At 35.5% G+C, this 288,358-nt stretch overlaps 4 pseudogenes; 1 reads left to right on the forward strand and 3 right to left on the reverse strand.

Annotated features, from left to right (window-relative positions):
* The first annotated feature begins 28,812 nt into the window (after positions 1 to 28,812).
* Positions 28,813 to 29,316, forward strand: LOC122753028 (annotated as a pseudogene).
* Positions 29,317 to 43,735: 14,419 nt separating this feature from the next.
* On the reverse strand, positions 43,736 to 165,486 carry LOC122754585 (annotated as a pseudogene).
* Positions 165,487 to 185,382: 19,896 nt separating this feature from the next.
* LOC122753342 lies at positions 185,383 to 186,252 on the reverse strand (annotated as a pseudogene).
* Positions 186,253 to 274,585: 88,333 nt separating this feature from the next.
* The window catches only part of LOC122754586, a 14,743-nt pseudogene continuing 970 nt past the window's right edge, over positions 274,586 to 288,358 (reverse strand).

Here is a 288,358-nt window from a genome sequence, read left to right on the forward strand (position 1 = left end):
AGACCCCACTTTCATGAAAGTATGTTATTCAGTGGCACCAATATTTCAAGGTTCTTTACCAGTCAAAACCGTAATCATCCCAACACCACACCAATCTGTCTGTCTGTCTGTCTGTCTGTCTATCTATCTATCTATCTATCTATCTATCTATCTATCTATCTATCTACCTATCTACCTATCTATTTATCTATCATCTATCTACCTCTATCATCTAACTATATATGTAAACTGGCACAGGATTTTTGTCATTTATAGTATTCTGTGTAAGTAAGGAAGATTCTGAGTTTAAATTTCCCTTCTTATACCTATTGGTTTTGTAACCATGAGGGGGGGGGGAAACTCACAATCTCTAGTAAATTATTTAGAACATACATACATAGAAAAATGTCAACCTCTGTGGGTAAAGGGAGTTCCTCCACTTAGTAGTTCCTCATAAAAATGAAACCACAAATTACTCCCTATCCTTTTTCCTTCTACTTACCTCTCTCCATGTTTCTTTCTTTTTTCCTATACCCATCACTATTCCCATCCCAATCCCAATCAATCTATTAATTGTGATAAAATTTAACAGAATTGAAGAATGCTAGTATATAAGGAGTTCAAAAACTTCCCTCTTGCTAGTTAACTTCTTTGAGTCTCTTGTTTTTTTTTTTAAGCAACAAACATTTTTTTGTAGTTTTGAGTTCCAAATTGTATACCTCCTTTCCTCCCCCCCCCTTCCTGAGGTGGTAAGAGGTTATACATGTGCAATTATGTAAAACATTATGATATTAGTCATTTTGTACCAAAAACTTCAATAAAAGGAAAAAAATGAAAAAAATGAGAAATAGCATGCTTCAGTCTGTGTTCAATCAATATCAGTTCTTTCTTTGGAGGTAGATAGTATGTTTCACCATTAGTCTTTTGGGATTTTCTTGGATCATTGTAGTGCTGAGATTAATTGTCATTCACAGTTCTTCATCAAACAATATTGTTGTCTCTGTGCACTATGATCTTTTGGTTCTGCTCACTTTACTATACATGGGTTCATACAAGACTTTCCAAGCCTTTCTGAAATCATCATGCTTGTCATTTCTTATAGTACAGTGATAATCCATCACCATCATATACCACAACTGATGGGAATTCCTTGGATTTCCAATTCTTAGTCACTACAAAAAGAGCTGCTAGAAAGATGCTTGTGTACAAAGAAGTCTTTTTCCTTGAGTCTCTCTTAACCTTCTCCACATATAAAATAGGGATATTAATCCTTGAAATTAGTACTTGAAAGACCTCTTTCAGAGATATTTTGAGAGAGGAGAGACAAACTTTAACGTATCATATATATAGCAATCATTTAAATTTATTTGTTTATACATTTTTTGCTTATTTGTTGATTTATTCATTCATCTATTTATTCAAGTATTTATTGATTATTTTTAGTTTATTTATTTGATTTGGTTCACATTTATTATCTACATGTTTAGAGATATTCCATTGTGGAAACTCCCTAAACTAATGAAGATAGTCGACTCACTTGCTATTTACAGGCTCATAGAATCATCTAGAAACCTCGGAGGTCAAATATTTGCCCAGTGCCACACTGTCAGTATGTGTCACAGGCAGGAAATTCCTGATATCTGGTATCACATATGATATCTAGTATCTGGACATACCTGATATTAGTATACCAAGGCCTTCATTAAATTAAGTTGCCTTTCATATGACTTATTATGTTCCTTGAATTTGAAATAGAGGAAGTTATTTTCTAATTACTAAAACTATGAGTAGAATCCTGTAGGCTTTGATTAAAAAATATATCAGTAGGACTATCAAAAATAGCTCAGTCAACAGGCATGTATTAAATACTTACTATGTGCCAGGTATTGTAGTTTAAAACAAGTACAAGATTGTTGAAATGTCAGTAGACAGGATTTCATGCTAAACACAATGTACAAATTTTAATTAGTTGCAAGGTAATTATGTCCACTGTGACATGACTGCAAAAATCAAATGCTCCCTTAGGTTTCACAATTGTGGCTCTTCAGCCCAATGTGTTGATAGTCCCAAATCTAGAACATAATATTCAGTTGTGAGCAATGTACATTGAATTGTCTCATATGTGGATGAATCAGAGGAACTGATGGTTTTATCCTGGAGATGAGATGTCTAATAGGAAAGGGGCTGATACATATCTTCAGATATTTGAAGGTCATGAGAAAGAGAGATTAGCATTATTTTGCCTTTCTTCACAAGCAAGGATGGATATAGGTTTGAGGGACATAAGTTAAATATAAAGAAAACATTCTGTCTTCTAGACTTATCAGAAGAGTTGAATACAGACCATTTATGGTGCTGAGTACCTTGTCATTAAAAGTGTTCCAGGAGAGGGGGCAGCTAGGTGGTGCAGTGGCTAAAGCACCAGCCTTGGATTCAGGAGGACCCGAGTTCAAATCCGGACTCAGACAGTTGACACTTACTAGCTGTGTGACCCTGGGCAAGTCACTTAACCCTCATTGTCCCACCAAAAAAAAAAAAAAGAAAAGAAAAGAAATTAAAGTGACATAAAAGTGTTCCAGAAGAGATTCCAAGACCACTACTCAAGGGTATAATTGTGTGTGTGTGTGTGTGTGTGTGTGTGTGGAGAGAGAGAGAGAGAGAGAGAGAGAGAGAGAGAGAGAGAGAAATAGAGAGAAAGGGACAGAGAAACAGAAAGAGATGGTCAGAAAGAGATGATCATCAGGTAGCTATTTCACCAACAGATCTCTAAGGTCCTTTGCAATGCTAAAATTCTATGGGTCTAAGGGGAAAAAAAAAGAACAAAAAACAAAAGGAAACAAACAAAAAGAAGCAAGCAAAAAACCTATTGTAAACTCTGTTAACCCCCAAACTGTGAGGCTACTAGGTGGCATAGTGGATAGATTTCTTGTCTTGGAGTCGGGAAAAAAAAAAACCAAAACCCAACAATCTTTAATTTAGATCTTGCTTAGACATAGTAGGTCATTTAATTTCTCTACCCCTCAGTTTCCTCATGTGGAAAAGGGGAATAATACTAAAACCTGGCTTATGTATCATCTTCACCATCCCTATCTGCTTCTTATACTTCCCCCTAAAAGGTTTTGAAGATACTTTACTTTTGTGCATCACACAATACTTTTTTTTAAAGGTGAAACTAAAGACAGAAAATAGAAAACCTGTTTCCTTTTTTTTAGATGTCTATCCTGATGGAAATTTAGAGTCGTTTTTGTCTTGCTGTGAAAAATGTACATAGATCTAGCTGAACATAACCTAAGCACCAAATTCAGTAACCACGATATTGAACACAAGTGCCAAAGACACAAGGCCTCTTGTACGTATGCTCAATCTGTCCTTGCCAGCTTACAACCTTGCCATCTTTGGTTTAGTGCCACCCATCCTCCTTGCATATTTCTTCCCAACTCAGACCTTCTGCTGGATCCTTTTTGCCTATTGGAGTGCACATTTTTTTTCTTTTGTATACATTTTTATAAAGTCAGTAAAAGGGAAATGAATTCATCCCACCAGGGCCAGGCTCTAAATATCTTTAATTTTTCTTTATTCCCTTCTGTTATCAGCATCAGTGCATTCTGTACCTCTATGCTAAGATACAATTTTCCATCTTTGAAAAAAGAGGCTTAGTTTATTTTTTTCAAGATAACTGGTGGCTTTTAAAAAATGAAAAAGAAGGATTAAATGAAAGCAATCATACAGCTGGGTTTACAAGCATGAGTTACTTACAGAGACTGTAAATCTCCAAAAAAAAAAAAAAAAAAAAAAAACCCTTTTCTATCTGATATTTGCGTTGACTCAATTCCAACACATATTAAGTAATGGATTAACTGTTTCCAGGGTAAATGATGAAAATCATTATTTTCCGTAGTAGCTTACAGGCAATAGGGATGTAAAGAGCAAACTAAAAGTCTACTTTGGACTCCAATTGATTTCCAAGGCTCCGCTTGAAAAGAGATGCAACACCCCACTTCTGCTCTTGCTGGATGTTTTATCATTTGTATGTGTTCCTGTCCATTCCTTCATCTTAAAGTTCAGATAATTGGTCCACAAAGCCAAATTACTATGTAAAGATTACCATATATAGTAACTGAACATTCCTTTATACAATTGACACATAGGAAACCCACGGTATGTTAGACATAGTTTGTAAAGCACCAGGCCTTAGTGTGGTAAGAGAGAGAGTCCAGAAGGAAGGATCAATGTGAAGCTGCTGAATAGAAGGCCAGCTTTTAGCAAATTTCCTTGTTATTTCTCATTCCAACCTTCACATCTCCTTTTCTTTTCTGAAGTCTATGAGCATGTGAAGCTTGAAAATAAATGTTAACTGTTTTCTATAAGCCTTCTCTTATGAATAGAGTCCCAAACTCCAAAAAACAAAAAAACAAACCTTTTCAATTGAAAGTCTGAAGTTAAAAAAGTCTCAAGTTCTTGGTTGAAAAGACAGTCCCTACCCAGAAACATGCCCCCAGTCACCATCCTGAGCTTGTTTCTTTCTTGTTTCTTTCTTTTTTAAGTTATAAATTAATGACATCATCTCCACTATCAAAGGTAGTTTCAATTCCTTGGGAAAGATTAGAGACAAAGAAATATATATATATATATATATATATATATATATATATATATATATATATATTTCTTTGTCTCTAATCTAATCTAATATATATATTAGATTATATATATATATATATATACACCAACACATAATATGTATATAACCTATATGTCCATGCATATCTGAACATATCTAGGAAACCTAATAGCATTTAAGGAAAAAAACAACCTGAACCTTACCCCCAATATTCTTTGAACATATACCTATAGGTTTCTCACTGACTTATTGCACATTGTCTCTCCCATTAGCTTGTATGTTCCTTGGGAGCTTTGACTGTATTTTACCTTTCTGTATATCCCAAGTGGTTATCACAAATCCTGGCACATAATAGGCATTAAATATTTGATTCAGACAGTCTGGTAAGTGTCATAGGTCTTGTTTGACCTCAGATCCTTTTCCTTGGAGCTGCAGAAGGATAATTAGCCCCGTAGCCCTTGCTTTATCTTCAGGCCAAGTAGATGTGAAGTAGAATCTGGCCTCGGCAGTGGTGGTAACATAGTATGAGTAATACATCTAGATAAGACAAACACTAGCCTCCAGAAGCAGATCTACTACAGCGAAAGTAGAAGGTTTGAATATGTTCTATTATGGATTGATCACAATATAAACCAGTCACTGTAGATTAAGGGTTTTGGAGATAGTGGCAAGGGTTCTCCTACTTTCTGCATCATCAAGCCAAGAATTCTTAATTACCCTTATTTCTCAAGCTACTTCTTCATGAACCAAATTCACAAAATTAATGGATGTTAAAATTGGAGTGGAGCTCAGTGGGCTTTTAGTCTAATTTGTACCTTAAAAACAATCCTCCCTAAAATATTCCCAGCAAACATCCTAGTAGGCATACAACTTGTGCTTGAAGTCTTCTAGAGAGTAGGAAAAAACTACCTCCAAAATCAGTTCATTCCATGAAGTTTTCAACAAAATACTCCCTACACAGCACTCCAAAGTAGATATAGCTTCTTATATACTCCCACCTTCTAGCTCATCATTTTTATCTATCTCTCCTCCCCACCACAATCTATAATTCTCTGGCAGCATAATCTTACTAAAGCAACCTCTGTGCTCAGAAACCTTCTATAACTTCATCGTCCTTAAAAATAGCATCTAATCTCCTTTCATTGAGATTTAAGTCATTCTATAACATCATCCCAACTTATCTACCTTACTTAATTCCCCACTGCTCAACTTCAAATATCTACTATCTTGGAAACCTGGACCACCCTGTTCATTCCCAAGTGTTTTCTTTTCTTTTCTTTTCTCTTCTTTTCTTTTTTAATGTTTTGGGCACAATTTGTGTTAATTAAGTATTTAGTATTACGTAACTTTCCATTCCAACAATTGCTAATATTTTCCAATATTTTGGGAAAAAAAGATGTTATTTTGAAGATGTAATGTATTGAAATGAATAGAGATTCAGACATGAAGTTGAGAAGCCATGAGTTCAAGTGTTGATTTTGACATATATTTTGTGTGATCCTAGAGAAATAACTTAAGCTCTCCCAGGAAAGTCTACAATTATAAATTGACAAAGAATAGTAAATCTGCATTGGTTAGGAAATTTCCCAAAACAATAGAAAATAAAACTTGATAGTTACTAAATTAATACTAAATTACATTAGAATTCATATTCAAAACCAATAACTGTTATTCATTTAGTTATTTACAATTCACTTTTCTATGAATGTAAGATGCTAGAAGAAGAAGGGCAGGGCTCAATTCCAAGATAAGTGTATCTTGATTAACCATGAATTTCCTAAAAGAAAACTTATTATATTGGGACAGCTAGGTAGTGCTGTGGATAGAGCACTGGCCCTAGAGTCAGGAGTACCTGAGTTCAAATCCAGCCTCAGACATTTGACACTTACTAGCTGTGTGACCCTGGGTAAGTCACTTAATCCTAATTACCTCACCAAAAAGCTTACTATAATGGAAAACTTTCTTGTCCATCTGTCACAGAATCAACCTTTGGAAAAAAATATTTTTTTTGGTATGTTAGCAAATATGTTTGCCGTGCCATTCTTTAGTTTGGTGCTGGGAAAGAAACTGAAGATGTCTAGATAAGAGCTAAAAAGATTTGGCCACACAATCCTGTGTTAAGGCTTAGGTATGTGATGTTTAAAATCTAACTAGTGGTCACCTTAAATTAGAAGCTTCAGCACCAGTCTTTGGGCATTAAACATTTATTAAAGCATACAGGTATTCACATGGAGTTCAGAAAATTAAGAAAAGGCTTATCTAGCATAGAGTTCCAGCCTGGTTGGGTTCTTCCTCAAGTCCTTCTCCAGGAGCCTGCTTTAATCAGTAATTCTCCAGCAAGTTGATTGTGGAAGCTTTTTATAGGTCTGGAACAGAGGCGGTACTTACACACTGCTTCAAGCTGATTGGTTGTCATCATCCAAATACATTGGCTTTGAAGGTGTTCTCAAGTTGAGTTCATAGTCTAGCTTCTGAGAACAATACTTTCTTAAGGGATAGCCACGTGTGATTACAATCCAATTAACTTGAGGTAGGCTAATCAGCAGTCAATCACTCTCACTTGATTCAATCAGTCTAGATTCATCTCCAGGTGGGTCTTTGAGTATCTGCTAAATCCCATTATTTCATCACAGGTAAAAGCATAAGCCATAGAGTATGAAGTCATTATTGATAAATCTCTTTCATAGTACTTTTCAAGCTATCCTTAATTGTCAGACAGATAAGAGGAATGAGAAAAGAAAGCAAAGGATTTAATGGGCTTTTATGTTTTCTCATTTTTTCCTGACCCCATCTACATTTTGGGGATAAAGCAATCTAAATACTTTTTGAAAGAATTTCTTTTTTTTAATATGTATTGAGATCTTTACATATATTCCACATCCAACATGGACTTCTTCTGAAGGTATTTAGGTCATCACTCATCTCATTACTATTTATTCTCATTGTAGATTGGACATTACAGTACTAGACAAAGGGCTGTGGTTCCATTCCCAGTACTACTGATAGTTGTTTGTCCTTCATTCTCAAAGAAAACCATGTCATCAGAGTGAGATTATGACTTTCACTGAATTGGAAGTGAGGCAAGGCTGTGTAAAGTCACCACCCTCACTCTCTCTTCCAGAGCCACCTGGGTCCAGTGGCAAAATATACATCAGGAAAACTGGCGATGGCCCTGGAAGTTTAAGGAAAATTGGGATATAGTGACTTGCCCAGGGTCACTCAGTTAGCAAGTTTCTGCTGAGATTTGAACTTAGGTCCTCCTTACTCCAGGCCCAGTGTTTTATTCACAGCCCCATCTAGCTGCACCACCTACTGAGAGTATATAACTGAAAATGCTAGCAGATCTGTTTGTTTTTTCCTGTCTCTGATGTCTCTCTCTCTCTCTCTCTCTCTCTCTCTCTCTCCTTTTAATTTCCTCAGCAAAAAAAAGGGGCAGTCTGGCTTATTTGAGAATCACTCCAATCTCTCCACAGGCTTAAGTACTCTTTTAAAAAATAATGTTGTAACTTTATTCTTTTTACTATTTCTTATAGTCTTTAGTCCTCTTTAATATTTTTCAAATGATTCTTTATTCTAAACTGATATTGCCATTGAATGTCAATCTCCTTATTGGTCAAGGAGTTGAATGGGCTGATGACTGAGGAAGTTTCAAGGTTTTAGGGGGTTTGTTTGGTATCGTTCTTGAGATAATTGTTTGGATCACTTGAAAATAGTTTTATAAATAAAGATAATTATTCAATGCATTATTTTTTTCATTTTTGTACTTAAAAGCTGTCAAACAGATCAATTTGAAATTCTTGAAATTGCATTTGTGTCTTTCTAATTAAATATTTATTTGAAAATTCATGATATGGCCATTGATTGACAGCTTAGTTTTAAATGATTGATTTACCTATTAATACTATTCTTCTGTTAAAGTATAAACAATTTCATTTCAGTGATATTTTTAGTGTTTTTGGTATTTTATGATTCTTTCAATCTATTCAATAAGCATTTAATGTACAGCTACTATGTAAAAAGTAATATTCTAGTATTGGGGATACAGAGACAAAATTTTAAAAAACCACAACTCTTCATTACATTAAGAAATATATATTCAAGGTATGTAATTGTATAAACTTCAGTTATCTTCATAGGAATCTGCTGAAGTGTATTATTAACTTACTTGACCCCATGACCAATATCTCCTGTCAATTTTATATATACAATGAAATCAATCCTGCCAAGTCTAGAAATTTATTTTCTGAGTAAAACATGAAAACCATACATCTGTTTAGCTACAATTCCCTCTACTCTCTGGTTTTATTACTTGAAAAATCTCCCCACATTTAAGGTTAACAAAACACTTTACATATATTAGCTCATTTGATATTCAAACCAACCTGTGAAGTCTATGGGTTTACCCACATTTCAATTCCTCAAGCAGTCTAAATGACAACTTAAGCAAGTTATAGTGGGAGTTCTTTTCTGTGGATGATTTAGAAAAGATGTTCCCTAAGGTACCTTTTAAAACCTCAAATTATTTGAGCTTAAATAACATTCCTGTAGTCAACAAGTATTCAGTGTCATAGGATGGCCACAACCTACATTTTTTTTTAATTTTTTGTTACAAGCTACATTTTTTTTATAAACTCCAGGTACAACCACTTATACACTAGGTCACATTGCCTGTGAAATATATATATATATATATATATATATATATATATATATAGAGAGAGAGAGAAGAGAGAGAGAGAGAGAGAGAGAGAGAGAGATTAGATATAGACATAGATATAGATATAGATATAGATATAGATATAGATATAGATATAGATATAGATATAGATATAGATATAGATATAGATATAGATATAGATATAGATATAGATATAGATATAGATATGGATATGGATATGGATATGGATATGGATATGGATGTGGATGTGGATGTGGATGTGGATACGGATACGGATACGGATATGGATGTATAGATATACATTTTTATATATATGCATGTATGTATGTATATATAAATATTCAAAAAATTGCTTTAATGTCTTGCAAAGTTCTTTCTTCACAATAACCCTGTAAGGTAGATAGCATGAGTTATTAGCTTAACCTTACAGACAAGAGCAGCCCAGGGCAATTTTCCTAAAGCAGAGAGTTCCAAAGAAACTCAGAGCTGGAACGACAAATGGGAAGAAAAAAGGGAAGTGATGGGGATATGGGAAAAAAAAGAAATGCTTGTCAACTTAAAAAAGATATCATTTTAAAATGATACAAGAATACTTTTCTGAAACCCAAAATAATTCTAAAGGGGAGCTACCTGAGTAACCAGTATACCACCTGTGTTTTAGGGAAAGGAGAAGACAAAGAACAGGGGAAGCTGGTGAATAAGGTAAATAGGAAGTGTTTTCAGAGCCTTTTGGGGGAAAATTACTATTTTAATGCTAGGGCTGAGACCTTGTTGTAAAGGGAAATAAAATTTTAAATAGCTTGAAGACATTCTGGCCCCCAGAATATAAAAAGAGAAGGAAAAGCAGAAGCAGCAGGAGAAGCAGGAGCAGAAGTAGCAGAAAAAAAAGCAGAAGGAGAAGGAGGAGTAGAAGAACAAGAAGAAAAAGAAAAAACAAGAAGAACAAGAACAAGAAGAACAAGAATAAGAAGAAAGAGAAGGGAGAAGAAGGAGAAGGGAAAGCAGAAGGAGAAGGGGAAGGAGAAGAAGGAGAAGGGAAAGAGAAGAAGGAGAAGGGGAAGGGGAAGGGGAAGGGGAAGGGGAAGGGAAGGGGAAGGGGAAAGGGGAAGGGAAAGGGAAAGGGAAGGGAAGGGAAGGGAAAGGAGAAGGGAGAAGGAAAGGAGGAGAAGGAGGAAAGGAGGAGAAGGAGGAAAGGAGGAGAAGGAGGAGAAGGAGAGAAGAAAGAGAGGAGAAGGAAGAAGAAGAAGAAGAAGAAGAAGAAAGAAGAAGAAGAAGAGAAAAGGAGTATAATACTATCACTAGTGATTCCACTGGTGAACCAGTATATCAGAGACTTAGATCTTGAAGATAAATTGAACCAACTACTCTAAGTGGAGGGTACTGACCTCTATGTAAAGCATCATCAGTCCTTACCTATGGGCTATATGGGTTTATGGGATGCAGGAAAGAGGAAATCTGTCAGGAGAGGGAGAATCAACTCTTTGTGTTATAGAATGCATTTTTTTCTTTTTCAAGGTGTAAATCAAACTTTATTTTAATGATTGATGCGCCTGTGAGTCTATGTGCCCATCAGCAGACTGTAAAAGGAGCAGGTGTTATGAATAAGGGAGAGGCAGATTCAAAGTTACCACATACCTACCTGGAAGGAAACTATCGAAGATGAGTGCAAGGTCCCTAAAGTGTATACAGGACAAGAGTCTCTTCTTAAGAGATAGTCAAAAGATATTCATAATTAGCTTTCAGAAAGAGAAATACAGGCAATTTCCATCCAAATTTATATATATATTATATATATATATATAATATATATATATATATATATGTGTGTGTGTGTGTGTGTGTGTGTGTGTGTGTGTGTGTGTATGTATATATGTATGTATGTATATTCCAAATTACAAGTAATTAGAGAAATGCAAATTAAAGTTACACTGTTAGCACCTCACATATGATTGACTGGTAAAAATGTAAAAAGAGTAAAATGACAATTGGCATTATGTGGGGAAAAGTAGTAAAATAGGCATGCTAATGCACTATTGGAAGAATTATGAATCAATCTAATGATTCGGGGGGGGGTTCATTTGAAATTAGATGGGAGTGCCTGTCTATATTCTAGGTTTTAGGGAACTTTGCTGAGGTTGCTAATATATTGCTACTTATAAATTAGAGGCTATAGCATCAGTCTTTGGCATTTAGGCATTTATTAAAGCATATTAAATGTTAGTAAAGAGACAGCACATGCCTCCAGAAAGTTCAGAAGCCCTATGTACCTAGGATAGAGAGTGAGAGCCAGAGGGCAGCATGGGAGAGAGAGAGAGACCCCCCTCTCTAAGGTTTTTATCCTCTCCCAGGTAGAGGTGGGTCACTGCACAATGATCCAAGCTAATTGGCCAGAAATATTCAAGTCCATTGATTGGCATGACTTGAGGGTGGTCTAGGTGAGTTAACTTCCTTTAGGTAGTCAGGAAGGCCGATCTACATTTCCTTGAAAATTCTTCTGACTTGGGGGAGCTGGGTGGCACAGTGGATAGAACACCAGCCCTGGATTCAGGAGGACTTGCATTCAGATTCTGCCTCAGACACTTAACACTTACTAGCTGTATGACCCTGGGAAAGTCACTTAACCCCACTTGCCTCACCAAAAAAAGCGACAAACAAACAAACATAAAGGAATTCTTCTGACTGGGCTGGCCTTAAAAGAGATCAGGGAAGGTTCTTTCAAGTGGGGAGGACCTCTGGGACTGCCAAAACCCATTATTTTCTCACAGGGGTAAATGGAATTCAACTGAAAAAGTCACTAAATTATGTGTAACCTCTGAACTAGGATACTACTGCTAGGCCTATATACTTCAAAGAGAACAGAGAACCAAATGTGCAAAAATATTTTAGGTGCTCTTTTTATCATAAGTAGCTGGAAACTGGGGGGGGGTACCCATAACATAAAGAATGGATGAACTCATCATGGCATATAAATTTAATGGAGTATTATTGTGCTATAAGAAAATATATTAATCAATAGTTAACAAACATTTATTAAGTATATACTCTTTGTCAGACACTGTGCTAAGCACTGGGAAAACAAAGTGTAAAGAATTAATTGTGATTTGAGGTTTTTATGACCCCATCTTTTGGCTAGAATTAAAAACACCCACGGTGGGCACACTGGCCTGTGGCTTAGGCTCAGAGCCTCTGCAATAGTGTAGTGCTCTACCCACTGGCTGTAGCCATCACCATGGTGCTGGCAGCTCATGTCATCACCATTTGCCTACACTGACATGGGTCTGGAAAAATTATAATGACTGGAAGCCCAGTGAGGGGAGTCATGTGACTGTAAGTCAGGGCTGCCAGCCAATTAGCTTGGGGCTTTGTGTGAATAGCCTGGGTCTACTGAGAAGGAGAAGGTAGGAGATTCGCCATTCTGGCTTTTGTGCTGGAAAGAGATGGGATGCAGCTGCATGTTCTGCTAAGCCCCAGGAGGTGGTGTGGTTCCGATCATATTATTTTCCTTCCCCCATTCCTTTTTGTCCTTTCCCTTAATTCTACTAATCTTACTTGTGTTTTTAAGTTCATTCTTGTTAATAAACCCTGTTCTGTTTTTGAAAGAGACTGTTAATCTCCTTCCTTGACCCAATATTGTGGCGAGTCACCTAACTAACATTCCCCAATTAAAATTTGGCTCCTGTCCCTGTCCTCAAGGAGCTATTAATCTGATACACAAAAGGAAACTGAAAAGTTGGGGAGAGGTGGGAAAGGTAACCAGTGCATGGGCATGATAGAGAGGTCCAAAGAACTCCAGAAGCTGTTCAACTGAAAAGATGGAATGGTTTTAGAAAAATCTGGGAGAGCCATATGAAGGAATGTACATTTCAATGAGGAGACCTGTAATGATTTATAAAATAACAATAACATCATAAAAACAAACAATTTTAAAAATAAGAAATCTGCATTAGTCAGATCAATGGGGTAATAGATCTCCCAAGGTTCAATGATAAAGTATGCTACACAATCATACTAGGAAGAAAGCCAATGAATTAATTTTTGGACAAGGCCAATATGGAAATTTATTTTGTTTAATTCCATGTATTTCTTATAAATATTTGTTTTTTCTGCCTCTCCCACACCCACTGAATGGTGGTACATGGGAGGGAAATAGGGACATCCAGATAGTGAAGAAATTGTTAAAAATAAAACTAAAGTAAAAGAAAAGGGACAAAACAGATTCATTGAACACCCCCCCCACACACACACCTTCAACAAAAAGTTAAATGACAGAATTGATAAAGGGAAGACCAGAGAGAACAGGAATGAAGCAGGGCCAATTGAATTTATTATATTTTTAAAAGGAAAAACAAGCTCACGTACATGTTCATAGTTTCAACCATTCATAAAAACTCTCCTACCATATGTATGTATATTTATGAAAACACACATTTTCTTTGGCATTTGTTAAGTTCAGAATTTTTTTTTAAGTTAAAAAATGTAGCCAGGTATTTATATAAAGAGATAGGTCCTAACACAAGGGTATGTATGTATGTATGCATGCATGCATTTATATTCTAATGGCAGAAAGTGAAGAATTAAGAAGTCTCTTGATGAGGGTGAATGAGGAGAGTGTAAAAGTTGGCTTGAATCTTAAGATCAAAAAACTAAGATGTTGGCAATTGGTCCCATCACTTCCTGGCAAATAGAGAGAGAAGGAATTGAAGCAGTGTCAGATTTTATATTCTTGGGCTCAAGGATCACTGCAGATGGCAAATGCAGCCATGAAATTAAAAGAAACTTACTCCTTGGAAGGAAAACTATGGCAAATCTGGACAGCTTACTAAAAAGCAGAGACATCACCTTGCTGACAAAGTTCTATATAGTCAATACTAGGGTCTTTTTGGTATCAATGTATGGCTATGAGAGTTGGACAGGAAAGCTGAGCACTGGAGTATTGATGTTTTTTAACCTGTGTTGCTGGAGAAGATTTTTGAGAGTTCTAGGACAGCAAGAAGATCAAATCAGTCAGTACTTAAAGACATTAATTAAGGTTTTTCAGTGGAGAATCAAATTCAGAAACTGTAGCTTAAATACTTTAGTCATATAATGAGAAGCTAGGACTCATTAGAAAAGACCCTGACACTGGAACGGATTGAAGGCAAAAGAAAAAAGGGATGACAGAGATTGAGGTGGATAGACAATGTCAGGAAATGAATAAACATGAACTTAGAAAATTTCAAGAGATAGTGGAGAATAAAAGGAGCTAGTGCGTAATCCATGTGATCACAAAGACTTGAATATGACTGAAGAACCACATATGTGTGTATGTATGTATATATATATATATATATATATATATATATACATATATACATATATATGTATATATATTTCCCTCTTTAAACCAATTGCAATAAGAGTGAAGTTTAAGTGTTGCCCTCCTCTGTAAAAGCTCTTCCCTTTGTGCCTTGTGAGATAATTTTATCCATCTTACTACTCCCTTTCTCCTTTCCCCCATGAATTAGTCTTTCTCATCCATTTCATTTTTATATTATTCCAATATAATTCACTCACACCCATGCCCTCTGTCTATAAGACTACTTCTAACTGCCCTAATAATTATAAAATTCTTAGGAGTTACATGTATCATCTTTTCTTATAGGATGATAAACAGTTTGATCTTATTAAGGTCTTCATGAATTCTCTTCCAAGTCTACCTTTTCCTATGCTTCTCTTGAGTTTTATGTTTCAATGTCAAATTTTCTATTTTACTATGGTCTTTTCATCAGATGTGCTAGAAAGCCCTGTATTTCATTATATTCCCATTTTGCCCCTGAAGGATTATACTCAGTTTTTCTGGGTAGATTATTCTTGATTGTAATCTTAGCTCCTTTGCCTTCCCAAAATATCATGTTTCCTCTTTTAACATTGAAGCTGCTAAATCTTGTGTGATACATGAACTTTCAGTGGTTTCTTTGTGGCTGCTTTCAATATTTTCTCCTTGACCTGGGAATTATCGGATTTGGCTATAAAATTCTTGGGTTTTTCCATATTTGGGGATCTCTTTCAAAAAGAGATAAGTGGATTCTTTCACTTTCTATTTTTCCATCTCATTATAAAACATTTGGGAGTTGTCCTTTATAAATGATTGAAACAGGACATCTCAGTTACATAGATAGAGATAGATTGATAGATAGATAAACATATCTATGCTAATACACACATATATATATACATACACACAAATATGCTCATATCTCTATCTATCTAATCCATCTATCCATCCATCCATCATCTATCTATCTATCTATCTATCTATCTATCTATCTATCTATCTATCTATCTATCTATCTAAACTTGGTTTTTCTTAGATGTGCATGTTGTTTCCCTGTAGTGTTTATATTATATATATATATATATATATATATATATATATATATATATATATATATATATGTGTGTGTGTGTGTGTGTGTGTGTGTGTGTATTTACACATATACATATATACACACATATTCATGTATAAATATATACATATGTATGAGATTGTCCCTGTTTCAATCATTGTCACTTTCACGTGTTATAGATATAGTTATATAGTATATGTATATAACATATAGCCTTGCCTAATATGTGTTATGTATATGTGTGTATGGCATATATATGTATATAAAATGTAAGTGTGACATATAACATGAAAGCATGCAAAGCTACCATGAACTTCGAAAAAACCTGTCATTTCACATTCTACAAGGACTGTGAAAAACCTAAAATAAACCTTTCTAAAGCCTGTAGAAAAAGACTCTAAAACACATTAGTTTAATAAATCACATCAATGTCATTTAACTACTTAAACTTTCCTATTTGGCATCAGTTATTTTGCTTTAATATAGTGAATTTTTATTCACCAAACTTTGCCTACTTATTAATTTACTTACTAATAGCCTCCTGTGTGGCTTACTAATTGCACCCTATATAAAATGTCTTCTTTCAATCTTCCCTACTTGCCCAAGTGATTTTATAAAGATGTTTCATTTATTGTACTTTATCTCCAGGACTTAGCAAAGTGACTTAATGTTTGCTTGTTAATTCATGAATTCATTCCTTTACATTTTGGGATCCAGTGATCCCTTCTAATTCTCTTCCACAGAGTATCCCCTTAGTTTCTTCAGTCAATGTTTGTGTGGCTTGGTTTCAAGTCCTTTCATCATCTTATTTACTTTCCCCTGAGTGCAAAGCAGTTTGTCATTGTATATTTGAAAATGGTTAAGAGGTAGATTCACAGACATTAAGGAAACCCTCATCACTTCAGTTGATACATAGGCTATCTGGCTGCCTGAGAATTTATTGGAAAAGAGACATCAATTACTTCATTTAAGTGATAATCTTATACAATTGGAGCATGAACTTGTTAATACATGTGTATCCTGTCAGTCCTGATTCTTACACCATGAAATTATTGGGGGGACAAAGTCTAGATTTGGCTAGAATTTTGTAATTTTTGTTGTTATTCTTTAATGATGGACTTTTATTCTGAAGTGATCTTGATGTGAATTTACATGACCCACCTATATACTTGGGGTAGCATAAAAATTTCTTGGGCAAAAAGGGGTCATGAGTGGAAAAAGTTTAAGACGCCTTGATATAGATGATTGTATGTCTAGTCTGAGAAGCTGGAGGATTTTCATGGGGGAGGGAGAGAGGGATCCATGCTATGCAGCTAAAGTAACAAAAAAAGGGAGACACATGGAAAAGAGAGACATAGAGGGAGGCAGAGAAGGGAAAGGGATATTAGAAAATGAGAGACAGAGATAGAGTGAAACAGAGACAATGAGAGAGACACTATGTAAGTGTAGGTATATGTGTGTATATATATATATATATATATATATGCATGTATATCTGCACAAGTATATTTATGGTTATGTGTGCCTATATACATATTTGCATGTATATATTAATATGTGTGTATACATGTATCCATAAATATACTTTTGCAGATATACATACATATGTATTAATATATTTGTGTTTACATAGGTCTATATACATGTGAGTAGATAGGTATATGTGTATATACAATGTATGTATATAAGAAAATAATTATATATGTGTATGTATATGTATATAAATACATGTGTGTATGTGTGTGTGTGTGTGTTGTATATATATATATATATATATATATATAATATATATATATATATATTATATATATATATATATACAATTCTTTTCTTCCCTCCAAGAACTTAAGATACTTGAAGTCAAAAACTTTTTAATCTTTGTATTCCCTGTGCTTGGTATAATTCCTGATGCACAGAACCTTTAGAAAATGCTTAACTATTAATTCACCTCTATTCATTTCTTCTGATTCTATTTATTTATCTATTATAACATATTATCTCTCATGTATCAGTCTTTTTCATCTCTTTCTTTTTTGCAGAGACATATATCTCTGTGTATGTATTATATGTGTGGTTTGGACATATATGTATATTTGTATACACACATAAATGTGTGTATATTTAGTACACAGATTGTAATATGCAGATAGGGTGTGAATATTGTATATATATGCTTTTTTCTTATTTTCCTCATCGACATATACAGATAAATCCACACACATAGATACATTGTATGTATGCATGACTTGTGGATGGAATAGATTCATAGGCAATGCAAATAACAGATATACATGGTGAAGATGCTTAGAGCTACTAGAAAAAGCAGGGAATGTCTCATGGATAGTATCACATTTAACTGAATCCTGAAGGAAGCGCGTGGGATTCCAGAAGGGCAGAGGTGAGGAAGGAGAGCCTTCCAGGCATGGGGCCGGCCAATGCCAAGGCATGGAGATGAATCAATTTCCCCGTGATAAAGTCATGTGGACCTTGGGGAAGACACTTAACACCTTTCTGAGGTGTCATCTCTAAAGAAATTATTTTAGTGGGTGATTTCTAAATGTACTTCTGAGTACAAAATTCTGTGACCAATGCTTTTGGTATAATTGTCTTTCTGGGTTTTAATGATGCTATTTGTCAATTTATGCATCTGCTACCTCTGGTACTTTCCTTAGTTTTCTTTATCATCTGTTAATTTCCTTCACATATAGCATCCATGATGTAGTAACCCTACTGTTGATCATCTTCTCACAATAAACTAGCTTGTCTGCATACATTAAATATCAACATTCATTCTTGTTTCTCCATATGCCAACTCAGCTGTCAATGTAGAGCATATATAGTACACTCTTAAACCCTAGTATTCAGAGATCTTGATCTAGAAAATTCACAGTGTCTGTGTGGTCTTGAAAGTAGTTGAGTATAACAGTTACTTTATTCACTACATTCCCAGAACCTATAAATCAGTTAACTCACTGAAATATGTATTTGTAACAATATTTAGAGAAAGTCTGGGTATTTTTAGTCATGAAATCTAACTAGGGTGTAAAATTCAGACTTCTGGCAGCAGAACATGGTGGCTCGAAACAGTGAGAACCCTATTGCTTTTTAAAAACCATTTTTGTAAATCATATTCCACATTTATTTTAGCTTTCAATATGTCCCTTTTTTAATAAGTAAACAGGAGATATCATTGCTCTCATGCTGCCATGTACGTACCACATAGAAACATAAGTTTATATTTTCATATGGTTGTTTATTCACCAAGGATACTAAAGGGAGGACTTTTTCTTCCATTCAACACCTTGATCATTAGAGTCCCAGTATTAAATCCTTCAACCACCCCCCCCTCCCCAGAAAAAAAGTTGTGAAATTTAACTAAATGGGAAAATGCATTTTTATTTACTTTTTTTTGTATCCATCAGAGACTATATATATATAGTTATATATACATATATGGTTATATATATATAGTTATATATAGTTACCTGCTTGCTTGCTTGATTAATTGATAATGGCCAAGTTTAGTTATGGGAGGAAGTCCATTTCAATGACTGATTCCCTTACTTTCCTCACCTTCCCCAAACTCACTCCAATCCTATTGGGGGAAAAAAATCTCATAAGAGGGAATACTGAAATGGGGATATCACAATGAATATCAATGACAAAGTTAAGCATATCAATGCCACAATAATGCCTATTCAAAGTAAAGAAAATCTGGTGTACCATAAATTGTGTGGTCATCATTGTGAAATGAATAATTCTCAATCAAATTCCTTGATAAACTAGTTTGTATGAATATATCTAAATTTTTCAATCTAATGTGATGATAAAGATAATTGATGGAGAAACTAGCGTGCTCCATTGGTATACCCTTAAGATAGCAAGAGAAATTAAGGCAGGTCCACAGTACATTGGGGCAGACCCTCAGAATATACCTTTTGAGAGGATATAGACAAAAGCTGCACAGGATTTGCAGTCATGGGAGGATTTCATCTCATCACTGAATAGAACTCCTAAATCCATAATAACACAGAAAACCATTTGAATATTTAAATACTGAAGTATATTTATTCATGTTAAAACTAGATCTCTCTGAATGAGGAGGGTAGCCCTTAAATGACCTAAATTTAAACACCCTTTTTTAAAAACCATGTCAATTGGGCAATAGTTCTCATGTCCCTCTCTTGAATATAACCTGAAATTAGATATCATATGAAGTAATTCTCTAAGTATTTGTGATTCTGATTCAATACCATACATCCTGAAACTGAGATGTAGATACTTCTCTCCTAGGGAAATCCCACCTCCCTCATCACCCCCAAATCACCTTAGTTTTGTGTATGTGTATATGTGTGTACATAAACACACATATTTATACTAATATAGACACACAACACATATATATACATACATACACACAAATATACACATATTGCTATTTATCATCTATCTATCTATTCTAAACTTGTTATTCCTTAGATGTGCATATTGCTTCCCTGTAGTTTCAAATTGTGAGTTGGTTAAGTTGTGATCTTGCAATGAATTCTATCAATCAGATTGTCATTAACAAAAAAAGTCTCCATCTAAACAAAATTGCTATGCATTATATTCAGGTACATGCTTAGTGAAGGAAGCTAATGCCTGCATTCTTACACTTAGGGTAACAGCTGACAGCTTTAATCACTGTACCCTCACTTCACTTTTCAATGTCAGAAACCACCTCCAGAGGTCTCATCATAACAAAATATTACTTAGCTTGCAAATGAAATTCTCTAAATTATATCACTTGATGTATATGCATATATATACACACACACACACATACACGCAGATGTATGTATATATGTACTGTATGTGAGCCAAAATGGCTAGCACTTTTTTCATAGAAAAGAGACATTTGCAAAGGAGAGTAAGATTAATGAAATAGGCTTTCAAAAGTGAAATGAGGTCATATGTTACCTATTTTTCCTAACATGACATTGAGGTTTTAGATATAGAATGTGCTATCATCCTTTAACCCTGAATAGACCTTAGATTTTGCCCAAGGGTATCCAGGACACAGCAATTGTGAAATTTTCTCATCCAATGTCTTTGGAAGCCATTGTGGCAGCTGCATCCCTAGAGTTAAGGGAATCCTACCTTTCCCTTTCTGTTACACTTCCTTTTCCAATTATGGTTACTGGTCACCATGGAGGAGAAAGGAATCTTACCTTTGTACTAAATTAGTTGCTTGAATGTTCATATGCACCCAACAGTCTTCTTAAGTCACCATAAAATCTCAAAATGGCCATGAGTTAAGCCAAGGGGCCTAGCAGTATATAAGGCCTTGAAGAAAAGGATATCCCCAGGGAAAGTATAATGACATATAATAGAAACTTAAACAAATACTTATAAAGCTGCATTAAATAGACCATATTTTCTTTACTGTTTTCCCTTCTTGTCCTGTAACATTTTATTTTTGGTTAACCCTATCATCATTTTGTAAAAAGGAAATTACTTTATTCCCAGGAGATAAGACCAAATCATCACCCTGTATAGACCCAATCTCTAAGCATAATGGTAACATGGGGAATGGACATTTTACCCATCTCTAAACCTTACTTCAAGTGAAAAAAAATGACTAAAATATGTGGGAAAATGTTGTCTTTTTCTTACAAGTGTTCTTAAAGTAGGGTTATGATGTTTTGTTTTTTTTGTTTTTGTTTTTTTTTAATGTATGAGGTATTTTATTTTTCTGTTACATGTAAAGATAGTTATCAACTTTTGTTTATACATGCTTTTACAATTTCAGATTTTTCTCCCTCCCTCCCCTCCCGCCCCCCCCCCTCCCCTAGACAGCAGGTAATCTGATATAGGTTATTCTATATATCTCTATACATATACATATATATATATATACACACACATATATATACACATAATAACATTAATCCTATTACTGCATTAATCCTGTTACAAGAGAAAGAATCAGAGCAGTGATGCAAAACCTCAAAATAGAAAAAAAAAAAAAACAGCACCCAAACCAAAAGAAATAATATGGTTCAATCAGCATCTATACTCCACAGTTCTTTCTTTCTTTTTTTTTCTTGGATTTGGAGATCCTCTTCTATCATGAGTTCCCTGGAACTCTTCTGTACCATTGCATTGGTGAGAAGAATATAGTCCATCACAGTAGGTCAACACTCAATGTTGATGATACTGTGTACAATGTTCTTCTGGTTCTAGCTCATCTCACTCATAATGCTGTTTTGTTTTGTTGGGTTTTTTCTTTAGTTTTGATAAAGCCATTTTCAACATAATTAGTTTTACATTCTAATTCTTTAGATCTATTTTTTTCATTTGAAAACATTCTTCTCAATCCTTCTGCAAAGAATTTAGCTAGACTGACAAAGAGATCCATCACATGAAACATAGGTATGCTGTCAAAATTTGATGTATTCTTTAAGAAGAGACAATATATTAATCTGGGCTCCATGGGTTATGTATTTAACTTGTTTTTATTTTTTATTTACCTTTGTGCTTTGCCGTCCATATTGCCTTTTTAAATGCATAAAAGGTGAAATCATTTCATTATTTTTTGTCCTCAATTAATAACATACATCACTGAATCATAGAATTGTAAGGACTATACTGGCTATCTACTCAAACCTATACCTGAAAAAGATCCCCAATTTCAGCTTCCACTACATTTTTCACCAACTACACATGCTTTAGAACTTCTTTGGAATTCTTTTTCATGCTTATCTTCACCCCAAAATTCCTCATCATTGGGGAAAACTCATTATCTTGCATGAATGAAATCAGCCTTGGTACCCATAACTCATTTGTAGTCTCTACTACTCTGATTGGCCCCTCTGATTGGACGGCAGAGCCAGGGATGCCCAGCTATCCATTTATGCAGGGCCTATGAGAATTGGAGTGACGACCCCTGCTGGAGAGATACTGTAGAAAGCTCCGCCATGAGGAGACGCATCTGAGGACAAGCCATGTGGCTTGGAAGGGTCAGTTCCCTGGCATCAGGAAGTGACATTTGCTCATGGGTACTGTCGATCAAAGCTACCAGCCAATTAGCTTGGATCTGTGTGTGTGTAGACAGGCTGTTTCCGTTTTTGCAAGAGGCTTGTGGGAGGAAGAAGGGGTGAGGTGTTTGCTCTCTTTTTCCCAGGACCTCTGGTGGAGTGGAGCTGAGATGCTGGCTCTGTTAGGTAGATAGATGAAGGCATCTAGGCTTCTTTTTCTCTCCTCACCAAATTCTTATACTTCTTAATAAATGCTTAAAAGTCTAAACTCTTGCTAAAGCTTCTAATTTTATTGGTGACCACTCATTAGATTTTTGTGTGTGAGTGTGTGGGGGGGCAATGGGGGTTAAGTGACCTTGCCCAGGGTCACACAGCTAGCAAGCATCAAGTGTCTGAGGCCAGATTTGAACTCAGGTCCTCCTGAATCCAGGGCCGGTGCTTTATCCACCGCGCCACCTAGCTGCCCCCACTCATTAGATTTTTAGACAGTCTAACTAGAATTACAGACAGCAACTTTTCAGCTCCTGCTCAGTCTGCCCAAGAGATGGATACTTTCTGCCCTATATGTTAATAATGTTTTATACAAGTAATATAATTCCAAGATTAAAAGGAAAAAAATTTATATTGAAATAGTTATCAAAATTTAAGAAAAAAAATTCACAGACTCCACATTAAGAATCCCTGTAAGAAATAGAAAGCATTTTCTCATTCATTTTAGTTATTTTTCACTTGAAGTGGGTTGGTTAGAAATGGATACAATGTGTACTCCCCATGGAATTTCGTGCTCAGAGACCAGTGTCACACAGTGTCTTCACTCATCTTTCTGTGGGAAACAGAAACAAAAACAAAAGAAATCTTTTTTTTACCAAAAAAAAAAATTGCCAAGGTGGGGAAAAATAAATATACTAGAGGACAAAAAGGGGGAATAGAGAAAAATATATTCTATTTAATTTCATTCAGTAAGTATTTTTAAGCTCCTCTTATGTGTTGGTCACTGTGCTGGGGGTGTAAAGACAAAAACAGCAATATTCCTTGCTTTCAACATCTTCTACTGTGATACCTCTCTGGGCTAAATAACGTCTATCTCAGAATTCCATAGGGACTTGTCAGCATCTAGTGTTATGCAATGTTGAAATTCCTTTCTCATCCTGTAGTGATCAATGACCATTCTACTGAAAAGGGAAGTGGGACATGGTGGATGAGGTGAGGATTCCTTTGTTTCCAGGCAATAGACACTGAAATGGCATCCAGGGACACTAGATGGGAATTTATTTCTGCTGTGCTCTGCTATCCTCAGGGAACATCAAACTCCATATTTAGTTATTGGATGACATTGGATAATATGCTTTAACATGAAGCCACATTCTATCCCACCCCCACCACTTCCCCCACCACTGCCTTTTAGCTTCATTTCATGTGTTGTCCTTCCTCAAATAGATGGAAAGCTCCTTGAGAGCAGAAATATCCTTCTTTGTATTTGTATTTAAATCCATAGCAAATACTTAGCACAGTGCCTGGCACTTAATAGGCATTAATGTTTATTGATCTGGGGGCAGCTAGGTGGCACAGTGGATAAAGCACCCGGCCCTGGATTCAGGAGAGCCTGAGTGCAAATCCAGCCTCAGACACTTGACACTTACTAGCTGTGTGACCCTGGGCAAGTCACTTAACCTCCATGGCCCTGCAAAAAAAATGATTATTGATCATCAACCAGAAATCTTTGCTGCTTGAAGAATCCAGTTAGGAAGAACTGACTAGTTCTAAGACAGCCTTTACAATTTGGGATAACTCTGAAAGAATTTTATTGTGCGAATCCAAAATGTGCCTACTCCATTTTCCACCAGGACTTCATAAATTCTTATGCTCTGGGCAAGCACAACAAGAGTAATCATTCTTCTACATGACAACCCTTGAAAGGCAGGGAGATAGCTAGCACATCCTAGGAACTAAGAATGAACAAAGAAAATTAGTTTTCTTGAGACAAATGTTGAGTCTTATGAACTAATAGTAATAAAACTAGATGAAGAGAGAGAATGATGAAACTATGAAGTTTTTCTTTAACATTACCCAATTAATATGCATTTCTCATATGCCATCTGTAAGAACTTTAGTAGAACTGAAGCGTTCTAGATGCACAGACAAATCAGACTAAAAACTCATGGATCTTTGTTTGCAGTAATTTCAGTTGGATCTGACTCTGCAACTCCATCTAAGGTTTTTTTGGTTTTGTTTTTGATTTTGTTTTGTTTTGGCAAAGAAATTGAAGTGGTTTGTCATTCCCTCTCTAGCTCATTTTATGGATGAGGAAACTGAGGCAAACAGGGTTAAGTGACTTGTCCAAGGTCATACTGCTAGAATGTGTCTGAGACCGGATTTGAACTTGAGAAGAAGAGTGTTCCTGACACTAGGCCCAGCACTCTATCCACTGTGCCACCTACCTGGAAACCCACAATTCAGGGTACTACTAAAAGTTCCAAAAACTGAATTTGATCCAAGTGGTAATCAAAAATGTATTATCTCTGCAGGCTAACTATTCACTGAGTTTAAATTAAAGAATCTCCATATGTACATGTGTGTGGGGGGGGAGGGGTTGTGTGTGTATGTATATGTATATATGTATATGTATATATATTTGTGTGTGTATGTGTATATATATATGTATGTTATATATCTATATGTGTGTGTGTATATATAATATATTGTGTGTGTATATATATATATATATATATATATATATATATATATATATATATATGTGTGTGTGTGTGTGTATATATATATATATATGTGTGTGTGTGTATATATATATATATCCCCAAGGAATTCAGAGGGATTTAATTCATTTGTCTCACAACCTCACAAGAGCCAAGGGGAAACTAAGATAAAAAAATACAACTCAAGATAGGGAAGGGAAGAGGTAATATGCCATGGACATGGGAAAGTCGGGAGAGGCCCAGACAGGAGGATGGGAAGAAAAAGGAAGGCTGCTTCCAAGGGGACAACCCCCCCCTCCAGTAGTGTTTAACTCCCCTCACCCCCATGATGGGAGTCACATCTCATCATCTTCCAGTCCGTAATCCTCCTATGGGAAGTCCCCCATGGTCATGGCATGTGGTTTGACAAAGGTGCCATGCTTGCTCTGGCAATCAAAGTATTGCTTGCCATTCACACTTTCATCATGCTTCCCCAGTGGTTCACTGTAGTGAATACCAACCCAGTAGCCAGGCTTGAAATCTGTGAGTCCCCCACACATGAGAGTGCCCCGCTTGGTGGGCTGGCCCGACGCCTGCACCTGGTAGCAGCTCCCCACCCCCATGGCCTGGGCTTGGGCCTGGTTCTCCTCCTCTGCCAGTCGCTGGGCCTCCCGCAACTTCTGCTCCTCCTCAATGAAACTTCATAGCCTGCCATTCCAATGTTACACACATTTGGGATTTCAATAAGTTTCTGAATTTATCTCAGATTACAATAAACTGCACCCAGACAAGAATATTTGCAAGTCGCCAAAGAAAGATCTTATTTTTTAGTTTTGTATTTACTCACTGTTCTGATCTCTTGTAATGCCTAAATGGATTCTATGAGTTAAAATTCTACCCATCTTTTAAAACTTCTACTGTCACTTTTCTTTTTCAGTGACCCCTCCTTCACTATACCTAGTAGTTAATAAATTTCTCGCTTGTAATTCATATGACTTAGGGGTTGCTATGTGGTACAGTGGATAAAGCACTGGCCCTGGATTCAGGAGGACCTGAGTTCAAATCTTGCCTCAAACACTTGACACTTACTAGCTCTGTGACCCTAGGCAAGTCACTTAGCCCTCATTGCCCCATTTAAAAAAAAACACAACATATGACTCTTTGTACCTCTATTAGCTTTGTGTATAGTGGTGGGGATGAGGAAAGTTGTGCAAGGTAAATAGGACCTATCTTATTATTTCACTAATGTAGGGAACTTTTAATTGTATGCCACATAAAAAGTGTGTGATGAAGGTGGGGATCAACTCAGGTCTTCCTGATTCTTAGTGCAACTCTAATTGTACTGGGACATATTCCCTGTTATATTTTATCAAATTGAATGTTATTTTATATTTCTTGTATTATTTTTTATTAAAAGCATTCACTCATCAAACATTTATTAAGCACTTACTGTAGACTAGGTCAGAGGTATCAAACACACAGGTCACAACACTCCTGTTGAAACCAGATAAAATGTAATTAGGAGATATTTAATAAAAAAATGAAAACAACAAATCATGGATACTATTACATTCTAAATCTAAGTCACTATGCAGACCCTTCTGTATAGTTTAGTGGCCCTCTTTTTCCTATTTTGGTTTGACACCATTGTTCTAGGGTTATTGTTTTTGTTGTTTCATTTTTGCTAAGCTTTATAAATTGTTAAAAATGAAAGAACAATCTCTGCCCTCTAGGAGCTCATACTTTAATGGGGGAGGAAAATATTTAAATCAGAACATACAAGATAAATAGAGAAAATATTTATTTCTGAATCATGCCTATAAGCTCCATGTAGAACAAAGACTATACCATAGCTCAATGTTCCCTGGAACTTAGCACAAGGGAATGCACACAGTAGGACTTTGATAATCATTGAGCTAAAATTGAATTAAAAACTATTGTCCCTGTAGATGGAGCTAATCCTAGCCCAGATTAGTAAACTAACTAGATTTTTATTTCAACCAAATAAAAAATCCTTTCCCCCTCTTTCTTAATTAAGTTCTACTCCCCTTCTCTATCCCCACTAAGACAGCAAAATGGTAGTTATGTCTATATTGGGGAAAAGATGCAGATCAAGAAAGTTACAGGACAGATGTTCAGGGTGGGTGGAATGACAGCAGCTGAACATCAGAGCTGCTTGAGTCTTTGCTTCTATTTTCTCTGCCAAAGAGAATGATCTTTAGTCAAGAAAAGACAGTCAAAAATGGGTAATGAGGACTTCAGTTTAATTGAACAAAGATTTATTAGACAATTCCTGTATTCAAGGCATTGTGTTAAGCACATATATGAAATGGTCCCTTATTTTAAGAGTTGTAAATGTTACAATATGTGTACGTAACAAAAAATCTCACATTGCATGCCAAGATAAAGTCAAAATGGATACATGATTTAGACATAAAGTGATATAAGAAACTTAGGGGAGCATGAAATATTCTACCTGTCAAATTTATGGATAATGGAAGAATTTATGACCAAACAAGAAGTGTAATGGAACAAAAAATGAATAATTCTGATTACATTAAATTAAAAATGTTTTGCACATACAAAACAAATGCAAGCAATATTCAAAGGATAGCAGGGAACTGGGAAAATATTTTTAGCAAATTTCTCTGATAAAGGCATCATTTCTCAAATATGTAGAAAATTGACTCAAATTTATAAGATTATAAGTCATTCCCCAATTGATAAATGACTAAAGGATAGGAACAAGCATTTTTCAGAAAAGAAATCAAATTTATCAATAATCATAAGAAAAATGCTCTTAATCATTATTGATTAGTTAAATACAAATTAAAACAACTCTGAGATACCACCTCATACCGATCAGATTGGCTCACATGACAGAAAAAGGAAAATTATTAATGTTAAAAGAGAGATGTAAAAATAGGGACACTAATAAACTGTTGTTGAAGTTGTGAACTGATCCAACCATTCTGGAGAACAATTTGGAAGTATGACCAATGGGCTATAAAATTGTTCTTACACCTTGATCTTGTAATACCAATACTAAGTCTATGCCACAAAGAGATCAAAAAAAAAAAAAAAAGGAAAAAGATTTATATGCACAAAAATATTTATAGCACAGTTTTGTTTGTTTGTTTGTTTTTTATAGGGGAAAGGGATTGGAAATTGAGGGAATTCTCACCAATTGGCAAATGGCAGAATAAGTTGTTGTATATGATTTTTTTTTTCAGTGAGGCAATTGGGGTTATGTGACTTTCCCAGGGTCACAGAGCTAGTAAGTGTTAAGTGTCTGAAGTAGGATTTGAACTCAGGTACTCCTGACTCCAGGGCCGGTGCTCTAACCACTGCGCCATCTAGCTGCCCCCGTTGTATATGATTTTTATGTAAGATAATTGTGCTATAAGAAATGACAAGTGGGGATAGCTTCCTCTTTGCTCTTCTCGCGACACTTGATGAGCAGCTTCCTTTTCTCTTTTGCAGCGCGTGTGACATGCCTTCCCTACTAAGGAAGACGCGGAAGCTCCTTGGGCATGTCAGCCAGCCGCAGCCACGTATCAGCAAGCACCAGAAGCACCACAGAGGTCGCGGAAATGCAGGAGGGTTGCACCATCACCGCATCAACTTCGACAAACATCATCCAGGTTACTTTGGGAAAGTGGGAATGAGGCATTACCACTTGAAGAAGAACCAAAGCTACTGGCCAACGGTCAACCTTGATAAACTGTAGACATTGGTCAGTGAGCAGACCAGGATTAATGCTGCCAAAAGCAAGGAAGGGTTTGCCCCTATCATCGATTTTGTGCGGTCGGGGTACTACAAAGTCCTAGGAAAAGGGAAACATCCCAAGCAGCCAGTCATTGTGAAGGCAAAATTCTTCAGCAGAAGAGCAGAGGAAAAGATTAAGGATGTTGGTGGAGCTTGCGTCCTTGTGGCATAAAACCAATGTTATCAAATAAAACAAATATCTTTATTAAAAAAAAAAAAGAAATGACAAGTGGGATTGTCAGAAAAATTTAGAAAAACTCAAATGAATGTATACAAAGTGAACTAAGCAAAACCAGGAAAATGTTGCACAGACTGACAGCAATATTGTAAGATGATAAGCTGTGAATGACAGCTATTCTTAGCATTATAGTAATACAAAAATCCAAGATCATTCCCAAGGAGTCATGATGGAAAATGCTATCTGCAGCCTATAGATAGATAGATAGATAGATAGATAGATAGATAGATAGATAGATTAGATAGATAGTGAGATATTTGGTCTTCATTTTGTTTTGCAACATAGTTAACATGGAAATTTTTTGTATGATTATATATGTATACACATACACACATGCACACACATACACATACATATACTTGTGCATAAACATCTATATGCACATAAAGACACACATATTTCTCTGTGTGTGTATATATCTTTATATATCTCTATATTTATCTCTATCTCTATCTCTATCTCTATCTCTATCTCTATCTCTATATCTATATCTATATCTATATCTATATCTATATCTATATCTATATCTATATCTATATCTATATCTATATCTATATCTATATCTATTTCCATTTCAAATCATTTGCCTTCTCAAGGAAAGGGGGAAGTTGCACGGAGCAAGAGAGAGAATTTGCAACTCAAAGTTTTGAAAATGTAATTTTTTCTTTTCATGTAATTGAGAAAAAATAAAAATTAATTCATTGTAAAAAGTGTGTATATAAATACCAAGCATATATAAATAAAAAGTGATTTTAAGGAAATAGTGCCAATAATGAAGTAGATTCTGGCTCATTCTTGTCAATATTTCTTTTCTTTTTTGGTTTATTTTTATTTATTTTTATTTTGTTATAGTTCTTTTCCCAAATGTTTATCTTTGGTAGGACTTGTCCTATTTGTGCCATATATTATAGGAAAACCCACTGGTATATAGTTTCCTATTTCATTCTCTTCCTTTGTTTTCCAATTCAGTGGCATTTTTACCATTTCCTATGAATTTTCAACATCTAATGAGCCAGAATGCCTTAATTATTGAGTCATGCCCATTCAGATTCATTACCTATTTCTTTTTAAAGAGTCCCTTTCCCTTAGCTGAATGAATGTCATATAAATTGTTTACTTTTACTTTTATTAAAGCATTTGAAAGAATCTGGCATGTTACTCTTATGGACAAGATGAACAGAAGTGGGTCAGAACATAGTGTAATTACAGTTATTCAGAGTGAGTTAAATTGTCACACCTAAAGATTAGTAAAAACTAGATATCATTTTGGAAGGAGATTTGCAATGGAGGGCCCCAGGTATTAGTATTCATCCAAGGGCCATTTAACATATCTATAAATTACTTGGATAAAATCATATTTGGCATGCTTATCAGATTTTCAGATGGTGCAAAGCAAGAAAAGATGACATATTGCATGATAGCATCAGGAAAAATATAATAGGTAAGAATATTGGATTGAATCTCATAAAATGAATTCATTGGGGATAAGTATGAAGTCTTTTACCCCTGTTAAAAGATCAACTTCACAAGTACTATCTTGGCGGGAAGAGAATAAATTTTGAAAGATATATTAAAAAACTGGAGTTTTAGTGAACCCCAAGCTTAAAATGAGTCAAGCAAATATAGAAACCTCTCCTCCCTCCCCAAAATGCTACTCTATTGTTTGCTTTAATTAAGAGAGAAATAATGCTATATTTTGAAGATGATGGATATTTGAGAAGCTAGATGACATGCTGAATTTGGAATCAGGAAAATCTAGCTTCAAATCTTGCCTCTGACAAATATTTATTAAGTGTATTATCATGTACAAATCACTTAACTTTTCTAAATTCAGTTTCCTCATATCTAAAATGAGAAAACTGGACCAACATAGCTCTAAATTCCCTCTCAGATCTAAATCTCCAGTCATTTCCTGACCTATAGTTGTCCTGTGCTATCTCTGATAAATAAGCAAAGTTCTTATATTCAGATCTAGGCAGAAGTTTGAGAAAGATCATTAATAAGCTCTAGGATATTTAGAGGAGGGTGACTGGGGCATTGAATAACTTTGAATTCATGAAAGATGAGGATTGGTTTGAAGAATTAAGGATATTTAGCTTGTGGAAGAGAAGATTGAAGGGGAAAAAATATGAATATATTTAAATATCATGTGGGAGAGTGATTCAGAGTAAAGGATCATATTATCATATATTTAAAGATGTGGGGGAGGGGGCTTAGATATTATCTACTCCTGTTCTTTGAGAAGACAAAGACAAGAACGATGAGCAGAATATAACAGAAAATCATATTTAGCCTCAATATGCCTTAATGATAGAGTTCTAATAGGGAGGGTCATGGATTTAAAGCAGATAATCACCTCCTAGACCACCTAACTTTTGACTGTCCTTTTTCAGGTGTGGAACCTGGGGCCCAGAGATGTTTAAGGTAACCATATTTTCATATCCCACAGAGGTTCTCTTCCTTTGGACTTTCTTCAGCATGCCCCCAGAAATTTTATCATAAGAAATTTCCATCATCTTGCGAGATCCCTTCAGCTACAATACTCAACTTATCAGTGTTCATTCTCTCTCTCTCTCTCTCTCTCTCTCTCTCTCTCTCTCTCTCTCTCTCTCTCTCTCTCTCTCTCCTTGGAAGGAAAAGTGAAAAGATCCTCTTAAAATCCACATTTAAAGGGGGCACCCTGGCCAACCATCTCTTCAATTCCTACCCAGCTGTAGTCTTTTGGCTTTTTCCAGCATGACTGGATTGGGTATATCCCTTCTACCACTACCCTTTTCAGCTTCCTTTTGGTATGTTGTTTTCCCCCTTAGGTTTTAAGCTCTTTGAGAGCAAGGGTTTACTTTCTTTTTGGCATTCCAATGCTCAGAATAGTGCCTGGTACAGAGCAGACATATAATAAAAGTTTACTGACTCATTGAATAGTGAATTGTTGAAGGTCATTCAGTTGGTAGATATGAGAGGTGGAATTTGAATCTTGGTCTTCAGCCACCAGAGTCAGCACCATTTAGATTATACCACAAGGTAGTAATCCCTCTTTGGATTCCTAATAGTTGAGTATGATGAAGAGGAGATTCTTGTTTGGGTACAGTTTGGGATGATGGCCTCTAAAGTCACTTTAAGATTATATGATTCCCTAAATTTTATGACTGCCAAAGAAACCGATTTGTGAAAACTTGATAATTTACTTTTTACATTTTCATAAAGGATAATGAAGATATTTGCAAAGACTAATGTGAAAGATTTCATAGACATCAGAAACTAAGAATTTGGAGCATCAGTTAATGAAATCTTGGCATACTGCGTATGGTAATACTTGTATCAAGGGAATTTCCTCCCTAGTGGCACTGATTTTTTTTTTTTCCTGTAAGAATCTGGTCAGTTTGAACTGTTAGGCCTCACTTCATCTTCTTAGGGACTTTTTTTCCTCAGATGGTCCATTCCATAGGATATTGAAGTGTTAGTTTTCAAATTTGAAGGTCCCATTGCAATCAAGGATGTTATTTAATCATTATTGAAATATGGGAAAATCTGTTCCTTTCAAGGTGTATTTTTTGTCCCCTTTCTAGTCTCATCTATAAATGGTCTTGGAACAATTTGACATGGCCAAGCCTTATGTTCAATTATCTACAAGTTGATTTTCTTTCCAATGATTATTTTGCTGATTTTGAGATAATAGTACATACATATTAACCATCCTCCTTTATAATATTTGAAACAAGGGAGCAAAAATGATATTACAGCTAAATGGCTCTTTGGTTATAGTTGGAGTTGCAAGGACAATACTTGGAGTTGGTTTCAGTATGCAAACAGAAACAACACGAAATAGTCCATGGATTATGTGGTCATCAGACTTGGCAGTTTTCATGATATGAGCAAATTTGCATTAGGTATATTGTCTTTTGTGATATAATGACTCATTTTCATTTTGTGTTTTACCAATATACCGCTGATTTTATAGCTATTTTATATCTTGTTTTAGCTATGGGTTTAGCATTGTGAGAATTTTGCTTTTTGCAATTCACCTACTAAAAAGGGGCTATTATTCTATCACCAGAAATATAGATGATCAAGAGATGATATATGCAACTTATAATAAGGTTTTCATGGCTAGATGGAGAAGGAGATATCATTTTATTCAATATAGATGGAAAGTCAATAAGCAATGCCAGTTCTAGGAAATGGAAGCAACACACTGTTGTTCCTCACCAACTTGTACTCCCCCCCCAAAATGAAACAAAGTTGTTCTTCAGTCTATATTCTGTCTATATTTCCTCTTCAACTTGCAATGTTTCATTTTTGTCTTCCTTCTCTTCTCTGACCTCATGCTTGTCTTTTGGTGATGCCATTCACTCACATAGATTCCAGTATTACCTCTATGTTTACAACTTCCAAATAGTTCTACATAAGTATGAGAGCTGAACCTTGGGTTAGGAAGACCTGAATTCCAATCTGACTTCTTATACATAGTGGTTGTGTGGTCCTGGGCAAGTCACTTAAATTTTCTCAGGTACAGTTTTCTCATCTATAAACTGAAAAGGTTTGATTCAGTGGCATCTAAGGTACCTTCCATCTCTTAATCTATGACCCTATGATTTATAACACTGAATTGACCTGTTGGCACCACAAAATTGGCATATATAAACTGTCTATCTTTACTTTCCCAGGATAGTATATGCTTTTTGAGGGCAAGGCATGTTTCACATATACTTTTGTAAGCCCAACATCTAATTTAGTACTTTAATGTTTGTTGAATTTGTTTGAAAATTCTTACTTCTTGTTGAGTTCTTCTTCTCCCATAGAGAAAAAAAAGTTTGAAACATTTATGTACTGCAGTATAAAAGTTATATATAGAAATAGTGCCTTGAAACAATTGAAAGTTTTCAAAGTGAATAGGATATAGTTAATTAACCCCCAGCTAAATTAATTCATGAATGGACATAATTTATATTCAAATATAAAATATGTGTTCCAAGAAATAATTCATAAGGTATCAGCAAATGTTCCTCTACTCAAAAGGATTTGTGATGGCATCAGTAAGAGTGCCCCAGCCAATATTGCACATTACAATCCACTCAGGAATGCATTTCTTATAAAACTTTATTCTTTATTCATATTCCCATTCCTCTACATTCAGTGATAGTGTCCACCTAGCCTTCCTACTGTTTTTCTCACTTTCTACAGATATGGAGAGGATTGCCATGGAGCACATGGGCTACCCTTATGTTATCACTTGATTTTGACATATGACCAGCCCAGCTTCCTTTTAACTCATTTTTTTAATGTGATTTATCCTTTTATTCCCTTCTTGGTAAAGCCATATTTGTAATGTATTTTGACCTATGCAAAGCCAAATGTGTGCTTTTCCATCATACTTTGGATGATAATCAATGTCAATTTTTATTAGATTATAATATTCGCTATCTTGTAAACCAGAAAGAATAATGGAAAAGTATGTTGAAATTAAAAATTATGAACTGAAATAATTTCTTAAAAGGTTTTTGAAAAAATTAGCTTTTCAGAAGGTGGTAAGGTGTGATGAGGGAAGAAAACAACATTGAACTTGAAATCTAAAAATCCTTAATACTTTAACCCCAATGTTAGAATTCTATGCACCTTAGCAGAGCCACCAGGAGTAGGGGCATTACCTTAGATCACAAATTCTCATAGTTCAGGTATAATGACTATATAACTTGCTGGATACTGTTTGCTTAGCCCATAATACAATATTCTATATAGATTTAATTGTCTGGTTTCCTCCAGATAGAATCTGTATATCATTGAAAACTCATAGTAAATGGCTTATAGTTTTCTGAAAAAAAAAGACACAGCTTTAGCCTTAATGTTGTCTAACTTCATCATGTCGTAGATAAGGAAAATAAGACCGAAATTTTATTAACTGTACGTACAAGATCATGCAGCTAGTTAATGCCAATGGCAGGCCTTTGAAGCTAAGTGCCATGGGTGCCAGCCCAAGGTGTTATTGCAGTTTCACATTCTATTTGTATTATTGTTATTTACATTGAATTCCACTGAATCATGTACTTTTCATATAACCAATTCAAGAAGTAATTCAATTCAACATAGATTTTTAAAATTTCTACCATGATCCAGGTATACTGCAAGTACTGGGGTTCCAAAGGCAAGAATAAAAGTCTCTGTCCTCAAGGACCTTAAATTATAATGGACAGAGAAATGCATTAACTTCTGAGAAGTTTTCAGGGAGAGTAAACTAGAAACCTTTGGGAAGGAGAGTGGTGAGGTGGAAAAGATGAGGATCAACTTCTTAGAGATAGGGAGTTTATGAGGCAGAGTTAAGGAAGGTTCATATTCCAAGTATAGAGGAAAGCTTCTGCATTCTCATGGTAATAACAAGATGTAGTTTCACAAAAATAACCAAGGTTATAGAACAAGCGAACAAAGTAAATGATAAAACATTAAAACTAAAAAAACCCAAACAAAACAGCAACAAACAAAGAATCTGAGGTAAAAATTTGGTCCATGAGAAATAAAAATCTGTCCTGTAAAGCACCATGCCACAGTATATCATTTAAATACTAAGACACAATTTCAAGTAGTTGTTAATGTAGATTCAGTCAATTTATGTTATCTGTATTAAATTTATGGATTAATATACAATGCTACGACTAGAGTCATAATGTATTTGTAAATGACATCAAACTCTGCCCAGGCCTACTTGCCTATGGTGACTTACACCTGATTTTAAAGTTCAGAAGCATGAAAGCAACCTGGAGATCAAAGAATTGACAACTTTTGAAAATATATTTTTTTAATGTAACCTATCAAGTGCCAGCAATTCTGTCTTGTAATGGAATACTATCTCAGTTCTGTTAGCCTAATACAACATATAAAATATGTTCAGACTAATATCCTTTCAAAGGCATTATTGTTTATTTTATTATGGGGAGGCAACATTGTATTTGGAGTCAAAGTAAATGGGTTTAATTCTCAGATCTTCTACTAACTATGTGACAAATTACCTATCAGCTTCTGTTTTGTAATATATAAAATAAAGGGGAGTGAATAAATCACTTTTATGATCCCTGTTAGTTCTAAGTTCACAATCCAATGATCCTCTGTGTATATTCCATTAAAATCTGAATTCATAGTCTACATTTATGATGGACATGACTCGAGGTTCATCTAGAACTGGCCAAAGGAGCCATGTGCAAGTCTTTATAGGACTGAAAAAGATGGGAAGATTTTGAATATGGAAAGATGATCTAGAGACTAATTAATCTAAATCCATAGAGGATCACCTCTAGGCTAGATTTAGGGGTAGGGGAAAAAAGGTCACACATACATTGCTGAACTAGATAAACTCTAGAGGAGTGGAACCACCATGGTAAAGCAGCTTGAGCCCATGTCATATAAGTATTCATTAGTCAACAAGCATTGAACATAAACCATGTGCCAGGAAATGTGTTAAACATTAGAGATGCAATGGGAAAAAATGAGACTATACTTGTACTCAAAGAGTTTACATTCAAGTGAGGGAAATCATATCCACAAATATAAGGATCAATTTAAAAACTGACAATGCTTAGTTTGGAGAAGAGACTTTGAGGGATGGAACATCATAGCTGACTTCAAGTACTTAAAGGGCTGTCAAGTGGAAGAGGGAATAGACTTATCTGCTTGACTTGAAAGGAAAATAAAAATTAGGAGTGAAAGACTTAAGTCGTAAAGAAGCAAAGTTAGGTTGAATGTAAGGAAAGAACAGGGCAGGTTTGGTGCAGTGGATAGAATGTCAGGCTTGAAGTCAGCAAGCATCATCTTCCTGAGTTTAAATCTGGCCTTAGACACTCATTAGTTCTGTGACCTTGGGCAAGTCACTTGATCCTGTTTGTCTTAATTTCTTCATCTGTAAAATGAGCTGGAGAAGGAAATAACAATTCACTCTAGTATCTCAGCCAAGAGAAGCTCAAATGGGGTGACAGAGTTGGATAGGACTGAACACAAAGTCAAACCAAACCAAAAGAATGAAAGTGCTTAGCTATTCCAAAGCACATTGAACTGCCTCCAGAAGTGATGAGATTATTCCCATTGGAGCTTTTTAAGAAAAGGCTAGATAGTAAGGTGAGCTATTGATTGGATTCTTTTTTTTTTCTTTTTGGCTCTGAGTTGATCTCTGATGTCCCTTCTAGTTTGACAAGTATGTGGTATAGAAGAACAATAAAAAAGATTTGAAGACAAAGGACAAGTGTTCAAATACTTCAATATTCATCATTGCTTTAAGCAAGTCACTTCAATGTTCAGAAACTTGGTTGCCTATTCTGTCAAATGAGAAAATTGAAGTAGATGACCTCTAATGTCCTTTCCAGCCAGACATAGGAGGGCAACTATTTGTGTTGGTGAAGAGTTTACCCCAATAATGAAATAAAATATCCTCCAAATATTGCAACAAAGGAGAGCATTGCATAATATAAATGCAATACATTTTTCAAATATTAGATCACCAAAATTTCTTGCTTGAAGGTTAATGGAGACGTAAGATTTCCAGAATACATATTCTTTTGAATGCAGCTACCCACATCCTTACGGGTAGTCATGTGCTTGAGAATATCCCCCCTTATTTGAAAATCTGCATTGGTTTCCCATAAAACTATTGATTTTAAAGGTTTTTTACCCACTTATAAAGCTCTTAATGGCTTTGGACCAATATATTTGCTGGATCTTTTGTCTCTATGTGTCCCAAGTTGCTCATTGAGGTCACTATCAGCAGGCTATTTAGTCTGTCCAAAGTATAATATCAAAACCCCTGGAGTGGAGGCTTTTAGGAAATATGTTCCTTGACTGTGGAATGTAGTTGCAATTTTGATTCGTTATATCCCATCTGTCTGCACTTAAAATGAAACTAAAGATATTTCTCTCTTGATGTACTTAAAAACTAGCATTATTATTATTATAATAAAATTCTGTCTTTATTGTTCCAATATGTGCATGCCTTTTAGAAAGTATAGCAAAACAGAACATGCACCATTATTTTATTTCATCATCATCTTTATTATTTATTATCTTTATTATTTTGTTTGCTTGTTTGTTTTGTCTGAACATAGAGAGGTAATATAGAGAAGTAGAAGAGATCTGGTCCCAGAACCAGAATAATTTGCATCAAATCCCAACCTTGCTATTGCCTGCCTATCTGATTTTTGGACAAATCAACTGAAATCATATAGGTCCTTAGTTTTGGTATCTATATAATGAAAAAGTTGAACAATATGGCCATTAAAAGCACTTCTAGCTCTTAATGTGAGATCCTCTGATCCTGTGATTTAATTGGTTAGGAGAACCTCCTAGTGTAGAGAGTTCCTACATCAATGTAGATCAATAACTCATTTAAAATCTTATAGTCTCATTTGATCATAGAGAAATGTTGAAGGGACTTTAGTGGTCATCTGCTCTAATTTCATGTTATCCAAATTTTATCTTTATGACCTTAGGAAACATGTACATTAATTACAATGCACAAAGAATAAAAATGAGGATTCTAAATGAAAGTGTACATTTTAGTTGCATACCATTTTTTAAGAGTGCTAAATCTCATTTTCTATCCTTATCTTTAACGTGGTAAAAGCAAAATTTCCTTATTTGTTTGTGTCATTAACTATTTTTTCTTCTGTTCTTTAACAAATTTACTGATGACCTTTCTTTTCCTTGGCATCTCCAACTGTATCTGTGAACTCCTCTCCAAAATTCATTCATTTTAAGATGAGAAAACTGAGGTCCAAAAATATTAAGTGATTTCCCCCAGGTTACATACTCAGTAAAAGTAAGCATTTAAAATCAGATTCCATGACTCCAAATCCAGTATTCTTTCCAATGATCCATATGTGAAAGATTTGTCTCAGAGAATTGGGTAATTAAGTGACTTACTTATGGTTCATGTCTTGGAGAAATTTTGAGGGTCTTCCCCTCCCAGGTTGATTCTTCTCTCTCTCTTTTGTTTTTTGTGGGACAGTGAGGGTTAAGTGACTTGCCCAGGGTCACACAGCTAGTAAGTGTCAAGTATTCGAGTCCAGATTAGAACGCAGGTCCTCTTGAATCCAGAGCCAGTGTTTTATCCACTCTGCCACCTAGCTGCCCCCAGGTTGATTCTTACATGAAGGCAATGCTGATAATGTTTCCTCTTCCTCTTCTTGCCCCACTCCCCACATGGGGAGTCATACTTTTGCATGTGCATGTTCTGTCCAAGGAATATAATTTTTTATTTTTTATCATTTATACTTTGCAAGCAATCTTGGAGTTTGGAGGATAGATTCTTCTGATTCTTCTTTTTCTTTTTTCTTCCTTATTTATTTATTCTGTCGCTGTTTAAAATAAAACTTGGACAATTATCTCTTTTGCCTCATGTAGTTTTCATTTATGATTTCTTAAAGCACAGTTTAGCTTTGGAGAACCTTCCTTTATTAAAGCCCATAGAGATTCAAATGGAGCTACTTGACTATTCCTTTAAGCCCAAATCACTCTGTATTTCAATGATTGGCCAATCATAGGTCCCAACCCAAGCCTCATTGTTTGAGTTTTCATGACTCAGAGGGGATGTAAGTAACAATTGTTTCTGTTCTGGCCAGAAACTTCAAGGATCTTCTTCTCCAAGACTGATTCTTTTGCCTCAAATTTTAACTAGCTTTTAATTATTGTAGGGGCATTGCCTCAGACAAACTGAGGCCTTGGATAGACATTAGCTTAAAAATGCCAAGGTTTCCCACTTCATCCAGGGCCATTGCCAGTTGTCTTGACCCATGTCTTGCTACTGGATTCTGATGACTCTAGGAGAGAATGAGGCTGATGACTTTGAACTGCCCCGTGTCAATTAAATATAATTCACTTTCAACCCTCCTGAAGTCATTGATCTTTTTTTTAAATGAAGAAGGAACAACAACAAACTTGTTAGAGGATAGTATGAGAACCCATCTCTTCCCCATACCAAAGCTTATCCTGTATCCATGATGTGGCACTGATTAACAAAATAGACTAACATTAAAAATGCTAATTTTATATCACCCAAAGGACTACTACCTCCCACCCACCATATTTTTCTTCTAAAATTATTATTCTGGGTGTCTGGTATTTAGGTGTCTTTGGACCAGGCAGGAAACCAAGTTCCAAAGATAATGTAACATGTGTGAAATTGCGTGCCACCTGAATCCCCCAAATTCCATCTGGTCTTAGCAGAAACTTCTTGATTGTTGCAGTAAAGACTTACCATAGGGAATGAAGAAACCTGAAAGAATTTTTTAAAGTTTATGAATTAGCACTTTAACCTTTCTGCATCTAAACTCATAGAGTGGAAATGGAAGAAATTATTCAAAAGTACATTTTGGGGGGACAGCTAGGTGGCACAGTGGATAGAGCACCAGCCCTGGAGTCAGGAGGACCTGAGTTCAAATCTGGCCTCAGACACTTGACACTTGCTAGCTGTGTGACCCTGGGTAAGTCACTTAACCCCAATTGCCTCACAAAAAGTACATTCTTTTTCTTCTGAAAAAATGTTCTTTTTATATGTTTGTATTTTTCTATATTTTTACATGTTTTGTCTCCAGTCACTTATGCATTTTTGGCACTTATACACATTTGAATTGAATTGGATAAGAACTCAGAAAATTAGGGTAACTCTGTCTTTCTCTTTATTTTCTAAATATTTTCCTTGAGCTTATACTTTATAGGCAGAGTTTAGGATTTGAAGCAACCAAGTTGTTTCTTTTTTAAGTTGTGTCTGATTCTTCATGACCTCAGTTTTATTTTTTGGGGGGGGGCAAAAATAATGAAGTTGTTTGTCATTTCCTTCTCTAGGGTTCACATTTTATGGTTGAGGAAACTGGGGCAAACAGAGAGAGGTTAAGTAGCTTGCCCAGGGTCTCACTGCTAGTCAGTGTCTGAGGCTGGATTTGAACTCAGGTCCTCCAGATTGCAGTTCTAGCACCTCTAGTTACTGCACCACCTAGGTGCCTCAGCTAGAGTAAACCATTAGACCAAACATAATCCATGTCAAAGACTGAGAGAGACGGGTTGGGGGTGGTGGTGGTGGTGGTGGTGAAGGTTGGGTGAAGAGTGAGAAGGGGAGGGAGAGTGAGAGGAGACGGAGATGATATATCCTCAAAACCCACCTCAGGCACCAAATCCTATTAATAATGATTTACCCCTAAGCACCCACCATGTCAACGACCCAGCTGGCTGAATATATTTTTTCCTCTTCAAATATTCTTATAGAAATTCACATTTATCTGCCCTCTGCCTACCTCATTTTATATTCTGTTTTTGTCTATATTCTTACTATATCTTTCCTATTAGATTTTAAGGTTTTTTTGAGGACTGAAAACATGCAGTTTTTCATTTTGGTATACCCAGCAAAACAGTATATTCAATATTTCAATGGTTACTAGGCCTCATTAAAGAGGATGCTCCTTCCAGATTGCAATTCATCTCTGACTTCCTACCCTATACAGCTCTTCTCCATATCCTCCCATGTAGCCCTGATGTAGGATTCCCAATGTGTTTCAGACTTTCTTTTGGGACTTTTAACATGATGTTGATGATAATGTAGTACGCAAAATGCCTATCTATTTTCTTTTGTTCTGTCTATGTGGCCAAGCAATATATACATACATATACATATACACAAATATTTACATACACATATGTATGTATACACACACACACACACATATATATTTTAATCTGATCACCTCCAAGGAGAACCAATGTGCCTTCATCATAATAGAAAGACATTTCATAAATATGTGCTGATTTTAATGAATAGAATATTGGGGAAAGATATATAAGATATATGGTATCTGAACCACATGAGCTTTCACAGACTATGAGAGATGGAGGGGGGAGAGGAAGAGCCTGGAGTGCTATAGTCCATGGGGTCACGAAGAGCCGCCCATGACTGTTGTATGATTGAACAATAATGATCTGAATCAAACTTTGTAATCCCCTTAGAATGCTTCCCATTGCCCTTTTACTTGAAATTTTGAAAGATTCATCACTTCATCCATTTGGCTACTTTTTATACCAAAGAAGGTCACTGTGACTTCAGAATTTGCCATGGCCTGAAATTTTGTCATCTGGTATTCTATCTTCTATGGATTCCTTCTGTTCTTCATAAGTGCAGTATTTTAAGGGAGGTACACAGATCTTTGCTCAACTTGTAATCTTCAGTTACAAGAGCCTGTGTTCCACTGACATAGTTTTGGAGAAACTTTAATCACTTTCACACTGTGGTAAATCATTGTTGTTGTGGTTTAATGGATGGGGTAAATTATACTCTGAAGGAATTGGATGGAATGAATATGAGGAGATTCATATTTTTTAGATTTTTTTTTAATTCCAAGAAAGTACTGTCTAATTAAAATTACTGTTATCATGCTAATCTACTATTTATTAGTATTTTAAATATGGTTCATATTTAATATTTGTTGGGACGTTGTTCAATTTAGACTTAGGGCTTCTTGAACAGGGAAAGACATCAGGAATCATCACAGAGTGATCAAATATAGAAGAATTGTGTTGAGCCCATCCCTCTACCCACTCACACACAAACTGGATGTTTTCTAATAATAAAGAAAAATCAGAAAGAAAAATAAAACTGAAGGAAAGGGAAAAAACATAACTAGAGTTCCACAGTGTGAAAGAGCTCTTGAAGAAAGACAGATAATCATTCATGACATGGGTCTTCCTTTTTTTTTTTTTTTTTTTTTTTTTTTAGTGAGGCAATTGGGGCCAAGTGACTTGCCCAGAGCCACACAGCTAGTAAGTGTTAAGTGTCTGAGGCCGGATTTGAACTCAGGTCCTCCTGATTCCAGGGCCGGTGCTCTATCCACTGCACCATCTAGTGGCCCCTCTTCCTTTTAAAGATTCAAGAAAATATTGGCTATAAATATAGGACTTTGGGACAGCAGCCACATTGTTTCTGTGCTCCTTTTATGCCTTTTCTCTTTTGTCCACAGTAGTCTATCTCTCAACACTACTGGGAAAGAAAACTTGGACTAAATAAAATAGTTTGTAAATGTAGTCAGCCCAAAGTGTAACTTTTTACATCTTTACAATTATCCAGTCAGTTGAAAAACATTGTCTTCACTATGTGAGAGCACTCTACTAAGTATTAGGGATCTAACAAAAATTAAAAAATCATAAAAACATGTCCCCTGTCCTCAATGTGTGTGTGTGTGTGTGTGTGTATGTATATGTATATATGTATGTATATATGTGTGTGTATGTATATGTATGTGTGTATATGTATATGTATGTGTGTATATGTATATGTATGTGTGTGTGTATTTTTTTTCTTAAATATAAGGTTTATTCACTCCAGGATCAGGGTGGTTTCTCAGTCAAAGAGACCGAAGCCCATGTCATCATCAGACTCTTCTGACCCCTCCTCTGCAGCAGCAGGGGCAGCACCGGAGGGCATGGAGGCCAGCTTACTGCTCCCCTGCGAGATAACATCTTTGATGTTCTTGCCACTCAGCTAGCTGATGACCTTCTTGTGCTAAGCTCGCCGATGACCTTCATGCGCTCCTCGTCTGTCTTGATGCCCACGCTGTCTAGGATCTTCTTTAGGTCCTTGGAGTTGGGGGACTCATTGTCGCCGAGGATGGCCAGGAGGTAGGTGGTCACGTAGCGCCTGTCAGTGGTCTAGGCTCTACTCAGGTCCAGTCCGGAGGTCACGGCCTGGCGCTGTGGGAGCTGCAAGAGCAGTAGGGCCCACGGTGAGTCCGACCATGGCAGCGTCAAGGCCGGGAAAGGATGGGGTATCATATTTTAAACAGGAAAATCAACGTATGAATCATTATGTAAACTACATGAAGTACATACATATACATGTGTATATGCATGTGTGTGCATCATGTGTGCGTGTACACATGAATACATGTTTGTGTGTGCGTGTGTAAATGTGCACACATACATGTATGTATGTGCTAGAGTTGCAAATGAGAAGAGCAGGGGTCTCAAATCATGTACAAGAGACAAAATTTAATCACAGGATCCTGAGTTTATATACACTCTCAGATTCATCCAAATGGGCAGTGTATCTATTCAGTAGAACCAACTTAAACAATGTAACATTAGAAATTTCACAAGATGAATACAGGAACAAAATATTATTTATGGGGAATGGCTATTTTTAACTGAAACACATTGTTCAGTACATTCTATTGGATTTATATGTTCATTAATAAGTATCCTGGCTACAGCCTTGGAGTCATGTCACCAGTCTTCCAACTGGTGACCCTGAGGTCATTGCTCAGGAACAATAATCATGCTATATTTTGTTAACCCATTCCAATTTATCCTCTACATGTATGTATGTACATAGGGTGGGTCAAAAGTCATGAAGGGGTCTTTTGAAATAATTTCTGCCATTTATGAAATTTTACTTCTCATGGCTTTTGGCCTACCTTATATATACAGCAAGACAGACAGACAGACAGGCAGATACACTAACAGTGGGAAATGGGAGGTAGGAGTGAGAAATGCATCCCACAGAAGGTAGGATTTGAGTTGATTCTTGATGGAGGACAGGGAAGTCAGTAGGGAGTTAAGATAGAGCCCTTGTAAACATGTGGAACAGCCAGTGAAAAGGCACATAATTAAGATGTTTAGTGTCTTGCATGAAGAGCAACCAGAAATCAGGTGTTGTTTGATTATAAGGTTTATGCAAGGAAATTTTTTTTCTTTTTCCCAGTCAACATGGCCTCTTTTGGATACAATTGCTTATTTATTTTACATTATTTCAAAAGAACTGGTATTAAGTTCACAAGATCTTGACATGTGTGCACAAATTTATTAGGAAACCACTCATCATAAGTGCATCTTTGAAAAAACAATCCATTTTTCTAAGTCTACACTTAATCATACCTCACAGGTTTTTAAAGGAATTCAAATCAGGCAAGCCATAAGGTCACAGAAGCATATTTATCAACAAATTGTTGATAAATTTCTTAAGCCTTTCTTGATCTATGACATGGTACAACATCACGCTGAAATATTCCATCTCCATTTGGGAATTTCTGCAATTGCAGAACAATTTACTTCTGATCATATGAATGTAAATTCATCATTGCCTCACCAAGGAAAAGATTTCTAGAACTACTAGAAGTAAAATAATCACTTCTAAAATATTTATTGTGCATGTATGATTCTCATGAAGATGCCAACATCTTACACTCTCTTGCATCTGAAAACAAGTTTGATGTTTAGATAAATAGAATACCCTCAATTAAAAAAAAATATCTTCAATACTCCAGTCCTTGACAAATGTTTTCTTTTTCTCCTAGCATCAGTTAACACATTTTTCTTTATTAGTCTTCCTACTATTCTTCAACCTTCAAGAAATATAGGACATACTGTAGAGGAATACAAATAGAACTGCTGAAGATTCCAGGACCCCCTGAAGGTTCTTCACTCTTTCATAAGGATTATTTAGGCTGTTTTGAAGTTATAGTTCATTGGTTAAGGGTATTGTTTTCTTGTTAATTTTGTTTGTTTTTGCCTGCAAGTTCCTCTATGGTTTAGTATGACTGATCTCATTTCATTTTAGGCTTCACTGCCCTTGAAACACTCAGTTTCACAAGTCAACAGTAATTGTTTTATCTCTCATAATCACTAATGTATAATCTTTAAAAGCCACAAATTTTATTCAATTTCTGGGAGCAATACCCATTCTTAAAAACAAGGGAATTAAAAATGCATCTGTAGAAATCAATGACATATATAAAGTGTGAGTCCAGGACTCAACTGACAGAAAACTGACTAAAGACAGAGAAACCAGTTCAATAATGTTATACATGCTCAAGGTCAGACTGCTGAATCAGCCTAGTGTCAGCAGAAGCAACAATATCCATTGCCATGAAATAAAATCATACCAGTTATTGCTTTCCCCCAAACCAACAAAGGCATCTATTAAGAAAGATACACACATGGGCAGCGAGATGGCGCAGTGGATAGAGCACCGGCCCTGGAGTCAGGAGTACCTGAGTTCAAATCCGGCCTCAGACACTTAACACTTACTAGCTGTGTGACCCTAGGCAAGTCACTTAACCCCAATTGCCTCACTAAAAAACAAAAAAAAACAAAAACAAAAACAAAAAACAAACAAAAAAAAGAAAGATACACACATAGACATTTAGATGATAGATAGATATAAATATAGATATAGATATAGGTATAGGTATCAGTATCGGTATCGGTATTGGTATTGGTATCAGTAGATGTAAATGTGTAGTTGTAGATATAGATATTCTACTCATCTCTCTCCAATGGAGCTACCTAGAAGTGATCATGAGACTGATACTCTGTTGTATTCTAAAAAGGGATACCATACTGGAATCATATCTATCTTCCCCTAAATTATTTTGGTTTTAAAGCACATTTAATGAAATTAACCAAAGTATACACATGCAAGTTTGACTCCTCACCAAATGGTAGTTATATACAAGACCATCACAAATAATGAATAGTTAGTAAATCCATTCATCCAAGCAGATGGCAAATGGGAATCAAATAAACTAAACAGAATGGAATATAGAAGATGAGACATGATTCAATGATATCTTAATATGATAGAGAGCTGTGATCTCACTCAATAAAAATATAGGCTCCGGTCTCACCAACATTATCAATGTTTTAATCACATGGTTGGAAATTGACTTCCAAAGTGCCCCATATTAGAGTGGCACCAGGAATAATTATGATTTTGGTGATGATAATGATGATAGCTATCATTTATATGGTTGGTTTAAATATTGGAAAACACTTTATATAGATTAACTATTTTGGTAACCAGGAAGGTACTATCTATATACATGCTCTGTTTAACCCACTATTAAGATCAATTCATGCCCTGCTCCCTCTGTTACTAATGCAGTGTGGGTGTTTTTAAAAACATCATTATGTGTAGCAGTTAGCATTCCTTATGTGTCAGAGAAGGATGTGATCATCCACACCTGAAGACTGATCCACCTGCCAATCAGGATTGCCTTATATTTGCCAGGGGGTACTGTCGTGCTAATGAGAAGGAAGGCATACATGGGTTTGAAGGATCTCCTGCTCCTCACTCAAGGTCTTTGGTTATAGAGACTAAGCAATTCAACTTATTGGTTACTGCTAGCCTATTTAATAACTTGACAGATTGTGCCATTGAATTTTGTCTCATATTTAATCACAACAAAACTCTCAACCTTTTTTGTTGGGCCCTAAAACAAAACAAAACAAAACAAACAAAAAATTTAGGAAACAGAAAAAAATGGGTTAGGAAGAAGTGACCTAAAAAGGATGAGATTAAAATTCTCTGTTTGGGAGAGAGGATATATGTGTGTGTGTGTGTGTGTGTGTGTGTGTGTGTGTGTGTGTGTGTGTGTGTGTAATATATATAATATATATAAAAGAAAAAAAAGGTATTAAATAAGGTATTCCTTGCTTCTAAACCCAGTACGTCCAGTCAATCAGGTCATATGACACAGGAAGAATGCAATTGATCACTCAAATATGGCCCATGCCCTGCTGAGGCCCTGGGCTGCATGGATATATAGCAAGTCACTTTTTCTTTTCAATCTTTCTCAGCAAGAGGCAGCTAGTTTTTTCACTCAGCAAGAAACACACAGCATGGAAGGCTTTGAACAATCCTGCACTGCAGGGAATGTTTTGCAGAAACTGCATGACAAGATTGCCAAAAGGATTACCTCTTAATTTTCTTTGTCCTTGGGTTTATTTCATCTAATAATGGGGTAAATATGGTTCCTTCTGCAGTGGAGAAGGAATTTATTCATAAGCCACATTTGATAAAATAATTTAAAAATCTTTGTTGATCATGATTCTCTAAAGTAGCACTTATTTTATGATTCAGTACAAGTATATTTTGGTTGACTAGAAACTGTTTACCATGGATGCGGAAGCTCTGGGAAAAATTAAAAAAGACTTTAGCACCACCTTGAATCAAGGATGCAAAATGGAAGACTTCACTTCTTGTTCAATTCTAGGCACCAAAATTCTGAAAAGGAAATTGATTTGACAGATAGTCCTAAAGAAAGCAAACAGAAAGGTGACTGGGCTGAAGACCATCAAGATTATATGAATATGGGATGAAAGAACCTAGGATGTTTGAACAAAAGCAAAGAACACTTGGGAAGGATATGTAGTTGATTTCAAAAAGTTGATGAGCTATTGAGGAAAAAGGGGATTCTCTGTCTCTGTCTCTCTCTATCTCTGTCTGTCTGTCTGTCGCTGTCTCTGTCTCTTTCTCTGTCTCTGTCTCTGACTCTCTGTCTCTTTCTTTTTCTTCTTGTACTGAATGGAATTGAAATATACACATTTGAACATGTCCTTTTCATATGTTCTGCAATCAAGGTCAGATGACATTTAGTTAGTTAATACATATTTATTAAAGTTCCTACTGTGTGCCACACATTGCCTTAAGCACTGGGGATAGTTGATGTTTGTCCCTCATTTCTGAAAAGGATCGATGACATCATAGGGTCATGTTTTCACGTGCTGCCTCAGGTCTTGGATGTAAGTGTTTAAGGGAGGCAGACTTGTGCAGAGTCATCAGACTCAGTCTTTCTTCCGGAGTCATTGAAATCCAGTAGTAAGACAAAACTCAAAATGCCTAGTGATATCTGGGGATTCAGTGGATAACCACTGAATAATAAAGATCTTTGATGTCTCACAAAGCTCTGAGGGCTCCATAGCACCTGCTTTAGTCACCTTATGGCCATTGGAACAAATTGTACTCATCTGCCCATTTCACCCAGGTATTTCTTTCCATGCTTAGGGTAGACTTCCCGTTAAGTACCAACAGTTTGGAGGCCTGTTAAATACTCTTAACCTGGTTTAGCCATCTGCTGAGACAATTTTACTGGGTGTAGTTGCTGCTTCTGCTACAGCTTCTTGAAACCACGGGTGAGAGGTGGGTGAGAGGTGTATGCTAAAGGTGGGTGAGAAGCCCAGAAAAAGACTGAACTTCTCACACCAGAGTTGTTAGTTCTCCCTGAACACCTTATACACCCCATATGATACCAACATATTGAAGGTATCTCAAGATTCCTACAATAAAAGGTTATATAACACCAAGTTAAATAACAATAATTTTCAATTGGATATTATGATTGAATAAAATCCTGCTGGCAATTGGCTCGTATTTATATGAAGCTGAAGAAACAGACTGGAAAATGTTGTTACCATTTAGTCAAGTCCAAATCGTTGGGACACCATTTGGGTTTTTGTTTTTTGTTTTTTTTTACAAAGATACTGGAGTGGTTTCCTATTTTCTCCAGCCCATTTTACAGACAAGAGAACTGAATTAAACAGGGTTAAATGACCTATCCAGAGTCATATAACTAGTAAGTGTCTAAAGCCAGATTTAAACTCATGTCTTCCTGACTTCAAGTCTGGTCCTCTATCCACTGTACCACCTAGTTGCCCTGGAAAAAATAGGTCCTCACAATTTATCATTTACTATGGTATGGAATAATCCAGGTAATTTTCTAAAAGTAATGTTGAATATAGTGTAAAGGCTTAAAGTTGACAAAGCAAACAACCTCATTGGAACTTCAAACGTTTTAGATATCACTAGAAAATAGCTCCTCACAATGTAGGGACCTTTATTCTAGTGCTGTGGTCTTGTTGGTGTTGTCCTTCATTCTGATTGGTCCAGAGTAACCATTTTTAGTATTTGACCTTTAAGCTGATTGGTGGATATCTAACCAAAATAGATTAAGTTAAATGGTTTCAATTATATGTTTTCTACCTCAATCTATCATATAGTATGTACATAAACTCTACTAAAATCTGTCTTACTTATTCTATTATCATTTGCTTAAGCTACTAAAGAATACCACTAAATAATACCTAAACACATTAAATCACAATTTGTAGGCTAAATACTAATTATTAACATAGTTAAATCATTTATCTCTAACGATTGAGGAAAATCTCACTGGTAGATTTCTCTATAAACCATTTAGTTATTTCATTTGTGTTCATAATTCAGGATCACTTCAGAATTAATTTTTACACAATCTAGCCTATATAGATGAAAGTAAATAATCCTTCATGCTATGCTATATCACCAAAATCTCAATCAAAGTAGTCAGTTGTTTTTTCTTGGATTCTTTTCTCACTGAGTGATGGATGCATTAGAATTCTCTTCAATATTAGGTTCGATTATCTTTAAAGTACCAAGTCATTTTATTTTATTAGAATAGGCAAGGAGGAAAGGAAAATGTCACTCTTTGCAGAAGATATGTTATTCTTAGAGAATTCTAAAGAATAAACTAAAAAATACTTGAAACAATTAACAACTTTAGCAAAGTTGCATGATATAAAATAAATCCACATAAATCATCAGCATTTCTATAAATGACCAACAAAGTCCAGCAGCAAGAGATAGAAAGAGAAATTTCATTTAAAGTAATGGTAGGGATAGAGAGTGTCTGAAAGAGAGTGATTGGAAATAAGCCTGTAAAGGGATGCGCAGAGCCAAAATAGTGGAGGAAAGATATTAAATGCACAGAGCTCCTGACACAATTACCCCAAAAATAGAAATAAAACAAACTATGGAGCGTCAAAAGACACAAAAAAATGGGCTGAGATTATTTTCCACTGAAAGACAGATTAAAGGGGGCTGTACTGGGCTGCAAGAAGAGTCCAACCACATGATCATGCCAACACAGACCCCAGGCATGCTGTGGCAGAGGAACTTACCCCTGAGCCTCTAAATCAGCTGCAGCACCAACATATTCTGGAACTAAGTTATAGTCAGGTGAAAGGGATGGCTGGCTGGCAGAGAAAATGCAGCAGTGTCTGTGGGACCTAAGGAAGAATTCAGCTATTCCATCCCAGCAGGGAACCAGGAAGAAAGCATGAGCAACAGTAGGCCCAGGCTGGGGAGGGGCATAGGCTCAGCAAAGCTGAGAACTATCACAGCACTCCGCTATCTGGTTAATTAACAAGTTGGCTTTAGGTTATCATCAGACCAGAGAAAAGGCCAGGTGAGAGAAAAACCTGCCCTCCCACAAACCAAAATACCTGGAACCCTCTGGAGCTTGGGACAGTGTAGCTTGGAAGTAGGGCTCCACTGTAAGAGAGTGTTAAAAGTCAAATAGAAGATGGCAAGATGAGCAAGCAAAGAAAGTTGAGAACTATTGAAAGTTTCTTTAGGGACAATGAAGATCATGGTGCACCCTCAGAAGAGGATGGCAACCCCAGAGGTAGCTTACATGAAGCAAACAAGAAAAAAGCTTATGGAGGGGAGAGGAAGAAGGGAAAGGAGGGGTAAGTGAGTGAACCTTACTATCATCAGTATTGGCTCAAAGAGAGAATAACATACATACTCAGGTGGCTATAGTAATATATTTTTGCCCTGAGGGAAAGTGGGAGGGGAAGGAATTAATGGGGTAGGGGGTAGAAGGGGGGGAGGGAGCAGTAAAAAACAAAACACTTTCAATATTTTCTGCATAACTGCACATGTATGACTTATATTGAATTGCTTGATTTCATAGGGTTAAGGAGGGAGGGTGGACGAATCATTTAGAACACAGAGTTAGCTCAAATACCTTAACCTCATCAGAGTGGGCTAAAGGAGCTAATAACATGCACACCCAATTAGGAGGAGTAATCAATTTATCCCTAAAGGAAAGTAGGAGGGAAAGAGGGTAAGGAGGGAAGGGTGAATGAAGGGAGGGTAGAGTGGGGGAGGGGGAAGTCAGAAGTTAAACACTTTTGAGGAAGAATAGGGTAAAAGAAGATACAAATTAGAGGAAATATTATGGGAAGGGAATATGATGGAGGGAAATAGTTATGATTATTGACTCTAATGGTAAAACATATTGTACGTTTTCTGCTAGGCTATTGTGAAGAAAATTCTTTGTCAAGTTTAAGGTACTATATGAAAGTTACGATGAACAGGATGCTATCAGAAAAACATGGAAAGACCGAAATGAACTGAAGAAGAGTGAAATATACAGTATACAAAATAATAGCAATAGTGTAAGATGATCTGCTGGGAAGCACATGGTTATTTTCAGAAAGGCAATGATCCAATATAACTCTGAAGGACTTATTAAAATTGCATTCCATCTATAGAGAAAGAACTAATGGTATCTGAAGACAGATTGAAACACATTTTTTTGACGACTCCTTAATCTGAAGTTTTGTTTTTATATTTCTCTCACAACCAAGCTAACGTGGGGATGTTTTTGATGAATACTCATGTAGAACTTATATTGAATTGCTTGAGTCCTTGGGGTGGGGAGTGGGAAGGGAGGGAGGAAGAGAAGTTGGAACACAAAGTTTTAAAAAAATTGATGTCAAAATTTGTTTTTACATGTGACTTGGAAATGAAATTCTAAACAGAGAAAAAAAAAACAAGTTAAAAAAATTTAAAAAATAAAGTAATGGTAGACAATATAAAATACTTGGGAGTCCACCTGCCAAGACAAACCCAGGAATTCTATGAACACAATTACATAACACTTTTCACACAAATAAAATCAGATCTAAATAATTGGAAAAATATCAATTGCTCATGCACAGGCAAGGCTGATATAATAAAAATGACAATTCTACTTAAATTAATTTACTTATTCAGTGCCATACCAGTCAGACTACCTAAAATTTATTTTATAGAGTGATAAAAACTAATAATAAAAGAAAAGGTCAAGAATATCAAGGAAACTATTTAAAAAAAGCACAGGAAGGTGGGCTACCTGTACCAAATCTGAAGCTTTACTAAAAAGTGGCAGTTATCAAAACTATTTGGTATTGGCTAAGAAATACAGTGGTGGATCAACGAAATAGGTTACATACAGGAGACAGAGTAGCAAATGACTTTAGTAATGTACTGTTTGATAAACACCAAGACTCTAGATTCTGGGATAGGAATGCAGAATTTGAAAAAACTACTGGGAAAATTGAAAGATAGTATGGCAGAAACTAGGCATAGATCAACATCTTACAATTTATACTAAAATAAGGTGAAAATGTGTACATGCTTTAGATATAAAAGGTGAGACCATAGCTAAATTAGGAAAGGAAGAAATAGTTTACCTCTCAGATCATTGGAAAGGAGAACAGTTTATGAACAAACAAGAGACAGAGAATATTATGAAATGCAAAATGGATGATTTTAATTACATTAAATTAAAAAGGTTTTATACAAACAGAAGCAATGAATCTAAAATTAGAAGGGATGCAGAAAGCTGGGAAACCATTTTTAGAGCCAGTATTTCTTATAGAGGCCTCATTTCTAAAATATATAGATAGCTAAATCAAATTCATAAAAATCTGAGTCATTCCCCAATTAAAAAATGGTCAAGGGGTGGGGCAGAGCCAAGATGGTAGAGAGGAAGCAGCAAGCTGCCTGAGCTCTCCTTCTGTTCCCTCAAAACGAACATTAAATCAAGCCTCTGAACGGATTCTGAAACTACAGAACCTGCAAAGAGACAGAGAGACACAGTCCTCCAACCAGAGATAATTTAGACGACTTCAGGAAAAGGTCGGTCTGACTTGGGCAAAAGGGAGGCCCAGCACAGGGCAGCAACCCAGCACCGAGGGGGTCGGGGCAAGTCAGCAGGAGCTGCGGGCCACAGCCGAACAACTGAGGCCCCTGGAACATGGTTCAAAAATCTGGTGGCCAAGAAGGACAGTGGAAAAACCTACCTGCACCGGCCAAGAAGGCCACTAACGGGTCAGGTGGGATGAGACACCGGGGTCCGGCACCTGGCTGGCCGAGCACAATCAGACAGGAAGTGCAGGCTGTGGGATCTCCACACACCATAAACGCCTCAGAGTAAAAACCCGGTCACACAGCACCTATACCCCTGAACAAGAAGCCCAAAACAGGGACCTGGTGACCCCAGAACAGACCTCAACTTAAAGAATAAATAAATAAGCTGCAATAATGAGTAAGAAGCAAAAAAGAGCCCTCTCCATTGAGAGCTTCTGTATCAATAGGGAAGAAGCAAACACAAACTCAGATGAGGACAATAGCCTCAAATTGCCTACATCTGAAGCCTCTCGAGGGAAGGTGAATTGGTCGCAAGAACAAAAAGCCTTCCTGGAAGAGCTCAAAAAGGATTTTAAAAATCAATTGCAAGAGGTAGAAGAAAAAATGGGGAGAGAAATGAAAGCAAAACAAGAAAACTATGAAAAAAGAATCAGCATCTTGGAAAAGGAAGCACACAATTTCACTGAAGAAAACAAAGCCTTAAAAAATTCATTTGGCCAAATGGAAAAAAAGGTGCATAATCTCACCGAAGAAAACAATGCCTTAAAAATTAAAGTGGGACAGTTGGAAGATAAGGAATCCATGAGACACCAGGAATCAGTCAAGCAGAATCAAAAAAATGAAAAAATAGAAGAAAATGTGAAATACCTCAATGGAAAGACAACTGATCTGGAAAACAGATTGAAGACAGACAATGTGAGAATCATTGGACTGCCTGAAAGCCATGACCAGAAAAAGAATCTAGACACCATATTCCAGGAAATTATTAAGGAGAACTGCCCGGATATCATAGAATCAGAGGATAAAATCATCATCGAAAGAATCCACCGATCACCTCCTGAAAGAGACGGCAAAAGGAAAACTCCAAGGAATATTGTAGCCAAATTATAGAATTATCAGGTGAAGGAGAAAATACTCCAAGCAGCCAGAAAGAAGCAATTTAAGTATCATGGAGCCACAGTCAGGATTGCTCAGGACCTGGCAGCTTCAACATTAAAGGACCGCAAGGCTTGGAATATGATATTCCAGAAGGCAAAGGAGCTTGGATTGCAGCTGAGAATCTATTACCCAGCAAACCTGGGCATTTTCCTTCAGGGGAAAAGATGGACATTTAATGACACTGGGGACTTTCAATATATCCTGGTGAAAAGACCAGAACTGAATAGAAAATTCGATCTCAACATACAAGACTCAAGAGAAGTTTAAAAAGGTAAACACAGGGGGAAAAAAAAAGGTTACCCTATTAGGTTAAACTGTTTATATCCCTACACAGGAAGATAATACTCATAACTCTTAAGAATTGTAAATGTATTTGTTCAGAGAGAAGGACTTTACATAGAGGGTATAAATATAAATTGTCTTTGATGTGATGATACAGGAATTAAGGGGTTAAAAGGGGAGTCTATGGGGAGGAGAGGAAAGGGGAGGTGGAATGGGATGAATTATATCATATGAAGAGGTGGAAAAAACCTATTACAATAGAGGGAAAGAAAGGAGGGGGGAACATTGTTTCAACCCTATTCTCCTTAGATTTGACTCAAAGACGGAATAACATATAGGTTCATTGGGATAAAGAAACTTAACTCATTCTTTAGGGAAACAAAAGGGGAAGGGAAAGGGGGAACTGATAGAAGGGAGGAAAAAAGCAAGGGAGAAAAGGGTAAAGAAAAGAGAGGGGGGTGATAAAAAGGGAGGGCAGATTGGGGGAGGCAGGGGTAAGAAGTAAAATGTCAGTGAGGAGGAATAGGGTGAAAGAAGGGGGGGAAAGTACAAAAGGGGTAAATAGAATGGAGGGGTACAGACAGTCAGTAATATTGACTGTGAATGTGAATGGGATGAACTCTGCTATGAAAGGGAAGCGAATTGCAGAGTGGATTAAAAACCAGAACCCTACAATATGCTGTTTACAAGAAACACATTTGAAGCAGAGAGATACACACAGAGTAAAGGTAAAAGGCTGGAGCAGAATATATTATGCCTCAGTCAAAGTAAAAAAGGCAGGGGTAGCAATCCTTATCTCAGACAAAGTGCAGGCAAAAATAGATCTCATTAAAAGAGATAAGGAAGGAAATTACATCTTACTTAAAGGTACTATAGATAATGAAGTAATATCAATATTAAATACATATGCGCCAAGTGGTATAGCATCCAAGTTTTTAGAGGAGAAGTTAAATGAGTTACAAGAGGAATTAGACAGTAATACTATACCAGTGGGAGATCTGAATCTCCCCCTCTCAGAATTAGATAAATCTAGCCACAAAATAAATAAGAAAGAAGTGAAAGAGGTGAATAGATTACTAGAAAAGGTAGACATGATAGATTTCTGGAAAAAAAGTGAATGGGGATAGAAAGGAATATACCTTTTTCTCAGCAGTACATGGCACATTTTAAAAAATTGACCATGCATTAGGGCGCAAAAACATCATAGTCAAATGTAGAAAGGCAGAAATAGTAAATGCATCCTTCTCAGATCAAGATGCAATAAAAATTATATGTAAGAAAGAGCCAGGGAAAAGTAGAATGAAAATCAATTGGAAACTAAATAATTTCATTCTAAAGAATGAATGGGCCAAACAAGAAATCATAGAAACAATCAATAACTTTATCCAAGAGAATGACAATAATGAGACAACATACCAAAATCTATGGGATGCAGCCAAAGCAGTGCTTAGGGGAAAATTTATAGCTCTAAATGCTTACATGAATAAAAAAGAGAAAGAGGAGATTAATGAATTGGGCATGCAACTTAAAAAGCTAGAAAAAGAACAAATTAGAAACCCCCAATTAGACACTAAATTAGAGATCCTGAAAATTAAAGGAGAAATTAATAAGATTGAAAGCAAAAAAACCTATAGAATTAATCAATAAAACTAAGAGCTGGTTTTATGAAAAAACCAATAAAATAGATAAAATATTGGTTAATTTGATTAAAAAAAAGAAAGAAGAAAACCAAATTACCAGTATCAAAAATGAAAAGGGTAATGTTACCACCAATGAAGTGGAAATTAAATCAATAATTAGGAATTATTTTGCTCAACTCTATGCCAATAAATTTGACAATCTAAATGAAATGGATGAATATTTACAAAAATACAAACTGCTCAGGTTAACTGAAGAAGAAATAAAATCCTTAAATAAACCCATATTAGAAAAAGAAATTGAACAAGCCATTAATGAACTCCCTAAGAAAAAATCCTCAGGGCCAGATGGGTTTACGGGTGAATTTTACCAAACATTTAAAGAACAATTAATTCCAATATTATACAAATTATTTGGAAAAATAGGTGAAGAAGGAGTTCTACCAAATTCGTTTTATGACACAAATATGGTGGTGATACCAAAACCAGGCAAAGCAAAAACAGAGAAAGAAAATTATAGACCAATTTCCCTAATGAATATTGATGCTAAAATCTTAAATAAGATATTAGCAAGGAGATTACAGCAAGTGATCACCAGGATAATACACTATGACCAAGTGGGATTTATACCAGGAATGCAGGGCTGGTTCAACATTAGAAAAACTATTAACATAATCAACCATATCAATAAGAAAACCAACCAAAATCATATGATTATCTCAATAGATGCAGAGAAAGCTTTTGACAAAGTACAACACCCATTCCTAATAAAAACACTAGAGAGTTTAGGAATAGGAGGAGCTTTCCTTAAAACAATAAACAGTATCTACCTAAAGTCATCAGCAAATATTATATGCAATGGAGATAAATTAGAGGCCTTACCAATAAGATCAGGAGTGAAACAGGGATGTCCATTATCACCCCTATTATTTAATATTGTCCTAGAAATGTTAGCTTTAGCAATCAGAGAAGAGAAAGGAATTAAAGGAATTAGAATAGGCAAGGAGGAAACAAAACTATCACTCTTTGCAGATGATATGATGGTATACTTAAAGAATCCTAGAGAATCAACTCAAAAATTACTTGAAACAATTAACAACTTTAGCAAAGTAGCAGGATATAAAATAAATCTACATAAATCATCAGCATTTCTATACATGACCAACAAAGTCCAGCAGCAAGAGATAGAAAGAGAAATTCTATTTAAAATAACGGTAGATAATATAAAATACTTGGGAGTCTACTTGCCAAGACAAACCCAGGAACTCTATGAACACAACTACCAAACACTCTTTACACAAATCAAATCAGATCTAAATAATTGGAAAGATATCAATTGCTCATGGATAGGCAGAGCTAATATAGTAAAAATGACAATACTGCCTAAATTAATTTACTTATTCAGTGCCATACCAATCAAACTACCTAAAAATTATTTTATACAGCTAGAAAAAATAATAACAAAATTCATCTGGGAAAACAAAAAATCAAGAATATCCAGGGAAATAATGAAAAAAATTTCACAGGAAGGTGGGTTAGCGGTACCAAACCTGGAGCTTTATTATAAAGCGGCAGTCATCAAAACTATCTGGTACTGGCTAAAAAATAGAGTAGTAGATCAATGGAATAGGCTAGGCTCAGGAAATGCAGTAGTAAATGACACTAGTAATGTAGTGTTTGATAAACCCAAAGACTCCAGCTTCTGGGATAGGAACTCAGTATTTGACAAAAACTGCTGGGAAAACTGTAAGATAGTATGGCAGAAATTAGGCATAGACCAACATGTTACATCTTATACTAAAATAAGGTCAAAGTGGATACATGATTTAGACATAAGAGGTGATACCATAGGTAAATTAGGAGAGAAAGGAATAGTCTACCTATCAGATCTTTGGAAAGGAAAACAGTTTTTGACCAAAGAAGAGATAGAGTATATTATAAAATGCAAAATGGATGATTTTGATTACATTAAATTAAAAAAATTTTGTACAAACAGAAGCAATGCATTCAAAATTAGAAGGGAGGCAGAAAGCTGGGAAACAATTTTTGAGGCCAGTACTTCTGATAAAGGCCTCATCTCTAAAATATATAGGGAACTAAATCAAATTTATAAGAACCCAAGTCATTCCCCAATTGAGAAATGGTCAAAGGATATGAACAGGCACTTTTCTGATGAAGAAACCAAAGCTATCTATTCCCATATGAAAAAATGCTCTAAATCTCTAATGATTAGAGAGCTGCAAATTAAAACAACTCTGAGGTACCACCTGACACCTATCAGATTGGCTAAAATGACAAAAAAAGAAGATAATAAATGTTGGAGAAGCTGTGGGAAAATTGGAACACTAATTCATTGTTGGTGGAGCTGTGAACTGGTCCAACCATTCTGGAGAGCAATTTGAAATTATGCCCAAAGGGCGATAAAGCTGTGCATACCCTTTGACCCAGCAATTCCACTTTTAGGTCTTTTTCCCAAAGAAATCATGGAAGGGGGAAAGGGACTCACATGTACAAAAATATTTATAGCTGCTCTTTATGTGGTGGCAAGGAATTGGAAGTTGAGGGGGTGCCCATCAATTGGGGAATGGCTGGACAAGTTGTGGTATATGAATACAATGGAATACTATTGTGCTGTAAGAAATGATGAGCAGGAGGAGTTCAGAGAAACCTGGAGGGTCTTACGTGAGCTGATGATGAGTGAGCTGAGCAGAACCAGAAGAACATTGTACACAATATCATCAACATTGAGTGTTGACCTATTGTGATGAACTATATTCCTCTCACCAATGCAATGGTACAGAAGAGTTCCAGGGAACTCATAATAGAAGAGGATCTCCAAATCCAAGAAAAAAAGAAAAAGAACTGTGGAGTATAGATGCTTATTGAACCATACTATTTCTTTTGTATTCAGTGCTGTTGTTTTTTTTTTTTTTTCTATTTTGAGGTTTTGCATTATTGCCCTGATTTTTTCTCTTATAACAGGATAAATGCAGAAATAGGATTAATGTTATTATGGATATATATATGTGTGTTTATATATATATATATATATGTATATGTATATAGATATTTAGATATAAGCTATATCAGATTACCTGCTGTCTAGGGGAGGGGGGAGGGAGGGGAGGGAGGGAAAAAAAATTTGAAATTGTAAAGCTTGTATAAATAAAAGTTGAGAACTATCTTTACATGTAACGGAAAAAATAAAATACCTTATATGTAAAAAAAATAAAATAAAACGCATTGATCAAGGGTAAAAAAAATAGGTCAATGATATGAATAGGCAGCTTTCTGATGAAGAAATCAAAGCTATCTACTGTCATATGAAACAATCCTCTAAATCACTATTTATTAGAGAAATGTGAATTAAAACAACTCTGAAGTACCACCTGACACCAATCAGATTGGCTAATATGACAAAAAAGGAAAATAATAAATGTTGGATAAGCTGTGGAAAAATTGGAACACTAATGCATAGTTGGTGGAGCTGCGAACAGATCCACCCATTATGGAGAGCAATTTGAAACTAGGCCCAAAGGGCTATAAAGCTGTGCATACTCTTTGAAGCAGCAATACCACTATTAGGGCTTTTCCCCAAAGAGATCATAAAAAAGGGAAAAGGACCCACACGTACAAAAATATTTATAGCTGCTCTTTTTGTAGTGGAAAGGAATTGGAAATTGAGGGGATGCCCATCAATTGGGAAATGGCTGAACAAGTTGTGGTATATGAATGCAATGGAATTCTTTTGTGCTGTGTGAAACAATGAGCAGGCAGATTTCAGAGAAATCTAGAAGGACTTACATGAACTGATGCTGAGTGAGATGAGCAGAACCAGGAGAACATTGTACACAGTATCAACAGCATTGTTAGTTTATCAATCTGATCGACTGGACTCTTCTCAGCAATACAATGGTCCAAGTCCTAAGGACTCATGATGAAATATGCTCTCAAAATCCAGAAAAAAAAAAGAACTGTGGAATATAGATGTAGATTGAACCATACTATTTCAATTTTTTTGTTTTTCTTTCTTGGGGTTTTACCCTTTTGCTCTAATATTTCTTTCACAGCATGACTAATGTAGAAATATGTTTAATGTGATTTTACATATATGACCTGTATCAGATTGCTTGCTCTCTTAGGGAGGGGGGAGAGAGGGAAGGGAGGGAGAAAATTTTTAAAGTAGAAATCTTATAAAAACAAATGTTGAAAACTATCTCTACATCTAACTAGGAAATAATAAAATACTTTTGTAATTTAAAAAAAAAGTAAATGATGTATGATGAACAGGAGGATTTCAGAGGAACCTGGAGGGACTTACATGAACTCATGTAGAGTGAAATTAGCAGACCCAGGAGAATGTCGTACATAGTAACAGCAACATTGTGTGTTGATCAACAGTGTTAGAATTGGCTCTTTAGAGCAATGCAGTGATCCAAAACAATTTCCAAGAACTCATGATAAAAAAAAAAGTTCTCCACATCCAGGAAAAAAAAACCTGTGGATTCTGAATTCTGATTGAACCATGCTGTTTCTACTTTTTGGCTTTTTTTTTTCTTTTTTGAGGTTTTTCCATTGTGTTCTGATTCTTCTTTCACAATATGACTGGGGCAGCTAGGTGACACAGTGGATAAAGCACTGGCCTTGGATTCAGGAGAACCTGAGCTCAATTCCATCCTCAGACACTTGACACTTACTAGCTGTGTGACCCTGGGCAAGTCACTTAAGCCTCATTGCCCCACAAAGCAAAAAAAAAAAAAAAGACAAAACAATATGACTAATGCAGAAATAAGTTTGATGTTATTGTACATTTGTAACTTGTATCAGAATGCTTTCTGTCTTGGCGAGGGGGGAGGAAAGGGAGGGTGGGAAAAATTTGGAACTAAAAATTCTATCAAGACAAATTTTGAAAAAAAAGAATTTAAAGTTAGAAAACAAATGTTGAACACTATCTTTACATGTAACTGGAAATTAATAAAATACTTTTATGATTAATTTCAAAAAGAAAGTAAGTGAGGTAGATAAAGAATTATATAGACTGATATGGGTTCAGAGACAACATGATGAGATGGCATACATCCATACCTGTATCTATGTATGTATGAATGCATATATATGTGTGTGTGTGTGTGTGTGTGTGTGTGTGTGTGTATGTATGTACGTACGTACGTACATATTCTAATTTTTGTTGTTGTTCAGTCAATATAATGATGTCTGATCCTTTGTGACTTCATTTGGAGTTTTCTTGGCATGATATCAGAGTGGTTTGCCATATTTCTCAAGCTCATTCTTACAGATAAGGAAGTGAGGCAGAGTTGAACAACTTGCCCATGGTCACACAGCTACTAAGTCTCTGAGACCAGATTTGAACTCATGAAGATGAGTCTTCCTCATTTCAATTCCTGTATTCTATTCACTTTGCCAACTAGCTGCCTTCAGCATGTTACCACTGAAGTGATATAAAATGCATAACAAATTACTCTTGTGGATCTTTTTTTGATCCTTTGTTTTCCTAAATTGCCACATGTCTAAAAATAATCAAATGTCAATTTGATCAGCAGCAATGAAAGCTTTTAGTAACTATTATTGAACTACTTTAGAATTTGTTAAATTGTGGTATTTTTAGTAGTATGAAATCTAATACATGCCCCTGTAGACCATTTGCAATGGTTATGAAAAATAGCATATTGACAACAGTTTGGAAGGGAAAAGGTATCTGAAAATCATCCATCACTTCCAATGGCTACAATGAGTAAAGGATTTTCTGGAAATAAACTGCTAATGGGAATGGATGCTTGACAGCTGAACAGAACTCTCCTGAGGTATTACTTAAGCTATATCTACTGGCACAGTGCCAAGTGGAGAATTAAAACAAGTATTCCTATTACTTAGGAAAAGGAAAATAATCCCTTTGTCTTTAATGATGAGCCATTTTAATCAAAAGTTTTTTTTCTTGTTTGTTTGGTTTTTTTGTAAGTGAGGTTGAAGTTTCAAGTATACAAGTAAAGAAATAGATTTTCTAGAAAAAAAAAATAGGGTGCACAGTAAATAGAGATCTTTGTTCAGAGTCCAGAAAGATACAGGTTCTGGAAAAACCTATATGAACTCATGCAAAGTTAAGTTAACAGAATGATGAGAACAGTAACAGCAATATTATAAGTATGAACAAATGTGAAAGGCTCAGATCAGGAAAATGATACGAGTTAATTCCAAAGGATCCATGATGAAAAATCACTTCCAGAGAAAGAAATGATGAACTCTGAATTCAGACTGAAGCATGCTTTCTTTTTTTTTCTTTTTCTTGTTTTATTTTGCTGGTGTTTTCTTTTGCAAAATGGCTAATATAGAAATATGTTCAGCCTGAACTCAGATGTATAATCAAAATTAAAGTGATTACCATTACCAGGAAGAAGGAAGGCAGGAGGGAAGGAGAGAATTTGGAATTCCAAATTTTTACAAGTCATCATTAAAATTTATTATAATTTAATTGGTAGGGGCAGCTAGGTGGCACAGTGGATAGAGCCCCAGCCCTGGAATCAGGAGTACCTGAGTTCAAATGCGGCCTCAGACACTTAACACTTACTAGCTTTATGACCCTGGGCAAGTCACTTAACCCCAATTGCCTCACTAAAAAAAAAAATAATAATTGGTATATATTTAACAAAAGAAAAATAGGATTTTATTAAAAGAAAGATATAGGAAAGACAAAATATCAAAAACATCAAGGGAACTAATGAAAAAAAATGTTCAAGAAGGTGAGCCAGCCATACTAAATCTAAAGCAATATTATAAAGCGGCAGTAATCAAAACTCTTTGCTACTAGCTAAGAAATAGTGTGGTGAATCAGTGGAATATGTTAGTCACAGGAGACACAATAATAAATTTAGTAGTAGTAGTAGTAGTAGTAGTAGTAGTAGACTACTGTTTGATAAACCCAAAGACTCCAGCTTCTGGGATAAGAACTCACCTTTTGACAAAAACTCCTGGGAAAACTGGTAGATAGAATGGTAGAAATTAGGCATAGCCCAACAACTTAAACCATATACCAAAATAAAGTAAAAATGGGTACATGCTTTACACATAATAGGTGCGACCATAGGTAAATTAGGAGTGGAAAGAATAGTTTATCTTTCAAGTCTGTGGAGAGGAGAAATTTTTTTTACCAAATAAGAGATAGAGAATATTATAAAATGTAAGATGGATCATTTTGATTATATTACATTAAAAAGGTTTTGTACAAACAGAAGCAATGTAGCCAAGCTTAGAAGGAAAGCAGAAAGCTGGGAAACATTTTTACAGCCAGTATTTCTGATAAAGGCCTCATTTCTAAAATATATAGATAACTAAATCATATTTATAGAAATGCAAATCATTCCTTAATTGAGAAATGGTCAAATGATATGTACAGATAGTTTTCAGCTGAAAAAAAAATCAAAGCTATCTATTTCCATATTAAAAAATGCTCTAAACGACTATTGATTAGAGAAATGCAAATTATAACAATTCTGAGGTAACACCTCACACCTATCAGATTGGAAAATATGACAAAAAAAGGAAAATAATTAATGTTAGAAAAGCTGTGCAAAAATAGGAACACTAATGCATTGCTGATGGAGATGTGAACTGATCTAGCCACTCTGGAGAGAAATTTGGAACTATGGCCAAAGAGCTATAAAACTATGTATACCCTTCAATCCAGCAATACTACTACTAGCCCTATATCACAAAGAGATCATAAAAAAGAGAAAAAGACCCACATGTAGAAAAAATATGTATAGCAGCTCTTGTGGTAGCAAGCAACTGGAAATTGAAGGGATGTCCATCAATTGGGGAATGGCTGAACAAGATTTGGTATATGAATGTAATGGAATGTTACTGTGCTATAAGAAATGATGAGCAGGCAGATTTCAGAAAAACCTGGAAAGACTTAAGTGGACTGATGTTGAGTGAAGTGAGCAGAACCAGGAGAACATTGTACACAGTTATCGTATCGTTGTGTGTTGATCAACTGTGATAAACTTAGCTCCTCTCAGCAATAAAATGACCCAAGACAATTCCAAAGAACTCATGATGGAAAATTCTCTTCACATCAAGGAAAAAATAAAGCAAAACAAAAACAAAACAAACTATGGAATCTGAATGCAAATTGAACCATACTATTTCTACTTTTGTTTGTTTTTGTTTTTGGAGGTTTTTTTCCCTCTTGTTCTGCTTCTTCTTTCACAAAATGACTAATGTGAAAATATATTTAATGTGATTGTATATATATATATATATAACCTACATCATATTCCTTTCTTTCTTGGAGGGGGGAAGGAAGGAATGGAGGAAGAGAACGTTTGGAACTCAATGTTAAAAAATATTGAAATTTATCTTTAAATGTAAGTGGAAAAATTAAAATACTATTAAGATTGAAAAAAATTAAAAAGAAAGAAATAGGTTCAAATATTGCCTCCAAAATATGACGACTGTTACCTCTCAAGTTAAAAAAAGTATATAACAAATCACTATTGTGGGAATCCTCATCTCAATACATTGTTTCCTAAATAGCCACTTAATTAAATAAAATTAAGTGCTCATTTGCTCAGCATCACTGAAGACTACTTAACTTTTCAGTTCCCTTCTATTCCTTAAGATTATAAGCTTTAGAGAAGGTTCAGTTTCAGTCATTTTTATTTAGTCCTGTCAGATTTTTCACAGTCCCATTTTTCTTTATTAGCAAAGATATTGGAGTGGTTTGCCATTTCCTTTTCAACTTCATTTTACAGATGAGAAAACTGAGGCAAACATGGTTAAGTGACTTGCCCAGGGTCATGAGTCACACAGTTAATAAGTATCCAAGGTTAGATTTGAACTCAGGTCTTTCCTGACTTCTGGCATGGTTTTCTATTCACTATGCCACCTAGTTGCTCCTTCAAAGAAGACCCTTATGTACAATATAAGAAGGAATTCTATGCCCATGACCTCCTTATATCAATGAAATCACACAAGTGTTCAAAAATATAATGAAATAAAATAAAATGAATTCTCTAATATTTTGTGCATATAAAAATTAATGAATATTTTTTCTTTGGGAGATTAAGGGTTAATTTTTATATTCTGTTAGAAAAAGTTTATCCTTCACATGAAATTGACTCCCTGTTAAAAAAGGTTTGGTATTGTTCAATGTATGTTACTGCTGTACCTAATCAAGGTACATTAAGTATTGAAAAGAACACAGTAAAGATATGTCCTGTCTATTCTTGGGTATAACAAGTGGGGGAAAAAATCAATCCATAACCAGATGATTTTTGCATACAAAAATTCCATAGGGATAAATGGCAACGTGCAAAGCATTTGGATAGGTAACGACCGCTCTCTACTTTTGGCCTTGTGCAGACAAAAATATAGACTAGAAATAATTTACCAGAATAGAGTACAAAATGGTAAGCTCTTCTTTTTAAAGTCCTATTAATGATCCTATCCTATAGGATGAACTATACTGAACATGACATATGGAAGTCAATAATAACAATACAAAATTTGCCATACAATACTTTAATAGTTTCCAAATTAAAGTCCCTTCTTTCATAGAAAGACAGCTGCAACAAACACTCATAATAACTGTGTAAATGGAATGCTTTTCTTTCTTTAAAAACAAATTTTAATATTGTTTAATTATAATGATTAGTCTTGGCCTCGAGATAAAAAATGAGAAAATGACCCTTCCTTCAGGGATGTTCTGGAGGCAGCTCCAACCGTCATAAATTTTCAGTATGTGCATTTAAACCTAATAATTTGGTATGTATAACAAATCAGGGCTTACTTTATTATTTTGTTTATTGTCTAGAATTAAGAAACTGATAGAAAAGAGGCAAGGATTGAGAATAAATTTATACATGTGTCTTTTTTTCCCTTTTTAGGGATGTCTTTGGGATATAAACCTAGCAGTGGCATTGTTGAATAAAAGCACAGTTCTGTAGCACTTTGGGCATAGTTCAAATTCCTCTCCATAATGGTTGGATCTTTTCACTATTCCAAAAACAGTGGATTAGTGTCCCAGCTTTCCCACATCCCCTACAACATGCAACATTTTATGTTTTTGTTATATTTTCCACTCTGATGGGTGTGAGGTGATACCTCAGAGGTAATTTGATTTGCATTTCTCTTATCAATAGTAATCTGGAGGGGCAGCTAGGAGGACCTGAGTTCAAATCTAGCCTCAGACATTTGAACACTTAGTAGCTTTCTGACTCTGGGCAAGTCACTTAACCCTCGCCCCACAAAAAAAAAAATAGTGAGCTATAGCATTTTTCCATATGATAGCAGCTCTTTTTATGGTGGTTAAGAATTGGAAATCAAGGGAATGCCTGCCAATTGGGGAAATACCTAAATAAGCTGTAGTATATAATGGTGATGGCATATTATTGTACTATAAGAAATGAAGATCAGGATGATTTCAGAAAGGCCTGGAAAGACTTGTATGAATTGATGTATAGTGAAGTAAGCAGAATCAAAAGAACATTGTGCCCAAGAGAACAATATTGTTTGATAAAGAACTATGAAAGACAATTATTCTCAACGATACAATGATCCAAGATAATTCCAAAGAAATTTTGATGAAACGTACTATCCACCTCCAAAGATATAGATATTGATGGAACACAGACTGAAACGTGCTAATTTTCTTTTAAAAAAATAAATCGTTTATTTTATTTTTAGTTCCAATTTTTTATGTCTGCTTCTTCCCTTACCCGACAAGAAGGTAAGAGCCATTTTTTTTTAAATAAAGTATTTTATTTATTTTTCCCTTTACATGTAAAGATAGTTCTCAACTTTTGTTTATACAAGCTTTCCAATTTCGGATTTTTCTCCCTCCCTCCCCTCTATCCCTCCTCCCCTAAAGAGCAGGTAATCTGATATAGGTTATATATACATATATATATAATAACATTAAACATATTTCTGCATTAGTCATGTTATAAGAGAAAAATCAGAGCAACGAGGAAAAACCTCAAAATAGAAAAACAACAGCACCAAAAACAAAAGAAATAGTATGGTTCATACAGCATCTATACTCCACAGTTCTTTTTTTTTTCCTGGATTTGGAGATCCTCCTCCATCATGAGTTCCCTGGAACCCTTCTGTACCATTGCATTGGTAAGAAGAATATAGTCCATCACAGTAGATCAACACACAATGTTAATGATACTGTGTACAATGTTCTTCTGGTTCTGCTCAGCTCACTCATCATCAGCCCACACAAGACCCTCCAGGTTTCTCTGAACTCCTCCTGTTCATTGTTTCTTACAGCACAATAGTACTCCATTACATTCATATACCACAACTTGTCCAGCCATTCCCCAATTGATGGGCATCCCCTCAACTTCCAATTCTTTGCCACCACATAAAGAGCAGCTATAAATATTTTTGTACATGTGGGTCCTTTTCCCTTTTCCATGATTTTTTTGGGAAAAAGACCCAAAAGTGGTATTTCTGGGTCAAATGCTATGCACAGCTTTATAGCCCTTTGGGTATAATTTGAAATCGCTCTCCAGAATGGTTGGATCAGTGCACAGCTCAACCAACAATGCATTAGTGTTCCAATTTTCCCACAGCTTCATCAACATTAATTATTTTCCTTTTTTGTCATTTTAGCCAATCTGATAGGTGTCAGGTGGTACCTCAGAGTTGTTTTAATTTGTATCTCTCTAATCATTAGTGATTTAGAGCATTTTTTCATATGGGAACAGATAGCTTTGATTTCTTCATTAGAAAACTGGCTGTTCATATCCTTTCACCATTTCTCAATTGGGGAATGATTTGGATTCTTATAAATTTGATTTGGTTCCCTATATATTTTAGAAATTAGTCCTTTACCAGAAGTGCTGGCCATAAAAATTGTTTCCCAGTTTTCTGCCTCCCTTCTAATTTTGGATGCATTGTTTCTGTTTGTATAAAACCATTTTAATTTAATGTAATCAAAATCATCCATTTTGCATTTTATAATATACTCTATCTCTTGTTTGGTCATAAACTGTTTTCCTTTCCAAAGATCTGAAAGGTAGACTATTTCTTTCTCTCCTAATTTACCTGTGGTATCACTTCTTATGTCTAAATCATATATCCACTTTGACCTTATTTTAGTAGAAGGTGTAAGATGTTGGTCTATGCCTAATTTCTTCCATACTATCTTCCAGTTTTCCAGCAATTTTTGTCAAATACTGAGTTCCTATCCCAGAAGCTGGAGTCTTTGGGTTTATCAGACACTACATTACTAGTGTCATTTACTATTGTCTTTCCTGTGCCTAGCCTATTCCATTGGTCCTCCACTCTATTTCTTATCCAGTACCGGATAGTTTTGATGACTACTGCTTTATAGTAAAGCTCCAGGTTTGGTACCGCTAACCCACATTCCTATGCATTTTTTTCATTATTTCCCTTGATATTCTTGACCTTTTGTTTTCCCAGATGAATTTTGTTATTATTTTTTCTAGCTCTATAAAATAATTTTTAGGTAGTCTGATTGGTATGCCACTGAATAAGTAAATTAATTTACGTAGAATTGTCATTTTTACTATATTAGCTCTGTGTATCCATGAGCAATTGATATCTTTCCAGTTGTTTAGATCTGATTTGATTTGTGTAAAGAGTGTTTTTTAGTTGTGTTCATGTAGTACCTGGGTTTGTCTTGGCAAGTAGACTCCCAAGTATTTTATATTATCTACCATTACTTTACATGGAATTTCTCTTTCTATCTCTTGCTGCTGGACTTTGTTGGTCATGTATAGAAATGCTGATGATTTATGTGGATTTATTTTATATCCTGCTACTTTGCTAAAGTTGTTAATTGTTTCAAGTAATTTTTGAGTTGATTCTCTAGGATTCTTTAAATATACCATCATATCATGTGCAAAGAGTGATAGTTTTGTTTCCTCATTGCCTATTCTAATTCCTTTAATTACTTTTTCTTCTCTGATTGCTAAAGCTAACATTTCTAGGACAATATTAAATAATAGGGGGGATAATGGACATCCCTGTTTCACCCCTGATCTTATTAGGAAGGCCTCTAATTTATCTCCATTGCATATAATGCTTGCTGATGCTTTTAGGTAGATACTATTTATTATTTTAAAGAAAGCTCCACCTATTCCTAAGCTCTCTAGTCTTTTTTTTTTTTTTTTTTTTTAGTGAGGCAATTGGGGTTAAGTGACTTGCCCAAGGTCACACAGCTAGTTAGTGTTAAGTGTCTGAAGCCGGATTTGAACTCAGGTACTCCTGACTCCAGGGCCAGTCCTCTATCCACTGTGCCACGTAGCTGCCCCTCTAGTCTTTTTAATAGGAATGGGTGCTGTATTTTGTCAAAAGCTTTCTCTGCATCTATTGAGATAATCATATGATTTTGGTTAGTTTTCTTATTGATGTGGTTGATTAGGTTAATAGTTTTCCTAATGTTGAACCAGCCTTGCATTCCTGGTATAAATCCCACCTGGTCATAGTGTATTATCCTCGTGATCACTTGATGTAAGCTCCTTATTAATACCTTATTTAAGATTTTAGCATCAATATTCATTAGGGAAATTGGTCTATAATTTTCTTTCTCTGATTTTGCTTTGCCTGGTTTGGGTATCACCATCATATTTGTATCATTAAATTAATTTGGGAGAACTTCTTCTTCACCTATTTTTCCAAATAATTTTTATAATATTGGAATTAATTGTTCTTTAAATGTTTGGTAATATTCACCTGTAAACCCATCTGGCCCTGGGTATTTTTTTCTTAGGGAATTCATTAATGACTTGTTCAATTTCTTTTTCTAATATGGGTTTATTTAAGGATTTTATTTCCTCTTCAGTTAACATGGACAGTTTGTATTTTTGTAAATGTTCATCCATATCATTTAGGTTATCAAATTTATTGGCATACAAATGGGCAAAATAATTCCTAATTATTGATTTAATTTCCACTTCATTGGTGATAACATTACCCTTTTCATTTTTGATACTGGTAATTTGGTTTTCTTCTTTCTTTTTTTAATCAAATTAAGGAATATTTTATTGTTTTTTTCATAAAACCAGCTCTTATTTTTATTGATTAATTCTATAGTTTTCTTGATTTCAATCTTATTAATTTCTCCTTTAATTTTCAGGATCTCTAGGTTAGTATCTAATTGGGGATTTCTAATTTGTTCTTTTTTTAACTTTTTAAGTTGCATGCCCAATTCATTAATCTCCTCTTCCTCTTTTTTTCATGTAAGCATTTAGAGCTATAAATTTTTCCCTAAGTACCGCTTTGGCTGCATCCCATAGAATTTGTTATGTTGTCTCATTAATATCATTGTCTTGGATAAAATTATTGATAGTTTCTATGATTTGTTGTTTGACCCACTCATTCTTTAGATTGAAATTCTTTAGTTTCCAATTGATTTTCATTCTACTTTTCCCTGGCTCTTTCTTACATATAATTTTTATTGCATCATGATCTGAGAAGGATGCATTTACTATTTCTGCCTTTCTACATTTGACTATGATGTTTTTGTGCCCTAATATATGGTTAATTTTTGAAAATGTGCCATATACTGCTGAGAAAAAGGTATATTCCTTTCTATCCCCATTCAATTTTTTCCAGACATCTATCATGTCTACCTTTTCTAGTAATCTATTCACCTCTTTCACTTCTTTCTTATTTATTTTTTGGCTAGATTTATCTAATTCTGAATGGGGAAGATTCAGATCCCCCACTAGTAGAGTTTTGCTGTCTATTTCCTCTTGTAACTCATTTAATTTCTCCTCTAAGAATTTGGATGCTATACCACTTGGCACATACATATTTAATATTGATATTACTTCATCATCTATAGTACCTTTTAGCAAGATGTAGTTTCCTTCCTTAATCCCTTTTTAAAAAATGTTTTATTTTAGTGAGGCAATTTGGATTAAGTGACTTGCCCAGGGTCACACACCTAGTAAGTGTTAAGTGTCTGAGGCCAGATTTGAACTCAGGTACTCCTGACTCCAGGGCAGGAGCTCTATCCACTACACCACCTAGCTCCCCCTCCTTATCTCTTTTAATGAGATCTATTTTTGACTGTGCTTTGTCTGAGATAAGGATTGCTACCCCTGCTGGTTTTACTTTAGCTGAAGCATTATATATTCTGCTCCACCCTTTTACCTTTCCTCTGTGTGTATCTCTCTACTTCAAATGTGTTTCTTGTAAACAGTATATTGTAAGATTCTGTTTTTTAATTCTCTGCAATTCACTTCCATTTTATGGGAGAGTTCATCCCATTCACATTAACATTTATAATTATTAATGTTTTATTTCCCTCTATCTTCTTTTCCTCTTTTTACTCTTTTTTCCCCTTCTTTCCCCCTATTCCACTTGACCAGTGTTTTGCTTCTGACCACTTCCTCCCTCAATCTCCCCTCCCTTTTTATCACCCCCTTTCTTTTCTTTACCCTTTTCTCCCTTGCTTTTGTCCTCCCTTCTATCTGTTCCCCTCTTTCCCTTCCCCTTTAACTTCCCTAAAGAATGAGCTAAGTTTCTTTATCCCAGTGAACATATATGTTGTTATTCCCTCTTTGAATCAAATCTAATGAGAGGTTTGAAAAAACATTCACACCTCCTTTCTTTCCCTCTATTGTAATAGTTTTTATTACCTCTTCATATGATATAATTCACACCATTCTGCCTTCCCTTTCCTCTCCTCCCCATAGACTTCCTTTTTAACCCCTTAATTTTCTTCATATCATCACATCAAAGACAATTTATACCCTCTGTGTAAAGTCCTTCTCTCTGCCCAAATACATTTACAATTCTTAAGAGTTATGAGTATTATCTTCCCATGTAGGGATGTAAACAGTTTAACCTAATTGAGTAACTTTTTTTCCCCTCTGTTTACCTTTTTAAACTTTTCTTGAGTCTTGTATGTTCAGATCAAATTTTCTATTCAGTTTTGGTCTTTTCATTAAGAAACTTTGAACGTCCCCAATGTCATTGAATGTCCATCTTTTCCCCTGAAAGAGAATGATCAGTTTTGCTGGGTAATAGATTCTTGGCTGTAATCCCAGCTCCTTTGCCTTCCAGAATATCATATTTCAAGCCTTGTGGTCCTTTATTGAGCCTCCCTTTTGCCTGAGTCAGACCAACCTTTTCTGAAGTCTTCTAAATGATCTCTGGTTGGAAGACTTTGTCTCTCTGTTTCTTTGCAGGTTCTGTAGTTTCAGAATCTGTCCAGAGACTTGATTTAATGTTCTTTTTGAGGGAACAGAAAGAGGGTGCAGGAAGCTGGCTGATTCCTCTCTGCTATCTTGGCTCAGCACCCCAGAACCCGCATGCTATTTTTCACTTTCATTTTTTTCCTTATTCAATTTTTTTCTTATACAAAATGACTAATATGGTAATGTTTTAAATAATTGTACATGCTTAACCCACATCAGATTGCTTACTGCCTCAGGCAGGGGGAGGGGAGGGAGGGAAGCAGAGATAAACATTGGAACCCAAAACTATAAATAAAAATATTTATTCAAAATTTAAAATAATATATATGATTCATATGTTTCCCCCCACAGAGCCACTTGTTAAACATTTACTGTTATATCCTTGCCTCCTTCCCTTTTTTGTAGAGGTGGAGGAATATGGGCATGAAAAATTGCCTATACTGACTGTCAGACTCACTTAAGTTAGTTTTGCTGAACTTCCTTTTAGTTGTCTTTGGGGATTTCTTTCTGGGCAGGGGAAAGGGAATGGGTATGTGTGTAAATGAAGGGAGCATAAAAACAAAATATATCAATAACTTCAACAAAGAAAAAAAAAGAAAGGAAAAGCTCACATACAGGTCTAACCTTAAAAACTCAATCTTTAGCTTACTATTTAAGAATAAAATTCAGTAACCATTTAGAACTTTCCTTTAAATTATGTCTAAAAAGAAATATAGTTCTGAATGCATGGTAGGAACTTAAAAATATTCTTTAGTTTATGACAAATAATTGTTGTTTTGCCAGTGTGCCTATTCTCTTTACTGATTCAGATCATTTCTCCTCATAGACAGCATCATAATTTGCTGCCCATCTACTTCCTCAAAAACAGTAAACCTGTAGCTTATGTCCTCATTGTGAGCCTCTTATCACTTAGCCATTCTTAGGCAACAGCCAAAGTTCTTGGCTGGATGAGTAATCACAGAAGCCTTTCCAGAATGGATGAAGCTTGCAGAGCTAGGAAACCTGTATGGTACAATAAATGTTCTTTGAATTAAATTTGTATCACCTTGTTTATATGGTAATTAATAAATGTTTGTGGCAATGACAACACAAGGTCATCACATTATGGGGAAGCACCTTGCCTTAGTGGAAGTTCAATTGTATTAAATTCAATAAGCATTTATTAATTATCTTCTAAGTGTCAGGCATTGTGATAAGTTCCAGGAGGATAAGAAGGAAAAAAATGAAGGACTTACTGCTCTCTGTGTGTTTTACAATCTACTGGGAGCACAGCAGGTATCAAAGTAGATATAGAATAATTTCAGGGGGAAGTTAGTACTAACATATGGGAGAGTCAAGAATGTCCTCTCTCTTGTAGGAGATACAGTTCTACAACTCTGGCAAACATTTGAGATCATACTAGGCAAAAGGGAGATTATACAGAGCCACAGAGGTGGAGACATTTTGGTTGGGGAACAGCAATTAAGCCAGGTGGCTAGACACTAGTGTACATATAGTGGAATAATGTGAAATCAAGCTGGAAAGATAGTTTGACAGACATGCCAATGCCTTAATTCAAAGGAAATAATTCCATAGAGTAATTGGAGTGAAGGAACACAATACTCAAAGAATGGAATCTGTTTTGTTCACTTTTTAAAACAAAATTAAATGTTATCATTTCTTGTTGTTTGTCTTCTAAAAACTAAAAGACCAAAGGGTCTGCATGTAGTTGAATTGTGAGAAAAAGCAGATTTTCAGTGCTAGTCCAGATTTTTTCTCATAACATCTTTCATAAGACTCTTCCTATCTTGAATTTTATCTATAATATTTCAGATATAAACACATGTATTGAAAATATATTCTGCAAACTGAATGAAGTGATGTTCCCCTCAATTATATCAATGAGAAGGGTATTTAGCAAGCAAATTATCAGAATGATAATATTTTATCCTTGATCATTATAATATACAATTATAATTCTCTTTTGGATAATGTTTAATTCTTATTTCATGCCAAAAATGTTTAATTGGATGTGCCTGGAACTGTTCAGGAATGAGAAAATTGTCTTATCCTTTGGATTTCCTCAATAACTATTAGCTACAAGAAATCTTTAAAAAGGGAGGAGGTCAAACTTCTAACAGTAAATCAAGTTGATTTAGGCCAAGCACTTTCCCCCATGTCTCCTCAAATAAGAAGACAATGGATTCACTTTTAGAATAGGAGAGATTTTTATAAAGGTGGCAGAACCTGACCAAGCAGATATGGTGGTAGATAGTTATTACTGAACAACTAGACTTGAACCAAGGAAAACAAAACTATTTTTTCTTACACTTGAGATGACAGATTTAAAACTGGAAACTGGGAATTGCTGCAGTTAGCAGATTGCTAAATTTTCAGTGTGATTATTTCTACCTTGGAAATCAGCAAATGCCAATCAAAAGTTGAAATCAGGATTTGCCTTGTTTTATTGTTGATTGTGCCGAGTTAAGAAAGTGATGAGGAAAATTCTTGATAATGTAGATTAAAGGGGTGCTATGCATAGATTTTTGAAGGGAGGATTCAGTTGTACAGAAGGAATATTATTGTTAAGCCACATTATTTTACTGATAATTAAACTGTGACCAAGAAAAATTAATCACCTTGCTTAAAGATACATAAATAGTAAATTTTACAACAGGGAATTGGACATGTCTCTTATAATTCCAAATCTGTCTTCCTTTCAAATGAAATTAGTGAGGAGGGGTTATGCTTGGGCACCATGCTGACTCTCTCTTATAAGTTTGTGTGTCATAGTGGATAGAGTACAATTGGCTTTAGGAAGACATGATATCATGATATCAGATATTTGATGGTTATCCAATCCTAGTCAAGGCATAAAATCTTTTTTTTTTTTTTGCAGGGCAGTAAGGGTTAAGTGACTTACCCAGGGTCACACAGCTAGTACGTCTCAAGTGTCTGAGGCAGGATTTGAAATCAGGTCCTCCTGAATCCTTTATCTACTGCACCACCTAGCTGCCCCCCACATAATCTTTTTTTTGGGGGGGGCAATGGGGGTTATGTGACATGCCCAGGGTCACACAGCTAGTAAGTGTCAAGTGTCTGAGGCCGGATTTGAACTCAGGTACTCCTGAATCCAGGGCCGGTGCTTTATCCACTGTGCCACCTAGCTGCCCCCCCCCCACATAATCTTTTAACCTCACTGATCTTCAATTTTCCCTTATGTAAAATGAAAGTAATAATAGCACTCAACTTCACAGTTAGTAGATTATGCATGTATGTCACTTTGCAAACCTCACAGTGTTTGTTACCTTATTGTGACATGTCATGCCAGTGTGTAGATTAACTGGGAATAAATCACTTCCAATAATATGGATAAAAGAATACTCCTATTATTTTAGAAGTAGAAAGAATCATAAATAGGATCTAGTCTTACCTCTGCTTATCTTATAGTTTGGGAATTCAATTTAAACTAAGTAAACAATTATTGAGCACATGTTATGTGCAAGGTATGGTGCTAGGTAGAGGGGGTATACAGAAAAATAAGCAAAAAAACATTTTTTCAATTTAAAAATATTTATAGTCTCCTAAGGAAATACATATTATTAAGTGGATAATTAGATACAAGTAGTTACTTAATAATTCAAAGTAAATTCAGTGTAAAAAAAACCCCACCAAAAATTGGAGTAGGGAGAAATGGGAAAAGCTTTGTATAGGAGCCATCCTTGTGCTTTGACTTCAACTATAGGGATTCTATTCAGCTGAGACTGATGTGTCCAATGTTGAACATTTAGCTGCTGGAAAAGTTGTGTAATTATATAAAGACCTTCTGAATAGTACCTTGGGCTTAGATTCAGGAAGATCTGTATTGATGTCCCCTCTCTGGTATTTAGTAGCTGTGTGACCTCAAACAATCTGTCTGAGCCTCAGTTCCCTCATCTGTAAACTGGGGTAAAAATAACACCTAATTCATGAAGTTGTTATGAAGGTCAAATCATATATTTTTAAATAATTTTGCAGCCTTCTAGTGTGATACAAATAATATTGCTTTTGTTAGCCTATTGTTGTTTGTTGTTCCAGTTTAATGTTCTTTCCAGAAAAAAAAAGAAATAATATTTCCAATTCCAAATTTTGCATATTTAAACAATTTTAAAAAGAAAAATCAACCTGCAAGCAGTTTCAGATACAGTAAATCATTTCATTCCCACAACAGCACTTGAAGACAGACATTTTTATTTTCACTTCATGTATGAGGAAATTTAAATCAAGAGAAGTTCATCCCTGGTCTAGGTGTCCTGAGACTTGTTCCAAGTCTTTTCTCAGTTGATTCCCTTTCCTCTCAAATGCTAATGCCCTCCCTCAAAGTGAATTTGAATTTAACTACTTTTTATATGTTTATGTTCATAATGGATATTTTGTGCCTATTTGTCATCTCCTCTATGGGACTTCAAGCTCTTTGAGAATAGGAATTTCTCCACATTTTTGTTCTCCAGATACACATTGTCTTGCACAAAGTGGGCACTGAAGAACTTGTTGATTGATTGATTCATTGATTGTTCATCAGCTCTTTCTAACCTCTGTAGGGAACCCCATGTCTCTGAAATTTATTCCAAACTGTACATTTTCTTGTGTAGTAAAGAGTGCTATATCATCCTTCATATCAGTCAGCCAGTATATATACACAACCAAGCAAAAAGACTACAACATTATTGGAATTAAATGATAATAGAATTGAGCATACACACTCAATCTACATCTAAACTAGTAACAGAAAATCCAAGGTAGCAGTAGAATAACAGTGTTAGTGTAAGAGAAAGGAAATGTCTCCTCTTATTTTTTGATTGTTTCCAATATCGAGCAGTCTTGAATACATTGATGCAACCAGAAGCCTCATAAATGATTCTTTATTAAAAAAGGAACACCCTGCTGAAATTGCCAGTTACTACAAATATTTAGCTATTGGCATTTAGGGATTTATGGAATATGTCATAACAATTGCATAGAAGATAGATTTGATTCCACAAATGAAAGATATCAAAGGCATCACACACACTGGGCAAACCATATCTGTACCTTTGAAACATTGCACATAGCAAAAAATACTTCCAAATCGTGTTTTGAAAATGTGAAATGATTTGGGTCCCTATGGGGCTTCTCTGACATGACTATGTCTCTGTTTTTATTTATTATTTATTAAATTTAATATTGTTGAACTTACTGTCAGGATAGCCCCTTAAGACTTGTAGGAATATCTTAATCCTGTTTGATTTGAATTGAGACACCAACTATTGCCTCTCAACTAACTGTGAATCAATATAATGGAACCACCTAGGGCCTAGAGTTTAACAGTCATCAGAATCAGGGAGGAGGGGGCATTAGTTTTAAAACCCAGAATGTAGAATCATTCTAGAAGATATAAATACTGCACTGTTAAAAAATGAAAATGGGATTTCAATATATATTTTGTATCAAACCAACATTACTTATCTTCATTTCCTTTCCAGTCCCATTTCCATATTTTCAACAGATTTCCACCATGAGGCAGGTCTCCAAACCTCAAAAGACCTGAACATGTCCAAGGGGCTTGGTACTGTCTTCAAATTTCTTGGAGTTCTGGCATTCCATAATTATATTATATATCCACAGATGTATTCAATATGCCAATCAAAAAAGATAATTTGTTGTTAGAAAGAACTTCCTTAAAAACAAGGAGACAAAGTAGAAAATGAGAAGAGTGGAATTGAAAAGAAACAGCTAATTCCATTGTATTTAAATTATAAGAACATATCTTACACATGTCAGTAAAGTTTGAGATATATGTTTATCACCAATTTCCATTAGAAAGAATTTTTTCTCCTCCCTCTGTATCTTTAGGGTTTTATGTCTATTGTTGTTTGTCTTACTTCCTTGCAGTGTGAGAAACTGTGGAAGGAAGGAAAGAATGAAGGAACAAAGGAGGGAGGGAGGGAGGAAAAAAGTAGGAAAGGAGGAAACAAAGGAAGAAGGAGCAGGGAAGGAAATATTATTTTATTAAATATCTATTATGTGATAGATGCTTTACTAAGCACTTTACTTTTTTTCAATAATCTAAGTTTAATACATTTAAGTTCAGTTCAATACATTTAATCCTGGGGAAATTATTCTCCTCTTTGACAAAAAAACAAAAAAAAACCCAAATTGCTGCAAAAACTATAAAGTAATCATATAGATATCAAGTTTAGTCCAGTATCTTAAAAATATATCACAACTGAGGGCGGCTAGGTGGCGCAGTGGATAAAGCACCGGCCCTGGATTCAGGAGAACCTGAGTTCAAATCCGGCCTCAGACACTTGACACTTACTAGCTGTGTGACCCTGGGCAAGTCACTTAACCCCCATTGCCCCGCAAAAAAAAATATATATATATATATAAAACAACAAGATCTAATCTAACATTCAAAATGGATATATAATCTAATTTAAAATTCTAAAATGTATCTTTGAAGATACCTTTCACAGCTACAAAAAGGTAGATTTTTTCATCAAAGGAAAGAAATTATCAAAAAAAGTTAAAATCAAGAATTTTGATAGCTTAAAATAGAGAAGCTTAGCACTTTACTTTTTATTATTTCTATCCTTACATCAAAACAACAAGAAGTAGGTGTGGTTATTTTCCCAATTTTAAATATGAGAAGACTAAGACAGGAGTTGTGACTTGCCTAGGGTCCCACAGCAAGAAAGTAAGGTAAGCGTTGAAATCAGTCTTTTTGACATCAGTTACAATGCTCTCTCTGCCTCTTGAAGCACCATATTAAAAAGGTTAAGAAGGCAGGGATTTAGTAAAGAGAACTAATGGCATTCCATGGTCTGCAAAATATAATAAACCCTATAAAAAAAACAAAACAATAGAAGGACCAAAGGCAGTACTTTAACTATAATAATCCTCCCTTTCTATCTTCACCCTATTCCTTTAATATAAAAACTTTTCATAACATAATGAGACAATTATTTGACATCACATGATTTTTCATACCTCAGTAATTGAATATTTTCTGTCTTTCTTTTTTCTCTAATAATATTTAATGTAGGTGTTAGTTATTGGTTAGACCAACAGCTCACATGGTTTTCTTCCCATGCTAGTAACATTTGAAAGCAAATCTCATCTTTCTGATGAGGCTATTTTTAACTTTGTTCATGATCCAAAAAATTAATTCTTCCTTAAGCAGAAGCCAATTTTCTATTGAGAGCAGCACTGCATTGTAGAGTGTAGTAGAGATTTTCTGTCAAAATGATGGTGATTTCTGTAGTTTCTAGATATTCCCTCAAGCATAATTAAGCATTTAATTCATATGTAGTTAATGTACTTCTAGCAGTCCATAAAAGTAACATGTTAAACATACACATTGGCATTTTCATTTTTAATTGTTTTTTTTATTCATCTTACCTTGTTGTCCCAAGAAAAATCACAAGTTTATTTACACATCACCAAATAAAGGTGATCACTTCATAGACCCCAAACTTGAGTCATCTGTGTTTGTCCCTTTAGTGTATGCTAAATGGCTTTAATTCTTTAGGAATGACACCCTGGTGGTCACTGCTGCTTTGATATGTCTGCTTCCCCCACGATAAAAAAATGGACTTCTAATTCTATTAAACAGAGATCAATATCAATCATTATTTAGCAGCTTGATGGTAATAGAATGGCTTGGCTATTGATGTGATACTCTGTTCATCAATTGTTTTAATATCCATTGTCAGGTCAGAGATATTAATGCTATGTTGGAATCCTAGACCACCTCACATACGTCAGTCATTATTTTTATGGGAATGAGAAAAATATTCAACACAATAAGCTTTCATCACATAAGTTGATTTTGGTGTACTTAAAAGTTAAACATTGTTTTGGCTTTTGTCCAGACTTGTGGTCTCTTCAGTGTAAGGAAACACCTGCATAGAAAATCTTCCTCTGATGCAATGTATATTCTTAACTGAGTCAGGCACTGAGTAGTTAAGTAGCATGCCATGATTTCCTAGCTTACATGGATCAGAGGTAGAATTGAACCCAAGTCATCCTGAATCCAAGGCTGGTTCCTTATCCAGTACTCCATTTTATCTCTAAATCAGGCTCATTTTCTCCCCCTTCCACAACCTTGCCTTTTAATTTTTTTTTTAATATATTGGGAGTGCCTTGGTGAAGAAACTCCCCCTTCCAATAGAGGTGGTCAGTCAAAAACAAACAAAAATCCATATTAAGTACCTACTATGTGTCCGGTGAGTAATTTTTCTCTGTAACTGAAAATCTTAGAAAGTTTCATGGGCAACTGAAGTCACTGAGATGTGACTTGCCTAGTGCTATACACATAGTTGGTGACTTCATGTCAGGTCTTTGGAACTCGAGAGTCAGTTCTCCATCCACTAACATGTGCTACGTCTCGAGCTAAATGATAACAGAAATAATTTTCTATTAATGAAAAAGAAAAGAAAAGAAATTAAGTGTCATTTGACTCAGAAATAGCTATGCTTCCTTTGATGGTGGTTTTACAGTGATTTGTATTCAACTCAAAAGTGTTAATTAATGTTTCCATTTTGTTCCATATGCAGTCATGCTATTCTTCAGCAGGTAGGAATGGAGATTTCCTGAAAACACAACTGAGTAATAAGGGGCACATTTCTCTTCTGCTCACACAGGCTTATGCTCAAAAACCTCATTCCATGATGAACAATGCTTTCTTTCATGCCTGCCAGGACCCACATGAAGGAAGGAGTTCATGTAAGAAGCAGGAAAAAATAGAAAAAAAAAATCAAGGACTTATTTTTTTTCTTAGACACCAAATCTCTAATGTGATCTGTCTCTTATTCACTTTTAAAATTAAAGAAGCCATGCTGCTATCAAAATGTTTGCCCCTCCTGCCTAGCTTTATTAATATTTGATATTAGGTAAGGTTAAAATGCAAATTGAAGCCCTCTGGCTGCTGCCTGGGAGGCAGCAGGTGCTGTGTGTTCTATGTGGCCATGCCACCCTGGATCACCCTGTCATAAATATTCACCAGCATCATTGGTGTCACATCATCAGGTCTTAAATTATAACCTGCAAAGCTATTCAAGTCAGTGGGGAAAGGGTAGTCCACAGACCCACTGTAGGAGGTCCAAGGCTAGGGAAAAGGGTAGAGATGAAAAGTGGATATACTTATAGGAATAAAACAAAACAAAACAAAATAAAAATCTTCCCAAATATCCCCCAACCCTGTGCTAAGAGATGAGCACAGAATTCAGGAGGCTGAGGCATTAGTCTTAATGAGAATGGGGGTGGGAGTAGAAAGATTTAACACATCTTCCTTTTTTTCCAAATGTTCCCTCCCACCTTTTCGTTTTCTTCCCAACAATATCTGCCTCTTAGAGGCTGCCATTGTAAGGAACATAATTTTTACTTTAAATAACTAAGAAACAACATCAGATAACCTGGGGTCATCCTGTGGCAGTCCTGTCCTTCACCCACCCCATGTTGGCTAGGGTGTGGTGAAGGAAGCTTTGTCTTGTAACTTGAGGTGAGTCAGGTCTTGGCAGCTTTGTTCTATCACAAAGTCTGATGGGGAGGACTATCCAAAGAGGTAGGAGAAAAACTGGGATTTAGTAGTGTCATGAAAACCTAATGAGAAGGGGGTTTCAAGGAGAAGACAGTAAAAGACAGAATACAGACTGGTGAGATTAAGAACTATGAGGATTGAGCAAAGGCCATTCTATTTGGCAACTAGGATATCATAGATAATCTCCAAAAGGACAGGTTAGGTTTAATGATGAGGATAGAAGACAGGTTGTTAGATCAAAGAAGAGAGAAAAGGAAGAGGAGTCGATAAATGTAGATGACCTTATCAAGAATTTTAGCCACAAAAGGAAAGTTATGGGATGACGTTATTATTCAATTTTGTCCAACTCTTTGTGACCCTATTTTCTTGGCAAAGAAAATGGAATGCTTTGGCATTTCCTTCTCCAATTTATGTTACAGATGAAGAACTGAGGCAAAAAGGATTAAAAGACTTTTACAGAATTACATATCTAGTGTAAGAGACCAGATTTGAATTCAGGAAGAAGAGTCTTCCTGAGTCCAGGTCTGACACTCTATCCACTGTGCCAACTAGCCACCCTTTATGGGATGCTAGCTGAGGAAATTGGATGGATTAAGTGAGTTTTTGTTTTGTTTTGATTTTGAAAATGAAGGACACAGATGTATTTGTAGGCATTAAGGAAGCAGCCAGTAAATAGGTAGAGACTGAAGATAATTGGGAGAGTAGGAATAAATGCCAATCTACTGAACATACTATGTCTAGGAAAGAAAAATGTCTCCCATTTTATGTGAGTCATTGATGAAGGAGGACACAGTTGCAGAAGGCATCTGAGTAATGTAATCAAGAGGGGGAAAAAGAGCTTTCAGCACATGACTTCATTTTTTTCCAATTAAATGTAAAAAAAAGACTCTTAGCTGAAAGGATGGGAGCAGGAGGATCTATTGGAGCTTCAAGGAAGAAAGATAAGATTTGGACAAACCACTATAATAGCAATTTTGGAATTATAAGAGAGGGTGTAAATTTTGGAATTGTAAAAGTACATTTTGATGTCAGGGGAGATTATGTACCATAAATCTGTATTTAACTCATTCATAACGAATTTGTGATTATTTTTTCTCAGTGAGATTCCAAAAGAAAAAGTAGGTAATAGAGTAAGAGGGCAACGGACTATTGAATAAAAGACATTGTAAAATTGAACTGCCTCACTAAGGGCTAAAGATGAGGAAGGGAGTAGTATATAGCCAGTTCCTGGAGTGATACCCTGGTAAAGAACTGAGGGATTGAGGTACTGAAGGTCATAGCAAAGATGAAAAACAGAGATTGGAATTACATGGCAGGGGGGGACATGAAATGACAACAAACTGTGATCAGATCAGATAATTTCAGAGTTTATAAACAAAGAGGTGGTATATTTGTGGGTGTTGGGAAAACAAAGGGTACAGGAATTTTGTGTGATTCTAGCTAAGAAGTGAGGGAAGAGTAAGTTATAGGAAATAAATACAATGAGAAACTGGGAGTACAACTGGTTGAGGGAATATAATTTTTTATCTATATATCTAGATCCAGCCATAAACTTGACATAGACATGCACATGGACATGTACATAGACACATGATATAGATATTTGGTTAGGGTGTTTGAGGGAATATCTATACAATAAAAGAAGGCACAAAACATGTTGAATTGATCTGTGGAAAATTTTTGAAGGGATATGGGATATGAACAAGGGACAGTCACATTGGATGGGCAGGAATGGAGAAATATAGAACTACTGTCTGAAGTGTCAGAGGGAATACCCACATTGTTGAGTTGATTCACAGATCCATTATAGTATTAAATTTTCTGCCATTCAGAATTTTATATCTTCCCTAGTGTTTAACACACAAGAAACAGTTTCTAAACACATGTTGAATTGTTGTTTAATTAAATCGGTTAGAACATTGTTCTAATGAGGCAAAGACAACTTCAAGATAAATTTTGCTATCAAAAAGAACTTCCTAACAATGACAGGCTATCTTAATGCTGAGTGAACTACATCAGTGATAGTTGACTGGGGGAATTTATATAATTTTACTTTTTTTGCAGGGCAATGAGGGTTAAGTTACTTGCCCAGGGTCACTCAGCCAGTAAGTATCAAGTGTCTGAAGTCGGATTTGAACTCAGGTCCTCCTGAATCCAGGGCCAGTGCTCTATCCAATGTGCCACTTAGCTGCCCTGACTAGGGGAATTTATTCGAAAGTTGGATTACTTCAGAGTTATTTTTGGAAGCAGAAATTTTCTTGGCTTTTTACTCAAAATCCTAATACTTAGTATAATGTCTAACACAAGGTAACCACTTCATTAATGCTTATTGACTAATGGATTGATTGTGTCATATTTTAAAAGGAATTCTCGTACCAATATCATTTGATTCTAAGATTCCTTGATTCCATTATCATAGTATCTTTAAAGATCTCAATGTTTATCTGTAGCTTTTGTATCACATAAATTAATCCTCATATTCCTACCTGTACCAAAGAGCCATTCCATTAAAAAAATAAGAAAAAGAAGAGGAAAAAGTTACCAAAATCAACCATTATATTAAAAGTCTGAAATCATACATAATGTTCCACCCCCATGGGCAACCAAAGTTTGCAAAGGAGAAGAAAATATGCTTTTTTATATTTGGTGTTCCCACAAACATTTATTAGGAACATGCTATGTGTCAGGGGCAAGGCTAAGTTCTAGGGATCGAGATCCTCCATCAAGGAACTCATGTTTTAATAGGAAAAACACTATATCAATAACTAGAAGTATGCCAAATAGACTTAATGGAATGGAATCTCATGTTGCAAAATAATGTTAGTCAAAAGGGAGATGATGCGAAAGAGATATGATAAAGCATGTGTCTCACTGATAACAGTTCACATGTGCCTCTATATCAAGAACAGAATTTTTGTCTTTCAAATTATCAGATTCACACGCAAAAAAAAATTCTGAAGTCAGACAATGATCTCCTTTAAATAGCCAATACTGGAAATAAAAGTTGTTCCTATATTCAGGTAATTTAGAATGGATGCTTGATTACCTATGTCTACCATAGAATTTCTGCCTTTCCTACAATTGGGAAGGAAAGCGCCTTTGAGAAACCCAGCACAAACTGGGAGATTACAGAGGGTCAAAGAGCTGTGATGGATAAAAAAAACTGGAGTACTTCTTACAGGCAGTTCTTCCTTCAACAATTGCTGTTGCAGCCAGTTCAGCAGCTAAATTTGGGTACATCACCAGCAGCTTTCTGTTTCTCTCCTCAATAACCCCCTTGTCTTACTTCTTTCCTCTGGGAGCTCACAGTTTCATTGTTTTCTTTCACCACTCCCATGTTTATGACTGCTTCAGAACCAATACCTGAACTTCTCATTAAAGCAATTATTATTAGCTCTCAATTAGCCCATAGGGGCTGCCTCAGCTTTTGCCTCCTACAACTCTGCCTTTGTACCGAGTGTTATAATTAACCAGTACATAGGGTACTGCCTTGAAGGTGTAAAGCAGAACAACACAATTAAGAAGAGCTGGGAACAAAGAGGCAGCGATATTGATCAACTTAATGAGATTTTAATAAGCCAAATTGATTATGGAAAAAAGGATCTTTTCTACAACTCTGGAAAAGGAAATCTGGAATTGAAATTAAAATGTTCTTGTCTGTTCAGTTTAGCTAGTTCCAGTTTATGTCATTTTAAATTATTTTCACTGCTATGTCTTTCCTTTACTAGTGGATGTGAAAAAGTCCAGTGGCTAATCAAACTTTTGCATAGAGAAAAAAAAAGTCTAAAGTCAAAGATAGCCCGGTTAATTCACAGGCAGATAATGTTAAATGACAATGTTCCTCTAGACAAGAACACTTTAAAGAGCATATCAAGATAAGATTGATATGGAAGAGGAATTGACTTTTTCTCAATTTGATCTTAGAGCAATGATTTGTTGGCAAAATATGGTCTGAGGACCCATGGGGTACTCAAGAACATTCTCTTGAGTCCAAAAGATCAAAATTCTTTTCATAATAATGACAAGAAATTTTAAATTTCTAATATGGTAAATATTGATAGATATTATGCACTGCCATAAAAGCTCTTTGTAGTGAGTTCTCAATAATTTAAAGAGCATAACAGGGTCCTGAGACAACACAAATTTTGAGAATCACTACCCAAAAGGATAGGAATAGCATCAATAGGTGAAAACTTGGAAGAGGCAGATTTAGAAAGATGCCAGGAAGAACTCCTAAAATAAGAGATGGCCGAAAGGTAAGCTGACTATTACAAAAGACAGTGGGTTCTCCATCACTAGAGTTTATGAAGTGAAGGGTATATGACGAGTTATTGAATATGTGGCAAGGGAAGATTCTTGTTTAGTTGTTTAGTATGTGGATTTATCTCTAAGGTCCATTTTCAATTCTGTTATTCTCAGTCTAATGCTTCTATGTATGTTAGACAATTAAGAATAAACAGACTCCTTAGCATTAATTGTCTTCTCTCTAAATAATAATGAAGTACTTATTAAAACATCTTAACACTTTCAGATTATGAGGCAAGAAGAAAGAGTAAATGTTATCCACATACCTGGAAGTGGCCACCAGAAACATTTCTCTGTAGAGGTCTTGTTCCAGTCTTGCAAATGACAGACAGACTTTAAAGAGAATCTGCCTAGCCAATCTCTGAAATGTTTTCATCTCAAAATTAAAAATTGGGTATTACTAAAATCTCGATTTAAGTATGTTACTTTTCTACATTTTGGTGCAATGGAAAGAAAGGTAGACTAAAAGTCAAGCAAGATATCTGGGTTCAGATTGAAGCATAATTTTTTTGTTGTTCCGTTTTCTAAATTTGTTGTCTGTTTTCTTTCACAACCTGACTAATGTGGAAATGTTTTGCATGACCACACATGTATAATATATAGTGAATTTCTTGAGTTCTTAAGGGAAGGGTAGTGAGGGAGGGAGGAAGAGATTTAGAGCATGATTTTTTTTTAAATCAATGTTAAAATTTGGTTTTACATCTAATTTGGGGAAAAATTCTAAATAAATGGAAAGTTTTTAAAAAGATATCTGGGTTCAAATCCTATTTCAGATAGTAATTACCTATGTCAAACTGAACAGTTCATAAACTCTTTTAACACATTTCTTAATGTGCAAAAATTAATGGGGAGATGATGATGATGATGATGATGACGACGACGATGCTGATGATGATAAGCCACTTTCCATCAGCTTTCTTTGCTCCACAGAATAAGATGACCCCAAACCTCATATATCCTGGTGGTCTCTCTCTCCTCCCCTTTCTTGCCTCCTTTTATATATTGACTCTCCCTTTACATTGGAAACTCCTTGAGGACAAGGATGGTCATTTGTATTAATTATATCCACAGTACTTAGCACCATGCCTGAAACATGGTAGCTGTTTAATAAATGTTCATTTTATTTATTGGATTACAACCACCAGCAATTATTATTATGATGGTGATTATCTGCTTGAGAATCCAATTGTTCCATGTACCTATACAATAGTAATTACAAGAGAATACAAGTAGAATAGTAACTTGTGTCTCTAACATTTTCATCTGAATTCCATTGAAGTGAAGAAATTAACTGTCATGTTTCTGTAGGCATTTTTGCAAGGTACTTTATATGTATTTATTCCATACACAAACAACATATGTCCCTCTCTCAATCAATCCAACAATAGTTATATGGAGAGAGAGAGGGATGTTGCAGGTTGAAAACAGATGGGAATATTAAAACTCAATATGCATCAAATACATGGAACTGAGGAGTCTAATCTTTGTATTCATTTTGTTTATTTTTTCTTGGTATATATGTACATGTGTCCCCCATTAGAATGTAGATTCCTTGAGGGCAAGTGTTTGGATCCTCAGTACATGGCAAACTGCTTGACACATAGTAAAGGCTTGGAAAAAAATCTTTGTTGGGCGATTCCTTGGCTAATAATCAGGATAATACATTTAGGACTAGAAGGAAGGACACTGAGTCCAAACTCCTTCTTTTACAAAGGAGGAAAATAAATCTCAGAAAGGGTTAAATGACTAGTCTAGGGTCACAAAACCAATAAGTGGCCTGATAGAGAATTTGAATGTAGACATCCCTGACTCAAAAATTCACTGCCTATCCTCTCTACTTCAAAGCCATTACTGTAGGTAAGGCTCTCCAGGCCAAAATAAAATTGAGAATTATGGTCATTTTCCAAGCAATTCAGGCAAAAGTAGATTTTTATACCTGATTTATCTGGATAATGACCTCAATTTTTTGCTGCCATTTACCAATGCCTGAAGCAACCAGCTTTAAAAATTCAAGTGGTCTAGTTCTCATTCTTATTAATCCTTCAACTCTCTACAGACTAACAAACCAACTTTTCAACAAGAAGGTGAATACTTACTAGGAAATAAATAAGGCTATTGATAATTCCTAGACATATGTAGTTCATGGGCAGACCTCAATCAAAGGTAGACCTAGGGTCCTTATTTCTCTTCCTTTCCCCCTATAATTTCCTACCTTGGGGCCAATCTCTCTCTCTCTCTTTCTCTCTCCCTCTCTCTCTCTTCCCCCCCACCAATCATATCCCTTCATCAGCATTGAACCTGTTTGTTTCAAAAAGCAAATCATTCAAACAAATACCGCTGACACAATAAAAATATCTTATTGTGTTTATGACATTCCAGGGACCATTTTCCCCATTTATTAACATTTATGGTAGAAGGGAAAAAATAAATTAAGCTGAAATTAAAAGGTATAATCAATTATTGGATAAATTGTGGCCTGAAGACAAGCTCTATTTTTTCCACACTTCAATGTGAGAGGCCATATTATCATTGGTGTAATTCATTGCAGGTCCCTTGATTCAGCACATATTGCATTAAGGGCCATTAGGTTATTTGACTCATAGTTCACTAATTATGGAAAATCCTAGGTGAATCAAAGTAACTGATGTTTAACTTTGCCACATAGTTACTCTTTGGAGGTTGTCTTTTTGTAACTGAAGAGGACCAATATGAAATTACTGTCAGGGTCAAAGTACAGTGTATCTGACTGACTGGACTGACCAATATGAGCTCAGGTTGGACGCAAATAATTTACATAAACATTTAGGATGTCTAGTGAAAAGATGACCCTGTGGCCTTGGATGCCTGTGTACAGCTTTAAGAGTATAGCGTCCCAGTATATTCATACCTGCTACTTCATTAGCTTTCCTGTTATGCACAGGACTTCCTTGTAAGCAAAACTGGTAAATTGTATGGGCTATGTCTTTTGATTGATGCATAAATTGGATTTACGTGAGACAGAGTTGCATGAAATCACCTACCTCACTTTCTCTTCAGTCATCTAAGTCAATTGGCAAAACAAAAGTTAAGGATGATTGGTTTATATCTTTCAATGACTTTGGCATCTTCTATTCTAACCAAGCTCTAATGCACCCACAGTGTGGCTTCAGCTGTCTTCATAGCCCATTGGGAACAAATTGTTCTCATCTTCCTTTCTACCTGGGGAAGTCTTAATATACCTGGGGTAGATACTGTCGAACTCACCAACAGATTTGAAGCTTATTTCATACCTCCAACCTGGTTTAGCCCACCTGCAAAAGTTATTTTGCCTGTAAGCTGTACAATACTGCAGCTTCTTGGAGAACACGGGGTGAGAGTTGGGGTTGCAGGTGGAGTACCAAAGGGTGGAAAAGCCTGAAAAAGTCCTGGCAAGCCCTCGAACCAGAGCTACTGGTCTTCCTTTAACATCCTATACACTCTTTAGTCCCTCAGAGTCCAATGGAAAGATCATTAAATTTGTAGTTTGAGGACCAGGGTTAAAAATCTGGTAGTGGCAAGTACCTGAAGGAACTTGGGCAAATCATTAAAACTTTCAAGGTCTCTGTTCAGACATATGACATCCAATCAAGTTCCTTTCTATCCTAAAATTATAACAGTCATGTATTACAAAAACTATAATTAGAATGAAGTAAAATTATCCAAATCTAATATCTTAATCATGAACATGATTTCATTTTGAGGTGCTTCTCTATGCAAGTGTATGTGTCTAAAGATGTTTTGTGACTTAAAAAAAAATCTAAATTCAAACTTTATGTGCCAATAGTTTTTATGATGGGTCTTACTAGGATAAGATTATGTATATCTCCCTATATTTCAATAATAAGTAACCTCAAACTAGAGTTAAGCCTCAAAAGTTGTTAAAATTGGTATGAAATCATATTGAATTTAGTTTGATAACAATCTGGATGTAAAAATGTCTAACCATCAGTATAAAGAATAGTAACAATATCCAATTTCAAGCAATATAATTCATTGTTGAAAATTTATAACAAATTAGTAAATTTTGACACATTATCCATTCACACTTCAAAATTTTTTCCATCATGAACAATAATTAATTAATTGCCTCCCTCAAGTAAATACCCAATAGCCAGAGATGACACAGTTAAATATATACATGGTATAGCAGAAATTGCCTAGACACGATACTGATGGTGCATGGATGGGTGATGATACCACTAAGGTAATGAGCATTGGTTGAAATTAAAAAAGGGTAACACTATTAATTAAAGTTCTATTCACATTTTCATGGTCAAGTCTAATTATCTATTTGTTCAAATTAAATTATTCCTCTTCCATTACATTAATTAGTGCCTACCAGTTGAGAAATAATATTTTGGAAATTCAATACAATTGGCATTTCCTTTTGGGTAGAAAAGAATTGACTGAAGATTCAGTCTTTATAAAATCACCTTTTATAAAATTTTGAGCTCATTATGGTCATCACCATGACATATTTGGGTGTCCTTCCTATTCTTTAAAAAAACTTAAAAAGAAACAAAAGAATAGTGAAAATAAAATAAGAGACAGGTATGTAAAGGGTTGGTTTGGTTCTATAGTTTTATGATGAATTTATGGGAACACAGAAAAGAACCACATGGAATATGAAGTCATGAGAATAAAAATTAGCTTTAGTGGAAAAAAATCTCCAATTTTACAAATCCATCAAAGCAAATATCTAAATGTACTGTATAACTAGCATTTATATTGCACTTTAAGGTTTGTAAAGGGGTCAGCTAGGTGGTGAAGTGGATAAAGCACCGGCCTTGAATTCAGGAGAACCTGAGTTCAAATCCAGCCTCAGACACTTGACACTTACTAGCTGTGTGACCCTGGGCAAGTCACCTAAATCCCATTGCCCTGCAAAATAATAATAATAATAAAAAAGCTTTGTAAAGCATTTTATAGATGCTATTTAATTTTATGCCTTTGATAGCCCTGTGAAAGGAGATGTTATTGTTCCCATTTTACAGATGAGGAAACTGAGGGCAATTAGATTAGGAGACTGTGACCACAGTCACATAGCTTAGTAAGTATTTGAGGCTGGATTTGAACTTGTGTTTTTCATTTAAATTGAACACTCTATTCCTCAATTTTTCAATCTAATCAGAGGCATGAGTGGAAGAAGGAAAACGTACTTAAAATAACAAATGATTGCCCTTTATAATATAAATGGAATTCATGAATTTGCTACTACTTCATATCCACTGTGGATTTTAGCCATCTTGGGTCAAGAGAGCACATTGAAATCATCTAAGTAGCCCATTAATCAAAATGGGGAGGTAATGTACAGAAGGAGAATGAATCCCCTTAGGCATTTAAAATGAGTTTCCCATTACTATCCATCTGTTGATGTAGCTTGGTCAGGTATTTTCCCACATTCAAAGAATTGCACCTTTTTGGCAAGATTAAACAAGAATGCTTCAGATGAGAATGAGTTTGCCAAGCTTCTGAATTTCAAATGCTCTTGAGGAACTCTGGGAAGAAATTGAAGCACCATCTGTAAAATATGCATGCAAGTCTGGGAAAACTATCCAGACTTCCTGCACTAATAGGTAACTTAAAGACACCCAATAGACAGGCTAACTTTGCCAACTATTCACTGCTTTTCTGTTCTAATCTCTGCAAGGAAACAGAGGTGTAAACACAATGCAAAAAAGGGAAAAAGAAAGAAAAGAAAGAAAGAAGAAAAGAAAGAAAAGAAAGAAGAGAAAGAAAGAAAGAAAGAAAGAAAGGAAGAGAAGAAAGAAAGAAAGAAAGAAAGAGAAGAGGAAGGAAAAGAAAGCAAGAAAAAGGAAAGGGAAAGTAAAAAAAAGAAAAAATTATGTTTTCTTGCTAGGCTTATGTATTACAAGGGATTGATTTGTCTCATACTTTTTTTTCCAAATGATAGCTAGTAAGCTCAGTTTACTGATCCTGCTCATATATTTCATGAAGCAAAAGTTTCATAAATGAAAAATAATTCATTTTCTGGGAATCAAACTTATTCAATGCCTAAATCATCTAATAATGCTATTCAAATTCTTATTTATTTTCTGTGAAATAGGCACAAAGTACCCAGGAAACCTTGAATAGTGGGATTATTTTTTATTTTATTTATTTAGGAAACTCTCTATGAGAGAAGATTACTACTGTCGATAACACCTTAGTAGTTGCTTGAGTCCCCAGAGAAGTTACCCAGGGGTCAACAAAATATGAGGTTTCTGTTTCCAAGCCCACCAATCAAAATAATATGCCATCCTATCCCTGTATTTCCTAGGAAATCAGATCTATGAAATGTATCAACACAAATCTAATCTTAATCCTCAGGCTGGAGGTCATGCTATAAAAGATATGTGGCTGGATACTCTATGGTTGATTGCAAAACTAACTTTGGGGGAGGGGGGATATCATTCCTTTTTTATAGATGAGGAAGTTAACTCCAAGAGAGAAAAAATGATGTGCACAATGGTACACCAGAAATCAATGCTTCGTCTGTACTGGGAAACAAGGGCCTTCTGACCTGAAATCCAGCACTTTAATGTCTGTTATATAAGTGTGCCCTTAGAAATAGGAACTGGAATACAGAATGAACACAGAGTGTGGCATGATAAAAACAAACAAACAACAACAAAAACAGCTTACAAATTGCATACCCCAAAACTGTAAAATTTCCTGAGGTTTCATTGGATTGTTATCACTCTCCTTCCTTCCATCTCAGTGCTCCATAAATCTCAAAAGCAAAAGCTAGAGCTACCATGGGCAGCTAAAGAATGTAGTGGAGGCTGGGCCTGGAATCAGGAAGACCTGAGTTCAAATCCAGCCTTAGACACTCACTTGTTCTGTAAACCTGGGCAAATCATTTTACCTTCCTGGCCTCAGTTTTCCCACCTAGAAAATGAGCATGAAAAAGGAAATAGCAAACCACTCCACTGTCTTTACCATGAAAACCCCATATGGGGTCATGATGAGTCCAGTTGTTACTGAAATGGACTCAAGTACAGAAGCTATCATACTTGTTCTATCAGGCTCCCAACTACAGGCATTATATCTTTCAAAAATAATTCTGGGTGATTGGTGAGCACTTTACTCTTAGGAAACCCTGTGCCTTAAGCTTGAAAGGGAAATGCTGCCCGAAGAGATACAGAAACAGGGCCCTTAGAGGCTTGAAGATACCAAAGCAGGGATAATCTCTATTATGGAGAAAGCAGTATCAAAACCATATTGTGGAGGGGGGTGGGAGCCAACATGGCAGAGAGAGGCGAGCAAGCTATCTGAGCCCTCCTTCAGTTCCCTCAAAAAGAACATTAAATCAAGCCTCTATAACAGATTCTGAAATACAGAACCTACAAAAAGCCAGAAAGACACAATCTTACAACCTGAGATAATTTAAAAAACTTCAGGAAAAGTTGACCTTACTCAGGCAAGGGGAACACAGCGCACCTCAGCAAAGCACAGCATGTAGGGGTCAGGGCAAGTCAACAGGAAGCTATAGGCCACAGCAGAGCAACTGAGGCCCCTTAATCCTGGCTCAGCAGGCTGGTGGCACAGCAGGTCAGTGGTGAGATCCACCAGCACAAGGTGAGAGGGCAGGCTACCAACTAGGGGTCACCCCAGGATGGATGCAACCAGGCTTGCCATTCCAGCACAGGCTGGGAGCAAGTACAGGGAGCAAGCCCAAGGTAGTGAGAATACATAAGGCCATAGAGGCCTCAGAGTAGAAAACCAGTGACACAGCCCTGATTTCCCAGTACGAGAAGCTTGAAACAGTGACCTGCTACCCAAGGAGTGGACCTGAATTTTAAAAATACGACTAATAAGCTGTAATATGAGTAAGAAAGAAAAAAGAGTTCTCACCATTGAGAGCTTCTGTATGGACAGGGAAGAGACAAACGCAAACTCAGATGAGGACAATAATCTTAAATTGCCTACATGTGAAGCCTCAAGAGGGAAGATGAATTGGTCTCAAGACCAAAAAGGAGTTTTGGAAGAACTCAAAAAGAATTTTAAAAAATTGAGAGAGGTAGAAGAATAAATGGGGAGAGAAATGAAAGCAACACAGAAAATTATGAAAAAAGAATCAACAGCTTGGAAAAGGAAGAACAAAGACTCAGCAGGTTAGAAAAGGGAAGCACAAAAATTGACTGAAGAAAACAATTCCTTAAAAAATTCATTTTGGCCTAGTGGAAAAGGAAGTACATAACCTGACTGAAGAAAAGAATGACTTAAAAATTTGAATTAGACAGTTGGAAACTGGTGACTCCATGAGACACCAAAAGTCAGTCAAACAGAATCAAAAGAATGGAAAAATGGAAAAGAAGTGAAATACTTCATTGGAAAGACAAGTCATCTGGAAAACAGATCCAGGAGAGACAATTTGAGAATTATTGGACTATGAGCATGATCAGAAAAAAGAGTCTAGAGACCATATTCCAGGAAATTCTCAAGGAGAACTGCTCTGATATTATGGAATCAGAGAATAAAATCATCATCGAAATTAATCCACCAATCACCTCTGAAAAGAGAACCCAAAAGGAAAACTCCAAGAGATATTGTAGTCAAATTCCAGAATTATCAGGTGAAAGAGAAAATTCTCCAAGCAGCCAGAAAGAAACAATTTAAATATCATGGAGCCATAGTCCAGGATTGCTGAGGACCTGGCAAGCCTCAACATTAAAGGATCACATGGCCTGGAATATGATCATGCTGAAAGGCAAAGGAGCTTGGATTGCAGCCAAGAATCTATTACCCAGCAAACCTGTTCATTTTCTTTCAGGGGAAAAGATGGACATTCAATGAAATAGGGGATGTCCAAGGTTTTCCTGATAAAAAGACTAGAACTGAATATAAAATTGATCTTAACATACAAGATTCAAGAGAAGTTTAAAAAGGTAAACAGAGGCAAAAATAAGTTATTCAATAATGGTAAGCTGATTACATTCCTACACAGAAAAATAATGTTTATAACTCTTGAGAACTGTATATATATTTGGGCAAAAGCACAAAGGGGTAAATAAGAATGGAGGGAAATAGAAAGTGAATAATAATAACTATGAATGTGAAATGGGATGAGCTCTGCCATAAAACAGAAGCTAATAGCAAACTGGTTTAAAAAACAGAATGCTAAAATATGCTGTTTACAAGAAACATATTGAAGCAGATAGATACACACAGATTAAAGGTAAAAGGTTGGAGTAGAATTTATTATTCTTCAGCTGAAGTAAAAAAAGCAGGGTTAGCAATCTTATCTCAGACAAAAGAAGACAAATATAGATCTTTAAAAGATGATAAGGAAGGAAACTATATGGTGCTAAAATATACTATAGATAAGTGAGTAATATCAATACTAAACATGTATGCGCTAAAGTGGTAAGCATCCAAATCTTATAGGAGAAGTTTAAAGATGAGTTACAAGAGGAAATAGACAGCAAAACTCTACTAGTGGGGGGGATCTGAATGTTCCCCTCTCAGAATTAGGTAAATCTAGCCACAAAATAAATAAGGAAAGATTGTTAAAGAGTTGAATAGAATGTTAGAAAAAAGAGATATGATAGATTTCCCTAATGACTATTAATGAAAAAATCTTAAATAAAATATTAGCAAGGAGAATTACAGCAAGTGATCACCAGTATAATACACTATGACCAGGTAGGTTTTAAACCAGTAATGCAGGGCTGGTTCAACATTAGGAAAACTATTAACATAATAACATAATCACCACATCAATAAGAAAACTAACCAAAATCATATGATTAGTTCAATAGACACAGAGAAAGCTTTTGACAAAATACGAGCAACCATTCCTAATAAAAAACCCCAGAGAGTTTAGGAATAGGTGGTGCTTTCATTAAAATAATAAGAAGTATCTCCTAAAACCAAGCATTCCCAATAAGATCAGAGGTAAAACAGGGATATCCATTATCTCACTCTATTATTTAATATTACACTGGATATGTTAGTTTTAGCAATCAGAGAAGAAAAAGGAACTAAAGGAATTAGAATAGGCAAGGAGGCAACAAAACTATAAGTCTGTGCAGATGATATGATGGTATACTTAGAGAATCCTAGAGAATCAACTCAAAAATTACTTGAAACAATTAACAACTATAGCACAGGTAGCAGAATATAAAATAAATAAATCCACATAAATCATCAGAATTTTTATAAATGACCACCAAAGTCCAGCATCAGGAGATAGAAGAGAAAATCCATTTAAAGTAACAGTAGACAATATAAAATACTTGGGAGTCTACTTGCCAAGAGAAACCCAGGAACATAAACACAATTACAAAACACTTTTCACGCAATTCAAATCAGATCTAAATAATTGGAAAAATATAAATTGCTCATGCATAGCCCAAGCTAATATAATAAAAATGGCAATTCTACCTGAAATAATTTACTTATTGAGGGCAATACCAATCATACTACCATAAAAATTATTTTATAGAACTAGAAAAAATAGTAACAGAATTCATCTGGAAAACAAAAGGTCAAGAATATCAAGGGGTAATATGAAAAAAATGCACAGGAATGTGGACTAGCTGTACCAAATCTGAAGCTTTATATAAAGTGGCAGTCATCAAAACTATCTGGTACTGGCTAAGAAATAGAGTGGAGAATCAATGGAATAGGTTAGACACAGAAAACACAGTTGTAAATAACTTTTGTAATGTACTGTTTGGTAAACCCAAAGACTCCAGATTCTGGGATAGGAACTCAGTATTTGACAAAAGCTGCTGGGAATCTGAAGAGAATATGGCAGAACATAGACATAGACCAACATCTTACACCTTATATGTAAAATAAGGACAAAATGGGTACATGATTTAGACATAAAAAGGTGATACCATAGGAGAGGAAGGAATAGTCTACCTTTCAGATCTTTGGAAGGAGAACAGTTTTGACCAAACAAGAGATAGAGAAATATTATGAAAATGTAAAATGGGTGATTTTGATTACATTAAATTAAAAAGGTTTTGTACAAACAGAAGCAATGCATCCAAAATTAGAAGGGAGTTATAAAACTGGGGAAACAATTTTTGAGCCAATACCTTCTGATAAAAGCCTCAGTTCTTATAAATTATATCAATAAATAAAATTTATAAGAATCCAAGTCATTCCCCAATTGAGAAATAGTCAAAGGATATGAATAGGCAGTTTTCTGATGAAGAGATCAAAGCTATCTATTTGCCATATGAAAGAATACACCCAATCACTATTGATTAGAGACATGCAAAGTAAAACAACTCTGAGGTACCACCTAACACCTATCAGATTGGCTAACATGACAAAAAAGGAAAATAATAAACGTTGGAGAAGCTGTGGAAAAATTGGAACACTAATGCATTGTATGTGGAGCTGTGCACTGATCCAACCATTCTGGAGAGTGATTTGGAACTATGCCCAAAGGATTATAAAGCTTTGCATACCCTTTGACCCAGCAATACCAATATTAGGTCTTTTTCCCAAAAAGATCATAAAAAAGGGAAAAGGACCCGCATGTACAAAAATATTTATAGTTGTTGGTAGTATGCTATGGTTTATTAATATCTATCATATATCTATCATTTTCATTGTCTAATTCACCTTAAACTGAGGCTTTCTAAAATCATGATGTTCCAAAACTAATACCCCTGGAACATTATGGGAGCAAAACAAAAGGTTTTTGTAACATAGTTCAGCATGGGAACAAATAGAATGCTGATCAATTTCTTGAATGAAAACTATGTCTCATTCCATTTGTTGTTCAGGCCACTGTTCCTTTGAAGTGCCTTCACAAGTTATAGTTACTAGGTATTATGTGAGAGGACTTTCCAAAAAACTTCCTGTCAAAATCTGGGCAATATGGGTTTTTATCTACTTTGATTAAACTATGGAAACCATTTTCAAGTCTCAGATCATATTCTAAGTTCTATAAGAGGTCTTTCCTGATCTCAGCTAATACTAATGCCTTTTCCTCTATGATTATCTCTAATGTTACCCTACTTATATCTTATATGTATATAGGTTGTTTATAATTGTCTCCAGAATTAGGATGTAGGCTCTGTAAGTCCAGAAAACTATCACTGATTTTCTTGGTATCACCAGTCCAAAACATAGTTGCTAGTGCATAACAGGTGCTCAAGAAATGTTGTTTTTCTCAGTTTGGTTCATGTGGATTGCTATACTGATTCCTTTCTTAATATCTGTGAATGACATTTCTGATGTAGTTAAAAGAATGTGTGTGTGTGTGTGTGTGTCCGTGTGGTGTGGGTGGGTGTGGGTGTGTGGCTATGTCTGAGAGAGAGACAGAGAGACAGAGAACAGAGAATAACACACATATACACAGAGAAATAGAAAGACAGACAGACAAAGTAGGAGTGATAGTGAGAGCAAGAAATAGAAGAGACAGAATAGATAAGGATAACCTATAATCGCTTTGGGCCAGGAGAGGAATTCACTCTGTTTCTTCATGATGATCAAAAAAATCAACACATTTTTGCAGCAATTGATTCAAGAAGTGTCAAGGAAAGATGTTCATTTACTTAATAATTAGAGTCCTAGAATGCAGTCAGCAAGGGCTTAATACTAATCTTGCCTCTAATATTTATTAGCTTAGTGACTCTAAGTTAATCATTTATCCTCATTCAACATTAGTTTACTTATCTATAAAATGAACTCATAGTAGTACCTATCTTGTTATGAGGATGATATGAGTGATCCATACAAGTATCTTTACAAACCTTAATGTGAAATTATCAGCTTAGCCAACATCATTATGAATGTCAAGAAAGATTACAAAGCATTTCCACAGAATATGAGTAATTATATGATCTTATTATATACCACTGTCCAACATAGGCTTGATTCATTATGACCTTTCCTAGGTTTGTAAATTTTAACTTTAAACTTAAGTTGCTTAGCTAGTCACTCCCCTCAGGAACTGGACCTAAGAACATGCTTTTATACTCACAGTATTTTGAGGGCTCTCAGAAAGAAGACCAGCAAAAGAAGATACATTTCAAGGCTCCCCTTGAAGTATCTTGGCTCTGAAGGGGTCCTCTAATTTCTGGAAGCAGTTTACATAGCTTTCTTTTGATATATCACATATGTTTTGTCATAGATTCAGGGGAGAACATGGGGAGAAAGTGATGAACTTGAAGTCTAGAGATAACTTTCTTTTTTCCGTTAAAAAAGAAAAGAAAAAATCCATAGAGTTTTGGGTGATCCAATAGATACCTGCCTGAGGAGGAAGAATGGAGGTTTAGAGTCTGAGTGATAATTGGATGGAAGTCCAGTTGTGGGTCCAACTTCTCCTTCTGTCCATTTCTCATCTTAATACCCTTTTCTATGGCAATGTTGCTACCACCATTAGTTGAAAGGGAGGAAGGAGTTAATTCAGCTTTTTGAAGGCTTGAGAAATTATAGAGCCTAAGTTGTTGTTGTTTAGATAGTTGTTTTATTTATATTAAGGAGCAGTTAATGCTATATTTGATATAAATTATTATGTTCATATAAATTATTCCTAAGAAATTATTTGTTCCCACTTACCACCCAAAGTATAAGCCTTGCTGTGAACTTTACTTCAAAAAATCAAATTAGATTTCTATATATTCAGGGGTATGACAAATTGATAATATATCCCCTTCAGTGACATGATTTTCTTTTAAAAGTTCAGTTAAGGTGTATATATTGAATTAAGACTCTCCTTAGATTTCTTGTCATTTATTTTGTCATTTTTATTGCTATAAAGTAAAAAAAATAAGGTCTTATATCTACAATCAACCATGAGGCAATATGCAAAAACCATAAAAGAAAAAGAAGTAATCAAAGAAAAGTATAAAACTATAAATCATGCCTAATAAACACTTATGTTCTAATATAAACCTTTTATCCATGTCTGAACCACTAATACATACTGATTCTACATTCTAACATATTCTCTGAGAGAAAGAGCCCCAAATTTGATTTATATCTCTAGTTCCAATTAATAGAGAAACCCTGCCAAGTCAGCTCCTCCAGTAATAATCCCTACGATCTAAAATGCTTCAACTGTGTGTATTGAAATAAATGAGAGAGAAAAGAGATAAGACATTATTTCTCTGACTCCCAGAAATTGGTGTAATGTCAGGATGCTGCTGAAGAATGAGCTTTTCAGAGGAAAACTTGGTTCCCAACTTGATAGTCAAGGAATTCAAAGAAGTTAAGAAAAAATGTGGAAAGAAATCAGTACATTAGCTTTTCCTTCTGTATCTTTAATTTGGTCATCAGAGTGGCCACAGTTTTTCATCTCTTCATTTTTCCCCTTTTAGTTAAAAGGAACATTATTTTTCATAATGAAGAAAATGAGAGAATTTTAGAAGCTGTTAAAATATCAATAGGACAGGTATGTATTTACTGTTGGGCTTGTATTCAGTGTGCAAACACATACATACAAAGGAAATCCCCTGCCTAAGGTTCTAGAAATTGGTTGTTATAATTGGTTGGCTCAGCAGCCTTGCTAAATGCTTCAATTATTTCTTGAATCTTTTTCTCCCTTTCCATTCCAATGTTATCTTATTTGACATGCTATGAAAACTATATTTGAAATATACTCAAATAATCCAACTTCTGTTTCCATACAATTTTATAATTTTATCTAGAAGGGACCTCAGAGGTCACCTAGTCCAACTCCCTCATTTTACAGAAAAGAAACTTAGGCCTACAGAGGTGAAATTATTTTTCCAAGTTTCCATATATACGACATTGCCCAGGGCATATTTGAACCTAGCTCTTTTAACTCCAAATTCTATTTCTAAGTTTTACTTTGTATTATGAACAATGGTTTCAATTTAAAGCATATATGAGGTAATGGACTAGATGTCTGTTTACCTTTGCTCTCTGCTAGGTTGTTTGCTGTCCTATAGATTTATTTATGACAATTTCTGAAGATGGCAACTGATTGATTAAAAATAGGGGCATGGAGTCTGGCTTAGCTTATGTGCCATCTGTCTTTGACTGTAAACCTTTCCTGATCTCTTTTGTAGATTGTTGAATCTTTTTTCTCTTCAAAACATCATACTTACCTGTTTACATGTTGTAGATCTTTCTCCTAGTTGAAATGAATTTCTTGCAAGAAGGACCAATTTCTTATTTGCCTTTGTTTCTTCAGCATCTAACACACTGCCATGTACATAATAGTCACTTAATATCTATGGCTCAATTGGGTTTGATTGAATCTAGGTTCAAAATTTGCTGTTGAATCTTCCTAGCTATGTGACCGTAGGTAAGCCACTAAATTTCTATCAGCCTTTTTTTATCATCTTTAAAAGGATAATAATAGCCTTATGAACACTAATTCAAAGACTACACTATGCCTGTTTCATAGTAGGCATTTAATAAAACCTTATAGATTGATTGTTGAAAGGATCATATAAGAAATTTATGTAAAAATACCCCATGAATATCAGTGATTCTTCGTATGTGGCATACTGCTAAGTGGTATAGAAATCTCATTCTCATTCAATTTATGAATCAGACTGCCCCCTTGAAACAAAATGATGACCAAAGAGTTCCCAGATGGTCATGTTTTCTTTGATTTTACTGAGTGAGCTCGACCAAGCAACAGAATCAATATTTTATGTTAACATATGAGGCGTAATTATGTTTGAGTTATGCTACCTTTCTAGTTTATCCAACTCTGTGGTGAACCATCATTTATCTTAGAAAATGAAGCTAATTTTACATAAGTAAAGGTAGGATTGTTTACTGAATAAAGAGCATTTTTGAAAAAGCAAGGATTTCAGGGTTTTGTTAGTAAGACCTGGTAACACCACTGGAGATAATGTGACAAGGAGCAGAAGAGCAGAGGCCCCCAGGAAAGTGGATTTAAAAATAACAAAAGCAAATCAAAAGTATACTTATATGTAAACTTCTAATTAAATAGTTTTAAGATAGGGCACAATGACTTGTCATATTGCTTACATCAAATCCTACACACTACAGAAAAGGTAAAGTCTTGAAATATACAGATATGAACAGAGTTGCAGAGCATTGGTTCTCTGTGCTCATTCATTCATTCATAATTTTAATGAAGTAAAAATAGGTACATTTTATGAAGTAAATTTACTATAAATATCAATGCGTAGAGAACTAGGTCTTGAGAATCTATAGGAAAAAAAAAAGTCAATCAGCCAGCAATTTCTTAAGAGCTTACTATGTGCTAGGTACAATCCTAAGCACTGAGGAAATAAAGAGAAAGAACAGCATAATTCTACTTACAAGGAGTTTATATTGTAATGTGGCGCAAGAAATACACATATAAATGTAAAATGAGTGAATATACAAATTAAACAGGACTGTAATTACTAAGTATCAAGGTACAGGTGGCCAGAAGGACAGTAGAGAAACCTACCTGCACCGGACCAAAGAGGGCCACGAACGGGTCAGGGGGATCAGACACTGGGGTCCAGCGCCTGGCTCTGGCGCCTGGCTGGCTGAGCACAATCAGACAGGAAGTGCAGGCTGGGGGATCTCCACACACCATAAACGCCTCAGAGTTAAAAACTCGGTCACACAGGACCTATACCTCTGCACAAGAAGCCCAAAACAGGGACCCTGGTACCCCCAGAAGCAGACCTCAACTTAAAGAATAAATAAATAAGCTGCAATAATGAGTAAGAAGCAAAAAAGAGCCCTCTCCATTGAGAGCTTCTGAATCAATAGGGAAGAAGCAGCACAAACTCAGATGAGGACAATAGCCTCAAATTGCCTACATCTGAAGCCTCTCGAGGGAAGGTGAATTGGTCACAAGAACAAAAAGCCTTCCTGGAAGAGCTCAAAAAGGATTTTAAAAATCAATTGCAAGAGGTAGAAGAAAAAATGGGGAGGTAAATGAAAGCAAAACAAGAAAACTATGAAAAAAGAATCAGCAGCTTGGAAAAGGAAGCACATAATTTCACTGAAGCAAACAAAGCCTTAAAAAATTCATTTGGCCAAATGGAAAAAAAGGTGCATAATCTCACTGAAGAAAACAATGCCTTAAAAATTAAAGTGGGACAGTTGGAAGATAAGGAATCCATGAGACACCAGGAATCAGTCAAGCAGAATGAAAAAAATGAAAAAATAGAAGAAAATGTGAAATACCTCATCAGAAAGACAACTGATCTGGAAAACAGATCGAGGAGAGACAATTTGAGAATCATTGGACTGCCTGAAAGCCATGACCAGAAAAAGAATCTAGATACCATATTCCAGGAAATTATTAAGGAGAACTGCCCTGATATCATAGAATCAGAGGATAAAATCATCATTGAAAGAATCCACCAATCACCTCCTGAAAGAGACCCCAAAAGGAAAACTCCAAGGAATATTGTAGCCATACTCCAAGCAGCCAGAAAGAAGCAATTTAAATATCATGGAGCCAGAGTCAGGATTGCTCAGGACCTGGCAGCTTCAACATTAAAGGACCGCAAGGCTTGGAATATGATATTCCGGAAGGCAAAGGAGCTTGGATTGCAGCCAAGAATCTATTACCCAGCAAACCTGGGCATTTTCTTTCACCGGAAAAGATGGACATTTAATGACATTGGAGAATTTCAATCTTTTCTGGTGAAAAGACCAGAACTGAATAAAAAATTTGATCTCAACATACAAAACTCAAGAGAAGTTTAAAAAGGTAAACAGAGGGGGGGGGGGGGAAGGTTACCCTATTAGGTTAAACTGTTTATATCCTTACACAGGAAGATAATACTCATATCTCTTAAGAATTGTAAATGTATTTGGGCAGAGAGAAGGACTTTATATAGAGGGTATAAATATAAATTGTCTTTGATGTGATGATACAAAAGAATTAAGGAGTTAAAAAGGGAGTCTAAGGGGAGGAGAGGAAAGGGGAGGTGGAATGGGATGAATTATATCATATGAAGAGGTGGAAAAAAACCTATTACAATAGAGGGAAAGAAAGGAGGGGGGAACATTGTTTCAACCCTATTCTCCTTAGATTTGACTCAAAGACGGAATAACATATAGGTTCATTGGGATAAAGAAACTTAACTCATTCTTTAGGGAAACAAAAGGGGAAGGGAAAGGGGGAACTGATAGAAGGGAGGAAAAAAGCAAGGGAGAAAAGGGTAAAGAAAAGAGAGGGGGGTGATAAAAAGGGAGGGCAGATTGGGGGAGGCAGGGGTAAGAAGTAAAATGTCAGTAAGGAGGAATAGGGGGAAAGAAGGGGGAAAAGTACAAAGGGGGTAAATAGAATGGAGGGGAATAGACAGTCAGTAATATTGACTGTGAATGTGAATGGGATGAACTCTGCTATAAAACGGAAGTGAATCGCAGAGTGGATTAAAAACAAGAACCCTACAATATGCTGTTTACAAGAAACACATTTGAAGCAGAGAGATACACACAGAGTAAAGGTAAAAGGCTGGAGCAGAATATATTATGCCTCAGTCAAAGTAAAAAAGGCAGGGGTAGCAATCCTTATCTCAGACAAAGTGCAGGCAAAAATAGATCTCATTAAAAGAGATAAGGAAGGAAATTACATCTTACTTAAAGGTACTATAGATAATGAAGTAATATCAATATTAAATACGTATGCGCCAAGTGGTATAGCATCCAAGTTCTTAGAGGAGAAGTTAAATGAGTTACAAGAGGAATTAGACAGTAATACTATACCAGTGGGAGATCTGAATCTCCCCCTCTCAGAATTAGATAAATCTAGCCACAAAATAAATAAGAAAGAAGTGAAAGAGGTGAATAGATTACTAGAAAAGGTAGACATGATAGATGTCTGGAAAAAATTGAATGGGGATAGAAAGGAATATACCTTTTTCTCAGCAGTACATGGCACATTTTAAAAAATTGACCATGTATTAGGGCACAAAAACATCATAGTCAAATGTAGAAAGGCAGAAATAGTAAATGCATCCTTCTCAGATCATTATGCAATAAAAATTACATGTAAGAAAGAGCCAGGGAAAAGTAGAATGAAAATCAATTGGAAACTAAATAATTTCATTTTAAAGAATGAATGGGCCAAACAAGAAATCATAGAAACAATCAATAACTTTATCCAAGAGAATGACAATAATGAGACAACATACCAAAATCTATGGGATGCAGCCAAAGCAGTGCTTAGGGGAAAATTTATAGCTCTAAATGCTTATATGAATAAAAAAGAGAAAGAGGAGATTAATGAATTGGACATGCAACTTAAAAAGCTAGAAAAAGAACAAATTAGAAATCCCCAATTAGACACTAAATTAGAGATCCTGAAAATTAAAGGAGAAATTAATAAGATTGAAAGCAAAAAAAAAAACTATAGAATTAATCAATAAAACTAAGAGCTGGTTTTATGAAAAAACCAATAAAATAGATAAAATATTGGTTAATTTGATTTAAAAAAAGAAAGAAGAAAACCAAATTACCAGTATCAAAAATGAAAAGGGTGATGTTACCACCAATGAAGTGGAAATTAAATCAATAATTAGGAATTATTTTGCCCAACTGTATGACAATAAATTTGACAATCTAAATGAAATGGATGAATATTTCCAAAAATACAAACTGCCCAGGTTAACTGAAGAAGAAATAAAATCCTTAAATAAACCCATATTAGAAAAAGAAATTGAACAAGCCATTGATGAACTCCCTAAGAAAAAATCCCCAGGGCCAGATGGGTTTACGGGTGAATTTTACCAAACATTTAAAGAACAATTAATTCCAATATTATACAAATTATTTGGGAAAATAGGTGAAGAAGGAGTTCTACCAAATTCGTTTTATGACACAAATATGGTGGTGATACCAAAACCAGGCAAAGCAAAAACAGAGAAAGAAAATTATAGACCAATTTCCCTAATGAATATTGATGCTAAAATCTTAAATAAGATATTAGCAAGGAGATTACAGCAAGTGATCACCAGGATAATACACTATGACCAGGTGGGATTTATACCAGGAATGCAGGGCTGGTTCAACATTAGAAAAACTATTAACATAATCAACCATATCAATAAGAAAACCAACCAAAATCATCTGATTATCTCAATAGATGCAGAGAAAGCTTTTGACAAAGTACAACACCCATTCCTAATTAAAAAAAAAAAAACTAGAGAGTTTAGGATTAGGGGGAGCTTTCCTTAGAATAATAAACAGTATCTACCTAAAGCCATCAGCAAGTATTATATGCAATGGAGATAAATTAGAGGCCTTACCAATAAGATCAGGGGTGAAACAGGGATGTCCAGTATCACCCCTATTATTTAATATTGTCCTAGAAATGTTAGCTTTAGCAATCAGAGAAGAGAAAGGAATTAAAGGAATTAGAATAGGCAAGGAGGAAACAAAACTATCACTCTTTGCAGATGATATGATGGTATACTTAAAGAATCCTAGAGAATCAACTCAAAAATTACTTGAAACAATTAACAACTTTAGCAAAGTAGCAGGATATAAAATAAATCCACATAAATCATCAGCATTTCTATACATGACCAACAATATCCAGCAGCAAGAGATAGAAAGAGAAATTCCATTTAAAGTAATGGTAGATCATATAAAATACTTGGGAGTCTACTTGTCAAGACAAACCCAGGAACTCTATGAACACAACTACCAAACACTCTTTACACAAATCAAATCAGATCTAAATAATTGGAAAGATATCAATTGCTCATGGATAGGCAGAGCTAATATAGTAAAAATGACAATACTGCCTAGGCGAATTTACTTATTCAGTGGCATACCAATCAGACTACCTAAAAATTATTTTATACAGCTAGAAAAAATAATAACAAAATTCATCTGGGAAAACAAAAAATCAAGAATATCCAGGGAAATAATGAAAAAAAAATTCACAGGAAGGTGGGTTAGCGGTACCAAACCTGGAGCTTTACTATAAAGAGGCAGTCATCAAAACTATCTGGTATTGGCCTAAAAAATAGAGTGGTAGATCAATGGAATAGGCTAGGCTCAGGAAATGCATAGTATATGACACTAAGCATGAAGGTACAAGATTTAGTCATTTTGTTTTCAATTTAAAAATAAGATTCACTGCCACTGTTTTTGTACAACTATTTTTATAAAATTATTGTGTTGTTTTGTTTTTTGGTTATAAACTATTGTTGGTAATTATTTTTTTTAAAATGGAGAATTATTTCTATCTTTCTGATTTTATGCTATACACCTATCATTGAGAAAACTTCAGTTTCCAGATTGGACCAGAGATAATACTGATTGTGTTTCTAGGTCTTATAATAACATCCCTTTTTTCCACTGGTCTTCATATGACATAACATCAGCAGTCATAAAGCTACCTGTTTGCTTTCTTTTGACAACTGTAATGATTGGAATGACGCCACCCTGCTGGAGACTTACTGTAGGAAAGCTCCAACATGAGGAGAGGGCCTCTGAGGGCAGGACCATGCATCTTTTCTTTGGCATCGGGAAGTGATGTTGATGGTGGGAGGAAGAAGGGGAGGCTGGCGCGCTAGCTCTCTTCTCCTGAGGACTCTGGTGGAGAAGAGAGCTATAAAGGTGCTCCTCCTTTAATAGATAGAGGAATCTAGGCCTTTCTCTCTCTCTTTACAAAATTCTTATTCTCCTTAATAAATGCTTAAAAGTCTAACACTTGCTAAGCTTATAATTTATTGGTGTCCACTCATTAGATATTTTAGACAGTATAGCTAAAATTTAGCCCTTGCCCAATATCTCACTTTTAAAATTTTTTTTAAAATCACAGATCTCAGGAATTCATTGGTCCTTAGTCCCATCTAGTTCCACCCAAGCCTGAACAAGAATATCCTTTAAATAATAAAATAAAATGGGCTATTTACTCTTTACTTGAAAATTACTAGTTCAGGGAGGTAACTGACTACCCACATTTGGGTATTCCTAATTGTTAGGAATGTTCTTTCCTTTTTTGCTCACCTTAAATTGAGATTAAATTGAACTCCACCAGATATCTACTTATTGCTCTTAATTCTATCTTCTGCAGCTAAACAGACACATTTGATCCATTTTCTACATATATAGATAATTGAGAGCAGTATTCATGAATGCACTGTCTTCCCTTCTTGAGGGTAAACACACTCAGTTTTATCAATCCTGCTATATAAATATAGATTTAGAGTTGCAAAGACCTAGAGGTCATATAACTTTTTCAACCAGTCTTTACAGGACATATACACTTTTATGCCAGAGAGAGGGGTGAGGGGAATGGATGTATAGGTGTATATGGATATATCCTTTCACTATCCTAGATTCCTTACACTTTATGGTCTTCAACTTATCAGTGTCCTTCCTAAAATATAGCAACCAAGGAAAAATTGAATGGGAAAACACAATAAATTTATTTAATTATGAAAAGGGCAATCAAATGGAAGAGGGAGTAGAATTTTTCTCTCAGGACCCAGAGGGAAGAACTACGAAGACTTATTGGAAAATGGCAAATTGATCAATTAAAATTTGGTTTTGTTGAGAAAGTGTGAGTGTGAGAAAGAACTGGGCATAAGGCCAAGAAGTCTAAGGACTTTTTTTTCCTGTAAAGGTGGGGAGGGGGAAGGATTACATGTCTAAACTCTCTGAAGTTCATTTACTAACAGGAAAAAGGGAAAAAATAATCATAACATTTACTCAATAACAGGTAAAAGTAGGAATATTTAAAATATCTATCACAAATAAAGACATACAAAAATCTAGGACATATTCTATCACCAATGTATGAAGTGTCCTTGAAAAGGGGAAGGGAAATGGATACAAACTTAAATTTCCTATCAAGGAACATAAATAGGGAGATAGATATAGATATAGGTGTGTGTGTGTGTGTGTGTGTGTGTGTGTGTGTATAGAGAGAGAGAGATGTAGATGTAGATCATAGTACAGAGATAGAGATATAGACACATATACATATATAAAGGTAACATGACTATTGATTATAGCATTAGTTATAAAATAAAAATAGCAAATAGGAAAATAATTATTCTATACTCCTTCAAGGATAAGAGTTACAGTATTCTGTATGAACTATGATGATGTTTTCCCTCTCTGTCCAAAATGGAAAATAAAGTATAATACAGCCAAGACACGAAGGTGTTTCCCCTTTCTAAGATGTTAATGATGCTACATAGCAAAGATTACAAGTCCAGTCAGATTTTCAAACTCTAAAAGAATGTCTTTTTTGTTACTCCTAGAATCAGAGCTTTCCTCCATTCAGCTCACAGAAGCAAAACCTGTCTAACTCAGCATGGAAGCAGTGTAGTTTCTATGTTCTACTCTCAGCAATCAGTTCAATTATTCTCTTTTTTTTGGTATCAATTTCTGTTCCACTTCTTGCTTCTGTTCTTCTCACTGTGATTTCTGTTAATCATCATCAAGTCTTGGATTATGTTCTCTGGCTCCTACAAATTCTTCTGTTTCAAAGTAGTGCTTATCAGTGCAGAGAGACTCACCTCTATCTTATGAGGCTAAAGTTAAAAAATAAAACAAAACCTTTATATACCTTGGAGACATAATACAAATAATTAGTAGACAAAAGACCTATAATACCCAAATTATTCTTTGATGTAGAATTTCCCATCAATACACTCCAAAATCTTGAAAAATTTTATATCCAAATTATCTAGGAAGAAATAATACACTACAGCCCTATATACAAAAAATGTACTGTCATTAACACCTCTGATCAGATTTTTAAGGTCTACACAGATATAAATGTAATCTGAGGACCTGTTTTCTTGCAAATCTTAAGAACTGGTTAAAATGTGAATGTTTTCTCACACAATATATTTTGTCCCCTTTAGTATATAAAATAATCACATAAGAAATGCCATTTTTCTAATGTTGAATGATAATATCTAACATTTAAATAGGACTTTATTGTTTGCAAAGTTTACAAGCATTTTACAAATATTATCTCAGTAACCTGGGAAATTGGGGCTATTATTGTCTAATATTACAGATGAGGAAACTGAACCTGGTAGGATAAATAACATGCCTAAGGTTATATAGCTAGTAAATGTCTGTTAGATAGGTACATACATGTATACATAGATGTAAAAATGTTTCTACGTAAAAGAACTGAGGAAAATAAATATTATGCTATATCGTATTAACCTGAAATCCAACCATTCCCTATTTGGTCAGCCTTCAGTTTTTTGTTTTTTGTTTGTTTGTTTGTTTTGGGGGGAGGCAGGGCAATGAGGGTTAAATGACTTTCCCAGGGTCACAAAGCTAGGAAGTGTCAAGTGACTGAGGCTGGATTTGAACTCAGGTCCTCCTGAATCAAGGGCTGGTGCTTTATCCACTGCACCACCTAGCTGCCCCAGCCTTTAGTTTTTTCAGTCTAGCTCACCTAGCACTTTCAGAAGGACATGATCTAGTATTCTGATCACTCCTTACCTCCAAGGCATCTACTCTTTAACCAGCTTGGGATAAGACCTCCCCATCAGACAATCTCCCGTCCTTGCTTTTACTCTTTAAAGTTAGGGGTGATTTGGTCTCTAAGGAGGAAGCCAAACTGTTGGAAATCTGATTGAGATGGTTTTAGTTTGTTTGTTTGATTATTTGTTTGTTTGTTTGTATTTCTATCACCATGATTGCTAGAGGCAGCTGGCTCTCATAAAGCATTCTTTAAGTGTCAGAAAAATATGTAATCAGCCACATCTGAAGGCCAGCCCACTTTCATCAGCTGCAGACATTTTTTTTTCCTTGATGATTATTCCTGCCCTCTCCCCTAGATGAAGTAATAGGGAGGAGTAGAGAACTCAACCCACTGCCTCATGAAAATACCTACCAAACAGGCTTGTTCTGCCTTTGTCAGAAGATGTCCAAGTAATGTATTGCCAGACCAATCATACAGAAGTCATGCCTAGGATTGAAAGGCTCTGTGGGCCCTTACTCCTTTGGTCATTGAGAAAGAGAGAGACTATATATTCACTTCCCTTGTTACTGCCAGTCTAACCAATAAAATGATCTTGCTCAGGTTCCCAGGTTTTGTTGAGGTGCCAGCATGACCCAATTTACCAGCAGTTTATGCATTGCATTTAAAAATGATACCTTGCTGTGGAGAAAACTGTGTCATTGTTGCAATTTACTAGACATAGTATGCACAATCTGTATTCATTTATTTTTTCAGTCAATAAACATTTATTAAGTGACTATGTCATGAAAATTTCTAAGTCTGATGAAGTAAAACAAACAGGGAAAGTCTCCAACCATAGGGAAATAGGTTTATTGATAGAGGGATCCTGTCTCCAAATAAAGCTGGTCTCAGGTCTAGGACCTGAAGACCCTGAGCAAAGCCAGAAGCTGGTATTTATACCCCATACAAGACTTAAGAGTATTTATTCAATACTATTTTTAGACAGACCCCTCCCACAAACACCAGTTACACTACACAATTCAAGGGGTGTATGTGAAACAAGTCCACATAAAATAATGGAAACCTTACTCTTATGTTATCCAACTAATGGATCCACAATAGTGGACTTTATTTGGGTGCTGGAGACCACAGACAAGAGAACTGGATGGTGAAATCCATCCACTCCATCAACTTCAATAGGTAGCTTTCCTTGACAGCTGATTGGGTTTTTTCTACTTCGGGAGTCACTATTTTTAGTATTTGATCTTAAGCTGATTGGTGGATACCGAACCACAGAGGATTAAACTAATGTTTTTTTTCTAATATCTATCTTACTTACTCTATTATAATTTGCATAAACTATTAAAGATTACCTAAACATTTTAAATCACAACTTGTAGGCTATATACTGATTATTACCACAGTTAAATAACTGATCTCCAAGGATTGGGGACAATCTCACTCACAACTACTAGGTGCTAGTCACTTTACTCGGCACTGGAGATACAAGGAAAGCAAAGGACACTCCCTGCCCTCAATGAACTCACAAACTAAGGGGGGAAATGACATGTAAACAACGATGTGCAAACAAGCTATGTAGAGGATAAATAGAAAATAATCAACAGTGGGAAGGTCTTAGAATTAAAAGGGATTCAGAAAGGCTTCCTGTAGAAGCTTCAAGAAACTTTGAACTTAATGCATAAAGCATGCCTCAGCATAGAAGTAGTTAAGGGATTTATAAATGTGAGAGAATCTATAACTTGGAGTAGCATGGAAAGAATTGTATGATAACATGAACATACTAAGCTTGAAAAGCATAAATCCTTATAGTTGACTTCCTGTAATTGTGCTTTTAAAGTGGCCGGATATGTAATTTTTCCAACATGATCCCATCCCTGTATTCTTCCCTCCACAGTCATCATCAGCACAATCACCACCACCACCACTTCTTCTTCCTCCTTCTCCTCCTCCTCCTCCTCCTCCTCACCATCATCATTTGTTTATTTTGCAGTGCTGTCCTCTGTTTTGGTTATTGTTTTGCTTTTGTTTGTGAGATCTAGTCAGTACTTCCACAGTATCTCTAGAGACATTGTCTTTCAGACACTACCTGTCTTTTGTTTGTTTTAAAGACTGACTTTTCTAGCAGCAAACACTAAGTTGAGCAGTTTCACAGTATAATAATGGGATTCTTCCAAAGCATTGGATAATGTCAGACATGAATCTATCCAGTAATTCAGTCAACTGTTGAACAGATATCAGGGACTCATTTTTGATGTGACTCTGGAGAGTGTTGAAGAAAAATGATACAGTTACAATTCTATCACACAACCCAAATACTGTATATTGAAATATTTTTCTCAGGGCACCTAGATGGCACAGTGGATAAAGCACTGGCCCTGGATTCAGGAGGACATGAGTTCAAATGTGACCTGTTAAGGGTTAAAATTCTAGCTAGTCTGTCTAAAATATGTAATGAGTGGTTGCCAACAAATTATAAGCTTTAGCAAGAATTAGACTTTTAAGTATTTATTAAGGAGAATAAGAATTTGGTAAAGAGAGAGAGAAAGGCCTAGATTCCTATCTATTAAAGGGAGAGCACATTTCTAGCTCCCCTCTCCACCAGCGTCCTCAGGAAAGAGAGTGAGCCCAAGCGCCAGTCTCTTCCTTCCTCCTCCCACTAGCCTGCGTCACTTCCTGATGCCAAAGAAAAGACTCCTGGTCTTGCCCTCAAAGACCATTGCTTCATGGACGGAACTCTTCTACCGTAAATCTCCAGCAGGTGGCGTTATTTCAATCATTACAGACCTCAGAAACTAGACACTTAGTAGCTGTGTGACACTGGGCAAGTCACTTACCACTCATTGCCCCACCAGAAATAAAATTAATTAATTAACAATTAAAAATAATTTTTAAAATAAGGGGCAGCTAGGTGGCCCAGTGGATAAAGCACTGGCCCTGGATTCAGGAGTATTTGAGTTCAAATATGGCCTCAGGCACTTGACAATAGCTGTGTGACCCTGGGCAAGTCACTTAACCCCAATTGCCTCACCAATATATATATGTGTATATATGTGTATATATGTGTGTATATATATGTGTGTGTGTGTGTGTGTGTGTGTGTATATGTATGTGTATATATATATATATATATATATATATATATATATATACTGCATGCCTACTTTTTTTGTTTAGGTGATAACATAAAATATAAATCAAGGTTCATTCATTTTTTTTTTTTTTTTTTTTTTTTTAGGCAATGGGGATTAAGTGACTTGCCCAGAGTCACACAGCTAGTAAGTGTCAAGTGTCTGAGGCCGGATTTGAACTCAGGTACTCCCGAATCCAGGGCCGGTGCTTTAACCACTGCGCCATCTAGCTGCCCCATTCATTTTTATTTTTATTTTATTTTTTTTTTGCAGGGCAATGGGGGTTAAGTGACTTGCCCACAGTCACACAGCTAGTGTCAAGTGTCTGAGGCTGGATTTGAACTCAGGTACTCCTGAATCCAGGGCCGGTGCTTTATCCACTGCGCCATCTAGCTGCCCCAAGGTTCATTCATTTTAAAAGTACTAATCCTTTGTTTTCTATCTTAAGAAGGAAATTTATTGCATATACATTATCTCTAGCTTGGTGGTAGTATAGTGGATAGAGTGCTGGGCTTAAAGGCAGGGAGAGAAGTTCATATCTGTACTCAGACACTTATTAGCTACACATTCCTGGACACACTAGGTTAGTATGAGATAAGTAGACAGACAGACAGATAGATAGCTAGATAAATGGATAGATGATAGATTGATAATGATATATAATTAAAATTACCTAAGGTTATACAACAGCATAATGATAATGGATAATGGATAATGGATAATAAATGATAATGATAAGAGTTACCAGTCAGGGTTGTTGTGAGAATAAAATGAGATAATATTTGTAAAAAAGTGTTTAACCTGGTGCTTGGCACATAGAAGTGTTATATACATGCTTATTCCCTTTCTCCCTCCCCCCTTCCCCCATTTCCTCATGTCAAGTACAATGTAGATCCTTGGTAAGTGGTGATTGTACTTAATACACTGACTTCTTATTCTTGCTTTCCATACATTCTTCTTGTGTTTATTGCACTAAGTATATTTACATATTTAAATAATTCATTAAATTCCTGACTTTCTAACTGTCTCCCCATAGCCTAGATCAGTGGTATGAGGTCAGCAGTGCCAGACTATCTGAGAACTGGGACACAACCCTTAATGAATCCATTATTCTTTTCGTAAACATGCAACTTTTCATAAGATTAGCAGAGCACAAAATCCACCTGTGTTTTCATGACCCTTGATTTTGAACTCAATATGCATTATTACACTATGATTTATTCCTCCCAATTGAATAAGTTCCATAGGGACTAATAAAATAACTATTATGTTAAAGTAATTCTTTCCCAACCCAAAGCCAAAGAACTAGATGAAGAAATGTTTTATGGAGTTTGTGTATTACTATACTGTTTTTCATCATCATTTTTTTTCAAGAATATCAAATGGTAAAAAAATTAATAGCACACATAAGTAGATTTATGAAGTAGATGAAGGGATAGTTGAAGAAAATATTCCAAATTTCATAGTTATTTGATTAGCCAGTAATGATATGTCTAATCACTTCTGGACAATGACCATATGACCTGTAAGTCAACTGTCCTTCAAGCATGCAGCATGCCCTAAAGAATAAAGGGCCCTCTGGGGAAAAATGAATTTGTAATATACTTTCAGTTTAATTAGTTCTTTCATCATTTCCTTAAATCTAGATGATCAGCAACAAAAGCAATTTTTTAAAAATCAAGCCCTAATTTGAAGCATTAATGGATTTCAAAGGTGTAAATGCTCAAAATGATAATTTGACAATTGGCTCCTATAAGCTGGTTCAAACTGACTCCAGTAAATCACTTATTCACTTTGCTTCCCTTCCAAGAAAACATTGGACTCTGCCCCTGTCTATGATAGGTGAACCTTCTCAATCCGATGTCTTCCTATGTCTTCTTGGCCATTTTTGAACCATACTTACACACATATAATCACTTCAGTTTAGCTCCCCTTCGTGTGTTGTCTTTTCACATTCAAATATAACCTATTTGTGGGAAAAGATTATCTCATTTTTTTACTGGTATTTTTATCCTCAGTGCTTATCATGGCACCTGACACATAGTTAAACACTTAACATAAGTTTTACCCATTAATCATTCCTTTGTCATTTCAACTACTTGGGTACTCCTTTTAATTATGCAGTTCATAATACATCCTTTTTCTCTTATCCTTTGTATTTCTTTTCCATAATGTTCACTCATCTTCCAGGAAAGTCTACCAATCTTCCTTGGGTTCTCCTTTATTTTTCTTCAGATTGAACGAATTGCATAAACATAATCCCTGAATCTCATCTGATGGCTTAAACCATTACTTTAGTGTCACACATATCACTGATGACATCCTTTTCAGTTTCTTTTGATCAATTCTTGGTTCATAATGATGTACAACCTACTGATACCCATTACCTATTAAGTGAAACAACTTTTAAAAAAAGATTGAAATACTATGACTCAGACAAATCAAAAAGCGCTGGTAGAATAATGATCTATAAAAGATGGGCCTTTGCTTGAAGAAGAAACTTAAGGTCATAAAAAGTACCACAGAATTTCCAAAAGGAAAATTCCTTGAGGTTTTCATACATTGATCCATTGCATATCTGGCTAATTATGCATTTATAGTTGCCTATGCAGGATATATATACTTAGGGACCAACTCTATGCGCTGTCCATCCAACTGCATATTATGATCATCAATTATACATTCCAAAAAAATTTCATCATGCTTCAGGGATTCCTTTTAGTGCTTCTCTAAACCTTATACTCCTTGGAACCACAAACACATATTGAAACTCATAACTATTAATTTCATTAGGCTTGCAAAAGCAGATTCTCACCATCTGTTAAACCCAAATTCTATAACCTCCCCCAATTTTGTTTCCTTACATTTGTTGACCATTCATTAAGGCAGTCTAATTCATGGGCTGAACATCAGAGGTAAAAATGTAAACGTCCTTCAACCCATATGGTAAACTGATTGATATTTCATTCTTTCCCAAGTTCCAGTTGCCTGGATAGCTGGTATTCAAATCAAAATCAGAATGCTCATGAAAACCAAATGTAATCTAAAGAGCGGCTGCTTTAATCCTCTAGAATTAATGTCTCTGATTTTTTAATTGTTAAATGATGTTATTTTATTAGAATAATAAATAATTCATGACACACATATATAATGATGAAAAGTAATCTGAACCTATGTAGTTCTCAAAAACATAGAAATACAGTTTTGTGTGTGTGTGTGTGTGTATGCGTGTGTGTACCCACCATGCATTAGTTACTTTTGCTACATTTTGTCTTCACATTTGCTTGGATATGCTGACATTCATTAGTAAAGTGTAAGCTCAATGAGGGAAAGGGTGAATTTGTTTTTATCTTTACATTATCACTTCCTAGAACAAGACCAGATGCACATTAGGAACTTATTAAAATACATTGAATTGAATAGAATTCAGTTTTCTTATCCATAAAATGAGGAGTTTGGACTAAATAGCCTCTAAAGTCCCTTCCAGCTCTCAATCTATGATCCTATGATGTTTTTTCCAATTAATGTTTTCCCTAATCATCTTCTAGACTTGATTTTTCATTAACTTCTTGAATTTTCACAATTTTTAAAGTATCATTTGTAAACATTAAATATATCTCACTAGACCCTTTTTACTTTTCCTTTATAGACCATATAGGGCCTTTCTGGATGCTGCTGCTTGTGTTAGATCTGAAATCTATTCCTGCACTAATGGCCTTATATTATCTTTCCAGTGCCTAAGCATAATGTTCTCTGCCACCATTAAGCTTAATGAGGGCTATTTGGCAGATTCATAACAAATGTTGCTTCTATTTGGAAAAATGTGAGTGTTACTCAGAAGGAAAAAAGAAATACTTTATATAGGGTTTTGCTTTCATGAGCAAAGAAGCTTGGATGGGAACAACTCGGTCTCATCTTCCAATTCCATTTTTTTTTGTGGGGCAATGAGGGTTAAGTGACTTGCCCAGGGTCACACAGCTAGTAAGTGTTATGTGTCTGAGGCCGGATTTGAACTCAGGTCTTCCTGAATCCAGGGCCAGTGCTCTATCCACTGTGCCACCTAGCTGCTCCCTTCCAATTCCATTCTTTTGGAAGGTTCTCTGAAATTAGAATGCTTCCTTGACTAAATGGTATGCTTCCATTATTGAAAGTGTAACAGTACTCCCCCCCCAAAAAAAATAACATATTCCTTTGTGATTGCTTCAGATACAAGTCAAGGTAGGTGGTGAGTAGGGGCCATGCAATTTGGGGGTCTTTTGTAGCCAAGGAACTCTTTGTCCTCCTTCTGGCTAAAATCTGCAAGGTATCTGACAGTATGGGCTCTTGCCTTTCTTTGTTCAAGTCTGCAAGCACAATCCCTTTGCAACTCAATAGGAAAACAGCATGACATATTACTTGGTATCCATTGTGCTTGGCTTTAATAAGTTTACTTTAGGTGGCTTCTCAGTGAATATGCCTCATTCAGAAGCCCCATGGAATCTGTTAATTGTGACCTTTGGGTAGGCTCTCAGCTGCAATCACCTATCTTATTCTCTTCCTGTTGAATAAAGTTTTAAGGAAATAGTTTCAGTGACTGGAAACATTAAAAAAAATACTCAGTTCTAAAATCAACTAAGTGAAAAAAAAATCAAAGCTTTTCTATGATCCAGGAATGCACAGGACGTTTTCCAAGACCTTGATAAGTTCTATAAAATAAATCATCTACAAGGTTGTAGATTTTAAAATAGGATTTGGAAATTTTTGCTCAGTTTCTTCTTTTAGACATGGTTCTTAATTCATCCAAATTAAAGGGGGAGGAGGCAAGAATAAAGAGTATTAAAAGAGACTGCAACAAGATGAATTTTTAGCTGTTCTAATTTGAACCCAATAGGATTCTAGTATGATATTAAATTATATAATTGTAACAATAAGTGGTCTAATGGTATTTTCTTTTTGATGTTGGAAAAAGGATTGTAGATATTAGAAAGAAAAAAATTCCATTATTTCATTGGGAAAGGAAGATTTCATTACTTTTTTAAGAGGAGACAATGGGCTGTTGAATTTACAGTTAAAGTGTTTCTCATTTTGGTCCAAAATATAGCTGGGTGTTGCAATTTGACACATTTTTTTGGAGCATGATTTTCTCCTCATTTATGAATTTCTTCTAAGTAGGGTGTTTCCTACTAAAGAAGTAAAATTTCTACCATGGTGCCTATGTAGTATTCCCCCCAAAATGCCCCACTAAATGAATTTCTCTACAGTAAGTCCTTGACATGACACAAAGAACACATTGCAATGTTGCTTATAGGTGGCCTAGACAGAAAGACATAACTAGAATTGTAGGGGGGCTTTCAACTATGTGATTTTAAGAGAAACAGTATATTTGTCAGTACCTCCATATTTTCGATTAATTAAATTGTTTTGTTTTATCTTTGCCACCTCTAGGAGTTATATTGCTTTGCATATCCACCATTGGCAACCGGCCTTTGTCAAATGACCCTTCTTAAAGGTTTTCATTAGCATTTGCTCTTGATGAGTCAACTGTGACTCCTCTGTTGAGAGATGGCATAGGAGAGTGAGGTCTCATTTTCCATCATCATTGCCCAAATTCTACTGTTATTATGAGGTAGGTAAAGTAAAAACAGTAAGCATGATGTCTTTCTCATAGTAGGTATTTATTAAATATATTTTGGATTTAAATTGAATTGACATACAGGTAAGACATAAAGGCACAAGTAGCATTCAGTTATTATTTAGTCCATCTCTCATGTTTAGAAGAACTAATTGAGCACAGTAAGTCATACAGTCCAAATATAGTGATTGTCAACAAGGCTTTCCATAAAAAGAAATCTAATTCTCTCCTATACTTTTCACTATGGTGTAAAACAGTTAACCAAGAATCAAACTAGGATTTGCTGCCAACTCCCTGTCACTGGTGTTCAGAGAAGGAAATATGCTGCTTTAATTTAATTTCCTATTATCAACAAATTTAACAAAGGGAACATGGGAATAGTGGAAGGATATATATTGAAAGATAGAGGTAGAAGGCAAGCATTTTTTTTCAGAGAGAACATCTTTCCATCCATGCTTCCTCCTTCCCTAAGAAATTAATTTTAAAATCCCCTTTTAGGGAAGAGCCAAGATGGTGGAGAGGAATCAGCAAGCTGCCTGAGCTCTCCTTCTGTTCCCTCAAAAAGAACATTAAATCAAGCTTCTGGACAGATTCTGAAACTACAGAACCTGCAAAGAGACAGAGAAACACAGTCTTCCAACCAGAAATAATTTAGAAGATTTCAGGAAAAGGTCGGTCTCACTCAGGCAAAAGGGAGGCCCAGTGCAGGGCAGCAGCCCAGCACTGAGGGGGTTGGGGCAAGTCATCAGGAAGCTGTGGGCCACAGGTGAACAACTGAGGCCCCTGGAACCTGGCTCAAAGATCTGGTGGCCAAGAAGGACATTGGAAAAACCTACCTGCACCACCCAAGAGGGCAAGTTGCTAGCTGTAGGGCCATGAACAGGACAGGCGCGACCAGGCATACTGACCTAGCATGCTCAGACAGGAAGTACAGGGGGGGCTAACTACATACACTGTAAAGGCCTCAGAGAAAAAAGCCAGTCACACAGCACCTATCCCCCTGCACAAGAATCCCAAAACAGGGACCCTGGTGCCCCCAGAGCAGACGTCAACTTAAAAAATAAATAAATAAGCTGCAATAAGCAGTAAGAAGCAAAAAAAGAGCCCTCTCCATTGAGAGCTTCTGTATCAATAGGGAAGAAGCCAACAAAAACTCAGATGAGGACAAAACCCTCAAATTGCCTACATGTGAAGCCTCACAATGGAAGGTGAATTGGTCTCAAGAACAAAAAAGCCTTCCTGGAAGAACTCAAAAAGGATATTTAAAAATCAACTGAGAGGGGCAGCTTGGTGGCACAGTGGATAGAGCACCGGCCATGGAGTCAGGAGTACCTGAGTTCAAATCTGGCCTCAGACACTTGACACTTACTAGCTGTGTGACCCTGGGCAAGTCACTTAACCCCCATTGCCTCACTAAAAAAAAAATCAATTGAGAGAGGTAGAAGAAATGGGGAGAGAAATGAAAGCAAAACAAGAAATCTATGAAAAAAGAATCAGCAGCTTGGAAAAGGAAGCACAAAGATTAACTGCAGAAAAAAATTCCTTAAAAAATTCATCTGGCCACATGGGAAAAAAGGTGCATAATTTCACTGAAGAAAACAATGCCTTTAAAAATTAATTTGGCCAAATGGAAAAAAAATGTGCATAATTTTATTGAAGAAAACAATTCCTTAAAAAATTCATCTGGCCAAATGGAAAAAAAATGTGCATAATTTCATTGAAGAAAACAATTCCTTAAAAAATTCATCTGGCCAAATGGAAAAAAAATGTGCATAATTTCATTGAAGAAAACAATTCCTTAAAAAATTCATCTGGCCAAATGGAAAAAAAGGTGCATAATCTCACTGAAGAAAACAATGCCTTAAAAATTAAAGTGGGACAGTTGGAAGATAAGGAATCCATAAGACACCAGGAATCAGTCAAGCAGAAACAAAAGAATGAAAAAATAGAAGAAAATATCAAATACCTCACCGGAAAGACAACTGATCTAGAAAAGAGATCCAGGAGAGAAAATTTGAGAATCATTGAACTGCCTGAAAGCCATGATCAGAAAAAGAATCTAGACACCATATTCCAGGAAATTATTAAGGAGAACTGCCCGGATATCATAGAATCAGAGGATAAAATCATCATTGAAAGAATCCACCAATCACCTCCTGAAAGAGAACCCAAAAGGAAACCTCCAAGGAATATTGTAGCCAAATTCCAGAATCATCAGGTAAAGGAGAAAATACTCCAAGCAGCCAGAAAGAAGCAATTTAAATATCATGGAGCCAGAGTCAGGATTGCTCAGGACCTGGCAGCTTCAACATTAAAGGACCACAAGGCTTGAAATATGATATTCCGGAAGGCAAAGGAGCTTGGATTGCAGCTGAGAATCTATTACCCAGCAAACCTGGGCATTCTCTTTCAGGGGAAAAAATGGACATTCAATGACATTGGGGACTTTCAATCTTTCCTGGTGAAAAGACCAGAACTGAATAGAAAATTAAATCTTAACAAAGAAGACTCAAGAGAAGCTTAAAAAAGTAAACCGAGGGGAAAAAAAAGAAAGGTTACTCAATTAGGTTAAACTGTTTATATCCCTACACGGGAAGATAATACTCATAACTCTTAAGATCAACAAATGTATTTGGGGAGAGAGAAGGACTTTACACAGAGGGAATAAATATAAATTATCTTTGATATGATGATACAAAGAAAATTAATGGGTTAAAAATGGAGTATATGGGGAGAAGAGGAAAGGGGAGGTAGAATGGGGTGAATTATATCATATGAAGAGGTGGAAAAAAACCTATTACAATAGAGTGAAAGAAAGGGGGAGTGAACATTGTTTCAACCCTACTCTTGTTGGAATTGATTCAAAGAGGGAATAACATATACATTTATTGGGATAAAGAAACTTAGCTCATTCTTTAGGAAAGCAAAAGGGGAAGGGAAAGGGGGGCACTGATAGAAGGGAGGACAAAAGCAAGGGAGAAAAGGGTAAAGAAAAGAGAGGGGGGTGATAAAAAGGGAGGGCAGATTGGGGGAGGCAGGGGTAAGAAGTAAAATGTCAGTGAGGAGGAATAGGGTGAAAGAAGGGGGAAAAGTACAAAGGGGGTAAATAGAAGGGAGGGGAATAGACAGTCAGTAATATTGACTGTGAATGTGAATGGGATGAACTCTGCTATAAAATGGAAGTGAACTGCAAAGTTTATTAAAAACCAGAATCCTACAATATGCTGTTTACAAGAAATACATTTGAAGCAGAGAGATACACACAGAGTAAAGGTAAAAGGCTGGAGCAGAATATATTATGCCTCAGTCAAAGTAAAAAAGGCAGGGGTAGCAATCCTTATCTCAGACAAAGTGCAGGCAAAAATAGATCTCATTAAAAGAGATAAGGAAGGAAATTATATCTTACTTAAAGGTACTATAGATAATGAAGTAATATCAATATTAAAGATGTATGCGCCAAGTGGTATAGCATCCAAGTTCTTAGAGGAGAAGTTAAATGAGTTACAAGAGGAATTAGACAGTAATACTATACTAGTGGGGGATCTGAATCCCCCCCTCTCAGAATTAGATAAATCTAGCCAAAAAATAAATAAGAAAGAAGTGAAAGAGGTGAATAGATTACTAGAAAAGTTAGACATGATAGATGTCAGGAGAAAATTGAATGGGGATAGAAAGGAATATACCTTTTTCTCAGAAGTACATGGCACATTTTAAAAAATTGACCATGTATTAGGGCACAAAAACATCATAGTCAAATGTAGAAAGGCAGAATAGTAAATGCATCCTTCTCAGATCATGATACAATAAAAATTACATGTAAGAAAAAGCCAGGGAAAAGTAGAATGAAAATCAATTGGAAACTAAATAATTTCATTCTAAAGAATGAATGGGCCAAAAAGCAAATCATAAGAACAATCAATAACTCTATCCAAGAGAATGACAATAATGAGACAACAAACCAAAATCTATGGGATGCAGCCAAAGCAGTGCTTACGGGAAAATTTATAGCTCTAAATGCTTACATGAATAAAATAGAGAAAGAGGAGATTAATGAATTGGGGATGCAACTTAAAAAGCTATTGAAAGAACAAATTAGAAATCCCCAATTAGATACTAAACTAAATATCCTGAAAATTAAAGGAGAAATTGATAAGATTGAAAGCAAAACAACTATAGAATAAATCACAGGCCTTCCCAATAATTTCAGGGGTGAAACAGGGATGCCCATTATCACCTCTATTATTTAATATTGTACTAGAAATGTTAGCTTTAGCAATCAGAGAAGAAAAAGGAATTACAGGAATTAGAATAGGCAAGGAGGGCGGAAGCTAGATGGTGCAGTGGATAAAGCACTGGCCCTGGATTCAGGAGTACCTGATTTCAAATCCAGCCTCAGACACTTAACACTTACTAGTTGTGTGACCCTGGGCAAGTCACTTAACCCCAATTGCCTCACCAAAAACATAAAAATTTAAAAAAAAAGAATAGGCAAGGACGAAACAAAACTATCACTCTTTGCAGATGATATGATGGTATACTTAAAGAATCCTAGAGAATCAACTCAAAAATTACTTGAAACAATTAACAACTTTAGCAAAGTAGCAGGATATAAAATAAATCCACATAAATCATCAGCATTTCTATACATGACCAACAAAGTCCAGCAGCAAGAGATAGAAAGAGAAATTCCATTTAAAGTAATGGTAGATAATATAAAACACTTGGGAGTCTACTTGCCAAGACAAACCTAGGAACTTTATAAACACAACTACCAAACACTCTTCACACAAAATCAAATCAGATCTAAATAATTGGAAAGACATCAATTGATCATGGATAGGCAGAGCTAATATAGTAAAAATGACAATTCTACCTAAATTAATTTACTTATTCAGTGACATACCAATCAGACTACCTAAAAATTATTTTATAGAGCTAGAAAAGAACAACAAAATTCATCTGGAAAAACAAAAAATCAAGAATACCCAGGGAAATAATGAAAAAAAATTCACAGGAAGGTAGGTTCATGGTACCAAACCTGGAGCTTTACTATAAAGTGGCAGTCACCAAAACTATCTGGTACTGGGTAAGAAATAGAGTGGAGGATCAATGGAATAGGCTAGGCACAGGAAATGCAGTAGTAAATGACACTAGTAATATAGTGTTTGATAAACCCAAAGACTCCAGCTTCTGGGATAGGATCTCAGTATTTGACAAAAACTGCTGGGAAAACTGTAAGATAGTATGGCAGAAATTAGGCATAAACCAACATGTTAAATCTTATACTAAAAAAAGGTCAAAATGGATACATGATTTAGACATAAGAGGTGATACCATAGGTAAATTAGAAGAGAAAGGAATAGTCTACCTATCAGATCTTTGGAAAGGAAAACAGTTTTTGACCAAACAAGAGATAGAGTATATTATAAAATGCAAAATGGATGATTTTGATTACATTAAATTAAAAATATTTTGTACAAACTGAAGCAATGCATAGAAAATTAGAAGGGAGGCAGAAAGCTGGGAAACAATTTTTGAGACCAGTACTTCTGATAAAGGCCTCATTTCTAAAATATGTAGGGAACTAAATCAAATTTATAAGAATGCAAGTCATTCCCCAATTGAGAAATGGTCAAAGTATGTGAACAGGCAGTTTTCTGATGAAGAAACCAAAGCTATCTATTCCCATATGAAAAAAATGCTCTAAATCTCTAATGATTAGAGAGCTGCAAATTAAAACAACTCTGAGGTACCACCTGACACCTATCAGATTGGCTAAAATGACAAAAAAGGAAAATAATAAATGTTGAAGAAGCTGTGGGAAAATTGGAACACTAATGCAGTGTTGTTGGTGCCGTGAACTGATCCAACCATTCTGGAGAGCAATTTGGAATTATGCCCAAAGGGCAATAAAGCTGTGCATACCCTTTGACCCAGCAATACCACTTTTGGGTCTTTTCCCCAAAGAAATCATGGAAAGGGGAGAGGAACCCACATGTACAAAAATATTTATAGCTGCTCTGTATGAGGTGGCAAGCAATTGGGACACCCATCAATTGGGGAATGGCTGGACAAGTTGTGGTATATGAATACAATGGAATACTATTGTGCTGTAAGAAATGAAGAGCAGGAGGAGTTCAGAGAAACCTGGAGGGTCTTGCATAGGCTTATGATGAATGAGATGTGCAGAACCAGAAGAACACTGTACACAGTATCATCAACATTGTGTGTTGATCTACTGTGATGGACTATATTTTTCTCACCAATGCAATGGTACAGAAGGGTTCCAGGGAACTCATGATGGAGGAGGATCTCCAAATCCAGGAAAAAAAAAAAGAACTGTGGGGTATAGATGCTGAATGAACCATAATATTTCTTTTGTTTTGGGTGCTGTTATTTTTCTATTTTGAGGTTTTTTGTCATTGCTCTGTTTTTTCTCTTATAACATGACTAATGTAGAAATATGTTTAATGTTATAGTGTGTTTATATATATGCACATATATATATATATATATATACACACACATATATATGTATATATACACACAGACATACACACACATATATATGTATACACACACACACACACACACACACACACACACACACACACATATATATATATATATATATATATATACACACATGTAATCTATATCAGATTACCTGCTGTCTAGGGGAGGGTAGAGGGAGGGGAGGAAGGGAGAAAAATCTGTAATTGGAAAGCTTGCATAAACAAAAGTTGAGAACTATCTTTACATGGAATGGGAAAAAAATAAAATACTTTATTAATTAACCGCCCCCCTCCCTTTAGGGAGCAGCTAGGTGGCTCAGTGGATAAAGTATCAGCTCTGGATTCAGGAGGACCTGAGTTCAAATCCTGCCTCAGACACGTGACACGTACTAGCTGTGTGACCCTGGGAAAGTCACTTGACCCTTACTGCCCCACAAAAACAAAAAACAAAAAACAAAATCCCTTTTTAGAGCATCAGTACATGAAATGATTATTTTAAGTCATCAAAATGTATAATCATAATATAGTGAACATAAACCTTTTCTTTAAGATGGGAGTTCCTAGAGTCAAGACTCTTGTTCAATACAATAGAGATGTATGGCCCTAAGGGAAATGACCTAAACTTTCAAGGCCATAGGAAATGCTCTAAGATAATAATCTATAGACCTCATTTAATGGCAAGTGATTCCTAACTGATATTTCCTAGATGTATTAATTAAAAACATAATAACTCAAGTGTATTTTATGGGGTTTTTTTTGTTTGTTTTTGTGGGGCAATGGGGGTTAAGTGACTTGCCCAGGGTCACACAGCTAGTAAGTGTCAAGTGTCTGAGGCCAGATTGGAACTCAGGTCCTCCTGAATCCAGGGCCAGTGCTTTATCCATTGTGTCACCTAGCTGCCCCCTGTATTTTATGTTTTAAGTTATCTAACCCACTTTACATACATTATCTCATTCAGTCCTAAAAGCTCTATCACTTCTGTAGTGGTTTTTTCTCATGATGTTCTCAATGTGTTATCTCCATTTCTCCCTGCTTAAATCCTACCCATCTTTTAACAACTGCCTCAAACTCTATGATTCACAGTATAACTTTTCTGGACCCTTTGACTGGACATGGATGCATTTCCTTTTATTTCTCACAGAAATTCATCCTTACTCTTGACACCATCTTGTTCTATCCTGTATCCTAATTATTTCTGTAGGTATCTTACCATGCCATCCAAATTATCACTGAATTTAAACTCTAAGTGAATAGAAACTGAGTTTAACTTATGTAAGGAATTAATTTTGATTTGGGATTTTCATAACTCTATCTTTGCTTTATTATGGTCAGACTTAAAAAAATGTAGGCTTGAAAGGCCTAAGAGAGGATGGGTTTTTACTCTGAGAGACAATTGAACAAACAAAAGGAACTCTGGGATAGGATCTCAGATAGGCAACATTTATTGAAACTAAATAACTAGCCTCCCTCTAATAGCTTTCCCATACCCACATGGGTCTGGCCAGATTATAATGGGGACAGCTCATGTGGGTGTGCTGAGCCAATCAGATACTCAGCATGGCTAAAACTGCCCCTCCCCTTCCTGTGGGAGAGGCAGTTAGATGTAGTTACTTTCACTTAGAGGGAGTTAGGAAGAAGGACAATTAGAGAAGGTTCTGAGAGAAAAGGGGAACGAAAGCAGACATTTTAAAGGAGCTGCTGGTGTTTGATCTTCAGCCAAAACCAGAAGAGACTGAACAGGTAATTCTCCTTAAAGCTACAGATTTTGGGTGTGGTGAGTTGGTTTTGTTTTTGAGGCAAAGCTGTGCTGGAGGCAGGTTTGGGGTGCCTGGGTTTTTTTCTTTTTACCCCAGAGATTTATACATTGTTTCTAGTTCTATTAATCTCACTTGTGTGATTCAGATATTGTTTTGAATTTGTTCCCATTAATAAACCTCTTTTGTTTTTGAAGGAGGATGTTTCTTTTCTTATCCAGTATTAAGGTGAGCCACCCAATTAACTCTTCCTATACTAAATTTGCCCTTTACACATATCATTTTATTTTTCATGGCACTGAGCAAAAGTCCCAGCTTATAGTAAAATATTAGCATTATAAATATAATACAAATATTATTTCCATAGTAGAAAGAGAGCTGTGCTCAGATGCCAGAAAAACCTGAATTCAAGTCCTCCTTCTGAATCATGATGGATATTTGACTCTGGTCAAGTGACTTGACCTGTTGCTGATTTGAAAATGTATCCAGGACAGTGTGTTACAGAGAGGTGCTGATTAACATTTGTAGGCAGCATTTCTGCATCTAGGAGTTTCTTATCACTGAAATCATAAGCCCATTCTTTGTACCTTTTGCTTTTATATTTTAATTGTGATAGGCACATGATAATAATGATTATGACAATGATTATAAACATGTATATTGCATAGACTTTTAATATCTGTACGATGGGTCAAAGGATATGAACAGGCAGTTTTCTGTTGAAGAAATCAAAGCTATCTATGGATATGAAAAAAAATGCTCTATATCACTATTGATTAGAGAAATGCAAATTAAAACAACCCTAACGTACCACCTAATACTTATAAGATTGGCTAATATAACAAAAAAGGAAAATAATAAATGTTGGAGAAGCTGTGGAAAAATTGGAACACTAAAGCATTGTTGGTGGAACTGTGAACTGATCCAATCATTCTAGAGAGCAGTTTGGAACTATTGCCAAAGGATTATAAAGCTTTGTATACCCTTAGACCCAGTAATACCACTATTAGGGCTTTTCCCCAAGAGATCATAAAAAGGGGAAAAGGACCCACATGTCCAAAAATATTTATAGCTGTTCTTTTTGTGGTGGCAAGGAATTGGAAATTGAGAGGCTGCCCATTAATTGGGGAATGACTGAACAACTTGTGGTATATGAATGCAATGGAATTCTATTGTGCTGTAAGAAACAATGAGCAGGCAGATTTCAGAGAAACCTGGAAGGACTTGAATGAACTGATGATGAGTGAGATGAGCAGAACCAGGAGAACATTGTACACAGTATCATCAACATAATGTGTTAATCAACTGTGATAGACTTGATTCTTCTAAGCAATACAATGGTCCAAGGTAGTTCCAAAGGACTTATGATGAAAAAGGCTCTTCAAATCCAGAAAAAAAAGGACTGTGGAATATGGATGCGTATCGAACTATACTATTTCTTTTGGTTTTGGAGCTGTTTTTTTCTTTTTTGAGGTTTTTTTCCCTTTCACTCTGATTCTTCTCTAATAACATGACTAATGCAGAAGTATGTTTAAAGTTATTGTACGTATATAATCTATATCAGATTACTTGCTGTCTTGGGGAGGGGAGGAGGGAGGAGAGGGAGGGAGAAAAATTTGAAACTAGAAATATTGTAAAAACAAATATTGAAAACTATCTCTACATGGAAATGGAAAATAATAAAATACTTTTACAATTTAAAAATACTGTATGAAAAAGAAATAAAAAACTTTTTACTTATTTATATTTTTTAAAATATCTATAAGATACAAACATCTCATTTGAGCATCAAAACATTTCCATAAGATAGGTGTTGATATCATTTTCATTTAAAAGACAAGAAATCTAACTCTGAAAGACAATAAATTTACCAAGGCTCACAGAACTATGTACACTTCTGTGGGAAAATCTTACTGCCTTCATAGCCAGTGTATTTTCCATTAAACATAATTTGAAACATTGATGTAGGAGTATAGATCAAAATCTATCCATGCCTTATTATGCTATGCAATTATTGTTTCTGTCATTCTATAAAACACTCATACAAGACACTCACAATAATCTAGATATATTTCCAGAGTTATATTAACATAGAATTGGCAATATCAGTATAGACCACTTGGTATCTATTTATGACCTATCATTCACCAAATGATGAGCCTGCCTCCTTTTCAATAATTCATATCCTTCTTTATATCTCTTTGCAATTTCTTACATACAGATCATTATTGGAAATATTCTGTTATGACATCCCTCTTATTTGCTTCTTCCTAAAATCCTCATTCCATCAAAAATGCAATTAAATATTCAACTCCTACATAACAACTTTCTGGGTCCCAATTCTTAGCAATTCCCTACTGTCTCTAATTTTATCTCTATCTTTATATCACTTATATATCTATATCTACATATATCTTATGGATATATCCACATGTCCATATATATGTATATCGATATATACATATATATATCGATATACATATATATATAGAGATATAGATATAGATATAAATGTGACTTTCTTAACTGCTTATATATCATTTGATCCATGCAATGGAACATAGTAGAATATTAACATATTAATGTTTGATGGCAGAGACCCTTACAATGTTGGTTTGTTTTCCTAATGCCTCTACTATGCTATATACTAGTACTATAGTGTTGCTCCGTAAGAGTCCCTTAGTAAATATGTGTCAAATTTCACTATATTGAATTGAATATTAGGGTTCACTTATACTAACACTGTTGACTTCTATTCCCCTTTAGTTCATGATTTTTTTTTATTTCCTTGAAAGCATTTCATGATTTTCAAGTATATAGTATCATAGAGAGGATTTTATTTATTACAAATATAAGCTTTTTAAATGCAAACCATTTAGTGTTCTTATTGTTACCCACAACTCTTCTAAATTCACTATTTACTAATTTTAAATATTGCAAACTTTTCACTGAGTTTATCTATCCTCCATCTATCCATCTATTTATCTGTCTACTGCTCAGTCTATCTGTTTTCCTGGTGTCTATTATCTCTCTGTCCATCTGCCCATCTGTCCATCTATCCATCCATCCATCCATCTGTCTGTTGTATGATCTGTCTATTTATCAATCTGTCTATTTATCATCTGTCCATTTTTCTAACCTCTTTAAGATGAATATACTTTAGGTAATTCCATTTGGTTATGAAGTGGACCCTGAAGCTAGAGTGAAAAAAAGGAAACAGAAATTGGTTTCAGGGTCTCATATTCTCTTTAGGAAAGACAGCATGAATAGAAATAAATAATATAAAATGAATGACAAATAATTGGAAAGAAAATTTGTGGGTGGAAACTGATGACTGAGGAATGGGTGAGTAGAATCAGGATAAGACTAAAGTTGGAGTTATTATATTAAGTTGAGCCCTGTGGGAAGTTTGGAACCTGAGAAGGAAATTTTTTAAGATACCTTTCCAATTTTGGCTCATATAACAAGTGCAACAGTGGAAGTATGACTATTTGAAGTTCTTTGTGAAAAGAAAAAGGAAGACAAATTTGTGGTTGGGAAGCTCCTTATGATACCTTACAAAGAACCACATGTTGTGTGTGTGGCAACATTTTGCTTTTATGATTTTAATGCTTAGGATTTTCCCCAGTAAGTCAAACCATTTATCTGAGAAACCCTTTAGTTGACATTCATTTGATGAATGGATGAGGAGGACATGAATTCTCTTAGAGATTTCAAGTATTTGGGAAATTTAGGATGTGGAAATAATATTAACCACATTTAGAAAAGAGCTATTCATATACTTGCATAACAAGAAAAAATAAAATAAAAATCCAGGTGAGAAAGCTTAAAAGATAAAAGCACAAGATATGGAATTTTACCCAGAGGACTCTTCCCTAGCATGGAACCTAGCTCTTTCAGTCTAGACCCATTTAACTTTAGGTTCCAGTCTTACCTGGCAGGATGCCCTCCTTGCCCAGTCAACTCTTTGACAACTCAGAAATGTAACTTTTACTGCAATCCATCAGAAGCTCCATAACTTGATGCCTGACATCTTTAATAATGACAATGTATGTTTCTTCTTTTCTTTTTACTTTCTTTCCATAGCTACAACCTCTCTGTCACCCACAGCTCTATTTTACTAGTTCAGTAGTGCCTTGAGCAACATCTTGTACAAAATTGCTCTTGGTCAAGTCAGTCAAAAAGAAATCTATTTGCAGATGTTCTAAAATGTGAAATATTTTCTAGGTCTGACATTTTTACTACATTTTCCCCCTCAGAAGTTAATTCAATTTTACTGTTGAGGAAAGCTATCATATTTCTGTGCCCCCCAAACAAGGATAAAGCAAAGAATGTTCTGCTATGAAAATAGTAACATTTTATTCCCAGGGAAGAAATAGTGACTTGTGTATCCTTTCCAAATGAAAACTGAGATGTGCAATGAAGCCATCATTTTCATACAAGCAACTTATTTTAGGTTTCATTTATTGAGATTTTTATGAGTTTGATGATAAAACTATTTCTCAGATAAATCCAGGGTTTCCTAGGAAGCATATCATAAGCCCTATTTTCAGGCAAGAACGGAGGAAGAAGAGGACATAGGAACCACATCAAAAGTCTGTCAATTGGATATAGGCTATTCACTAGAAAAGGTATGGGATTATTCACTATGTTCATCTAGTTTTGGAGAGACAACCTTTTCTGACATCATATAGCTTATTAGGGATAAATTCTACTATTCTATAGACATAATTTGCAACCATATCAAATGAAAATTTACTTTAAAATCTTTGGAAATAGGGATTGACATTTGGATTGAAAATAACATGAGCAGAAAGAAGCCAGGAAGTTGCCTTAACTTTCCCCAGGTACCCTCAAAAAAACCCATTAAATCAAGTCTCTAAATGGATTCTGTAGTGACAGAATCCACAAAATGATAGAGTGAAACAATTTTCCAGCTCATGGTAATTTGGACTTTAGGAAATGTCTGTCTAACTTTGGCAGAAGGGGAGTATAGTCCGGGACAGACAATGTCTGGGGAAGCTATCAGGTGGTGTTTAAATACAACCATTGATCAGCAACTGAGCCCCCTTGGTCCTGTTTCAGCAGGCTAGTGGCATGGCAGGCCAGCTGTGAGGCTTCCAGCCTTACCAGAGAAGACAAATTGCCAGCCTGGGAACCAGGCACAGCAGGTACAATTAGGCAAGACCATTCCAGCACTGTGGGAAAGCTGTGAGCCTGAGAGACATCATCACAGAAAGTCAGTGAGCAGGGCCCTGGCCCCCCGTTCAAGAAGCTTGGGATGTCCTGTACTCCAGGAGTAGAACCCAACTTTTATAGCCACAAAATAGGCTAAAAATGAGCACAAATAAAAAACAACAGAAAAATGCCTGACCCTAGGAAGTTACTGTGGAAACAGAGAAGACAATAACATAAATTCAGAGGGGGACAATGTCAAAATGATTACATGTGTAACATCAAAGGGAATATGAATTGATCTTGAGTCCCAAAAGCCATCTTGGAAGAGTTCAAAAATGATTTGAAAAATCGAATGAGAGAGGTAGAAGAAAAAGTGGGAATAGAAATGAAAGGTATGCAAGAGAGAGTCAACAGCTTTGAAAAGGAAAACACTTCCTTAAAAAAATACAATTGGTCAAATGGAAAAAATCCACTAAAGAAAACAACTCCTTTAAAAGTAGAATTGACCAAATGGAAATGGAGGTACAAAAGATAACTGAAGAAAACAATTTCTTGAAAATTAGAATTGGTCAAGTGGAAGCTAATGACTCTATGAGACATCATGAATAACCAAACAAAATCAAAAGAATGAAAAAAAAAAGAAAATGTGAAATATCTCACTGGGAAAAACAAAAGCTGATCTAGAAAATACATTGAGGAGAGATAATTTAAGAATTATTGGACTACCTGAAAGCCATTATCAAAAAAAGATCCTAGATAGCATCTTTCAAGAAATTATTAAGGAGAACTTCTTTGATATCCTTGAACCACAGGGCAAAATCATCTTTGAAAGAACATTTAAAGAATGCACCAATCACCTCCTGAAAAAGATCTCAAAATGTAAACTCCAAGGAATATTTTAGCCAAATTCCATAATTACCAGTTCAAGGACAAACTACTGCAAGCAGCCAGAAAGAAACAATTCAAATATCAAGGAGCCACTGTCAGGATTACATTGGATTTAGTAACTTCTGCATTAAAGTATCTGAGGGCTTGGAATATGATATTCTGGAAATCAAAGGAACTTGGATTACAACCAAGAATCAATTATCCAACAAAACTGAGGATAATATTTCAGGGGAAAAGATAGACATTCGATGAAATGGGGGCCTTTCAAACTTTCCTGATGAAAAGAACAGAGCTGAACAGAAAATTCAATCTTCAAATAGAAAATTGAAGAGAAGCATCAAATTGTAAAAAGGGGAAAAAAACATGTTTTTTCAATAAGGTAAAACTGTTTATATCCCTATATAATAGGATACATATAAATCTTGACAACAGTATCTCTATTACGGCAGGTAGTAGTATAGATAGACAAAGGGTGTGGTTATAAGTTGATTTTGATGTGATGATATAAAAAAGTAAGGTATGGAAAAATAATTGTACCGGGAGAAGAGGAAAGGGGAGGCAGAATAGGGTAAAATATATCACATGATGAGGCAAAATGACCTATTATAGTAAACGGAAAGAAGGGAGGGGATAAACATTATTCCAACCCTACTCTAATTGATTGGTCTCAAAGAGTAAATAGCATAAATACTCATTTTGGTATATAAATTTATCTTGCCTTTAAGGAAGTAGGAGGGGAAAGGTAAAATAAAAGGGAGGGAGAGCTAATAGAATGGAAGACATATTGAGAGAGAGGGTGATCAGAAACAAAATACCAGTAAGAAGGGAAAGGGCAAAAGGAGAGAGAAAAGCATAAACAGGGAAAAATAAGATGGAGGGAAACACACAGTTAGTAATCATAACTGTGAATGTGAATAGTATATAATCTCACTTAAAATGGAAGTGAATAGTAAAGTGGATTAAAAAACAAAATCCTACAATATGTTGTTTACAAGGAATACATTTGATGCAGATAAATACACAGGAATAAAGGTAAAAGGCTGGGACAGAATATATTATTCTTCAGCTGGGGTTAAAAAAAGTAGTGATAGCAATCCTGATCTCACACACAGCAAAAGCAAAAATAGATCTAATTAAAAGAGATAAAGAAAGAAAATACATGTTGTTAAAAGGTACCATAACAATGAGATGTTATCAATACTATGTGCATGTGTAAGTATGTGTTTGTGTGTGTATATGTGTATACCAAACGGTATAGCATCTGAATTCTTAGTAGAGAAGTTAAGTTAGTTATAGGAAGAAATAGATAGCAAAACTATACCAGTGAGGAACCCCAACATCCATCTCTCTCTCTCTCTTTCTCTCTCTCTCTCTCTCTCTCAGAACTAGATAATTCTAAGCACAAAATAACAGGAAAGAAGTTAAGGAGGTGAATAGATTTTTTTGCAATTAATATGATAGACCTCTGGAAAAAACTGAATGGGGAAAGAAAGGAATATGCCTTTTTCTCAGTGGTACATGGCATCTAAAAAATTGACCATAAAACCTCAAAATCAAATGCAGAAAGTCAAAAATAGCAAATACATCTTTTTTAGATAATGATACAAAAAAAATTCACATGTAATAGAGGGCCATGAAAAGACGGGCTAAAAATTAATTAGAAACTAAATAATCTAATCCTTAAGAATGAGTGGGTTAAACAACAAATAATAGAAACAATCAATAATTTCATCAAAGAGAATTAAAATAATAGGGGTGCAGAGCCAAAATGGTGGAGGAAAGGCTGTAACCTTCGGATGTCCCTGTGATACATGTGCATACCTCCAAATAATGCCATAATACAATTCCTGGAGCAGTAGAACCCACAAAAGAACAGAGTGAGATAATTTTCCAGCCAAAGACAGCTTAAAAGGGTGGCAGGGAAGCTCTTCTGTACTGGGCTGAGAAGGGAGTGCAACCTCACTGTGAAGATCCAGCCCCAAGCAGGCTGCACCTCCACAGGCTCAGAAGCATCAGTGTCAGTGGCTAATTTTGGAACTCAGCTCACACACCAGGTGAGAGGGTCCAGTGGTTTGCTAAGTGGGAGATAGCAGGGGTCTCTGATAGACATGAGGCAGAATGCTGCTGTGTTTCCCAGGAAGCAGTCTTGAGCAGCAGTGGCCCAGTTGGGGAGGGGCACAGGCATGCCAAACTTGCAACCACAGAGAATCAAATTTCAATCAGATTTCTGGTTCCAGGTTAAAGAGCAAGCAGACCCATGGTTACTTACTGGCCAGGCAAGCTGAGAATGAGCCTTTCCTTAAATTGTACCACATAGGACACCCAGAAGCTTGGGACAGTGCAACCTGAAGCATTGCCCCACTTAAAGAATGGAATTAAAAGCTAAGAAACAAGCTAGGATAATTAGCAGGCAGAAAAAGATTTGGACCATTGAAAGTTTCTTTGGTGACAATGTAGATCAAAATACACCCTCAGAAGAAGATAAAGTCAAAACTCTTACATCCAAAGCTTCCAAGAAAAATGTGAATTGATTGCAAGCTATGAAGTTCTCAAAAAGGAATTTGAAGATAAAGTAAGAGAGGTAGAGGGGAAAGTAAGAGAGTTAGAGGAAAATACCTGAAAGAGAAATGAGTGTGATGTACGAGGGTCATGAAAAAAGTGAACAGCTTGAAAAGCCAAATAGAAAAGGGAAAAAAAAAAGCTCTCTGAAGAAAATTATTGCTTACCAATTAGGACTGAGCAAATAGAAACTAATGACTTTATGAGAAATTAAGACACAATAAAGCATATCCAAATGAATTTTTGAAAATAGTGGGCAACATGAAATATCTCCTTGGAAAAAACAACTGACCTGGAAAATAGATCCAGGAGAGATAATTTGAAAATTCTTGGACTACCCTTGTCAGGGAAAGTTGCTCTTATATTCTAAAAGTGGAAGATAAAATAGAAATTTAAAGAATCCAGTGATCACCTCCTTAAAAAGATCCCAAAAGGAAAACTTCCAGGAATATTACAGCCAAATTCCAGAACTCCCAGGTCAAGGAGAAAATATTGCAAGCAGCTAGAAAGAAACAATTCAAATACTGTGGAGCTACATTCAGGAGGAAAGATCTAGCAGCTTCTACATTAAAGGATCAGTGGGCATGGAATATGATTTTCCAGAGGGCAAAGGATACCCATTAAAACTGAGAATTATCTTTTAGGGGAAAAATGTCCTTCAATGAAAAAGAGGACATTCAGGTATTCATGATGAGAAGGCATGTACTGAATAGAAAAAAATGACTTTTCAAATACAAGAGTCTAGAGAAGCTTATAAAGGTAAACAGGAAAAGAAATCATGAGGGATGTTAAAGATAAAACTGTTTTATATTTCTACATGGAAAGATGATACTTCTTACTCATAAGAACTTTCTCATTATTATGCAACTGAAAGTAATATACTTAGACAGAGGGCACAGATGTGAATTGAATAGAAAGGTATGATATCTGTAAAGCATTTATTTTTTGTTTATCCTTTTTTTTGTGTGGGGGGGGGGCAGGCAGGATGGGGTGGCTAGTGTCTGGGACTGGATTTGGGCTCAGGGCTTCCTGGGTCCAAGGCTGGTTCTTTGTTCACTATGTCACCTAGCTGACCCATGATAATATCTTCAAAATAAAGTTAAAGGGTGACAGGAATGCAATAGAAGAAAGGTAAAGGGGAAATGTGGACTGGGGAAAAGTAGTTCACATAAAAGAAACAAGAAAAAGCTTTGGAGTGAAGGGAAAATGGGGAAGGAGCAGGAGATTGAGTGAGCCTTACTTTCCTCAGAAATTGGCTCAAGAGGGGAATAACATACATACTCAAATTGTATAATAATATATCTTGTCCTGTGGGAAAGTGGGAAGGAGCGGATAAAGGGGGAGAGGTCAAGGAAGGGAGGGCAGATTGGAGGAGGGGGCAGTAAAAATCAAAACTCTTTTGAGGATGGATATGGTGAAAGAAGATAGAAAATAGTGTAAATATCAAGGGGAGGAATAGGATGGAGGTAATATCGTTAGGAATAGTAACTGTGAAAGAAATGATGAGCTGGATGCTATCAGAACTTATGAAAATGCAGTCCCTCTAGAGAAAAAGAACTGATGGTATCTGAATACAGATTGAAGTATATTTTTTTGTTAATTCCTCTTTCTGAAGTTATTTTGTCTATTTTCTTTCACAACTGAGTAATGTAAAGATTCTTTTGTATGACTACCCATTTATAACTTCTATTGAAGTGCTTAATTTCTTAGGGAGGTGTTGGGAGAGAGGCAAGAAGAGAATTTGGAACTCAAAGTTTTTTAAAAAAATAGTGTGAAAATCTGTTTTTAAATTAAACTTGGGGAAAATTCTAAATAAATTTATTATTATTAAAGAGACTGAAAATAATGAGGCAACATACCAAAACGTATGGGTTGCAGCCAAAGCAGTAGTACTAAGGGGAAATTTTACATCTCCAAGTGCTTACATGAATAAAATGGAGGACAAAACATATCAATGAATTGGGCATGCAATTAAAAAGTTAGAAAAAGAAGAAATTTAAAATCCCCAATTAAATACTAAATAAGGAATTCTGAAAATCAAAGGACAGATTAATGAAAGTAAGAAAACTATTGAAATAATTAATAAAACTAAGTGCTGCTTTTGTGGGGGAAAAACAAGAAAATAGAAAAACCTTTGATTAATTTGATTAAAGAAAGAAAGAAGAAAACCAAATTACCATTATCAAAAATTAAAGGGATGAATTCAACACCAATGAAGTGGAAGTTAAAACAATAATTAGGAACTATTTTGCTCAATTATATAGCACTAAATTTTACTATTTAAGTGAAATGAATGAATATTTATGATGATATAAATTGCCCAGATTAACAGAAGAGGAAATAAAATACTTCAATAATCCCACTTGAGAAAAAAGAAATTTAACAAATGATCAATGAATCTGTAAGAAAAAAAAAAATTCCAGAGCCAGATTGGTTTACAAGTGAATTCTGCCAAACAGTTAATGGAACAATTAATTCCAATACTATTTAAATATTTGGAAAAATAGGTGGAGTCCTACAAAATTCCTTTTACAAGACAAATATGGTGCTTATACCTAAATCAGGCAGAGACAAAACAGAGAAAGAAAATTACAGACCAATTTCCCTAATTAATATGGATGCAAAAAAAATAAAACATTAGCAAAGAGATTGAAACAATGTATTGCCAGGATAATATACCAGATGGGGTTTATACCACGAATTCAGGGCTGGTTCAATATTAGGGAAAACTATCAGTATAATTGACCACATCAATAATAAAAATAACAATAATCATATGATTTTGTTAGATGCAGAGAAAGCTTTGGACAAAATACAGCAGCCATTCCTATAAAAAACACTAGAGTACAGGAATAATTGGATTTTTCCTTAAAATGATTAGTAGATCGATGCTCCTCATCATTTTAAGGAAAAGTTTATTTATATGCATTGGAAATAATCTAGAAACTTCCCCAGTTAGATCAGAGATCAGGGGTGAAACAGGGATGCTGATTATCACTAGTGTTATTCAATATTCTACAATACATATTAGTTTTACCAATAAGAGAAAAAAAGAAATCGAAAGAAATAGAATTGACAATCAAGAAACAAAACTATCACTGTTTGCTGATGATATGATGGTATACTTAGAGAACCCTAGGGAACCAACTAACACTATTTGAAATGATAACTTTAGTAAAGTGGCTGCATATAAAATAATCTGATGTAAATCATTAACATTTCTATATATTCCCAACAAAGACCAGCCACAAGAAATAGAAATAGAAATTCCATTTAAAATAACTGTAGACAATATAAAATATTTGGAAGCCTACTTGCCAATAAAGACCCAGGAATTATATGAATGCAATTATAAAACATCTTTCACACAAATTCTAAACAAATGGAAAAAATAATAAATTGCTCAAAGGTAGGCTGAATTAATATAATAAAAACATACAATTCTCCCTGAATTAATTTACTTCTTCTGTGCTATATCAATCAAACTACTGAAAAATATCTTTATAGTGCTTGAAAGAACATTAACAAAATTCATCTGGAAGAGCAAAAGGTCATGAATAACAAGGGAATTAATGGAAAAATGCAAAGGAAGGTAGTCTAGATGTAGCTGACCTATAACCATATTATAAAGCAGCAATCATCAAAACTATTAGGTACTGGCTAAGAAATAGAATCATAGGTCAGTGGAACAGGTTAAGAATGCAAGACACAGTAGTAAATGACTATAATAATCTATTGTTTGATAAGCCAAAAATGTCAGCTCCTGGAATAAGAACTCATTGTTTGACAAAAAATGCTAGGAAAACTGGAAACTAGTATAGCAGAAACTACGCAAAGATTAACATCTCCTACTGCATAGCAAGATAAGATCAAAATGGGTGTATGATTTAAACATAAATGGTGATACCATGAGCAAATTAGGAGACCAAGGAATAGTTTACCTATCAGATGTATTAGAGAAAGGAAGAATCTACGACCAAGTATAAATAGAGAACATCATGAAATGCAAAATGAATAATTTTGAGTATATCAAATTAAGATTGCAAAACCAATGCAATCAAGATTAAAAGAAAAGTAGACAGGGGCAGCTAGGTGGCACAGTGGATAGAGCACCAGCCCTGGATTCAGGAAGACCTGAGTTCAAATCCAGCCTCAGACACTTAACACATACTAGCTGTGTGACCCTGTGCAAGTCACTTAACCCCCAATTGCCTCACTAAAAAAAAAAAAAAGCAGACAGCTGGAAAATAAATTTCATAACCAGTGTTTCTGTTATGGCCTCATTCTCAAATATATAATGAATAGAGTCAAATTTATAGGAATACAAGTCATTCCCCCATTGGTAAATGGTCAAAGACTATGAACATACAGTTTTCAGATGAAATAATTAAAGCTATATATAGTCATATGAAATAATGTTCTAAATCATTATTGATTAGAGAAATACAAATCAAAAAATTTCTGAGGTACCTCTCCACACCTATCAGATTTTTAATATGACAGAAAAGGAAAATTATAAATATTGGGCAAGATGTGGGAAAATTGGAACACTAATGCATTGTTGAAAGTTGTGAATGATCCAACCATTCTGAAGAGCAATTTTGAATTATGCCCAAAGGGTTATAAAACTGTGCAGACCTTTCAACCCAGCAATCCCTCTACTATGTCTATATCTCAAAGATATCAATAAAGAGAAAAAGACCCACATGTATAAAAATATTTACAGAAGCTCTTTTGGTGGTAGCAAAGAATTGGAAATTTAGGGGGATGTCCATTAACTGGGGAATGGCTGAACAAGTTGTGGTATATGAATGTAATGGAAAACTATAGTACTGTAAAAAATGATGAGGAGGCAGATTTCAGAAACCCTAGAAAGACTTACATGAACTGATGCTGAGTGAAGTGACCAGAACCAGGAGAACATTTTATACAGTAATAGCAAAACTGTGCAATGATCAACTATGATGGACTTAGCTCTTCTTAGCAATGCAATGATCCAAGACAATTCCAAAAAACCCATGATGGGAAGTGTTATCCATATCCAGGAAAAGAACAATGGAGTCTGAATGCAGATCAAATCAAAGTATTTTCACTTTTTTTGTTTTTCTATCTCATGGTTTTTCCCATTTGTTCTGATTCTTCTTTTACAACATGACAAATGCAGAAATATGTTTAACATGATTATACTATATAACCTGCATCAGATCACTTATTGTTTTGGTTGGGGGGGAGGGAAAGAAGGGAGGGAGAAAACTTTCAAACTGAATCAAACAAAAATTAATATTGAAAACTATATTTTTTATGAGATATTTTATTTTTTCCGTTACATGTAAAGATAGTTCTCAACTTTTGTTTATACATGCTTTACAATTTCAGATTTTTCTCCCTCCCCCCTCCCCTAGACAGCAGGTAATCTGATATAGGTTATATCTATATATCTCTATACATATACATATAGATATATATATACACACACATATATACACATAATAATATTAATCCTATTTCTGCATTAATCCTGTTACAAGAGAAAGAATCAGAGCGTGATGCAAAACCTCAAAATAGAAAAAAAAAACAACAGCACCCAAAACAAAAGAAATAATTATGGTTCAATCAGCATCTATACTCCACAGTTCTTTCTTTCTTTTTTTTTCTTGGATTTGGAGATCCTCTTCTATCATGAGTTCCCTGGAACTCTTCTGTACCATTGCATTGGTGAGAAGAATATAGTCCATCACAGTAGGTCAACACTCAATGTTGAGTATCATCAGATACTGTGTACAATGTTCTTCTGGTTCTGCTCATCTCACTCATCATCAGCTCACGTAAGACCCTCCAGGTTTCTCTTAACTCTTCCTGCTCATCATTTCTTACAGCACAATAGTATTCCATTGTATTCATATACCACAACTTGTCCAGCCATTCCCCAATTGATGGGCACCCCCTCAACTTCCAATTCCTTGCTACCACGTAAAGAGCAGCTATAAATATATTTGTACATGTGGGTCCCTTTCCCCCTTCCATGATTTCTTTGGGCAAAAGACCTAAAAGTGGGATTGCTGGGTCAAAGGGTATGCACAGCTTTATTGCCCTTTGGGCATAATTCCAATTGCTCTCCAGAATGGTTGGATCAGCTCACAGCTCCACCAACAATGCATTAGTGTTCCAATTTTCCCACAGCCTCTCCAACATTTATTATCTTCCTTTTTTTGTCATTTTAGCCAATCTGATAGGTGTCAGGTGGTACCTCAGAGTTGTTTTAATTTGCATCTCTCTAATCATTAGAGATTTAGAGCATTTTTTCATATGGGAATAGATAGCTTTGGTTTCTTCATCAGAAAACTGCCTGTTCATATCCTTTGACCATTTCTCAATTGGGGAATGACCTTGGATTCTTATAAATTTGATTTAATTCCCTATATATTTTAGAGATGAGGCCTTATCAGAAGCACTGGCCTCAAAAATTGTTTCCAGCTTTCTGCCTCCCTTCTAATTTTGGATGCATTGCTTCTGTTTGTACAAAAATTTTTTAATTTAATATAATCAAATCATCCACTTTGCATTTTATAATATACTCTATCTCATGTTTGGTCAAAAACTGTTCTCCTTTCCAAAGATCTGATAGGTACACTATTCCTTTCTCTCCTAATTTACCTATGGTATCACCTCTTATGTCTAAATCATGTATCCATTTTGACCTTATTTTAGTATAAGGTGTAAGATGTTGGTCTAAGCCTAATTTCTGCCATACTATCTTCCAGTTTTCCCAGCAGTTTTTGTCAAATACTGAGTTCCTATCCCGAAGCTGGAGTCTTTGGGTTTATTAAACACTACATTACTAGTGTCATTTACTACTGCATTTCCTGAGCCTAGCCTATTCCATTGATCTACCACTCTATTTTTTAGCCAGTACCAGATAGTTTTGATGACTGCCGCTTTATAGTAAAGCTCCAGGTTTGGTACCGCTAACCCACCTTCCTGTGAATTTTTTTTCATTATTTCCCTGAATATTCTTGATTTTTTGTTTTTCCAGTTGAATTTTGTTATTATTTTTTCTAGCTGTATAAAATAATTTTTAGGTAGTTTGATTGGTATGGCACTGAATAAGTAAATTAATTTAGGCAGTATTGTCATTTTTACTATATTAGCTCTGCCTATCCATGAGCAATTGATATCTTTCCAGTTATTTAGATCTGATTTGATTTGTGTGAAGAGTGTTTGGTAGTTGTGTTCATAGAGTTCCTGGGTTTGTCTTGGCAAGTAGACTCCCAAGTATTTTATATGATCTACCGTTACTTTAAATGGAATTTCTCTTTCTATCTCTTGCTGCTGGACTTTGTTGGTCATGTATAGAAATGGTGATGATTTTATGTGGATTATTTTATATCCTGCTACTTTGCTAAAGTTGTTAATTGTTTCAAGTAATTTTTGACTTGATTCTCGAGGATTCCTTAAGTATACCATCATATCATCTGCAAAGAGTGATAGTTTTGTTTCCTCCTTGCCTATTCTAATTCCTTTAATTCCTTTCTCTTCTCTGATTGCTAAAGCTAACATTTCTAGGACAATATTAAATAATAGGGGTGATAATGGACAAACCCTGTTTCACCCCTGATCTTATTGGGAAGGCCTCTAATTTATCTCCATTGCATATAATACTTGCTGATGGCTTTAGGTAGATACTGTTTATTATTCTAAGGAAAGCTCCCCCTATTCCTAAACTCTCTAGTGTTTTTATTAGGAATGGGTGCTGTACTTTGTCAAAAGCTTTCTCTGCATCTATTGAGATAATCATATGATTTTGGTTGGTTTTCTTATTGATGTGGTTGATTATGTTAATAGTTTTCCTAATGTTGAACCAGCCCTGCATTCCTGGTATAAATCCCACCTGGTCATAGTTTATTATCCTGGTGATTACTTGCTGTAATCTCCTTGCTAATATCTTATTTAAGATTTTAGCATCAATATTCATTAGGGAAATTGGTCTATAATTTTCTTTCTCTGTTTTTGCTTTGCCTGGTTTTGGTATCACCACCATATTTGTGTCATAAAACGAATTTGGTAGAACTCCTTCTTCACCTATTTTTCCAAATAATTTGTATAATATTGGAATTAATTGTTCTTTAAATGTTTGGTAAAATTCACACCGTAAACCCATCTGGCCCTGGGGATTTTTTCTTAGGGAGTTCATTAATAGCTTGTTCAATTTCTTTTTCTAATATGGGTTTATTTAAGGATTTTATTTCCTCTTCAGTTAACCTGGGCAGTTTGTATTTTTGTAAATATTCATCCATTTCATTTAGATTGTCAAATTTATTGGCATACAGGTGGGCAAATATTTCCTAATTATTGCTTTAATTTCACTTCATTGGTGGTAACAGCACCCTTTTCATTTTTGATACTGGTAATTTGGTTTTCTTCTTTCTTTTTTTTAATCAAATTAACCAGTATTTTATCTATTTTATTGGTTTTTTTCATAAAACCAGCTCTTAGTTTTATTGATTAATTCTATAGTTTTTTTGCTTTCAATCTTATTGATTTCTCCTTTAATTTTCAGGATCTCTAATTTAGTGTCTAATTGGGGATTTCTAACTTGTTCTTTTTCTAGCCTTTTTAAGTTGCATGCCCAATTCATTAATCTCCTCTTTCTCTTTCTTATTCATGTAAGCATTTAGAGCTATAAATTTTCCCCTAAGCACTGCTTTGGCTGCATCCCATAGATTTTGGTATGTTGTCTCATATTGTCATTCTCTTGGATAAAGTTATTGATTGTTTCTATGATTTCTTTTTTGCCCATTCATTCTTTAGAATGAAATTATTTAGTTTCCAATGATTTTCATTCTAACTTTTCCCTGGCTCTTTTCTACATGTAAGTTTTATTGCATCATGATCTGAGAAGGATGCATTTACTATTTCTGCCTTTCTACATTTGACTATGATATATTTGTGCCCTAATACATGGTCAATTTTGAAAATGTGCCATGTACTGCTGAGGAAAAAGGTATATTCCTTTACTATCCCCATTCAATTTTCTCCAGACATCTATCATGTCTAACTTTTCTAGTAATCTATTCACCTCTTTTCACTTCTTTCTTATTTAATTTGGGTGGCTAGATTAATCTAATTCTGAGAGGGGAGATTCAGATCTCCCACTAGTATAGTATTACTATCATAATATCCTCTTGTAACTCCTTTAACTTCTCCTCTAAGAACTGGATGCTATACCCACTTGGCGCATACATATATTTCAATATTGATATTACTCATATCTATAGTAACTTTAAGTAAGCTGAATTTCCTTCCTATCTCTTTAATGAGATCCTATTTTTGCTGCACTTTGTCTGAGATAAGGATTGCTACCCCTGCCTTTTTTACTTTAGCTGAGGCATAATAAATTCTGCTCCAGCCTTTTACCTTACTCTGTGTGTATCTCTCTGCTTCAAATGTGTTTCTTGTAAACAGCATATTGTAGGGTTCTGGTTTTTAACATCCACTCTGCAATTCGCTTCGTTTTATAGCAGAGTTCATCCCATTCACATTCACAGTTATTATTACTGACTGTCTATTCCCTCCATTCTATTTTCCCCCTTTGTACTTTTCCCACTTCTTTCACCCTATTCCTCCTCACGACGTTTTACTTCTTACCCTGCCTCCCCCCAATCTGCCCTCCCTTTATATCACCCCCCCTCTCTTTTCTTTAACCCTTTTCTCCCTTGCTTTTGTCCCTCCCTTCTATCAGTCCCCCCTTTCCTTCCCTTTTGTTTTCCCTAAAGAATGAGTTAAGTTTCTTTATCCAATGAACGTATATGTTATTCCCTCTTTGAGTCAAATCTAATGAGAATAGGGTTGAAACATGTTCCCCCCTCCTTCTTTCTCTCTATTATAATAGGTTTTTTCCACCTCTTCATATGATATAATTCATCCCATTCACCTCCCCTTTCCTCTCCTCTCCATAGACTCCCTTTTTATCCCCTTAATCTTTTGTATCATCACATCAAAGACAATTTATATTTATACCCTCTATATAAAGCCTTCTCTCTGCCCAAATACATTTACAGTTCTTAAGAGTTATGAGTATTATCTTCCTGAGTAGGGATATAAACAGTTTAACCTAATAGGGTAACTTTTTTTTCCCCCCTCTGTTTACCTTTTAAACTTCTCTTGAGTCTTGTATGTTGAGATCAAATTCTATTCAGTTCTGGACTTTTCACCAGAAAGATTGAAAAGTCCCCAATGTCATTAAATGTCCCTCTTTTCCCCTGAAAGAAAATGCACATTTTTGCTGGGTAATAGATTCTCGGCTGCAATCCAAGCTCCTTTGCCTTCCGGAATATCATATTCCAAGCCTTTGGGTCCTTTAATGTTGAAGCTGCCAGGTCCTCGAGCAATCCTGAATGTGGCTCCATGATATTTAAATTGCTTCTTTCTGGCGGCTTGGAGTATTTTCTCCTTCACCTGATAATTCAGGAATTTGGCTACAATATTCTTGGAGTTTTCCTTTTGGGGTCTCTATCAGGAGGTGATCGATGGATTCTTTCATGATGATTTTATCCTCTGATTCTATGATATCAGGGCAGTTTCTCCTTAATAATTTCCTGGAATATGGGGTCTAGATTCTTTTTCTGGTCATGGCTTTCAGGCAGTCCCAATGATTCTCAAATTGTCTCTCCTCGATCTGTTTTCAGATCAGTTGTCTTTCCAATGAGGTATTTCACATTATTCTTCTATTTTTTCATTTTTTTTATTCTGCTTGACTGATCTTGGTGTCTCATGGATTCCTTTTCTTCCAACTGTCCCACTTTAATTTTTAAAGGCATTGTTTTCTTCAGTGAGATTATGCACCTTTTTTTTTCCATTTGGCTAAGTGAATTTTTTAAGCTATTGTTTTCTTCAGTGAGATTATGCAGCTTTTTTTCCATTTGGCCAAATGAATTTTTTAAGGCTTTGTTTTCTTCAGCTTCCTTTTCCAAGCTGCTGATTCTTTTTTCATAGTTTTTTTTGTTTTGCTTTCATTTCTCTCCCCATTTTTTCTTCTACCTCTTGCAATTGATTTTTAAAATCCTTTTTGAGCTCTTCCAGGAAGGCTTTTTGTTCTTGTGACCAATTCACCTTCCCTTGTGAGGCTTCAGATGTAGCCAATTTGAGGCTATTTTCCTCATCTGAGTTTGTGTTGGCTTCTTCCCTATTGATACAGAAGCTCTCAATGGAGAGGGCTCTTTTTTGCTTCTTACTCATTATTGCAGCTTATTTATTATACTTTAAGTTGAGGTCTGCTCTGGGGGCACCAGGGTCCCTGTTTTGCGCTTCTTGTGCAGGTGTATAGGTGCTGTGTGACCGGGCTTTTACTCTGAGGCCTTTATGGTGTGTGGAGATCCCCCAGCCTGCCCTTCCTGTGTGATTGTGCTCGGCCAGCCAGGCGCCAGACCCCAGCGTCTGAACCCGCCGTTCGTGGCCCTCTCGGCCGGTGCAGGTAAGTTTTTCCACTGTCCTTCTTGGCCACCAGATTTTTGAACCAGGTTCCGGGAGCCTCAGTTGTTCGGCTGTGGCCCGCAGCTCCTGCTGACTTGCCCCGACCCCCTCGGCGCTGGGTTGCTGCCCTGCGCTGGCCTCCCTTTTTGCCCGAGTCAGACCGACCTTTTCCTGAAGTCTTCTAAATTATCTCTGGTTGGAGGACTGTGTCTCTCTGTCTTTTTGCAGGTTCTGTAGTTTCAGAATCCGTCCAGAGGCTTGATTTAATGTTCGTATTGAGGGAACAGAAGGAGAGCTCAGGCAGCTTGCTGCTTCCTCTCCGCCATCTTGGCTCCGCCCTCCGAAAACTATATTTACATGTAATTGAAAGAAATAAAATATTATTATTAAATGAAAAAGAAATAAATTAACATTAAAATAAATATATCAAATGTAGATTTGTTGACATCAATTGTTCTTCCCGAATTTTCTCTATGTACCCAAAATACCCAGATAATATGATCACCATCTATTTATGATGACTTCTCTCTTTCTGGCTCTGTTCCAGAAAATTGCTAATAACACAAGCCCTTGCTACCATGCTTTGGCATTTCCTTAATTTAATTCCATTCTTTTTATTCCAATCTATCCATTTTGTTGTTTTCAATTTATTTAAAAATATTCATTTGTGTAGCATGGGCTCTGAAGTCAGAGGAACTGGTTATCAAAAAACATCTTTCCATCTTACAACATGTAATGACATAGAGTAAGGCACTTAACCTGCTCTATGCGTCAGTGTCCTCATCATTAAATGAAGGGGTTTATTTAGATGCCCTCAAAAATATCTTCTAACCCTACATCTATGATTCTCTCTTTAGGGCACTGTTCTAAGCACTGGAGATGAAAGGAGGGAAAATAAAACCATGCTTTTTATGTCTATAAGAAACTTGATATCTAAGGGAAGATAGGTAGATGTTACTATAAACAAATACAATGCAAATCAGATACCACATATTCAAAGGAGATGTATAGGCAATGTACTTTAACAGTATTGGGAAAAATTGACTGTTAGCTAAGAAGATCAAAGGAAGCTTCATGGAAGAAATAGCATTTGTAATTTTATGAAGGAACGAATGATTTAACAAGGGACTGAGTTAGGATCTGAAGGGAGTACAAACTTGTGTAGACATGACAAAAGCCCAGTCACACGATGCTTCTCAATTAGAAGATATCATAATCATATAGTGTTCTTTAGGTGTATATTTCAGAATTTTTGTGAAGAATTGATTTACTGATACCTTTTTTTGGTGAGGCAATTGGGATTAAGTGACTTGCCCAGGGTGAAACAGATAGTAAGTGTCAAGTGTCTGAGGCTGGATTTGACCTCAGATCCTCCTGACTCCAGGGTCGGTGCTCTGTCCACTGTGCCACCTAGCTGCCCTGAAGAATGTATTTAAAAGGGAAATCAAGAATATGACCAAAACAGAAAGTAATAAATGTTGGAGAAGATGTGGAAAAAATTGGAATATTCATGCATTGTTGTTGGAGTTATGAATTGATCCAACCATTCTAGAGAGCAATTTGGAACTATGCCCAAAGCGTTGTGGTGCTGTGCATATCTTTTGACCCAGCAATACCACTACTATGTATCCAAAAGATATCATAAAAAGGGAAAAGGACCCACATGTACAAAAAAATATATTTTTTTCAATCAACAAACATTTATTAAGCAAATATTTTATTCCAGGTTCTGTGCAGGGCACTTTTTAAACTTCTCTTGAGTCTTGTATGTTGAGATCAAATTTTCTATTCAGTTCTGGTCTTTTCACCAGGAAAGATTGAAAGTCCCCATGTCATTAAATGTCCATCTTTTCCCCTGAAAGAAAATGCACATTTTTGCTGGGTAATAGATTCTCGGCTGCAATCCCAACTCCTTTGCTTTCGGAATATCATATTCCAAGCCTTGCGGTCCTTTAATTTTGAAGCTGCCAGGTCCTGAGCAATCCTGACTGTGGCTCCATGATATTTAAATTGCTTCTTTCTGGCGGCTAGGGAGTATTTTCTCCTTCACCTGATAATTCTGGAATTTGGCTACAATATTCCTTGGAGTTTTCCTTTTGGGGTCTCTTTCAGGAGGTGATCGATGGATTCTTTCAATGATGATTTTATCCTCTGATTCTATGATATCAGGGGCAGTTCTCCTTAATAATTTCCTGGAATATGGGGTCTAGATTCTTTTTCTGGTCATGGCTTTCAGGCAGTCCAATGATTCTCAAATTGTCTCTCCTCGATCTGTTTTCCAGATCAGTTGTCTTTCCAATGAGGTATTTTCACATTTTCTTCTATTTTTTCATTTTTTTTATTCTGCTTGACTGATTCTTGGTGTCTCATGGATTCCTTTTCTTCCAACTGTCCCACTTTAATTTTTAAGGCATTGTTTTCTTCAGTGAGATTATGCAACTTTTTTCCATTTGGCTAAGTGAATTTTTTAAGGTATTGTTTTCTTCAGTGAGATTATGCACCTTTTTTTCCATTTGGCCAAGTGAAATTTTTAAGGTATTGTTTTCTTCAGTGAGATTATGCAGCTTTTTTTCCATTTGGCCAAATGAATTTTTTAAGGCTTTGTTTTCTTCAGCTTCCTTTTCAAGCTGCTGATTCTTTTTTCATAGTTTTTTTGTTTTGCTTTCATTTCTCTCCCCCATTTTTTCTTCTACCCTTTGCAATTGATTTTTAAAATCCTTTTTGAGCTCTTCCAGGAAGGCTTTTTGTTCTTGTGACCAATCACCTTCCCTTGTGAGGCTTCAGATGTAGCCAATTTGAGGCTATTGTCCTCATCTGAGTTTGTGTTGGCTTCTTCCCTATTGATACAGAAGCTCCCAATGGAGAGGGCTCTTTTTTGTTTCTTACTCATTATTGCAGCTTATTTATTTATTCTTTAAGTTGAGGTCTGCTCTGGGGGCACCAGGGGTCCCTGTTTTGGGCTTCTTGTGCAGGTGTATAGGTGCTGTGTGACCGGGCTTTTACTCTGAGGCCTTTATGGTGTGTGGAGATGCCCCACCCCTGCCCTTCCTGTCTGATTGTGCTCGGCCAGCCAGGCGCCAGACCCCAGCGTCTGAACCCGCCGTTCGTGGCCCTCTCGGCCGGTGCAGGTAGGTTTTTCCACTGTCCTTCTTGGCCACCAGATTTTTGAACCAGGTTCCGGGAGCCTCAGTTGTTCAGCTGTGGCCCGCAGCTCCTGCTGACTTGCCCCGACCCCCTCGGCGCTGGGTTGCTGCCCTGCGCTGGGCCTCCCTTTTGCCCGAGTCAGACCGACCTTTTCCTGAAGTCTTCTAAATTATCTCTGGTTGGAGGACTGTGTCTCTCTGTCTCTTTGCAGGTTCTGTAGTTTCAGAATCCGTCCAGAGGCTTGATTTAATGTTCGTTTTGAGGGAACAGAAGGAGAGCTCAGGCAGCTTGCTGCTTCTTCTCCGCCATCTTCCAAAAATATTTTTAATGGCTGACTTTATGATGGCAAAGAATTAGAACTTGTGGGAATGCCCATCACTTGGGAAATGGATGAACAGATTGTGGTATATTAATGTAATGGAATATTATTGTGCTAAAAGAAATGATCATGCAGATTTTAGAAGAACCTGGAAAGGGATGAGCAGAACCAAAAGAACATTGTATACAGTAACAGTAACACTGTATGATGATCAGTTGTGATAGACTTAGCTCTTAGCAAAAAAATAATCCAGTACAATTTCAAAGGACTCGTGATGTTGTAAAACCTTTCCACATTCAGATAAAGAACCATGGAATCAGAATTCAGATTGAACTATACTATTTTCACATTTGTTGTTTTTTTTCTTTTTTGACGTTTTTCCCTTTTGTTCTGATTCTTCTTTTACAACATCACCAACATGGAAATATGTCTAATGATATTGTACATATATAACCTATAACAGATATTTTCTGTCTTTTGGAGGGTGGAGGGAAAGGTAGAAGGGAGAAAAATTGAACTCAAAAGTTTATAAAAATGAATGTTAGGGGGCAGAGCCAAGATGGCAGAGAGAAGCCACTGACTCCCTAAACTCTCCTTCTGTTCCCTCAAAAAGAATATTAAATCAAGCTTCTGGATGAATTCTGAAACTATAAAACCTGCAAAGAGACAAAAAGATACAGTCTTACAACCAGAGATAATTTAGAAGACTTCAGGAAAGGTCGGTCTCATTTGGGCAAAAGGGAGGCTCAAGGCACCACAGCACAGCGTGCGGGAGAGGGATGGGGCAAGTCAGCAGGAAGCTGTGAGCCACAACTGAGCAACTGAGGCCCCTGGATCCTGGCTCAAAAATCTTGTGGCACAGCAGGACAGGGGGCAAAACCCACTGCTCCAGCTGAGAGGGCAGGCTGACAGCGGAGGACCACACACAGGACTGGTGCGACCAGACCTATACAGATCCCAGTGAGCTCTGAAAAGGAAGTCCAGAGTCCATAGAAATCAACAGGCCATAGAGGGCCTCAGTATAGAGAGCCAGTGACACAGCCCCTGTACCCCAGCACACAAGAAGCTTGAAACAGGGACCCTGGTGCCCCCAAAGGAGACCTCAACTTTAAAAAAATAATAATAATAAGCTGCAGTATGAGTAAGAAACAAAAAGAACTCTCACCATTGAGAGCTTCTGTATCAACAGGGAAGAGGCAAACAAAAAAATCAGATGAGAACAAATACTCCCAAATTGCCTACAAATGAAGCCTCAAGAGAGAAGATGAATTGGTCCTCAGGGGGAAAAAAAACCTTCTGGAAGAGCACAAAAAGGATTTTAAAAATCAATAGAGAAAAATGAAAGCAAACACTAAAAAAATTATGAAAAAAGATGAGCAGCGTTGGAAAAGGAAGCACAAAGAATCAGCAGTTTAGAAAATGCAGCACAAAGATTGATTGAAGAAAAACAATTCCTTAAAAAATTCATTTGGCCAAATAGGAAAAAAAGAAAAACATCAATAACTCACTGAAGAAAACAATGCCTTAAAAATCAAAATTTGAAAGTTGGAAGTTAAGGAACTCCATGAGAAACCAGGAATCAGTCAAGAAGAAAATCAAAAGAATGAAAAAATAGAAGAGAATGTGAAATACCTCCTTTGGAAGACAACTGAGCTGGAAAACAGATACAGGAGAGAAAATCTGAGACTCACTGGACTGCCTGAAAGCCCTGATCAGAAAAAGAGTCCAGACACCGTATTCCAGGAAACTATTAAGGAGAACTGCCCTGATAATATAGAATCAGAGGATAAAATCATCATTGAAAGAATCCACCATCACCTCCTGAAAGAGAACTCAAAAAGAAAACACACTAAGGAATATTGTAGCCAAATTCCAAATTATCAGGTGAAGGAGAAAATAACTCCAAGCAACCAGAAAGAAGTAATTTAAATATCATGGAGCCCACTGTCCGGATTGCTCAGGACCTGGCAGCTTCAACATTAAAGGATTGCAAGGCTTGGAATATGAATTCTGGAAGGCAAAGGAGCTTGGATTGCAGCCAAGAATCTATTACCCCGCAAAAAATGGCCATTCTCTTTCAGGGGAAAAGATGGCCATTCATGACATTGGGGACTTTCAAGGTTTCCTGATGAAAAGACCAGAACTGAATAGAAAATTTGATCTCTTAACATAAAAGACCCAAGAGAAGTCTAAAAAGGTAAATGGGGAAAAAAAGTTACTCATAAAGGATAAACAGTTGTACATCCCTACACGGGAAGATAATCCTATAACTCTTGAGAACTGTCTCTTTGCAAGATCAGTTGTTTCAGAATTCACCCAGAAGGATTATACACAGAGGTATAATACAAATTGTCTTTGATGTATGATAAAGAAAAATTAAGGGGTGAAAAAGGGAGTTTATAGTGAGAAGAGGAAAGGGGAGTGGCATGGGGTGAATTAAATCATATGAAGAGGTGAAAAAAAAAACTAGTGGAGAAAAAGAAGGTGAGGGGTGAACATTGTTTCCAATCCTACTCTCACTAGATTAGATTCCAAAGAGGGAATAACATAACCATTCATTTGGATAAAGAAACTTATCTTAATCTATAGGAACGTAAAAGGGTAAGGGAAAGGGGGGGGACTGATAGAAGGGAGGGCAAAAAGCAAGGGACAAAAGGGGTAAAGAAAAGGGAGTGGGGTGATAAAAAGGGAGGGCAGATGGGGGGAGGCAGGAGGTAAGAAGCAAAAAAGTTGGTGAGGATGAATAGGGTGAAAGAAGGGGGAAAAGTACAGACGGAGTAAAGAGAATGGAGGGGAAAAGACAGTTAGTAATAATAACTGTGAATATGAATGGGATGAACTCTGAAATAAAATGGAAGTGCATTGCAAAGTGGATTAAAAACCAGAATCTTACAATATGCTGTTTACAGAAAACACATTTGAAGAAAAGGGATACACACAGAGTAAAAGTAAAAGGTTGGAGTAGAATTTATTATTCTTCAGCTGAAGTCAAAAAAGCAGGGTTAGCAAGCCTTATCTCAGACAAAGTGCAGGCAAAAATAGATCTAATTAAAAGAGATAAGGAAGGAAACTACATCTTGCTAAAAGGTACTATAGATAATGAAGTAATATCAATATTAAACATCTATGCACTAAGTGGTATAGCATCCAAATTCCTAGAGGAGAAGTTAAATGAGTTAGTTACAAGAGGAAATAGACAGTAATACTACACTAGTGGGAAATTTGAATATTCCCCTCTCAGAATTAGATAAATCTATCCAGAAAATAATTAAGAAAGAAGGGAAAGAGGTGAAAACAATACTTGAAAAGTTAGACATGACAGATGTCTGGAGAAAACTGAATGGGGATATAAAGGAATATACCTTTTTCTCAGGAGTGCATGGCATATTTTCAAAAACTGACCATGTATTAGGGGACAAAAACCTCATAGACAAATGTAGAAAGGGAGAAATAGTAAATGCATCCTTCTGAGATCATGATGCAATAAAAATTACATGTAAGAAAGAGCCATGGAAAGGTGGACTGAAAATCAATTGGAAACTAAATAATTTCATTCTAAAAAATGAGTGGGTCAAACAACACATCATAGAAACAATCAATAACTTTATCCAAGAGAATGACAATAATGAGACAACATATCAAAATCTATGGGATGTAGCCAAAGCAGTTCTTAGGACAAAATTTATACCTGTAACTGCTTACATGAATAAAAAAGAGAAAGAGATCAATGAATTGGGCATGTAACTTAAAAAGCTAGAAAAATAACAAATTAGAAAACCCCAATTAAACACTAAATTAGAAATCCTGAAAATTAAAAGGGAAATTAATAAAATTAAAAGAAAGAAAACTATTGAATTAATCAATAAAACTAAGAGCTGGTTTTATGGAAAAACAATAAAATAAATAAAATATTGGTTAATTTGATTAAAAAAGAAAGAAGAAAAACAAATTACCAGTATCAAAAATGAAAGGGGTAGGGGCAGCTAGGTGGCACAGTGGATAAAGCACTGGCCCTGGATTCAGGAGTTCTTGAGTTCAAATCTGGCCTCAGACACTTGACACTTACTAGCTGTGTGACCCTGGGCAAGTCACTTAACCCCCATTGCCCAGCAAAAAAATAAATAAATTTAAAAAAAAATGAAAGGGGTGATGTTACCACCAATGAAGTGGAAATTAAAGCAATAATTAGGAACTGTTTTGCCAAAATGTATGCCAATAAATTTGCCAATCTAAATGAAATGGATAAATATTTACAAAAATACAAACTGCCCATGTAAACTGAAGAGGAAATAAAATCCTTAAATAAGTCCATATTAGAAAAAGAATTTGAACAAGTCATTAATGAACTCCCTAAGAAAAAATCCCTGAGGCCAGATGGGTTTACAGGTAAATTCTACCAAACTTTTAAAGATCATTTAATTCCAATATTATACAATTTATTTGGAAAAATTGGTGAAGAAGGAATTCTACCAAATTCATTTTATGACACAAATATGGTGGTGATACTAAAACCAGACAGAGAAAAAACAGAGAAAGAAAAATATAGACCAATTTCTCTAATGAATATTGATGTTAAAATCTTAAATAAGATATTAGCAAAGAGATTACGGCAAGTGATCACCAGGATAATACAATATGACTAGGTGGGATTTATACCATTAATGCAGGGCTGGTTCAACATTAGGAAAACTATTAACTTAATCAACGACATCAATAAGAAAACTAACGAAAATCATATGATTATCGCAATAGATTCAGATAAAGCTTTTGACAAAATACAGCACCCATTCCTCATAAAAACACTAGAGATTTTAGGAATATGTGGAGCATTCCTTAAAATAGAAAGCAGTAAGTACCTAAAAACATCCGCAAGTATTAATATGTAATGGAGAAAGTAAGAGGCGTTGCCAATAGATCAGGGGTTGAAACAGGGATGTCAATTATCACCCCTATTATTTAATATTTGTACAAGAAATGTTGAGCTTTAGCAATCAGAGAAGAAAAAGGAATTAAAGGAATTAAAGGAATTAGAATAGGCAAGGAGGAACCAAAACTATCATTCTTTGCAGATGAATATACTTAGAGAATCCTAGAGAATCAACTCAAAATTACTTTTAACAATTAACAACTTAGCAAAGTCGCAGGATATAAAATAAATCCACATAAATCATCAGCATTTCTTTACATGACCAACAAAGTCCAGTAGCAAGAAAGAGAAAAGAGAAATTCCATTTAAAGTAACAGTAGATAAGATCAAATACCTTGGGAGTCTACTTGCCAAGAGAAACCCCAGGAACTATATGACACAATTACCAAACACTTTTCAGGCAAATCAAATCAGATCTAAAAAATTGGAAAGATATCAATTGTTCATGATATAGCCTGAGCTAATATAATAAAAATGACAATCTACCTAAATAAATTTATTCATGCCATACCAATCAGACTACCTAAAAATTATTTATAGAGCTAGAAAAAATAATAACAAAATTCATCTGGAAAAACAAAAAGTAAAGAATATCAAAGGAAATAATGAAAAAAATGCACAGGGATGGTAGTTACCTGTACCAAATTTGGAGCTTTACTAGAAACAACAGTCATCAAAACTATCTGGTACTAAGAAATAGAGTGGAGGATCAATGGAATGAGGGCTAGGCACAGGAAATGCAGTAGTAAATGACACTAGTAATGTAGTGTTTTGATAACCCAAAGACTTCCAGCTCTAGGATAGGAATTCAGTATTTGACAAACCTGTTGGTCAAACTGGAAGATAGTATGGCAGAAATTAGGATAGACCAACATCTGACACCTCTATAAAATAAGGTCAAAATGTGGTACATGATTTAGATGTAAGAGGTTATACCACAGGTAAATTTGGAGAGGAAGGAATAGTCTACCTTTCAGATCTTTGGAAAGGAGAAGAGTTTATGACCAAAGAAGAGATAGAGAATATTATGAAATGCAAAATGGATGATTTTGATGACATTAAATTAAAAAGGATTTGTACAACAGAAGCAATGTATCCAAAATTAGAAGGGATGCACAAAGCTGGGAAACAATTTTTATGGTCAATACTTCTGATAAAGGTCTCATTTCTAAAATATACAGGGAACTAAATCAAATTTATAAGAATCCAAGTAATTCCCCAATTAAGAAATGGTCATAGGATATGAACAGTTTTCTGATGAAGAAATCAAAGATATCTATTCCCATATGGAAAAATGCTGTAAATCACTATTGATTAGAGAGATGCAAATTAAAACAACTCTGAGGCACCACCTGACACCTATCAGATTGCCTAATATGACAAAAAAGGAAAATAATAAATGTTGGAGACGCTGTTGGGAAAATTGGAATACTAATGCATTGTTGGTGGAGCTGTTGAATTTTATCCAATCATTCTGGAGAACCATCTGGAATTATGGCCAAAGGGTTATAAAGCTGTGCAGACCCTTGGACCCAGCAATACCACTTTTGGGTCTTTTTCCCAAAGAGATCATGAGAAAGGGAAAAGGTCCTACATGTACAAAAATATTTATAGCTGCTCTTTTTGTGGTGGCAAGGAATCAGAAATTGAGGGGCTGACCCTCAATTGGGGGGAATGGCTGAACAAGTTGTGGTATATGAATATAATGGAATTCTATTGTGCTGTAAGAAATGATGAGCAGGAGGAGTTCAGTGAAACCTGGAAGGACTTGCATGAACCGATGATGAATGAGATGAGCAGAACCAGAAGAACACTGTACACAGTATCATCAAAATTGTGTGTTGATCAACTGTGATGGACTAGATTCTTCTCACCAATGCAATGATGGAAAGGGATCTCCAAATCCAGGAAAATAAAAGATCTGTAGAGTATGGATGCTGATTGAACAATACTATTTCTTTTGTTTTGGGGGGCTGTTGTTTTTCTATTTTGAGGCTTTTTCTTATTGCTCTGATTTTTCTCTATATAACATGACTAATGCAGAAATGGTATAATATTATATTCATATATATAACCTATATCTGATTACCTGCTGTCTAGGGGAGGGAGATGGAAGGGAGAAAAAATTTGAAGTTGGTAATCATATATAACAAATGTTGAAAACTCTATTTACATGTAACTGGAAAAAGATAATATGGTTTAAAAATGAATGTTAGAGGCAGGTAGGGTGGAACATTGGATAGAGCACCGGCCCTGGAGTCAGGAGTACCTGAGTTTAAATCTGGCCTCAGACACTTGACACTTACTAGCTGTGTGACCCTGGGCAAGTCACTAACCCCAATTGCCTCACTAAAAAAAAAAAAGAAAAAAAAATGAATGTTAAAAACTATCTTTACATGTAACTGAAAAAAATATTATTAATATTAGGGGAAAAGGAAGCTTGAGTGGGACAGGGGGAGTAGGAATCAGCTAGAATACTCTTACTGTAATCCAAATGAGAAGACATGAAGAAACTGGCCCATGCCTCTTTCTCCACCCCACCCCTTTGCACCTTTTGCTCCCAGGAAAAAAATAATTTCTGTATCAGCATTAGCTCTGGAAGGGGAATACCAATGGACGGCCCTATTATTCCATTCCTAATTCTTGTGATTTCTCAGCCCTAATCACCCTCACCTAGCCATTACTACCCCATAGGCTTTTCTTCCCCTATGAGAATATAAATTACATGGAACCAGGCACTCTTTATTCTTGGTATTTTTATACTCAGCATTTAGAAATCTGATTGGTAGACAGTGAGGGTTAGGTAAATGCTCATTCATTCCTTCCTTCCAAAAGCCTCTTCTACTAATACCCAAACTATATAACTCCATGTAACTCTATAACTATATAACTACATTATTATATAATATATATAACTATACATAATTATATATATATAATGTCTATCTACATCTGTCTTTCTGTCATCTATCTATCTGTTATCTATCTACATATCTCTTTTTGAAGAGGTATGAGATGGATTTTGATTCCCTTAAAAAATGGTGAGTTTCATGGATCCTCATAGACTTCAGGAATTTTGAGTTTTCATTGATTTCCCTGACCCAAAGATTATGGTATAGTATAAACAGCAGAGTGTAACTTAGTTTGAGGCACCCCAAAAAAAGAAAAGAAGAAAAAGAGAGTTCCTGAAAAGAAGGATCTGGCAAATGCTTAATATTTGCCCCTAGATGATTAGAATATGAAAAAGAGAGTCAGCGCCAAGATGGCAAGCTAAGTAGTGACTGGGGAACAGAAAAATTATTCCTATTCCCATAGCTCTTGCTAAGGTTACCTATTACAGTTTCATAATGATTGAACCTGGCAACCCACCTGAGCTGCTGAACTTCTGGTCTAATGCAAATGCTTTTCAGGGAATGTGGAGGCATTGGATTACTCTTAATTACATTACCTTTCTCCCCTTGAGTGTGACCGATGCCCATTATAAAGCTTGTTCTTTTTCTCTGGCATAAGTTGTTTGTTTTTAATGACTTACTTTTACTTGCTTGTACATAGCTCTTTAGATCTTTGTCCCTTATTAAACAATGAGCTTCTTGAGGCCAAGGATTGTCTTTTGCCCTTCTTCTATTCCCCAGTGCTTATTGTAGTGTTAATAACATAGGTGCTTGTTACATATTTATTTACTGATTGACTTCTCCTAAAATGTCAAAGGTTGACCCAGTAATGTGTACTTTCTTGGGTGCATTTAATCCTAGCATAAGAATTTGGTGGGACAGATCTGCTAGTTCTACTGAGCATAAGGACATTTACTAGAAAGCTGAAGTTTTGGGGTCATCATGTCCCAATGTGAGAAAATCTAAGTGGTTCTATACTTTAAAATTTATTTATCAAGTATTTTGTTATAACAACAATAACAACAACAACAACAAAAACTAGAGTGAAATGGGACCTGAATTTCTTGTTTGTTATTTGTTTTCCATTTTCCCCTCATGACGACAAATCTGCCTTTCATTGAGAAGATGACAAATTTCCAAAATCATCAGAAGTGGAAAATTAAGAAGAGCAGCTGGGACCAAAGGTTTCCTTCCTGCCATTTTTCCTAGAAAGGATATAAATAACTGGACAGTGGCTGAGTGGAAAGACCCTGGCAAGAACCAGACTCAAAATCTGAAATTGGTCTACTCCTTTAAGGGTTGGGCTTGGGGATGGGTCAGAGGACCATTGAAGAGAACACAGATTTTTCTCTCCATGATCCACCTAAATACTATACTTGCATTATCTCATACGTTACTCACAACAAACCTGTGAGGTAGGGACTAAAGGCATTATTATTCTCATTTTACAGAAAAGGAAACTAACACCTAAAAAAGTTAAGTGGTTATTAAGTGACTTGGCCACAAGTCACATGACTAGCAAATATACAAGATGTCATTTAAAAGCAACCCTTCTGAAATGTAAGCACAGTTGTCTATCCAATACACCATATTGACTCTCTAATTAGGTTATAGCATCTTTGATAAAGACATTTCATTCTAGATCCTTAAGCCTTTTTTCCCCCAGTGACTATGCCTTCCATTTCTTTCCATCCTCCCTGCTCCTAAATTTTTAATAATTCTATACTGGGACAATAGTGAGTATGCAGGAGGTGGTATTGAATGACTCTCATTTGGGGCTGATGAATGAGCTTATTTCTCTCTGGTCCCTACTTCACCTGAATCCTGATACTTACTCCAAGAGATGACAGATGGATAAAGAATCACAGCAGGCTGCTTGACCAGTAGCTGGACAGACCTGAAAACTAGGGAGCAGAAAGAGAGCTTTAGGAAACAGAGAATCAATGTATAAGCCAACAGGTCACATTACTGTTAATATCTGTCCTTTTCCTCTAGCACTGAGAGAACCATAGAATATGTTATTGTGAAGTGAAGTGGCCTCCTTTATGAGAGTCTCAGCTCCATTATGGGTCTTTGCAATATCTCTGTTCACTTAGTGCTAATTTTCCATTTGCTGGATCTCAGTGTAAAGTTTGGGGAATGACAGTGGGAAATCTAAGAATTCCATCAGAAAAGTGTTTATACTAGCTGATGCCAGCCTAGAGAGATTTAAAACAACAAACACCAAGGCATTATTCTCTGATCAACTCTCATATTGAAGATATTGATTCTGTCTGTGGGAGTGAGAGTTAATTAGAACTTATGAACATGGGTTGAATTTACTCTAGCCTAGTCTATATTATTCTGAATGAGTTCTTAAGTGCCTTCTGGCTAACGAGTTTCTTTATGTGATTGAGACATTTTAATGGCATAATTCTTGGAGATTCTCCCTGACCTGATTGGGACAGATAAAAGGACAGAGAAGTTAAAACCATCTTCCATTGAATTATATTCTATTAAGTTTTTTCACCCAATATAGATCACAGTGGCTTAATTTTTACTGACCTCCAAATTGTTCTTCCTGTTAGTAGACATTTAATAAATGAATGTTTATAGGTCACTCCCTCAAAGAAGTTAAACATAGTTCTTTGTCTTCCTCATTTTCCCAATTCCTCACCTTATATAAAAACAAGGTTTTTATTTTTTTTTCTCTTTGTGGGGCAATGAGGGTTAAGTGACTTATCCAGGGTCACACTGCTAGTAAGTGTTAAATGTCTAAGGTCAGATTTGAACTCCTGCCCTCCTGAATCCAGGGCTGGTGATTTATCCACTGAACCACCTAGCTACCCCCAAAACAGGACTTCTTAAATGTTTTCTACTCATGACCCCATTTTGCCAGAGATTTTTTTAATGCAACCCCAGGCATATAGGCATATAAAATAGGTATATATAACCTTTTACTGTTGCCAATTTTTCTTCACCTCCATGTTCCCTTATGTGACCCTATATAGGGTCAGGACCCACATTTTAAGAAGCTTTGATATAAGAAAACCACCATGCATGATATTGTTCCACATTCCTCAATCCCCTTAAATTCTATGATTGACTCCTGCAACTTTAACTCATTAAGGCCTAATTCTCACCATTAACCACAAGTGTTCCTTTTCTTTGGTCAAAATCTCTGGCATACCTCTGACTGTGTAACTCCCATATTCAAACACCAGAGACACCCTACAATGCTAGATCAAATATGAAATGCTTTATTTGGCATTTAAACTCTTTCACAATGTTGGTCCTTCCTATCTTTCCAGACTTCTTACATTTTAACTCCCTTAACCCCCCCCACTTGACATCTTTACTGACCTCACACATGACATTTCATTCCCTGACTATGCATTTGAACTGGTAGTCCTCCAGGTTAGGAATGTTCTCCCTCCTCATTCCCAATTGCAATTTTCTTGACTGCCTTCAAAACAGGGTACAAATCTGACCCCCTGCAGACCTTCCCCCAACCTTTAGACCATATTCCCTTTCATATGAGACTACCTTTCATTTATCCTTTTTAAATTTCATATGCACAATTATTTACAGGGAGTCTTCCCCATCAAAAGGTGAATTCCTTGAAAGCAAGGACAACACTTTTGTCTTTCTTGGTAGCAGCTGCATTGAACTTAATATTGGGCAAATAGGAAGTGCTTTCTGTAAGCTTGTTGACTGACCAAATACAATTTCTTACTGTTCTTCACATGGGACTTTTTATTTCCCCTTTCTATGCCTTTAAGAAGGCTATACTTCACACCTGGCATGTACTGCCTCTTTACTTCTGTCCCTTTGCATTCAGCCTAGTCTTTGATGTTTTCTTCAAAGTTTCCTCCTATATGAGGTCTTTCCTTACCCTCTATAAATTTGTAGTATCTCTTGTGGTAAAAAAAAAAAAGTTTTTTATTCATTTGCATACTTATACTGTATGGAAGGAAGTGAGAGTGAATTGAAATAGTTTCTATATAGATATAGAGACAGATGTGTCTGCATGTGAGAGAGAAAGAGAAAGAAAGAGAGAGAGAGAGAGAGAGAGAGAGAGAGAGAGAGAGAGAGAGAGAGAGAGAGAGAGAGACTTGCACACTTTGTCTCTATGTGAAAAGACACGTGCACTGGCCTCTTCTTAAAGGGCAAGAATGATAAGCTACTTGTTGGCTGATTGGTCTCTGTGCTATGGAGATGGGAATGAGGGTTCTGGACCCACAAGAACTGTATGCACAGCCAGGAAGATCTACCCAGTAAGAAGTGAGGAGATGAAATTTCTTATTTCTTTAAAGGTGGTCGTTTTGTTGGACTACATGAAGAAGTCCCTTGGACTTCTGACAAGCATAGGTAGAGTAGCATTGTCCCTTCTTCATGCCCAGAAGCACCAGGGTTTCTTGGAGTAAACAGACAGAAGTCTTTTTCTTGTCTGGGTATACTTTAGATGCTTTCTCAAGTCCCTAGTTGTCACTGGGTGTATTTTTCATTCCCTGAACATTTCCCCAAAAGCAATCCTGAAAGATAGACATTGCCATTCTCAGCAACTTCATGAGGTTGAGAAGTTCACATTCCTTAAATGGGATGCTGGTTATCTATCAGGACGTGCTTCCTGCAAATATATCCTTCTAAACAGAGACAGTGACCACTGCCAGAATGATCCATGTTCTGACTTAGCAGAGTATTGGGGTCTTACACTGCATCTTTGACAGTGTAAAATAAGAAACAAGTTAAATCTATTCAGTAGTTCCCCAAATTTCCCAAGAGTGTTTCCTGACTCCTGGAAGAGAATAATTGAGGTGATGGGCTATAGATCATATTATAAGGATGTATGCATGTGTGATTTTGAGGGTTTTTAAAAAAGCATTTCTTACCTAGTGAAGGAAATAAAAAAGCTGTCCTTTAAGTGACAGATACTACTTTGTACATTTAGTAACTTTTCTTTTAAAGTTATTTTGGGGAAACTGTAGACATGATTCCTACATATGTTTTAGCTTATAGACTTTCACTGGGATTCTGAGGTGCAAGCAGAATGAAACAAAGACTATGAGGAAAAGCTTGACTCATTCACTCACCTCAGCCTGTATGAACGAAGAGATGGAGCCCATTGTGGGAGGAAGTACGCCCATGTCATAAGCAACAGATACTTGGGTGTGTTTGTATATCTGTCTATCTGTGTGGTTTCCCCTGGAGAATGAAAGCTCCTCATGGTCAGGGACTATTTGTTTTTTGTCTTAGTATCGTCAGTCTAGCATAGAATTAGTTTTTCTCCTGAGCACATCACAAATTTCTTATTGGACACTTAAAAACTAAGTGTCCCATTTACATCTCGATATATTATTTCCCAAAAACATAACCCTCTTGTGAATATGTATATATATATATATATATATATATATATATATATATATTATATATATATATATATATATATATATATATATATATAGTAAAAGGTTCCATCAAGGTCATAGTCACTCATTAGAGTCCATGTTCACAACTAAAACATTATCCTCAATCTCTCACTCTCACTCATCACCATTGCTAAATCATGTTTGTTTGTTTTTTCTACCTCTACATCTCTTCTGTACATTCCTTTCTCTTCACTCGTACAACCAACACCTTGGTGACGACCTCATGATCTCCTTCCTGAACAAGAGCCTCAGCCTCACATTTGGTCTCTGCATATCCAATCTCACAGCTCCAATCCATCCTTCACTCAGCCATCAAAATGACTGCTTTAACCATGTCAGTTCTCTCCTCAGTAAACTACAATGATTCCATTTACCTTGAGGATCAAGCATCCATTTCTATCTTTTGGGGGGATTTGTGCCTCTCAGAAAATTGACCCTTCCTATTTTATATTCTAATTATATAGAAGTCTCCACAATCTCTACATTCTAGGTATAGTGGCTTACTTATTTCAGACACAGCACATTCTATCTTCCATTTCCATGATTTTGCTCTGGCAGTATAATGTAAGATATATATGCAGAAGGTAAAAATGTATAAATGCATCTCTCTGTGTGTATATATACACATGCATGAAAGTGCCATATAAGTATTAACTATATACATGCATACATACTGTGTGTATTATAAAAAGTTCCTTGTGAGGAAGGATTGATTCATATTATCTTTTTATCCTCACCACTAAGCATAGTGCCTGACATATAGTATAAGTATTTATTGCTTTATGGACTGATATGTAAAGCTTAAGAGAAGATATGATTATTTGAATTAGAAAAAAAATAGGAGACAGTGTCAAAGATTTTCTCCAGTGGCATGCATATATAAATAGATAAAGAGATATATAGATACACACACAGATATATATATATATCTGTGTGTGTGCATAAGCATATATGTATATGTATATAAGTATACTGTATGCATGTATATGTGTATATATACATATATATATATATATATATGTATATTTTATACATGCTATGTTTTGACATGTGTATTGTATTGTATACACGTGTTAGTCTGTGCACATGAACATAGACATTATTGGTATAGACTACATATGTGTAGGTATACACAATTACATTTGTATACATATAAGCATCTGTTAAATACATGTAAATATGCGCATTGTAAAACAAATAATTGTGCATGCACACATGTATGGCATATCTCTAAGGTATACACATGCATATAAAAGTATATATGTATTATTTTTCTTTCTTGTAAGAGGCAGCTTGTGGCATAGTGAATAAAGCAATAGGTTGGATATCAGGAAAGCCTGAGTTCAAATCCAGCTTTAAATATTTAATAGTTGTGTGATCTTGGCAAGTCAAATCTATTTGCCTGAGTTTCCCCAACTCTAAAAATGAGAATAATAATAGTACCTCCCTGATAAAATGTCTAGTATCAAATGAGATAATATTTGTAAAAGTGCTTAGCACAGTGCCTGGCACATAATAGGTGTAATAGAAATGCTTATTTCCTTCTCCTTTTCCCTTTTACAAATCAGTAAATTGACACAAATATAAGTTACATGACTTGGTGAGGTCACAAAATTAGCACTTTCAGAGGCAAGTTGGATTCCAAGATTTGTAACTCTCTCATTGCTTCCCACTACTTAACTGATATCATGTTTAACATCGTTTTGTGATTTTCAGTCAGCAGTTTCAGGGCCACAGATTCTGACTTCTCAAATGTTGACAATTAGCTAAGTATTTGACTTATGGTTGTCAGAAATTTGCATACATTAGCTTAGCTGTGATACTTCAGCAGTGAGTTGGGCAGTGTCCAGTGTATTTGGCAAATGGATTAGAGAGTCCCGCTGTCTCCATTATCTTTCTCTAACAATGATTTAATCTCCTTATAATGCCAGGCCTGTGTATCAAGCCAGGCATGTTATTCCTGGGTTCAGATATGTTTGTTTCAGTTTTGTAGAGTTATGTAAACTCCCCTTACATCTAAAACCCATTACAAATAAGATTTATGGTAAAGATTTATTCATTCCTCAAATATTTATTGTGTAAAGTAGTGTTCTCAGAGACATTAAACTAGGGTTTATCAGTATTACCTTGGATGATGAAAGATAAATTCAAGCCAATTCAACAAATATTTTTAAGTACCTACTACATGTATTTCACTATGCTAGATGCAAGGGAACAATGATTTAAAAACACATAAACAGAGACTTGCTCTCAATGTGTTTATAATTTATTTGGTAATGATACATACACAAAATAATTCTAATACACATTAAAATGTAATAAATTTATAGGAGAGAATCCATGGGAATTTTGCAGAGGGATCACCTCTTAAGGGAATCAGAAAAATCTTTCTTTTTTTTCATCTTGATGGAAGATATATTACCTCCCCAAATATTGAAAGGAAGAAAGGACTTCATTGTGTATAGGGAAAGGATACAATATATCGTGGGCATGAGGACCAGAACTTAGAAATGTACAGAGGCAAGAGAGGGGAGATTAGACCTGAGAAGTGCCAAAAGTCAGTTTAGGATGAATATAAAATTCAACACTTAGATTTTTAAAATTTAATTTAAAAATCAACTGTTCAAGGATGATTTCAGAAAGGACTGGAAAGATTTGTATGAATTGATGTATAGTGAAGTGAGCAGAACCAAGAGAACATTGTGCACAGAGACAGCAATAGTGTTGGATGAGGAACTCTGAATGACATAATTATTCTAAGCAATATAGTTATCCAAGACAGTCCCAAAGGACTGTTGATGAAACATACTATATACCACCAAAGAAAGAACTGATGTTGATTGAACATAATATAAAGCATGCTATTTTCACTTTCTTTCATTTTTTCTTTTATTCAAGTTTTCTTGTACAGAATGACTACTATAGTAATAATTTGCATAATTGAACCTGTATAACCCATATCTGATTGTTTAATAACTCGGGAAGGGGTGAAAAGGGGGGGAGGGAAGGATGGATAAAAATTAGAACCCAAAACTATAAATAAAAATGTATATTATTAAAAAATAAATAAAAGTGAATCTTTAAAAAATCAACTGTTCAAGAATGTGGTTAAGGAGACATGTATTAACAGTTAATATTATAAAGACTTAGAAATTTATTTTATGATAAACTCACACATGACTAGTTTTATCAGGTGACTATATATATGTGTGTGTATATGTATATATATATATGTGTGTGTGTGTGTATATGTATATATATATACACACATAGAGTGCATTTCAAAAATTAAAGAACTATGTAAATGCCAATGAATATGATTAGTAGTAGTATAATATAGTTGCTCCAAAAACCAGTTTATTAGCCAAATCAGTCCAAGTATAGTACTCAGGAATAAATACATTTCTTTTGTTTTCCCTAGCTAGCCCATTTATGAATGCCACATTTTAACTAAAACATTAATAAAATGCAGTAGCAGTCTCTTAATTTCCCTTTTTTTTCCATTAGTCAACAATCATTTATTTAGGTTCTTACTATTTACCAAGCACTTTGTTAAGCATTAGGGATACAAAAACAACAAAATCAAGGAATTCACATTCTACAAGGGTATCACATACAAATAATTTATATGTGTGTGTGTGTGTGTGTGTGTGTGTGTGTGTGTGTGTGCGCGCACAAGATATATACAGTGTAAATTCCAGGCATTCATAGATAGAAAGGACTAGATCAGGAGGAATCATGAAAGGTTTCATGCAAAAGGTGCAATCTGAGCTTTCTTTTAAAAGGAAACTTTCTCTGGATATCGATAACATTTTCCATCATGAGTCTTTTGGACTTGACTTGGATTGTTATATTACTGAGAAGAACTAAGTCAATCATAGTGGATCATTGCACAATGTTTTTGATACTATATACACTGTTCTCCTGGTTCTTCTCACTTCACTTTGCAACAGTGTATTAAAGTCTTTCCAGATTTTTCTGAAATCTGCCTGCTAATCACTAATTACAGCACAATTCATATACTGTGACTTGTTCTTCCATTCCTCAATAGATGGTCTTCCCCTAAAATTCCAATTCTTTGCCACCACAAAAATGTCTTCTATAAATATTTGTGTACATGGAAGTCCTTATTAGTAATATAGCTGGATTGAAGGGTATGCACTGTTTTATTTTCCTTTGATCATTGTTCAAAATTGCTTTCCAGAATGGTTGGATTAGTTCATAATTCTACCAAGGATGGATTAGTGTGGCCATTTCTCCACATCCTCTCCACCATTCATCATTTGATTTTTCTGCCATATTAGTCAATGTGATAGATATGAAGTGGTACCACTGACTTGTGTTAATTTGCATTTTCTAATATATTGTGATTTAGAACATTTTTTCATATGACAATAGATAGCTTTGATTTCTTCATCTGAAAACTGTTTATATGCTTTGATCATTTTTCAATTGGGGAAATAATTGTATTCTTATTAAATTTGATCCTCTTTTCTATATATTAGAGAAATAAGTGAATAGGCAGTTTTTTAGGAGAAGAAATAAAATTTACTAATCATAAAAGTACTCTAAAGTATTATTGATTAAAGAAATGCACATTAAAAGAACTCTGAGGTACTACCTTACAGCTATCAGATTGGGTCACCACACAGAAAAGGAAAATAACAAATATTGGAGGTGATGGGAAATATGTGGACACTAATGCATTGTTGGTAGAGTTGTGAACTCATCCAAGAGAATGATTTGGAACTATGCCTAAAGAGCTATAAACCTGTGTATACCTTTTGACCCACCAATACTAGTACTAAATTTGTACCCTAAAGAGGTCAAAGGAAAAGGAAAAGTACCTATAGGAACATAAATATTTATATCAACTCTTTTTGGTGGCCAAGAATTGGAAAAGGAGCAGACGTCCATCTTCTGTGCAATGGTTAAATAAGTTGTGTTTTATAATTGTAGCGGAATCTTACTGTGCTATAAAACTTATTAGTAGGATGCTTTCAGAAAAACATGACAAGACTTACATAAACTTAAGTAAGGTGACATGAGCTGAACCAGGAGAATATTGTACTTATTGTAACAGCAATATTGTGGAATGATCAATTTTGAATGGTAGCTATTTTTCAGCAATAAAAGGATCCATGTCAATTCCAAAGGACCTGTAATGAAAAATATTATCCACCTCCAGAGAAAGAACTGATAGAGTCCTAATGCATACTTTTAAAAGTTTGTATTATTCTTTGCTTAGTCTGTGTTTTCCAACATGGCTAATAAGGAAATGTTTTACATTACTACACAAATATGATCTATATAAAATTTCTTGCTTTCTCAAGGAGAATTTTGGGGAGGAAAAGGATAGATAGCTCAGAATTTTGTTTTAATGTTATATTTTATTTACCAAAATAAATGGAAATAAATAAATATAAAGAGTATGGGGATGAGAAGTCATCATGATGATGCTGAACAGAATTTAGTATCATAATGAATAGAGAAATAAAGATTAAAAGATGGTAAGAGGGGCAGCTAGGTGGCACAGTGGATAGAGCTCTGGCCCTGGAGTCAGGAGTACCTGAATTCAAATCTGGCACAGACACTTAACACTTACTAGCTGTGTGACCCTGGGCAGGTCACTTAACCACAATTGCCTCACTAAAAAAAAAAACGATGGTAAGACAAAGAGATTATAAATTTTATGACTATGAAAATGGAAACTTTTCTACATGATAGCAAAATCAAGGGCATGATATATCTGTCTATAAAGAAGATTCTTTTTGTTTTAGTCATTTTTGAGTCATGTCCAACATTATGTGACCTCTTTTTTGTTTTGTTTTGTTTTTTTTGTTTGTTTTTTTTTTTGTCAAAATACTGGAATAGATTGTCATTTCCTTTTCCAGTTCATTCTATAAATGAGAAAATTGAGGCCAACAGAGTCAAGTGACTTGCCCAGATTGCAGTGCTAGTAAGTTCTGAGACCAGAATTGAACTCAGGAACAGGAGTTTTTGCTGACTTCAGGATGGTACTTTATCCTTGTGCTGCCTTGATGCCTATAAACTAAGACTGGGGTAATGACTTATGGGAATTTATTAGACTGAGTAATGTCAAGTTGTGGTTGTTGATGGAGCATTAATATGTGTATTGGAGTCCTGGTATAAGATTAAGATTTGTGATGGAAGTTATGATGCAGATATTGAATTTCATTGAGGAAAGAAGGATAATGTCCTGTGGCTTGATAGCTAAAAAATCACCAGGATCTACTTTGGATGATAGATGTGAATTTCAAGAATATCAAAGCATGAATGTTGATGGTGGTAGATGGGAGAGACTAGAAATGTAAATGGCCATCAACAATATCTCTGGAATACCTAAAATATCTATAGTTCTGCAATGAAGAGGCTAACTATCTGTTTGAGATTAGGGAAACTCCATAGCCAGTAATTCTGTGCATATTCTTTCTTTAGTTTTGATGCATATAACACTTGTACTCTAACACTAATAAATCATAAATACTCATTAGGTTATCTTCCATCTACTATGCATGTATGTATGTATGTATATATGTATGTATGTGTGTGTGTATACAGATAGATAGCTATGTGAACTGTATATATTGTCTTCTCCACTAGCAAATATACTCCTTAAGTAAAGGTATTACTTTATTTTGGGGAGGTGTTGTTTTTAATTCATTTGTACCCCAGAGATTACCACAGAGCTGAGATATAATTAATAGATCTAATTACATTTCGTAATGATTATGAATATGTGTATATAGATATATAATTATATATTATGACCGAAATATTTAATTTTTACCAACTTTTTGATCTATTAATATCTCCAGAAAAGTATAAGAGCAAAACTAAAATGGCTGACCACCTCAAATTCCTCCACTTTTTAAATCTAGTAATGACATTTCAACTCTCCCATTTGAACTGGTCATTCATTCCACCCCCTCTTTCTCTTCTTAGTAAAACAGTACCAGTGAGCTTAGTTAGAATTATAAAATGCATCTTGACACTTCTTGCAAGCTGAAAGTATGATTTTTTATAAATGCATTTTTTAAAAAAATAATCCACTTTAACCAAAACTACTTTGGGAAAGTGGGTCGGTTGCTCTTTTAATCAATACCACCTAACAAGGGATCATGATTAGTAGGAAACACCTGTCAACTCACCCAGAAATACCAAGTCACAAAGTCTCTTTCCAGTACTTAACCACATCTGTGGTACTCCAATATATGAATGCTCTTTAAACAAGTATTTCTTTAGAAACCTTCTTCAGAGTAATTAGATACTGAAAACAGAAGTGGACTTGGCACAAATCCCAAAGAAAGAAAGCAAATAAAATATTGTTTTTGAAAAATTATATAGATCCATAATTACATATTATTTCAATGTAATTAGATCAATTTACAAAACAAACTAGTGCTCACTAAAGGTCATTAAGTGATTTTGGGTATCAATGAAAGTTATTTAACTATTGAAATGAAACAATAGTGTCCTTGTATTATTATCTTCACCAATGACATCATCACAACCAACTCAACCACTGGCATCACACCATTGGAACCATCACCACAAGTAGCACCACCACCACCACTGTCATCATTATCAACAGTTTCACTTCAAGTGTACACAGCATGATCATAGACATCAAGATGAAGAAACAAAATCAAAGTACTTGTGAATACTACATAGGAAGCAAGGTCAAGTACAGATGATACTGAAAAAGCAAAGTTTTTTTTCTTTCTGTTTCAAATAATCTTTTGCTATTTAAAATAAACTTTATTTCATAGGTAATATAATGGTAGGAATAATATCATCTAAAATAGTTAGATTAGAAAATGACCCCAGCTCATCAGGAATGAAGAAATGAAGGAATAAATGAAAATATTGTCATGCTTATTATAATGCAGACACTGGGATAGGTGCTAGAGTGAGATCGTTCTTTATTAAAGTGAGGCAATACTGACCTCAAATACCTTACAGTCTAATGCAAAGAGACAATAAATTGAGGGTGGTGGTATCCAATGAAAGAAGGATTGATTTGTTTGCTTGTTTTATTTTCCTTTTATTTTGTCCAGGAAGTCACAAGAATGGAATATAATGACATAAAGCTAAAATCCATTGTTCTGCCTTTGCAGACCTCATCACACTATTGATTAGTTTACTTTTTCCAGAGCATATGGTAGATGGTAGAGATGAGAGTGGAAATTGGTAGGAGGGAAGAAAGTAAGATTTTACAAACTATCTAACATGAATGTATATGTACCATGGTCTTGGGCCAGCTAGATACTGCCTTTTGGGAGAAGTTTACACTCATCCCCTAGCCAACAAAGCTCAGCACTATGACAGAGTTCTTAATTGTATGGATTAATTTACCCAAGGTAAGATATGCTGTCTTTGGTGCTGATGGGACTGATCCACATGGAAGGTGGCTTGTAGCAAGAGCAAAGCAGGTAGCTATTGGCAGTCAGAATGCTGGTTTAATAAATATGATACGTAAAGAGACTGAGATGAACCCATTCAGCATATGGGGCAAGTTTTTATGGACAATTTATAAGAGAACATTGTTTAAATCATGGAGGATATCAAGGTATCACAGGGTTGTAAATTATGCAAGTGGAAGGCATGCCACATAAGTGGCATTAGAGATTCATTGGAGTATAACATAATAGAAAAAAAGCCACTAGAAGACAAATTCAGCACTATCTGTGCTACTTGCCCCTGGAGAGATAATCAGCATCAAATTTGAAAGGCTATTAATGGGCATTTTTCCTGAGTACTAAATTCTCCCTGAATTTTTAGTGAATCTTACTATTTCAGACATTCTTTTATCAACATGATACCTTGAAAGTCCTGTTGACAGAAGGTCCAAAAATATAACAGAAAGCATCTTCCATCACATGCCTATGTTCTCCTATCTAATTTTCTACAAAATTAAAATTTAATAGCATAATAATCCAATGAATTGCTGTCATACCTGTGGTCAGCTTTTATTAGGCCAATTTCATGGAGAAGCTGATTTGAGTTGGTCATAAATCATATCTGTGCTCCTTTATTCATTGCACTGGGACTGGCCCTTAGTATCCTGTGTACTCAATATGGTTAATGAGTTTTTGTAACAAAAATTAAATTATATTAACTATAAATCTTGGCTTCAATGACCAGAAGAAAAAAAACGTCTGTGCCAACAAAATAAAAGCTGGCAGGATGACAAATTTCTTTCTGCCTGATTTACAAAGCAAACTTTCAACATTTTCACTGGAAAATCAACACTGTTGGTTATTTTCCTGCATGATTTCATTGTGCTTTTGTTGAAATTAACTGAGAAATAATGGGGGGAGATACAAAATTTGGGCATTCAAACCATTTTAATGCCATTTTAATGATTTCATCTTTGAAGAAATGATATCCAGGGAAAGTGGTCTATATTTGTCATTATTGTTCCCTCTATGGTACATTAAGTGGAGGGTGAAGGAGATAACAATACTGTACCACCTGTTCAAATCATCAGCGCATTTTAAATGTTTCTGATGTACTTATCACACATTATAGTCTATTATAGTTTTCTGTGTCTTCTTCCATGAATAGATGGTGAATTCCATAATGGCAGAGATGTTTCACTTCACATAATTATTGCTTTAGAAAAATTTGTTGAATTAAAATGGAAGATCAACAAAACTCAAATGTGTCACTGCTTTTATTCTGAGAACCCTTTGTCTCAAGTGTGATCAATTCATATTTTCATTGACAAACTCTCTTAATTACCAATGAATTTGTTTGGTGAGGGGGAAGAATCAACTTATGTCTCTTGTGTTGGTTTCAAATTTGGGTGTTGGGGGAAAAAAAATCTGCTGTACAGCCTTAAAGAAAAAGAAATGTGTCATCGATTTGTTATCAGTAGCAATCTCACTACCAATTGGTAGTTGGTTGATTTTACAAAGCTCATTGGACAACATCTAGATGGAAGAAACAAACCATTAGAGAACAGAAAGTTTAGCCATAGGTTTGTTATGAAAGTGATAGTTCAGCTTACTAAATTCTATTCTGGCCTATATAACTTGTGATCAGTTCTCGATACCACAGCTAAGGAAAGGCATTAGTAAATTTTAAAAATATCCAGAGAAGATAAACCATACTGATGAAGGGACATAATTGAAAAGAGGATGAGAATGGAGTTTAGCACTGGGAATATTTAACCTGAAAGAATAATAAGAGGGAGAGAAATGATAAGTCAGTAAGTACATCAAAGGTTGGCATATGGAAGAGTTGCGAAAATATTCTTATTTTCTGAATTAGCAAGACAGAAGTTTTAAAAAGTATAATTTAAGCTAGATATAGAGGGAAAAAAATCTCCAACCAATTAGGACAATCCAAATTAGAATAGGATGCCTCTGTTACCCTCATTAGAAGTAACTTAATCTTTTTTTAATTATGAAAGTATATTATTTTCCAGTTACATGTAGAGATAGTTTTCAATATTTGTTTTTATAAGATTTCTAGTTTCAAATTTTTCTCCCTCCCTCTCCTGGCTCACCCCATCCCCAAGACAGCAAGTAATCTGATAAAGGTTATATATTTACAGTAACATTAAACATAATTTCTGCATTGTTCATAAGAGAAGAATCAGGCAAAAAGGAAAAACCTCAAAAAAGAAAAATAATAGCACCAAAAACAAAAGAAAGAGTATGGTCAATCAGCATCCATATTCCACAGTTCTTTTTTTCCTGGATTTGGAAAGCATTTTCCATCATGAGTACCTTTGGAAACTATTGTGGACCATTGTATTACTGAGAAGAACCAAGTATCACACAGTTGATCAACACATAATGTGATGATACTGTGTACAACGTTCTCCCCATTCTGCTCATCCATGTATCATCAGTTCATGCAAGTCCTTCTAGGTTTCTCTGAAATCCACCTGCTCATCATTTCTACAACACAATAGAATTCCATTACATTCATATACCACAACTTATTCAGTCATTCCCCCCAATGAGGGGCAGCCCTCAATTTCTAATTCCTTGTCACCACAAAAAGAGAAGCTATTAAATATTTTTGTACATGGGGTCCTTTTCCCTTTGTAATGATCTCTTTGGGAAAAAAGACACAATAGTGGTATAGCTGGGTCCATGGGTACACACAGCTTTATAGCCCTTTGGGCATAATACCAAATAGCTTCCAGAATGATTAGATCAATTCACAGCTCCACCAACAATGCATAGTTTTCCAATTTTCCCACCGCTTCTCCAACATTTATTATTTCCTTTTTGTCATATTAGCCAATCTGATAGGTATCAGGTAGTACCTCAGAGTTGTTTTAATTTGCATCTCTCTAATCAATAGTGATTTAGAGCATTTTTTCATATGGGAATAGATAGCTTTGGTTTCTTCATCAGAAAACTGCCTGTTCATATCCTTTAACCATTTCTCAATTGGGGAATGGCTTGGATTCATATAAATTTGATTTAGTTCTCAATATATTTTAGAAATGAGGCCATCATCAGAAGTATTGCCTATAAAAATTGTTTCCCATCTTTCTGCCTTCCTTCTAATTTTGGATGCATTGCTTCTGTTTGTACAAAATCTTCTTAATTTATGTAATCAAAATCAATCCATACTGCATTTCATAATATTCTCATCTCTTCTTTGGTCATAAACTGTTCTCCTTTCCAAAGATCTGAAAGGTAGACTATTCCTTCCTCTCCTACTTAATCTATGATATCACCTTTTATGTCTAAATCATGTACCCATTTGACCTTATTTTAGTATAAGTTGTAAGATTAATTTCTGCCATACTATCTTCCAGTTGTCCCTGAAGATTTTGTCAAATGCTGAATTCCTATCCCAGAAGCTGGAGTCTTCGGGTTGATCAAACAGTGCACTACTAAAGTAATTTACTACTGTGTCTCCTGTGCCCAGCCTATTCCATTAATCCTGCACTCTATTTCTTAGCCAGCACCAAATGGTTTTTATGACTGCCACTTTATAGTAGAGCTTCAGATTTGGCACAGCTAAACAACCTTCCTGTGCATTTTTTTATTAGTTCCTTTGATATTTTTTAAATTTTGTTTTCCAGATGAATTTTGCTATTATTTTTTCTAGCTCTATAAAAAAATTTTTAGGTAGTCTGGTTGGTATAGCTCTGAATAGGTAAATTAATTTAGGTAGAATTGTCATTTTTATTATTTCAGTTATAGCTCAGGCTATAAATTGAGCAATTGATATTTTTTCAATTATTTAGATCTGATTTGATTTGTGTTAAAAGTGTTTTATAATTATGTTCATAGTGTTCCTGGGTTTGTCTTGGCAAATAGACTCCTAAGTTATTTTATATTGTCTACTGTTAAATTTAAATGATATTTCTCTTTCTATCTCTTGCTGCTGGACTTTGTTGGTCATGTATAGAAATGCTGATGATTTATGTGGGATTATTTTATATCCTGCTACTTTCCTAAAGTTGTTAATTGTTTCAAATAAATCTTTAGTTGATTCTCTAGGATTTTCTAAGTATACCATCATATCATCTGAAAAGAGTGATAGTTTTGTTTCTTTCTTGCCTATTCTAACTCCTTTAATTCCTTTTCTACTCCAGTTGCTAATGCTAACATTTCTAGTACAATATTGAACAATAGAGGTCATAATGGACATCCCTGTTTCACCCCTGATCTTATTGGGAATGCCTCTATCTAATCTTCATTGCATAAAATGCTTGTTGATGGTTTTAAGTAGATACTGCTTATTATTTTAAGGAAAGCTCCCCGTATTCCTAAGCTTTCTAATGTTTTTATTAGGAATGGGTGCTGTATTTTGTCAAAAGCTTTCTCTGCATCTATTGAGATATATGATTTTGGTTACTTTTCTTATTTATGTGGTTAATTATGTTTCCTAATGTTGAACCAGCCCTGCATTCCTGGTATAAATCCCACCTACCTCCAGCCGACTTAGCTCTAAAGAGCTAGCTTTGCCTCAATAAACACAAACTCACCACCACCCAAAATCTGTAGCTCTGAGAATTAGCTTGCAGTCTCTGCTGTTTTGGTCTGAAGGTCAAACACCAGCAGCTTCTCTAACTGTCCCTACCTTTCTTTGCCTTTTCCCTCATAACACTTTCCTCTCTCTCTAACTGCTTCTAATTGTCTCTCCCAACAAAAGGGGAGGGGTGGCTCTTAGCCATGCTGAGTCTCCAATTGGCTCAGCACACCCACATGGGCTGTACCCATTATAATCTTGCCAGACTCATGTGGGCATGGGGGAGCTATTAAGGGAGGCTTAGTTACTTAGTGTCAATAAATGTTCCCTGTGGTCAGAGTTCCTCTTGTTTGTTCAATTGTCTCCCAAAGTACACACCCTTCTGCTCTTAGGCTTTTCAAGCTTACATTTTTAAAAATCTGACCATAATGAAACAAAGATAGGGTTGTGAAAACCCCAAATCACAATTAATTCCTTCCAAGATTATTTGATGAGATTCTCTAGTTGTTTATTTTATTATCTTTAATAAAAACAGTTTCCACTTTTATTTATTAGTATGTTTCATTTTTCTATGAATTTTATCTTGCCTTTGATTTTTTGGATTTCTATTTGGTGCTTTGTTGGGGATTTTTTGATTTGTTATTTAATAGGGTTTTTAGTTGTTTGTCCAATTCATTGTTCTATTCTCTCTTTCTCTTTCTTTCTCTCTCTCTCTCATTCTCTCTCTCTCTTGATAAGAAATCAAGATGGGGGCAGAGCCAAGATAGCAGAGAGGAATCAGGAACTTGCCTGAGCTCTCCTTTGGTTCCCTCAAAAAGAACATGAAATCAAGCCTCTGGACAGATTCTGAAACTACAAAACCTGCAAAGAGACAGAGCGACACAGTCTTCCAACCAGAGATAATTTAGAAGATTTCAGGAAAAGGTCGGTCTGACTCAGGCAAAAGGGAGGCCCAGTGGGGCAGCTAGGTGGTGCAGTGGATAGAGCACTGGCCCTGGAATCAGGAGTACCTGAGTTCAAATCCGGCCTCAGACACTTAACACTTACTAGCTGTGTGACGCTGGGCAAGTCGCTTAACACCAATTGTCTCACTAAAAAAAAAAAAAAAAAAAAAAGGATGCCCACTGCAGGGCAGCAGCCCAGCGCTGAGGGAGTCAGGGCAAGTCAGCAGGAGCTGTAGGCCACAGCTGAACAACTGAGTCCCCTGGAACCTGGCTCAAAAATCTGGTGGCCAAGAAGAAAAAACCTACCTGCGCACACACTCAGACAGGAATTGCAGGGGGGTGAACTACACACACTATAAAGGACTCAGAGTAAAAAGCTGGTCACACAACACCTATACTACTGCACAAGAAGCCCAAAACAGGGACCCTGGTGCCCCCAGAGCAGAAGTCAACTTAAAAAATAAATAAATAAGCTGCAATAATGAGTAAGAAACAAAAAAGAGCCCTCTCCATTGGGAGCTTCTGTATCAATAGGGAAGAAGCCAACACAAACTCAAATGAGGACAGTACCCTCAAATGGCCTACATCTGAAGCCTCATGAGGGAAGGTGAATTGGTCTCAAGAACAAAAAGCCTTCCTGGAAGAACTCAAAAAGGATTTTAAAAATCAATTGAGAGAGGTAGAAGAAAAATGGGGAGAGAAATGAAAGCAAAACAAGAAAACTATGAAAAAAGAATCAGCAGCTTGGAAAAGGAAGCACAAAGATTGACTGGCCAAATGGAAAAAAAAAGTGCATAATTTCACTGAAGAAAACAATGCCTTAAAAAATTCATCTGGCCAAATAGAAAAAAAAAAGGTGCATAATCTCATTGAAGAAAACACTGCCTTAAAAAATTCACTTGGCCAAATGGAAAAAAAAAAGTACATAATCTCACTGAAGAAAACAATGCCTTAAAAATTAAAAGTGGACAGTTGGAAGATAAGGAATCCACGAGACACCAGGAATCAGTCAAGCAGAATCAAAAGAATGAAAAAATAGAAGAAAATGTGAAATACCTGATTGGGAAGACAACTGATCTGGAAAACAAATAGAGGAGAGACAATTTGAGAATCACTGGACTGCCTGAAAGCCATGACCAGAAAAAGAATCTAGACACCATGTTCCAGGAAATTATTAAGGAGAACTGCTTTGATATCATAGAATCAGAGGATAAAGTCATCATTGAAAGAATCCACCAGTCACCTCCTGAAAGAGAACCCAAAAGGAAACCTCCAAGGAATATTGTAGCCAAATTCCAGAATCATCAGGTGAAGGAGAAAATAATCCAAGAAGCCAGAAAGAAGCAATTTAAATATCATGGAGCCAGAGTCAGGATTGCTCAGGACCTGGCAGCTTCAACATTAAAGGACCACAAGGCTTGAAATATGATATTCCGGAAAGCAAAGGAGCTTGGATTGAAGCCAAGAATCTATTACCCAGCAAACCTGGGCATTTTCATTCAGGGGAAAAAATGGACATTCATTGACATTGGGGACTTTCAATATTTCCTGCTGAAAAGACCAGAACTGAATAGAAAATTAAATCTTAACATACAAGACTCAAGAGAAGTTTAAAAAGGTAAACAGAGGGGGGAAAAAAGGTTACCCTATTAGGGTAAACTGTTTATATCCCTACAAGGGAAGATAATAGTCATAACTCTTAAGAACTGTAAATGTATTTGTGCAGAGAGAAGGAGTTTACACAGAGGGTATAAATATAAATTGTCTTTGATGTGATGATACAAAAAACAATTAAGGGGTTAAAAAAGGAGTCTATGGGGAGGAGAGGAAAGGGGAGGTGGAATGGAATGAATTACATCATATGAAGAGGTGGAAAAAACCTATTATAATAGAGGGAAAGAAAGGAAGGGGGAACATGGTTTCAACCCTACTCTCATTAGATTTGATTCAAAGAGGGAATAACACATATGTTCATTGGGATAAAGAAACTTAGCTCATTCTTTAGGGAAATAAAAGGGGAAGGGAAATAGGGGACTGATAGAAAGGAGGACAAAAGCAAGGGAGAAAAGGTTAAAGAAAAGAGAGGGGGGTGATAAAAAGGGAAGGCAAATTGGGGGGAGGCAGGGGTAAGAAGTAAAATGTCGGTGAGGAATAATAGGGTGAAAGAAGGGGAAAAAGTACAAAGGGGGTAAATAGAATGGAGGGGAATAGACAGTCGGTAATATTGACTGTGAATGTGAATGGGATGAACTCTGCTATAAAACAGAAGTGAAATTCAGAGTGGATTAAAAAACAGAATCCTACAATATGCTGTTTACAAGAAACACATTTGAAGCAGAGAGATACACACAGAGTAAAGGTAAAAGGCTGGAGCAGAATATATCATGCTTCAGCTAAAGTAAAAAAAGCAGGGTTAGCAATCCTTATCTCAGACAAAGTGCAGGCAAAAATAGATCTCATTAAAAGAGATAAGGAAGGAAATTACATCTTGCTTAAAGGTACTATAGATAATGAAGTAATATCAATATTAAATTTGTATGCACCAAGTGGTATAGCATCCAAGTTCTTAGAGGAGAAGTTAAATGAGTTACAAGAGGAATTAGACAGTAATACTATACTAGTGGGGGATTTGAATCTCCCCCTCTCAGAATTAGATAACTCTAGCCAAAAAATAAATAAGAAAGAAGTGAAAGAGGTGAATAGATTACTAGCAAAGTTAGACATGATAGATGTCTGGAGAAAATTATATGGGGATAGAAAGGAATATACCTTTTTCTCAGCAGTACATGGCACATTTTTAAAAATTGACCATGTATTAGGGCACAAAAACATCATAGTCAAATGTAGAAAGGCAGACATAGTAAATGCATCCTTCTCAGATCATGATGCAATAAAAATTACATGTAAGAAAGAACCAGGGAAAAGTAGAATGAAAATCAATTGGAAACTAAATAATATCATTCTAAAGATTGAACGGGCCAAACAATAAATCATAGGAACAATCAATAACTATATCCAAGAGAATGACAATAATGAAACAACAAACCAAAATCTATGGGATGCAGCCAAAGCAGTGCTTAGGGGGAAATTTATAGCTCTAATTGTTTACATGAATAAAAAAGAGAAAGAGGAGAGTAATGAATTGGGCATGCAACTTAAAAAGCTAGAAAAAGAACAAATTAGAAATGTCCAATTAGATACTAAATTAGAGATCCTGAAAATTAAAGGAGAAAGTGATAAGATTGAAAGCACAAAAAAAACACAATAGAATTAATCAATAAAACTAAGAGCTGGTTTTATGAAAAAACCAATAAAATAGATAAAATATTGGTTAATTTGATTAAAAAAAAGAAAGAAGAAAACCAAATTACCAGTATCAAAAATGAAAAGGGTGATGTTACCACCAATGAAGTGGAAATTAAATCAATAATTAGGATGTATTTTGCCCACCTGTATGCTAATAAATTTGATAATCTAAATGAAATGGATGAATATTTACAAAAATACAAACTGACCAGGTTAACTGAAGAAGAAATAAAATCCTTAAGTAAACCCATATTTGAAAAAGAAATTGAACAAGCCATTAATCAACTCCCTAAGAAAAAAATCCCCAGGGCCAGATGGGTTTACAAGTGAATTTTACCAATTATATGCAATGGAGATAAATTAGAGGCCTTCCCAATAATTTCAGGGGGGAAACAGGGATGCCCATTATCACCTCTATTATTTAATATTGTACTAGAAATGTTAGCTTTAGCAATCAGAGAAGAAAAAGGAATTAAATGAATTAGAATAGGCAAGGAGGGCGGCAGCTAGGTGGCTCAGTGGATAGAACACTGGCCCTGGATTCAGGAGGACTTGAGTTCAAATATGGCCTCAGGCACTTGACAATAGCTGTGTGACCCTGGGCAAGTCACTTAACCCCAATTGCCTCACCAAAAACATAAAAATTAAAAAAAAAAAAAAGAATTGGCAAGGAGGAAACAAAACTATCACTCTTTGCAGATGATATGATGGTATACTTAAAGAATCCTAGAGAATCAACTCAAAAATTACTTGAAACAATTAACAACTTTAGCAAAGTAGCAGTATATAAAATAAATCCACATAAAGCATCAGCATTTCTATACATGACCAACAAAGTCCAGCAGTAAGAGATAGAAAGAGAAATTCCATTTAAAGTAATGGTAGATAATATAAAATACTTGGGAGTCTACTTGCCAAGACAAACCTAGGAACTTTATAAACACAACTGCCAAACACTCTTCACACAAAATCAAATCAGATCTAAATAACTGGAAAGACATCAATTACTCATGGATAGGCAGAGCTAATACAGTAAAAATGACAATTCTATGTAAATTAATTTACTTATTCAGTGCCATACCAATCAGACTACCTAAAAATTATTTTATAGAGCTAGAAAAAATAACAACAAAATTCATCTGGAAAAACAAAAAAATCAAGAATATCCAGGGAAATGATGAAAAAAATTCACAGGAAGGTGGGTTCATGGTACCAAACCTGGAGCTTTACTATAAAGTGGCAGTCATCAAAACTATCTGGTACTGGATAAGAAATAGAGTGGAGGATCAATGGAATAGGCTAGGCTCAGGAAATGCAGTAGTAAATGACACTAGTAATGTAGTGTTTGATAAACCCAAAGACTCCAGCTTCTGGGATAGGATCTCAGTATTTGACAAAAACTGCTGTGAAAACTGTAAGATAGTATGGCAGAAATTAGGCATAGACCAACATCTTATACCTTACACTAAAATAAGGTCAAAATGGATACATGATTTAGACATAAGAGGTGATACCATAGGTAAATTAGAAGAGAAAGGAATAGTATACCTATCAGATCTTTGGAAAGGAAAACATTTATGAACAAACAAGAGATAGAGTATATTATAAAATGCAAAATGGATGATTTTGATTACATTAAATTAAAAAATTTTTGTACAAACAGAAGCAATGCATCCAATATTAGAAGGGAGGCAGAAAGCTGGGAAACAAATTTTGAGACCAGTACTTCTGATAAAGGCCTCATTTCTAAAATATATAGGGAACTAAATCAAATTTATAAGAATCCAAGTCATTCCCCAATTGAGAAATGGTCAAAGTATATGAAGAGGCAGTTTTCTGATGAAGAAACCAAAGCTATCTGTTCCCATATGAAAAACTGCTCTAAATCTCTAATGATTGGAGAGATGCAAATAAAAACAACTCTGAGGTACCACCTGACACCTATCAGATTGGCTAAAATTACAAAAAAGGAAAATAATAAATGTTGGAGAAGCTGTGGGAAAATTGGAAAATAATACATTGTTGGTGGAGCTGTGAACTGATCCAACCATTCTGGAGAGCAATTTGGAATTATGCCCAAAGGGCAATAAAGCTGTGCATACCCTTTGACCCAGCAATACCACTTTTGGGTTTTTTGCCCAAAGAAATCATGGAAAGGGGAAAGGGACCCAACATGTACAAAAATATTTATAGCTGCTCTTTATGTGGTGGCAAGGAATTGGAAGTTGAGGGGATGCCCATCAATTGGGGAATGGCTGGACAAGTTGTGGTATATGAATACAATGGAATACTATTGTGCTGTAAGAAATGATGAGCAGGAGGATTTCAGAGAAACCTGGAGGGTCTTGTGTGGGCTGATGATGAGTGAGATGAATAGAACCAGAAGAACAGTATACACAGTATCATCAACATTGAATGTTGATCTGTGATAGACTATATTCTTCTCACCAATGCAATGGTACAGAAGAGTTCCAGGGAACTCATGATAGAAGAGGATCTCCAAATCCAGGGGAAAAAAAAAAACAAAACTGTGGAGTATAGATGCTGATTGAACCATACTATTTCTTTTGTTTTTGGTGCTGGTGTTTTTCTATTTTGAGGTTTTTCATCATTGCTCTGATTTTTCTCTTATAACATGACTAATGCAGAAATATGTTTAATGTTATTATGTATATATATATACATATGTATATGTATATACATAATAACATTAAATATATATATACATATGTGTGTGTGTGTGTGTGTATATATATATAACCTATATCAGATTACCTGTTCTTTAGGGGAGGGGGGAGTGAGGGGAGGGAGGGAGAAAAATCTGAAATAGAATAGCTTGTATGAACAAAAGTTGAGAACTTCTTTACATGTAATGGGAAAAAATAAAATACTTTATTAATTAAAAAAAGAAATCAAGATTTATTTTCCTTCAAGAATATTTTCCTTCTCTATTAGAGCACCTGCAGTAAAATTTAGGACCACTCTGTGGTAGTCTCTACCCACTCCCTCAGTAGCTTGAGCAGTAGGAACCACAGACCACTCATCAGTAGCAGGCTGAGCACTCCAGTCTTCAGTAGGGAACTACTAAATGGGTACAGATGTCACTTCACTCCTTCAGACCAATCATCTACCTCTGGTTGAGCAACAGTGAATTCTGGGGGAGGGGCAGTCCATTTACCTTGAAATTCCTCCTTTGTCACTGTTTTCTTAGCTACAGCCTGCTCTTCCTTCTCAATTTCCTGTGAATTCCTGTAGAAGTAAAGATCAGGCATTACTTCCCACAGGTATTCTTGGGAGATAGTATCATGCATACATAGGACTTCACAGGCCAGCATCCACCACATCAGACTGACAGAGTAAGCTCCCTTGTTGCATGGAATGACCATGTCCACATAGCAAAGTGAGGAATCTGTGTTACACAATGCAGTGGTTGGGAGATTAAGATATGATATTTCGGTCAGAAGCTGGTGATCTGCCTGAGGATCAGTGGCAAGGTACCCTGAAAGCTTCCTGAATCTGGTTAGTGAAGGTGCCCGGGTTGAAGCATCCAGCAATAGGTGTAGTGCCAGTGGCAGCAGCAAATATCAGAACAGCTCACTAGCCAGTGTTCTGGATGACATTAACATAAGCAGGATTTTCAATCACAACAATGGCACGAGCAGTGAGCAGAAGCTTTTCCCAAGTTCTCTTCAAATTAATGATGTAGATGCCATCACTCTTCCTTTTGTAGATATACTGTTCCAGCTGGAAGTCCAAATTAGTGCCACCCAAAGGGTTCCTGCAGTGAGAAATTTGAGGACATCCTGCTCCTTCATCTGCAAGACATCTAGAACTCTGGACATTGTGAAAATTTCCCTTCAAAGTTATGATGGAAACTGAGGACAATGCCATATGGATCCTTCTTCTGGGTAGCATGGAAAATTCTCTCTCTCTATCTCTTTATTTTTATTTGATGTAAGTAACCTTTCCCCTAAGTACTGCTTAGTCTGGAAGCCACAACTTTTAATACATTGTCTAATTGTTATCATTACCTTCTATAAATTCACTGATTGTTTCTGGGAATGTATTTTTTTTAGCCACTCATTATTTAGGATTAAAATGCTTAGTTAATTTTGATTAATATTTAATCAAACACCCTTTATTGAACTTTATTGAATATAGTCCTTGTTGCATTGTGGTTTAAAAGAGTGCATTTAATTTTTTGTCTTTTCTGCATTTGTTGGTAAGATATCCTAATACATGATCAATTTTTGTGGCATTGTCATGAACAGCTGGGAAAGTGGCATATTTCTTTTGTTTCCCATATAATATTCTCCTTAAGTCAATCATATCTAACTTTTCTAAAATTCCAATCATATTTTAATTTCTTTTTTTTATTTATGGTTTCATTAGATTTATCTAAGTCTGAAAGGGGATAAATTGAGATTCCCCACAAGTATAATTTTACTGTCTATTGCCTACTATAACTCAATTAAATTTGACATCTAGAATGTGTACATTAAACCATTTGTTAACTATATGTTCATTATTGATATTATCCATCCACAGCAGCCCATCAGAAATTTTGGGGTAATAAAAGCAAGTTTAATTATGGGCAGCTTACAGATAAAAAGATCTCACCAAAGCCATTCATGAAGGATCAGAAAATGAAATGCTGAGAAAATGAAGTGTCCCTTCAATGAAAAGACTTTCAAATATCTGCCCTACAACAGAGGGAAGCCTTCCATTTACTATTTCCCTTGAGGTATCTGATGAGTTAGGAGGCATCAGAAAACTCTTGAGCTTCAGAACCTACTCTATGGACAGCTTTGTTAAGTGGAATCTTGATGTCCCAAAGGATTTTTACTGTAGCTATTCTCCAGGGAGAGAGCCAATAGCAAGGATGGATGCCCTCCAGTCAACTCTAATTACGTCCTTGAAGAGATACTTCAGCATTGAAACTAAGTTTCATGGCTCTAGAGGAAACATCATTGAATCCAATTAAAAATCATCTCTCACATGCTACATGTGAGATCAGCAGCCCTATGTTTAGGCATTGCTGGTCTCTAGGTTAGTTAAATGTCTCAATTGGCATGTCTAGACCTCAGATCGCTTCCATGACAAATTCCCTCAAAATCAGAACCCAGACAGAGATAGCTTTCATTTCCCCACTCACTTGTAGTTCCTCCCCAGAAATAAGATAACAAGAAATGGGAATGAAGAAAAATAGTACAGGCATTCATGTCCTCTCGTGGGTACTTACTGATTTTTCGGCCAAAAAAAACCTTTTTTTTTTTTTTTTTACACTGTGTTGGAGGGAAGATGAGTATTAAAGTAGGTCAGGAAGGAGTTCAGCTCTACAAATTGTGTGCATGACACACTTTTCAGCAGCATTTCTGATTTTTTAAAGTATCTTTTGAAGAAGGGTCAGAGCCAGAATCTAGCCTAATAAAATAATTAAAGGCAGTTTTCACCAGTCAGCATATATTTTAGTTTCTATTTCCCCCTCGGAATGGAAACCATGCTGGCAATTAGTTTAAATTAGACTATGTGGGGATATTATTTGTGAAACAAAAATTAAGTTTTTCTTTGTAATTAAATTTAATGGTGTTGCATTGGAGGTAGCTGCACAAGTTTTCGGAGACTAGTAGAGTGCCAATCATTTGAGGACTTAGAGGTTCACACCTAGAACAAGTCACTTGGAACCTTCCCTGATGTCTTATCAACTTTTAACATGCTTGGCAGGCAATCACTAACAGTTCCATAATTTAAAGAATATACTTATTTCTAGGGCTTGTTGATATTCCAATGCTATTTACATGTTTAAGTTCGAATTATCTGTGTTTTTTCCAAAACAGTTGATTTTGGTTTATAATTGGACTAAGAAGGTCATACAGGTCCTCATTAACATCTATGACAACTCTAGAAGAGGTACTGTCATAGCAGATGGGAGACCAGTCTCAGATTGAGTAAGACCTGGGTTCAAACCCTGCCTCTTACTCAGACTAGCTTTGTGACCATCTGCAAGACAACCTCTCACTGCCTCTAGGACACCCTCTCAAACCATAAGTTGCTGAAAAGACGTCAATTAGCATTGGTAGAGGTGATTTCCTTACCAGCATTTCTCTATATCAATGAGAACAAGTCCAACTGCACAGTGTTCAAACCATCACCTCTCACAAGCCTGTACTATTATGATAATGACGTATGACGTAAGTTGGAAATAGGAACTGTGAAAATCTATAATAGCTACGAAGATACAGAATAGAAAAGGAGTTTAGGATAGTTGTGTCAAATTCACATAGAAATTGAAGTTGCGAACCTGGATCCCTGGAGGTAAAATATTGACTTGTTATAAAATGGAATATTACCTATTTTCTTATATTTTTTAATTTATTTTGTTAAATATTTTCTAATTCCTTTTAATCTGATTCTAGCTACCCTCAGGCAACATGTCTGTCACTTCTGGTTTGCAGGATATAAAATCTGGCACCCTCATATCATACTTGAGGAAGTGACGCCCAGAGAAGTTAAGGGGCTTGTCTGCAGTCTTACACATAACAAGTAACAGAGATCAGTTTCAGACTCATGGTTCTCTGACACCAAATCAAATACATGCTTTCCATGAGAACCCTTTGTTTCTTGTTCATCTTTCAGTGTTAGTTTTAGCAACTATACTAAAATGTACTTTTTTGTGTGTGTGAGAAACTTCCTATGATCCTGAGTAAGGCACTCATTTTCCTTAATTATAAAATGGACATAATAATAGCACCTATATCATGGAATTTTTGGTAAGATGAAGTGAGGATATTTAGGGAGAATTTGAAGAGTTCCTGGAATATTGTAGATCCATAAAACTTTTTTCCCTTCTCCTTCATTATTCCTTAATCAACTTGCCAATGATTGCAGACCATTAATAGAGAAAAGGTGCTTGTGGCTAGTTCTTTATCTGCTAGTCAATCAGTTAATGCACATGCTTACTATGAGCCAAATACTGTCAAGTGTTGGATATGTTAAGAAGGTTTAAAAAAAAACAGTCCTTGCTCTCAAGGAGTTTGTGATTTAAAGATAGAAAAACATGCAAATGACTATGGGAAAACTATACAAAGGAAAAATAGAATTAACAGAAAGAATTACATATGCTGTCTCTATTTTTAATAAGTATCTGAAAATTTTCTTTTGAATTATTTTTTCCCTCAGTGAATGTACTATTTTTTACAAACCAAGGTCAAGTTCCTTTTCTTTACCTGACTCCTCTGCTTCTTTAGACCCTTGAGCTAACACCTAGTTCTATTTCACAATTTAACACCAATTAATTTTTCCAAAGAAATATTGACTTCAAAGAGATAGAAAGAAACAACCTAAGGAGATTTCCTCTCAATGCTTCAAGGAATATGGGAGGCAGTATACTCCTCATCATGACTCAGTCTCCAGGAAAGTTGGCCCAGATTTTAAAATCTGTACATAGCATTGATCCCACCAAGTTCATATTCAAATGCAGCATCATGTTTTAATTAGTCCTTTTCTCTCTTATCATTTGTGGATTGGGGAGTTTGCTCCTCATGACCTCAAAGCTGGCTGCAAAACTCGGCATGGAGCTCCCATGTTCAGAAGGTCAGAGCTTCCAATTGAAGTTAAAATGAAAGGAAAAAAAAAACAGCTTGAAATAAAAAAGCTGTGACACCTATTTGTGGCCCTCATGTTGAGCTTGAATGGAGAAGTAATCAAAACATCTACCCTTAGAGTATTGTTTTCTTAGAAGACTGGAAGAAGTCTAACCAAAACAAGGAATAAAGTAGACTAGGGACTTTTAAGTGTTTCCTCAGTTCTGGATACATATCTGCAGACCATTAATGAAGCCACTACTCACCCTGTGGTTAGTAGACCAAAATCTATTAAATCTACCAAACCAGAATAATTAAGCAGCATCCAAAGCCCATGTGGGAACTAAATCACTTGAACACTCTATGCATCTTCATAAAGACTGGACTCATCAGCCAGTCCCCAGATTCACTAGCCATATATTCTTGATTACATGTCATTTCTGCTTGAGGTATATGTGTAGGGGGGGAGGGGAGAGGCTCTGATAAAAATAAAAGTTATTTGAAAATATTTAGGATGAACAAAACTTTTTATTCCTACCCTTAAAACCAAAAAAGATGAGTTTCATCTCTCAGCAAACCATGTATAAAATGTCATATAATCTAACGGTGGAATATCTGGAAATGAAAAATTCTGGATGTTTTTCTGTTCAAATTAAGTTATATTGATCCAGTTGACAAAAGACTAACACCTAAGAATCATAACTGATTCTTTTATGGAACCACTCCAAGGAACGATGATTTATGATATCTACAAAACAGACCTTTGTAGAAAAGTTAGGATTAACTTTTTTGTTTCCTTAAAGAAAATGAAATTGTCAAAGATTAGAACACTGGGTCTTTTATCAGCCTTCCACAATAGCTCAGCTATTCAGGAAGTGACAATTAGTGGAAGTATTCATTTAACATGTAATTTGTTTTATTCAATATTGATATGATTTATTTGATTCAGAGCTTGATATAAATGCACTGTCTTAATTAACAGGTGGTACATATGACTAAGTGAATAATGCATCTGATTTAATAGGGATGCACTATATCTGGCTCTAAGGGTGATTGGTCTTTTTAGTAAGAGATTAATCCATTCCAAAAGGTGATGTATCTTTTTCAATAGGAGTTAAATCAAATTTATAATGAAATATATTAATTTTTTCTATTAAAAAAAACTGGGTGAAATAAGACAAGGAACAAGTTTGCCCTCAAGTGGACTTCAAAGGCAGATCATGGTTCAAAGGGAAAAATATATGGAACCATGAATTTTATGTTTAGAATTATAGGCATGGTACTATACCGGAGTCTCCATTCCCTTTACTAGTTCCCCTTTTTCTTCTGTCCCATTCGTTCCTTAAGATTCTTATTTGAATATGTCAGCATTGACACTTGAATCATAGTATGAATCATGATCAGAAAGTTTTGAAAGTGTTTGCCTAATGGCCCAAAGAGTATGCCACTAGATTATGTTGTAGCTCTGGTTTTTATCTCAATTTTCAAAGAGTTTGAAAGCATCAGCTGGCTTTCATTAGTATTAATAAATATTTATATAGAAGGATCCTTGTGACCCCACATTCTCCTAGTGCTTCTGGTTATTCTGATTTTTCCTTCTTAGTCACATTGGAAGGATTGTTCCCCCACCTTGAGGGCAGAGAATGTTTCATTTTTTTTTCTTTGTATACTTAGTGGTTAGCATAATGCCTGGTATACATTAGGTATTTGAAATATGATTACCAATTGATTAATTGATCTATGTCCTACTCCTTTTGTTTGGGAATATCCCAGGGCTCTCCTTGGTTTCCTTTTCATTCTCTACATTTCATATTTCTTTAAATCCCACTCATACCTTTATCCCATTTTGTTAGGGTTGTGATTTTTTTTAATCCCATTGCTATCTCTTTCTTCCTTTTTGGAAAATATTGTGTTGATTTGTAGTAATTTGCTTCATTATTTTTTGGAAGTTGTATTTAGTATTCTTGGGCTACTATTGCTTAAGGTGTCTTCAAATAAGACAATATACTAGTGTCCAATTTTATTTTTTTTATAGTTTTTCAGGAATGCTTCCAATGTCACTTGTATTAGACATTTATTATTGATGATTAGGCTCAAGTTTTAAAGATGTGTCATTTTGGAGGTACATCTTGAATTCCCTTGCCTTGTGTGTTTGCATATACACACTTGTTAATTCAAATTTACTTTTCTTTTTGTTGGAAGGCTTATTTTTACCCCTGACTACTTGAAAAAAAATCTGTTGATCATCATTGAAAATGTTATTTGAACCACTGCATATCTTAGAGATTGAACAATTGTTTGTTTCTTTTCTGAAATGCTTTATTCACATAATTTTGGTAGTTTCCTTATCATCTTGCATTACACCATGAGAGCTTTTGATTTATCAAGTTCTTTCTTCTGGGAGACTATTAATCTTTTAATTTTTTTTTGCCTGTGTCCGAGATTATTCTGGAATATTTGGAGATCATTTTTATTTTTAGTGTGGCAATTGGGGTTAAGTGACTTGCCCAGGGTCATACAGCTAGTAAGTGTTAAGTGTCTGAGGCCAGATTTGAACTCAGGTACTCCTGACTCCAGGGCCGGTGCTTTATCCACTGCTCCACCTAGCTGCCCCTGGAGATCATTTTTGTTGTTGTTGTTTTTTTTGTTTTGTTTTGTTTTTTTAGTGAGGCAATTGGGGTTAAGTGACTTGCCCAGGGTCACACAGCTAGTTAAGTGTCTGAGGCCGGATTTGAACTCAGGTACTCCTGACTCCAGGGCCGGTGCTCTATCCACTCTGCCATCTAGCTGCCCCGGAGATCATTTTTAAAAGATTACTGTCTTTTGCTTCTGTCCTACCAAATGTTCTTCAACTTCAATTTCTTTTTATTAGCAATGTTTTCCTTTTCATTTTTTTGTATAAACTTTCCATCATAAGTTTTATTCCCTAATTTATGAATTAAGTTTTTTAATTAATTCTACTTTGGTGAATATAAACTCTTGCATTGGTTCATTTTTAATTTCTTTAATTATATATTTCATTTCTCTTTTGAGCCATTCTGTAATATTTTATTTCTGTTCCTTATCCCCTATATATTCCACTGGATTTTGTCTTTCACAGAAACTAGTTCTACTCATTCTTAGGGAATGGCAGTGAGGAAAATCTAAACAGAGATTTGTGGGGTTTGTTTAAACCTTTCAGGGGATTATCTAAAGTCTAGGTCAGGCAGAAGTCAGGACCCTCCCCCCACACACGCTACTACTCTTTCTCACATATCTGGGAAGAATCAGTATTTTCCTTATGGGATCGGGAGGGGGAGATGAATTGAACAAGCAGTCTACAACAGGACAGAAATTCTGCTGTGAATCTCAGAAAGAGGTCAAGCTGGTTGGTATGTCCTTGTTAGCACAGAGTCTGGTGATGATGAGGTTATGAGTGAGTGATTTAGGTATTAGCTTTCTATCATCTTAATTTAAATCAATGCAAATCAACAAGTATTTATTAGACTCCTAGGCACTATGCTAAATGCAGAGAATATAACATATAATTTTCTATATTATGTCTCTTGATGACCACATCAATTCCTATGGAATCAGCTACTATTTCTATACAGATGATGTTCAAATCTGTATATTTAATGTTCTTCTTTCTCCTGAACATCAACCACATCACCAACTTCTTATTGGGTATGTCTCAAATAAATGCCAAAATCAGCATAATAAAAAAGAGAGTTTTTAATTATCTCACTAACCCTTTTCTTAATGTTCCTTTTTGTTTCAAAATTACCATTATCCTTCCAGAGACCTAAGCTTGCAGTCACAGATTTATATCTGCCTACTTTCACTTTTACACACTCTAAACCCCAATTATCCAATCAATTCCCATGTCTTCTTTTTCTTATTCTACTTCCATTACTTCTGTGACATCCCTCCCCTTTTCTCTGCTCCATGAAAAAAAAAACTATTTCTTATACTCATATTCTTATTTGGACTATTTAAATGACCTTATAAATTGACTCTTGACTCTAGTAGCTTCCATTTCATAACATGACTGTCAAAGTGTTATTTCTAAAACAAAGAAGTTTAAACACTCTCCCATTTAAGAAGCTTTAGTGTCTCTCCATTGACTATATGATAAATACAAACTTTTCTGTTTGGTATTAAAAGCCTATCACAATCTGACTTTCAGTTATTCACCCTTGATTTTTTCTGAAAGTGATTTTGAAAATATAATTTCTCAATATATCCTTTTGCTATAGGCATTAGGGCAGTTCCTGTTTCCTATATATATTGATCAATCTACCATCTCAATGCCTTTGCAAAGACCATCCCAAATTTCTGGGATACTGTCCGTTTTCAAATCTGCCTCTTGGAAACCTCAACTCCCTTCAAGACAGCCTGTGAAACATTCCCTGATTAACTGAGTTGTTGGTTCTCTCCTACAAAACGAGTAGATCAATGAACTGAGAATGGAATTTAAAATACTACAATATAAAGAAATCACCAACCCTTAAACAAGGACAAAATAAGAAGTTTTAAGAATCAGAGGAAAATTTGAGAGACTTGAAAATAAACTACTGAAAGAAAGATAAAATTCACATTCTTTTCCCCCAGAAGGGAAACAAAGTGGATAAACCATTAGCTAAACCTTTCATTAAAATGTGATATGAAAATCTCTAAAAATACAAATGTTCATACTAATTATCCCTGTAATGTTTATAGCATTTTTCTGGTAGAAAAGAATTGGAAACTGAAAGAGATAGTTGTTCATTTGTTTCTAACCCTTTGTGACCACATTTGGGGTTTCCTTGGCAAAGATACTGAAATGATTTGCCATTTCCTTCTCTAGTGAATCAGGTTCATTGCTTTTGCTCAGTAATCAGAGCTAAGAGGCATGCCCAGGGGATTACAAAGCTAGAAAGTATCTGAGGCTGGATTTGAATTCCGGTGTTCCTGACTCCAAGCCCAATGCTCTATCCACTGAGCCACCAGTTGTCTCTTGAGATAGAGTAACTCATCAATTGGGAAATGATTGAACAAATTTCGGTATATGAGTGTAATGGATCATTATTCTGTGCTAAGAAAGGAAGAGGTTGTTTTAAAGAAAGCTAGAAATACTTTTTATAGACAAATACAGAGTGAAGCAAGAAGAATCAGGAACAAAATTTAAACTGGAAAAACAATAGTTATAAAAATAAAGAATTTTAAAAGAAACCTTAAGAAGTGTGATCAACACAAATGTCACTCATTATTTCCAAAGGACTTATGATAAACAATGTTGTCTACCTCTTGAAAGAGACTAATGTGGAGAATGAGACAAATTTTGGGGATGTTGACAAATAGAGAATTTGTTTAAAATATTCTTCTTTGTGGGGGACAGCTAGGTGGTGCAGTGGATAGAGCACTGGCCCTGGATTCAGGAAGACCTGAGTTCAAATCCAATCTCAGGTACTTGACACTTACTAGCTGTGTGACCTTGGGCAAATCACTTCACCCTCACTGCCCAACTAAAAAATTTTAAAAATATATTCTTATGTGTTACATAGGTTTTCTAGGTATAAATAAAGGACAGACTATATATGGTGTAAATAGGAGTAAGAAAAATGCTTAGTAAATGAAAAAAAATTTAATTAAAATATCCCCATTGCAGGAATGTGTTATTTTAGTTGTTTTATTTATATTCTTAATACCTAGTATAGTGCTTGTTGATAATTTCTTGTTAATTGATTGACAAAAGGCCAATCTCACCACATTCAGAAATGTTCATCATTATGTTTGTAACAATGTAATAAATATTTTGGTCAAAACAACTTTTAAAAAGTAAAACAATTTATCTAAATAAAACATAGTTACAAGAAATACAATCATCTTCTTAGAGAGACTATCATGACTGACTAAAAATAAAAAGATAAGAATGGAGGAAAAAATCCTGATATTTACCTAGTGCTTTAATTTTCACAAAGTACATTATGAATGTAACTTATTCTTGCAAGGTTTTGACTTTTTTTTATCTTTTGAGGGGTTCTAATTCAATAAAATTACACTGGAAGTTTCATTTATTCCAAGCTTGACAAAAGGAAGCTCACAGATCTGGATTAAAGGTCACATTTTTTTCCACCTCTGGTGGGAGTTTTAAAGATTTCTTAAGAGGGAGGAGAGAGAAAAGACAGAAAGGAGGAAAGGTGGCCAGTTCCCAGGACATGGAGTAACAGTGAGATCATAATGAAAACCAAAAGGACAAGCCCCAAAGTATGAGAGGAGGCTGCTTCCTCAAGCAGATGATAGATAAAGGAAAAAATAAAAACAAAACAGATAGATGAACTAGTGCTTCTTGGCCTAACCTACTTTTTTATTTCAGATAGGCATAATCGGTGCTTATTTCTGAATGTATTGTTTTATTCTACTAAAGCCTCTATCTGATGAATGTAAGGTCATTCCTTAATTTAAAAAAATAATGTGTCTCACCCTGTCCTTTGAATTTCAGCACTATGACACAGGGCAGCTTCTCTAGGAACGATACACAGGAAAGTGGCCTTTAGTAGGCTAAGACTGAGATTTTAACCCCCTGGCTAATGTCTAGGTGTTTTGTTTTGTTTTTTCCTAACTTGGGGCATAATCACAAACTCCAAATGTTTCATAACTGCAATTCAATTGAATGACTACAACTTGGGTTTATTTCAATATGTCTTAACATACTAAAAGTCTTTACATTGCAACCTGATGAGTTACACATAAATAATCTCATGTGATTCCCAAAATGACCCTATCACACCAGGCTATTTTATTCCCATTCTACTGAAGAAACTGAGGCTAGAAGACATCAAGTGATGTGCCCTTTATCACACAGCCAACAAGAGAGGGAGCTAAGTGGCACAGGAAATGGAGCCCTATCCCTGGAGTCAGGGTAGAACTGAGTTCAAATCCAGTCTCAAACATTTAATAGATATATGAAACTGGGCAAATCACTTAACCTCAGTTTGCTCAACTATAAAAAAGAAGACAATAGAATCGGCTCCCTGGAATTTTATAGATAAAATGAGTTAGTATTTGTTAACTTCATTATTATTAATCATCACCACATTATTATTATTGTCATCATTTATCATCATCATCATCATCATTGTTATTGTTATTATTATTATTATTATTATTATTATTATTATTATTATTATTATTATTAAAGTGGGACTAAAACCCAGGTTTTCTTAATTCTACAAATGACATGATATTAAAGTACTAAAATATCATTGAAAGATTGTGCTTATGATCTAGTGATGTAAACATGAAAACAAACAATGCGGTCCCCATTCTCAAGATGCTTACATGCCAATCAGTGGGAAAGACACATTCATATATATGATACTAAGTAGAATGTTAAAAAAAAAAACTCTATTAGGGTTCTAGATGAAATGTCATAAGAAACATTACAAAGGTGATATAACTTTTAAGAGTTCCATAAAAATGTCATTCATGTGTTTAAAGACTTCTGTTTGTTTGTGTTTTTTTTTAGTGATGCAATTAGGATTAAGTGACTTGCCCAGGGTCACACAGCTAGTAAGTGTTAAGTGTCTGAGGTCGGATTTGAACTCAGGTACTCCTGACTCCAGGGCCCATGCTCTATCCACTGCACCATCTAGCTGCCCCGTTTAAAGACTTCTAACATCAGGGGGCCGCTTGGTGATAGAGTAGATAAAGCACTGACCTTGGATTCAGGAGGACCTGAATTCAAATCCAAACTCAAACACTTGACACTTACTAGCTATGTGACCCTGGGCAAATCACTTAACTCTCATTGCCTCGCAAAAAAAAACAAAACAAAACCAAAAACAAAACAAAGCCTTCTAACATTGCAGAATGAGAAGTGAAAGGGACCTTCACAAACTTTTATCTAAAACTCTTTTTTAATATATGACATTCTATTAATGCTCAATTTAGTAAGAATTTTAGTTATTTTAGGATTCTTGAATTAAATTTATTCTTGATTATTTGATGAAATCATTCTCTGATTTGTTTTTGACTTTCAAAGGAGCTTTGCCCCAAATTCTGAAAGGCACTTTCTAATTGTCATTGCCCTGAACTGAGTTCATAAGTTAGTGTTTATGTTAATTGAAGGACAACAAAAATTGAATTAGATTTCCAAGCAAAAAGAATACATAGTGAAATCTGGCACAATTATATTAAACAGATTGAGCAAATCTTAATATAACATATAGTGGGTGGGTATCCTTGCCCCTAGAATTCTTGTGTCTTGGAGAAAATTATTGGATTAAAAATGTATAGAAGAAAGATCTTTTGCCATCTATATTTTAGGGATTTAAAAATCACATGGCTTTATTCTTCAGTTATGGAATGATGGCTCTTTACTCTAAGGAACCATCCTGCCTCTCCAGCCTTATTCTATGTTACATCCTCTGTCATGAAGTATTCTCTGCTCCAATTTGATTTGTTTATCTGTGCCCATACATGTTCCATATGATTTTGTGTTTGTTCAAGGCATTGCATTAATATTCCTTATATCTGAAGTTCTCTGTCTTATAATCATTACCTGATAAAATACAATTCATCTTTTAAAATATAGCAAATGACATCTCCATGAGGTTTTCCTTGTTCATCTGTGTTGAAACTCATCTTCGCTTCCTTCCACTGGACATTGATTTGACTATACAGACTTTTGTTGGCAAAATGATGCCTCTACATTTTAGTATGCTGTCCTGATTTGCCATAACTTTCTTTTCAAAGTTCAATTTAATTGATCAACTGTGATAGACTTGAGTCTTCTCAGCAATACAATGATCCAAGATAGTCCCAAAGGATTCATGATGGAAAATGTTCTCCAAATCCAGAAAAAAAAACAAAAAAACTGTGGAATATGGATGCAGATTGAACCATAATATTTCTTTTGTTTTTGGTGCTGTTTTTATTTTTTGAGGTTTTTCCTTTTTGCTCTGATTCTTCTTTCACAGCATGAGTAATGCAGAAATATGTTTAATGTGATTGCACATGTATAACCTATATGTGATTACTTGCTCTCTTGGTGAAGGGGGAAGGAGGGGAGGGAGAGATAAAAAGTTGAAACAAATGTTGAAAACTATCTCTACATGTGACTGGAAAATAATAAACAATACTTTTATAATTTAAAAAATTAATAGAATAACAAAAAATATGATCTTTAAGCCCAAGAATATAAAATCTGACACTGCTTCTATTTCTTTTTCTATTTTCCAGGAACTGGTGGGACCAGTTGTTCAAGATCTTTGCTTTTTTGTTGCTGTTTTTGTTCTTTGTTTGTTTGTTTGTTTGGTTTTGATGTTAAGCTTCAATGTGGCCTTTACAATCTCTTCTTTTATTCTCATCAAGGAAGGCCATATAATACATTTTAAACATTTGTGGTCGAGTATTATCTTTTTACGATAAAATTACAAGGAAGTTTTGCTTTGACTTATCTTCTTTTGATATGTCAAATAACTATATGATCTCACTGAACTGGAAGTTGTCTCCATGCTGATGTCTCACCATCCTGTGCTACTCAATTTATATCTACCTATGAAGACTACAGAGGAAAATAATAGCATCATATATTTAGAGTTAAGTAACATTCCAGAGATCACAAAATTCCCCCCATTTATATTTCTCCTTTTTTTTTTTTTTTAGTGAGGCAATTGGGGTTAAGTGACTTGCCCAGGGTCACATAGCTAGTAAGTGTTAAGTGTCTGAGGCCGGATTTGAACTCAGGTATTCCTGACTCCAGGGCTGGTGCTCTATCCACTGTGCCATCTAGCTGTCCCCTATTTCTCCTTATTTTTAATAAAAAGAATCTGAAGTTCTGAGAAAAGTATGTTATTCATAGAGAGTATTTTTAATAGATGCACTGATGATGTACCAAGTTTATAATTTGTCTATCTAAGTAGATATTATAATCTAGACAACAGATTTACTCATTTGGTTTAAACTATGTGACTGATTAGTCAGGCAGAATACTCAATAAAATCAACTCTCATTTGTTCTCCAAGGAGAATTTGTGACCAATTCTTCAATTTAACTTCAAATTCCTTTTATATTTTAGTTTAATTAATTGAATGTTAAAGCTAGCATTTCTAAATTCTTCTAGTTGTTTGTACTGCCTTTGGTCACAGGATAATTGCTTTATGTTTAAAATATCACGACTTAAGCTAAAATTTGTAGATGATCTAAGAACTATGATTCTTAGGACCCTTTACAAATATCACTACAGGAGAAAGAGGATGCCATGTAGAACTTTTTAATATTTTATAATTTTCTTTGGTTTTTGGTTTTCCATAAAGAAATAATTGATCACCAGTGTTTGTACCATTGCTGATTAGCCTCTCTGTGCTTTTCTAGTCTTGTTTGTAGAAAATGAAACGGTCGGTAATGAGGACCATACCAGAAACTTTTCCAGCACAGTAAAATATGCCCAAGTTTGTCCTGCCCTGCAATTATCTTGTAATACCTAGGTGCTCCTCCACACCATAATAGATTATTATAATCATTTAGTGCAGAGGCAGCTAGGTGGTTCTGTGGATAGAGCACTGGCCCGCAATTCAGGAGGGCCCAAGTTCGAATCCGACCTCAGAGAGGTGACACTTCCCAGCTGTGTGACCTTGGGCAAGTCACTTAAATATCATTGCCCTGCCCAGAGACAGTGAGAGAGAAAAGAAAGAATCATTTGGTGCATTTAAAAAAAAATTCTTCTTTGGATATTAGGGGTGGTCCATGAGATGAGCAAACCAGTCACTTTTAGAAATAGTTTTCTCTGCACCATAAAAACAAGTGGGTTTTAGAACTAGAAGGCACTCTCATGTATCAAATAAAGGCACTGAAACTCAAAGTGGTCAATGACATTCCCAAAAGAGAGTGATAAAACTTAGACTAAGATTCAGTTCCTAAACTCAATACTCAATGGAAGGTTTCTTCCACTAAACCAAATGTTCTTAATCCTTTTTTTTTTTTTAGTCACAGACCCCTTTCACAGTCTAATGTAGCCTATTAACTCCTCAGACAGTTTTAGAATGAAAAAAATAGCATTTTGTGGGTATAAAGGATAATAATTATATTTTTTTAAATTATCAATATTTTTAAAGTGTAGGGACCCCAGGTGAAAAACTTCTGCACTAGATCATCCTTTCAATCAATGCATTATCTTCTGAAGAAAAGAAGAGAAAAATGCAAACTTAAAGTAAAATTGTTCCTTGTTCTTTGAAAACTGTACCTTAAATTTCCATTGGAGAGACAGGTTGTCTGACAGTTTGGTTTTGTCATAACAGTATAGAAATAGATTTGTTTAATTTGAAGTTAGCATTAGCAATGTTGAATCATTATGGCTTTAATGGTGTATTATTCAGTTGAGGCTCTATTCTCTCTTCCCATAGAGAAATATGATGATTTCATTTAAATCATTTTTTGTGATTCTACTGGATTGTACTACTCGAAGACACTGAGCAGCTTCCTTTGAAATAGCCACTCAGAATGAATAATTCATCACTTTTTTGTTTTGTTTTGTTTTGTTTTTAAAGAGCATTATTGGAGAGGGCAGTACCTATTTTGCTCATTGTGGGTCCCCCCACCAACCCTTAAATGGCAACAGCAGCAAATCACATACTTTCTGCAAAACACAGCTGTTGGCTTTCATATTTTTATCCCCAAGATGTGATGGAGAAACTTTAGGATATATCAAGAAACTGCCTCTCTACATCTAGGTCTGAAAAGGAAAAACCTTAAACTGATACAAATATATTAAGGTGCCTGGCTATGCCAAACTTCATATTGAAGTCCATTTCCATATAAAGTGGTCATGAAACCAGACCTTAGTTCAGGCACCCTAGGAAAATTGGCTATTCCTGTCCTGGAATACACTGTTTACATTTTTTAACTATCCTTTTTACTATGAGTCTCCAGGAAAGGAATTTTGTCTCCCTTCATGTTCAGCAACCCTCTCCTTGCCGTGCATCTATATCGCTTTAGACCTTGATACTGTTTGTCCAACCATGACCAAAGGAATATATAGGTTAATCATAGTCTTTAAAACATATCTCACTGGCTCATTGTTTTTATTTCTTATTGTTCTCAATTCTTATTGATTTTTAAAGCACAAGATTTATTTATATTTTTACTAGAATATGTAGATTTCAGAAACACATCATGAATAAATATAGACCAAACAAGATATATGATGAAAAGACTAATGGAATTCAAGTTAGAAAACCTAGATTTGAATCATTGTTCTTATACTGGTAACCCAGCATCGTTGAGCAGTGCATTTAATCTCTAGGCCTAGTTACCTCATTTGGAAATTGAAGTGGTTTCAATCAACTTCTTAGTTCACTTCTAGCTCTAAAACTTAGATCCCATGATTATCTGGGTATTTTTAGATTTATTTTACCTTTTGTTCTTACTTTTGATAAAATAATCTGAATACCAAGATGGTGGAATAAGGGTGGGGACTTGTGGGAGTCCAAATTCTCCTCCAAACAATATTATAGTAACACTGCAAAACAAATTCTGAAGTATCACAACTAACAAAATGATGGGGTGAAATAATTTTCCTTTCCAAGACAACATATAAAATTAGTAGGAAATATCTACTAGGGTCAGAGTGGAACACAGCTCAGTGCAGGCCTCACCCCAACAAGTCTGCTACAGGCCTTGCAGGTGACTGAATCAGCAGTAAGGACTCTTGAACTCTTAATTCACAGACACTAAGGGGTCAGGCAACTTGTCAGAAGGATATTATAGGGGACCCTTCGGGGGACGTGCATATATGGTTCATATATGGTTCAGGTTGCAATCTCAGGGTGAGGAAAAGCACTAACAGGAGTACTTGTGCTTGCTCCACAGATCAGAGCACAGGCCAAGAGAGTAGTCATCATACCTCTGCAAAGATCATACCACCTTGGAAGAAATAAATACTTACAAGTCCCCCAAAATTACTAAGCAAAGAGCTACAAAGAAAACCCCTGAAGCTTGGGACAATGCCTCCATCACCACCAGAAGCAGAGTCCAACTTTAACAAAAAACATAAAAGTCAAGAAATATGCTGGCAGAATAAGCAAAAGCAAAAAAAAGCAAGCTGACCATATGAAGTTACTATGGGTACAGGGAAGATCAAAACAAAATCCCAAAAGAAGACAACAGTGTTATAATAGCTACATTAAAAATCTCAAAAAAAAATATGCATTGGTCTCAGGTCTTCAAATAAACCCTAGAATATCTTAGTAAGGATTTTAAAAAATCAAGTAAGAGGGTTGGAAGAAATATTGGGAAAAGAAATGAAAGTGATGCAAGAAAATTATTTTTTTTTTAAAAAGTGTCAATAGCTTGGTAAATGAGGAATAAAAGTTACTAAAGAAAAGAACTTAAAAACAAAATAGGGCCCCCCAAAAAATCCAGTGTAAAGAACTCCTTTAAAAGAATAATTGGTCAAATATGAAAGGAGGTACACAAATTAAGTAAAGAACTCCTTAAAATTAGAATTATTCAAATGAAAAAAGTTACAAAAGTTAACTGAAGAAAATAATTCCTTAAAAATTAAAATTGGGCAATTCAAAGCTCCATAAGTGATCAAGAAGCAATAAAAGAAAATCAAAACATAAAAAAAAGAAAATATGAAATATCTCATTGGAAAAACAACTTACAGGAAAAATAGATTGAAAAAAGGATCACATGTGAGTTATTGACTACCTGAAATCCATGATCAAAAAAAAAGAACTAGACATCACCTTTGAAGAAATTACCATAAAAACATCCCTGCTTTCCTAGAACTGAAGGATAAACAAAGAAATCATAAAAAAAGGAAAAAGAATCTGCATGTACAGAAATACTTATAACTGCTCTTTTTGTGGTAGCAAAGAATTAGAAATTGGGGGGGATGTCCATAAATTTGGGAATGGCTAAACAAGTTGTTGTGTATGAATGTAATGGGATAATATTGTGCTCTAAGAAATGATAAACAGATGGATTTCAGAAAAACCTGGAAAAAATTTACATGAATTGGTGCTGAGTGAAATGAGAAGAATCAAGAGAACATTGTACACAGTATCAACAACATTGTGTGATGATCAACTGTGATGGACTTACCTCTTCTTGGCAATACAATGATCCAAAACTGTGCCAAAAAATTAAGTTGGAAAATTCTTTACATATTCAGAAAAAGAATTCTGGAATCTGAATGCAGATTGAACCATATTATTTTCATTTTTCTTTTCTCTTTTTGTTAATGTTCTTGTGTATTCTTCCTTACATTATTTTTCCTTTTGTTCTGATTCTTCTCTTACAACATGATGAATGTGGAAATATGTTTAACATGATTGTAATGTATAACCTATATGAAAATGCATGCAAGCCTCAGGAGGTGGGAGGAAAAGGAGGGGGGGAGAAAAATTTGGAATTCAAAATCTCACAACAATGAAAGTTGAAAACTATCTTTAGATGTAATTGGAAAAAAAAGATGAAAAAAAGAACTATGGAGTCTGAATGCAGATGGAAGCAGTTTAATTTGGAAAAAAATTAAAAAGAAAATTAAAAGAAAAGAACTAGAGGAAAAAAATTGAAAAAATACACTGATTGCCTCAACAAATAAATCCCAAAATGAAAATTTTCAGGAATATTATAACAAAATTCCATAGCTATTAGGTCAAGGAGAAAATATTGTAAGCCACCAGAAAGAAAAAATTTAAATATAATGGAACCACAGTCAGGATAACACAATATTTAGTAGCTTTCACATTCAAGGATCAGAGAGCTTAGAAAGGAGAAAACTGGAACAAAAACAAAAAAACAAAAGAAAAGAAACAAACAAAAAAAAACACAGCAAGTTTCTTTAACAAGGGCCTCATTTCTCTAATGGAGAACTAAGTGAAATTTTTAAAAATACAAGTTGTTCCTCAATTGATAAATATTCAAAAGATATGAACAGGTTATTTTCAAATGAAAACAAAACAAAGTTATCTATAGTCATATAAAATGTTTAAAGTAACTATTGAATAGACAAATGCAAATTAAAACAACTCTGAGGTACCACCTTGTACCAATCAGACTGGCTAATATGACAAAAAAAAAAAGGAAAATGACAAATGATGAAGGGGATGTCAGAAAATTGGGATACTAATACAGTGTTGGTGGAGATATGAATTTCCCCCATCATTCTGGAGAGCAATTTGGAATGATGCCCAAAGGGCTAAAAAAATTGTGCATACCCTGTGACCCAGAACTAGATCTGTATCCCAAAGAGATTAAAAAGAAGTGAAAAGGACCTATATGTCCTAAACTATTTATAGTAGTTCTTTTTCTAATGTCGAATAGTTGGATATTGAGGGTATTGCCATTAATTGGGGAATGGATGAATAAGTTATGATATATAATTGTGATTATTTTATGATTGGATGCTTTCAGAAAAAAAAAACTAGAAAAATTTATATGAACTGATACAAAATGAAATGAGCAGAACCTGAAGAAAATTGTACATAGTAACAGCAATATCCCATGACAATCAACTGTAAATGACTTAGCTATTCTCATAAATACAGTGATAATTCCAAAGGACTTATGATTAAAAATACTATATACTTTCAGAAAAAGAACTGATGGAGTTTGAATGCAGATTGAAGTAGGCTTTTTGAAATTTTTACTTTCTTTATCATTCTTGGGTTTTTTGTTTGTTTTCTTTCACAACATGACTAACATAGAAAAATGTTTTGCATAACTATACATGGATAAACTATATCAAATTGCTTGCCTTCGCAATTAGGAAGGAAGGAAAGGATGAAGGGAGAAAATTTTGAACATCATTTTTAAAAGAATATAAAAATTATTTTTACAGTAATTGCAAAAAATAAAGTAATAATAACAATGGTGATAAAATAGAAAAAATAATGAAAGCATATGAAACCCCTCTAACCAGGTAAAGAGTATGTTCAGTCATTCCATCATATCTAATTTTCTATGACCCCATGGAGCACAGTACACACTATTATCTGTAGGGTTTTCTTGGCAAAGATAATATAGTGGTTTCTCATTTCCCTCCAAGTGGATTAAGGGAAGCAGAAATTATGTTATTTGTCCAGAGTCACACAAATAGTAAGTATCTGAGACCAGATTTTAACTCAGGTATTCCTGACTCTGGGCAAAGTGCTCAATCCACTAAACAAACTAGTTCGCTAAATTTAAAGGGTGCAGAAAATAATATTACTCATAATTTTTATCAATGGATAACTTTCTTGTTACTTCCAACCAGTCCATATCCTAAATGTTATTTCACTCTCAGGACAAAATTTCAAATTATGTATGGCAGATTTTATTATTTTCATTTTACAGAAATAAATCTGTTGCACAAAGTTAAGTGATTTGTTCAGTCAAATCCCAGTAAGCTTTTCTGAACCCCAGTCCAGAGTTCCTCTCTTCCCAGAATCAGAGAAGCTTTGATGTGCAAAGGACCTTAAAGACATTCTAACCCATCCAAGCATGAATTCCCTCTACCACATACTTGACCATTGGCCATTTAGCCTTTACATATGGACCTTGAATAAGCTGGAAATAGTTCCCTAACAATGGAGCGTATTTCATTAGGTATATTAATTAATTATCTTATCCTTAAAGCATCAAGTATCTCTTTAAAAAAAATAGCTCGCTCTGGCTACTTCTGGACCAAGAAGAAGTAGTTTAATCTCTATTTTAAATGACATTATATCAAATTCTAGGAGATAATTCTTATGCCCTTCCTAACATGTCTTAATTCCTTCAGCTGTTTTCAAAACATGTTCTAATTCTGGCTGTCTTCTTCTGGCTACTCTCCAGATTTCTGACTCATGTAAATAGTGATGATTACTTATGTGATATATTCTTTACCATTATGTTAGCAATATTGGTTTTCTTTACTTTTTCATTCATATGGAAAATCTATTAGAATTCCTGAGTGTTCCCTTTCTGTGAAATATCTCTATCTCTATCTCTATCTCTATCTCTATCTCTATCTCTATCTCTATCTCTATCTCTATCTCTAACTCTAACTCTGTCTCAGTCTCTATCTTCTCTCTTTCTATTGCTATCTCTCTATAGAGATAGAGATAAAGACAAAGAGATAGATATAGAGATATGTAGATATATAGTGATAAAGACAAATTTACTGTGAACTGCCTAATTCCCCATCCAGTCCCCCTATCCAAGCAGATGAATTGCCTGGGGCTGAGTGTCTTTGTCATTTCCAGACTCTTGATGGACTTATGGACCTCCCCCACCTTCCCCTAAGGAACTTATCCCCTCCCAATGTTTCCCCACCTTACTCCCTGGACTTTATGATCATAATATGAAAGAGTCCATCTACATTAAGTAGTTTCTATTTAGAGTTAGTAGTTGTGTTAAAGGTTCATTTACATTAAGAAATTTGTACATGACTCTGGGGCAATCTTTTGGTTCCCTTTTTGTTCTATTACCCCATAAAAACCCTGTCCTCTGTTCCCATCTTTGGGTATTCCTAGCTTCCAAGCTTTGCAATACCACAAGCTATAGTTCCTCTGTCCCGATTAAAGACCTTATTTCTCCTACATTGATTGTTTCCTTAATTTCCAGGTTAACATCTCTATCTCTATCTCTGTCTCTGTCTTCTCTCTTTCTATTGCTATCTCTCTATAGAGATAGATATAGATATATGTGGATATATAGATATAATTCCACAGAAATATAAATTTCACAGAAAGGGACCACTCTAGAATATGTATGTGTGTATTTATACACACATGTATGTATGTATGCATGTATGCATGTGTACATGTATTTATGCATGTGTTTATATAGACACACATGCATAGTACCCATGTACATGTGAATATGTACAAATAAATATATGCATTCTGTAAAGTTGCTAAAATTCTAGCTAGTCTGTGTAAAATATCTGAATGGTCGCCAATAAATTAGAAACTTTAGCAAGAGTATTTAAGTGTTTAAGTATTTATTAAAGAGCATTAGGATCTAATGATCAGAGAGAAAGGTAAAAATCTAACTATTTCTAAGAGACCCCATCATCCGACTTACCATGCTTACTTCTTCATCCCACAAACCTCTTGTGAAACAGGGAACATTCCATCCACAGGCACACACAGCTCCAAGCTAATTGGCTGGTAGCTTTGATAGTACCCATGAACAAACGTCACTTCCTGATGCCAATGACCTGACCACATGGCTTGCCCTCACATGCCTTCTCCTCATGGTGGAGCTTTCCTACAGTAACTCTCCATCAGGTAGAGTCACTCCAATCATTAAGATACCCTCTCATACATATCAGAAATTTATACATATATTTACATACACAGTTTCACTTGATTGTTTTGTTTACTTTCCCTACTTTTCATAATATTTCACACAGTACTAGGAACATAGTATGCACACAATAAATATGAGTACTAGACTTGACTCTGTTTCTTTACCCATGTCTTTAATGAAGCCCTACTTTGGGTCCATTTCATGTGATTATTTTTAAAGCAAAACTTGGTTCTTCCCCTGTTTAAATCAAAAGCAAAACTTGAAACCTTGAGGCCAAGTACCCAAAGAGAGTAGACTCATCTTTATGCAGAGCTTTTCAATCATGGATTCTTAGGTATCAGACTAATTTGCACATGTTGGAAGTTAATGATTTATTACAGTTGAAAAGCCTTGTATAGTGCAACCAGAATCCATATGAGGTAATGGTTTTAGTCATAGATAATGAACTGTTCCATAAAACATACTCACTTTACTACCATCTTCATAAAATGACATGAGCTTTTTGAATGCATATAATTCTTCTTGATTCTTCCTCAACAGAATACAAAATAAGTAAAATGGGAAGATTTATTTTCTTATTTCTCAATACTAAAAGTGGAGTAAGTGAGAAATGAATCATCATTGGAATTCTGTGTTGATCAATGGCTAACTATTATTATGAGGAAATTAAGCAATTTGGACAGGTAGACACCCCTGGTGATGGCTGGGAGAAGTTGGGCTGGAGTCAGCTCAGACCTCTGGAGCCATACCTGTCCCCCAGCACCATTCAGGCAGCAGCCATGCCTAGGCTTATCTCCCAGAGGGGTGAGGGAAATTGGAATGAAGAAGGGTGGTGGTCCTAGAGTTAGCTCAGTCCTGATTGGGTGCCACTTATCTCTATAGGGGTGTCTGGTTTGGGTTTAGTTTCTCAAGAAGGTTCCCTGAGTTCTCCAAAAAAACTTCTTAGATACCCCAAACCCATAACAACCACCAATAGAAGGATGATGAAGTCATGTCTGACTGGTCAGAAGATATGGACCTCACTTGAGCTCCTCATAGACTTCAGATCCAAGGTGAAAGGGAATTGTTTGTTTTCCCTACCTCCCTGAAGAACAAAATGGAATTTAGGAATTACTGTTTCATATGTTAAGGATTTTTAAGTATTTATTTCTAATGGAACAAATAAATAACTATAGTATATCTGATATCTATTACTTTGTACTTCAAGTAATTTTCGAGAAAATACCCCATTAGTCACTTTTAGGGACACCCTAAAGCTAATAGCCCAATTCCTTTCAAATGGAAATCAATCTGCTTCCTATCCCCACCCCCACACCCCCCTTCCCCTCATACACATGCCCTGGGCAATGTATTCATCAGGTTGATTGTATTGCAGAGCTCACCTTCACAGGGGAAAAAAAAAAAAAAAGATTGAGTGGCTTTGGCTTTTGTTTATTTGTTTTGCTTTGGTGGGTGAGGAACTGGAAGAGGGAGGCAGGATCTGATTTTGCATTTCAAATTCAATATCACAATAGGGCATCTGAAAGGAAACAACTATTATTTTTGAAAACATCTTCTTCCATAATCCAATCTTAGAGAAGAATCTATATGGAACATGGCATCCATTAATGTAGCTGATGTTCCCATTGCTGAACAGGAATGCTGTCCGGAGCATATTAACTGAGTTTTGAATTCCTAAATTTTCAAGCATATGAGTAATTCTATTGTGAATAACCTTTTATAGTTCAGGTCAATGTTTGTTCATGCCAAGTTCAGGAAAATTGAATAAGGTATGATAACAGATGAGGACCACAGCTTTCTTCTTGGCAGTTTGGAAATCATTAACAATGAAAGGTCCTTCCTTATAAAATCATTCATCCATTTCTCAAGAAAAAATCTTATTAATATAGGAGATTCAGACACATTTTCCTTCTTTATTAAAACTAAATCTAAATAGATCTTATAAAGGCTAAAATTTTATATTTTATGTCTTAATGTGTCTTAATAAGGTTTACTCTAATGTCAGGGAAAAGATAGTTGATGCTTAGGCAGATTGAAAGTATGGAGAGCTTCTCAATGCAACCCAAATAACAATGAAAGGAGTTTGACTAATTGTGTTACAGTAAGCAAAACCAGACACACACACACACCAAACAACAACAAAAAGAAAACCCTGAAAACCATGTACTCAACATAATTGAAATCTTTATATCAACAATAAGATGTATAATGTAATTATATCTCAACAACTACATATGTATAATGTATGTGCATATATACACACACATTCATATATATGTAATTTCCCTATGCATTCCAAATATAGTGTTCCAGAACACGCAGGCAGATTCAGTTCTTTAACATTTAAAACTACATAAAAATTGTCCTCCTTGGTTAAATTAAAATATTAGTAGAAGACAAATAAAGATTACAGTTGCTCCTAATTTAAGCTTTTTTTTTTTTACTCACTTTCCAATAATTGCCTTTCAGAAGGCTCTTAAGACATAGTCTCAAGTTTCAAGAACCTTGGGGAAATTACCCAGTTTGGACCATAATAAATTAATAATAATGTTGAAATGATTTTTGTTTTCTTCAGGAGAACATAGAAAACTTTGCAGAAATCTCCCAGTTCTACCAGGCATTTTTTCCCCATGGCTATGTTTTTCACATCCCTTTCACTGAATAGCCATCATTTGTACACTAGCCTTTCAGGGAAGAAGCACTGAACTATATGTTTAGCATTAAGTTTGGCAGAGTGCCTTTGCCAGCTCAGATCCTTTAACTGCATTAACATTCTTAACACTTTTTCTGCTGTATGGTCCATGTCCAGCACTTCAAAAAATGCTACTAATTGTTCTACCACCCATTAACAGTTATTGATTGTCAGGGCCCTTTATCTGGGGGGATGCCCCTGAACATAATCTGACCATTTTAACAATAGCTAAAGGAAAGTGTATGTGGCTCAACTCCTATTACTTTGTTTAATCTTTTGATAAGATGAAAATCATTTAGATTGAACTGCCCTCAGGCAACTAGGTGACTCTGTGGATAGAGCCTTGGGCTTAGAGTCAAGGAAACCTGATTTCAAATCTAGCCTCAGAAACTTCCAAGATGGGTGACCTTGGGCAAATTATTTAATCTCTTAATCTCTGTTTGCCTCAGTAGAAGGAATTGGTGAAACCACTTCTCTATCTTTGCCAAGAAAACCTCATGGACAAAGGTCCGTGAGGTCACAAAAAAGTCAGACAACTGAAATGACTGAACAAAAACAACTATCCAGGATATTATTGTTATGGGCCCAGAGCACCCCAGAAGTTCTCTGAGGTATATCAAGGAACCTTCTCCTTGAGAAGCTAAACTAAAGGACAGATACACCTAAAGAGATAAGTGGAACCAGATCTGACTGAGATAGCTTCTGGACCTCCACCCTTCATTCCAGTCTCCCTCAACCCTGGGGAGATAAATTTGGGTTTGGCTGCTCCTTTTGTGTCCTGAGGAGATGGCTTGAGAGATCTACAGCCACCCTCACCCAATTCCTCCAGCCACCACCAGTGGGGGATAGTCCTCCCTCACTAAAGGAACTTTCCACAGTCAGATGGTCACCCCCATCAATTGGCATTCTCTCTGTACCATGTCTTTCTCCCCATGAGAAGTTCAAGGATTTCTTTCATGGTCTACTTTCCCTTCCCTTCCCTACCTCAGCCCAGAAAGAAACTATTCTTTTATTCTAACTGCTTTTGTGTGCAAGAGGGTATAATTCTTTAAAGAGGAATTCCTAAGGACCCCAAACCCCTAATTCCTTTCCCAGACCCCTAACCCCTTCCCAAACCCCCTACCCCATTTTCCCCATGACATAAAAAGATGAGGGAAATACTAGACACAAGTTCTTTTTAAAAAATTTATTCCATATTTTATTTTTCCTCAATTACATGTGAAAATAATTTTTACCAAACAGTTTTAAAACTTTGAGCATCAGGGCAGCTAGGTAGAACAGTAGATAAAGCACCAGTTCTGAATTCAGGATGACCTGAGTTCAAATTTGTCCTCAGACATTTGACATTTACTAGCTGTGTGACCCTGGGCAAGTCACTTAACCCTCATTGCCCCATAATAAAGAAAAGGAAAAATAAATAAATAAACTTTGAACTCTGAATTCATTCCCTTTGTTTCTTCCCACCCAACTTGTTGAGAAGGCAAGCAATTTGATATATATATATATATATATATATATATATATATATATATATATATATATATATATATATATATAGGCATGCAAAACATATTTCCATATTAGTTGTGTTGTGAAAGAGAACAGAGACCAAAAAGAAAGAAGGAAAGAAAGAAAGGAGAGAAGGAAGGAGGGACGGAAGGACGGAAAGGAAAGAAAGGAAGTAAAAAAAGTATGCTTCAATATGTTTTGGCACCATCAGTTCTTTGTCTGGGGATGGATAGCATTTTTCATCATAAGTCCTTCAGAGTTAGACATAGGTCCTATGTTTCAAAGCCTTTACTATGATCTATGAGAGCTCACCCTCAAGTTAGTTGGTGTAGCTTTTGGACTCCAAGCCTAGTGGTGAAAGCTAATATATATTACAGGTTTTATTAAAGGTAAATCTCCCTAAACTTAATAATTGCTTATGTAAAAGGATCATAGGTTTAGAGTTTAGAGGAAGCTCTGATATTATCTTGTCTACTAATCTCCCATCTTATAGATTAAAATAAAATACTAAGGCTCAGGGAAGTTATGACTTGCCCCAATTATTGGGGCAAAACCAGGGCTTAGAGCCAGGTACTCTAATTCCAAGTCCAAAGCCCTTCTGACTAAAGCAGTGAAAAATTTCAAGGTATTTTTTGTTGTTGTTCAGTAGTTCAGTCAAAGCAATACTGTCTATGGGGTTTTCCTCACAAAAATAATGGAGCCATTTTATTTTTCCAATGGAAAAGTCAAACAGGATAAATGACTTGCCCAAGGTCACATGGTATCTGAGGCCAGATTTGAATTTAGGTCTTCCTGAATCTAGTCCCAGTGCTTTATCTATTGTAACGATTGGAATGACGCCACCTTCTGGAGACTTACTGTAGAAGAGTTCTGCCCATGAAGCGAAGGTCTTTGAGGGCAAGACCAGGACTCTTCTCTTTGGCGTCAGGAAGTGACGCGGGCTAGTGGGAGGAGGAAGGAAGAGACTGGTGCTCAGTCTGGGGCTCTTTTTCCTTTGGACTCTGGTGGAGAGCGGAGCTAGAAATGTGCTCTCCCTTTAATAGATAGGAATCTAGACCTTTCTTCTCTCTTTATCAAATTCTTACTCTCCTTAATAAATGCTTAAAAGTCTAACTCTTGCTAAAGCTTATAATTTATTGGCTACCACTCACTAGATATTTTAGACAGTTTAGCTAGAATTTTAGCCCTTAACACTATGGAACCATATAGCTATATCATGGTATTGTGTCAAGATAATAGAATGTGGGGGGAGGCTAGGTGGTGCAGTGGATAAAGCACCGGCCCTGGATTCAGGAGTACCTGAGTTCAAATCTGGCCTCAGACACTTGACACTTACTAGCTGTGTGACCCTGCACAAGTCACTTAACCCCCATTGCCTTGCAAAAAAAAAAAAAAAAAGATAATAGGATGTGGTAGATGAGGATGCTCAGGAGCCTACCTGGAAATGGATCAAAACTGACTGAATTGGGTGAGAGCAACTGACTGAGACTAGCTTACTTCCAGTTAACTAGATTGTAAGCACATCTGTCTGGTACTTAAAAGGGTACTTAAGAAGTTATTGTTCTTAGAAGCTAAAAACTTTGAACTTTACATGGAGACCACCTTCAGGTCCAGTGAACCAATGAATTTGAATGACACTAGCCAATCAGCTTGAAGAACCTCCCATTTCTGGAAGGGGAACATGAAGGAGAAAGCAGATGCTGGGGAAGGAGTTCTTCCTCTTTTGGCTGGAGAGATTGTCATGGTGGCAGGACTTCACAGGTGAGTTTAGGAAGACTATGATTTCCATGCTATAAGAAATCTGTTCTCAATCTTTCTCTTTTTGCTATCTTATATCTTTCAATAAACCCTTAAAAGCCTAAACTCTTGGTGAATTTATCAGTGATTTTAGCCAGCTTCCCCCCAAAACTGGGGGGGGGATAGATTAGAACTCACATTTAGAATTTTAAACAACACAATATGCTTAGGTATGTTTAATAATTTACCTCCACCCAAAGTTTCTAAAGCCATTCATGATTATTTGAGCATGAATCAAAGAAATAGAAAGAGGAAAAGAAAAAAATAACAAAAAGTGAGAAAAATGATCAAAAGATATGAATAAAGATGTCTCTCAGGCATTACAAAGAGGTTTCCATAAAATAATCTAAAATGCACAGTTTTAATATATTTTAACAAGTAACAATCTATTCTCAAAAAAAAAGGAAATAAGATACCAAAATGAAGTTTGAAAGAGTGAATTTTACTACATTAGAGTGACTTATATGTATCTTATTTATATTATCAGATAAGACAAATTCCTAAAAAAAAAATTGGTTCTGCCAGACCACAATCAACACATGGATTTTCTGGAAGCCACATCTGGTTGGTTGTCATCTGTTTGATCCTAAAGTTACAGCCAAATACATCTTAAACATTTTGTTGTGTAATTTTGTATCTTTTGAATATGTATTGGATACTGCCAAGGGAAATGTATAATTAAGCCTTGATTGGGGTTACACTTAAAACAGTATTTCTAAAATTTAAAAAGTAAATTAAACAGATCAATGTTACTCCTCTTCACCATAGCCTGGCAGGTTTTTCTCCATTAAGAGGTGCACAAACTCTTTACTCTACCTAGGCACCATTCACGTTTCAGATGAAACAACATTGCTTTGCCTCTCATCATTGAAATATGGAAGGAAGGAAGATCCAAGGTCTGCAAAAAAAGAAAAGGCACCTACAAAGTGTTTGCTTGGACACTTTTTATTTTCCTGGTACTTAGGAAAGGACTATAAAGTTACAGGCTTGCAACTGTACATAATAAGTGGGGGAGGAATGCAAATCTAAGGAGTACAGCAGTCTTCCTACAAAATAGACTAGGAAATTCTTTGTCCTGTATTCATTTTCTGATTAATTAACCACTGCTTCTATTGGACATTAACTTCTACTAGTCAAATAGCAACTCCATTAAATAGAAGTTGCAGTTTCATCTCATGGGTATAATAGTTTATATTGCTATGCCTTTGGTTCTTTCAGCCCTGGAGTTCAAAGTGCATTGTTACCATGAACTAGGTGATCTGATTTGTGGGTGGGGATGAAGGAGGCCTGGACTCTTGTTGTGTGCAAGATATATTTGGCATACCTGGAAAAAATGCAACAGGGACTCTAAACATTTCACATTTATTTGTAGTTTTTAAAAATGTACTATTTAATTGAAGACACTTAATTAGAATGAAAGGAGAAAGTTAAGCACAAAACAGCAGGAGTACATGGGAATACAAATGTTTCCTTAATTGGATAAGAGAGAAGAAGGGAAAATCATTCAAAAATGTTATCATTGTTTCTGGACCACACTGAATTAAAAACCCTTTCATCTCTGATCCACATGAACTTGAGGTCAGTTCTACAATATATTTGAATAACAAAAGAAAAAAAGGGTGTAGGGATTAAGAAGAGAAAGTTGAGCAGGCACAGAAAGGATAGTTGATTTTAGCACAAAGGGAAAAGATGCCTTAGCAAGTTACTGCTGATGAGGAGGGCATCCATAACCCACTAGAAAGCATAGATTGTCTCTAAGAAATGCAATAGGAGGTGAAGTATTCAGTGTTTCACTCAGGCTCATTTGTACAACCAGAGGCATGACGGGGAAGACTTGACAATGAGAAAAAGGGCAGTCTGAGAGGAAATGTATTGAGGTCAGGACAAAGGACTCTTCTGTTTCCACTACTTGACCTTCTCCTTGAGTCTATATTTCTCTCGATCAGTATTAAAGGTTGGGCCAGTAGGCTGGTGGACCATTATTAGTCTTCAAGATTGGAGTCCCCAGACTAAGATTAGAGTTGCTTGAAATTTAGGGTTCATTTGCTTGTTAACAATGGTGATTTAGCTCAGAGAAGGCAACTGAAAGGATAGAAAAGGGTAGGAGAAGTTCTAGTATTAAAGTTTACACACCCTCAGCAGTATGCTTCCCCCCCACACACAATTATTAGCAAGAATTAGCTAGTTTTTAGAAAGGGATTTAGACTAAAGTCTCCATATAACTATGGAGAGAAGGTATCCAAGGATGGCATGTGGACTAAAGCCCCAACTACCTTGCCTGAGTTACATCTCTGCTGTCAACAAATCAATAATTTTATCAAGTATAATATTAATTACTTGGAAAAGAGCTAATGATCTATATTTTTGTAAATTCAATGCCACATCAATGGTAGGTTTCTTCACTTGTATTATGTGGTTTTTTTTCCCTTTAATTTACCAAAATGGATTATGGTTTGGATGAGTTCTGGAGATTATGCTCCCATAACAAAAATGAAGTTTGGGGTTACAGTAGGTCTACAGACATTGTTGTCTGCTGTTCTACTCTGCTGAGCTGGATCGCTGAGCAATTTCAGCACAGTGAGATAGAGTGGAATGACCTCAAGGCAAGCAGGAGGCAGAAGAAACAATACAAGGGTAAAAAAAATGTAATTTAACACAGCAGTAGGATTTTAGAAAGCAATAACTGTCCAGTAGAAGTCACAAAGAATCCAGCATGTTCTGTTTGCTTGCTTTTGGGTTTTTTTTAATTTCTTAAGATGAAGACGAGGAATCACGGATAATGCACCAATACTATAGCTGATAGAAGTCAAATTCTCTCAACATAAAAAGGATAGAAATCCCAACATCTTGACAGTAATACTCAGAGTCAGGTACAGAGGTTTTATAATAATATGTCCCCATCAATAGTTATGAGGCACATAAAAAATAAACAACTGATGAGAGGAGAACTTCTAGTGAGGACCTGGACAATATTCTCAAAGGCAACATTGATGTTATAACTCCAATAATAGCAAGGCATCAAACATTTATTAAGTGATGACTATAGGCCAGGCACTCTGCCAAGCACTGGGGAATAAAATAAAGATAAAAAAGTGCCCCTGCTGTCAAGGATCTCATTGTATAGTGGGGGAGAGAACATGTAAATAACTATAGACAAGCAATATCTAGACAGGATAAATTAAAAGATAATCAATAAAGGGAAGACATTAGCACTAAGGGGTGTCTAGAAAGGCTTCTCATAGATGATGGAATTTTAGCTAGATCTTGAAAGAAGCTAGGGAGGCTGGGAAGTAAAGATGAGGAGTTAAGGAATTCCAGAAACTGCAAATACAGACATAGAGATTTAGTTGGTTCTGTCATCGCATTTATGTGATGATTCTTTCCTCTGGCACGTATCCATAACCCCTCTATCTACCTCCCCACCTTTGCTTTGCTGGTTGTATAGTACATGGCAATTGACTTGGCATCAGAAAGATATTCAATCAAACTCTGATGCTTCTCTTTATGTTGTGAGCTCTTTGAGGCCAGGAACGGATTTTGCCTTTCTTTTTATCTCCAGAGCTTTGTAGAGGACTTAGCATACAGCAGGTGCTTAATAAATGGTTATTATTGTTGACTTGATCATAAGCAGGACACTGAATCCCTCTGAGCCTTGATGCCTTCATTTGTAATTTGGGGATAATTTTACCAACAGTACCAATCTCACCAGGTTGTCATGAGGGTCAAAAGTGACAATTATATGTAATATACTTTGCAAACTTTTAAGGACATTTTTCTACCCATTCGTGCCCTTTGTATTTCTGATAGAGTATGCAATAAGTATGCTAGTTATCAGAGATGCAAAAGGCAAATAGCTACTGTAAGATACAGGTGCTCATTGGATGGATGAAATACAAATGACCATGAGAGGCTCCATGAGAAGTAAGACTTTTCTCTTGTTCAGACTTATTTCTGTTCAATAAATATGTATGTCTTTTCTGTTATTAACTACACAGTCATTTTAATATGTTAAGCACACTGTGAGAACACTTGGTCTAGCTGTCTATTTTCTTTCCATTTTCCATTAGAAACCCTGCTTGTTTTTCATTCCACAGAACACCATGTCTCCTCCAGGATAAGTTGATCATCTTAAATCTCATCACCCATCAGTCACTTCCCCCACTCAAACTGAAGCCTGGAGGGTGATGTAATAAACATTTCCCCAAACCTTCTTTTATAGATGGCTCAGAACTTTGCTAGTAAGTCTCCATTTTCTATCAGCAGATCTTCCATGACAATGAAGAATTTGTGCCCCAAAACCTGTTACTCATCAGTGTCCTCTTTTGTCAGTTTCCTTGGGTGTGTTGTCTTATCCCAGCTTATTTCAAGATCTGTGAGAGCAGGGTCTATCTTTCTTTTACTTATTTGTATTCTTAGCACTTAACACATTACTTAAAACATATAAGGTATCTAGTAAATGTTTATTTGAATTCTCTGATTCTTAATTTTCTAGAAATAGTATGTCATAACATATTTGTTTTGTTTTCTTGTTTTTTGGTGGGGCAATGAGGGTTAAGTGACTTGCCCAGGGTCGCACAGCTAGTGAGTGTCTGAGGTCGGTTTTGAACTAAGGTCATCCTGAATCCAGGGCCGGTGCTTTATCCACTGTGCCACCTAGCTGCCCCCATGTCATAACATATTATTGGGCTTCGCGTCAGGAAAACTGGGGTATAAATTCTGTTTCAGACATGTGCTAGCTATGGAACCCTGGACAAGTCATTTTGCCTGTCTAAGCCTCAGTTCCTTCATAGATAAATTTAAGAGTTTGGGCTTGATGAGCATTAATGTACCTTCTGGGTTCAAATATATAATGGTATAATTCATCCTTGACCTTCCCATCTTTTCCACAAATACATGATATATTTGACATCATTTCTTAAAGTTATCATCCATAGCAATATGTTTCATCCTCTTCATAGTCACCAAGAATCTTTCTTCTTTCTAATAAACACTAACATGTTGTATCTTTATGTGCCACGTGAGACCTGAAGATTTTTCATCACTTAATAGCTTTATTGGAAGTAGGTCTTTAAAAAAGCATAACCCATGCATATAGGTAGCCACACTAAACACGTTTCCAAATGCAATTGGCTTTTCAAAAGTAAAAAGAGTAAGTGAAAATGGAAATGGGACAAGTGATTGCTGCATACATTCTGAGTGAGCTGTGCAACTCATGAGGCATGGAACATTCTGGGGTTGTACTGTCTGAATTTTTGAAGGTATTGCTTCATTACCTCTGGCATCATCTCTCTTCATTGTCTTGCTTAGATCAAATTGAAAAAGGAACTTTGGAAAAGAATCCACATTTTCCATCATTATAGTGTTTTTTTTTTCCTATCTCTGTAGACTCATAGTTAGGACTGAGTGGTAGTTTTTCAGGAATCATTGAAAATTGAATTTTCAGAAGAGGGTATCTGAGGACAAAGAACATACTTTATGCCACTTTTTATCTTTAAAGACTCCTGGGCAGGCTTCCAATACAAAAAAATAAATAATACAGCTGATGAGGTAGGAAGACCTTGGTCCTTAGTGCCCTTCAGGTACTTAATTTCTGTCAATGTTGCATTTTCTCATCTGTAAAATGGCCTAATAAAGAGCATTACAGGATTATTTTGAAGATCAAGTGAGATAATGAGATAGTAAATGAGCTTTGCAAACATTAAATGTTATTGAAATGACAGCTAGTCATTAGGATTGCAGGCAGGGTTCAAATTGAGGGCTTACCAACTCCAAATCTATCATACTTTCTATCATACCTTACTATTTTTGTAATCTATGTAGCAAGTTTTCCTGACCTAATTTCCCCCAAATTAATCATATTGGGAGATTATGTCTTCATAGAAATGTTATTATATTGGGGAATCCTGAATGGCTCCATGGGGTAAGGGAGGGATATTCTAATATTATGCCTTACATGCTCCCATCAATGGGATTTCCCCATAATTATTACTTTTAATCAATAAGTCAGAAAGCATTAATTAGTCTTTAAAAAGGGGTATTTACTAAAGTAGTATGGTAAGAAGAGCTGATAAAAAAAATCTTCACAAAAGTCTGTGACATAGTTTCCCACAAGTATATACAGAGTCCAAGGGAAAGTGGAATCAAGCTTAGGGAGTACACGTGGAAAAGATCTTGTGATTGCCAAAAAACTTTTACTGCTTTTTTGAGAGTTACCCACAGATATCCCTTTAATTAAATTGAAATGTTGTTTGGGGCTTCTTATAGAATCTTGAAACTGTCTTTCCTCACTAAATTTGTTTTATGATCAGTTCCCAAGGATGATTCTCCAGCCAGTCATTGCTGTTGCAAGGAGAATGCTAAGATTTGAACGAAAAATTTAAATATATTATCCCTCCAAATTTCACAAAGTTATCTTCTAATCAAGGAGGGAGAAATAAAGATACAAAGGCTTTCCTTCCAACCTTATAAAATTTCCTCTAGGGGAATTGCCTGGAATTCTCTCCTCCCAAACACTGGAATTCTTGGTTTATGAAGTGAGTCACTATTTTACATTGGAACTACAAGATAGGACTGAATATCCTGAGACAACACTTACATTGTTTTTGTGGAATGTCACTCTATTTCATCCAATGACTTTCAAGAAATTATCATACCTAATCTAAAATCCATGGCTGTTTGATTGATCCCTTATTAATGTCTAGGTCTTTTTTTTTTTTTACCTCTAAATATACCTCTGATCGATTGTTCAATTTTGACACCTAGGTGACCCCTCATCCTTGTATTTTTTATATTCACTGGGGGGATCCATATGTCAAATGATACACGGTGCCAATTTGCTTCATGCATATAAGTAGCAAACAAAAGATGTTGATAATTATTTTTGCTATTATTTTAAGCTCATATTTATAGAGAATTTTAGGAAGTGGTTTATGGAGATAATACAATATTTGAAAAAAACTTTAAAAATATTTGTACAAGTCTATAGAATAAGCAAGAACATTTAGTAACTATCTTTGGAATATTTGCATGATAAAGTGCAGAGTAGTTGATAACACTGATAATATTTTTTAAAAAAAGGTTATAAAGCATGATATGGATAAAATAATAATAAGTAAATGATAACAGAATGTATACCTTCAGCCATAAAAGCCTTAACTTTGGGTGTGCTAATCACTGAAGGAGTCAATGATAATTCCCATCTCTAACAAGGCATGCCATAAATATCAGCTGATAAGCCTCAAACCACATTTTAAGAGCTGAATTTTTTGCTGAAATACTCAGCTTCCTAATGTTATGTATCTTTTAAGAATCAGCTATTGCACATGTGCCATAGAAGATATTATAAGATTTGTGGCAAAAGCAGCCCTGCTTTGGAGATAAGAACCCAACTTTCAAGGGGAACTGGCTTCCTTTGCTGTTCCTCAGTTAAACCCTATTTAAAGAAAAACTTTGATCAGTTTTTATAGCTGAATAGCATAATCCTGATTTTATATACTTTGTAACTACTGATTATAACAGAAACCAAATTTGCCATTTCAGGTTACTTTGGTGATCTGGATACTGACCAAAACTTTTGAATGAACACTTATATTACATAATTCCATTACCCTGTGGAGCCACGAAATATTACTTTTGAGTTTTTATCTCACAAATTACACTAACAAATTTCTATTTCTCAATCTTATTTTTCTAATTTTTTACTAATTCATGATCGTGTAAAGACATGGAAAATAATTTTTTTATTGTACCTTGAAAACAGTGTTTTTAGCTGAAACCTAGTCCTGGCAAGGACATAATAAAACTATTTGGTGCCTATGGAGATATATGAAGTATTTCCAATAATGGAATCAAAGATTTATCCATGGACACCAACAGAATCTCAGTACTGCATGTAAGTTCATAAGTGCTATGTTGTTGGGGTTGATTGTTTTTACTTTGAAATTTTCCATAGAAACTCAAGATGTCTTATACAGTGTCTCTTGAATTTGGAATAGGATTAATTTGATTACTGTGCCAATAGTATAGATGAGGATAATAGTGTTAATAATGCTGGTAATGATGAGAGTGGCAATGACAACAAATGCCAACAATGATGATGAGACAGTATGACATATCTGATCCAAACATTCTGAAGAGCAATTTGCAACTGTGTCCAAATGTCAATCAAACTGCACATATCATTTCATCTGGCACTACCAACAATAGTTCTATATCCCCAAAAGAGCAAAAAAAAGAGGGGGTGGAGAAGAACTTATTCCTACAAAAATAGTGATGGTAGCTCTTTTTGTGATGTTTAAGATTTGGAAATTGAGGAATACTCATTAATTGGGGAATTGCTGAACAAATTGTGATATATGAATGTAATGGAATAATATTGTGCTATAAAAAGTGGCGACCAGGTGGATTTCAGAAAAACCTGGAAAGACTTACATGAACTGATGCCAAGTGAAGTGGACAGAACAAGGAGAACATTGTATACAGTAAGAGTAATATTGTCTGATGATCAACTATGAGTGACAGCTATTCTCAGCAATATAATGACCTAACACAATTCCAAAGGATTCATCAAAAAAAAAAAAAAGTTATCAATATCCAGAGAAGGAACTGATGAAATCTTAATACAGATTGGAGAATACTAATTTTCAATGTCCTTATTTATTCATGTTTTTTTCCTTTTGTTCTGTTTCCTCTTTCACTACATGACTAATATGGAAATATGTTTTACATGATTACACATATATAACGTATAGCAAATTGCTTACCATCTTAGGGAAGGGGACAAAAGAGAGATACCAAGAAAAAAAATTGGAACTCAATTTTTTAAATAAATGTTAAAAGTGTCTTTATGTATAATTATGAAGAATAAAATACTATATGAGAAGTTGATAATATGCCTTGGTAGAGGGAGTTATGTTGCAAGTGCTATATGTATACATGGGCACATATACATATATACTCAGCCTTTATTTAAGGACTTCCAAGGAGAGGAAACCTCCCACATCCCTGAGAATCCCATTCCGGTTTTTGACTGCCCTAGGTAGAAATTTTACGTGATATTTTGCTGAAATTCCTCTCTTTGAATTTTCTTCCCATTTTCCCTTTTCTCTTCTCTGGAACCAAATCATTTTCATCATCATGATTATAATCAGTAATTATCATAATCATCAATTTATGTAGTGGATTAGGATTTTCAAAGTTCTTTATATATATTTATATGCACACACACATATAGACATGCACTTCATATGAATAAACATATTTGATTATGACTACAACCTTGTGACATAGATACTATTATTATTATTAATATATCACAAACAGCCAGAGAAAAATGATTCAAATATCACATACCACAGATACAGTCAAGATCACAAGAATTTAGCAGCTTCCATATTAAAGGAGTCAAGGGTGACAAAAGGAGTGGAGGGTTTGGAATAGGATATGTCAGATGGCAAAGTAACTAGTATTACAACTAAGAATAATTCACCCAGCAAAACTTAGTAAACAATTCCTCAGGGAAATAGTGGTATTTTAATCAAATAAATGACATCTAAGCACTCATTATGAAAAGACCGGAGGTGAACAGACAATTTGACATTCCAACTCTAGACTCAAGCAAAGCATAAAAAAGGTAATCTGGAAAGAACAATCATACCGGATTCAATGAACTTAAGTTGCTTATATTCCTTTATGGTAAAAAGACAAATTTAACTCCTAAAATCTGTATCATTTCTAAGGCAATTAGAAGCAATATGAATTCAGAGCCATGAGTTTGAGTCAATTATGTTGGAATTATCTATAAAAAAAAATGTTCAGAGAGAAAGAAAGATGCAGTGGAAGGAGGGGAATGAAGGGACACATTTTCTCACACAGAGGAGGTAAAGAGCTTTTATATTAGAGGGAAAATGAAAGAATGGCAGACAATACTTGAACTTTACTCTCACTGGGATTAGGTTAGGGAGGGAAGAATAAATATACATATATAGTTGGGCATAGAAAACTGTCTTACCACATAGAGAAATAGGAGTGGAAGGTGATAAGAAATATATAGAGGGAAAATTTCAAGGTGGAGGACAAATTGGTTAGGCAATGGTCAGAAGCAAGACAGTCTTTTTCTTCTATATAAATATTTTATTATTTTCCAGTTATATTTTTTTTTGCAGGGCAATGGGGGTTAAGTGACTTGCCCAGGGTCACAGAGCTAGTAAGTGTCAAGTGTCTGAGGCCGGATTTGAACTCAGGTACTCCTGAATCCAGGGCCGGTGCTTTATCCACTGTGCCACCTAGCCGCCCCCTTTCCAGTTATATTTTGAGATAATTTTCAACATTTGTTTTTTTTTTTTTAATACTATTTTTTTTTGTGAGGCAATTGGGGTTAAGTGACTTGCCCAGGGTCACACAACTAGTAAGTGTTAAGTGTCTGGGGCCAAATTTGAACCCAGGTCCTCCTGACTCCAGGGCTGGTGCTCTATCCACTGTGCCACCTAGCTGCCCCTACATTTGTTTTTATAAGATTTCTAGTTTCAAATTTTTCTCCATCCCTTCCCTCCCTCCCCAAGACAGCAAGTAATCTGATATAGGTTATATATGTACAATCATATTAAACATCTTTCTGCATTAGTCATGTAATGAGAGAAGAATCAGAGTAAAAAGGAAAAACCTCAAAAAAGAAAAACAGTAGAAATAGTATGGTTCGATCTGTATCCACATTCAACAGTTCTTTTTTTTTTTCTGGATTTGGAGAGCATTTTTAATCATGAGTCCTTTGTAAATATTTTGGACCATTGTATAGCTGAGAAGAATCAAGTCTATCACAGTTGATCAATCAATACAATGTTATTGATACTGTTTACAATGTTCTCCTGGTTCTGTTCATCTCACTCATCATCAGTTCATGCAAGTCCTTCCAGGTTTCTCTGAAATCTGCCTACTCATTGTTTCTTAAAACACAATAGTATGTGGGGCAGCTAGGTGGTGCAGTGGATAGAGCACTGGCCCTGGATTCAGAAGTACCTGAGTTCAAATCCGGCCTTAGACACTTGACACTTACTAGCTGTGTGACCCTGGGAAAGTCACTTAACCCCCATTGCCCCGCAAAAAATAAAAAAATTAAAATTAAAAATAAAAAAAACCCAACACAATAGTATTACCCTACATTCATATACCAAAACTTGTTCAGCCATTCCCCAATTGATGCGCAACTCCTCAATTTCCAATTCCTTGCCACTACAAAAAGAGCAGCAATAAATATATTTGTACACGTGGATCCTTTTCCCTTTTTTATGATCTCTTTGGGAAAAAGTCCTAATAGTGATGTTGCTGGGTCAAAGGGTATGCCAAGCTTTATAGCCCTTTGGGCTTCATTCCAAACTGCTCTCCAGAATGGTCTTTTGAGGAGGAACAGAGAGGAGGGAGGGAGGGAGGGAGGGAGGGAGGGAGGGAGAGAGAGAGAGAGAGAGAGAGAGAGAGAGAGAGAGAGAGAGAGAGAGAGAGAGAGAGGGAGAGAGAGAGAGAGAGAGAGAGAGAGAGAGAGAGAGAGAGAGAGGGAGAGAGAGAGAGAGAAAGAAATAGGGATGGAGAGAAATGCACAGTTACCAATCATAACTGGGAATGGGAATAGAATAAGCTAACCCATAGAATAGAAGCAGAAGGTAGGATGGCCAGGAAAACAGAATCCAACGGGATTCTTTGTAACAGAAAAATAATTGGAAAAACACATGGAATTGAAATAAAGGGCTAGAATGTAGTCTATTCTGCTTCAACTGAAGTGAAGAGGGTAGTGGTGGCAATCATGATGTCAGACAAAGCAAAAGCAAAATCAGAACAAATCAAAAGTGATAATCAAGAAAATGACATTTTGCTAAAAGGTAATATAGGAAATGAAGTAACAAAAATTTTACAAGTTTTTCTGAAAAAGTAACAGTAATGTTTTTTTAAAAGTCATTTATTAATTGATAAAAAATCAAATGATTTTAAGAGTAATTTTGATCTAGAAATACCATTAATTGATCTATATCCCAAAGATATCAAAGAAAATGTTAAAGTAGATTTATAAAAATATTAATAGCAGCTCTCTTTGTGGTGGCAAAGAATTGGAAATTGAGGGAATGTTCATGAATTGGGGAATGGCTGAACAAATTATGGTATAATTGGAATGAATTACTATTATGCTTTAAGGAATTATGTGGGAGGGAGAGCCAAGATGGCTGAGAGAAGCCAGTGAGCCTGAGGTCTCATTTGGGTCCTTAAAAAAGAACATTAAATCAAGCCTCTGGACAGATTCTGAAATTACAAACATGCAAAGAGACAGAGAGACACAGGCTTCCAACCAGAGATAATTTAGAAGACTTCAGGAAAGGTTGGGTTCACTTGTGGTAAAAGGGAGGCACAGCCCACCACAGCACAGTATAGCACAGTGTAACATGGAGGGGGTTGGGGCAAGTCAACAAGAAGCTGTAGGCTACAGCTGAGCAACTGAGGTCCCTGGATCCTGGCTTTAAAAGATGGTGGCAATTTATAAGAATCCAAGTCATTCCCCAATTGAGAAATGGTCAAAAGATATGAACATGAAGTTTTCTGGTAAAGAAATCAAAGCTCTCCAATTTGGAATTATGCCCAAAGGGCAATAAAGCTGTGCATACCCTTTGACCCAGAAATCCCACTTTTAGGTCTTTTGCCCAAAGAAATCATGGAAGGGGGAAAGGGACCCACATGTACAAAAATATTTATAGCTGCTCTTTACGTGGTAGCAAGGAATTGGAAGTTGAGGGGGTGCCCATCAATTGGGGAATGGCTGGACAAGTTGTGGTATATGAATACAATGGAATACTATTGTGCTGTAAGAAATGATGAGCAGGAAGAGTTCAGAGAAACCTGGAGGGTCTTACGTGAGCTGATGATGAGTGAGATGAGCAGAACCAGAAGAACATTGTACACAGTATCATCAACATTGAGTGTTGACCTACTGTGATGGACTATATTCTTCTCACCAATGCAATGGTACAGAAGAGTTCCAGGGAACTCATGATAGAAGAGGATCTCCAAATCCAAGAAAAAAAAAGAAAGAAAGAACTGTGGAGTATAGATGCTGATTGAACCATATTATTTCTTTTGTTTTGGGTGCTGTTGGTTTTTTTTTTCTTTATATTTTGAGGTTTTGCATCACTGCTCTGATTCTTTCTCTTGTAACAGGATTAATGCAGAAATAGGATTAATGTTATTATGTGTATATATATGTGTGTGTGTGTGTATATATATATATCTATATGTATATGTATAGAGATATATAGATATAACCTATATCAGATTACCTGCTGTCTAGGGGAGGGGGGAGGGAGGGGTGGGAGGGAGAAAAATCTGAAATTGTAAAGCATGTATAAACAAAAGTTGAGAACTATCTTTACATGTAATGGAAAAAATAAAATACCTCATACATTAAAAAAAGAAAAAAAAGAAAAAAAAAAGAACAGATGGATAAAAAAAAAAAAGAAATCAAAGCTCTCTATTGCCATATCCAACAATTCTGCAGAGCACGTTGGAACTATGCCCAAAGGGCTATAAAGCTGTGTATATCCTTTGACCCAGCAATACCACTATTAGGGCTTTTTCCCAAAGAGATCATAAAACAGGGAAAACAACTCACATGTACAAAAATATTTATAGCTGCTCTTTTTTGATGGCAAGGAATTAGAAACTGAGGGGTTGCCCTTCTATTGCGGGGAATGGTTGAACAAGTTGTGGTATATGAATTTAATGGAAGACTACTGTGCTGTAAGAAATGAGGAGCAGGCTGATTTCAGAGAAACCTGGAAGGACTTGCATGAACTGACAATAAGTGAGATGAGCAGAACCAGGAGAACATTGTTCACCATATGAACAACATTGTGTGTTGATCACCTGTGACATACTTGATTCTTCTCATCAATACAATGGTCCAAGATAGTTCCAAAGGACTCATGGTGGAAAATGCTCTCCAAATACAGAAAAAAAAAAGAACTGTTGAATCTGAATGCAGATTGAACCATATTATTTCTATTGTTTTGTTTTAAGCAGCCAAAAAGAAGCAATTTAAATATCATGGAGCCACAGTCAGGATTGCTCAGGACTTGGCAGCTTCAACATTAAAAGATTGCAAGGCTTAGAATATGATATTCTATAAGGCTTGGATTGCAGCCAAGAACTGATTACCCAGCAAAACTGATCATTCTCTTTCAGGGAAAAAGATGGCTATTCAATGAAATTGAGGACTTATAAGTTTTCCTAATGAAAATACCAGAACTGAATAGACAATTTGATCTTAATATACAAGACTCAAGAGAAGTTGAAAAAAGTAGACAGAGGGAAAACAAGTTACTCAATAAGGTTAAATTGTTTACATCCCTACATGGGAAAATAATACTTATAACTCTTGAGAACTGTATATGTATTTGGGCAGACAGAAGAATTATACACAGGGTATAAATATAAATTGTCTATGATGTGTTGATATAAAGAAGATTAAGGGGTTAAAAGGGAGTTTATGGGGAGAAGAGGAAAGGGGAGGTGGAATGGGGTAAATTACATCATATGAAGAGGTGCAAAAACACTATTACAATAGAAGGAAAGAAGGGAGGGGTGAACATTGTTTCAACCTTATCCTCACTAGATTTGATTCAAAGAGGGAATAACATATACATTTATTTGGATAAGACACTTAGCTTATTCTATAGGGAAGTAAAAGGGTAAGGGAAAAGGACAGAATTATAGAAGGGAGGGCAGAAGAAGGGACAAAAGGGTAAGAAAAGGGATGGGGGTGATAAAAGGGAGAGCAGATTGGGAGAGTCAGGGGTAAGAAGCAAACCTTGCTGAGGAGGAATAGGGTGAAAGAAGGGGGGGAATACAAAGGAGGTAAATAGAATGGAGGAGAATAGACAATTAGTAATAATAATTACAAATGTGAAAGGGATGAACTCTGCCATAACAAGGAAATGAATAGCAGAGTGGAATTAAAAACCAAAATCCTACATATGCTGTTTACAAGAAACACATTGGAAGCAGAGAGATACATACAGAGTAAAAAGCAAAAGGTTGGAACAGAATATATTATGCTTCAGCCAAAGTCAAAAAAGCAGCGATAGCAATCCTTATCTCAGACAAAGCAAAGGCAAAATTAGATCTTATTAAAAGAGATAAGGGGGGAACAGTAGGTGGCACAGTGGATAGAGCACTGGCCCTGGAGTCAGGAGTACCTGAGTTCAATTCCGGCCTCAGACACTTAACACTTACTAGCTGTATGACCCTGGGCAAGTCACTTGACTTTAATTGCCTCACTAAAAAAAAAAGGAGAGGGGCATCTAGGTGGCACAGTGGATAAAACACTGGCCCTGGAGTAGGAGTACCTGAGTTCAAATCCGGCCTCAGACACTTAACACTTACTAGCTGTGTGACCCTGGGCAAGTCACTTAACCCCCAATTGCCTCACTAAAAAAAAAACAAAAAACAAGAGATAAGGAAAGAAACTACATCTTGCTAAAATGTACTATAGATAATGAAGTAATATCAACTACTAAACATGTATGCGCTATATAGCATCCAAATTCTTAGAGGAGAATTTAAATGAGTTACCAGAAGAACTAGACAGCAAAAGTATACTAGTGGGGATCTGAAGTTTCCCCTCTCAGAATTCGATAAATATAGCCGAAAAAATAAATAAGAAAGAGTGAAAGAGGTGAAGAGAATGTTAGAAAAGTTAGACATGATAGATTTCTGGGGAAGATTGAATGGGGATAGAAAGGAATAACCTTTTTCTCAGCCAGTACATGGCACATATTAAAAACTTGATCATGTATTAAGGCACAGAAAACTCATAGACAAATGTAGAAAGTCAGAAATAGTAAACGAATCCTTCTCAGATCATGATGCAATAAAAATTAACATGTAAAAAGAGCCATGGAAAGGTAGACTGAAACAATTTGGAAACTAAATAATTTCATTCTAAAGAATGAGAGGGTGTGGGCAGAGCCAAGATGGTGGAGGAAAGATATTAAATGCACAGACCTCCTGATACATCACCCCAAAAATAGTAATAAAAGAACGCTTGGAGCCAGAAAAAAACACAAAAATATGGCTGAGAGTTTTCTCCCTGCTATAGATAGATTTCAAGGGGCAGTGCTAGGTTATGAATAAAGTCTAACCCCACAATGGGCTGACACAACAGACACACACCTGAGAATTTGCCCCCAGTACCTCTGAATGTGCTGCAGCACAGGCGTCTTCTCGAATCAAGCATGCGGTCAGATTAAGAGCTGCCCAGGGGAGAGTCATGAGAAATAAGTCAACATGTTCGAAAAACCAAATGGAAAAGGAGATTAAAAAACTGTCTGATTAAAATAACTGCCTAGAGAATTAGGATTGAGCAAATGGAAGCCAGTGACATTATGAGAAACTAAGACACAATAAAGGAAATCCAAATGAATGAAAAAATAGAGGCAATGGTGAAATATCTCCTTGGAAAACAGCTGATCGGAAAATAAATTTCAGAGAGATAATTTGAAAATCATTGGACTACCTGAAAACCATGACCCAAACAAGAGCTTTGACACCATACTCCAAGAGATGCGAGGGAAAATTGCCCTGATATTATAGAGCAGAAGCTAAAATAGAAATTGAAAGAATTCACCAAACACCTCCTGAAAGAGATCCCAAAAGGAAAACCTCAGGAATATGATAGCCCAATTCCTATAACTCCCAGGACAAGGAGAAAATATGGCAAGCATCTAGAAAAAAAAAAGGAATTCAAATACTGTGCAGCTCCAATAAGGTTAAAGCAAGAATCTAGCAACTTCCACATTAAAGGACTGAAGGGCATGGGATATGATATTCCAGAAGGCAAAGGAACTGGGGCTACAGCCAAAAATCACATACCCAGCAAAACTGACTATAATCTTTCAGAGGAAAAAATGGGATTTCAATGAGAAGAAGGTCTTCAGGCATTTGTGATGAAAAGAACTGAAGTGAATAGAAAATTTGACTTTCAAATACAAGACCCTGGAAAAGCATAAAAAGGTAAACAGGAAAAAAACTTCATGAGGGATACTTAAAGACCAAACTGTTTACTCCTACATGGAAGATAATACATTGAACTCATAAGAACTATCTCAGTAAGGAATTCACAGAAGACACAAGTCTGAACTGAATATGAAAAGAAATCTTTAAAAGCATTTGTTTTGGTTCCTTGTGGGGCAGAACAGGGTGGGGTGTCTTATGTCTGGGGCTAGATTTGGGCTTGGGGCCTCCTGGGTCCAGGGCTGGTATTTGTCCACTCGGCCACCTAACATCCCATGATGACATCATTAAAATAGGGTTGAAATGTAGGAGGAATAGACTGGGGAGGGAGAAGGGGAAAGATGGCCTGGGGAGAAGGAAACAAGAAAAAGCTTATGGAGGGGACAGAAGAGGGGAAAGGAGTTGGGGAGTGAGGGAACCCTAATATCATCAGAATTGGCTCAAAGAAGGACTAACATACATAGTCAAGTGGGTATGATAATATATTTTTGCCCTGAGGTAGCAGAGGGAGATGGGGGGGGGGGGTAGAAGGGAAGGAGGGAAGGGCAGATGAGGGGAGAGAGCAGTAAAAAGCAAAATACTTTCAAGGACGTTGAAGATGTTCAGCATTACTGCACAAGTATGACATTGAATTGCTTGATCTCATAGGGAGGGTTGAGGAGGGAAAAAAATTTAGAACACAGAATTAGTTCAGGGACCTTGATCTCCTCAGAGTGGGTTCATGGAGGGAATAGCATCCATACTCAATTTGGAAGAGTAATCTATTTAACCCTGCAGGAAAGTAGGAGGGGAGGAGGATAAGGAAGGAAGGGTTAAAAAAGGGAATGCAGAGTGGGGGAGAGGATAGTCAGAAGTAAAAACTTTTGAGGATGAATAGGTAAAAAGAAGATAGAGTAAATGTCATGGGAAGGAAGTGGGATGGAGGGAAATATTTATGATGATTGATTATAATGGAAAATGTATGGTACTTACTTTGCTGGGCTTTTATGAAGAAAATTCTCTGTCAAGCTTAAGGTACTATATACAGGTTATGATGAACACGGATACTATCAGAAAAACCTGGAAAGACCTACATGAACTGAAGCGAGTGAAATGTACTGTATACAAAATAGCAGCAATAGTGGGAGATGATCTGCTGGGAAGCATGTGGTTATTTCAGCAAGGCAATGATCTAATATAACCCTTGAAGGGACTTTGAAGATTGCAGCCCTCTGCCAGAGGAGAGAACCAATAGTATCTGAAAACAGATGGAAACATATTATTTTTTTTCTTTTCTCTTTGATAATTCCTTAATCTGAAGTTTGGGTTTGGTTTTTTTTTTTTTTTTTACTGTTTTCTCTCACAGCTAGCTAATATGTGAATTTTTCCATGACTACTCATGTGGTAACTTAATTGAATTGCTTGAGTTCTTGTGGGTGGGGACTGGGAATGGTGGAGGAAGAGAAGTTGGAACACAAAGTTTAAAAAATTGATGTTAAAATTTGCTTTTACGTATATTTTGGAAAATAAAAGTCTTTCAAACAAAAAAAATGAGTGGGTCAAACAACAAATCATAGGAAACAATCAATAACTTCATCCAAGACAATGACAACAATGAGGACAATATACCAAATCTATGGGATGCAGCCAAAGCAGTGCTTAGGGGAAATTCTATCTCTCTAATGTTTACATCAATAAAAATGAGAAAGAGGAGATCAATGAATTGGGATGGCAACTTAAAAAGATAGAAAAAGAACACATTAAAATCCCAATTAAATACTAAATTAGAAATCCTGAAAATTAAAGGAGAAATTAATAAAATTGACAAGCCAAGAAAACTATACGAATTAATCAATAAAACTAAGAGCTGGTTTTATGAAAAACCAATAAAGTAGATAAACCATTAGTTAATTTATTAAAAAAAAAGAAAGAAGAAACCAAATTACCAGTATCAAAAATGAAAAGGGTGATGTTACCACCAATGAAGTGGAAATTCACGCAATTATTAGGAATTAATTTTGCCCAACTGTATGCCCAATAAATTGACAATCTAAATGAATGGATGAATATTTAAAAATACAATACTGCCATTGTTAACTGAAGAGGCAATAAAATCTTAAATAAGCCCATATTAGAAAAAGAAATTGAACAAGTCATTAATGAACTCCCCTAAAACAAGAAACTCTTGAGCCATAGGCAATGGGTTTACAAGTGAGACTTTTACCAAACATTTAACGAACAATTAATTCCAATATATACAGATTATTTGGAAAATAGGTGAATTAAGGCAGTTCTACCAAATTCGTTTTATGGCACAAATAAGGTGTTGACGCCAAACTAGGCAGAGCAAAAACAGAGAAAGAAAATTGTAGACAAATTTCCCTAATGAATATTGATGCAAAATCTCAAATAAGATATTAGCAAGGAGATTACAGCAAGTGACCATCAGGATAATATACTATGACCAGGTGGAATTTATACCAGGAATGCAGGGTGGTTCAACATTAGGAAAACTATTAACCTAATCAACCACATCAATAAACAGAACTAACCAAAATATATTATTATCTCAATAGATGCAGAGAAAGCTTTTTGATAAAATACAGCACCCATTCCTAATAGAACCACTGCAGAGTATAGGAATAGGTGGAGCTTTCCTTAAAATAATAAGCAGAATCTACCTAAAACCAACAACAAGCTTTTATATAATGGCAGATAAGTTAGAGGCCTTCCACATTAAATCTTGGGGTGAAAACGGGTATGTCTATATCACCTCTATTATTTAATATTGTTCTAGAAATGTCAGCTTTAGTAATAAGAGAAGAAAAGGAATTAAAGGAATTAGAATAAGCAAGGAGGAAACAATACTCTTACTCTGCAGATGACATATGGTATACTTAGAAAATCCTAGAGAATCAATTAAAAAATTACTTGAAACATGGACAACTTTAGCCAAGTAGCAGGATATAAAATAAAATCCACAAAAATTCATCAGCATTTCTACACATGATCAACAAAGTCTAGCAGCAAGAAGTAGAAAGAAAAATTCCATTTAAAGTAACAACAGACAATATAAAATATGTGTGAGTCTACTTGCCAAGACAAACCCAGGAACTCTATGAACACAATTAAAAAATGCTTTTCACACAAATCAAATCAGATCTAAATAATTGTAAAAATATAAATTGCTCATGGATAGGCCAAACTAATATAATAAAAATGACAATACTACCTAAATTAATTTACTTATTCTGTGCCATACCAGTCAGACTACCTAAAATTATTTTATAGAGCTAGAAAAAATGATAAAAAAAATCATCTAAAAACAAAAAGTCAAGAATATCAAGGAAAATAATGAAAAAATACATGGGAAGGTGGTCTAGCAGTACGAAATCCAAAGCTTTACTATAAAGCAGCAGTCATCAAAACTATCTGATACTAGTTAAGAAATAGTGTGGAGGATCAATCTAATAGGTTAGGCACAGGAGATATAGTAGTAAGTGACTTTAGTAATATAATGTTTGATAAATCCAAAGACTCCAGCCTTCTGGGACTAGGATCTCAGTATTTCGACCAAAAACTGCTGCAAAAACTGGAAGAAGAACTATGGAAGAAAACTAGGCATGGATGAAACATCTTACACCTTTCTACAAAAATAAGGTCAAAACTCAGTTCAAAATCTAGACATATAGGATGATACCCCTAGATAAATTACGGAGCACTCCAGGAAGGCAATAGCTTTACCTCTCAGATCTATGGAGAGAAACAATTTATGGTCCAAACAAGAGATAGAGATTCTTATGAAAAGCCAAGATGGAAGACTTTTGATTACAATTAAATTTAAAAATCCTTTTGTACAAACAGCAGTGATGCATCCCAAAATTAGAAGGGAGGCCGAAGCCCTGGTGAAACCAATTTTCAAGGCCAGTCCTTTGATAAAAGGCATTCATTTCTAAATCAGATCAGGCCCTAAATCAAATTATTATAATCTAAGTCATTCTCCAATTGAGAACTGCTCAAAGGACATGAACAGGCAGTTTTCTGATGAAGTCAAAGGTATCTATGCCATATGAAAAATTCTCTAAACCACTATTGATCAGAGAAATGCAAATTAAAACAACTTTGAGAATTACCACCTCATACCTTATCAGATTGGCTAATTATGACAAAAAAATTAAATAATAAATGTTGGAGAAGCTGTGTAAAAATTGGAACACTAATGCATTGTTGGTGAAGTGATCTAAAAGTTATCCAAACATTCTGAAAGTAATTTGGAACTATGCCAAAGGACCATGGGGCTGTTCATACCCTTTGACACAGTGGTGCCATTGAGTCTGTATCTCAAGAGACCATAAAAAGGGAAAAGGACCCACATGTACAAAAATATTTTATAGCAGCTCTCTTTGTGGTGGCAAAGAATTGGAAATTGAGGGACATGACCATCAATACGGGAATCGGCTAAGCAAGTTGTGGTATATATATGTAATGGAATACTATTGTGCTATAAGAAATGATGAGCAAGAAGAGTTAGAGAAAGCTGGAAATTTAGAGAGTTTACAGAAACTGATGCTGACTGAGAGGAGCAGAACCAGAAGAACACTTGTACACAGTAATAGCAACATTGTGTGATGAATAATAGGGATAGACTTGCCTCTCCTCAGCAGTACAACAATCCAAAATAGTTTCAAAGAACTCATGATAGAAAAAATTCTCAACATCCAGAAAAACATCTGTGAATATGAATGCAGATTGAATCATACTGTTTCTACTTTTGAACTGTTTTTTTTCCTTCTTGTTTGAGGTTTTTCCTTTGTGCTCTAATTCTTCTTTCACAAGATGACTAATGTAGAAATGTCCTGATGTGATGTGTACATATACAACCTATATCAGACTGCTTTCCTTCTTGGGAGGAGGGAGGGAAGGGATGGGGGGAGAAAAGAAAAATTTGGAACTAAAAATCCAGTGTAAACAAATATTGAAAACTCTCCTATATGTAATATGTAACTGGAAAATAATAAGATAAAATTAAAATTAATTAAATAAATTAAAAATAAAATAATTAGGTAAAGAACTTTAGAAAATGCCTTTTAATTGCATGTATTCAAAATTATACATTTATTTCCATAAAATCCTTGATCCTTTGTTTGTTCCTGAACCCTTCTCTTATTCATAAATTAGATGGTCATATTTACCAGGCTCCTTTAATTTACTCAATATATTCATTTTTTCTCAATCATTTGTATATTTTATCTTGGTATACAATGGAAGATGGGTGGTCTCTGTCTAGATTCTGCTAAACTACTTTTCAGTTTTCCCAGCATTTTTTGTCTTACCCAGAAACTTACTTATTTATTGTTGGTTTTTTGTTTTTATTTATTTTATTACCCCTTTGAGTTTTATTTCCCAATTATGTGTAATACAAATTTTGACATTAATTTGTTTTTAAAACTTTGTATTCCAATTCTCTTCCTCCCTCCCCCCCTCAAGAACTCAAACAATTCAATATAAGCCATACATGAGCAGTCATGCAAAACATTTTCTATATTAGCCAGGTTGCGAATGAAAACAGGCAAAAAACAAAACTTCAGATAAAGGAAATAACAAAAAAATATGCTTCAATCTGTATTCAAACAGCCATCACGTTCTCTCTCTGTAGATGGACTATATTTTTTCATAGTACCCTTCAGAGTTGTCTTGGGTCATTGCATTGCTGAAAAATAAGCAAGTCATTTGCAGCAGATCATCTTCAGGGTACTGCTGTACTTTTGTATGCATTTCACATTGTATCAGCTCCTGCTAGGTCTTTCCAGGTTTTTCTGATAGCATCCTGCTCATCATTTTTTTTAATAGCAAACTACCTTTATATAGTACTTTAGAGAGAGATTTTTGTACAATAAACTCATGAGTTGATTCTTGCAACAGAAATAGATGACATTTATATATTACCTATCCCTGACAAAGAATTTCTTCACAATAGCTCAGCCAAAGTAAGTACCATATGTTTTATCATCATCATCAATCGTCATCATTATCTTACTTTTTGAAAGAGTGTTCATGAAGTAGGAATAATCTCTAAATATGATCTAAAATAAATCACAACAGTAAACTGAATGTGAATAAAGCAGAATTAAAATTTTTTAAAAAATTAAAGACAGAGAGACAGATATACAGGCCCACACACACAGAAAGACAAAAAGAGAGCAATGTGGTATATCTGTCCTAGAGTATAGAACACCTTAGTTTATGTCCCACTTCCAAAAGATACCAGCTATGAGACCCTAGATCCTAAATATTTTAGTGCCACTCAAGAAACTCTTTAAGATAATTTGGCAAATGGTATAATATTCTTCTGGAGGGGAATTCTTCATTGGATACTGTAAGAAATTATTAATAATAGGGCTTTTGGGACCTCCAGGGGCCCCCCCTGCTGAGAAAGCCTTGCTGACCTTTCTTAAGGTCAGCCCAGAGTCAGGAAGTTACCTCACTCAAAACCACACCTACCTTGAAAGCCTTGTTCCCCCTAGAGCATCTGAACTCTGACCTCAGCATGTTCTCCTCATAGACCATCCTTAATTCCAGTGAACTAATGCATTTGGGAGATGCTGGCCAATTAGCTTGGAGCAGTATGTAGGGACCACCACTCTTTCCAACCCACAGGTAGCTTCCGCTCTGACACGGACAGGATCTTCCTCTTTTTGGCCTGAGATTCAGAGGTGGTAACAGTGCCTTTTGAGGTATGTAGGGCTTCTGAACTTCCTGAACTCCACATGTTCTCTCTTTATTTATATTTAGTACGCTTTAATAAATACTTAATGCCCCAAACTGGTGCAGTAGCCTTTAATTTCTAAATAACAAATATATGATAAACCCTAGCTAATTTTCCCTACACTTAGGACAGAAATAGGGCTACCATATTAAATTTTACATGTCACAATACTTTCATGTTAACGAAAGGTACAACCTAAAAATAATTGAGTGTATATGGCTAAACACACAGATAAATATGCACATAAATATATAACTGGTTAGACAGATGATGATGATAGATGATAGAGAATGTATATGGTGTGTTTGTACATTAATATATATGTAAATACATATGTATTCATGTATATATGTACATATATATAAATATGTATGTGTGCTGCATATATATATATATATATATATCAAGATATATATATCTTTGAGATGTGTGTACATCAACATTTTTAGTAGCTAGAAAGTTGTTCTGCAAGCCAAAAAAGCCTGAGTTTGAGCAAAGCCTCTAGTAGGTACATGTTATGGGACTTAAGGTAAGTCACTTATCATCTCTGTGTTCTAGGTAACTCAATGTGATTTTAAGTTGCAGATGTGTCAACTGACATTGGTAGAGGGAGTTTCTTTCATGGGAGTTCATATATCAATGAAAATATCAGTCCAATCTCTCTTTTTCTCTCTACTTCTGTCTTTTTCTCTATCAATATATCAAATATATTGATATAGTTAACACATATATACATGAATATATGAACACACACATATATACACAAGTTATTGTTCTCCTCTCACATACACAAGTGCACAATCTTTATATGAGTATGTATGCATGTATATTTACATATGTATATATATATATATATCCACTTATATTATGACTTTAGGTAAATTAAAAACGAATCACCAAAATAGTATAACTGAGGAAGAAAAAAGGGTGGTAATATGGCTAAAACAGTAGCCATTCCATGTGCACCATTGTTATCTAAGTTATGTCAAGAAAATTCAAAGAAGGCACACAGTATATTGGGCAGATGCCTTTTTAATTTATAGGTTGATATAGTTAAGAGTATCAAAGAAAGTTTCAAATTAGTGAGTTACAGTTTGTATAGATGGAAGTAACATTGATATTTGAGCATAGACCCATTGTAATAGAGAAATAGAATGCATAGGATAGATTAACAGAAAACACAAGAAGATGGATGGATATAAAATGAATGGATGAATATGGTATAGAAATAGATATATGTGTTATATATATGATTCTAGTATTCTGTCTATATAGTTATACATTCACATACATGCATATAAATGAATGATGAAAACTATAAGAAAGAAAATATTTATGGTGTTGTCTTCACCACCAAAATAATTTTTAAAACTGTTATCATCTGGTTCTATGGAGAAAAAAACTGTATTGGAAATACAAAGACCTAGTTAAAGATACTGATTCTGTTAAATATATACTGGCAGTGTGACATTAGATAAATCTCTTAATCTCTCCATTCATCATCTTCCTCACCTGTAAATTAAGAGGGTTAGACAATATGATAATCAATATTACTCTGAATTCTACATCTTATATGTGATAGGGCTAACTGAATTGGGTGCTTTTGTCTTGTTTTTGCTAACCCAGGGAGATAATTGTCTTTATTTTCTTATTCACTTTAACAAGATCAACCTGACATCATGGTGATAAGAATCAAAACTAGATCAGCTCACAAAGGGTTACAAAATAATACACCCAAGTAGGTTGACATATTTTCCTACCATTATCTCCCAGAGGATGAAAGGAAAAATGTGTGGGGTGAAGGTAGTGGAGGAGAGCCCATTTCTGGTTCCTATGACTATTACATGGGACTATGCTAGGGCAAAAAGGTTCACAAAAAAGGAAGCAAGTCCATATAAATTGCAATACACAGTACCACTTTAAAATAATTGCCTAATCAATATTAATTCCATGGGTATCTATTTAACAACATTAATCACAGTGAACTCATTTAGTATTAATGTGAATGTCGCAAGTACTTCAATTGGATTTCCACTGTAACTCAACATTAATTACTTCAACTGGACCATTATTTTAAAGCATTACCCAATAAACACGGAAGTTAAAAGAATAAAAATAATGTATTGAGGGATGTGACAATATCTTACTCTTATGCATAATAAACACTCTGATGCATTTGAACATTTGACAAACATTTAAGAAATTTGCAGTCAAAATTTAAACTGATCAGGGAGAATATACACCCCAATAATCTAATGGATTTGCAATCTCAAGGATATGAATGTTCTGTCCAATGAGTCAAATTCCCTTTTATCATGGCTGCTCATCCTGAGCCAATCTCATTCAGCTTCTTTATATGTTTGCCACAGGTACAGCCACTTCCAACTATAAGGGCATAAGGTCATAGAATTAGAGTTGATAATTATTTAGTTGACCAGCTAATCCAAAACCTTTGTTTTACAGATGAGGAAACCAAGGGTAAGAGAGAAGTTATTTCATTGATGTTATACAACAAGCAAGCATCAGATATTTAAAATTAGTCTTGGTACTCTCATCACATATCTGACATTTCTTCCCTAGCATCATGTTTGATTCATTACTAATACCAAGTTCAACATTTTATCCACCATATGCTACTTTCTATAAATTGTCAGTTCCTGGGAGGTCAACCTAAATTTCTATTAACTTTGACACAATATCAGTGGATGATCTGGGCTATCTGCTACGCTTTGCACTTGTCACGTGAAAAACCCAACTTCTTTTTCACTCATGAATTTCTCTGAGGATGTCTTTTATAGAACTCCATTTTATTTCCTTGTTTGTCCTTCTTGAAGCCTGCTCATATCCACTTCAGGCTCTTCATGACTCTTTGGGTGATCCATGAGATTAACTAAGAGTCTATATCAATACATAATATTATAACTTATATTTATTTTTCTAATTATAGTTTGCAAAGCTCTTTCATATACATATTTCTTTTATCATTTTTGCCTCAAAACAATCCTGTGAATCAGGTTACACAACTCATTATCTCCATCTTAAAAAAGGTTTTCCAATTCATGAACATTACTGAAGAAACTCTTTTGACCTGATTACTTGAATGACTAAAAATCCCTGCTTTATAGCTTCTACTAGAACCTCACCAGTTCCCAGAAGATTTTTTTTTTAATCCATGTTGGATCTACTACCTATCACATTCTCCATGATGACCACCTCAGGGCTTCTTTTATTCTTTCATACATATAACTTCTCCAAACCCTGATCTCTCCGGGAATGACCCTGGCTTCTGTTTTACTGACTGATTGTATCCTTCAGTAAGGTCTTTCATCTCCATCTTGAACACATCAAAACCTCTCATGTGCTTTCCTCATTTTTTTCTCTTTTGTCTTGACCTCATAGCCCTTCTTTTGTTTATCAGGGATAATACCTTCACTGGATTCCTTGATATTACTCACTGTGGCAAATAAAACTATAGGTGGTCACCCTGTTACTATACCAAGTGTAGGCAAAATTAACTGCAGTTTATCATATATTTGTTACTTAGAAATTAGAGGCTACTGCACCAGTTTTGGGGCATTAAGCATTTGTTAAAGTGTATGAAATATTAGTAAAGAGAGCATACATGTCTCTGAACAATAGGAAAGACTAGGTATGAAACAGAAGAGAGAGAAGAGAGAAAATGGGCAACGCTAATGGGCTGTGTCTGCTCTGATTGAGTTCCCATGCTAAATACAGTGAGTGTCTGTGCAAGCTTGCTGAGGCCAGGAGCAGAGCCCACCTATACACACTGTTCAAAGCCAATTAGCTAGCATCACTCAAACCTATTGGTTCACTGGATTTTAGGGCAGTTTGGCACAGTCATGACGATCTCAGAGCCCAGAGAACAGGTCCTCTGGCGGGAACAAGGCTTTCAGGTAGGTGTGGTTTTGAGTGAGGTAAATTCCTGACTCTTGATTGACCTTAAGAAAGGTCAGGCCAGGCTCTCTCAGGGGTGTGGTGGGGGATCCCTGGAAGTCCCCAAACCCCTATTATTAATAATTTTCTCACATCACTCTCATTTCTTCTAGAAGCTTTTCCTATCAACTTACAGCAGTATTATCTTTAATCCACCCCTATAAAATAACTCCTTCCCAGCCCTCTAAAAATATATTCAGATCTACCTATGCTTAAGTTGAAACAAAATAAAAGCATTCCACTGATTAGACCATCCCTTCAAGTAATCATCCTCTACAATACAACCAAGAGAACACTGTACACAGAGACAGCAATATTGGTTTGATGAAGACACTGTGAATAACTTGACTATCTCAACAATACAGTGGTCTAAGACAATTCCAAGCCCCTATTGATCAACATACTATCCACCTCCAAAGAAAGAACTGATAATGGAAGGGACTGAAGCATGCTATTTTTCACTTTCCTTCATTTTTTTCTTTTTATCAAGTTTTCTTATACAAAATGAAAATTTTGTTTTCCATAATCACACATGTATAACCCATATATGATTGCTTGCCACCTCAGGGAGGGAGTAGAGGAGGAAGGAAAGGAGGGATAAAAATTGGAACCCAAAACTATAAATGAAAACATTTATTATTTAAGCAAAGAAATGTTAGCTCTAGCAATAAGAGAAGAAAAGAAATTGAAAGGAATTAGAATAGGTAATGAGGAAATAAAGCCATCACTCTTTGCAGATAATATGTTATACTTAGAAAATTCTACAGAATCAACTAAAAAGCTACTTTAAATTATTAACAAGTTTAGCAAAGTTGCAAGATACAAAATAAACCCACATAAATCATCAGCATTTCTCTATATTATTAAAAGTCCCTTAACAACAGATAGAAAAATTCTATTTAAATTAAATGTGGCCAATATAAAATACTTTGAAGTATAACTCCCAAGACAAACATAGCAATCATATGACCAGAACTACAAAACACTTTTTACAGAAATAAAGTCATATCTAAACAAATGGAAAAAATAATAATTGCTCATGGGTAGGTAGAGCCAATATAATAAAAATGACAATCCTACCTAACTTTATTTATTTAGTGTTTTATTAATTAAACTATCAAAAATATTTTATAAAACTAGAACAAATAATAATAAAATCCATCTGGAAAAACAAAGTTTAAGGATATAAGGGAATCAATTAAAAAAATAAGAAAGGAGGAGTACCAGATCTCAAACTGTATTATAAAGCTGTAATTATCAAAACAAGCTGGTACTGGCTAAAAAATAGAGAGGTAGATCAGTGGAATAGAACGGATAGAAATTATACTATAGTAAATGACTGTAGCAATCTAGTATAAGATAAACCCAAATATCCAAGGCTTTTGAACAAAAACTCATTATTTAACAAAAACTGCTGGGAAAACTAGAAAACGATATTGCAGAAACTAAGTATAGACCAGCATTCACACAATATACTAAAATAAGGTATAAATGAGTACATAATTTACACATTAAGGATGATACCATAAACAAATTAAGAAGGTACAGAATCATTTATCTGTCAGTTTTATGGACAGATGAAGAATTTAGAACCAAAGAAGATATAGAGAGTAAACTAAAATGTAAAATAGATCACTTTTTTATTATATAATATTAAAAAGCTTTAAAAAAGCTTTTGCACAAACAAAATTAATGTAAGCAAGACTACAAAAGGGATGCAGAAAACTGGGAAATAAATTTTGAAAGAAGGATCTCTGATAAAGGCATCATTTCTCAAATATATAGAGAAGTGAGTCAAATTTATAAAAATACAAGTCATTCACGAATGGATAAATGGTCAAAGGATATGAAGTCAGTTTTCACACAATTAAAGCTATCTTTAATTGTATGAAAAAATGCTCTAGATCACTATTAATCAGAGGAATGCAAATTAAAACAGCTCTGAGGTATCACCTCACACCTATCAGAGTGGCAAATATAACAAAAACAGGGGGTTGGGGTGGTCAACTAGATGGTACAGTGCATATAGCACTGGCTCTGGATTCAGGAGGACCTGAGCTCCAATCCAGCCTCGGACACTTGACACTTGCTCGCTGTATGACTCTGGGGAAGTCACTTAACAATCATTGCTCTGCTCCCCCCCCCCAAAAAAAAGTTCCTTAATGACTTCTATGTCATTTATTCTATAGCTAGCTATCATCTCAGTGGATAGAGCACTGGGTCAAGGAAGACCTGAGTTCAAACCCAGCCTCAGATATTCACTGTGTGATCCTGGGTAAATCTCTTAAAAACAAAACAACCCCCCCACCACCAAAAAATGAAAATCTTGGATGTTGGAGTGGATGTGAGAAAGCTGGGATGCTAATCCACTGTTGAAGGAGTTGAGAAAATATCCAACCATTCTGGAGAGTAGTTTGGAACAATGCCCAAAGGGCTATAGAACTGTGCATATCCTTTGATCCAGAAATACCACTGCTAAATTTATATCCCCAAAACATCCCCTAAAAGAGAAAAAGATCTATTTGTACAAAAATATTTATAGCAGCTCTTTTTGTGGTGGCTAAGAATTGGAAATTCTTAAAAAGAAATGCTTAACAATTGGGAATGGCTAAACAAACTCTGCTATATGATGGTGATGGAATATCATTGTGCTATAAGAAATGACAAGCAGAATTACTTCTGAAAGGCCTGGAAAGACATGTAAGAAATGATTTATAGTGAAATGAGCAGAACCAAGAGAACATTGTAAACACAGACAGCAATATTGTTTGATGAAGAACTGTGAATGACTTGACTATTCTCAACAGTACAAAGATCCAAGACAATCCCAAATCTATGAAACATACTGTCCACCTCCAAATAAAGAACTGATATTGATGAAATAGACTGAAGCATGTTATTTTTCTCTTTTTTTCGTTTTTTTCTTTTAATCAAGTTTTCTTGTAGAAAATGACAAATGTGGTCTTTTTTTTTACATAATCATACATGAATAACCCATATATGATTGTTTGCCACCTTGGGGAGGAGAGAGGGGAGGGAAGGAAAGAGGGATAAAAATTGGAACCCAAAACTATAAAAAAAAGGGTATTAGTAGTAAAATAAAAGAAGGAAAGTTTGAAAAGTGCACACTTCTGATGATTTTCATTCTGCTGGGAGAAAACAACATGTGCATAAAAAGGAGACATATTTATTTACTGACATCATGATTTTATTGGCATGTTATGTCAGGGAGGGAATATTGGTGTTCTGGATCAGGAGAGCACCCCTATTATTTCAGATCAGCACACAGTACATCAACTTGTACTTTTTTAAGTTGCTTGAGGCTCTAAGGAAAGAAGAAAACTAGCACTTATTAAGGGCCAGGCAACATACTAAGTTCAAAATAGTGAAATGACTTGTAGATAGTCACATATCTTGTTTGTGTGAGAGGTAGTACTTGAATCCAGTCTTTCAAAATCTAAATCCAACTCTACATTACAACACATTGAGACAGACATACATGCATACATAGAGGTAGCAACAGACAGAGGAAGAGATAAAAGAAGGAATCAATACCTTATGTAGCAAAAGTCCCTGTGAATTCCTAAGGGAGCATAGAAACAATGTTTCTGTGATTGGTTTAAAAGAAAAATACAAATAATGAAGACATAAGTTATGGCTTGCATAGAAGAAATAATTCACAAAAGAGATTTTTTTTTTAATTTACATTGGCAAGTGAGAGAGAGAGAGAGAATGAGAATGAGAATAAACCAATTGGGGATTCAGAGACAAAGGAGGACAATTTAGAAGAAGAGAAACAAAAACCAATAACATTAAAAGAAGACATAATCAGGGGTAGCTAGGTGGCACAGTGGATAGAGCACTGGCCCTGGAGTCAGGAGTACCTGAGTTCAAATCCAGCCTCAGACACTTAACACTTACTAACTGTGTGACCCTGGGCAAGTCATTTAACCCCAATTATCTCACTAAAAAAAAAGACATAATCTACATACAAGAAAAAATATTGATCTCAAAGACAGGGTATGTAGAAAAAACTGAAATGTTATCAGTCTCACAAAATAATATGACAAGTCTAAAAATCTGATCAGCGTAATGAAATAAATAATGCAAGAATACTTCTTGGAACTTTTGAATATAGAAAGCAAAATATCAATTAAAAGAATCTACATATCACCAGGAAAAAAGAAAATTAAGCCCGATGCCACAAACTAAATGACATTTAGTGTTAAAATAAAACAAACCATTGATAAACAACTAATTCTGCAAGGAATTCATGAGAAAGGCTTTCAAATATAAAGGAAAGGCAATTAAAATAACCCAAGAGATAGCTAACTGGCACAGTGAGTAGAGCATACAACCTGGACTTCCAAAGATCTACATTCAAGTTCTACCACTGACACTTACCAGTTTTCTGATCATGAGAAGATTCTTAAGTTATGTCTTCCACTGTTTATTCACCTGCAAAATGTTGATAACAATACCATTCACTTACCAGGAATATCATAAGGAGAAAATACATATAAAGGACTCTGCACATATTAAAGTATTATATAAATGCTGGGTATTATTATTATCTTAAGACTTCTGCACCCACCAGATATTACAGAAAAGAATGGGATTACATGTTCCAAGGAGGAAAGGAGATACAAGTGAAGGTAACATATTCTGTAATCCTGCACCTAACCATTGATGAGAAAAAAATGTTCAATAATATAAGAGCATTTGAAACATTCCTCAACAATTGACATTCCTCAAAGAATACAAGATAAACAATGGTGAACAAATATAACTACAAAGAATAACAATAACAAAATAAAACATAGACCATTAATGGATCTCCTTCTAAATGCCAACAAAGTGGTAAGGGTATAAAAGCAGAAGTAAAATAGAAGTGATGGTGGAGAAATAGATCTGAAAGATAATGAACAAAACCTCCAAAGCCTCCTCTTAGAGGTGAATTATTTTTGTGGGGGAGGGTCTAAATTTCAGAATGAAAGTAATATGCAAAGGAAGAGGTGAGGAAGAAGATAGAGGGGGATGTGAGTTGCCTTTACCAAATCAAAGGATAACAATGAAGGTAAATGCATCCTCTAGTTTCTCAAGAAACAGATAGCCTAGATAACAGATAGATAGAAAAATGGGTGAGGAGGCAAAGGGAAGAATTTGAACAGAGAAGGAGAAATCCTATTTCAGAAATCAGACAGTACCTCAGTTATGAATGGTCCTATGGGGAAAAAAAAAGATATTCCATAAAGAACAGGACCTTATGATGTATATAATATGCAATTATTTGGTATTTAGACACTAATTCTGACTCTGGAGATGATGTATTAGAGTTCCTGGGGGCAACTAACAATGATAAAATTTGGAGGGCATAGATCCAGTGAGTTGATTTCATAGGAAATTGGAAATAAATGAACATGGGGAGTCTTTCTGTTTCTGTATTTTTGTCTCTGTCTCTTTCCCTTTCCCACCCTCCCACTCTTCTATATTTTTTTCTAAAATAGTTTTCAGTTATAATCACTAATTACATGTTGTTTTTTCTCTTGGCTCATTAGATTTCCCTTGTTACTTGAGAAATAGTCTCTTCCTTTCCAATTTTCTTCCACATTACTCAACAACAGGTGTTCTTCTGTCCAATTATACTGACCTCCTTACTGATATGCAAACAATACATACCTTATCTAAACTCTGGGTACTTTATCTTGCTGTCTCCCATTCCCTGAATGCCACCCTCCTCTACTCTGAATACACACCTTTCTGTCTTTCTGTAAGTTCTTTCTAAAATTCCACCTTTTACAGGAAGTCTTCCCCATCCTCTCTTAATTCCAGTGTTTTTCCTCTATTAATATGTTTCCTATTTATCATGTACATCACTTGCTGTGTACATGTTTATTTTCATGCTGCCTCTACCATTAGATTGTAAGCTCGATGAGGCCATGGACTGTCTTTTGTCCCTCCCTACCTTTTTTCTATCTCCACTGCTTAGAATAATGCCTGGCACATGTGTAATTTAGTCAGTCAGTTATTCCTGACTCTTTGTGACCCCATATGGAGTTTTCTTGGCAAAGATACCAGAGTGGTTTGCCATTTCTTTCTCCAGTGGATTAAGGCAAACTGAATTCAAGTGACTCAACCAGGATCATATAGCTACTAGTGTCTGAGGTCAGATTAGAACTCATGTCCTCCTGACTCCAGGCCTAGCACTCTATCCACTAAGTCATATAGCTGCCTCACTTGTCATGTAGTGGCACTTAATGAATGTTTACTAATTGAACTAGTCTTAATTCCCATTATTTGTTTTGCTTCCTGTCCTATTCCCCCATATCTCTTTGACCTAACCTTTTTTAGGGATTTCTTCTATCCTAGCTTTATATTTGGAGAAATCAAATGATTGGATTGAAAACTAGGGAATTCAGGGTAATGAAGGGCCTTGAGTACATGTTACATGAATATGGTCTTAAAAACTGGAAATGTTTCTTCAGAAGAGAAGACAAAAAGAGGACACAATGGCCTTTTTGAAGTATTTGAAGGACTGATATAAGGTACAAGAATTTTTCCTGTTCTAAACAAGCTGTGGTATATGATGGTGATGGAATATTATTGTGCTATAAGAAATGACATGCAGGAGGATTTCAGAAAAAACTGCAAAGACTTTTATGAACTGATGTACAATGAAGTGAACAGAACCAAGAGAATATTGTAGACAGAGACAGCAATATTGTTTGATGAAGAACTGTGAATAACCACTATTATCAACAATACAATGATACAAGACAATTCCAAAGGACTAATGATGAAACATACTCTCCACCTCAAAGAAAGAATTATTATTGATTGAACACAGAGTGAAGCATGCTATTTTTCACTTTCTTTCATTTTTTCTCTTATTCAAGTTATCTTGTACAAAATGACTAAAATCGTAATGTGTTACATAATTGCACATTTATAACCTATATCTGATCACTTACCACCTCAGGGAGAGGGAAGGGGGGGAAGGAGAGAGAGAATTTTGAACTCAAAACTTTAAATAAAAATGTTTATTATTTTAAAAAAATAGGGGGCAGCTAGGTGGCGTAGTGAATAGAGAGCACTGGCCCTAGATTCAGGAGGACCTGAGTTCAAATCTGGCCTCAGGTACTTGACACTTACTAGTTGTGTGACCCTGGGCAAGTCACTTAACACTCATTGCTCTGCAAATATATGCTTCTTGACTTCAAAAAGAAAGAAAGAATTCTCCCTATTCTTCTCAGCCCCAGGGACTGGAAGTAGGAGTAATGGGTGGAAATTTAGAAACTATGAGAAAAATAAACAAAAGTTTTAAACATTAGAGAAACACTGAGTGTAATGGATTAATTTTCAAGATAATCCTTTTCTTCCCTATCAAATGTGTTCAAACAAAGGCTGAATGAACACTTGTCCAGTACATTATAGTGGTGATTCCTTTCAATTATATGTTTGAATTGATAGCCATTGAAGCCATTCCAACTTTGAGTTAATACTATTCTATGATTTTGAGTATTCTTAAAACAACCCTGCTTTCTTCTAGTTTCTCTCCTTAGAACCTGCATTTTAAAATATTGTTGAAGCAGTTAATTTAATGTTAGGCTTCAAACAGACTTCATCAAGTGTATTTTTTTTTCATTATGAATTCTAAAAATATCAAAGGACATGCACATTTTGGTAAGCAAAGTAGAACAGCAAAAGAGATTTGTATATAAAATTACAATGTATAGATTTTGAAACAGTGTAATAAACTTAACACAACAGTAAGAAAACAGGCCTATATATCTGTGCTAAATTCTGAACTTTGTTCTTTCCTGTGTATTTTTTGATCATTGATGTTCATTTCTTTCTTTTTTTTTTTTTTTTTTTTTTTTTTTTGCGGGGCAATGGGGGTTAAGTGACTTGCCCAGGGTCACACAGCTAGTAAGTGTCAAGTGTCTGAGGCTGGATTTGAACTCAGGTCCTCCTGAATCCAGGGCCAGTGCTTTATCCACTGTGCCACCTAGCTGCCCCTGATGTTCATTTCTTTAAAAAAAACAAGTATCACTACCCACCAGCTCTTCTTTCCAGTCTCCCTTGCCCAGAAACCCTCCCTTACAGGCAATAATTATAGACAAGCAAAAAGAAAATATGCATTTTATTGGCTATATGTAAAAATGTCTCATTCTGTATTTCTAGTCAAGAAAGGATGCTTTTTCATTGCAAAAATTATTCAAAAGAGAGCAATTTGGAACTCTATCTGAAAAGTCACTAAGTTGAATATCCTCTTACCCATCAATACTACTACTACAATGTATGTATGTACACCAAAGATTTAAAAGATAAAGGGAAAATATCCACATATATTCAGTTTTGTGGGGTAAGAAATTGTCTCAAAGGGCAGTGAGGTGGCACTGTGGATAAAGCACCAGCCCTAGATTCAGAAAGACTTGAGATCAAATACGGCCTCAGATACTTGACACTTATTAGCTGTGTGACCCTGTGCAAATCACTTAACCCTCATTGCCCTGCCAAAAAAAATGTCTCGGGAAATTTTCTTTCTCCATTCTTAAGGTCTGATGAATTTTTTTTTCTGATGAAAATTAATATAGTTTTATCTGCCTGTCTCCTACAAAAAAAGATCAGAGAAATTATATCTTATAATATCTCCTACAGTTTTGTTGTGGGGAAATAGGGTAGGGGATTTGGGGTAAGGGTCCTTAGGAATTCCTCTTTAAAGAATTATGCCTTCATGCACACAAATCCAGTTGAGTAAGATAATAATTTATTTAGGGGTTGGGGAAGCGAAACCAAGAAAGAAATACTTGGACTTCTCATGGGGAGAAGGCATGGCACAGAGTGTGGCTCTGAGATACCAATCTCCTCAAGCAGGAGATAGGCAGATACTTTTACAGAGGATTGATGGGGGTGATCATCTGACTGTGAAAAGTTCCCTTATTGAGGGAGGATGATCCCCTCCTGGTGGTGGCTAGAGGAATTGAGTGAGGGGTGGCTGTGGATCTCGCAAGCATCTCTCTGCTCCTCAGGCCACAAAGGCAGCAGCCACACTTAATCTTATCTCCCCAGGGGTGAGGGAGATTGAAATGAATGGTGGTGGTCCTGGAGCTAGATCTGGTTCCACTTATCTCTTTTGGTGGGTCTGTCCTTTGCTTTAGTTTCTCAAGTAGAAGGTTCTTTGATATACCCCAGAGAACTTCTGGGGTGCTAGGCCCTATAACATTTTGTTTCCATACCTGTCCTCCTACAAAAAACCAGGTCAGGGAACATAAATCTCCTACCAAAAACAGATCAAAGAACATGGTTAAAAAGCAGATCAGAGACAGACAGAAAAAAAAATAATACCAATTTAATTTTGTTCCAAGAAGAAATATAACATGATCATTTTGGATACCCCCCCTCCTCAGAAGCGAACTAAAGGACTCCCTCTTTCTGAGGGTATATAACTTGTTTTTTTTGTCTATGGGTTACAGAGTGTTACCAGTTTCAATAGTATGGTAAATTCAACCCAGAAGCAAAAGCAGTTTAACAATTTCAGTTATAATAAATATGGAGGAAATACAAAAGCATCATGATAAGATTAAAGGATTCCAAAAAAGGATTTGGCAAGGATGAAGATGCCTAGATTTCCCCATAAGAAAGGGACTTACTATCCTGAGGAAAAGAAGTCACCAGGTAGGGACTTTTATCACCTAGCTATCTGGATTCAGTTTGGAGTTCATTGGAAGGACATTTTCCTCCTATTAACCCAGGGTTTCATAAAAAATACTTTTGGGTAATAAGGCATCTCCATTAAATTCAAGTGATCCATACATTCATATTACAAGCTCTTACCATAATATCTGCTCAGAATCATTGAAGTTTTGAGGTAACACATAAAACCTTGTAAAGCTGTTACAGAAAATGTGACTATCCTACCACTACCATCCAGTAAAGCAAATAATTTCCTCTGACCCATTCAGCTCCAGAAGGTGGATTTCTATAGTCAACAAACTATTTATATCAGGTGACCTAATGATCCTACTGGTAGATATGTACCCCAATGATTATTGAGAAAGAAAGGTCATATTCACACTTGTGAATATTTCAGTTCATAAGAAACTGGAAGAAAAATGGAGCACCCATTCCTAATAAAAACACTAGAGACCTTAGGGAATAGGTGGTTCTTTCCTTAAAGCATTATCTACCTAAAACCATCAGCAAGCATTATATGTAATGGAGATAAGTTAGAGGCATTCCCAATAAGATCAGAGATGAAACAGAGATGTCCATTATCACCTCTATTATTTAATATTGTACTAGAAATGTTAACTGTAGCAATCAGAGAAGAAAAAAGGAATTAGAATAGGCAAGGAGGAAACAAAACTATTACTCTGCAGATGACATGATGGTATACTTAGAAAATCCTAGAGAATCAATTAAAAAATTACTTGAAACAATGGACAACTTTAGCAAAGTAGCAGGATATAAAATAAATCCACATAAATCATCAGCATTTCTATACATGATCAACAAAGTCTAGCAGCAAGAAGTAGAAAGAAAAATTCCATTTAAAGTAACAAAAGACAATATAAAATATGTGTGAGTCTACTTGCCAAGACAAACCCAGAAACTCTATGAACACAATTAAAAAGTGCTTTTCACACAAATCAAATCAGATCTAAATAATTGTAAAAATATAAATTTCTTATGGATAGGCCAAACTAATATAATAAAAATGACAATACTACCTAAATTAATTTACTTATTCTGTGCCATACCAGTCAGACTACCTAAAATTATTTTATAGAGCTAGAAAAAAATGATAAAAAAATCATCTGAAAAACAAAAAGTCAAGAATATCAAGGAAAATAATGAAAAAATGCATGGGAAGGTGGTCTAGCAGTACCAAGTCCAAAGCTTTACTATATAGCAGCAGTCATCAAAACTATCTGATACTAATTAAGAAATAGGGTGGAGGATCAATGGAATAGGTTAGGCACAGGAGGTACAGTAGTAAATGCCTTTAGTAATATACTGTTTGATAAACCCAAAGACTCCAGCTTCTGGGATAGGAACTCAGTATTTGACAAAAAGTGCTGGGAAAACTGGAAGAGAGTATGGCAGCAACTAGGTATAGACCAACATCTTATATCTTATACTAAAATAATGTCAAAATGGGTACATGATTTAGACATAAGAGGTGATACCATAGGTAAATCAGGAGAGGAAGGAATATTTAACTGTCAGATCTTTGAAAAGGAGAGCAGTTTATAACCAAACAAGAGATTGAGAATATTATGAAATGCCAAATGGATGATTTTGATTACATTAAATTAAAAAGGGTTTGTACAAACAGAAGCAATGCATCGAAAATTAGAAGGGAGACAGAAAAGTGGGAAACAAATTTTATAGCCAGTACTTCTGATAAAGGCATCATTTCTAAAATATATAGGGAACTAAATCAAATTTATAGGAATCCAAGTCATAGGATCAGGGAAGTGGAGCCAACATGGGGGAAAGAATCCAAGTCATTCCCCAATTGAGAAATGGTCAAATGATATGAACAGGCAGTTTTCTGATGAAGAAATCAAAGCTATCTATTGTCATTTGAAAAAAAATGCTCTAAATCACTAATGATTAGAGATATGCAAATTAAAACAACTCTGAGGTACCACCTGACACCTATCAGATTGGCTAATATGACAAAAAAGGAACATAATAAATGTTGGAAAAAGCTGTGGAAAAAATGTTACACTAATGCATTGTTGGTGGAACTGTGAACTGATACAACCATTTTGGAGAACAATTTAGAACTATGCCCAAAGAGATATAAAGCTTGGCATACACTTTGACCCAGCAATACCACCATTAGGGCTTTTTCCCAAAGAGATCATAAAAAAGAGAAAAGGACCTATATATACAAAAATATTTATAGATGTTCTTTTTGTGGTGGCAAGGAATTGGAAATTATGGGGTTGCCCATCAATTGGGGAAGACTGAACATGTTGTGGTATAGAATGTAATGGAGTACTACTGTGCTATAAGAAAGGATGGATAGGCAGATTTCAGAGAAACCTGGAAGGACTTGCATGAACTGATGATGAGTGAGATGAACAGAACCAGGAGAACATTATACACAGTATCAACAACATTGTATGTTGATCAACTATGACAGACGATTCTTCTCAGCAATACAATGATCCAAGATAGTTACAAAGGAATCATGATGGAAAATGCTCTCCAAATCCAAAAAAAAAAAAAAAAAGAACTGTTGAATCTGGATGCAGATCAAACCATACTATTTCTAAAATGGGAATAATAATAACATCAATATCACCAGGTTTTTTTTGAGGATCACATGAGATTATATTTGTAAAGCAATTAGCAGAATGTCTGGCATATAGTAGGTATTTAATAAATTCTTATTGCCTTTCTATCTTCCTTCCATTCTTACTTCTATCCCTCTTTTTCCTTCCCTTCCCTTCCCTTCCCTTCCCTTCCCTTCCCTTCCCTTCCCTTCCCTTCCCTTCCCTTCCCTTCCCTTCCCTTCCCTTCCCTTCCCTTCCCTTCCCTTCCCTTCCCTTCCCTTCCCTTCCCTTCCCTTCCCTTTCCTTTCCTTTCCCTATATACCTGATTCCTTGAACAGTGACAGGAATATAGAACTTAATATATTTACAAGTTATGTATATATGTATATATGTATTGTAAGGGGCTAAAATTCTAGCTATACTATCTAAAATCTAATGAGTGGTCGCCAATAAATTATAAGCTTTATCAAGAGTATATAAATGTTTAAGTATTCATTAAAGAGCATTAGGATCAGAGGGAAAGGTAAAAATCTAACTATTTCTAAGAGACCCTATCATCCGACCCACCATGGCGAGGTCAGGAACCAAAAAGAGACAGAACCCCTTCACCCATGTCTGCTTCCTACTTCGTGTCCTCCTCCCAGAAATGGGAGGCTCCTCAAGTTGATTGGCTGGTAGCCCTGATACACAGTACCCACAAGCAAACATCACTTCCTGATGCTAAGGACCTTGACCACATGGCTTGCCCTCAGAGGACTTCTCCTCATTGAAGAGCTTTTCTACATTAAGTCTCCAGCAGGCGGTGTCATTCCAATTACTACAGTATGTATAGATGTATATATATATATATATATATGTGTGTGTGTGTGTGTGTGTGTGTGTGTGTATATATATATATATATATATATATATATATATATATACACACACACATATACACACAATCCCTAAGGTTTATCTTAAGTTACATAACCATTTGTAATGTAATAAGATTTAGACTTAGAATAAATGTTTTATATTATATATATTTGTAATATAAAATGAATTATTATAACTATACATTACAAAATATTAATAATATGTTATATTATTATAATATTTAATCTAATTGGATTAGATTGGATAGATTTGAAAGGATTTTAATGGTCATATTGTATAGAGATGTCATTTTGCAGCCAGAGAAAATGAAGTCCAGGGAGTAAAATGACTTGTTTGATGTGACACACATCATAAATTGCAGAGACTAGGTTTTAAAGCCAGACTATTTGGTTCCAAGAACTATGTTATTTCCATTATGCATCACTACTTCTCACTCACCCAAGTACTGAGGACCTTGACTTTCAGAATCCTGGTCCTCTGATCCTAATTCTATCTATCTACCATGTATTCAGGGGTCACCCTAACTCTGCTCCTGAGATAATGCCTTTGAGTTCCCTCTCAGGATGAGCTTTCTCATCTCAGATCATTGTAGGCATCCATCCACCCATTTCTGGAAAGAGCTGTTGGCACAACTTGTGCTCTCTGTCATATAGGTGACAAGTTTACCACTTGACAAATAGCTTCTGGCACACTTTCTTAGAAGAGTTCATTTATTTAAAATAATAAGTGTTATTTATAATTAAAAATCAGGTTTTTTCAGCTGTATCTCCCTTCTCACTCAATCAATAATCTATTCCTTAAAGCTATAGCAAAAATTCAACAAAACCATTGAGACATTGTGACCCAACAGTATTTGTTACATTAAGCATCCATAATTATGCATCTCTCTACTAAAGATAATATATTAATTCATCTTTTTTTTCTGGGCCCAAAGTGGTCAATATAATTACTCAGAATTCAATTTTACTTAATAATTTTTTCATGTGTGTGATTATATTTATTTTATATCGTTCTTTTGGATCTACTCACTTCACTCTATACCAGCTCATGCAAGCATTCTGATGTTTCTTTAATTTGTTTTTATAATGCAGATATTCAAGAACATTATTTGAAAAAAAATTACAAATATTTTCATTGCACAAAAATCTATTCTCTTTCTTTTCCACAACTGCCTATTGAAAAATAAAACAAATCAAGGTCCTTTTAACGAATATCATTAGCCAAACAACACAAAATCCTCCATTGGAATGAATATAAGCAAAGACACATATATGTATGTATGTATTGAGAGAGAAAGAGAGAGAGAGAGAGAGAGAGAGAGAGAGAGAGAGAGCAGGGTTCTAGGTTCTAGTTACCTCCTATGGAAGAATACAGTGTGAGAAAAGAATGAGGAAGGACCCTAAACAGATTTTGTCTGAGAGAATATCAGTTGTCTAAGCTCTCTCTAGAATTTGAAAGAAAAAAAGACTAGTGGGGCAGGAACTTCCCCACTGCCAAACTACAAATTGTATTGATTGCTGACTTCCTCTTCGTGGCCATGGTTTCAATAAGACATCAGCCATGCTTCATTTAATTTCTTACTCCCTTGACATGTATCTCCTCATCAGTTGATTTACATCATATTCAATACCTCCTTCTTCATCTATCTCTTTACTTCTGGAACCACAACAATTGACTTTGCTTTTATTGTTGGAAGGGGTATATCACTTTATTCCACTGTAACTTCAAACTGCATTCATCAGACAGTGAGCTTGTATAGTGGATAGAGTGCCAGACCTGGAGTTAAATATATTTTATTTTCATGAATTCAAATATAACCTCAGATAATACTTGTGTGAGCCTGAACAAGTTACTTAAACCTGTTTGCCGCAGTTTCCTCATATGTAAAATGAGCTAGAAAAGGGAATGGAAAACCATTCTAGTATATTTGCCAAGAAAACCCCAAATGGGGTCATAAAAAATCAGACGTGAAAGAAACAATTGAACAGGTCAACCACAGACTGTTGGGTCACAACTATGGATTTAACCTTAAAACCACTGATGGCTTCTCTTTCATTCTCAAAATTCCCTGAGTTCTGATATGACCCAATTGTACTATCGTCTCTATCATACTTCAATTTCTCCCACAAGTGTAATATAAGAAATTTTATCAAATGAGGAAGAACTGGAATGATCTGAGGCTCTGTAATCAACTCAATGTCCAAAACTAATGATAGCTGGAAAATCTCAAGTTCTATGAGGAATAACGTTCAGTAGAATGTGCTACTTGATACCTTTAATGAAGATATAGGATGATTATAAATTTTATTTATAGAAAAATCAACATCAGATAGTCAACAAACATTGATTATATACTTACTGTATGTCAGGCATTGTGCTAAGTAATGGGGATAGAAACTCAATCATAAAAAAAAAAAAACTGTTCCTGATCTCAAATAGCTAAAATTCTGATGGGGATTACAATTAATAAAAGGAATCTGAAAATCAGGAGAAGAAGATATTTAGCACAATAGCAAGATAGAAAAGTTGAGACTTGTGCAGCCTGTTGGGAAATGAAAATATGGCTGTACTGGGTGCCCTAATGGAATGAAGGTTCTGAAAGTATCCTTCACCCTAAAATCAAGGGAGATGCCCCCATGGCATAAAGTCCTTCAAATGTGTGCGTTCCAGTGATCATCCAGGAGGAAGAAGTTATATATTAGTTATAGACTTTTGTCCCTTTAAAATCACAGTGCAAGTAAGGAAAATAGTTATTTATCAATTAATTTTTGTTTTGTTTTGTTTTTGTTTTTTTTTGGGAAGGCAATTGGGGTTAAGTGACTTGCCCAGGGTCACACAGCTAGTAAGTGTTAAGTGTCTGAGGCTGGATTTGAACTTAGGTCCTCCTGAATCCAGGGCCTGTGCTTTATCCACTGTGCCACCTAGCTGCCCCTATCAATTAATTTTTAAAAAGGTTGGTTGGACAGCTTGATTTGGTTTATTTGCTTCCAATTAAAATAAGATGGCATTGTAAGTCATGAATTTAGTCACTGAAAAAAAGTGAATTCAGAAGACGGGAAGAGCATGTTCCAGATATACCCTTCACCCAAATGATAATTTCACTTAAGGTCAGTTCTCCTGATTTGCACAGACAGGCAAAAAACAAGAATTAAAAAGAATTGTTGGGAACATCATAGAATCATTGATATAAACCTAGAAGGAAACCTCAGAGAACTTCTACTTATAGGATCATAGTATCATAGTCTGAAATTCTGAAAGGGCATCAAAAGCTCATCTATTGTCCTTCTCCCCATCCCTTTTACAGATAAGAAAAATGAAACACAAGGATGTTAAATGAATTCTAAATATCATAAAATAGTAAAAGACAGAACCAGGACAGTGAGATATAAATGGAAGTTTTCCTTTGACTTGGAAGCTGCCAAATAGTCATGAGCAAGTAATATTCATTAGAATAAAATATTAATTCAGTATCAGAAATGAAAATTTATGCCAAATATATCCTTGAAGCAATTCTTAGTTCTGCAAAACTGCCATAAAGTAGTGGTCATCCTGCTGAGGTCCTTTTATATAACTTATAAAAAGTGCTAGATGAATGATCTTTACCAATGTTGTAAACAAAAACGTAGTCTTGAAATATTAATTATACCGAAATACAATGCAAGATTTGGGGATAATTCATTATTTGATAAAACTCATAATCTTTTTCTCTCTCTGAAGTATTTTTTTTTCCTGGCATGAACCCATTCCATCTACTTTGACAGCTTTTCAACCAGGAAGTATGCTCACTAATTGTAAATATTCTTCCTCTACTTTTTTCTTTCTATCTTCTGTCACTGTCTCATGAAAGACAACCTATTATAGTGGATAAAGAGTTGGCTTTGAAGCTAGAACAATGTGGGTTCAATTTCTCCCTCTGACACATATTTGCTTAGTTAGCCTGGGGAAGTTATTTATCTTCAGAGTATTCTAGGCAATTCTAAAAGACTATATTCAGAAAAGGTGCCAACATTGGTATAGGATTATTCTTCACCAGTGGTTCCTTATAACTATGAAATCTCCATCCCAGTACTGTTCCCTTTCCTTCACACTTATACCTAATCATTAATTAACTGTCATGAGTTCAACTGTCATTTTTATGTGACTGGCTTTCATATCTGTAGACCCATCTCTTGTCTTTCCTCTGAGCACCAGTCCTTAATCATCAATTTCCTTCTGGACATTCCAAAGTAAAGGTTGCCTAAATGTTGCTATATCAATATATACAAATCAAGACTCATTTTCTTACCCCGTACAAACAAAACAATCCTTCTTAACTCCAATCAAGAGCACCACTACCTTTTAAGTTACAGAGATTCATAAACTTCCTTTCATCCTTGACTCCTTAATATCACATACATTTTGTCAATTGCCACATCTTGCTGCACATAATTTCACATTATCACTTGTACATGTCCACTTTTCACTCTACTCACACTCAACCAACTCATTCTCAACTCCTCTCGGTTTAGACTGTTGCTATAGCCCTTTAATTCACCTCCCTTACCCAGCCCTTTACCCACTATAATCCAAAATCATTACCAATTGATGCCAAAGGGGAAAACAAACAGCTGCTAAAGTCTGACCATGTTACCCTCCAGAAAATGAACCCCAATGGTTCCTTATTACCTCTAATGTCAAATATAAACTCCATTGTTTGGCTTTATATCCTGTCTCTGAGCCCTTGTCCTTATTGTCCTTCATTTAAACTGTGAGGGCCAAAATTTGATATGCGGAGCTTTATTTGGGTGGCTTGCCTTAGTATTGGGGTCCCAGAATATGAGGAACCTTTTAGGTTCACCCTCACCTCTGAACTGCCCTTTATAGATATTTCTCCCAGGCCAATAAGAAAGGAGCCTTTAAGCTTTAATTCACAAAAGAATCAGATTTTATTAATTGGGAATTAATTAAACAACAAAGGTGAAACTAATAAAAATCAAAGACAAGGAAATAGGAAAATAGAAACACAGATAAATACTCTTAACTCTAAACTTAAGCTATTCAATCCTCATACCATTTCCAATTAAGCTAGTTCAAAGGAATTTAGGATTTCCCATAATTAACTCACCAAAACCTGGACAGTCTGCAGTTGCTCGCGCCATGAGGACAGCAGAAGCCAGAGAGAGAGAGCGAACACACACAACCACCAAAAGGACAGAAGACTGAGAGACTGCATTCCAGAAGATACCTAGCATTCTGGGAGCACCCTCCACCTCCCTTCAGGGAGCGTTCAATCTTTCCTCTCCCAAAAGGGGAGGTCCTTCAAAAACTGCCTATGGAGAGTTCTCCTTCTGACCTCAGTAGCATATGTAAACTCAGAGTGGGCCAGGTATGGCCCCTCCCAAATGAGTCAGCTAAAAACAACAATATTAATCTTTACTACAAATAATTTTTACCACAATGCAATATTCTGCCTCATCATCTCAGCCTTTTAGAATCATTAGCATATACAAGACATTGAGAAAATATTGGGAAAATAGTATTTTTTTTTTAGTTTATAGATTCAGTTTTACTCTTTTCAAAGGAATAAATAGGATTATTAGGTAGATTCTACCATCGTATTTAATAAAGATAATTGTTCCAATGTTAGGCTCTACTTTTCTTTTGAAATCACAACCTTTGGACGATTACCTTGAAATACTGAAGATAAGTTGTTATTTGTCTCTGGATTTTTGTGAGGCATTTTGAGGTCTTGCATTTGATCTCTTTCCTCACACACCAAGATTTTCTCCTGACTTCACTAACTCAGAAAGAATTTCATCTTTGATCTCTAAGGTAATCCTAAGTATACTCCTGACACCAACGTAACTTGGAAGTTTAAAAATAAAAACTCCTCTTTAGCCATAGTAGGTTATTGTTAGCATTTTTGTATGCTGTCCTCTCTCCATCAAGACAAAAAATAAAAGATCTGTAAGACTTCCAGTTGAATATTTCAAACGGGAGAAAAGTTATCCTAGGTGTTACTTCACTTTTGTTGATTTGACAGAAGATTATTAGGTCCCATTTTCAATTTTTCATTAGTGTAACCTCATTAATGAATGGCATCACACTGTCATTATGTGATACCAAGTATTTACAATAGGATTATTCATGGCAAGTCATTTCTGGCGGCAAAGTCAATGTTATGTTAAATGGTTGGAGGCAGGAACACAAGAACATAGATCAGAGGCCATCTTGTTAAAGGTACCTAGATGATACCATGGAAAGAGCACTGGATCTGGAGTCAGGAAGAAATGGGTTCAAATCTAACAACAGATTCATATTAGCTATGGGTGAATCACTTAAATTCTGTCTACCTCAATACACTCCTCAAGTGTGTGTGTGTGTGTGTGTGTGTGTGTGTGTGTGTGTGTGTGTGTGTGAGAGAGAGAGAGAGAGAGAGAGAGAGAGAGAGAGAGAGAGAGAGAATAAAAATAGTATCTACTTCCCACGGTATTTTTGAGGATAAGTATAAGTGAAGTAATATTTGTAAAAAGTGTTTAGGACAATGCCTGACACATAATAGGTGCTACAGTAAATGCTTATTCCCTCCTTCCATGCTAATTCAATCCTTTCCTCTTGTATATAAGAAAATTGGGGGCAGCTACATGGTGCAGTGGATAGAGAACTGGTCCTGGAGTCAGGAGGACCTGAGTTCAAATCCGGTCTCAGACACTTAACACTTGCTAACTGTGTGAACCTAGGCAAGTCACTTAACCCCAATTGCCTCACAAAAAAGAAAAAAAGAAAAGAAAGAAAAGAAAAAGAACATTGAAGCCCAGGGAGTTTGTAAGTACTCGCTTGTCCAAGTTTATACATAATGCTTGTCATTTTAACTAATGCCAGTAATAAATTGTATAATCCAGAGATGGGAGTTAAAGTCCTGGCAACCAATGTCCCTATTCTAGAGGGTACTCTATCCTTCAGCCCTCTTTTCTTTTGAAAGAATAAATGAAAAACAAAATAAAATATTTCGTGCATACTATGTGCAAAGTACCGTTAACCACTGAGAATACAAATTAAGATTCTGTTTCTTTTTTCTTTCTTTTTTTTTTGTTTGGTGGGGAAATGAGAGTTAAGTGACTTGGTCAGAGTCACACAGCTAGTAAGTGTCAAATGTTTGAGGCTGGATTTGAACTCAGTCCTCCTGAATCCAGAAATGGTCCTTTATTCACTGCACCACCTAGCTGCGCCCCAAGATTCTTTCTTAAAGAAGCTCACAATCTAGTGGTGACATTGAGAAATATAGAAGGCCAAAGGTAAGCCAGACACAAAAGCTCCCATGGTCCTTCTTATATATCAGCAAAAGAGATATTAATGCCTCTTCTTTAGTGCCAATTCCTTTGATAAATGTCATATAAATATACGATATTGAACCATTTAACAGTTTCAAGGACTTTGGCAGCAAGAACTGTCTTTTCAGGATCTTCAGTAGCTTCAATTGTAGCAGCTGCAGTTGTTAGATTGTATCTCCCCAGGGGCTGCATCCTAAGATGATGACTGTGTGCACTGTGCTAGAAGCTTTGCTATTTCCAAGGCTTTGGGGTTCAGGCTCCAGGATCTCCATCAGGATTTTAGTGGAGATGATGGTCAATTTGAGGGTGAAATCTTTGACTTGCCTGACACATGCTGTGTTCTGCCACTTCTTTGGATTATCTGTTGATTCAGCTTTTCTGCTTTGTGGGTGGCAGTTGGTTGAATGTAGATTAGGAATGGTTAACCTCTTTCCATAGTCTACTTTTTTAAAATGATGGTTGTGATACCAGGGCTGGAAGCAGGGCCAGTGGTCTATTGGTTGCTGCCACTACCATTGTTTATATTCTCATTGGTGGCAATTGATTAAACAATTGACTCTTATAGTAGTAGGGAAGGTGGGACCCTTCTCTACAATAGTTTATTGCCCATAATGATGGTTTTAGTCACTGGGATGGGAAAGGCCTCATATTTGGGGGGCACTGCTATTCTAAAGGTTTTTAAGTTTACTGTCAGGTTTTTCCATAGGGGTCTAAGGGGAAATGGTGGTAAAATTGGTAGTAGTGATATGGCTTATCTGGCACATGCCAATCCTTCTTGGTACCTTGTTGCATCAACTGTTGGTATAAAACCATTTTTTGCTACTTTACAAGTGTGTACTGGTAATTATGGTGAATTGATAACAAGGAGTCATATTTTCTTTTTTAATTTTTTTTTCTTCTTTAATATAATAAAAATTTTGATTTATAATCTTGGGCTCCAATTTTTATCTGTCCTTCCCTCCCTTCCCTCCTCCCTCTCAGGGTGGCAAGCAATCTAATATGGGTTACAAATGTATGATTATGTAAAACATTATCATATTTGTCATTTTGTACAAGAAAACTTGATTAAAAGAAAAAAAATGAAAGAAAATAAAAAATAGCATGCTTCAGTCTGTTCCAACAATAGCAATTCTTTCTTTGAAGGTGGATAGCATGTTTCATTGATAGTCCTTCGGGATTGTCTAGGATCATTGTATTGTTGATATTAGTCAAATCATTCATAGTTCTTTATCAACCAATATTGATGTCTCTGTGTAAAATGTCCTCTTGGTTCTGCTCTCTTCACTATACATCATTTCATACATGTTTTTCTAGGCCTTTCTGAAGACATCATGCATGTTATTTCTTATACTACAATGATATTCCATTACCATTATATACCAGAGTTTGTTTAGCCATTCGCTAATTGATGGGCATTCCTTTGTTTTCCAATTCTTAGCCACCAGAAACAGAGCTGCTATAAATATTTTTGTAAAAATATGTCTTTTAATCTTTTGGGGGATGTATTAGGGATATAAACCTAGCGTTCTTATTAGTGTTTTATTTTTCCAGTTACATATATAGTTTTCAACATTTTTTTTTTTTGCGGGGCAATGGGGGTTAAGCGACTTGCCCAGGGTCACACAGCTAGTAAGTGTCAAGTGTCTGAGGCCGGATTTGAACTCAGGTACTCCTGAATGCAGGGCCGGTGCTTTATCTACTGCGCCACCTAGCTGCCCCTACATTCCTTTTTATAAGATTTTTAGTTCCAATTACTTTCTCCCCCCCTTCCCACCTTCCCAAGAAAGAAATCAATTTCATATAGGTTTTATATATATATATATATATATATATATATATATATATATATAGATATATACATATATATATATATATATATAATCACATTAATCATATTTCTGCATTAGCCATGTTGTGAAGTAAGAATGAGAACAAAATTGCAAAACCACAAAAATGAAAACAAAACTAACAAAAAAGGAGTAGAAATAGTATGGTCCAATCTGCATTTGGACTCCTTAGTTCTTTTTTCTGGATGTGGAGAGCATTTTCCATCATGAGTCCTTTGTAATTGTCTTGGATCATTGTTTTGCTGAGAGAAGCTAAGTCAATCAAAGTTGATCATCACACAATGGTGCTGTTACTATGTACGATATTCTCCTGTTTCTTCTCAATTTACTCACCAACAATCCACTTAAGACTTTACAGGTTTTTCTTTTTTTGGCAGGGCAATGAGGGTTAAGTGACTTTCCCAGGGTCACACAGCTAGTAAATGTCAAGTGTCCGAGGCCAGATTTGAACTCACGTCCTCCTGAATCCAGGGCTGGTGCTTTATGCACTACTCCACCTAGCTGCCCCCAGGTTTTTCTGAAATATTATTGATCATCATTTCTTATAGCATAATAGTATTAAATTACATTCATATGCCACAACTTGGTCAGTCAAGGAGTCTTATTTTCAACCATAATAATTACAAACAACAGAAAGGTTGGGAAAGGTACAGAAAGAATTGTCATGTGGTCTGAATGAGAAATTTATGTGTGGAAGTACGTAATACAGTGAAAATAACATGGATTTCTCAAACATTCTACATTAATGACAGGGTTGGTATAAAGCACATGATGGATAATTTGTCACTTTTATTTAATTACCAAACTAGAAAAAGTGGTATGTGATAGATTGACATTCTCTTCAACAGATCAAATTTGGATAGTAATTGGAATCAATTGGATCAGAGAAGCAATTGCTTTAGAAATCATAGGAGAACAGTCAGAATAACCCAAGATCTAGTATCTTCCACATTAAAGGATTGGAGGGCATGGAATATAATATTCTGGAGGGCAAAGGAACTGGATTACTTTCAAGAATCACCTACTCACTATTCTGGGGGGGAAATGGGACTTGACTGAAAAAAGAGGACTTTCAGGCATTCATTATGAAAAGACCTGAACTGAATAGATAATTAGATTTTCAAATGCAAGACCCTAGAGAAGCATAAAAAGATAAACAGGAAAAAGAAATCATGAGGGATGTTAAAAGGTTAAACTGTTTACATTCCTACAATGGAATGTGATACTTACAACTCATAAAAATCTTTCTCAGTATTAGGGCAGCTGAATGGAATATATTTAGACAGGGGGCACAAGTGTGAATTGAATGTGAAGGGATATCTGTATAGCACTTATTTTCATTTATCCTTGTTTTTTTGTGGGGCAGGCAAGGTGGGGTGGCTTATGTCTGGGGCCAGATATGGGCTCAGGGCCTCCTGGATCCAGGGATGGTGCTTTGTCCATTGTGTCACCTATCTGACCCATGATCATAGATTCAAAATAAAGTTAAGGGGTGAGAGGAATGCACTGGAAGAAAGGGAAAGGGAAAGGTGGCCTGGGGAAAAGTAGCTTACATAAAAGAAACAAGAAAAAGCTTATGGAGTAGAGTGGAAGATGGGGAAGGAGTGGGGGAGTGAGTGAACCTTACCCTCATCAGAATTGGCTCAAAGAGGGAATAACATACGCACTCAAGTGGGTATCGTAATATATTGTTTCCTGAGGGAAAGTGGGAGGGGAAGGAGATAGAGAAGGGGGGAGAGGCAAAGGAACGAAAGGCAAATTAGGGGAGGGGGCACTAAAAAACAAAATACTTTTGAGGAGGATAGAAAATAGAGTAAATATCAGGGGGAAGGAATAAGAGGGAGGGTAATATGGTTAGCAATAGTAATTATGAAAGACATGATGAGCCAAATGATATGAGAAGGACATAGGAAACATGCAAACTATCAACAGAGAAAGAACTGATGGTATCTGAATACAGATAAAAGCAAGCATAATTTTATTTGTTAGCTCCTCTTTCTAAAAGTATTTTGTCTATTTTCTTTCGCAACCTGACTAATGAAAAGATGTTTTCCATAACTGCATGTGTATGACTTATATTGAATTGCTTGATTTCATAGGGAGGTATGAAGAGGGAGGGAAGAAGAAAATTTAGAACACAAAGTTATAAAAAATCAATGTGAAAAATAATGATGAACAGGAGGAGTTCAGAGAAACCTGGAAGGACTTACATAAACTAATACTGACTGAGAGGAGCAGAAACAGGAGAACATTGTACACAGTAACAGCAACATTGTGGGATGACAATGATGATAGACATGGCTCTTTTTATCAATGCAATTGTTCAAAACAATTTCAAAGAACTGCATAATTGAAAATGTTCTCAATATCCAAGAAAAAGAACTGTGGTTTATGAAAGCAGATTGAACCATACTGTTTCTACTTTGGGGCTGTTTTTTTTTATTATTTCCTTCTTTGTTGAGGTATTTCCCTTGTGCTCTGACTCTTCTTTCACATGACTAATGCAGGAGTATGTTTAATGTGATTGCACATATATAACCTATATTAGATTGCTTTCTGTCTTGAGGAGAGGGAGGGAAGGGAGGGTGAGAGAAAAATTTGGAACTAAAAGTCCTATGAAAACAACAAAAAAAGTTGAATTCAAAATTGGGGTGATGCCCATCAATTGGAGAATGGCTGAAGAAATTGTAGTATGAGATTGGGATGGAACACTATTGTGCTGTATGAAATGATGAGCAGGATGCTATCAGAAGGATTTCTGAAAAAAGCAATACATTTAGAGTGAAAGAATGGATGGCATCTGAATACAGATTGAAGTATAATTTTTTTTAGTTCTAATGTGGAAATATTTTGCACAATTGCACATGTATAACTTCTATTGAATTGCTTGAGTTCTTAAGGAAGGGTAGGGAGGAAGGGAGGAAGAGAATTTGGAACACAAAGTTTAAAAAATTGGTATGCAAATTTGTTTTTATGTGTAATGGAAAATTCTGAACAAATAAAAAATTATAAAAAAAGAAAATCAGGAGAATAGCAAAAGGCAAAATATGAATACTTTCTAAAATAAAAAAGCTGGAAGTGCTCAACATAATAGCCATCAAAAAACACAAAATGATATTTATTCAATTTTTATGTACAGAAATGACTCATTCCTGATGTGTAAATCATTTCTGAACCAGTCCTGTATAAACAAACCTCATCCCATTTAACACCCGTTCCCCCACAATACAGACTCTTAGATCAAGGATCACAATCAATACAAATTTAGATGAAATAATATAAATGAAAAGAAACAGCTTGCAACTGAGGCAATTTCAAACTACAAGCTGCTAATCTCCTTTCTCCACCCCCACCAAGGGAAGTAGACTAAAGCAAAAGGCACTGGCATATTTAAGGCAGTTATGTAAGAAAGTTTAGCTAATATAAATAGCACCATAATGAGAATAACAAAAAAGCCCCAGTCAGTGAACACTTGATTTCCTTGCCAGTGAAAGAAATACAACAGCCAAGGACAATATTGTAGAACATCATTTGTAAAAATGTAAATGGCAGGATAATGTATGATTATGAGTAGTATTATCCCACTAGACAATGAGAAGCAGTAGAGGGGGGAAAATCCCAAAAACTAATGTGCAGAATGTTTGGAGAGACAACTCAAGCATAATCATCCTATGAGAATATAAGGATGAAACTGAAAGAAGACAAAAATGGAAAAGATCTGTAAATATAATTATAAGTAATTTCACTCAATCGATGAAAATGGAGCAATCTTATTTGGATTCTAACATCACAAATTTTGATGAGCTACAAGTGGAAGTAGAAATTTTATTAAAGAAAATAAAGACAATAAAAACAGTTGGACCAAAGCAAGTATACAAAAAGAAAAAAAAATAATGGAAGAAACAGATAATCAAAACTCATATGAAAGATGGGGAAGTTACTAAATGCTTGGGTGGAAGACAATATGAATGTTATTATTATTATCAAATAAGTTAACCAGAAATTATTAATAACTCTGAACCCATATATTCATTTTCCAATCTTTAGGAAAAGTCATGAAAATAAGCTTCCCAAAATTCTTGATGAAAACTTTCTTTATATTGAACCAGCCCTGCATTCCTAGTATAAATACTACCTTCTCATAGCATATGACCTTTGAGATACATTGCTGTAATCTCTGCCAGTATTTGATTTAAAGTTTTTGCATTGATAACCATTAAGAAAACTGAGCTTTAGTTTTCTTTCTGTTTTTGCTCTTCCTCTTTTGAGTATCAAAACTATTTGTGTCATAAAAGGAATTTGGTAAGACTCCTTCTTTACCTTTTTTTCAAATACTTTATATACTGTATTGGGATTAATTGTTCATTAAAAGTTTAATTAAATTAATTTGAAATGTATCTGTTCCTGGAGATTTTTTTTCTTACGGACCTCGTTTATGGCTTGTTCAATTATGTGTTGTTTTTTTCCTTTTAAGCAAGGTTATTTAAATGTTTTTGTTTTACAATTTTTCTTCTTTTGATCTGGGCAGTTTACATTTTTGTAAATATTCATCCATTTAATTTAGATTTTCTGGTATATAACTGTGTAAATTATCTCCTAATAATTGATTTTATTTAATCATTTTCCCCGAATTACATGGAAAGATAGTTTTCAACATTCATTTCTGTAAGATTTTCAGTTCAAAGTTTTTCTCCCTCTCTTCCCTCCCTCCTTCCCAAGATATCAAGCAATATAATATAGGTTATATGGTACAATCATGCTAACATATTTCTACCATTAGTCATTTTGGGAAAGAAAAATCAGAAGGAAAGGGAAAAACCATGAGAAAGAACAAACTAAAAACAAACTTAAAAATAGTGAAAATAATATACTTTGATCTCCATTCAGACTCCATAATGCTTTTACTAGATATGGAGAACATTTTCCATTATGAGTGTTTTGAAACTGTCTTGGATCATTGCAATGCTGAGAAAAGCTAAGCTTATCAGAGTTGATTATTGAAGAACATTGCTGTTTGTTGTGTACAGGTTTCTCCTGGTTCTGTTCGCTTCACTATCAGTTCATGTAAGTCCTTCCAGATTTCTCTTAACTCCTGCTGCTCAGTTTCTTACAGCACAATAGAATTCCATTACATTCATGTACACAACTTGTTCAGCCATTTCCCACTTGATGGGCATTCCCTCAATTTCCAATTCTTTTGCCACCACAGAAAGAACAGCTATAAATATATTTGTACATGTGGTTCTTTTCCCCTTTACTATGATCTCTTTGGGATACAGACTTAGTAGAAGTATTACTGGGTCAAAAGGTATGTAGCTTTATAGGCTTTTGGGCATAGTTCCAGAATGTTCTCCCTTTTCCTCCTCTATTGTAATAGATCTTTTGTGCCTCTTTATGTGATGTGATTTACCCTATTCTGCCTCTCCTTTCCTCTTCTCCCAGGAAAATCATTTTTGTCACTCCATCAGGGTTTTTTTTTTGTCACATCAGTTAAGTTATACCACATTCTCTACTCTCTATAGAACATATATATATATATATATATATATATATATATATATATATATATATATATATATGTTATAATATTAGAATATAGTATATATATATTCTCTATGTATACTCATTCTATCTGCCCTAATAGACATAGAATTCTCAAGAGTAACATGTATTGTCTTCCCATTTAAGGATGTAAACAATTTAATCTTATTGAATAACCTGTTTGTTTCCTGTTTTACCTTTGTGCTTCTCTTGAGTCTTGTATTTGAAGACTGAATTTTTTTCTGTTCTGTTCTATACTTTTTATCAGAATATTTTTAAAGCCCCCTATTTCATCAAATATCTAACTTTTTCTCCAAAAGATTACGATCAATTTTGCTTGGTAGTAGATTCTTGGTTGCAATCCAAGGTCCTTTGCCCTCCAGAGTATCATATTCCAATCCCTTCAATCCTTAATGTTGAAACTGTTAAGTCCTGTGAAATCCTGATAGTAACTCCTTGATATTTAAATTGTTTCTTTCTGCTGCTTTCAGTATTTTTTCCTTCACCTGATAATTCTAGAATTTAGCTACAAGATTACTTGGAGTTTTCATTTTGGGGTCTCTTTCAGGAGGTGATCAGATGATTCTTTAAATGACTATTTTTTCCTCTGATTCTAAGAAATTGGGTTCTAGGACTATTCCTGATAATTTCCTGAAATATGGTCCCCAGGCTCTTTTTTTTTTATCCTGGCCCTCAGCTAGTCTAATAATTCTTAAATTCTTTCTCCTGGATCTATTTTCCAAGTTTTTTTTTTGGGGGGGGGAGGGGAGGTGGTTGTGGGTTTTGTTTGTTTTTTAGATGAGGTATTTGGTTTTTTTTCGACTTTTACATTCTTTTGATTTGCCTTACTGCTTTACATGTAGGCATTTTGGAGAATTGTTCTCTTCTGTGTTTGTGTTTTGGTATTCCCTGTCACCATAGTAGCTTTCTATTGTGAGGGATTTTCTGTTTATTATTCTTATTTTAGCTTATTTCATACTTTTTAAAGTTGAGATCTGCTCTTGGGGCCCAGGAGGCAATGTCCCCAAACTTCTTTTTCTATGAACCAGAGGCCTCAATCACTGGCTTTCTTCTCTGAGACCTCAGTGGTTTGTAGCTTGATCACTCCGCTGGATGGCTTGACCTTGAACCTTCTGAGTAGTGGATACTCCAGCTGGCAGATTCACTTCTGCCTTGAAATTGGGGGCCTCTCAACTGGCCTGCTGAGCCACTAGCTTGCTGATCCAGGACCAAGAGTCCTCAGCTATTGATCTGTGCTGTTTCTAAGAGCTTTCCACTGGCTTGACCAGACACCGTCTGCACTGAGCTGTGCTCCCATTTTACTCAAGTGAGACAAACCTTTACTGTAGTTCTTTTATGTTTTCTTAAGCTAGAAGATTGTTTCACTCTTTCTTTTTGCAGGTTCAGCAGCAGCACCTAATGTTCTTCTTCCATTTGCAGACTTGTTTTGTTTAACAAGTTGAGCAGGGAGTACTTTGTGTACACAGGTCCATATCTGCAATTCTGGATTATTTTCTAGTGATCTGGGTAGGATTAATCAAGTCATTGGAAATAGGTACTAATGGGTACTTAATACTCTACCCTGAATCTCAAAAGTGGCTGGATACATGGCTCTTAGAAACTCTCAAATTTTACAGTTTTTAATGAGCGTACAAACAGGGTAGGCAGCCTAGTCCAGACTACTCAGATCTTTTCTGTATTTATTTTGCTTTTTTTGTTGTTTTTTAATTCAATGTTGTTATTTTCACACTCCATTCTCTCTGCACTTATGTTTCCTAGTACTCTAAGAGAGTACATAGCTCTAGATAATTAATAAATGATTCCCACTCAAGAGTTCTTTTTGTTTTTTAATGGAGGCCTGAGTCCAATGATTCTTTAAATATAGAGAGCTCCTAGGGAGGAACTCCCTCTTCCAATGAAAGGTAACATTCTCTGAAACTTGTGGTTTTAGAGAATTGCCTGAGCATAATGAGAGGATAGTAATTCTCCTACTAGTGTTCAACCCTGGAGCATTTTTATTTGCTGTTATTCAAGTCCCAACTTACTTCTTTTGTTCTTTTTAAAAAATTTTATGGTGCCAGTTTTATATATATATATATATATATATATATATATATATTATTCTCCAGTACAAGAATTACATTTTCATTTCTTTACAATACTGACAAAGTGCAATGTGGTTCACTTCTCTCCCTCTCCATGCATTCAAGTACTCAGAATTTCCAGATTTACACAGTAGCCTAATGTTACTTTTAAATTATCACTGCCTTGGCAAACAAATTTGAGTCCTTCAATTTTTAGGAAAGTTTTGTGAAATGCTCTTTCTACTAGTGTATCCAAGATGGGGCTGCCCCATACCCTGGGTACTTACCAGGCATTCCTTCCTGGTATCCTCCCTGCACTCTGGAACAGCTTAGTATGATGGGGTTGTAGATCTCCAATTCTTTCTGTGATGTTCAGATACTTCCTTATCATCTGTCTTATTCTTATCCAGACTTTTTATTATTTCATTACATTGACAAGCATCTTCTCTTTGGCTTCAAAACCAATTTGCCTTTATGGTAGCCTTATATTGAAAGTATGAGATTCATGAGAATTCTTGGAAGACATGTTGTTTTTTCTGTGTCTTATCTTCAGCTTTGCATTTATCATCCTCTTGGACCATACACTCAATATTTTATTTGCTAAGATGACCTCACTCCTACATGATCATGCTCTTATTCTCCTTGTTTGTGCTCTTAACAAGAGCAGAAACAATAATGATGCGATTTGTATTATTAGCAAATATTACTTCAGTATGAGGAACAGACTGAAGAGATTCCTGTGAGTTCAACCTTACCAATCAGGTTGTTATCCATTGTCATTGCTTTCTTTTCTTCATAAACCGAAATAAGCACACCAGACTGGTTGCCTAAAGAACTGTTACATGTCTGTATTCAGATGGTGGGAATGCTGGTATGGCATTTGATTAAAACTGTCATTAATCCACAAGGAATTTCAATATCAAGGGAAAGAAGAGTGATGTCTAATAGCAGCAAGTCCTGAACACTCTCAGATTTATCTCCAGACAAGATGGCAACTTGGACAGCTGAACCATAAGAAATAGCCTCATCAGCTATTTGGGGGCAGCTAGGTGGCGTAGTGGATAAAGCACCGGCCCTGGATTCAGGAGTACCTGAGTTCAAATCCGGCCTCAGACACTTGACACTTACTAGCTGTGTGACCCTGGGCAAGTCACTTAACCCCCTTTGCCTCGCAAAAAAAAAAAAAAGAAAGAAAGAAAAGAAATAGCCTCATCAGGATTGGTAAGCTTGTTGAGCTCCTTACTATTGAATACATTCTGCAGAAATTTCTGGATTTGAGAATTCTAATGTGATGTTTAAAAATCTAACTATGATGTCTAAAAATCTAATGTGTGGTCTCCTTAAATTAGAAGCTTTAGCACGAGTCTTTGGGCAATAAGAATTTATTAAAGTATATTAGGGGTTAGTAAAAGGAACACATGTAGCAAGAAAGAGATCTGTCTACCTTCCCTATTCTCCCTGCTCCTGGCACCAACAGCTGGTTCCTAAACAAAAAGACCAATCCAGGGAGCCAGCCTCACCTTCCTACTGCTTGTCTCCCTCCCCGAAAAGGGGAGGCCCTTCAAGATGATTGGTTGAAGGTAGTCTCCTGTTGATGTCATAGTCTACAGCCTCTGAGAACAACACCCCACTCGGGGCCAGACAAGTGTGGTCTCGATTTAATCATCCTTAAGTAGGTTCTCATTCAGTCTCTCAGTCTCTCAGTCTCACGTAATTCAATCAATTCCAAAGCAATCTTCAGGTAGGGGCCCCTGGGTGTCTGCCAAATCCCATTATTTTATCATATTCCCCCCTGTGCTTCATTAAGAAAAATTGTATTTCCTTAATGAAGCAATACATTACTGATACTTATGACTAACAAAGTGAAAGGAATGAAAAGAGATAAAAGGAATTGAGTGATGTATTAACAAGGCTAAAAGGGGCACTCCCCTTTTAGCAGGTAGACATTACAAACAGAGAAAAACTAAAGGAAGCACTCCCCTTTAGTAATTGGACATTATAAACAGTGTATATAATAGGGAAAAGGAAAACATGAAAATGTCCATTTAAATCTTTGAAAGTCTTTTCTCAGATGATTCTTGGGATGCCCTCTGGGTGTAGTTGTGGACAGGAAGTCTTTCAGGTGTGGATGCTGAAGATCAGCTAACAAGTCTCAGCTTTAGAGTTTCAGGTGTGATTGTAAAGTCCCTCAGGTGTTTCAGATACTGGTAATCAGCTGGGAAATTTTCCTACAAAATTGAGCTTAGCAGAACTTTAAATAGCTTTGCCAATAATCAAACCAAATAATGACAGTTCTCAAAAACATGTCTAAAGAAATTCAGAATATTTTAGAGATTTTACAGTTATCATCCAGTTTTTACACATGAAGCATATAATAAAAACAAAAATTAAAACATTCTCTAAAAATTAATATTACTACACTCCCCTCTGTGGAGAATAAATTGAGAAGACAATTGTGATATTAATTTAGAAAATAATTTTATCTTTGTTTCATCACTTTTTGCATCATCTGCCTAATTATCCTCATGCTATTATAAAAATGAAAGAATCTAGAATAATGGTAGCAGACGTCAAGGCTAAATCCAACATTGTATTACATGACTCCTGAGATAATTATGAGGATTACCATAAAAGAACAGGGAGGAAACTGAGTCACCCACCAAGAGGGTATAATGAACCTGTTACATTGGCATCTCTTGAGGCCTTTTCCACAGGGTCCGATGTGCCACAGAAGAGGCCAGCACTCAGCTCTTCAAAATGTACATGAATGATAGAGTTATAGAAGTCAAATCTTTCAAAGAGGGTATCAATCTCAATACTAGTTTGGGTATTTGGTATTGGAAGAGAAGGTGTGTTGAAAAATTCACAAGTGCATCTTGAAGGAGGTGGGAGGGAAGGGAGGGTGGGTGAAAAATTTGAAACAAAAAACCTTATAAAAACAAATGTTGAAAAATTATCTTTACATGTAACTGGAAATAATAAATACTTTTATAAATAAAAAAAGAAAAAGAAATTCACAAGTGATGCACAGATAGTAGATAGCCCTCTTGTCACTGATGTCCTTCTTGTGCTTTCACTTAAACTCAGAAATGAAATGGTTCACCATGATGTTGTGAAGTCCTCCCTACCACTTGTTATCCCAGGTGTGTACTTGACTTCCAAAATGGCAATTTTCAGTGGTAAGAATGGAGATATTGAAAGCATCACCTCCTTTACCAGATCACAAAATGTATCATAAAGCAGTGATTATCAAAACAATCTGGTACTGTGAGAAATATGAATGTTGGTTCAGTCAAATAAAATAGAGATGAATTACAATGCAGTAAATGACTATAGTAATATAGTATATGATAAACCCAAAGATACAAGATTTTGGAACAAAAACTCATTATTGGACAAAAACTGCTGGGAAAAACTAGAAACCAGATGGTAGAAATAAGGTATAGACCAACATCCACACAAATACTAAAATAAAGTAAAAATGGGTAAATGTTTGTACATAAGGGTCATACCACAAACAAATTATGAGAGCATAGAATAGTTTATCTGTCAGATTTATGTACAGGGGAAGAATTAGGACCAAAGTAAATATAGAGAGCATTACAAATATAAAATAAATAATTTTGATTATAAAATTAAAAAGTTTTTGTACAACAAAACCAATCCAACAAAAATTATAGGGAAAGCAGAAAACTGAAAAGTACATTTGCAAACGAAATATATAGAGAACTGAGTCAAATTTATAAAAATGCATATTATTCCCTAATAGATAATTGTTCAAAAGAGATAAACAGGCAGTTCCCAGACCAAAGATATAAAGCTACCTATAATGACTTGAAAAAAGACCTTAAATCTCTACTGATCAGAGAAATGCAAATTAAAACTACTCTGAGTACCACTTCACACCTATCAGAGTTTTGAATATAACAAAAAAAGTTAATTGTTGGATGTTCAAGGGATGTGGGAAAATGGTTTGTTATCCACTGAGTGGAGAACTGATCGAACCCTTCTGGAAAGCAATTTGGAACTATGCTAAAGGGCTATAAAACTGTCCATACCCTTTCTTCCAGTAATACCATGCGAGGTTTTATATCCCAAACACATCCAAAAAGAAAAAACAAAAGACCAATTTGTACAAAAATCTGTATAGTATTTCTTTTTTTGGTGACTAAGAATTAGAGATCAAAGAAATTACCCATGAATTGGGGTGGGAATGGCTGAACAAGCTGTTAGTGTATGATTATAATGAGGAATAGAATTTGGAACTCAAAACTTTATTTGGTCTTTGTTTTGTTTTGTTTTGTTTTTGTTTTTTGTGGGGCAATGAGGGTTAAATGACTTGCCCAGGGTCACACAGCTAGTAAGTGTCAAGTGTCTGAGGCCGTATTTGAAACTCGGTCCTCCTGAATTCAAGGCTCAGTACTTTATCCACTGTGCACCTAGCTGCCCCTGGACTCACAACTTTATAATAAAAAATATTTATTATCCCAAAAAAAGTACTAACTCAAGGTCAAAGGTCAATACTTTTATCTTGGCATAAAACATTTTGTCTAATCCATAAACAATAGCAACAGCAATTAGCTCATTGATGATTCTAAGCACATTGAGACCAGTAATGCTTTCGGCATCTTTGGTGGCCTTTGGGAATCCTGGAAGTAGACTGGTACAGTGGACCAAATATTTGTAACACTCTTCCTAAGCTAAATTTCAGCAATTTCTTTCATTTTGGTTAACCACATAAGATATTTCTTGATAGAAGCATCTGGTCTTCCCTTTGTATTCCACTCAGACCTCAGGCCTGCCTGTATTATTCACCACCATGAAAAGACAATGCTTCATGTCTAACTTTACAGATTCATAATAAAATCTGCAACAAATTAGACATCTGCTCATGACAGACTTGTGTGGATGGGGTTTCATTGGACTGGATTCCCTTTGCACCATCACTGTTTAAATATTGTGTGTCAATGAAAAGTAATGTAGTATGGTATGGTCCTGTTTCTTTGGTCATTGGCAATGATCTCTACTTTCCATGTTGGAAGACTACCACACCATGAATAAGTGGTACCAAGATCAATGTCAGCAGTGTGATTATAATAATGGAATTTAGCAGACACCCAGGGGCCTCATGTGATTGATTTGTTATTGTTTGAATTGGGTGAGAATGAGAAACAGAGTAAGTACCTACTTGGGGATGATTAGATTGTAGCCACACCTGGCTGGCCCTGAGTGACTTATTGGTGTACTACTGACATCAACAGGAGACCACTCTCAGCCAAGCAACTTGAAGGACCTCCCCTTTGGGGGAGGGAAAGAGAAGTAAGAGGGGGAATGCTGGCTTTAGCAAGGTCTCTTTCCCTTTGGTGAGTTTCCGGAGCATACCAGAGAGGGACTCCACAGCTGAGTCCATTGAAACTATGGAACCCCATATGGTGAGTTATTAGGAGCTAGACTAGCTCTTTGAGTTAGAAAGTTTGGGGTTTGAGTCAGTCTTTACTAGAGTCAGGGAGCTTATCCGTTTTTCTCTTCCCCATTCTCTTGTCCCTGGCTTTATTATCTTCACCTTTGTTGTAAATTTTATTCCCATTAATAAAACTTGGTTTGTTTGTGGAAAAGAGGCTATTAATATCCTTTCTTATTAGCCTGGGAGAAATAACTAAAAAAAACAATTCAGAAGGGAGGAAACGTTGGACCAAGAGGTCTCTTATTATTTTCTGAACCCCAGTATTATGGCAGGCCACCCAATCAACTCTCCCCATAATAAATTTGGTCCCTAAACTGCAAGATCTTTTGAAATTGTTGATGGGCATCAGGAATTGTAGCTGGACAGCTGTGGAGCAGGAATGGATGTTACTTCAACTGATTAGACCTCAGCTTAATTCTGAATGAGTACTGAGCTTACAGAACAAAAGCTAAATACATAAAGACTCAACCAAATCACCATCTTACCCTACCACTCAACTTGGCCTGGACTAGCACATCTTGCACAGACTGCTTCTATCCTTAATTATATAGCAAGATGAAGGTTTTTATTATTGTCTATCACACCATGGTATCAATATACCTCAATTAATTCGTACCAATACTCTCACATTATTAAGAATTTGTTATTAATATAGATAATAAGACATCCAGAAACCTGAAATTCATGAATCTAGAACCTTGGCACTGGGGTTAAAGAAGCACCCAGATGTATCTTGAGATAACCAGATGTCCGAGGGATGTAGACAGATTTCCCTGTAAGTCAGATGTCCACAAAGAAGAGGGAATATAGACCCAAGCCCAATACTTGTTTTAGATAGATCATGGAATCATTTCTTCTTGCCGATTAAAAGAAATGAAAATGTTTCTCTTCCCCACTACAAATGGAGGTGATTGTGCCAGGCCTTGAAACTTCTGTGGTGACTTATGTAGAGATGGGGTCAACTGATGTATGTGAGATCTATCATATGTAACTTGTGTAAGATTCAATCAATCTCTTATTTCTTTTTTATTTCATTGTTACAGTTAGGTCTTTCAATAGTATAGATTTACCATCTATTTCCTCCTGCAATTCATATAAGTTTTCCTTTAAAAATTTTGGATTTTATACAATTTGGTGCAAAAAATTCTATTTGGCCAATACTGTTTTTTAAAGCATTATTTTCTTCAGCATCTTTGTGCACTTCTTTTACCAAGCTGTTAATTTTCTTTCACAATTTTCTGCTATTGCTCTCCTTTCTTTGTCTTTTCTTCTACCAATAATATTTGTTTTGGAAATCATTTTTAGCTCTCCTAGGAATTCTTATTCATTCTTTGTCCAATTCATATTTTTCTTTGTGACTTTGCTTATAGCTGTTTTGACTTCCTTTTCTTCTGATTTTGTATCTTGTTCTTGATCACCACAGATTTTTATGTTCACATTCTTTTTTTGTTATCTGCTGAATTTTACAATGTATTTCTTTTATTTAGAAGTTTATGCAGAAGTTAGTCTTTTTTCGTGGTGTGTGCATGTTGGGGTGTGTGTGTGTGTGAAGGGGCACTATCTCCACATTCAGTCTTTTATTTTTTTTTTTACATTCCTGTTTTCAGAGCTAGTTCTGAGGGGTTGAAAGTTTTTAGTGTTTCTTAGGTATTGTGATCTGGGCTGAGGTATAGGCACTGTTCTCCTGGTCTGCTCTCTGGCTCTTACCAGGAAGTGCCTACGATCCCTTGGGATTGCTATTAGTACTGCTTTTCATGGCCCCTGTTCCCTTGCTATGAGAAATGATGCTGCTCTTCTGGGGACCTGATTAATTTTGACTGAAAGCAATACTGCTCCTTAGTAGTTTTGCTCCCTTTTGACTGAAAGTGCCCCTCTCCACTCTTGAACTATGACCCAGAAGTAGGTATAGGCAATAGATTTTGCAAAGTAGGTATTTGATTCTTGTCCTGTGGGAACACGGGTGCCTATAATCTCTTTCTGACCAGTTTGTCCAGTTCCTTTACGTCTCTTTGTTGATGAGATGGAGATGCTCTTGTTCTGTCACTACCACCTAGTCCAACAACTCTTGTTTCATAACATGTGGTCTGTAATGATTGGAATGATGCCACCTGCTGAGACTTACTGTAGAAAAGCTCTGCCAAGAGGTGAAGTCTCTGAGGGCAAGACCAGTGCGTCTTTTTCTTTGCATCAGGAAGTGATGTTTGCTTGTGGGGAGGAAGAAGGGGGAGCCTGGCACTATGACTCTCTCTCTTTCCGAGGACTCCCAGTGGAGAAGGGAGCTAGAAATGTGTTCTCCCTTTAATAGATAGATGAATGTAGGCCTTTCTCTCTCTCTCTACCAAATTCTTATTCTCCTTAATAAATGCTTAAAAGTCTAACTCTTGCTAAAGCTTATAATTTATTGGTGACCACTCTTAAGATATTTTATACAGTATAGCTAGAATTTTAGCCTTTACAAATGACTGACCATGAAGAGGAAAGCTGAACCTCAGTCTTTTTATCTTCCTGTTCGGTAAGAAATTTCCCCTACCCTGTCCCTTTAAACTTCTAAGTACTGGCTGTTTTACCCTTTAAATTTTCAAATGGTTTTTTTCAACTCCCTAAATACCCTATTTCTGATATAACTCTGTTTAACTAGACAAATGGGGGATAAGATCATGTTAATGCTTTGTTTTTGTGGATTTTCTATTTTTATTTTTATTTTGTTAGAAGAGCCAGCAAGGTGCTCACACAAGGAAATATAAATATCCCCCAGTCTCCCAACAATGCTTTTTCAGTGAAACCTCTGATTCCTGCTTCTAACACTAATTGTTGCTCTAATTTTGCATGCCTGGAGGTGACGACCCAACCTCTAGAAGCTTTTAATCCCCTAGTAGTGGGGGAAGGGGAAACCAGGCCTGAGTTCAAAATCAAGTCTGATTCAAATTGCCCTGGTCCCTCCCCTCCTCTCCAGACCCCACCTTCTACCCCTCCCTTGGCCAAGCCCCTTGATTCCCCTGCCAGGGAAGTCCAGAGATCTAATGCGCATGTGCAGCTTTCCCTACCTGCATTTGCAGCTTCTACATTTGCAGTTTCAGGCTCAGCTCTTTCCCAGCCTGGCTGTGCTTCTGACTCAACCTTAGAAAGCCCTTTAAATTCCAGATATGCTCATTTTGTTCATAATTTTGCTAATCCGCTTTTGTCTTTAATTAGTAACCTTATAAAGCATTTGTATGGTGAAAGGACTGACAGACAATATAGAGGGGTTAAAGAAGACAAACTTAAACTGAATAAAAATGACAATTATCATCATAGTTCATGACTCTGCTTCCATGGAATGGTACATGTTTTACAGAAATGTAGAATTAAGCAGCAAGGTATTGATATGAGTATTGGGGGTTTTAGATATCGGAATCCAAAGTGTTCTAAATTCATTCAGAGTAATAATGTCAGTTCAGAGGTTACATAGGATTTATATGCTATTACATGTACGTTTTGAAATTAATGGTATGGGTTTATTTTCATAGAGATTTTCATGCTTTTGAGATTGTGTTTTATACTTAGTTTTTAAAACAAGGAGAATATTTGTAAAAGCTTTTTATAATGATATGATCAAGTTTATATTTCATAATACTCTTATTAATGTTAAGTTCATATTCATTTAGCTTTCCCTAGTTTGAATTTCATTGTCTTTTATTCTTTCATGTGTATTTTCTTCTATTCATTCATCTATCTCTATTTTGAAACAATGCAAGATGATTTTGATTTCATAATACAATGTTAATTCTAGCAGTATGGTGCTCCAATATTCTGAGTTGTTGTTTTGTTATTTTTTCTCTCAACTGATTATTTGATTGAACTCTATAAAACATTTCCCTGCAAAGTGGTTACCATGGCAAGTGGTAAATCGATTCTAGAAGTATTATTTTTGATAAGGCATATTCCAAAAAAAAGAGAGAAGGGAACATTTGTAAAAGTTTTCTTTTTAAAGAAAAAAAAAGTTTCTTTGAGATTGGTGTTGTGCTTTAAAATTGTATTTAAATATGTTGCCAATTTTTCACAAAGTAATTCTATACTAAGTAAAAAAGAGGGGTTTTATTTGAAATTATTGCATAATTATATATTATATTCTGAGTCAAAATGTATTCACATTTTTGTGATCATTTATTATCCTCAATTTTTAAATCCATATGAGACTTGGATTATGGGAACTTATCATTTAAGACATTAATTGACTTTATTCTGAGTTATCAGATGCCAGTTGGCCAAGATGCCATTCAGTCACAAGAGGAATACATGCAAGAGCAGACACTGAACTGTCACATGAGGGGAGACATGCATGAAGTCAAGGTATGGCCAAGGGAATGGCTTTTGACAAATGTTGAGGCTGGATTCTTTTGGTTTATTTTTTTTTCTTTTTCCCCACAATATTGTACAGATGGGTGGAAGTTTTGATCCCACCCATTTTATTCTACACCTGTCTTCTATGCCACTTCCTATATGCCTGATGCCATGGACATCTCAATCCCATGCATCTGATTAAGTCTGACTCAGTTTTCTCCAATATGTTCAGTGGCATGGACATATATTCCATACATGTATTTTAAGCCTGGCATACTGCATGGCTTGAGCAATAGCTCAAGTGTGGGAATGCTCATATCCCATCATTTCTCTGTTCTTTTATGGTAACCCCCATAATTATCTCAGGTGTCATAATAGATACAGTGTTTGATTTGGCCTTGACATCTGTTACCAATTATATTAGATTTTTAAATTTCTCATAATGGCATGAGGATAATTAGGCAGATGATGCAAAAAGTGATGAAACAAAGATAAAAATTATATTTAGAAATTAATATCACAGCAATTGTCTTCTCAATTTACCCTCCATAAGGGGGGACTATAGTAATATTAAGTTTTAAAGAATATTTCAATTTCTGTTTTATTATATGTTTCATGTGTAACAACTAAGATTCTGAATTCCCTTAGACATGATTTTGAGAACTTTCATTGTTTGATTTGATTATTGACAAAGCTATTTTAAAGTTGTGTTAAGATAAATTTTGTAGGAAATTTTCCTGACTTATTACCAGCATCCACACATCAAACCCTGAAAAGATTTCCATTCCATGACTAGATCCAGAGGATGTCCCAAGAATCATCTAAGAAAAGACTTTCAAAGACTTTAAATGAACAGTTTTGTTTTGTTTTTTTCGTTTTCTCTTTCTGTTATAATATACACCATCTGTTACATGTACTCTCTGCAGAGGCCCTCCCTTTACAAGATCAATGTCAAAGCACCGGTTCATGAGGACAAAAAACCACCCCTCTGGACAAAACTTTCCTCTCTCCCTTTTCTATATTGTTATTAACATATTGTTAGTTAGCATAGGATATTATATTCTGCTATTTTTGACTGTTTCATCAAGGAAACACCCCGTTTCTTGAAGAAACAAAAGGGGGGATTCTAATGATTGGAATGATGCTACCTGCTGGAGACTTACTGTAGAAAAGCTCTGCCATGAGGTGAAGGTCTCTGAGGGCAAGACCATGCGTCTTTTCTTTGGCGTCAGGAAGTGATGTTTGCTTGTGGGAGGAAGAAGGGGGAGCCTGGCACTATGACTCTCTCTCTTTCCTGAGGACTCCAGTGGAGAAGGGAGCTAGAAATGCATTCTCCTTTTAATAGATAGAGGAATGTAGGCCTTTCTCTCTCTCTCTACCAAATTCTTATTCTCCTTAATAAATGCTTAAAAGTCTAACTCTTGCTAAAGCTTATAATTTATTGGTGACCACTCATTAGATATTTTAGACAGTATAGCTAGAATTTTAGCCTTTACAGATCTTTGGGCCAACCTCCATCCAAGTGTCACAGATCTCTCTTTCTGATATTTCATGTTATCTTGGCTTATCATTCTGACCTGTTTTTAGCTCCGCTACTCTAGAATTTGATTTGAGATCTTATTTTAAAATTGTGTGGAGGGGAATGTTGGGAGAGCTTTGCAAGTTCTTTCTATACTCCTCCATCTTGGCTCCATGCCCAAAAGTCATGGGTGCTATTATCACCCTTATTTTAGAGTTAAGGAAACTGAGGCAAAATAGGGAGATGAGTATTGCGTAGTCACATAGCTATAAATTACTAATGATCTTTTAATTTTCAAATCTAAAGAACTTCTCTCAATCCTTATTCTTCTAGTCTTTTGACAATATTAATTTCCTTAGAGGTAACAGAATGAGTAAGCTTCAAGGTGGTGGTATCTGAATCCATATCCCTTGAATTCAGTTTCAGTGTTTTGTTATCTTTTTATTTTTTACATTTTCCCCTCTGTACCACAATGCTTTCATGTTTTTGAAGGGTATTATTATGTAGTAGGTAGAAAGATAGCTTTCAAACCTGAAGGACATGGGTTCAAATTTTGTCCCTGATGCATATTGACTGGGTAACATTGGGAAAGTCTTGATAATCTCTGGGAGATGGAGACAAATCTCTAAGATAATATTTTTTTAGAAAAGGAGACAAGTGGCATTTCTCACCGAAAATTCTTTGTAGCAATGAAATCATATGTTTGAACTCTATGCTGTCATGTTATTGGACAAAAATATAATAAGGACACTGATAGTTAAATGATTGCTTGTAAGTTTTATAATAGCCATCTGATGCATACTATTTCCTAATTGCTATTTATTTTCATTGTTTTATTTTTATTTATTTGTGGGGCAATGAGGGTTAAGTGACTTGGCCAGTGTCACACAGATAGTAAGTATCAAGTGTCTGAAGCCAGATTTGAATTCTGGTCCTCCTGAATCCAGGGCTTGTGCTTTATCCACTGTGCCACATAGCTGCCCCTATTTTCATTATTTTATGATTCATTTAACAAGCATTTGTTTTCCCTTCTCCCAATTTAAAAGAAATAATAATAAGAGTAACAAACAAAAAATGAAACCCTTCTAAAAAGTTCATAGTCAAACAAAGAGAAAAGATCCTTGCATTGACCATCTCCAAAAATAATGAAGTCATTCTGTATCTGAAATCTATCATGTCTCTGTCAAGAGATAGATAACATATGCAATCACCAGACCCCTGGAATCATGGTTGGTCATTCAATTTCACTTAATTTTTTCTTATCCCTCTGCCATAGGAGAGATCATAAAAAATGAAGAATGAATTGTGGGCTACCATGGTCAAAATGTTTTAGAGTCCAACCATTTGGGGAATGACTTCTCTATCCTTAGTTAGGCTTTTCCTCAGCAAATAATCCTATTACTATATCTAAATTCAAAACCATTCCAGATTGATAGAAGTTATGAATTTATAATTTATAGTTATACCCACAAAGACCTCAGGCTCATTTCCTCATGTGGTAAAAAATGAAAGCTTTTAACTAAAATTTAAAAGAGTTGGTTAACAATAACTGAAGGACGCCAGTTTTTGAAGGACCGCTTTTTCGGGGAGGAGATGATGACAAACAGCCGTGCACCTGCTGATACCGAGCGCTCCACTTTCGGGGTGTGAGTTTAAAAGCAAGGAGAGAACAGAAGTGGGCTATTTCTCAATCTCGCTCTGCACACACACACTGACTCAGGTTTGACGGCGTGCTCTGGTGATCGGCCCTGGTTCTTGGTAACAGCACGTCTTTTGAGGCGGTTCTCAGCCTCAGAGGTAGCCTTGGGATTTGGTGAGTTTTATAAGGAATAGAGACTAAGCTTAGATCTAAGACTATTTATTTGTATTTCTACTTTCCTATTTCTCTAATCAGCATCACCTTGTTTGTTGGCTATTTAATTCCCAAACAATGAAAGCTAAGTAATCCATCTCTAACTAAAGCTCAGAGGCTTCTTTTTCTTACTGGTCTGGGAGATATATAAGAGAAAGGTTAAAGGGGAATTTAATGCTCTTATATCCAATTTTAAATCTCACACTCACCATGATGAGGCAGCAGAGTAGAACTTGTATTAAAGGAAGAAAAAAATTGAATAATGGTGAATCATTTGGTGAAAAATAAAAGTGGATGATTTGCCCAAAGAATTCAACACTAACACACATGCAAAAAGTGCTTATCCTGTTTTGACTGAGTTTGTGCAAGCTTTGTCTTCTGACTACATACAAATCTTAAGGGCTCTCTTGGGACTCAAAGGGTATTTTCAAATCAAACAAAATAGGGTTTTTAAAAGTATTGTGATTCCTGTGTCCAGATTCATCACTGAATTCACCTGAGATACACAGAATACAAAGCAATGAATACTTTGTAACAGTGCAGGGTTGAGTAGTTTTGCCAATGCCTCCAGGACACTTGAAATCAGCCATCAAAAGGACTATCCTGGGACTCCAGTCAATAGCATGCCTCCTGTCTGCCAAGTGTTTACTCCAAGCAAAGAGGACTGCTTTGATGAAGGGGCTTGTTTATATGCTTTGCTCATTAAAGCACCATGTCTGTGACACTGCTGCTCTTCCTGAAACAAAGCTTCATATAGTAATGTTAAAGAGAATCCCCAGCTTCCGATATATGTCTTGGCCTTTGAAAGAATTTGAGTCTTTGGCATAGTCCCATTCTCAGTTACCTTGCAAAAACTCTAATGAGGAGACTGAGAAATATCTGTTAATATTTAATAAGCCTTCTGATCGATGGCAGTGCCTCCTGAAATGTTCATCTCTTTGACTGGTGGGAAATGAACTTCATCGGGATTTTTTTTACTACCCCATAGTTCCTTGTTAACATTTCCCTTTCCAGGGTCTGGGGAGAAAATGCACACTTCCTTCCAAAGAGCGTATTCCAACTATATTATCTGCTTTTTCAAAATTTATTTTCACTTCAAACTGGACATCGCTTTGAGATGAAAATATTAATGCCTCATGAAGGCTAAACTAGAAAATTTCATATAAAATAAATTCATTCCATGATGACCAAATAATGAATGGATTGTTTCCATATGTGAAAGTTAATGTATCATTTTGGCCTAGGATAATATGATTATTAAGAGTAAGAGCAAGAAAATGAAAGAGACAGGCAGACACACAAAGTGTGTGTATATGTGAAAGAGAGAGACAGAGACAGAGAGAATCATTTATATGATTATTTGTAAATATTGCTCTCAAAATGCAGGACTATGAAGAGAAAATATGAGAGAAGATAGTTCAGTACATAATAACAGTGAAATTACACTTTGCTTTAGAGAATCACAGAATTCCTGCATTCAGAGGGACCTCAGAGGCCCAAGTAGCCCAACTCATCCATGAGCAATAATCTACTCTATAACATACAAAAAACCAAATATTCATCTGGCCTTTGCCTGAAAGCCATACAGGGAGGTAAGTAGGAAACGAAGGGTTTTGAACCCAGCTTCTCAAATCTAATGTTTTTTTTTTTTCTTTACACTCTACAAAACTGAGCTCAGAGCAGGTCTCCAGTCCTCAATAGTGACTTTTTTGTTTGTTTGTTTTATTTTTCCCAATAGTGATTTTTTAATTCACTTAATAAGCACAGCTAAAAAAGGAAAATGTGATACTTGTCTAGGAGGAAATAAACCACATTTCGTTTTGGTACCATTATATGTGGATCTGAGTAACAATGACCCCCATAGAATGTGAGTTACTAAAAGGAAGGAAGTCCTTTTTGCCCTCACTTTTTCCTTTGTTTCTCCAGAACCTGGGACAGGGCTGGCACATTGTCCAATGCTTCTGATCAATTTATTGTTTAAATAGAACATGACTTTATTCATTGGTAGCCAAAAACATATGCACAGTTGAAGGTCATAGTATTTAAGACAGGAATGGAACTGTGATATTGTCTCATCCAACCCTATATACTTTATAGAAGAGGAAATTGAAGCTGAGGAAGTTTTATTAGTTTACCCAAGGTCACATAGTAATACTTGTCAGAGCTGAAATTCATAACTGGGTCGTCTAGCTCCACATCTAATGCTCTTTCAGTGGCATCATTTGTTGTGATGATACCACACTAGTGAAGGGGAACCCAATACGCTTTATTAAAACTATATCTCAATCTGTTTGACAATAAGCTCCCTAATGGATCCAGTAATGAAAACCCACGTGAAATTATGCAGAACCAAAATGGCTGAAGAATATCCCCAAATTAAAAATCTCTAAAGAAAAAAAAAGAAAAGACTACTTTCCATAGTCATGTGAATTTATAACAAATATGTCCCAAACATGATCTGACAGTACTCTAAGTCCAATGACCTCATTCTTATTCTCCTTACTATTCCTATCCCAACCAACTTTGAGGTTAATTTTCCTGGATAGGTTCAGTTTACTATTTTAATATATAAAATAGGGACAAAGACAAGGTGCTTCCACAAGTACTTAGAATAGTTTCTTGCACATCATATGTAATAAATATTTTTAAATGAAATAATTTTTTACAAATATGCCAAACAATAACTTTATTCCACAGTTTTAAGTCCTTGTCAATACCATTCTATATATACTTTGGATAAAAAAGGTAACAGATTTGGGGAGAGGGAATGTTTTGTACCAAGTCTTTTTGCTATAATAATTTATATAAATACCTCTAACCAAACTCTTCTGGATAATTGACATAGGATGACCAATGGGAAGCACAGGAAGGAGATGGGGGAAGGGGGTAGAGGCTGGGCTGATGAACAACATTACTACAAAACCTCTATTAGTTACTCAAGAATATAAGTCCTCTGAAGCTTGTTGCTCAATTAGAAAGTGAGCTGAGTTTTAGGTAAGAGAACCTGTCTTCAGGAACCTGTAACTGATGAATTCTTGACCATATAATCTTGAGTAAGCCATTAATCACTGGGGTTCAGTTTACTGGCATAAAATCTAAAATAGAATGGAGCAAACCATTGGGCAAATCATCCCTTCCAATTGTATCATAGAATTAAGCTTAAAAGGACATGATCTGGTATCTACTCCAAGCTCCTTATATCATATGAATGGAAAATTAAAGGGATGAATTCATTTCCTGAACTAACTCACTTTGTCCTACACATTTTTC

This window comes from Dromiciops gliroides, chromosome 4 (genome assembly GCF_019393635.1).
Source record: "Dromiciops gliroides isolate mDroGli1 chromosome 4, mDroGli1.pri, whole genome shotgun sequence".
Classification (NCBI taxonomy): domain Eukaryota; kingdom Metazoa; phylum Chordata; class Mammalia; order Microbiotheria; family Microbiotheriidae; genus Dromiciops; species Dromiciops gliroides.